This window comes from Trachurus japonicus, chromosome 11, assembly GCF_045865225.1.
Source record: "Trachurus japonicus isolate A0001 chromosome 11, Traja_1.0".
NCBI classification, from domain to species: domain Eukaryota; kingdom Metazoa; phylum Chordata; class Actinopteri; order Carangiformes; family Carangidae; genus Trachurus; species Trachurus japonicus.
In genome coordinates this window covers 16,876,381-17,101,652 of record NC_140917.1, presented here as the reverse complement: position 1 = coordinate 17,101,652, position 225,272 = coordinate 16,876,381, and the positions used below count along the sequence as shown (strand labels likewise).

Sequence of the window (225,272 nt, the reverse complement as noted above, 5' to 3'; positions counted from 1 at the left end):
ACTCTCGGTAGCCGTTGGAGGAGGCTCAGGTTGCGTCGCGCGCGGCTCGAAGGTGTGTGTTGGGTAGCAACAGTCAACTGTCAAACTGGTGGGTGACGACTGTCAACTGAACGTTCTAAACAGTTGCAACGGGAGAACCTTTGGCCTACAGATAAATAAATAAATAAATAAATAAATAAATAAATCCTTCTGCTCCATAATAAGGATGTTGTTGGGATGCAGGGCTCCAGACTTTTCTTTTTTCTTTTTTTTTCTAGGAGCACAGTGGCTCCCTAACTTAAACATTTAGGAGCCGGGCCGAAAATTTAGGGGCGCAAACCGTAAATTGACTTGCAAAGCAAATGTTCACTATATCTTTCTCATTATTCACCTTTTCATTCATGATCACACACATTGACAAAAAAAAAACACATTTAGGCTACTGGGTGCACATGTGCAATTAGATGAAAAATTTTGCCCGCATATAGGGACAGTCTGGAGCCCTGTAGCCTAGCTGAAACTAATTGATGAGCATCCTCTCTAATCAACCAGATCATTGACGTTAAATTATAGCTTTAGCCTATTTATGTGCGAGGCAGGTTGAAAAAAGAAAAGAAAAAAAAACCTTGTCAGTTTTCCATGTGAATATTGCAAAACGTTGTTTTTGCTGGCTGTACTCATCCCTTCTTTTCACAGTGGTCCTCCAGGGATCCGTCCCTACAATGCAATTCCATTGGAAGTGATGTCAGACAAATCATCTGTCCTTGTTCAGTGCAAGAACATTTTCCAAAGTTTGTCCAAACACAACATCTATCTAGCTATCTTTAGTCTTTTCACAGTAGAGACCAATGTTTTTGTTTTTGTTTTTTTGAGTGTGTGTGGGTGGGGTGGGGGTGGGGGGGGACTAGGCCATAGGTCAAAACAATATACAATCAACTCTTTAACCCCTGTTTTACAAATAAATGATTCATTCAATTGAAAAAGATCAATAGATTGATTAATAATTAATCAGCCGAGGAGTTAGTCACATCATTATTTAGGCTTTTATATGTTTGTTATAGAGTATTAATAATAATAAATATTGCAATAACAGCCTAATGCAATTTTTCTGCCTGAGTGTTACCTAATTCAGTTTGTTTGCTCTATCTATCTATCTATCTATCTATCTATCTATCTATCTATCTATCTATCTATCTATCTATCATATTCCTGTGTATTATCTGATATACTGCTGTTTAATTAGATTATATGTAATTGAATTCCTGCTAAATTCAAGCTAAACTTCCTTTGGTGGACAAGTGTCATCTGTCAGTCAGCTCTCATAACAACTGACAGAAAAGCTTCACAAAATAATCACTCAGGTCAGTCAAACAAGTGACTATTAAACACATGGTGGACAAATATAAAGTCTGTGATATAACAACACACACACACACAGCACCTGCTTCTGAATCATCGCTCATGATTAGGGAGATGAAATAAGGTGCACAGGATGAGGGTCGCAGGGTTAGGCTTTAATAATAGCTTCATGTATAGCCAGAGCTGGATCAGATTGGGCGTCAAAAAGGTCAACAAAAGACTGAGTTAAGAAACTGTCTTACCGAGAGCCTTAATGCAAAAAAAAGTGCTACTTCATGACTCTGTGCATTCCCATCAGTTTTATCACCACGGGCTGCTCAAAGGTGATTAGTTCATGTGATGAAAGTCAGTCATTCAGAAAACCACCAAGGAGAGCAGCGTAGTGAGAAGGGCACGTTGCCTCCACGACTTGTCGAGCACACTGCTGCGTCCTTTTGTGTGGCCTGTATCTTTAAAATGGTGAGGATGCTGGCGGAGAATATTAAAGGTCCTCATCAGCAGAGACGCAGGGGAAAGTTGAAGCTGCAGCCTTTGACTGTGATGCATATAATGTGTTTTATTAAAGCAGTCATTGAGAAGGGGAAAGGTCTCAGGCAAGCAGCGTGTCTCTCGAAAACAGTGAAGGAGGTAGAGCTGTTTTCCCCTTGTTTTATTTTTTTTGTTTTTTTCAGATGGTCTGCCTCTCTTGCTGCTCTGTCCTGACGGAGCGGTCCTGCGGGGGCTCTGATGTAGGTGGGAGGCTATTGTCAACACCGTCAAGGCTTTTGCGGCACACCGGGCAGGTGTCATGCTGTGATTGGAGAGGAAAATCCAGTCAGCAACATTAATTAATTCATTCATTCATTCATTCATTCACCTTTTATTTTAATTTACAGGGTAGCCTAGCAAAGGATACATTAAAAGTTCCCAGACACAAGAGTCAGGGAACACAAACACAATAAAATCTAAGAAAACTGCCAAGAAATGAAAGAACAATAAAACCCACAAAGCTTTAGGAATAAATAAATAAAAACTTCACACTTATTAAATAGGGGTGTGTAGCTAAAACATGAACATCTGGAAGTAAAGTGCAATAAAATGAAATATTTAAAATGCCCTGAGGTTAAAAATGAAAAAAGATTTAGAGTGTTTTGGAAGTTGTTCCATGCTGCAGGTGCTAAATACGATAAACTGGATTTCCAAGTTCACTAAAAAACAGTCGGCCATAACGGTTTGGTAAAACCCGGTTGAGCATTAGTCTAGCTTTAAGCAACAAAAAGGTTTCTGTGTTGTGTTGTTGACGCACTCCTCGAGTATGAATGTGAGACATACTGTTAAGACCTTGATGACAAATCCAGCAGACCTTCAACCCCCCCCCAACCAACCGACCACAGCCACCTCTCGTTCTTACCAGCTCCAGCCAAGGCACTATACAGTGACTGTGGAAGTAATGGAGGCAGGGTAGTTTCCTAACAGATTCCCCTAATGAATACTCCTCCCTGCAAACTGGACACTCCAGTCTGCTGTCTGAAAAATAAGAGAAACAGAAAGTAACATTCATTCATTACATTACAAATGTGCAAAGCAGGTACATAAGCCACTGGTGTGTCACACTTTTGAAATGTAGTTCTTCGGGATGTAAGTCGTTGGTGGTGACAGCAGTTTACAGATATCCGTTTTTAATGTTTATCTGATCCATCCTGTTTGCACTTTTGAGTTTGTTTGTTTGTTTTTCGATTGAGGCAGATGTCAATATCATGATGTAGGATGAAGTGTGAAATATAAATGCAGATCCAACTGTTCTTACTCTGAGTGCGTACGAATAAACTTTGTTTGTGAATTCTTTAAACCATGAGAGCTTTCTAAAAAATAAAAAATAAAAAAAGACTTGCAATGTATTACAGTAGATTCCTGCCAATACACAGTCCTAGCAGCTCTCTGTCATTTCCTATTGGCCCAGGCTAATGTGTGATTTAGCAGCAAGACATTAACCTTAGAGTGTATAAATGGTAAATTGTGCTTTTTCATGTCATTTTAGTGTATGAATAAAATGATTGGTGGACAGACTGTGAGTGGTAGCTTTATCTTTTAGCAGCTCTTTATTACAATCAAGAGCAACAACTTCATGAACTTTGTAAGCTGCTTCCAATTCAGACTGAATCCAGGCCAGAAAACATTTATCAATGACTAGAGTGTTCATGGGAATATGGCAGGAGGGAAGGAAGGATAAAAAAAGTTTGGAGGAAAGATGAAGAAAAGGAACGACAGTGAGGAAGAAAGATAAGAAAGGAAGAGGAATAAAAGGCCAAAAAGGAAACAAAGAAAGAAAGGAGGGAAGGAAAGTTGTTTGAATGAAAAGGGGGGTGAGAAGGAAAGCTAAGAGGGTAGAAAGACAGAAGCAGCAAATGAAAGGACAGGAGAAGAAATGATGAGGTAAAAGGGAAAGGAAAGATGAGGAAAGCATTGACAGGAGAGGGACAGGGAAGACACAGGAATGGAAAGAAGGGTAAAAAGGGGGAAGGGGCAAAATAAGGAGTGGTATAAGAGAAAGGGAAAAGGAAAGGAAAGAGGACAGTACACACACCTTGTGAATCAAAGTCAAAAGCCAGATTTATCAAACTCTTACAAGCTGCGTTTTACTGATGGTGTGAACAGTGAACCATGCTGGGATTCCCACCTGTCTGTTCCTGAGAGATACAAACTGTTGGCAGGGATGAGATCATATCCTTTTCTGCAGGTGGTGGACCTGAGCTCTCCAACTGTCCCAACAACTGGGTGAGTGGGTGAAGACATGAATAGTGTGGACATAGTGGAGAGAGAGAGAGCACAGACATGGACAGAGAAACAATAAACAAAAAAGTCTCATGGATAAAAGCATGAAAAATCTACAGTTTATAACTTATTGACACATAAGATTACATATTTCAAAGGGCTTTAGTAAAGAAAACGGTCGGTGGAATATGAGAAAATGGAAGAACAATACATCTTGGCTTAGCTATAATGTGACTACAGCTCCTACTGACCTCTGTGATAACAGCATCCAGACCTCCCTGACCCCACGCATAGTCTCCTGGGCTAGAGTACAACTGTAGCATACTGGATCTGAGGGAAAGGGAGAAAAAAAGAGAAGAGAGAGGCAGAGCAGTTGTTACAATAGGTTACATGAAAACAAAACTAAATGATGTGAATTAAGAGGTGTTTACAGTGCAGCTGGTGCAACACCAGGGTTTCCGCTGTTGGCAAACAGGCCGGCCAAGAACTGCTGCACGATCCTTGAAGGGGCAAAAACAGACAGCGGACACGTCTGCTTTAGTGTGCTTCCAAAACACATTCTTCATGGCTTCATGGTATAGTGAACACTTTCAACTCGTGCCTCGGCCTCATGTGTTTATTGATCTCTGGCGCACAGCAGATCACAGATGTTATGCAGCATGCATGTATGTATGTATGTATTAAGTGAAATTACAACTGCATAACCATATAATTACCAGACCTGGAATTACACAATTAAATTTACTTCCAGATAAAAAATGTAATCTTTGATGATCTTTCACACCCAACAACCCCTGAAAAGTCAGCTGAAGGCCCTGGCCACACACACACTACACTGTGATAATGGTAATAAGCTTTCTCCCATGTGTGACAGTGTAGAGTTACTTGCAAACTGCGAACAGCCATCACTTTAGCTGGAATCCATTTTTATAAGACAGGCATTTGTAATGTCATTTCATTTGTGAGTACTGGATAACATGCCACACCTGTCTTTATATGTTGCGTGCTGTCAAATAAAACCTCAATCAAGTTTGATCATGTGTGAAAGTACTTGGTTGCTTGATAATTTATGATCTGATGATGTGACATTCTCCGCTAACATCAGCTCTGAGGATCTGACGGACACTGGATCTCAAAACTACATCACTGCTCCTCAGTGTTTTAGCATCATTTTACAAACCCACCCAACCAGCTCCACACCCTTCGTGCTTATTCAAGTGCTTTGTTGCCCAGTAACAACAATAACAACAAACACTAGGCCTATATTAATATCATATTCCATACTTTAAACAACACCTGATTTGAATATGATCCATCACCACAGTTTAGAAGTAAATAATACATAGATAATCTGTAATTTAGGTGAAGAGAATTTAAGTTGCTCTTAACCATAAAGTTGTTACACCCTAAACGTCATGCCCTCTTCTGTTTTAGTTGCATATTTTTCCTAGGTAGTAAGATTTTTTATTGACATGCTGCATGCATTATATAACTACATTGTAATTTGAAGTCTGTAATCCCAAGCATCAATGTAATGTAATGCAATGATGTGTATAAATCATAAAACATAGTTTGAAAGTTGTAGAATTGTATAGGCCTAGGTTTTTAGGCACTATGAGAAATATAGCAAAATATTTTTTGTGCACAATGTAGCTGTTTATGTATGTAAACTGCAAGTTTGTCCTCTTTGTTAAACAAATAACGCTAAATATGTGAATGACTGATGTGGTAAACGTCTTTTTACATTCTCAGAGGTCAGCACACACTGGTCTGTGTTTCTGTGTTTCTGTGTTTCTGTGTACCGTGTCCACACACCCTTCCACAGCAGGCCGCTGCTCAGGTCTGGACGACGGCTCCTGCTCAGGCCGGGAGGAGGACTCTGGTTCTCTGGCCTCGGCAGCGACCGGTGACTCTGGAGGAGACTGGCTCTGACTCGTCGATATCTGCTCGCTGTCGTCCGACTGGGACTCTGAGGAGGGCGGATGCGACAGCAGAGCAGAGCGTTCCATAAACAGCAGCTGCCATAACTTGGAGAGAGAGCAGAGAGGCGACGTGTCAAACAAATCCTTAGAGAAAGAGGAGTGTTGTTATTAAAATGCCATTCGTGAGGACATACCTCTGGAAACAAAGAGTTTGAATCTTCACTCGATGCCGATGTGCTGCTCTGCAGGAGACTGGAGAGCAGAGCAAAAATCTGTTTTATATCAGCAGTGTAAAATGAAAAACACCACTTTCACTGGCCTGACACTGATATCTGTCAAATAAAAAGCTCGTATTTTCAAAATTCCAACTTCTCAGGCTTGTCTCATTGTGCTTTTTAATCCATGCTTTGAAACATCCGTGTAAACCACAGAGGTTTCTCACTCTATAAAAACAACAGACAATTTAAAGCTGTACCTGGAGTCTTCTGCCACCTCCTCTATGAAGCCAGAGTCACATCTGGGGCAGACGAAGTCCTTAAAGACAAATAAATATATATTTATATAGACTATATTGCCAAAAGTAGTCAAACTTCCCAAACTATGGCCATCAATCATCTGCTGTAACCACCTCTGAGACATTTGTCAAAACTTTGGCACCTAGCCATTGAGATCATTCAGCCACAGGAGTAGTGAATGAGTGAAAATACAGTAATGTGCAAAAAAAGGTTTCCAATCTGAATAAAACCAGTTAAATGACAGATAGTATATCAATTCTTTGAAGCGCTGTATTGATGGTACTGAAGTTACAGAAGTTTTGTGTTTCTCTATCTAATCCTTCAACCGACTGTGATTCCTCTGTTCATAAATAGAAATATTATTGAGGTGATGATGTAATAGGAGCACTGTTTACAAATTGAATTTCTTAAAACCTGTTGCCACTCCGACGGCCCGCCGGCGGGCCGTCGGGGGGGTTTTAATCAGGGAGGTGTCACAGAGGATGTCACCAGTCACTTGAAATAGTCATGCCACATATCGTTGGAAAGCTAAAACTCTTGTGATTAAAGATATGCCGACCATTCCTAAATATAATCATCACAGCAACACTCGAATCAGACTATAAACATGCTAACAAAGTTCGTAAAAAGCCGATATAACTCACGATTTGTGTCAGGGCAGGCTCAGGATCACAGGGTTTCCCCACAAACTTGGTGTCGTTACATTCAGAAAAGTCCAGTAAATCCAATCCAGTAAAGTATTTAGTCCAAAACACACGGTTGTACCGGTAGATAACCTCATCCCGCTGCTGCATCTTATGAAATTACGCATTGTATATCCAGTAAATCCGTTTATTTCTCCTCATAAGTCCGGCGTTTACATGAAAACAATGTTTATTTCACTTTACAAAATGGCGCTGCCCTCTGACCTTTCGAAATTTCAGCTCACTCGACCAATCACAAGCTCCCTCTCTCCGGCTGCCGCCTGCAATAGCGAATGAGTGGCTGTGTCTCATGAGGAACATCCCCTCCGACAGCGCTGAATGGCTTCAGCCAATAGAAACAGATCCCGATGACAACTGTAGCATTGAATAGCCAATGAAATTCCGAAAAAAACGATGTGCTGCATTCACGGTCCCTGGGAAAAGGCAGCACCGCCATTTTCATGCGTAACTTTGCAAAAGCTGCACTTTGGCGCATGTATTGTTTGTCAATGGCAACTTTAGGAAAACGCCTAGATATACACTTAGAAAAACATGTGTAAAATACTCATTTTTAGCAGGATTGTTATCAAATTTGAACTGGGGCCAGGTAAGGCTTCATGCTGTAGTCCCATTGTGTTTTCCAGCTAAAATTCTCAGCTACACTCATCTTCAGGCATCTGATTGCAACAAAAAAATTCAGGCGAGAATAAAAACATTCTAATTCAGTGTGCTCCCACTTAGATTACTCAATGATAGTAGCACTTATAGTGATTATTTCAGTTTGGGGAAAAACTTCAGAGTGATACCTTTCAAAAGAGACCAAGCCCATCCATATTCTCCAAACAGTTCAAGAACAGCATTCAATTTACTTTGGGTACGCCTTGGATAGGCGAATATTACAGAATTTATAGGAGTGACAAGGGGTTAATGTTTATCTGATTTTTCCTTTTGAGTATTTTACTAATAGGACAGATGTTTATTCCTTACTGTGGAGTAGGATGTTATAGGAACTGTTGACTCAAGGTGCATAAAAATAAACTGCATTTGTTTGTGCATTCTTCATACTATGTGACTTTGCCAAAATAGTATATATGCAAATTTGCAAACACAGTATATCTTTATGGCTTTAATTATGTACATTGTGAGAGGATTTACATTTATCATCTCATGTCTCATGTGCATGTATTTTATGTAAAATCTTCATCTTTCACTTAATTGTAGTTAAGTAATATCCACCACTGATCCCTGTCAGCTAAAGGAAATGCCAAACCAATTATAATACATCAATAAATAATGAAGACAAAAATATTGATCTCCACAAATATCTGCATGTGTGGTGCGCATTAATCCCATGTCTCTCTCTCTCTCTTTCTTACGTGTGTACTATGGTCGGTTATATCGCCGCAACATCCGTGCGTAATTGTGCGTAAAGTGCGCAACAAGAGCTCCCCCAGCTGAGGCTCCTAGTCCTGGTGAGCGCTCCCTACGTCTGCAGCTGCTGCACACGAACCTACAGCAAAATAAACATGAGCCGATCGGTTCCGCGCTGGAAACTGAGCTGTCTACGGAGACAAACACAGTCAGGGGGACCAAACAAATCGGGACTCCAGGCTACATGCAACTATTTGTGGCTCTGGGGCATGTGACGGCGTCTGGCGCTCTGTGTTGGGCGCTGCTGGTGCATGTGTTGACACCACCCAACCAGCCCCTCTCACGTCTCTCACACGCGGCTGACAGTAGACAACTGGACCCAGCCTCAGGGCCAGCAGTGGTGCTTCTAAATATGGCAACGTGAGTCGCCAGATTTCACTCCCCCCCTCTCTCTCTGTCTCTCTCTAATGGAAGATTTTGGTGAAGGTTTTCTGAGCGCACATTAAAAATATAACACCACCGGACTGCCACGCGTGTGCTTTAGCGGTCCATTGAAATACAATAATATGAATTGAAAAAAGTGGGTATTAAAATAAAATAAAATAGAAATCAATCTTTGCGTTTTTAAAAAGGAAAACTAATAATCGTAATCCCTCCCTCCCTCTCTCTCTCTCTCTCTCTCTTTCTCAATGGGCGCGTCCATGATTCCCAGGCCAGCACGTGTGCAATGAAAACAAACACTGTTATTAAAAAAAAAAAAAAAAAAAAGTGACTCACCGGGAGTTTAGGGTTTGTTTCACATTTACAGCAGTGACAGAAAAACCGGTGTTGTGGTTCCTCCGCAGCCTCCGCCATCTTCACGGTGCAGCGCAGCGCCTGACGTCGCAGTGGCAGCCCATGAACGTCTCACACGGTTCGTCCGGAGGATATGACAATGTCTAAGGAGCGTTCAGGTGCCGGCAGCAGACCGCACATTAAAATCACCAAAAAATAAAAAATAAAATAAAACAATGACTGAATAAAGTTTAAACGGCAACACTTTCAGACTAGTTCCGCCTTACACTATTTCATTTTAAATACATTTACATATTTAGTCGACTCATTTCTCCACGATCAGATTAGGCTACTTTCATCTGTCAGTGTTACAAGGATTTATAAAAGAAAAAATAAAATAAAAAAGAGCGAAGCATAAAAGGCAACAAGTTGTCAGCCTGACATCAGGGTGCAGTTACCTTGAAGGTTGTTGGGTGTCGCCAGAGAAGCCGAGTTAGTATAAATAGGCTATAAAAGGTTTAAGGATCCTCTACCTTCAAAAAAACCCCTTTGTTGAACCTGAAACCTGACCCAAGCTGTTTCTTAGCAACAGTAAACTCCAGTTAACAGCTGTATGTCACTTGATAACAGTCTAATCAAAGTGTGTACATGTGTAACTCCCTCCATAGCTAATGTGTTGAGTGACTTTCTTAAAAGTGAGAGGTCTGACCCAGTAAGAGCATAAATACACATAATAAATTCACCTCGACTCCTGACTTTGCAAACTGTTTCCATGACAACAAGGAGACTCCATCTGCTAGGGAAGATGGTGTGATGGGAGATGATAATTAGCGGACCTCCTGGTGTGGGTGTTGTTGTCTGCAGCATGAGTTTTTAGGAAAGATGGCAACAACAAGGCTTAATTTAATCTGAGATCATCAGAATTGAGTAAAACAAAGTTTAAAAAGAGGTAATTCAAGTTAAAAAAAAAAAAAACACAAGCAATGTTGCACCATTTCATATTAGCTAAACTCAGTCTAGTAAAGGAAAGTGTTACTATAAAAACTGAACTAAAGAGAAGTTAATCAATATGCATACGCGTGTCCCTATCAAAAATAAAGTTAAATAAATTAAATAAATAATTACATAAGTAATAAATTTAATTTAAACCAGGATTTAATCTGATTTTAAAGTTAACCTTTGTTGCAACCTTGGTGTTGATCAATAACAAGACGTCAATGACTGCGGCTGACTGTGTAAGCATGACAATTTATTATTTTCTTTCTTCTTCTTTTTTTTTTTAAACCAAGACAGTGATCTGTAATAATCATAGGAACCACAAGCAGCACCAACAGAACAGTGACAGGTATATTGTAATTAAAAACAACACATAAACTTTAGGTACTGTATGAAATGTTTTGGCAATATGATAAATAGGCATTCTCATTTGAAATAATAACAAAACAACTTGTTAGTTTATTAACACAAAAAGTAGCGGTGGCTAAAGTTGATCCGCTCAGTTATGGATCAAAAAGGTTAGAACGGCATCATTTCAGTGTTCAGCTCCAATTCTGTGATCATGGCTCCTCCTAAAAACAATGTACATCTGAGTCATTTAAAAACGGGAAATATCCAGCGTTTGTACTATTATCCCACTTGGCACACAGCTTTGTCTTCTCTTATAAAAAAAAACAAAAAAAAAACAACAACACACAACAACTTTTCCCTGCATTCAGCTGACACTAGGTAGGACTGCGGTAAAGTTTCATACAGCTGCAGCATCTTCTCAGTTCACATCTCATGCCACTTTTTCTGCGTCTTGAATCAACACTTTATGATACGTTTGATTCCTGGTTTGGCAATAAAGCTAACTTGTTCTGTACACATTTTTTGAAATTAGACGACCCCCACCTTTGTCTCATGCACGTGCCCTGGGGTTAATTATAAAGTACCCAGCCCCCACCCCCCAACCCCCAACCCCCCCATCATCAAACTCTAATCACCTGTGGGGAAATAAATACCAAATTCCTCCATCCTCCTCCTGCACTTTTTTTTACCCTCCTAGCCCCCTCTGGACCCTCTCTATCGAGGTTGGGTGAAGGCCCCCTGGGCGGCCCCCTGGGCGGCGTTGGCAGCGGCCTGGCGTACAGCCTGATTGGCCATGACTCCGGTGGCGAACTCGGCCTGGGCCTTTTGGAAGCTGGCGTCGGTCTGCCTGTACAGACTATGGACCTGGAGCAGAGGAAGAGCAGAGTACACGTTGACACCTGATATACTATGTGGCAATTCATCATCATCATCATCATATCGTGGTCATTGTGAGGGTGAAAATGATACGCACAACCTGATCTGGTGGCTATTCTTCGCCCTATTTGTTCACTGCTGCCCGCCTCATGGTAGGTGGTTAGGACGAGGCAGATGCGAGGTACGGAGCGGCTACAAATATTTCCTTTGACTTTTATGAGTAAATGGGACCATACTATGGCTGTGTATCGTCAGTGCATACATTGTAGGGCTATGTATGTAACAAGACCATATATTTTTGTTGGTAGCCCTTTAGTTTACAGGCTGTTAATTATGTGATAATGTCAAGAAATAGCCAAGAAATAACGGTCAATTTCATAGTAATGTCATGATTTTCATAAAGGCAAAAGATTATACATGCTTTTCATGTTTTGAATTTTTTTTTTCCACCAAGTCCTTGCAATTGATGATTATTTCTGGGCTATATTTATCAACGTTAATATGAAATCGATTGTTATTTCTAGATATTATGATGCAATTAATTGTTATTTCTTGGCAATTTCTTGACATTAACAAGTAATTAACGGGCCTGTAAATTAAAGGGTTACCAAACCTTTTTGTTTTGTGCGTTCTTTATGCCATGGGAGTTTTTCTAAACATAAACTTTTGGGAAAACAGAAATCACAATATATCACCTTGCTCAACTAATCTGGTTTCTCAGACTCAAGACTCAAAACCAGGATGCTGACGTGCATGCAAACACACGCAGAGACACAGTACAAGGCTCCGTCTTTGTCCCACTTACTTGAGTTTATGCTCCATGGGATTTCTGTTTTTTTTTTTATAAAAAGGTGCTACTCCGAACATCCTGTTAATTAGTCCGTGCAGGGATAGCATGACTGACACCTTGTCATGAAATTCAACCCTAATTTGAGTCACTACCTGTGAGTTTGCCCCTGCGTGTGAACAAATTTTAATATATTCACCTTCTTCAGCAAGACAACCCCCATGGCGGTTTGGGCGGTAAAGAGGATGGCATTTATCATCATGATGGCGCCGACGGGGACGCTCGTATTCAGAGCGCTCAGACTCACAATCCACCCACTGAGGGAAAGAATAAATAAACAGAAACAGGGAGAAGGACAGGAGGACAGCGAGAGGAGAGTCAATTAATATCCTGGATTTAGAAGACATTTTTACAAAACTTTACTTTTAGTTATGAATCCTACCTGAATCCCCAGCCAGGGATACCGATAGTCATGATGACGTAGACGATCACTTGGGCAAAAAACACAAAGAAGAAGACGAAGAAGTTGAAGGAGCTGTCACTCCTAGAGATGATAAGGAAAATATTATTAGGCAAATGCAAAAGCACAAGCATTGATCTATCTATCTATCTATCTATCTATCTATCTATCTATCTATAGTTCAATATTCTATTTTTCTTTATGATATACGTTGTGTGTATAATGTGTGTGTTATATCATAATATCTTTATCTTGTTTCCTACCAGCTACAAAAATACAAAAGGTCCAGACTCCAAATACAAAAACTCTAAACAGTAACAGGTGGTACACACCTGAAGGCTTTGTACACAGGTCGGTACCAACAGACGAAGGAGCAGGGGGTGAAGAGGAGCCCCCACAGGATGGCCAGGCCCAGGCCAATGCCACTTTTGGGGTCAACGAAGAACATGGCCATGGAGGAGACGAGGTTGAAGACCATCGTGCAAGTGGAGACTGGTGATTGATGAAGACGGATTAAAGAAGACACAGCGTAAAAAAGGCACAAAGGGAAGCGGTTAGGCAACAGTGCACAGCTTTAACACAGAGCCTTGGACTGGAACAACAAATCCAACCCCAACCCAACCCCCCCACCACTCGTAAGATGAAGATGGTCTGTCAGGATTTTGGCTGATGCAACATGACGTGATTTGTTACCACTTCTCTTTCCTCACTGCTCGGCGTAGTTCTGGCTCTTTCTTTGGTCGTTCTAACCATGAGACTCCAGGTGGTTTTTAGGACGTTCCCAAGGACCGCTATTGATAGCCCCAGCTAGCATGTGTACCCATGTTATTTATGTCAAAAAAAAAATCTTTAAATGGGACAGAGCCAACAATTTTCCCTGGTCCAGAGATGCTTCTACTGTATTTTCTCTTTCTGAGTTGGATTATATTTTTGGTAATACTTTGCAATGTACTGTAATGTAAATAAAGTTAAACAAAAGCTAGTTAATCTCTATGAGAAACAATGGAAGGAGGAGATCTGCAACAAACTTAAGCTTAGAAATGATCTTCAAAATAAAGAAGATTATTGTATAGAACCATATTTGATGAAACTTGGGGATTGGCTTTAGCAATTGAAGTAGGGAGGTATAAGGGTATACCAGAAGAGCTGCCTTTATGTGTTTTGTGTGACCTTAATACTGTTGAAGATGAATTACATTTTCTGTTTCAATGCCCTTTGTATGACGAACTGAGACAGTCCTTGTTTGAGAAAGCCCAGATGAAGAATTCAGATTTATTCTGGATGTCTGAGCATGATATGCTGTGTTGGTTTTTTAAGGAGGAGATTTCTGCCCTGGCTAGATTCATTGATAAAGCCTGGAATTTGACTTAACTTTAACTTTAACTTACTGTTTATTGTTCTGTATATCTTGAAAGCTTGTTTGTTTTTTTGTTTTGTTTTTTCTTCTAAGATGACAGGCTAGCCATTCTTGAATGTATGTATTTAAATGTTTAGTGTCTTTTAAGCACATGTGGGCTGGGCACAAAAAATGTGTATGACCTTCAAATAAAACAAATCAATCAGTCAATCAAAACATGTCTCTTGTTTTTGCTTTAATTTTGTTAAGAATCAATGTGGTATTCAGTTGAAAATGTAAAATGTGCAAAGAGAGTTTAATTTCTAGTGTTTTATATAGGCTGACTTTGCAGAAATGATTAGCAGAAACTATTTTGTTTCATGTTTCATGTTTCATGTTCCCCTCATTTAGTAGTAGTAGTAGATGGCTGATTCTTCTTTTCCTAGAGTCGCTGATTTCAGTTTGTTCCTGTCACAGTCCTCACTCTAACAGTTAAGTGTCAGAGTCTTTGTGCAAACACTCAGGGTCGTTCTCCAGACAGGAAAGTACACACATACACACATACACACATACACACACATACACACTCACACACACAGGCATGAGTCAGCTCTACATTCAGTTTCTCAACATATTCTTTCTGCTTTTGCTTCCACTGATGAATCACTGCAGAGAGAGACAATGTTGTTTCTCTCTAATCACATACACACATCATTTGTAGAATTACATAATGGTATGGTACTAAATGCTTTGCTGAGAATTTACACGATGGGTCCAGCAGAGTACGAATAACAGGAACTCACACATCCAGAAGTAGTACATGATGATGACGGTGCGCTGGAACTGCTGGCTGATCTCCACGTTGATGTCCTGGTAGAAGCAGGGGCCCACAGGGCAGAACGAGGGCAGCGGGGGCCAGTTGTTCTGACGGGCTGAGGAGGAGAGAAGACATCACAGGCCGTGATTACCTCAGCAAATAAGGATTCAATGAATAGTATTAATTATTAGGGAATCTTTTACTATCTCACAATTCGATTCGATTCTGATTTTTGGGGCTACGATTTGATTCAAAATCGATTTTCGATTCAAAACGATTTGATTCATAATGATTTCTGCTTCAGTTTATCTGTGTGCAAAGGAACATCATGATCTACTCCAGTCTGCTTTGCAAGACAGAATGACTAAAGTGTCTTTTTTCACATTTATTGAGTTTTAAACATTTATCCATGCTTAGATGGAATTGTTGAAACTGTTGAATAAAAGCAATATCACATCTTGTAACAAAATGAAAAGTGCCTCTTTATTAAATAATAGTGCAGTTAAACATGCAGCCTTTTAAATTCTAAGGAAATGGAGGCAGACAGCCAGCAGATTTGATTAATCTTTTTACTCTTTTAAAATCGATTTTGGGACATTTTATATCGATTCTGAATCGTATTAAATGAGAATTGCCATTCTTATGTGAATTGATTTTTTGGCACACCCCTATTAATTATAATGTTGTACAGAGATATGAGTGTTTATTAATGGATTTGTCACAAACTGAAACTCATCCTGCGGACGTTAAGTGGAGGCTGCTGTATAAACAGGTAATGAATGACAAACTATGGCTGTAAAAATAAAAGCTACGTCCTCATAGGGACGTTACAGTTGTTAAAAAATACTAATCATTAGTAACCACTTAAAAATCAACTATAATAATCATAATAGTGATTAAATCTTTCTATACATGTTTGTAATAGTGTTAATCTTGTGTCATTGCGACAACTTGACATCTATAGGTTTTAAAAATGATTTGCAATATGAATGTTTTCATATATGTTAGCTCTACAATCTGTGTATCACATATCAATCCTGATACAGCATCAAAAACAAGAGCTCCAATGCATGAATAGACTATACATTTTACAAAAAAAAAGGTTTCAGCTACAAATTCTACGCATTTCACCAGATTTCCCTTTTTGACAATATTTTTTAGTCTTTAACTCCCCATCCCTTCCCCGTCTTACAGGCTCCCGGTCCCAGGCTGTGTGACTCCAGCTCCCTCTCTCTCCTCTCCAGCTCCCGGGCTTTCTTCTCCAGCTCCTCCTGCTTCCTCAGGAGCTCGGCCGTGGTCGCATTCACTGCAGTCTGACACAGTAAAGACGCATGGGAAACGATGCATCAGCCATGTCACGTTTCAAAGAGATAGCTTTGCATTTTGTGTCATAAATAATGTAAAGGATTAAGGATGTAAAAGGCGGCCCTGTATCCGATGGGGGAAAGATTCCCAGAAGAGATGAAGGTCAAGTTTTCTCTATTACGTGAAGTTACAAGGGCTGGATGTAGGTAAAATGGTTAAGTGTAGCGTATGCTTACGTTACTCAGAGGTCCTCCCATATGAAGGACAAATAAATAAATAAAAGAATACATAAATACAACCAATCCTGCCTTGCACCACCTACATAACTTGCATACAGACACAGTAATACATACATCAAATCAGAAATGTAGATAAATTAAGGCAGAAATTAGGAACTAAATAAATAAATAATTTCCAACCACTTCTGCTTTAGACTCATGTTAGGAAAAGCCTAACACGTCCTAATTAGCATGCGGACACATAAATAAACACACAAATGCAGAAAGAAATAAAAACTGAATGGCATTTTTAATAAACTGAATTACTAAATTGAATTCATTTTGCATTTACTTAGGCATTTAATTATTTATATCTTTATGTGTGATGTGTTATTTATTTACTGTGTGTTTTTTATGTGATCATTTCTGAAGCCAAAGACAAATTTCCACACTGTGGACAATAAAGATTATTATTATTATTATATACTGTTATGTCAGTTTTTTTGTCCTTCGTAATACCCAAAGGTCTCCTGAAAAACGCTTTATTAACAGACTATTCACTGTCCTGCTGATGATCTGATGTATTTTGAGGATTCGGCTTCACACAGAGAAACTGAGTAGGTTGAGAAATCTCCAGTAAACTCCAAAGAAGCGCCTCCCATCATGACAGACTTTGTCACCAGTGCACATGACAGTAACAACAGGGTGTGTTTCCATCAGAGCCTGTGTGTGCAGTTTACCTTGGAGTTATAGGAGGAGCCATAGTTGCGAGGCTCGGTGGGTGTCGTCCTGCTGGGCGGGGTCTGCGCCGGCACAGGTGGAGCCGAGGGAGACGTGGCTTCATATGGTGGCGGAGGCTGGAGAATATTTTGTGAAGAAGAAAAAAAAGACAGATGTCAAAAATCCTTAAAGCCTCACGGGTCACAACCTGTAAACTAAAGCCAACCTTCATGTGATGTCAGGGAGGGAGGGGCTGGACACTGGATGAATATATTTTTATCTTTTTTAAATGTATTGATAATATGAGTAGGTAGGTAGGTAGGTAGGCCCAGAGCGACTGATATAACAATCGCTCTGGGTAGGCCTAAAAAAAACATTTATGAACAACAACAACCAACAGGAAGTACATGTAGAAGACCCAAGTGGTCTCCTAGCAACAGAACTCCAGTGACACAGCCCATAACTATGACCCAAGCTGTTCCCTAGCAACAAAAATTACTTGATTGTGGCCTACATCATGCAACTGAGCTGTGTGGTTTGTGATTAAAGTGATAACTATAAAAAAAACAAACTATATGATAACAATGATGAAAACCAAAAAATTGAAAGAGACACAAACGACACGCAGAAGCAGTCTGATGTCTGTGTGTGTGTCTTTGTCGTCACAATTTGTGTTTTTGATTACAAAGACACAGAATTACAACGAAGAAACACAAAACTATCACACTTTGTAATAACTTGTCATCATCATTATCACTTCATAGTTATTTTGCATCATTTCCTAGTTGCTAGTTGATTTTCCAGCAAAGAAAAATTGTTAGAAGCATCTTCAAACAGAGGTTTTGATCCGACCATGGACCCCTAGTACTACTGACAGCTCCATCTACATAATTAACTTAAAAACAACATAATCACATCACATGTTTTTCTTTATATGCATCCACATGTTTTTGTTTTTGTTTTATTTTTTTATAGCAGATAACAACCCTGTTGTCTGCAGCCAACTGTAGGAAGCAAAATGAAATAAGAAACATTAAACTAAAATGGCAATTAAATCTGATTATCTGGCTACAATTTGCATCCTTGTGTTTCCATATTGTCAGCTCAAATTACCCCACAGCAAACCTGGAGAATGGTAATCTAAACTGCAAGAAAGTATTTGAAAGATGCTTAGTTAGTTATTTTAAATGACCCCTCCCAAAGAGACCACTCCCAAAATGATCAGTTTCTCTGGTTTTACTATTTATAGGTAGGCCTATGTGTTTGAGTAAAATTAAATAAATTTTTTGTTTTTTGTTTTATTCTATCAACTACCGACAACATTTCTCCCAAAATTGAAATAAAAATATTGTCATTTAGAGCTTTTATTGGCTGAAAATGACTAAACTAGTCTAAATAACAAAAAATATCAAGTCTTTTCAGACCTTGAATAATAATAATAATGCAAAGAAAACATGTTCATATTTATTCCTAAACAACACAGCAAGAATATTTTAACTCAGGAAGAGTTTATAAATCAGTTTTTGTGGGATAATGTCAATGTTTAATCCCAGCAGTGTTTTTTATAATCTTCCTATAAAGTCAGATGTGGTTCAGGTGATGACCTAATCAGTGTCTCATTAAGCAGAATGAGTTGTGTTTGTGTTGGTATTTTAAACAGAAAAGAAAAGAACGACTGTCATACATGTAGAGATGCTTTTAAAGGGATAGTTCAACATTTTGGCAAATTGTTTTAGGAGTAGGTTCGTTACCTTTATTTGTCGGTGCAAGCTATTTTTAGAATGGTGGAGCAGAGCTGCGAGCTGCTCAGAGCTACGCTACGGAGGCTCATGGGATTTCTTGATTTCACTCATCAAACTCATCAAATACACAATCCAACAACTCCAAAACTCTCTGGTGGACAAGTTGTGACCTGCACATTCACCACGCTATGAGATAATAACAGAACGTTAGGAGACAGAGTTGTTTTAGAGGTAAATTCATGCAAAACCGCTGATGCGTGTTCCCGTCGGAGGCAGTTTTTCGGCAAGCAGCCTCTGCATTTGCCTCGAAAACAACTCTGTCTCGTAACGTTCTGTTATTATCTCATAGCGTGGTGAATGTGCAGGTCACAACTTGTCCACAAGAGCGTTTTGGAGTTGTTGGATTGTGTATTTGATGAGTTTGATGAGGGAAACCAAGAAATCCCATTAGCCTCCGTAGCGTAGCTCTGAGCAGCTCGTGGCTCTGCTCCGCCGTTCTAAAAATAGCTTGCACCGACAATTAAAGGTGTACAGAAATGGCCGTTTGTCCCGTTTGTCGCGCCGAGTTGTCACGAGCTGCAACACGAGTTTACCCGAGTAAGGAAAATGAATTTGATTGGTCGTTATCGAGCGGGCGGGATATTCAAAGTTTGGGGCGAGACCGAGCTCCGTGTGTGTGTGCGTGTCTCAGACGTTTGAATGACGGATTACGGATCCAATATCAGTGGCTAGTGAATCGTGTACAGGCTGACGTATAATCCGTGCGCCTGCATTATCCAATACGAAAAAAAAAACTACACTAAAATACACACTTTCATCACGGATTTACTCAAAAATAGAATTTTGCACAAAGTTTGGCCTACATCGTCTGATAGATGAGTTATTACACTAATTTTATGACCCAGAGTGGGCTCAAATTCAATTTTCTTTTCTGTACACCTTTAAAGGTAAGGAACCTACTGCTATGACTATAGGGATTATGGCAATGGGCCAATTTGCCAAAATGTTGAACTATCCCTTTAAGAAACATTTGTGAGAGTGGTCTCTTATTTTTTTTCCACAGCTGTATATATGTATAGGCTAGGTGAGAAATAGAAAATGCTCACTCCTGTTGTGTTATCAAATGGATTGTAAAGGTCCAGTGTGGCATATCCTGTGTTGCTGCTGTGTTGAGTCACTGCAGGGTCCTGTAGCACAACAACACAACAAAACAAAACAAAATCAGTTATTTCAGTCAGATAGGCAGTAGATTAACACTGACCTCCTGGAACATTAATCTTTATTTATTTATTTATTTATTTTTTGCTTATCACTAATGTGTCCATTATGGATAAGAGCTACAAGTGGGCAGAGATTAGTGAGGGGCAGACAGGCCCAGAAACAGCCACAACATGTCACATGAGCGGCAACACGCCTGTTATTACACAGCAGAGCAGCATCAGTCACTTTCATCCATCAAACACACACACCACGAGGCTAAATTTAGCTTTTATTTCATAACACCCACCTGGAACGGGTTCTGGTCATCCGCCGGCTCTGGGAAGCTCGTGTATTTAGACATGTTGTTGTTGTTGAGGATGGGTGGTCGTTTCTGAAACCACAGCTAATGCCCAGTAGCCACCACTTCCGGCTAGTTTTTTTTTTTTTTAGAGAAAGAGGAAACAAAACAGCAGCGGCAGCAGCTGTCTTCTCTCCGATACACGCTGTGTTTGCTGGTTTTCTTCAGACGAGCGGCTCGTTTCGGTTTTATTCACTGGAGCAGCTTCGTCTTCTCGCCCCTCCTCCGTCCGGTCACCATGTCTGAGAGAGAGACAACAGCTGGAACAGCAGCTGGAACAGCAGCAGTAACGTTGGCAGGTGAACACGACGTAACGTCACCGACAGGTCGACGGCTGCTCCGCGGCGGCCCTGCCTCTTCAGGCCCGACTCTCTGCCTCTGCCTTGCGGCTTTGTTGTGTCGCAGATTTAAACTGATTCCTAATTTTTTTTTCTCTCTCTAACGCAGAAAAACAACGGAGGCTCAGGAAGTAACCGCTCGCCGAGGTCATGTGACAGCTGCTGCGGCAGAGAAACACGTGGACCTCACGGGGGCGGGGCCACGCCCGGACCATTTTATTTCATTTTATTTCATTTTATTTCATTTTATTTTTTGTTTCAACATGTTTCTTTAAGGGAATTGATTACCATAGACTGTATAAAGCCTATAACACATTGAAATAGAATTAAAAACATTTTATTTTAATGAAATAAACCTGCAAATGCAAGTTTGTGGTAAAGCTTGTATTAATAATTCTGTAATATGGTGGCACATTAGAAAGTGATACTGTATTGCATTACTGTATCTAAATAAAATACTGCCTGATGTTGAAGTTTGTTCATTTTATCTTATTTTATTTTCCTTTTTTGTCATTATTATCTTTTAGAGGCCTATTAGAAAGCGGCACTGAGCAAGGTTAACATCATCATGGTTTTGCTGCAGGTTAAAGACAGCATCTCATTCTGGCTCTATGTTTATGTAACTGCTGTTCCCTGTGGAGTTTCAGCCCTCCAGTGATGCTATGTGGAGCTATTTTTCTAGAAATGAGTCCACCTTTTCCTGATCTAATGCAGGTGCCTGAGGAAGGATGCACATGCATGTGCACACTGGGTGACTGGGAAATGCTGCAAGGGCAGGAATGAAGACCACAAGCTAATGGGCAAACCATGTATATAAACAGCGCTGGATTTAAAATACCAGTAAGCTGTTTTTGACAGGACATATGCAGAGGATACAATTCAAATGTGTGCAAGAAGGATACAGGCTGTTTGTTTTGGTGAGCTACACTTAGGCCTAAATAAACACAACTCCTTTTGTACACAAGAGAACTCATTCAATTGTCATGTTGTGTTGTTTTAAATGAACTCTCTCCTTCTCCAGTAGATGTCACTCATGAGCCTTGGAAGAGCTGTTTTCCCACTTTTCTGCTACAGTAGATGCTATTTTCAGTACAGATGTGGGATAAACCACTGGCAACTGTAAAGGTGCATCAGTTTTTTTTTTAATGCAAAAGAAACATCTTTTTTTATTATTATAGGCCTACTTGTGTTTCATCACCTTTACTGAACCTTTGCTAAATTTGAGTAATTGGTTCATCAATCCTTTATCTACCAGTGTTAGGCCTATTACAGTAAATGTGAGTTTCTTATGGTTAATATCATGGCACAGTCACAGTCTCTTTGATCCTGCCATGGTTGCAGCACCAGACCACATTATAGGTTTTTCTTTGTAGGCCTACCTTAGCCCATAAACTGTATGGACATGCAGCAACAGGTTGACCTGCAGCAGGACGGATTACACCCTCAGCTTCACTAATTCATACTCATTTCATACGCCAATGCCCCTGTACAATCCAGTCTGTTCATTCTCTTCTCCAACAAGTCACATGGGGTCACATGGGTGAGGGCAGTCATATGATTTCATTATAAACACATAGGCTAAACTGTCTCACATGCACTTACAGTATACAGACCTGTATACATGCCGACCAGCCGCATAAATACCCAATTCGCTCTCTTAATCTAAAATGGCTCACTGGAAATGGCACAAAACTTTTCTTCAGTACAGAAACATGTGAGTGGGTACAAAATGTCATGACCCCTTTCTCTTTGTTGTCAGTTATGTTTTATTGCACAAAGACAAATCACAAGTGCTTGTTTTCATTAAATGATCTAAATACATATTCATACAAGAAACAAAAGAAATGACCATGGAATTTAAACATTGTCCAATGAACAAGTGAAAATATATTATATAACAGCACACAAATGATTAATCAATTTGTCAAAAAACTAATGTATGAAAAAGACAAAAGAGAGAAAAGATTGGTCTGAATCAAAAAATAGAAACTCAACTCAGATAGAGGCTTACCTTCATTTTTTTTTTCAGATTACATTTCTCAACCTTCTGCACAACCACACAATCACACACTGTAACTATTTGTTGCTATTTAACTGGCAAAATATGCGAGGTTATGACATGAAATTATCGTAGGTGGTCCCGGACCAAACTGGGATCAAAACAATCTAAACCTGTTGAACCTGTAAACTAGGATAATCAAATTGCCGGTTTGTAGTTGAATTAAAAAAACAAAGTTTATAAACCTGTAAAATAAATTTGCATGACAAATCGAAGTTTCCATTTCCACTGAAAATAGTTGGCAACACTATAAACTCAAATTCAAGCTCAAATCCCTTTTGATTTATACAAGAGACTTGGCAACGTTCCCGGGTTTGTTTGGAGACCGGCATGATGAAGAGGGTGAGATCTCAGTGAATCACTCTGATACAGCAGCCATGATGATGTTTCTTGACATCCATGTTTGAAGGAGAACTGGTGGATGAGTCAGCAATCGTTGGCCAATCCGAGACTTTGGCCTCGGGTATCAGCAACTGTATGGACCAGGATGCCCTGTCACTGTCTGTCTCCATGTGAACCTGTCACTTAAAAGGAAGAATCAGGTCACGTGACTGCTCTTTTATTAAATATCACTAAGGAGGTTCATGCCAGGGAGAAGGTTTGTAGATGGACCCAAGGCTGCAGACTCAGACTCTGGAGCAGGTATGGTGCTATTTATTGAATACAAAACTCTGGGCAGTAACATGAGAAGACAGAGCACACACTCTACTCAGAGGACAATGGAAAACACAGAGATTAAATAGCTACACAAGGAGAAACAAGGCACATGGTGGGGGAACCAACCCAGGTGAGACACAGGATGAGACCACAGGAAGACATGACACTGAACTTCAAAATAAAACAGGAAACAACTCGACTAGACAGAGGAGGACGTGGCAGTTCAGGGGGTTGACTATCACATCACTGTGTGCATCAGGTTTAGGATGCAGGATGAATAAACAAAGGCCTTAGAAAGTGAAAGAGGAAGACACACATGGGCTGCTGGTTACTGAAAGAACAAAGAGTGAAGATTGAATCCAACACATCAAAAAAAGTGTCTCATTAAAGGAAAAAAAGATGAAGTTGCAACATTTCTTTTTATAATGATGGAAAAGCAACATTAAAGGTGTTTAATGAGTGTCTGCATCATAAAAACACCCTTAAAGTAGGCTATGATTAAAAGATCAAGACAACCAGAGATTTAAAGCAGAGAAACCTGTGTTGAAAGAATCATAGCAGCCATTTTGACAGCCTCAATAGATCAAGTAATTACTGAAACCTTTTTTCTTTTATTTATTTTTTTAGTTGAACTACTGGGGCTGAGGTAGCACATATCACATAACCAGGCTTCGCTTATTGATTTGCCTTTATACTCTTCATCTAGGATCATCTGTGTTTGTCAGCCGACTCCTCCTGTGACTCATCATTTCCTCTGACGGTCCCGGTCACGGCTGGTCCAGATGGCCCCGGTTCAGGTGCTGGACTTAGGTGCCTTGCAGTCCTGAAACCGCAGGCATTCCTTAGCCAATCGAGCAATGCAAGTCTCCATGACATCACTGCCTGAGGAATGAACTGGCATAGAGAGTTGTGTTGGAAAGCGACCTGGGACTGGGTGGTTTAGCCTGCTGCTCCTCTGAGGGTAACAACTATTAGTCAAAGGGGTCATTGAGTCAGGATCAGGCGTCTTGTGTTTTCTACATGTGTGTGTGATGAAAGTTTTCTTATTGTGCAAATAGGGAGGAGCCATCCGTCCCCTCCAGAATGTAGTTAAAGAGTTGTGGTTTTGATGAGTGGTTACATAATAAATTGGGTTTCTACTGAGACCACTGAAAACATACTTGCCTGGGAGCCATAAAAGCTTGTTGATTTGATGGAAGTGAGGTTGTGTAAGCCGTGCATACTTGGTCACACATTAATCTTTTCGTTCTCGATGCAGACACAAACTTTTTGCAGATCTGTGGTGGAAAAGTGATTATATACTGTATATACCTTCAGTCAAATACCATGCTTAAGATTAATGCTGAGGTGCTTATACTTGATTTCCCTTTCAAACTTGTACCACCTTTTACTTCATTTATTTGACAGCAGTCATCCATGGATTAAGATTTTACTTTTTTTTTTTTTTTTAAATGGCCTGTGACCCTTCACTCCTGGTTTGGGGATAGCAGATGAACCCCCAAAGAGAAATTTCCTTCCTCTCTGAGCCCTTCTCAGATGGCCATGTATAACTGCAAAAGAGGTCCAATTATCCAACATTTCACAACATGTCTAAAATATCTTTGTCACTTTGTTTATTCAAAATTTTCTTGCCTCCTTTTTTGGTACATATTTCCACTACTGATTCATACACACACACACACACACACACACACACACACACACACACACACACACACACACACACACACACACACACACACACACACACACACACTTACTCTGTGAGGTTATTGAGAGGGTTCATACAGGAGGAGGCCCCAGCGGCTCATGCTGCTTGCTCAGCACTGTGTGTATAAACTGGGAAGCATTTTTCTGGGGCGCTTGTCTGCACCATGTTTGAAAACCTGGAAAAACCATCACTGCTTGTGAACCAACGCAGTGCTCTCCTCAGGAAGCGCCTTAAAGACCCCCACCCCTCCATTTTTCATTTTTCACAGCCAGGTGAGTCCTGTCTCAGTCTGAACTATATGGTTGAGGTTTTGTTGACTTTATTTTCTGTCACTTTTTGGCACATGTTGCTCTTTCTTCACGTCTCAGTTTGTATTTGCATGTTTTGTTTTGCATCCATTATGTTGAAAAGGGCATTTTGAGAAAGGACAGCTGGAGATCTGCTTGCACAGTGTAAGAGGAAGTCACTTAACACTTTGTGCAAACCCAGAAAAAAAGAAAAAAAGTGGGGGGATTTTTTATTGAGCTCATTCTGTAAGTAGGTACAGCTGGAAGAGGGAGAATAACAAGTAGAACCTTCTCCTGATGCTATGAAATCATTTTCTCATGGCTGCCCTCTCTCTTTCCCGCCCTCATTTTCCTTTCCACTCCCAGTTTCCCCTCCCCATCTTTGCCAAAATGTCTCTCAAAGCGGGGTTTGTAAAATATGAATTGTCTTCGGGGGTTTTTTAAACTAATTGAGTATATATTGTAGTGTGCAATGATGACAGAGAGCATACAGAGGACAAGGTAGGATTGCAAATGGAAAGATGGAGGAGGGAAAGGGTGCGGAATAATCAGCGTATTCAGGGGATGAATGACAGACAGCGATGTAAAGTGATCTGCGGATGGCTGACATGGGAATAGGAGGTGCAGGGAGGAGGCAGCATAAAGACGGAGTACTTGGAAAGGAATCATCAAACACAAATTCATATAAAACAGTTTATCGGCATCTTGAAAAAGGATTTAGACACTGCAATTTTTTTTTTAAAAAGAGGAATGTGTGACATTTCTATATGGTACATATAGAAGAAGAATTAGCTTTGGTGTTATAAAAGGTAATTGTACAAACATACATTCATACTACTGTATAAACTGAAGCTGTTCCAGCAAAAAATCTGACCAACATCTGACTGGCTGCAAGTAGGATGAAAAAGAAGAAAACTAGGCAAGTAAATGTAAACCATGCATGAGACACAAAACAGGAGTATTGTATGACAGTCTTGCAAAACACGTCCTCATTCCCTCTCATAAACTCTGGTGCACACAACATCGCCAGCGGTCATTGTCTGAAAGAAAAACAGCAACAACAGGACAGATTAAACTTTTGGTACCCTGTTGTAATGAGGCACCCTTTATAGCCTACTGGGTGTATGTTTTACGTTAATAAATGGTGTGTAACGATGAATAAATAATGCTTAATTAATCATTAAAATAAAATAAAAAATGATGGAGAATATTGTTTTGTTGAAAAATCCTCCCATTTGACACTTTTTTAAAATAGCTCCTAGACTCATGAGAAAGACCCTCCAATTTGTAAAAGCAATTGAATTGGGTTTTTTTTTTCTTTAACTTTATTTTTCCCACAAGGTGAGTTTTCTGGTGAACTACAGAGCAAAAGTGAAAAGAAGAATAAACACCAGCCAGATATTTCTACCCACACTAACTGCATTGTTCAAGTCAGAGCAATGTTGATGACTCCACCACTTCGGTTCAGACTGAAGTCTCAGAAACTGTTGAATGAACTGCCATGAACCTTTGTACAGATATTTATGGATCTCCAGGGACAATTTCAATTGGCTTTGATTCTTTTACTTTTTGTCCATTGTCATCATGTGGCTTTTAGCCAAATGTGATGATGCAAGATTCATGCAAATAGCTGCCCTATGGAAAAACTACCAATTAGTTTTACTTGGAGGTGTTCCTATACATTGTTCTTAGATACTTATGCCAAGTGTTGACTTTTTAGTATGAATTAAGTTTGCTATTTTTATGGTGTTACCACCAAGTTAGTTAACATGCTGATATTAGCATTTAGCATTTGATCATAGCACTGCTATGCTGGGTATGCCTTCACAGTGCTGCTAGCATGACTGTGGACTCTAAAGCTGCATCTGAACTCACTCACCACTCCCTACAGAGAGTTTGCCATAGCCTGCTGTGCAAATGTAGCATTGTTGTACATAATATATTGTAAACTCATAATATCCTACAATGCATCATGAATCGTGGCGTAGACATCTCAATAGTGATTTGGGACACAACTTTAGTCATGTTTTACGACCTATAAGTAAGTGTGGCAACTTTTAAACACTTGACCTGAGAATAGACAGTTATTATGTTTTAAAGTGTCTGCTGTAGCCTACACAAAAATTACCAGTATCAGTTCTCCGTCATTGGTCAGCTCTCGGGTCCACATCGTCTTGGGCCCATCGCCTTTCTGTAAAGTCTGTTCACAGCTGATCTTACTGTCTGTCTCCCACTTTGGAAAACTCTGCAGGGATTCAGAGAAGGAAGAATATTAATAATAAACATAACTTAAGTGATTTGGCCACTCAAGTTATTGCAAAGTAGGGGCCTCATCATATCTGAAGCTCAGTGTACCGAGAGCTGCACACCAGAACATTTTTATGGTTTGTCCTTCACCACTCACTCAACATGAAGGAATGAATAACAGATCCATGCACTATCACCAGGACCGACTCTGGAGTTGCACTGAAATCATTTCCATATGTTTCGTCCGTGGCTGGTTGTGCTGTCCTTGGCCAAATGCAGGAATGCATTCATTGACATTACACAAGAATGTTCATATGAGAAGTAGAAGGGGTTACGGACCGTGCAGGGACGTCCGTCCACTGTTGCCTCGTTGAAGGACTGACCCACGGTGAAGGAGACATGGGTGGTGCGGACGCTGGTGGACGTCTTGATTGACAGACTCTCTCCCTGCTGGGTGATTTCCACCGCTGGGCTGGAGGCGGCTGTCACTGCTATCTTCCTCAGAAACACATTCACACCTGACCGCACACACACACACACACACACACACACACACACACACACACACACACACACACAGACGAAATATTAAACTGGAAGCTGTGGTTAAAGTAACGCCTGGGTTGGTTGGCGGTGAGTGTAAAGTGTATACAGCTGTGAATAAAGACACATAGGAGTGGTTCTGTATTGGTAAAAAGAAAAGAAAAGAAAAGAAAATGTAATACATTATATGTCACATGTAATGGGAGATATTATTATCACACTCATCTACTGGATATATAAAGTTATAATTTTATAACATATATGTATGTATTCAAAGAAAAACTGTAGAGCCTACGCGTATAATTTATATTTGAAATGTTTTTAAACAACATTTAATCATGTGGGATGGTGGTGAGCTCTTTTGCCTTTCAGCAAAAAGGTTCTGGGTTCATTTTGTGGCATGTTCTCCCTGTGTCTACATAAACATTTATTACATAAAAGATATATGTTTATGTATAAGCAATGATCCTATATATATCACTAGGCCTATACACAATTGTTCCAATATCTACTAGGTTTAATATATCACTATTCTATATATGACAGTTTTTAATTTATATACCGTATGTACATATATTTCATACTGTATATGGAAATTCAATGTTACATTTGTGTTTGGGGAATCATTAACCTAACCATGTTATAAACTGTATAGGGTAATATGCACCACTCCGAAGTTGACCTTAGGTGGCTAATCTGTCAAAGTGAATTTTGATGTTATATGATCACTATATGTGGGAATGCAATACAAGCAGGGAATTTATTTCTTTGCTTGGCGTTCAATAAAATCGTGTCATCCGATATCTGAGAGTCACCAGCCACACATCAGCCTTTATAATGCAAGTCACAGCCAACTTCTTTCCTGCTTTTCCCAAAACCCATATTTACTTATAATGCGTCTCCTCAGTTTTGTTTTCCTGGACGAAAGCTGTGAATGCGACGCCTTTTTTTACGCAGCCTGCTGTGCTGCTGCATTACCATTCAATAATAATAAAACTTTTTTGACCACACAAAATAACAAACACAAGGACGGATTGTCATTTTGATTAACTTCTTGGTTTCCAGGCAGACTTTACGGTATGTCTCAGCAAATGGTTGCCAGTAATGTGGAGCATATGTGATTTGCTTAATCGTTTAATGTCACCTGGGATTGGCTCCAACCCCCCGTGACGCTCAAAGGATCAGCAGGATATCTAATGTACTGATGGATGGATGTCATGCAAAACCACTGCTATGGATTTCGAAGACAAATTCTTTGGTCCTTTAAAAGGCTTATTAGTGCGACCATTAAAGTCGTATTGCACAACGACAGATGAAACACATTCTCGACCATCTGAAGTGCAGAAACCAAAGACCACCAAAGATACAAAGCTTCAAGTCAGTGATTATCCACTCAGCGTGTTGTCAGCCAGAACTCTGATGAAGCAGGGTGCTTGTTTACCCTTTCATAGTTTGAGGGTTCATCTCTTCACAGCTGCAATAAAGATGTTTTGTTTGATGTTGTAACACAACAATAATGGGACAATAAAAAATTAATTTGTGATAAGTGGTTCCATAAACTTTAATTCTGTTTCTGCCTCATGTGGAAGTGAAAAGAAAGCAGTCCTTTCATTGGGATGATCAATGGTGACATACTGACATTTAAAAACAGCTATGCATGAAGCCTTCCCCTTATGGATAGAAGTGCAGATTTGGAGCATATTGCATTTCTTAATCATTGATTTGCATCTTCTTGTGGTTATATTTTTTGTTGCTTTGGTCACTGTGTGGCTCTGTGGTAGTTGTACTTAGTTAGTTGTCGTCTTGTATAGTCATTTGGCATCTATTTACTTGTTTTTTCATCTTTGTGAAAGTTTTGCATTTCTTCTTTTTTGTGTAGGCTATATATTTTATTGTGTGTGTGTGTGTGTGTGTGTGTGTGTGTGTGTGTGTGTGTACTGTTGTATCAACTTTGCATCTATTAGTGCTTGTGTCTGTCTTTTTTCCCTCTGTATTTGTTTGATTGACTTTCGAACAAGAAGTGCTAAGTAACTTCAAACACCCCCAACCCCTTGGGTGAGTGGCCCCATGCAAGACCCATGGGCCAACCTGGCACCGGAAGGCCTTTTCAACAGTTCAACATGGATTTGTGGAACAAGAGAAAGCACATACTGTATACTATATGTGAAGCAGAGAGGTGTAACCTGGCCTAATAGTCTCATTTGTGAAAAGTACAACTTATATCAACATCTACGTCCTGGATCAGAAGAGATGTGAGGTGATGTTTCATAAATGTAAAACAATTGCAAACTGCCCGGTTGCGGTGACCTCTTGGGTTTTAGTGATTATTTATGTGAGTTAGACTGCGGCTTCAGAGAGACCAGGACTATCTGACAAATCAGATTCAATTCAGACCATATTTGCTCATGCAGTGGTACTAGAGGCAACACACACACACACACACACACACACAGAGCGAGAAGAGAGAGAGAGACCCAGATTGGGTCAGGGAGGCCCAGGGCAGTGAAGGAAAGTCATTCTCAGAGCCGACTGGCTGTTGGGGCCCATGTCGAGGCTTAGTTCCGTTTACACTGGCTCTAATTACAACCGCATGAGGAGGACCCTGCTTCAGATGAGTCTAATCTAACATTCCTCCACAGGCTATTTGTCTTCGAATTTTTAATGGATGCCACTGGCTGGCCCTCGTCTGACCTCTCTCTCTCTCTCTCTCTCTCTCCTGTTCTCCCCAAAGAGGACTCAGACCTGGAACCTGTTCAGCCTCATGTACCTTAACAAGAAGACACATTCCCGGCCGGGGAGCATATGAGCAGGGCAGGAGGAGAAAAACCAATTTAACCACAGAGAGACACTTCGGTCTTCCAGCTGACCCCTATAAGCCAAGTGGATTTCCAGCTGATAATGCCACTGACAAAATGATTGACAGGTCTTTGTAAGGGAGATGCATCTCTTCCCTTCCTTTATCCTTTTTGCATTTTAACAATGGAACCAAATGGTTAATGATAAAGCAGATAAACAATATACAGCCTGACTCTTAACTTGCAAAGTTTGAGGTTTTTTTTCTTTTCATGCACTGAATGCCACCCTCTCCTCTCTTGTATTAGAGCACAAGAGCACTTTTCTTTCCTGTGATCCATCCATTGATGCGCAAAGGCTGCATTATAATTCCCCCCCTAATCCATAATAACTCACCCAGTGCTTTCAAAAGTTCCTCGAAATTTTCCGAAGATTTCATTTTCCATTTTCCTGAGAAATCTGTGACTTTCGTCTCCATTTCAACACAAGCAGCTGCAGAGATGATGTAGGCAGATAAGACGCCGGCTCTGACCGCAGACTCTCCGGTAGATGTCTGGTCTGTCCCTCTCTCTCGTTGCCCGGTTTGTAAAGCCGCCTCCTCTTGCCTGCATCTGCGCCTCCATTCATTGGCTCACAGCTCTCCTCGGATCTGAGGCCGATCCAGCCAATGCTGAGGCCGGTGGCAGGGAGGGACTTTCCCCCCGGACTCCTTCTCTGTACCCTCCACCTCTGTCAGCATGGTGAAAGATTTGGATACGAGCTGGAAAATGCACTTCCAGTAAGTCCTTTGATGTTGATGCGTATAGTAATAATAAAAGGTGTTAATTGTTTTATAAGCTGGTGCCATGTTAGCTCCAGTTATTTGACAAGAAGTCGAGAAAATAGCAAAGTGAGTAAATAAGTAATTAAGCAATTGGGGGGGGAAAAACAATCCAACTTGAAATCATGTGTCATGTTTTCTAAGATCTGGAATGTGAAATCAGATATCAGGGTTTGTTGTGTTGTGAGTGAAGGGGGGGGGGGGCTGGTAAAGCTGGTAATGAAAGGGCAGAAGATAAGACATCCAGCTGGAGGCATCGATCCAGGAAAGTGCCATCAGCATTTTCACTCCACAGCTCAAATCTATTTAGAGAGAGGGGGAATACAAAGCCAGTTTAATCATTAGAATCAAATAGCACAATAGACCAGGCCTATCACTTTCATTTAGCCAACACTGACTCATGTTGCCACCTCATTCTGTCTCTGTCCGGCTTGGACAGTGACAGGTTACATGTCATTACGGCTCCATGTGATGTTTGGAAACAAACACAGACACAAGATACTGTTTACCTTCTCAGTCAGGCTTTCTGAATCACTGTCCACTTTCCATCCATTCTGCACAGACGTATTCTGCTAAAGCTGTGAAATCCTTTGATTTTAGTATTCTTGAGTCATTTATGTTCAAGAAATTGTACAGAAGCATTAATCTAATACATTGTAGTGTCAATAATGAAATTAGAATAGGATTGTAATTGTTTTACATGAACAATGTGTAGCACTTTTTGAACTGTGTTATCAAACAGACTGACAGTTGCTTGTGTTTTTGCTTGTCTGTTTTTGTCTGTGTTATGATATGTACACGTAAGATAATCTATTTCTAGTTCCAAATTGAAATGAGTAAAGGGCAGAAAAAATAAGTTCTCCCTTCCATGATGTGTGAATTATACCGGTAATCTATCATTGTCAATAATGTATGAATTGAAAATGTCCATGTAGCCAGATGTAACAAATAAAAAAAAAAGAAATGCAACTATTTGAATTTAAATTTATCAGGGTTGATGGCATTGTTACGTAATGAAGTGACCAATACAAAACCCAGATTGGAAGCAACTGTGAAACAGTAGGGGGGTGGTGCAGTGGTTAAGGCGGCCGCCCCATGTAGAGGCTACAGTCCTCAACGCAGGCGTCCCCGGTTCGTGTCCCGCGTCGGGCAGACCTTTCCTGCCTGTCATTCCCCCTCTCTCTGCCTCCCCCTTTCCTGTCTATCTCACTGTGTGCTATCAAATAAAGGCAAAAACGCCAAAAAAATATACTTAAAAAAACCCCCCAAAAAACAGTAGGCCTTTTGGATGAAAGACAACAGAACAGAACAGCAGTAAAGAGTCAGATTTATCAAAGTTAGTGATGCAAAGAAATAAAGATATCAGCAGTGAAAGATGATCTTAAATCCTAATGGGAAGCACAATTACTAGATAGATAGATAGATAGATAGATAGATAGATAGATAGATAGATAGATAGATAGATAGATAGATAGATAGATAGATAGATAGATAGATAGATAGATAGATAGATAGATAGATAGATGGTCACAGAATGAGGTGAAAAAACCAAAACAACTTAGCTAGGCTGACAACAGTAGCCATGCTGCTGACATTACCACAAAGTTACCTTTCTAGAAAGCTTCTCATGGCAAGAGAGTGGCTAATTTAGTTTGCAATAAACACTCATCCCCAAATTATCATAAAAAAACAGACTTTATAGATATAACACAATAATGGACATTGGATAACATTGGATGAATTGGAAAAATGGTTCTTGTTCTTGTCAACAAAATGTTATTCTTGCTGAAACAGCGCCAGTAGCAGTTGCTATAGCAACAGAGTAACTTAAACTTTTGAAAAAAAATGGATTAATTACAGTGAATGAATGCATGTTTTTGCATTTTACCTCAAGTGTTGTCAGGGAGATGTATTCCATCATGGCACTCATGTGAAATAAAACCCCTCAATGCATATCTTTTTAAAAATGTTACAGTCTCTGTTTCTCACACTCTTTCACACAAATCCACTCACTGCCAAGAATATGTCACCAGGTCTGGATCAGAGAGGATGCCTCTGGAAACATGATGCACTGTATTCATCATGCATCCTGATGTTATCTGTGCAGGTTGTCTCAGCATTCCTCCCTATGGCACCGTGCAGATACAGCAGCTTACTGAGTTACAGCAACGTGGGAATTAGCCTTGTCTAGTTATTTCATGTTGAAAAAGGGACAAAATAAAAGCACTTTTGATTGCACATTAGACATTAGCCTTCCAGACCATGCCTTCACCGCTGGCTGACCTCGGCTGCAGCTCGGGGATGAGAGGAAGAAGAGGAGAATGGCCTCGATGAAAGGATAACACTGGACACCGCTGTCCCTGTTGCTATGGCAATGGATGGAGTTCCTCAAAATCCCCCTTACGCAGACTAATAAGCTAATAACGGCCGTTTTGGTTATCTGTGCTGAGAGAGAGAATTAGGTGTATGTTTACTTTGCTTTTCTTTTAATCATCCATTCGCCTTGGACTAAGCCTGGGCTTACCTGAAGAGACAGAAAGTGGGCCTAGTAAAATTTACCTGCAAAATATCTTTAAACAATGTATGAAGAAGATCGGGCAAGAGCAGCGTTTTCAGCACTTTTTTTTGTTTGTTTCAGTTGGTTAGTCCTTCATTTTAATTTGATTATCAGGGCATAAACACTTTAGAATAGATAAAAGATACTTTATTCATCCCACAGGGGGAGGCCAATCCAGCCAATGTTTAGGGCCACATGATCAGAAAGGTATACCAACCGGGGTTCGATTCAATTCATTTAACACATAAACATGTCTGTGTGTGTCTGTTCATTCATTTAATTTAATTTAATTTAACTGCACAACAAGTCATCAGAATTTGCTTTTGGCACAGCATGGTAGCACATAGTTCTGTGTTGGCACAAATCACCATCAAACACTACACATCAACAACATCAACATCAAACATTTTACATACAGACTATACATTTAACAAGACGGATGTTGATTCAGTTATAAGCAGTGTGTGTGTGTGTGATCATGGTGTTTGCGCTTTGAATGTTTTGGGGGCCACAAACAAAATCTTGTAGGGCCACCAAACTCCTAGTGCCAGCCCTGCTGATTATATAAACACTTGTTTTTTTAATGTTATTTTCTGTTTTCTATCCATCTAAATGGGTGTGAATCTCTCCTAAATGACAGGATAAGATTAATAGTAGGCTATTGTTTTTATTCCACAGCAGACCTTTAAATAGAGCTTGAAATGTAGGCTATTATGTTACAACAAAAGTATTTGAAAAAGTATTTCTAAATTGAAAGCCAACCACAACACTGGACCACTGTAACAGAGGAGTAAAGGTTGAGTGAGGCGTCACCTAGCGTTCATCTCATCATCTCAGCCGTGTGTCTTTTACCCGGAACCTTTGACGCTTCGGTGTTTCCACCCGGCCGCTGTTTCAAGCAGGACCGACCTCATCAAAATGTCGAGGCACCTTCGTTTCGTCGCTCGGACCGTGATGGTACCAAACGGCAACGTTGACGCCGCATATAAGACCTTAAACAGGTAAACAGGTTGCGTATTTAAGATCAGATATAAGGTTAAAAACGCGATGTTAGCCGCGGAATGACAAGATATTACGTGAGCTACCGACGTTCATCCTTCCGCTCAATGTCACCGAGCTGCGGCTGCGCTGTGGCGTCGCTGCTTAATGCACAGGATGGTTAGACGTGGATGTTTGGGTGTTTTTAGAGGTCGTTTGATTGACTATCTCTGAAGAGGCTGTTGGAGCTCTTTGTTAGTCTGTTTATTAGTCGTGCAGGCGCTGCCAACTCCGTCATTAGGCCAGATCCTTTTATAGACAGTCTATGGGCCAGATGCATAGACACAACATGTCATCTTATGCCACCAGATCTTCACACAGAAGCCTAAAACACAGTAATTTACATGAGACAAACTTCAACAGGGCTTGACATTAATTGTTATCAGCTAAACTAAATTCAAGATTCAAGATTACTTTGTCATTTCACAGTATATACCACACAGGTACAAAGTGGGACGAAATTTCATTTCGATTTATTCCATTCATGGTTTACATACTTCACTCGATTGCACATATTTACACGATGTACACATAATCACCATAAATGAAAAGGAGCAGGATGAAGAAAAACTCATAGCTACCTGCCCCTTTCTATAGTTATAGTAATTGCATTGTCTTAATATGAACACCAATATTATACACTATTTCAAAAAAATTAAAGATGATGAAACATACAATAATAACAAGAATAGAATTTAGTTGTCATTGGCTCCACATACACACACATAGGGGCCGGCTGCAGCGAGGAATAGCCTCTGCATATGGGGCGCCTGCTCTACCCATTGAGCTAAAAGACAAATAAGGATAGTTAAAATAAATGAATGGGATGACAACCTTGAAGTATTGGAAAATAACTGAATGCCAGTAGATTGATAGAACGCAGTATGGTAGTCGTGCACTGGGATAGAATAAATACAAAATAAACCTGTCTCCCATATCCAGGAAGTGGAGCTTTCAATAGCTGAGCTGCTTGTGTTGTCATGGTCTTTTTAACATGATCCAGCTGGGTACAAAAGGGGTTATTATGATTAAAATGTGTTGCATCTGAGCAGCTCGTAGCTCTGCTCCGCTGTTCTAAAAATAGCTTTTACAATTAAAGGCTATGAACCTACTCCTAAGACTATAGGGCCCAGGCAATGGGCCAATTTGCTAAAATGTTGAACTATCCCTTTAATGGAGACAGTGATGCTCCAAACTTGCCTTGTGTGTTGTCGTGTATTGTCACACTGTTCTATCTGTGTGTTTGGTATGTGCATTGTGTCCACTGTGTAGACTTAGAAAACAACAAAACCAGTTGTCTATTAACACCTGTAGTCTACTCCTAACCCTAAGGCGATCATTTGTTGGCAGCGTTTGCATGCGTTGTGATTACCACCACATAACACGGGTGTTTCACTACATCACTACCCACTGTTAAGTAGCTGACAGAGTTAACAAGATCTTTGCAAGTAATACAGAGCAGTCGCTGTCCCTGGCCATACTTTGGCCGCAGTGGAGTCAGTGCAAACTGTCGGCTGTGTTCCCACACCTGAGATGCAAAAAATTGGACAAGCAGCCATTCTGTGTGAAATGAAGATGGTTTAGCTTTTTGGATGTAATGGGCTCTGGCTGTGGAGTCACATGAGACCATTTCTGCTGGAGATGTTGATGTCAAAATTGGGCATCTTACCAGAGAAAGGGGAGATCGCTAGTGGATCTGCCAGGGACAGAATGTGTTGTTAAGAAAAGTTCTAAATATAACGATTTCCCTAAATAGATGCTCGATAAATGTGATCATCAGGGGTCTTCTAAAACATATTTTCAAGTATACATGAAGTTAAAGCAGAAGCATGTGATATATTTGTGTTAATATAAGTCTTAAATAGTTATATCTTCCGACAGCAATCACTTACATAGAGTGTTTGGTCTGAAACACGGGTCTGTCTGTCACTCTGCTCTGCTCTGAGCCGAGGAGAAAACATTTATCGTATCCTACAGTTTTTATCCAATGAGGAGAGAGAACGGCATGCAGGGCTGTGTGTGCAGCCAAGGGACGCCGTGAATGTGGCGACGTAGGGACGAGGACTGTTATGGTGCGTTCAAGGAAACTCGTATTTTTCCGACCGTGAAGTGGTACCAGTTCGATCTGGTACGAGTTCACCGGTCGGAAGTTACAAGTGGCCGTTATAGTGACTTTCACCGGTAAAACAGGTCGGAAAAACACGAGTGGGTTGCCTGGAACGCTACAAAGTCGTAAGTTGTGACTTGAAGCTGTAATACGATTTCAAAAGCCTGCCTGGAACGCAGCATTAGCGAAAACGACCGGACCACTTACTTCTGCTTTAAATGTTTGATAGAAACTTTGAAGTGTATTTGTCATGAAATACTGTATATGTATGTTGGCAGATTGTATTAAAATAGTTTGCCTTTCGGAAAGCTTTCTATGTAATTATTTATATCATTTAGGCATTCAATGGTTATTGTCGAATCTATAAATAAGGATATCTCAGATTTAAGTTTGAAAGAAACGCTCTGTTGAAGTCCCAGCTATTCACACATTCTCTCTCCATACCCCAGGGTCCTAAGTCAGGAGGGGATTGTTGACGCCGTGAAGCAAAAACGCTACTTCGAGAAGCCGTGCCGGGAGCGACAGCGGAAGAACTTTGAGAACTGCCGGCGGATCTACCACATGGAAATGGCCAGGAAAATCGCCTTCATCTCCAAGACGAGCAGAGACGATCCTTGGCTTGGCCGTTAGGAAAATGGGGAGTGCGATTAAAACAGGACGTTATGAATGGACTGGTTGACATGGAGCCAGCGAAGTGGAGGAAGTAAATGCTCTTAACACAATGACACTGTCACATCCGAATGAACGGCTGTCGTGATGTCACATTGTTTAACAGTAAAAAAGAAAGCCCATGTGTGAAAATGTGGACTCGTTCAACACTGAACCCTGTTTTTCCTTTTCATTCCCTCTTAAATACGACTGCAGTCCTTACATTAGAGAGAAAGACCATTGTACTTGTGTGCTTGGTTGTGATGCAGGTCAATAACAGTTTTGAATCTTCTCACACAGCCTTGCTGATGAAAAAGCTAATAAATATGACATTTTCCTACAATTTTATGTTCATGAAAAATTATTTACCTTAGTTATTTACCTTGTATTTAGCTGGTATATTCTGTAACGGGATGTTTGTAGGACACAGACATATGACCTCATTTGCTGGAGGAAATTCAAACAATACAGGAGCTGTTTTTTTGTGTGAATGGGGGTCTCTGCTCAGCAGCAGCTTGCTGTAGATTAATTCAAGGTCACTACTGCACAGTGTGGTGTTGATGTCCACTGATGTCTGCAAACTCCCTCGAGTGAGACACATCAGCCACGTACATCTGTCAGAACCAAGCTTTCACCGCATGGGTCCTTAATGTGTGCACTTTTCTCTCGCCTCCCTCTCACAGGAAACGTAAACATTTGTGCCAGGTTCACTTGTCTTCGAGGTTACCAGGTCATGTTGACGCCCGGTCCTGCAGCTGCAGCCGGTGGGTGGCTGCATAATGGAGGGAGATTACCTACATTTTACACTCGGAGACTGACTGCTGTTACCTTTTTTTTTTCTTTAAAAAAAAAAGAAAGGCCCATTTCATGTTCTCTTATTTCTGATGTCATGTTAGAGTTCTTGGTTTTATTGACTGGCAAACCTTTTTCCTCCTGTACAACATAAGGAAAACTGTTCACTGCTATGAGATAATAACAGAACGTTATGAGGCGGAGTTGTTGTCGAGGCAAATGCAGAGACTGCTTGCCAAAAAACTGCCTCCGACGGGAACACACATCAGCGGTTTTGCATGAATTTACCTTGAAAACAACTCTGTCTCGTAACGTTTCGTTATTATCTCATAGCGTGGTGAATGTGCAGGTCACAATTTGTCCATGAAGGCGTTTTGGAGTTGTTGGATTGTGTATTTGATGAGTTTGATGAGGGAAACCAAGAAATCCCATTAGCCTCCATAGTGTAGCTCTGAGCAGCTCTGCTCCGCCGTTCTAAAAACAGCTTGCACCGATAATTAAAGGTAACGAACCTACTCCTAAAACTATAGGGATTATGGCAATGGGCCAATTTGCCAAAATGTTGAACTATCCCTTTAACAGGGATGGTGATGTAATTTTTTTTTTTGTTAAATTTTTGATTTGAATGTAAGTGACAAGTTTCTGATAACTCAAGCACTCAGTTTCTTATGTTTAATCACATTTTTACAAAACAAGGCAGTTCATAAGGTTTTACAGGTTCACGCTAGTTCAGTTCAACAGGACATTACAAAGGTGGCCAGGTGTGTTGTGGTTGTGGTGTGAAGCAACAGAAGGGGAAAGGAAGAATAGTAATGTAGATATGTCAATATGGTTACAGTGTAAACTTGGAGTGCAAATACAATATATAATACTGTGAATAATGCATTGTCACTCTACTGTAACTAGTGAAAGGCACAGAGTACATACATATAGCACAACAGTATATGTATTATTTATTTTTATACCGTCGTAGCATATGTATAATAACAGCATAATAGACTTTTTTTATTATTATTACACTATTATAACAAGGCAATAACAATACAATTGTCTATATCACATATGTTGTGCAGTCACTGCTGGTCTGTGTCAACGTGACTGTGAAATGTGTTAATGTTTTTGTTGGCCTGCTCCCAATGTTCTCACCTGCACAGTGCCACCTGACAAATAACAACTGGAGAACATGGCATCAGTGCTTATGTATTAATTTATTTGGCCACCGCTTAGAAGCCTGATCACACCTGATGACAGCGACGCTTCATTCAGACTTTCAAACTTTCTGACCCCTCTCTTGCTTTCACTGACACTCCCTTTTAACTCTGTCAAACCTTCAAAACATGTCATTGTCATCCACTTTTGGCAGTAAGAGGCCCTTTCACCTGCTCAAGCAGTTATCTTATGCACCTGATGGTAACATCATCCCATTTTTGCATGTGACAAGTGATTCACTCTTACAGCATATAGCAATCTCATTATGTGACGGTGTAAGGTACGCATCCTAAGCTTTGTGTCTCTGGCTGTAATAGGCCTATGATGCCACATCTCATAAGCTTGTCCGTCTTATCTGCATTTATTCCAGCACGAGCAATAAAGTGTACAAAAGCAAACAGAATGTTCCTGGTACGCTGTGGTATAACTTTTTGGCATCAGCTAAATTAATGTAGTGTAAGTCTTAAATTTTTAACCTAGAAATTGTTACAGAAATGTTGTAACTTGCCATTTCACACATTTTACTACTTGGTTCTATAATTTGATTAATAGCAGAAATGGTGGTAAAATAGTATAATTTGTCTTAAATATGGACGATGTGTTAAATCTGGTTTCAAGATTACATCATTGTTTTATATTGTTTGTTTTAGGCCATATGATTTTTTTCTTTTTCTAAGTACCATACATTTTGGGGGACTTTTCGCCTTTACTGGATAGCACAGTCGAGAGAGAGACAGGAAATGGGGAGGGGAGAGGGGGAATCACATGCAGGAAAGGGCCGGTCGATGCGGGATTCGAGCCGGCGCCGACTGCAGTGAGGATTGTAGCCTCAAATACATGGTGACAATTATGGGGTGGCTGCTTTACCAGAGCGGCATGATTTTTTTTTTTTTTTTGAGCGTGTGTATCAAGTTGTTAACACACAGAAAACGAAGTCCTGTTCAACTTCAACCATTCTTCTTTAGTATAGTTTATTACGTCATTAATACATTTTTAGTTTTTCAAAAATGTTTTAAAAAGAGAGAGAAAGAAAGAAACACAAACATGCTGAGTTTCAAATAATACACATATGAAAATCAGTTTTCTTTTACTGATTATTAATGTTGACTGGTCTATCAACTTATCATTAAATAGTTGCCATGGGGGCTTTATGGTAGATTAAGACGTCCATAGAAGGAAATTGTACAAACGTGATGTTTTGGACTGTGTGGCAAACGTCGATGTTGCCTCGTGTTAACGTCTCTTGAATATTTTTGCTCATGATGATATGCGCAGACATCTGCCCTGCCTGCTCTTTCTAGGCGTGTCTTTTATAGGCAGAGGGGTCAGCACAGCACTAACGAGATCATAAGCAGAAACAAACCAACATAAAACCATCCTGAAAATGGTCTAAAACACAACTGCAGGCTGGATTATTATACTGCTTCATTGTGTCCCTATATGATTACGAACGGTTGTTGTCCGCCTGTGAAACCGGTTCTGATTTGCAAACCCAACACCCCCCCCCCTCACCCCCCCTCACTCCCCCCCTCCCCCTCTCAACACACCACACACACCAGGTGCCGCGTGCTGTTCCCCTTCCCCGGCCCAGCCACAACACCGACACGTGCTGCCGTTGAAAGTGCTGCGGGATCTACTCGCCGACCAGCCAACGGGCGCCGAGAACGCCGCCGATTGGTCAAGCCCCCGAGCCAATCAGGACGAAGCGAACCCGCCCTCAGCCAATCAGGATTCGGCGTGCCTGTTCAGCACGTGTAGCGACCGTTGCGCTCCGTGGGTACACTTTTTATTGCAGGTTGGAGATCTGACAAGTCGACGAAACACACACACAGAGACACAGACACACACACGGACACACGGGCAGCAGAGCTACGGACGGCAGCAGCAGCAGCAGCAGCAGCAGCAGTAGTAGGGAGGGACCGGGAACTGGATAACAAGAGCAGCCGCTGCGTGTTGTTTACGTATATCAGCCAACGGACAGAGTTGGCCGTTATCTTTTTTGTTGTTGTTGTTGTTGTTGAAGTTGTCTCTTCAACTTGTTCAAGAAGAAGCGTTGAGTGAGGTGCCTTTCTTTCTTTCTTTCTCAAGCGTTGCGTCCTTTTGTTTTGTCGTCTTTTTGTGAACCCGACTCCACTCCGGCTTTAAGGTAGGAAAGCTTCTCCTCTGATCCCTGATATATTTCTGTTTCTGCCATTCTTCATACTCAATTTCATCTCGTTCAACGTTAAGTTACGTATTATTATTATTATTAGCCTCTTATTCGACTTTAGCTAAATATATTTATAAACTGCGCTCACATGGCCCAACTGGTGTCTGTCTGTTGGCACACGCATGCACACGCACGCACACACACACACACACACACACACGATTTGTATAACCGTGTAGTGTGTGTGAGATAACATATCAACACCATTTGTTAGTTTGTCCTCCATATTGATTATCTTCCACTCCCCCAGACCAGTGGGGACATTATTGGCAGCTGTTTGGCAACAAGTACACTGACCATTTGTAGTGTGTGTGTGTGTGTGTGTGTGTGTGTGTGTGTGTGTGTGTGTGTGTGCGTGTGTGCGTGCGTGTGTGGGTGTGTTCTGGATTTTTTTTATAGCTCAATTTTGAGATTCTGATATAAATAAATAACTTAAGGCATGTATACACCCTTCACTGTGGAGCAACGTGTTGGTTTACGCATGCGTGTTACATAAGTATTGTTTCAGAATATTATTTTTGGAGTGATATTGCCAGTTCTGACCTTATCTTTTAAACATGTCTTACGTAATTAAAGTGCACAACTTTGTAATATACAAACACAATGTCTGTGCTTGTTTCATGAGCATTTTCTGACTGATATAATTATCTTCTAAATGTATCAGCAGTCATCCCCAAAAGCAGCAAAACTGAGATTTTTCATAATAACTATTATGATCTTTCATGCAGGCAATTATCACTTTTCACAGAATGTTTTATAAAGAAGTCACCTTAGAAATGTTGATATAAACGTTTTTGTTTTTCACAACTGGAAGGGTTGGACCTACTTGTCTGCACCTGTAAAGTTATTCCCCCTAATTGAAATTTTCCTGGGTGACCATTACTTGTTTGACATCAGAGACATCCTACCTATTAGATTTTGAATAATTCATAATATTCATGAAGCAGCTCTGTTCCAATCACCTAATTTTCTCTACTTTATCTTCCCGTCTCCACAGATGAATTCATTGGACAGCTCTTCCAAATGGCCATCTTATGACTCGCTACCATCCACCTCCAGCTTTGTCTTCAGTGAGAGTGACCAGACTGAGGATGAAGCAGACATCTTCTCAGAGGGCGAGGGGGACAGTGGAGGAAGAAAGTTCCTTTCAGCTGATGAAAGAATCGAATTTTCCCAGAATGACTGTGATTTCCCAGCTCACTCAGATCACCCACATTTGAGGTTAAAGAGTGACCAGACTGAACACTGCCCTAATGAAACGAAGCATCCTGACTCAGCCTCATCCCCTAGAGCTGCCACATTAGGCTCACCAGCGATGACACCAGGGGACCTGGCCTTCGCACACAAAGTAAGAACCCTTAAAGTGATACCTAGCTCCTTTGTCAGCCAAATAACAGATCAGTCATTATAGTAAAGCTTGTTTTCTCTTTTTTTTTCAAAGTGTACAGATTTAAACAGGTTTATCCGTCCTTTGCTTGAGCTTCTACATGGACTGAAGACGGGACGATTTGACAAAGGTATGTTGCAGAGCAGAATCAAACGCGAAATCTCTTTGAAATCTATTTTCATGCATCCAGCCCTAACGCCTACTTATCTATACTTTTGAATGGTTTAACAGGTTTAACTAGTTTCCAGCAGAGCGTGGCCATCGATCGATTGCAGAGGATTCTTGGGATTTTGCAGAAGCCTGAAATGGGGTAAGAAGAGCATGGCAAGAAGCAAACATGATATTATGACAGTAATGAAAATATAACCACTGTGTTGTTAATTGTCACTAAAGCTTGTTCCTTAACCCTTCTTCCAACAGTGAGAAATACCTCCGCAATCTGCTACAGATAGAGATGATGCTAAAAATGTGGTTCCCTCAGGTGGCATTTCGGCCCATAGAAACACCAACACAGACCATCACTCCCCAGCTACCACAACACTGGTGTCAAAACCAGCTCCACATGCCAGTTAAGGTGAGACTCATCCTGGTTGTTACCAATAGAGAGAGACCCTACAAGAAGTGTGTATTAATTAAATCATGGACCTCATGATCTAGAGATTTTAAAATAACAATCCTGAACCATATTTTCTATTAAAATGGTATTTTATTTTTTACAACCAATCACATGCATTTGAATTGTATCATGAGAAAGATAAAAAAAAAAAATTAGGAAGAACTGCATAAACCATATTTTTATACATACTCCTCAGGCTTACTGTTTCTTTGATAGATGTGTGTTTAAAGAAAGAAAACTAGTTTGTAACCTAAACGTTTCTCAAAGAGCACGGCTTGAATTTTGAGTATAGTCTTCTGGTAAGATCTTGTTTTGTTAAAGTTGTTTTACTTTGTCATTCCAGAAAAGAAAACTGAACTGGCAGAGTCCCAAACAAGCTGGCAAAGTACCAAACAGGCATAGGCACCATCCATTTGAAAAACACGAGGGCTGCCACGCTTCACTCGACAGCGTTTCCACATGTTTATCCGTTTCACCTAAAAAACGGAGGACACCAGAGGAGGAAACCGTTGAACCAGCTAGGTGCAGCTGTGAAGATGGATGTGAGTTTACAGACAGCACTAGCACTTTAAGCAGGCCGTCATATTTATGTAGCAAGAGACCAAATGAGAATGGGTGGGCTGAGATCTCCCCGCCCCTCTCCCCTTGTAGAAGCCCAGCTACACAAGACAGTTCAGTGTCCTCCAGCAACACCATTACTACAAATGACTCACCTTAGCTGGCCTTAGCTGACCTTGCTACCACATGGAGGTGCCACAGCATGCCAGCCAGAGTGAAGGCAGAGAGGGCAGACATGATTACATAAGCATAATGTTAGGTGCAGCCAGTCTGCGATGGCTGCACGCCACCTTAAACCAGAAGAGGAAGTGGAGAAATGCAGTCAGACTCTCTTATAGCCCTAACTATTCAGTGTGGTTTTTGATAACACCAGAGTTATTGCACTATATTACAAGGAATTACACATTGTTCATCTGTAAGAGTATGACTCTTGTCCTCGTGGACTTAAACTAACTTAAAAGATATTGGAAATACTTTTGAAGTGTAATGTGTTAAAGCAGCCTGTGCTTATTTGTTTGTACTTTCTTTTTTATATCGTTGAACACAGCTCTAACAGTAACAGGACAAGATATCACATCGCTGGTGAGATACAGCAACAGCAGACATCACTTTCAAAAAAGTGAGAAAATACAGAGGATCTTTGTCGGTGCAGTTCAAAACTGAAACAATGATTTCCTCAAATGTATTTACAAATCTGCTGGTTTCAGCTTCTTACAGATTTGTCCATATGGTTGTAAGCTGACTATTGACTTTACATGTTACAAGCACGTGTTACTGTTTTGTTACATTTTCATCGACCAAACAATGAAAAGATGAATGGAGAAGATAATTGGCAGCTTAATTTGTAGTGGAAATAATTGTTACTTGCAGCCCTAGAGCAGTTAGACAACAGCTGTAGTTCAATCATAAACACTGTAAATTAAAAGTGACATTTAACAACATTAAAATAGCTCTTGCCACCTGCTTCAATATAATGTATATTAAAGGCTTGTAGCTGCTGGCCTAATCTGCCAAACATAACCATTCTGCATTATCACCTTACGTCAGTCCCAACTTTATTTATATAGTTAACACACGCACACACCATTGTTTCTATTTAGATAAAGAATCTAAATCTAAATGTAGTTGCACTTGTGGTTAAAATGTGTGCTGCACAGAAAATACTACAGCCGGTGTTTATTGAGGAAATATGAGGAAGATGTTTGACTGGATGTCACTGTGTCAGTTGCTGCTTTAAGTAGCCTGCCAGTGAGTGAGTGTGTTTTGATTAGAAAGACTTGAAAATTTAGTATTTTTTGTACACATGTGAATTCTGAGTGACCTTTTTTTAAAAACATAGAAGCATAAAGAGACATAATATATTTGATCCTGTTTGAGTTTTAAGAATTGATGCAGCTGCACTTTGGATGACAATAAGGAAACTGCTGACCAAACAAACCAAAAGAGGTTATGTATTGGCAGACTTGTGTAGTCGTTCGTTGTGTGTTACACCTGAGATGAGTGCTTCACAGGTGCTTGAGTGAGAGAATTTGAGGAATATTTGTAATTTCTGAAGTAAATTTATTTTACTGTTCACACAAAATGTAAAGTGTCATCTGGGCAAAGAACAGCTTCTGTCATTTGGATTTGTATCACAAATCTCTACCACTCAAAGTGCTTTTGAGGAATAATATCTTTGCGATATCATAAACAAAACGCCATCCCTGAACACATCAGTTACGTTTGATGGCATGTGGGTATTGTTCCACCATATTATAAATCAGATATCATTCATGTTGAATGGCATTTCATCTCTGGTAGTTTGTCACCAGTCAGCCTTAAAGGTAATGATAAACATGCCTATAGTTTTCAGCAATCAATCAAGATAATGTATTATTATTTATCAATTGTAAAAAATAATAATCATCTCACCACTTATGTCATTGCAAACCAAATGTGCTGCTGTGTAAGTTAAGTGTCCCTCAGGCTTCAACATTAGTGCTTTTCATTGGCCTAGGATTAGGTCATTTAAAGTCAAGATTGTAAGCATGTGATAGAGAACAAAAGTATAGTGTAGTGATGTTTTGGCATATTAAATGACATTACGTAGCAACCTTTAGGGCAGGTTTTGCTGTGCTGGGTTGTACATCTGTGAAACATCATTTGTGAAATACAAGAACACTGAAAGTTGAGAAAAAAAATCTTATTCCTCAGTTATATGTCTTTAATGTTTTTTTGTTGTTGTTTTTTTTAGCATCCTTTGTTTTAGGCTATTTCTTTGTTTCTTATGATAAAATTGTCATTACTTCCGATTGATTGACAAATGCACATATTTTTATATAATAAATGAATGATGTTCATCAAAATACAGCATGTCTGTTGTTTCTCTTTCTCTTAAATAATTAGATTATTAATTCAAATAGATTCAAAGGTGTATACATTGCATCACCTAGAAATACAATTTTTAATGCATGATAAACCGTAAATGCTAGTTAAATCAGTCTCAATGATAGTATTTGTGAGTAAATTTATCTGCACTAAACATTTTGAAAAATATCAGACATAAAGAACTATTTGAGAGACAGGAGGAACAAGGAGTCCTTCAACAGATGGTCTGCCCCCCTGCTGAGCGTTCAACATCATGCAGTCAGCGTGGGATTACATGAAGAGACAGAAGACACTGACGAATGATCGTGTGTGGCAAAGCAAGTCCAAGAAGCTTTCAACAACACTCCTGGCACATAGTTTGAAAAACAAGTGTGTGGAAGTAGACACAAGATTTTTTTCCCCTCGTTTCCTGCAGCTTTGATGAATAAAAAGTATTAATCGCCTATTGCCGTCGCAGCAGTAGGTTCATTACCTTTGATTATCGGTGCATGCTCAGCGACACAATGGAGGTGAATGGTACAGGTCCCCTGTCCCTCATCAAATACACAATCCAACAACTCCAAAACACTCTGAAGTTGTGACCTGCACATTCACCACACTATGAAATAATGTAACATTACAAGACAGAGTTGTTTTTGAAGGGAAATGCATAGCCAGAAATTCATCCCAGACACGGCTGCTGGGCGTCATTTCAAGTAGTTCTGAGTATTTGCTTCATGTGTCGTAATGTTACATAATTATACATGATTATTTCATAGCGTGGCGAATGTGCAGGTCACAACTTCTCCACAAGAGCATTTTGGAGTTGTTGGATTGTGTATTTGATGAGGGGCAGGGGACCTGTACCGTTCACCAACATTGTGTTCGCTGAGCAGCTCACGTCTCTGCCCTGCGGATCTCAAAACAACATGCACCGATAATTAAAGGTGATGAACCTAACTGCCATGATTACAGGGATTATGACAAATAGGCGAATTTGCCAAAATGTTGAACTATCCCTTTAAGTTATTTTTGAAAGCATTTTCTTTAAAACTTTTTACACGTGACTGTGAAGACGCCAGCCTGCCTATATTATGAAACAGTTAGTCATACTGTATGTTCAGCGCCATCCAGCAGGTGGCGCTAGACGCGTGCGCCTCCAGGCCGCTCGGTGGCGCTATAACCACGTCGTGTTTGCGGAAGTGTCCTTCATCGCTCCGCCAGCGACCAGTAAACAGACCTCCAGGATGTCGTAAGCTAAGGCGCTAAGTTGCAGCTTCAAATACTAAACGATTTAAACTCCCCACGGTGATTAGAGAAGCTCGCCGCGGATACTTTATAGCGGCAAAACAGCAAGCTACACACGTAAAGCTTTGTAATAATTACAATGACAGCAGAGCGGCGGCTGGATGCGCTAACGTCGTAAGCTAACTGCTAGCACCGGCTAACGTCAGTTGGGTTTTGGAATGGTGGAGCGCAGCGCGAGCTCCTCCGGTCATGGCAGCGGGAGCGCGAGCCGCGTCAGGCGGGTCTCTGGAGTCCACTCTGGCCCGGAAGTTTCAAAGTCTCTCAAACACGATGGACTCGATCCAAGGACTGTCGACGTGGTGCATCGACAACAAGAAGTACCACAGTCTGATCGTGAGAGGCTGGATCAAGTGTTTGAGGAAATGTAAGTAGCTTTGCAGCTCGGTAACGTTACACACACACACACACACACACACACACACACACACACACACCGTTGTTGGTCCGGCTGGAGAGATGATGCCACCACGACCCAGGTCCCCGTGGGCTAACAGGATTAACTTTTTTTTTGTTTTCCAGGAGCACAGTGGCCCCTAATTTAAATTTTTAATTTTAGCAGCGCAAACAGAAAATTTAGGGACACAAATCGACTCGCAAAGCAAATATTCACCTTTCCTTTTCATTCATGATCCTCTCATACACCTTTACTTGGCCTGTCACCTGAAATAACAGATTACAGATTATTTGAGTTTGAAATTTACTGGCTGCACATGTGTAAGTAAATGAAAAATGTAAGTTACTCGCACTGTCTTAAATTTTAGGGGCAAAATGCCTCCATTTAGGGGCAGTCTGGAGCTATGTGTGCTAATTAAATATTTGCTGGTTTTGACTTTCTAACCCTCTGAAGTATCTCAGCCTGGATCAACCGGGGGATCGTGGTGTTTAAAACGTGCGCTCCTGCTGCTGAGTGTAGCCGGTTTGTGCTCTGCCGACAGGACTTTAAATGCGCTTTACTTCCCGCTTGATGAGATGGAAAATCTTACACTGCCTCGTGTGTTGACAGGACAAACGTAAGATATTTGTGTAAGTTTTTCCTGAATGGGGGCTTGTTTGTTTGTAATTTGTTGTTGTTGAAGATGTTGGTGGTGTTCAGAGCTCCATGACAACGCCAGGCACAGGCACAGGCACAGCTATAATATCCCATGTGTCAGCTGTCACTTGAGAGTTTAGGTTATTTATAAATTTGTCTGGGAATTTGCACCACTTCAGTACAATGTCATCTGAGTCCAGCGTAATTACATAATTTTGTGGCCTTGTTTTGTAGAAGAACCCCTCAGGACGTCATCTAATTCATCAGCTTCAATTTGTCTTGTTAGATGTGCTGCTACAAACTATAAATGCAGGAGTCTGCTGTGGCCACAAATTATTTTCTCTAGTAAAAGAACAAGTACAATTTTTATTGAAAAATCTAAAATGCAATTGCAGTATCTGCCAAAAATCACAACATGTATTTGCATATCATTCCTCAGCTCTAGTTTATATATTGTGCTCACATGGGTGTATTTTTCTTAATGAAAGCTGTCCCTCGTATCCATCAAAGCTGCTTTCCTCTGTGTGCGTTGTAAACTTGAATGGAGAAACAGATTACACCCCTAGTACAGCTTCTTCAGGTCATGGAGCTGCTCTGCAGTGAGGTAGATAAAGTATTACCGGTACACGATGTGGGTGTTATCAACACGTGGCTGCAAAGTTGAAAGTGTCGGCATGTTTTACTGGAACAGGCGTATAAGAGTGATTATTTATTGGACTTATTGAACACATTTGAATTATTTTCAGGATGTAAAGGAATTAGTTTATTATTATTATTATTATTATTATTATTATTATTATTATTATTATTATTATAGGTTTATGATAACACTTCAAATCCACTGTTTACATGGATTCATTAGGTTTAGAGAGTTGTATGAAAAGACAAATTTACTTAAATACTTTTCTGAACAGTCAGGAAATGCAACATATACGCTAAAGTGATATTACAGGCAAAATCCTGCTCCCAATGTTTCATAACAGATGATCAATATGCAGCTTATCCCAGCTTTGTACCTTGTATCCTATTAACATGAGCTGTCTCTGTTGAGCTGAGCAGTTGTCGTCGTAGCTCCTGCCTCTGTAGGTTTTGTCTAACATCGCCTGTGTTTTTTTTTCTTAGCAAAGACGAGGTGACCATCCCTAACACTAGTTGTAAAGTTTGCAACTTGTGTTGTTTAAATGCAGTTGAATCAAGTGTAAGAGTTGATAAACAGTGAGTGGTTGTGTTTCAGAGTGCTATATTGTCCTCTGAAACGCTGGTACTCAGAAATGTCCTATTGCATGAACCTTTGCAACAAGGTCTGACAATCTGTATGTTTTATGAGGCTTTTTTTTTTTTACCTATTTAAATGTCTTACAATCATAAATATTAATGATAAAAGACATATTTATTGGTTGTATCAAATGAATGGATCAGTGTGACCAACTGCAAAGAGCTGCATGGATTGTGCATTTATCCAAGGTGTATTAACACCTTGGATAATCTTTTGGGGATTTTTTATTTATTTTTTAATCCATATTTCTACAGTTAAGAATTTAAAAAGCAAGGGACAGGTTAATTGATATTGGACATAAAATGTAGTCTCATCCATGGAGTCAATGCAATATAACCACAAGAATGATTTGAAAGTGCTCAGTAACATTTTGGCGATGACCTTTAGCTGTAACAATTTTCTCTGCTGCTTTTTCCATTTAGATGGAAAGTAGAGATTAATAACCAGGGAGAAGACACGTTGTTGCATCCGTGATCTTTTTACGCCCTCATGCTGTCGACAGCCGTGCCCACTGACACGTTCTCCGGTTGTGCGTCTTCTCATCCGTCTGCCTCTCTGTCCCATTTCTGTGAACATGACTCCTCACAAATGCCTCAGAGAGGATTTACATAAATTTGACACAAACATTCAAGGTCATTAAGTTCTCACAATAGACATTTTTACACATAACTTGATAATGGTTGGCTCATTGTACTTAAAGACATGTAATGTTTGTTAGTTTTTTTAGTAATCCTAGTTGAGTATTGCAGGTTTCTTTGGATAAGTGAAGGTTTTAAATGGAAGTAAATTGTAGTTATGCTGTCCTGCATTACTCGTGTTTATTGTGGTTAACGCAGGAACATGTCTTTGGTATTGTAAATGAACTTTTTGTATTTTTATTGTGCTGTTGTTTTGATACTGTGAAGTCATCTCTGTGTTTTGGCTGGAGATAAGGTGGGAATATTTATCTTTGACTAGAAGCCAAGGTTAATGGACCTCAGCTTTGCTCTCACGCCTTGAAAGTGGAGGCGTTTATTGTGCATCTGAGCCGACCTCGGCTCACGAGTGTCTGTTCTCTCAGCTCGTGGTTTGTGTTTACAGTTGTGTTTAGTCAACCGTCTGCTCACATGCAGTTTCCATTGTTCTGCTGAGGAGAGGACAACGACAACTTGCTTTTTAATAACTGTTGAGGGAAAGCCTTTTGCAGTTTTATACAAATAAACCACATCATCATCAAACATTTAAAAAAAAGAAGATCAATTTTCTGGTTGTCAGATGTTGTTTGTGTTCTGTGTAACATGTATTTTTTCTGTCCAGCAAATCAGAGGAAACGTTGTTTGCTGTGATTTGACTTTGTGTTTGTGGACTCATTGGTTTCAGTTGTGTGATGTTTTACATAGTTTACATGCCAAACAATGTTTAGATTTTAAACAGTTTCATCAGTTTCCTGCTTATTTTCATAGTTGTTTTGCATTTGTATGGCCGGTTATTATTACACACTCAGCTGCTAATATTGTCAGAGAAGGAGGGCTTATTCTTTATTGAGATGATTGCATTAAGATGTGCTGCTTTTGTTGAATTAAAGAAAGGGTTTTGTGGGAAAAGGTGATGAATAATTGATTGATTTGGTTTCTGTTCCTGGTTCTGAGCGTTGAAATAATTCAAATGATCCTCAGCCTTGTGTGTGTGTGTGTGTGTGTGTGTGTGTGTGTGTGTGTGTGTGTGTGTGTGTGAGTGAGTTATGCAGGTTGTTTCACGCAAAGCTCTCTCAGGTACTAAAATGTAAAAGACTGTGATGATGTCCAGCCTCAGTTTGCATAGTTTGATATTGACTAAATATCGTACAGTTACGGTATTGATCCCTCTCTCTTCATGACTCTCTTTTGTATTTCTAATCAGAAGTGCCAAGCTTTAATAAAACAGATTGACTGAGTGATAATTAGTCACAATTTTAATAATTCATTAAGGACATGATAACACAAAACATTTAAACTTTTTAACATACAGTGTTATTTGTTTTTGTCTCTTGATATATTTTTTGGCTTTGGCTTCTGGTCAGACTCACTTGGGTGGACCTCAGCAGGTCCTATATTTATATTATATACTGTACTGTTCTTTATGTTATGTGTAAATTTATCTCTTAGTCATTTTAATACACAGTAGCCACAATTACAGGTTTACAGACAGCTAATCGATATGTGAATTTGTCACACGATGACGTGGTTTGAAATGGGAAGGAAGTTAACATGTTGTCTCGATGATTTGCGTCTCAGTCAGTCACTGTTTCATACTTGTTTCACTGTCTGATTTTCTTCACATCACTATTGATAGTAAAGAAATTGAAGTGGTAAATGAGTTTAAATATTTAGGTGTAAGTAACTCTAGATCCTCAACTTAAGTTTGAAGCACATATAAAGAAGCTGTCTAAAACTGTAAAAACTAGTCTGAACTGTTTCAGACTCATCAGGTCCTGTCTCTCTTTCAGGGCAGCTCATTTATACCTGCATGCTATGGTCCTTTCACATTTGTCCTACTGCATCACTGCCTGGGGCCAGGCCACTGACACAGCAACTAGACCTTTATTCTCACTCCACAAACAAGCTTCAACATTTTTAGATCAGAAGCCACAAAAGTGGCACCATTGTAAAATCATTGAGAAGTATAATTTGTCATCTTTTTCTAATTTTATAAAATTCTCTTTTTTGAAAGTTGTTTTTAAGTGTGTCAGTGGACTGGCCCCACAAGCGATGTCACAGATTTTTTGCTAAATCAGACAACTGTGGGACAACGACAAGGAGCATGAGCAAGCAAAACTGTAAAATTCGAAGATGCAGGACAACATTCGGTCAATCATCCCTTTCAGTGCTGGGTACACACCTATGGAGTTCTTTACCACCAGAAATCAAATCCCAAACAGAATTAAAGATGTTTAGTGCTAGAGCTAAACATTGGCTTAAGCAGCAGCAGAAATGTGAACATTAACTTCTCTCAAGTCACTGTCAATACAGCATTTTACTAATGTTTAATGTATTTAATCTGTGCAATTTCTTAATCAAAATTTTGTAGCTGTGTTTATTTATTCATGATATCTATTCACTGTATTATTCACTGTATTTGTATTATTGCACTTATTGTAACGGTATTCAGTATCTTTTATCCTTCTTTAGCCTGACCAGGGACAAAGACTGCAAATTAGCTGAAGCTAGACGTCTTGTATGCATCGCATTTTTCATTCTTTGTGGCAATGTTGTATGTATCGTCCCTGTTAAATAAACATTAAAATAAAAAATAAAATAAAATGATAACAGAGACAGAAAAATCTGCATGAAAACCAACTGGATGTAAAATGAAGATGTGTTAAAATACTGTGTGTGTGTGTGTGTGAGCACAGAGACTAGAGGAGAAACAAAAGAGTCACACAGGCAGACACGAGGCAGAATGCAAATAGCCCCAGTCCAGCCATTTACTATTAATCACGTCCTGTCTGCCCTCCCAGTCAAACTAACTCTACTGTCTCTCTGTCGTCCTACAGCTGATGCCCCTCACAGGCTCAACCTGTTGTACCTCGCCAACGATGTCATTCAGAACTGCAAAAGGAAAAACGCCATCGTCTATCGCACGGCGTTCGCAGAAGTGCTTCCTGAGGCCTTCGTGCTGGTCAGGTACGTGGTTTCTGGAGATGTGGTTTTATGTGTGTGTGCGTGTGTGTCTTGAGATTAATTTTATTAGTTGAAGAGGTAACATCTGTGTAGGTGCCCCCGATCGTCCTTTTCGTTCCTGTCGTCTCACTTCCTCCGTCCTTCAGAGAAACTCCTCACGCATTAATAAAACAAACGTCATTATACGGCAACATAAATCTCCTCGGCCTTCCCTCGTTCTTATTCCGTTATCCTCTCTCCCATTTCTCTAGCCATGAAGGTGAGGCCAAGGTGATTAAATCAGTGGAGAGGATACTGTCCATCTGGGAGGAGAGGAGTGTGTATTCAGGGACGCTCATCACTGAGCTGAGGAACAGCCTGGTCAAGGAGGAGTCCCCTCCCGAGACACCTGTGGAGCAAAAAAGTACGTTTGTTGAGTTACTGCCGCTCACTTTCTTTTGACATTATCTTTAACATTTCAAATTAACATCAACTGTGAAGTGTTTAGATTTAATTTTCAAACATACTACATTAGCAAACGTATCCACTTTGGTGTCATAAACTGCAATATGTTGATATTGTTGTACTGGGTTATTGTAGAGTTATTTATTTGTAACGTGTCTGACATCTTGTTTTGATTTTCTCCTTTTTGATATTTTGTTGGTTGATGTTTCTCTGATTTTTTTTTTTAATTCTTTAAAGCTCCGATTGAGTCTAAAGCAGAACTACAGTCCAAGATTGTTGCTGAGTTTGTGGTAAGTAGGAAATTAAAGTTTTTAGCTGATCTATTTTTTATTGTATAGACCAGGGGTGTCAAACTCATTTTAGTTCAGGGGCCACAAACAGCACAATTTGATCTCAAGTGGGCCGGACCAGTAAAATAATAGCATGATAGCCTATAAATAAAAAGAACTTTGAATTCTTTTTAAAACTTTTTTTAATACATTATTAATATGTTTACTGTTAATGAACTATCCTTTTACAAACATAAACAACCTGAAATTTCTTGATAAAAATATGTGCAATTTCAAATTTTCACACTTGACAAAATCATCCTGAGGGCCAGATTGGACCCTCTGCCTCGGCCGCATGTTTGACACCCCTGGTATAGATGAAGCTGTGTTTCTATTTGCAGTTGTCGTTTTCTTATCAACTTAAATATTACAGTGGTCTGATAATGTGAATGACTGCTCCATCTGCTTCAGCCCCAGGCGCTAATGGACCAACTGGCCAAGTACAAGAGATCTCTGGAGGAGGTGGACCTGAGAGAAAAACAGCTGGCAGCCATGAGGGTCGACATCTGCAGTACCGAAGCCCTCCGGAAACTTAAAGGTGCAAGTCTTAAGTTGTCTCGTCCTGCTTGTACGCTCCAACCTCCCGCAGTGCATTATCAGATGAGTCAGGATCAACAGTGACTTTGATTGTGTCTCTTTCTCTTTTGAACGTTCCCTAAAACTCAAACCTGCTTTAATCGGTTCCTACAGATAAGGCCGGAGGAAAGAAATTCTCCAGAGACTTTGAGGAAGGAAGTGCACAGCTGCAGGAGTTTGTCAAGTTTCTTGACAAACAAAGCAAAGTTGGACCTCCTCTCCTGGAGGTCCTCGGCAACGCGGACATCTTCTACGAGATGCAGTACAAGGAGGTCAAGATTGTCGCTAATGTAAGTAGTCAGACCCGTGCTTGATCCACATAGTTCATGAAGATGTGTTCATTAAAAATTAGGTTTGAATCTGGCGTGGTTATCGCTGAGAACCAATCATAAATCATCCACGTCATTTGTCTCATCCCGCACCCCACCAGTGGCAGCGCAACAAAACCTTTCTGCTCCCGCTGACAAGTGGTCCAAACAGCAAAATAAGCTGTTTTTAAACCAGGTTGTCTAATAGTTATGAAAGGTTATTTTCACTCAGACTTTTGTGGATGCTTAAAGGTCATGAGTGCGTCATGCCAAGGATGGGTTTGGAGAACTTTCATAGGAACATCCAAATACCTCCATACTGCTCGTCCGTACTGACCCAAGTTTCCTGAGGCCGCGACATGAAAATGGGAGCTTCAGGACACTTGGGTCGGTACAGACGAGCAGTATGGAGGTATTTGGATGTTTCATAGTGTGTGTTTTGGACGATTCAAAAGTGAACTCTATCCACCGCCATTATATGAAAATCCGTTGCCAGCCGGACCCCCCCTGGAACTCCAAAAGTGTTTTGATAACTCCGAAAGTTCTCCAAATGCTTCCTTGGCATGACGGCGATTAGAAAATTGGTGAATTATCGATTTTGGGTGAAGTATCCCTTTAACGAGACACTCTACTTTGATATAATATAAGCATTTTTACTGTTTAAAGCCATGTTTCCAGAGGCTTTAAAACTGAATCAGGGGTATTTGATCATTTAGGATGGATTTATTGTTAACTCGTGACTATCTCTCCCTCCAGGCCTACCAGACGTTCGCTAACCGAGTGTCCCACCTCAAGCGGAAGCTGGACAGCCTGAAGGCCACCTTACCAGACCTGGACGAGTCGCCGATCCCCTCGCCCTCCGCAGACGCACCGTCTCCAACAGGGTCCGAGTCCCCCTTCCACGGCCTGGAACTGGCCCACCCCGATCCAGATCTCGACGGCTCCGCTATGGACGACGAGGCGGAGCCGCCGGCCCCGAGCCCCCTGTCGTCGCCGGGAGGATCCCCCCGACCGACGCAGACTCTGGGGCAGAATGACAATCGTGAGGTGGAGGACATGGAGCTCTCTGAGGAGGAAATGGACAGTGGTGGGATTATAGGTGAGGAGTGGGCTGACGACCGCACAATGAGAGCTTTTTAACCACAATATTAAAAGATCTGAATTTGTGATTATTCCTCCTTGTTTCTGAGGCAAAGTTCTGTTGAAAATGTGTTTGAATACTGAAAAGGAGGAGCACTGACTCACTGACTCATGCAGGAAGTCACAAGAAACTCATGTCAGATGTTATTGGATGAGATCCAAGTAATTATTTCCAACCTGGATTCCAGGCATTTTTTTCTGGGTCACGCACCAACAAAATGGCATTAAGAGACATTTAACCAACAAGCAGCAACAGATGTGTCAATTTACAGTTTTGTGTCCAGTTTTTTGTTTTATTGACTTAAATGCTCATCAGTGTAAGATCATGTCAGTAGTTCTGCAGCGTTTTCTACTAGTTCAGCATCTCCTAACCTTGAAATCTTCACTTTAGTGAGTATGTTTACATGACAGTTGAAAAAAACAAAACAATTAATGCCTTAATCCGAGTATAACTGGACAAACTGAAGTGCATGTAAACGCATTAGTCCGACTAATACCGGAGTTCTCCAAATCCGACTAAGACACTCAGATAATGCAATTGGAAATCGATTTTCTTCTGCATGTATTCGCCTTAATTGGACTGAAACTGGACAATGCATGTGCAAATACTTCACAACAGTAAAAATGACACAAAGTGTAGCACAGAAAATTAAAGAAAAAAAGATTGAATGCATTTCAGTGCAACCAGTGAGAAGATGTGTTTTATGAATAAATAAATAAAAGAAAGGAAGCCGGTTATCAAGGTTATTTATTTCCATTTTTTAACTCGGTAACAGAAAAGTCAACAGGACAGAGGTCCGTATTACCCGTCCTATGTTGAGGAAGTGACACCGTCAGTTATTCGATTTTCCCTGTTGCATGTAAACTGGGACAAGGACAGAAGTCTGACAGGACGCTCAAATCGAGTTATGAGCACAGCTCGATTTAGCTGTGAGTGTCAAACATGAAGAGACAGACATTTTTTAACATGTTACATGAAGTATGAGGATGTTGTTTTGATGCCATGTAAAGCCCTTTGAGACAAACTGTTTGTAAAAATAAGCTGTACAAATAAAATTGCCTTTCCTTGCTTAAACTACACGTCCCATGATCCAGCCTCCAACCCTCACTGCCTTATTTCTCCTCTCAGTTGAAGAGCAGACCGAACGCCCTGCCCACACAGAGGCGTCCACTCCAGTCCCAGTAACCAAGGAGCCGTCGGCAGGCAGAGAGCAGCCCGTCCCGCAGGCCGCCCCCCCGGTAGACGCCCCTGCAGCAGTGGTGGAAAGTGTCGACATGAGTAAAATTGGCTCCATCCTCAGTAGTTTAAACTCGGTGATGAAGAACACAGGTGAGTGTCGGTGGACGATCTGACAGAATAAAAACTGTTGGACTGAATTACAGCATAATGAAACTGAATATGAAACTGTTTCTGTATACATTATCTCTACGATGTCCCCCTGATGTCATGATATCCCAGTCTTTTTTGGAAGAAAATACATTGTAAAAGTGTAATACAGAGTTTTATTTGCCATGTGCCAAATATGTGGAGGCAGTCCTGACATTTCTGCAACACTGTCTGAGTCTCAGCGTCCTCCTGATGCCACTGAGCAGTCGACGTGTCTGTGATGAGCCACAGTGGGGGTTACAGTACATCTGACAGGAGTGCTGCTCTGTCTCTGTCTTGCAGGACCTTTGGTGGAGAGTCCTCCTGCTGCCCCTGTGAGGACCACGCCTGCCGCCCCTGTGGCCTCTCAGGATGCCGGTTCACTGGTAAACCTGCTTTCCAAGGTGGATGTGAGTCCTGCAGATCTCCTCTCTGCTCTGTCCAAAGTGCAGGGCCAAGGCAGCCTCGAGGGTGAGAAGAAGTAGTACTCTGCTTAGTCCACAACCAAAATACAGCAGCATGCAAAAGTTTGGCCACCCGTGGTCAAAATTTCGGTTAATGTGAACAGTTAAGCAAGTGGAAGATTGAATGATCTCCAAAAGGCATACAGTTACAAATGACACATCATTTTTTTTCTTGTCATCTTTTACATTTCCAAAATGATAGAAAAGGAAGAGAGCCCGCAGCAAAGGTTTGGCCACCCTGCATAGTTAGTACCTAGTAGCACCTCCTTTGGAAACTATCACAGCGTTTAAATAGTAAATACACTGCCCATCCCAAAAAAAGTCACACACTCTAATATTTTGTTAGACCGCCTTTAGCTTTGATTACAGTACACATTTGCTGTGGCATCGTTTTAAAAGCTTCTGCAATGTCACAACATTTATTCCCATCCACAGTTGCATTAAAGGACAATTCCAGGCGAATTCAACTCTGGGGTGTATTTTCATATCATTTTAGGTCTAAAAGAATGAATCTGAAGATTTTCAGTTTAATCGCTCCTGTTTTGCGGTAGTTGCATCTGTCCCCGCGTCCCCACGGCAGCAATGAATGGGAGTGGATGTAAGTTCCGCTGTTTAGGCTGTTTCCAGCCCTCAAAGCCGCAATTTTTTTCCACAGACAGCGTCAGATGGCTACTCAAACATGCACCGAGAAGTTTATTTACTTCAAGCAAGCCGACATGTTTGTAAAACTAGATCTAATTCAAAGTCTCCCGGAGTCTCGCGCGAGACCCAGTTGCCGTGCGCGGTGTGTTCACATGCAGTGGGAAAAGCTCCCGTTTGTGTCATAAACACAGGAATATCAACTCTTTACTTGCTTCAAGTAAAAAAAACTTCTCGGCGCATGTTTGAGTAGCCATCTGACGCTGTCAGTGGAAAAAAATGTACACTTCAAGCAAGTAAAGAGTTGATATTCCTGTGTTTATGACACAAGCGGTAGCTCCGACTGTGCCTGAATGCACCAGCACTGCAACTTCGGGCTCGCGCGAGACTCCGGGAGACTTTGAATTAGATCTAGTTTTACAAACATGCCGGCTTGCTTGAAGTAAATAAACTTCTCGGTGCATGTTTGAGTCGCCATCTGACGCTGTCTGTGGAAAAAAATTGCGGCTTTGAGGGCTGGAAACAGCCTAAACAGCGGAACTTACATCCACTCCCATTCATTGCTGCCGTGGGGACGCGGGGACAGATGCAACTACCGCAAAACAGGAGCGATTAAACTGAAAATCTTCAGATTCATTCTTTTAGACCTAAAATGATATGAAAATACACCCCAGAGTTGAATTCGCCTGGAATTGTCCTTTAATTTTTCAAAGATTCTCAATGGGGTTAAGGTCTGGACTCTCTGGTCACATTGAACCACATTTCTTCCTTGAAGACGATGCTTCCCCACTGTCCTTTCAGTTTTTAATAATGCGTTGGACAGTTCTTAACCCAATTTTAGTAGTCTCAGAAATCTCCTTAGATGTTTTATTTGCTTGATTCATGCCAATACAGATTAACATCTCCACGACCACAGGATGCGTCTTGATGAGACTGCATCAGTCAGGGTTAAATAAGTTGTTGCCAGCTGAAACATAATAGTAATGTAGTAGTAATGTAGTAATTATCCAATGGGAAGCTCTTACCTATTAGCTTAGTTAAATCCAAGTGGTGACGGTGTATGGGCAGTGTATCTTGTCTGATACCTTGGTCGAAGTTATCTGAGAGCTCAAGTCTCCTGGGTTTCCCGTTCCTTTGCTGCTTTATTTCCCTTTTTCACTCTGAAATTGTAGAAGACAAAAGCAATATATACTGATATTGCTTAAAATATTGCAAAAGAGTGTTTCCTGTTAAACTTTATACCTTTTGGAGATCATTTCATCTTCCACTTGCTTAACTGTTCACGTTAACAGACATTTTGACCAGGGGTGCCCAACCCTTTGCATGCCACTGTAAGTGTTTATATATCTACTTCATATTGTATGTTAAAAGCAGCGTGCTGAAAATACATTTTGTTCTTCTCTCAGGCATCACCTCTATTCTGAGCAGCCCGGCTGCAAACGTCCCCTCAGCCTCCGCCAGCACGGGCAAGACCCCTCCCTCGTCCTCCTTCACGTCTGCATCAGCGGTGCCGTCTCAGAGCCCGTCTCGCTCCTCTGCTGCGCCTGTGCCTTCCTCACACCCCTCCTCTGTACGGCCGAGCGCAGACCCCCCCCAGGCCCCTCCCCCCCAGACGTCCAACCCGGCCTCCGCTCTGGTCCAGGCTCTGCACACGGACATGGACTTGACGACGGAGCCGGAGAAACCGCCGCCGCCGTCCTCCAACAGTTTGGAGTCTAAAATCCACAGCTTCCTGCAGGGGAACCCGGCGTTCAGCGCGTTCGACCTGGGCTTTAATTCAAACCCGGCGGGAGGGGACGCCGTCAGCCCGGTAACCGGCGCCGACAACCAGGACGGGACCCCGGTGCGGGACGAGGGCGGAGGCACGCCGACTCAAGACGAGATCATGGACGAGCCCGCGCCGTCCACGGTACAGTCGTCTGTCGGTCACACGGCTCCGACCGCGTACAAGAACAGCGCTCAGAACCAGAACCAGCAGCCGGCGCCGCCTCACCTGCGGCCGGGCGCGGCGCAGAACGGGCAGGTGTACCCGCCGCAGCCGAACCGCGCGCTTCCTGCTCCGGTCGGACATTACCAGCAGATGTCTGCGCAGACGGGAGGGCCGGCGCCCGGAGAGCGAGCCCCGGGCCGTGCCGCCGCCGGTGGCGCCGCACAGACACTCGAAGGCTTCCAGGGCGCGAAGGAGAGGGGAGGGGGCTGGTACGGCGGAGACACGTACCCGGACGGCGGCGCCCAGCAGCCCCGAGGCTACGGCGGAGAAAACGCCACATCAGGACTTTATCCGTACCAAACGGAGCAAACCCGGGAGCATCCGGACCAAACGTCCTCTGGTTTCTTCAGAAGCAGCAACCTCCCGCCTGTCCCGAAGTTACCTCCCCCTCCTCATCGTGGCCCCTTCGACCCTCCCCCCGCTGTGGCTGGCGGCGGCGGCGGCGGCGCGATGATTCCTCCGGATCATCATCAGCAGCAGATGAACCACGGGGCGGCGGCGGGGGAGGGGCCCGGCGGCGGCAGCGCCATCAGCGGGATGGTGGTGCACGACCATCAGCACAAATCCATGTTTCGTCCCGACGACCCCCCGCTGTACGAGCTGGACAGACCCCGCCTCCGGTTACACCCCCCCCACCACCCGGACGACCTGCGTTACCACGACGACCTCGACCGGTACCACCACGACGAGCTCCGGCGTCGTGACGGCCCTCTGTTTCAGGACGACGCCTACCGCCACCCGGATGACCCGTATTACCGGCCGGGCAGCCCGCCGCCGCCGCCGCCGCACCCGTACCTCAGACACCGCGGCCTCACTCCGCCGCTGTCGCCCTCCGAAGACCCCTACTACGCCCGCGACTACCAGCGCCACAGCCCCCCCCCTCCACACTACGCTCCACGACGACCGCTGCCGCCGCCGCCTCCTCATCCTGAGATGCGTCATCCTGGTCCACGACCTCCACATCATCCCATTCACCCGGCACGCCACCCGCCCCCCCGAGGACCGCCACACGCGCCCTTCGCTCCGTTCCAAGGCCCCAGTCCGAGGTTAAGAGGCAAACGCCCCGGGCCGAGAGGAGGGGGCAACCCCGGTCCCATGTTCCCCCCGAAAAGACCCTTCCCTCCGCCGCGGTTCTGACCGCAGACGCCACTCTTATGAAGCTCTTATGAAATAACCATAGACGTCATGATGGCGGCTGCAGCGGGGGGCACAGACTGTTCTGTAACTTTCAAGTCACTCAGTTTTGAGGGTCCACGAGCGGTCGCTGAAAATCTGAGAGGGCGGATCAACATGCACACTGGAGGGCGAGGTCATTCTGAAGAACAAAACGCAGCAACGGCGAGCGGCGAGAAGACTGAACGTATCTACGATTAAAGGTTGAGCAACAGAGACAACCAACAGCAGCGAGAAGGCGTGACAGGAAACGGCGGCGGCTCTGAGAGGCGCTGCTGCTGCTGCTGCTGCTGAGCCGAAGAGCGAAGAAAGAAGATGAAAGAAAATAAGAGGTGGATATATATAATTCACTTTTTGTGTTATAAACAAGCGTTGAATTAAAATATGTAATTTGAGCATCATCAGTTTTGATACAGTAGGTCAGAGTGCGTGCATGGTGTGAGCGTGTGCATGCGGTCAAGTGTAAGTCAACCAGTCACAGGGGCCGTTCCTCATTTTCTCCGCAGCAGAATCGGAGGATAGTTATTTTTGCTAAGACGACGAAGAAGAAAAGATTGTAGCTGGTGCGACGTCTCTGCTGTTATTTAGTTTTTCACTGAGCAGTTGTGACTGCTCCTCTTCCTCATCATCAGCAGTTTCCCAGTAGCCTTTTTTTGGGGGGGGGGGGGGCGTGGGGGGTTTAAACATCAATTTGAATTTCACTCTGATAAAAAACGTGCAGTGTATTGTATGGGGACAAACAGTGTACCCGTTTTTATATATAGGGGAGGAAGGGAGGGGAGGGGAGGGGGTAAATTCACATTGTTTCATCTCCGAATGTTATATCTGTGAAGCCATGCTTTCTCCACTAGTGCGTAAGATCCCCTCGGCGATAGTTTCACGTCTCGTTGAGTTCCTTGAAGGAGAGCGACACACCGGTCTGAGTCAGAGGAGGAAGGAGAAGTAGAGAGAGAAAGAGAGAGAGAGGTGTGTTATTTTTTTTCCACCCTCCCTCCAACACCGACGCTGAAGAAGTTCATTTTTGGAGGGGGATGAAGAGTCTCGTCTTCGGTTTCGTTTTACTTGTACTGACTAATAAAAATCTGAGTTTAAAAAAGTGTGTTGTTTTTTTTCTTCTTTCCCCTTGTTACAGCTCTGCCCTCGACTACCAGTCATCATGTGTGTGTATATATAATATATATAAAAAATTGGGTAGCTACTTGAAGGAAAAACTGATTCACAATTTTGAGAACATAAACTATCCTAACTCCACTACTCAACAGGAAAAAAAAAACTCATGTTAACTATGTGGTTCACTTCAGTGTATCAGACTCCACTCTATCAGTGGGAAAACTTAAACTTAAAAAGCTTCTGTTCTGGTTTCGAGGCCAATATGAAACCTGTTGTATTATACTAATAACAGACAGATAAAGTAAATTAGACTCCTCTGGCTTTGACCTTGAAGCTCAGCTCTGTTTAAAAACTTAAAACCCTGCGGATCGACTAGTGACACTGGTGTTGGGGAACAAAAAAAAAAAGTCCTCAGGTCGAAGGATGCAACCTCAGCGTGGATGTCCTTTCACTAAGCTGAGCTTTTATTTAACTTCCTATAGTTTAAATGTCTGAGTTTTAAAAAATGATCATTATTTGTAGCATAATTTATTTAAAGATTTTAAAATCAAATCATATAGAGTGGGGTTCAAAAGATCTAAGGTCTGTGATCTCAGACTTTTGGATCCCACTGTATTTTCCCTGTCCAGAAATGGATGCATCTCTTTTGCAGAAGCAATAACAAGTAACTAAATGGCACAAACTTTTTATTCAAATCAACTTTATTTATATGGCACTTTTCATACAATGTAACACAAAGTGCCTCACAGAGGATAAAAACCAATTTATTCAACTTATTACTATTTAATATTAAAGGCGTTTCCACTCTTTGAGTATAACATTACTTGAACCTCTGTGGTATAATGTGAGATGGTAATAGCAACCTATTTTAGGCCCAATATGAAACTGATACTTTGCTCTGACAAAAATAGTTTTGACCCTATTGAAATAGTGATTAAATGTTCCCCTGAAATGCAAATATTATCAATATCATCAATTTTAATTACGCTTAATTTGGTCTTCTTACACAAATATGCTAATGCTGTATAATGTGAAGTATTACAACCTCAGTGAACATCCAGATTTCCTCCCCAACCCTCCAACCCCACACTCCCCTGCTTGTCCATTAGAGGCTTCATTGTCTCCCCTGTTGGAGAGCAGCTGTTTGTCTCCCTCGGTGTGTTTTTTTTTCTTCCTGCTTCCTCCACAGAGGCAGTGAGGGCGAGAGGCTTTAAATTCAGAGGCCAGACTTGTCTCCACTCTGAGCTTCAACGTGTCAAAGCTGCAAAACAAAGTGCTGCTCAGTCAGATTTATGAGGCCATTACAAAGCAAGCAGTGAAGCTCCGACGTGATTCATTCATTTATTTTAAAATGTAGTTAATTAGACTTTCTGACTCTTTAGGTCCTTGGTTGATTAATATATATTTTTAGCAATACTCTAGTTGATATGTATTAAAACATATCTTTTCTGACCATCATATTAAAAAAAAAAAAAACTTATATTAAATTAAATTAAATTAATATTATACTGTGTAATTGAAGCTTACTTTTTTTTTTTTTTTTTTAACTGTAGGTTTCGTCTCGGGAAATAATCGATTTTTTTTTTTTTAAGTAGGCTACACGTTTCCTCCTCGTCGCGTTCATGCAACTGCAAATAATAATGACGTTACATGAAAAAATGAAAGTGAAGCTGAAAGTTTATTTCGCTTTTTTTTTTTTTTTTGGTTCGTTTTTCTTTTCCTTGATCCGACGTTTAATATATAAATAAATCAACAGGTGAAGCGGGCAGGTGATAATAAGACACAGTGAGGCAGCCGTCGCCAGATGTCAGCAGATCTTTCCAGAGGCAGTGACACTTTATCACACTGCTTTATTAAACGAGGCTATAGCAACAATAACAACAACAAATAGACACTATATTAGATTTATTTACCTCGCGATGTTCTCATATAGCTATATAGGCTATATTATTTTTATTTTTTTTATGTTAGACTTGATGTTCTTTAATGTTGCTCATGCATCTTCCACCTCTTGGATTTGAACCTATTTCCTGTTTGATCCCCTCCCTCCTGTTTCCATCCTCAGGGATCCAGAGCCACACTTTGATGTGCCTGATGTGATGGAAACCCGTCTCTCCCACATGTTAACTGATGGAGGTGATGGAGGAGAAGGAGGAGGAGGTGTGTGGTGGTGGGGGGTTGATGCTGCTGCTGCTGCTGCTGCATGGTGGCTCTCCTGTTTGAACCCTGCGCCGCCTCCAGTGATGGCTCTTCATGGTCTGACATGACTGCAGCTGAGTGAGCCACCGGTTTAATACATCAGACACTGTGGAAATCAAAACGAGCAGCCTGTCAGGCAGGGGGGGAGGTGAAATGCTAAAGTAGTGTTTTCTCCCTTTCTCTCTATCTCTCTATCTGTGTGTGTGTGTGTTTCAGAGAAGTCACAGGAGAACAGGAGGGGTGGACTGAGCCTCGTGTGAAGTAAGTACATCCAGGATTAAACCAACAATGTCACATGTGTAAAAATGCGTATTTGTGTGAAATAAAGTAGTTCATATCAAAGTAAATCCAGTTTGTGCTGCCTGTTTATTTACAGTGTCCTGTGGAAACTCATTCTCTTTCTTTTGCTATTTTGTCCCATGATCCATTGGGGCTCTGAAAAATCAAGGTAGTTTTTCTACAACCATTAAAGTCTCAGTTAAAATGTCAAAATGAGCCAGTTTGAAGATGCATGGGTTTCACTAAAGGATGAAGAGATGATCTTTGCTCCACTGCTTTTATTTAGCAGAGTTACTTGTTACTTTACCAAACAAGATCGTGCTTCACATTAAATTACCTTTTTAAAATGATGATTCATTTAACTAATAATAGTAACTCATCCCTCGCTCAAAGAAGAGATCTTCGAGTGCATTAAGATGTTCCTTCCTTTGAAGTGTTTTTCTAAAATTGAGTTTGATTTGTCACAATTCTACCGCAGCAAAGAGGCCTTGTACTTTCTCATGTCAAGAACCAGGTTGAAATACTTTTTTTTTTTTTTACTGCAGGAGCTTTTGTGAAAATAGGACTTTAAGGACCCATATAGACAGACATTATGTTATATATGGTGTGTAAACCTGTAGCTACTCCAAAACAAGAGACAGCTGCCAAACAGTAAAGAAAAATCATATTTTCTGGTTTTAATAATTGAAATGATCCATGCAGTCTAAAAGGGCACACAACTTTTTTTTTATTATTATTATTCTGCAGCCTGTTTTGTGAGTAAATTTAGCAGAAATTATAAAGTTATATCATCTATCTTCCATCACAGTTAAGATCACATCAATTATTAATTTATCTATCAATAATCTACAGATGCAGAGTCTATTGCAAAGTCACAGCAGCAACATAAAGACACCATCACTGTCATGTGCCATCATATGTGTTTGCAGCTCGTCACCAGATGTCGTTGTTGGTTACTCTCTTAAGTAAAATATATATATTTAATTAATGGAAAAAAAAAATCCATCCATTGTGAAAATGACACACATCACGTTTCCCAACGCGCAGCTACGTAGATGATCCGTTTCCACCTGATCGCAGCTCAGCCGCTGCCACGTCGCTGCATATGTGGCTGTGCAGGTTTAGACGGAGGCTGAAGGCGGAGAGGATTTAGTGACTGATGGCAGATGGCAGTCTTAACATGAAGAGACAAGCCGATGAGATATTCTGCTGCTGCTGCTGCTGCTGCTGTTGTTGGAAATAAAGGAATTAAAGCTGCAGGGAGATCTGTTCTCAGATCAGTGGCCAGAGGTTGTTTTTTGTTGTTTTTTTTCTCTCTGTGTTATAATGTCGCTCTCTGACACCGAGCAGCTCCACATCGTGACTCGTTTGAAGTGTGGCCGTGGTGCGCATGTCGGGTGTGTGCAGCCCGCTGTCATGTGGGCTCATTGTTTACATGCTGCCCAGATTTCACACAGGGTGTAACTGTGTATGCGTATGTATGTAGGCTATGTGTGTGTGTGCGTGTGTGTGTCCTATTATATATATATCCCTGCGTTCAAGAGGTAGCTACACTCGTGTAAATAATGTGTGTTTCCCGCTCGGAGAGGCCGTATCGCAGCTCTGTTAATGAGTCACGAGTGGAGCACAGAGCCATTTCAGGACCACGGCCAGAGCCACGGCGAGAACAAAAGGCGGATTTACAGCTCTGATGTCAGGGACCTGCTGCTTTTTATCGACCCCACAGAAAACGAAAAATATTATTAAACCCCCACCCCACGTCAGAGCAGCAGAGCACATCCTGACCTATCCTTTGAGTCTCAGGAGATATGCTCACCTAACATGCTTAACCTTTTAAATTATGATTCATTTTCCCTCTCATCCATGAAACCTGAACCTAGATCTACCAGTGCACTAATGAAAAACCTCAGTTTCTTTTAAGTATTTCCTAAAATTGAGTTTCATTTTTAGTAATGGTGGTACAGCAAAAGATACATTTTCTTTTTTTTTCAAGATTCAGGTTGAAATGCTTTTACTGCAGGGGCGTTTGTGAAAATAGGACTTTAACCCCATGAGCCAGAGGAACACTATTGATGCATCTTGTAAATTCAACTTACCCCATCAGATCTATCTACCATCCACTATTCACCGACATGTCCACCAGTTCTTTTTGCATGTGCTCACACAAGGATATCGACATCTCATCCTGCGTTTTTATTTTCTCAACGACTCAAGTAAAGACACAAAATAGCTTCATAAAGCTGGTGCATCTGCAAAACGAGAGATGAGAAAAATCATATACTTATTGGTAATTAAGAAACAACAATCCAGTCTAAATGTAACACTTGGATTACATTTTCATTGTTTATTTTTCTGGCTTGTTCTTCACAGGTAGTTGTCACAACATCTCAACTCTGCTGCAGGCGCCTAAAACGTTTTAAAACCTAGTTTTTTTTGTCAGTTTATCTACCACTGCCACCAACATCAAAACGTATTCTGTTCTCATTTGAGCCAAATGGGTTCAAACTTAATCATGTTTCAAATCCAATAGACCAGTCTGGATTTCATAATGTAATTTGATATTTGTAAAAATGTTTGTTATATGTAAAGCAACAAAACACATTTTTAAAAATATATAGGCATATGTATTTTTCATAGGCTAAAACAGCTAGCTATGCATAAGAGCCGAACAAAAGAAAACTATTATAGCTCATAGAAATAAGAATAATCGCTCATTCAGGAATATTTCGTCTTGGGGGGGGAAAAATGCATCAACATGAAACACGCACAGTGAAAAACCATTATTGTGTTTCATTTCACATTATAGCTTTTTTTATATTATTAATCCCCCCCCCCCCCCCCTCCTCTTTCTGCGGCTGTCACACTGTGGGTACTTTAGCGACGGTCCCTGGCGACAGACATCACGGCTCGTTCAGCCCAGGGGAGGGATGGAGCTGATGGACAGGGAGGGAGACACCGGCTTACGACGTCAAAGGAGTACAGACACACACACAGGAGGAGAGGGAGAGGGAGAGGACGAGCAACCAGACTGACTGACTATCTCTCTATCCCCCACGGTCACTGAAGGGAAGCCGAAATATCCACCTATCATCCAGTATCTCAGCCGAGCCAGGGAGAGATTTGTTTATTTTTTATTTATAGCACATTTATCTACAAAAAAAAACAACAACAAAAAAAACCAAGAGGAGCATCTGTCAGGGGGGAAAAAACAACAAGCTGATCTAGAAAAACACGCTCATGCCGAATAAAGGAGCGTCGCTGGATGTTACTTGTGTTGTTGTCGGGGGGGTGCAGGCCTAACTTGTTACAGGATTCACAGACGCTCGTGGAGACAAATGAACTGAATAATTGAGCTTTAATAACTAAATAACAGCGGGAGGAAGAAGAAGAGCAGGCAGCCTCTGATTCCGCCGATTCTTTGCCACGAGCAGCACCACAGGTAGGATTTATTTGGATTTATTTTTAACTCTTTGTTGGTTTGTGTTTTTTTGGAGGGGAGTAAACGTGTCAAATAATGATAATAAAAGGGGAAAAGAGAAAGAAAGACAGAAAAAAAAAATCCAGTGCTGGTCATTGTTGTTGTCACACACGTCTTGACAAAGAGCGCAGGTCTCCAGCTGTGTTGACAGACACACGGGCATGTTTCAGGCGGCCTGCCCCCCGAATCCACCGCGAGGAAACATTGTGTTTACTATCATTTACTATGATGTGACATTTTATTATTCTGTATTATCTTCATCTTACCAAACAGGATACAGCCTCTCTGTTGCTATGAATCATGAATATTAATTCCAAAAAGCCAGTAAGATGCAAGTTATGGCATTGTAATTCAACTATATGTGATTTATTTCTATTTATAGCCTACTAACATTTTATGCAAAAAAAAAAAAAGACAAAGTATTGCTTTCAAATGGGTTTAAGTTTGACAAAAAATATGTGTATTTGCGCTCAAACCCCTCTTGAAATAAGATTGCATCACTATTTCTACAGAGCATGTAGTTCTCTCATAGCTCTCAGTGTATCTGGGAGAGCTGTGTCAACACTGAGTTCACAGAGGAATTACATGACTTATAATGAGCATTTTCATCCACAAATACGTCGATTTAATGTTGTGTATAGTAGCAGTAGTAGTTGTATGTGTGTTTAACGTTTAACTGTGTATACTCCAGCGTGAATCTGTGTTAAATATACTCCTTAAATGAAGCACCACACAGGAGTAGGTCTGCCATATCTCCGAGGGTGTACAAACTATTATTTCAGCTTCCCCATTCCCACTGAATGCTCCCATCTGCACCTCCATCCCCGGCCTCCTGTTGGCACCTCCTGTGCAGTGTGAATTTAAGCCTGCAGGCTCCTGTCTGCTCCTCCTGACCGCCTCCACTCTGTGTATGTGTGTGTGTGTGTGTGTGTGTGTGTGTGTGTGTGTTATTATTCCATCCCCAGACTTTTCAATGAAGGAGCCTGACGCAATCAAGCTCTTCATCGGGCAGATACCCCGAAACCTGGAGGAGAAGGACCTGAAGCCCATCTTCGAGCAGTTCGGCAAGATCTATGAGTTGACGGTGATAAAGGACAAATACACAGGGATGCACAAAGGTGAGGACCGAGAAATATTTTACTACTGGTTTAATATTGATCATGTTATGGCAGGATGAGCAGTGAGAGGCAAAAGCCACATCACTGTAACAGCTGCTCCTCTGTGCCCCAGTTATGAGTGACTTCCTCATTAAGTATATGTGAGGTTATTGTCCCTGTGTAAGGATCCCTGTGAGGCACACTCACAAAAAAAAAAAAAAAAAAATTAAATGCAGTTGAGTTGGCGGAAAGTTTGTATCCTCACATCTCCAAATCTTTTAGTCATGGTTTCTGTTTTGGATTACACTGGAAAAAATAGCTTTGACTCATCTTTACAAAAAAAAGAAAGAAAAAAAAGAAGAAGTAATGACTCATGATACCAAATCTCATTAATCTCCATGAACAAGTGGGCAAACTATGTATTTTCTAAAGATATGGCCACACATAAAAGTGCAATCTAAGGCCTGCTCATTAGTAGCAGGTTGGATTTAGTATCCTATGGACAACAGGAAGAACTTGTGTTGTTCTTCCCTCAGCGCTTTGATTAATGACCAACACACTCTGAAACCTCAGACGGTCTATTAGATTAACTCTGGACTCACTGGCTGTATAACAACAGTGATAATGTGAAGACAGTAAAAAATATAAATAAATAAAAATCCTGAATGAAATGAAATGATATGTGAAATTCATGAGTGTGTAGCCCCAGTGCATGCTGGGAGGTTTCCCCTTGACACCTACCTCAATAGAAATTTAAACCCAGTTCATTTTAGATCGTCTTCACTCAAATCTTTCAGTAGTTATTCCTCATCGCCTCGTTTAAATGAGACATAACGCAAAAAATAATAATTGGAAAAAAACCAAACAAACATAATTGACTATTATTGCACTGTTATTGTTTTTACAGTGTAAAATGTTGCACAGCAAACTCCATCGAGCCAGTTATGGCTACCAAGAGAGGTAGTCAACCCCAGATCAATCATACGAAAAGTATTCTGTCAGTCACTAATTGATTTTGTATGGTAATATCAGTCAATCTGAATCTGCTGGTTGTCAGACGTCAGCGCTAGTGAACAGGTTTCTCATGTTTCTGAGGAGAAAAAAAAAGAAAGAAACACACAGTTAAAATCCTGTTAAAACCCTGTTTGACAGATGGACTGCAGTTGGTGAAGTGATCTGAGCTAAACAATGATCTTTACTGTCATTTCTAATGCAAATGTGAGTCCAGAAAACAAAGGCTTTTATAAAATCCTCATAAACCATCAGTCATTTGGGAGACGTATAGGGCCAGGTGGTATCAGTCCTTTAACACCTATAACACCTATTCTGCATATATTTACATATTCATGATTTGTGGGAGCCCTAAAGGTTAATGAAGGCCTTTCTCTATTATGTGGGACTGCATACATTTTGCTTGAACAGCGTGATATTAAATACTCATTCAGACTGCTTGTGTCTTGAATAGTCTCCAGGTATTGTGGTTTAATAATCCCATAGATCTAAATGTCAGTGTCCGTTGTGTTACATATATATATATATATATTTATTTATGTTTTGCCTCTTTTTATGCAGCTTTAAACATATGTTAATAATGATCATTTTAAACATGCGCTGACCCCAAAAAATTGCTGTGAGCACACATATCAAATGACTTGTTTATAACAAGGATAATGATGTTTCTGCCCCACAGGCCTGCAGGGCAAGCAGCCAGTTAAGATTAAGTTACAACAACATGGCTCTGCCAAGAATAACAATATATATAGCTTATGATTTTGACATTAAAAAGACACACACACACACACACACACACACACACACACATTTATAGTTTGCTGATCGTCTGCCATTTGTCTTCGTACCCAGGATGCGCCTTCCTGACATACTGTGCACGTGAGTCCGCCCTCAAAGCCCAGAATGCACTGCACGAGCAGAAGACACTACCAGGGGTGAGTGCGGCGCCGTCTTCTCGAATCCTAAAAACATCCCACATGTTTATAACAGGGGGAGGGGGAGGTAGGGAACGGGGGAGGGAGGGGGGTCAGAATAAGTGGCATGGCAGGCGATGTGAACCCACCACCACACAAGACACACGTGGACACACAGTGACACGGGAACGTTAACCGAGTTTGACGTGTCGGCCCGACTTCCCCCTTCAGCTGATATGCTCCAATAAAGGTCAAAGGCTGCACTCCCTCTTATGTTTCATATGTGATGCATCCAGACATATCCATCCAGTTAAGGCATGAGTCATCTTGCTACATGTCATGGGTCGGAGGAGACAGCTATGAGGCTCGCTGCTGGAGTGACTTTGCCACTTCTTATTCTCTCTGATGTTTCTCTTCCTTTCTGCGTCTCTCTCTCTCTCTCTCTCTCTCTCTCTCTCTCCCCCCCCTCCCCCTCCTCTCCTCTCTTTCCATCCATCTCTCCCTCTGAATTCTAATCAAAGTTAAACCTAGCTTTATTAGCATAGCCAGGCAGCAGGTGTGCTGCCAAATGACATTTCCAGAGCTAAATATGACATGACAGCCGCGTCTCTATAATAACCGACTATATGAGAGACAAGGCGACAAGGCAAGGAATTACTGAGACAGAGTGTGCTCCCAGACTCGCTACTGCTTCCTCTTTTACTAACAAGGCTTTAACCCTGTTTCCTTTTGGTTATTTTTGTTGAAATCTACATCATTCGCTTCTTTTCCCCCACCCCCCTCTCTCTCCTGAATGGCAGCTCATGGCCATAGCTCTTGAGAGGAGATTGAGGAAGCAGATTAAACAATACATAGCTGCAAATAACTGTTATTTACATTATTGATGGGCATGTCAATGTTTTTTTTTTTTTAATAATCAAGTAAATGGCTGACAAAACATGCCCCCGAGTTGTCAGATCCCAGGAGGATGTGGCTTTGTTTTTGTCCCAAAGCCCAAAAGATTTTTCATTTAACATCACTGAAAAAATAAGGCAATATTCACATTAAAAGCTGGATCCAATTATTATTTTTTTCTTGTTGCAATTTTAGCGCAATGAAGATTGGTCAATTACTCAGAAAGTATTTTAATGAAATTACAAAATATCCTCCTGTTCCCGCTTCTCAAATGTGAAGATTTGCCGCTTTTCTTTGTCTGACATGACAGGAAACTGAATGTTGGAAAAGCAAAAACAAGATGTGTGATGGACTCTCACGTCCAGCGTTTTTGGGGGGTTATTTTTCTCTACTTTTGGACATTTTATAGACGAAATAGAGAAAAATGATCATGAGAATCTGACACCCGCCTTCACATTTTCGAGGAAGCTTGAACCAGCAAATGTGGCTTGAAGACAAGCGGCTACCCAGAATTCACTGTGAGCAAACTCAGTGTTTACTATCATTTACAATGATGTGACATTTAACTTTTTTTTAATTATTGTTATCTTCATCTTACCAAAGAGGATACAGCTTCACTGTAGCTATGAACCATGAATATTAATTCCAAATGTGAAAACAAAGCCAGTAAGATGGAAGTGATGGCATTATAATTTGATTGTATGTAGTTTATTTCCATTTATACTAACATTTTATGCAAATAAACACAAAGTTGAGCCTTCAGATGGGCAACATTTTGGCAAAAAATATGTCTAACTGTTCTGAAACCCCTGTAAAATAAGATTACATCACCATTCCTGTAGGATATATAGTCCTCATAGCTCTCATGGTGCATCTGTGAGTTCAGTGAATGTCACTTACTGAGCAAATATTAACATTTGAAAAGCTGGATCCAATGACTTTTTGGCATTTTGCATAAAAAGATAAGAAAAAAAAAAAAAAAAGATTGCTCTATTAATCAGCAAGTATTTTACTATTGGTTTAATACTTAAAAGCAAAACACACAAAACATCCTCCTGTTTCTGCTCATCCAATGGGAGAATTTCCTGCTTTTCCTTGTCTGACATGACGGGAGGAAACGCAAAAGAAAAACAAAATGCGTGATGGACTCTCACCTTGAGCATTTTGGGTTATTTTTCACTGCTTTTCAACATTTTATTGATAAAATGATCATCAGAATCCGATACCTGAATGTTTTCTTGGTGGTCGAACGGTGCGTTTACTTGATTATTTAGATTCTCTGTCAGGCGTAGTGGGGCAGTGTGGCAGCGGCAGGCAGGGGGTTGCTGGGGACAGTTTGGAGGAGCAGGCTGTTATTAGGGTGGCAACAAAAGAAATCCTATTGTTAGCGTGACAGTAGCGTGACCTTTCTGACCTCACGTAGGGGATCAGCAGGGCCCAATGCCCCATGGCTAAAGCCCTCTTCCCCCTGTGCTTCCACCCCAGCGGCACTCACAACCTCTTACCTCTAAGCCGTGTGGAACAAGCTAAACCCTCCTGTGTTCGCTCAATCCTTCCCTGCCCTCCCCCTCACTCGCCAAGAGAGAAAAAAAAGAAAAGACGAAAACCATCTTATTAGCTCCGTACACGCCCACATGGACGAGAACTGCTTCCCACCCCTGCTACCAGCTGTGGTGTAATTGTCATCTAATTGCACCTGCACTGCCAAAGAATAATTAACTTTGGCATCTCATGGTCAGGGCGATACAAAAGAAATAACATGAAAGCAATTATAGGACTGAGAAGAGAGAGCTAAAATGAATGCACACCTGAATGTAGAGAAAGCTGAAGGATGTCATTAACACTTGGCGTAGGGTTTTTTTTTTTTTTTTGTAGTATTTTTTCTTCTCCGGGAAGTCTAAGAGTTGGACCTACTGCTTCTCCCTCCCATTGCTATTTCACAGATTTTTTTTTTCTTTTTTCTCGGCTCACAATGGAAAAGAAGACAGAAGGGAAAAAAGAAAGAGAAAGAAAGAAGTCAGGCAGGGGCGAACAGATGGTTGTATCTGAGTGGCACCTGGCCTTGTGTTTAATTTCAGGTGAGAGCGTCCGTCTCTAAGTGGGAGGGGGAGGAACGAGTGTCAAAAGCACATTCAGTCTGAAAGCGAGGAAGGAAAGTGAGAGAATGGTGGAGCTGGGAAAAGCAGGAACAGTAAAAAAAAACAGATCCATTCTGAGAGGAAGTGTAGAAATGGAGGTTGGGAAGATAAGAAAAGAAAAGAGCTGTACTCTCATTCTGTCCTGCTCGGACATCTCGTACTCTTGTCCCCTCTGTTCTTATCGCTATATCTCAGTTTGTCTGGCCCAGTCGGCTGTTGTGAGGCTCACAGAGACAATAACATCCAGTTATGTCACATTAAAAGACGACATTTTACTCAAATCTTTTAAATATCAGTTTGAAAGGGAAGAACGATTGAGTCATGTAGCCGTTTGCTGTTGGAGGCCGTTCAAGCTGAAACGATTTGACATTAAGAAAAATAAATCTGCAACTATTTTAATCATCCGTTAAGCATTCAAGTAAATGTTCAAGAGCAAATAGCAATGATTCACCGATTCTGCCTTTTTTTCTCCATGTGTTTTTTTGTTTGTTTTGTTTTTAGGCCTAAACTGAATATATTCAGGTTGTGGTCTGTGAGACAATTTAAGATGTCAGTCACCATAGGAGCTGGGCATTTGTAATTAGCTTGCCTTTTTTTTTTGTTCTTCCAAATTTTCCATTAGTTTAGAAACCAAACAAAAAAGTAATCAGTCCGTTAAAAGAGAAGGTTTGACACTTTTATAATTATACTTAATTGCTTTCTTGCTGAGAGTTAGATGAGAGGACTGATACCACTGCACGGCTGCGTTACGTAGCTTAGCATAAGAACTGTACATAGGTAGAAAACAGCTAATCTGGCTCAGTCTGCCCTTCAGCGCCTGTAAACCTCACTGATTAACATGTTATATCGTGTCTATTTATGAACCACACATGCAGTTTCTCCCTGTTTCCTATCAACTAAACTAACTAGCTGCCTCAGTTCAAATCTTCTCATCCACATTTCAGCAGTAAGTGCATTTCCCAAAATGTCAAACCTATGCTCTAATCAATGAGGACGAGAGCAGTTAGCTGCAGCCCTAAAGCTCACATCTGCTTCAGTAGAGAGATAATATATTGCTCCTCATCAACACTCACTTACTTGAATTAATATTTGCAACAACCGCCTCACCGTTTTTTAAAATGCAATAACTATTTAATAGTTCGACTGTGCCCAAGTGAGGAAGTAGCTGTGCATGTGTGTGTGTGTGTGTGTGTGTGTTTGGTGTGTATTTGCATGTGCAGCGGGGGAAGGGAGGGCAGGTGTTCACACTAACAGGGTTTAATGAAGGGTGTGTGCTTTTGTGTGTGCGCACGTGTGTGTGTGTGTGTGTGTATATGTGTGTATCTGTCTGTTTGCTTTTGTGCTTCCACGGAGAGCGCACATCAGAAGATATGGATGGATGAAAGTTCTTGGGGTTTATTATGAGCTCCTCTCAGGTTTTCTCCATTCACTATCTGCAGAGAGAGTGAAATCTGTGCTGCGAGGCCTTCTGTGTTTAAGCTGCCCATACGAGAGAGAAAGAGCCCCCTTTGAGTGGAACATCTGACTAAGCCTGACATTTACTCAGCCATAAGGACTCAGACGGAGCAGACAGAGGGGTTTTATCAATAGTCTGAAATAAATGCATATGCTAAATATAGCCCGGGCTTCTTACACAGGATATGAGATGGGAAGTAGTAGAGCCACAATGTTGTAATTTGTGCCCCTGAGTAAACGTTTTTTCTGCTTCACACATGGGCTGGAAGGTTTTTATAGACCTGTTAGCACTGAAGACTCATTCAGGCTTTGCATTGTTGTCTCTTTTTCTAGGAAGACACAGGTAGGAACTGATATTTAAAAGACAAAATGCACAAATTTGGTTCACGGGGGGCAATGTGCACACGTTATGTTGAGTATGTGACAATAAGCAGATAAAGCCGCGGCTCCATATGTGTAGCTTGTGTCTTCTGACGTCAGTTGAGTTGCAGGGGCGGCAACAATGACAACGACAACAACGAGGATGATGATGATAGCAATTAGCCTCAGAGCAAATGTGTGTACTGGATGACCATATCTGGCATCGATTCATTTACATGTGCATGCATATCAATGCGCTGTGGTCGACTGACAACACACACACACATGAAAAAAAAAGGGCCCGTCTGTGTGTGTGTGTGTGTGTGTGTGTGTACGTCACTGTAATGATGAATGCAGATTGGATTTACAGAGGTGGTAAATGGGTGTGAATTAGAGAGAAATTGGATAAATGAAGGAGGGGAGGGGACAATGGGTGAGCAAGGGAGGGAGGGAGGGAGGGAGGGAGGGTGGGGGGAGGGAAGAAGAAATGAATGAAAGTTTGACATAATGAACAGTGGGTGGCAGGGAGGGGGGGAGGAGGGGAGGTTAGGAGAGGAGAGGAGAGGAGGGGGGGGTTTGGTTGGAGGTGCATTGAGGCAGTGTGTTTATCAGCTTAAATACAGACATCTGTTACTGAGAAATAGTGTTTCGGGGGGTTGGGATGCATGTGTGTGTGTTTGTGTGTGTGTCTGTGCGTGAATGTGTTTGTGTGTGTGTGTGTGAGTGTGTGTGTGTGTGAGTGGAAAGGGGGCTGTTGTCACAAAACTCATTAGGCTCTTTGAACTCTGCTGCAGGACCGGACATAGCATGAACACACACAGTGGAGTTAAAGTGTGTAAACCATGCACAGATTAGAAGAAAAAAAAAGCATGCACACACAAACACACACACAAACACACACATACACACACATACACACACATACACACACATACACACACACAAATGTTCCCATGATTCAGTTCTTTTCCCCTCCTGCTCCACTGGGTCGAGTCAAACACTTGACATGAATATGTAACAGTCAGAAGAGACAAAACAATCGAGAGTCGACTCTGGTGTTGTTAGCGATGTTTCTCTGTGATGTGGAGTTTGAGGGTTTCTGCTGCTGGACGGAGAGATGAACGCTGTTGTAGGAGGAGGAGGAGGAGGAGGAGGAGGAGACGTCACTTTGACACTGAAGACTGGATCATTGATTAAATATTATTGAACTGTACAAGCGTTGTGCTGTCAGTCTCTTTGTGTTGCATTGATTTAGTGACTGACTGACTGGCCAGATTCAGGAGGTTGGTGGAGTTTCTCTGCCGCTTTGTGTGCTTTACCCACCCATGTGTGTATGTGTGTATGTGTGTGCGCATCTGTGTGTGCATCCACGTGTAGAAACATTAACAGACCGTATTTGTGCATCTCTGCTTTTTTTTTTTTTCAGTCCCTGCCTGTGATGCTTTGTTCCAACTCTTTGTGCGAGCTCACACTCATCTGCGTTTGTTAATCTCCCTTTTTTCTATCTTTTTTTTTTTTTTTTTTTTTTGGCTTGTGTATACCAATTTCCACCTGTGCTTCTTCTTCTTCGCCCCCCCACCCCCCAACCCGCCCCCCACCTTTAGGGTGAATTCACAAGTGTGTCCCATGCGTATAAGTGCATTTGCGACGACGAGGAGGAGGTGGATGGAGAAAGCGAGGGAGCAAAAATCATCAGAGACCCGAGAGGAACAGAGCAGGGGAGGAGGAGGAGGGGAGGGAGGAGGGGAGGAGGGGAGGGAGGGAGGGAGAGGCGGGAGGTGGCAGGTTGATTACGGTCGCAGGTCTCGTTGCCTGGAGACGGCGGGGACGAGGGATGCCAGGTTGCTTGGCGACCGGCGCAATGCAATGACCAGCGCTGTGTGATGGAGTGGAGGGGAGGCAAAGACGGCAAATTGTCTTTGTGCCCCCACCCAACTACACCAACCAACCACCACCAACCAACCAACCACCCCCACCCCCTCCACACCCACCACCACCACCACCACCTCCAACTCTGCCTCCCTGCTGTAAAACGCTGTTGAAAGAGCAGGAGAGATGGTCTGCGCTGATATATTTACCATTCAGAGCGGCTGCTTTTCAGAGCCAACGAGCAGAATGGATTGAAACTGGGAGTGAAAACAGGCGACAGAAATGTGTCACAGCCGCAGCAGCAGCAGCAGCAGCAGCAGCAGCAGCAGATCACTGTTATATAGACTTAACAACAGTGACTCTGTTGAGCGGAGAGTATATGGAGATTATCATCCGCTCTGCAGGTCATTACAGAAAGGTGGTGTTGGTGGCGGTGGGGGGGAAATATCATCATCAATATGCTTTACTCACTCTGACTGTAAACGATCCCCCATCTAAAACACATTCATGTTATTAGGCTAAGATGAAACAGGAGCAAGTGCCACTCCTCTCTCTATATATCTATATCTATATATACGTGGTCATTGACAGCATGGAGGGGGTCATGCATTATGGCGTAAGGGGTCGAGCTGTGATTTGATTGGATAATCTATGGATTTAATATCTCATAATCCTTTGCAAAATCCCCCCGCGGCATCACAGAGCGAAAAGATTAAGTATGTGTAGATGTGTGTGTTCACGTTGCTGTGACCGACAGGAGCAGACAGAGCGAGCGTGTGTGTGTGTGTGTGTATCTGTGGGAGTAATGTATGTGTGTTTAGTCTGACGTTGACTGTATATAATGATAATAATAATAATAATAATAATATCTGCTGTGTGTGTTTGGAGATGCAGCGCAGGGAAACGGAGACAGACAGACAAGAGAGACAGAGAGAGAGAAATCAAATAGCAAGAACACACAGTGGTGGAAAAAAAAAGGGGCTGTTGATCAGGCAGGTTTTGCCTGTTGTGTTGTCTGTGCACAGTATGGGACTGTTTTTGTAAACAAGCCTAAGAGAGAGAGAGAGAAAGAGAGAGAGAAAGGGAGGGAGGGGAGCAACAGGAGGAGGAGGGAGAGAGCAAATTACTGTAAAGTGTGTGTTAGTGGTTTCGGCTTAGAGGGAGATATTTTTCTCCCTGCTTCTGCATCTGCTCTCGAGGCAGCGCCAACATTCAACAGGCGCAAACACTCCCTCCATCGTCCTTTTTTTTTTTTTTTTGTCTTTCATTTTTCCTTCCTTCCTTCCTCCTCCTCCCTCACCCCATCTAATCCCTCTATCTCTCGACCTAGAAGCACCCTTTGTCCTCCTCATTTGTTTTTTTCACCCGTCGTCTCTCTTTCTTTCTTGCACGTCGCTCAGAGCAACCTTGTTTACCTGATGTAAGGGTGGGTGGAAGGGCGGTGGTGGGAGGGGGGAGGGGGTTCTCTCATCACTGGGGGTTGTCATGACGATGGCCATGCGAGCACGGTGTCTTCGTCAGAGCGGCGGGGCCGGTTGCCGTGCCGATCTGAAGTGGCACAGCCTTGATGCCTCCACTTCTCACTGTTTTCCCTCTTGTATATTCTAATTCCAATCTCCTGAGCCATCTGCCGCTCCGCTCCTTATCACCAGCGCCACGGCCGCCGCTGTTTGTCTTCCTGCTCTCAAATATGGGCCATGGGATTTTTTACAGGAGCCACTCAAAAAAAAAAAACATGTGGTCACTCTGACAGTCAGAGATGCCACACTTAAAAAGCAAAGCCACCGACTGCCACAAAAGGTCAGAGCTTCAGCTTCAGCTTTGAAGACATTTCACTGTGAATTATCTTTTATCTTTGCATCGGAAAAGTCACTGAACTAATCTGAGCCTGGTTCAGATTAGATCTGGATTTGAAGAATCTGTGTATTGTAGTCAGAGCAGCTACAGCATGAAGAGGGCACAGGGATTTTGTTCTCAGTAAAGAGGTTTTAGCGACTGAACATAACTCTTTTTTTTTTTACTGAGTATATGACCAGCTTCATGTGTGGAAAGCATGAAGTCATGTGCTCATATAAATCATGTATTTTCAAAAGGAAAGCGTCCATTGCCACATCTTATCCCCCTCCATAAAATATTTTACTGTATCTTTAGCCATCAGTTTTTTATTTTATCTTTCTTTTTTTTTCATTTAAAGCTGATTTATTTCCCTACGTTCAAATCCATGTTTCGCATTTTTATGGTTTATATAAAGTGGAATCTACCTTCAAATGAAGTGAATAAAAAGCTGAGAGTGTCATAATTTAACTAACTAAGAGGGAAAATGATCAAATAGTAACAACAGGCCTTAACATAAACAAAGATATTCAGTCTCTGACCATGTAGGATCCAAAATATATTAGATACATAGAGTGTAAATGAGAATAAAGTTACATATAGTGTCATATTTAAAACCTCTGAGAGCCGCAGAATAAATATAAACTGTTGCACAGTGGTCATAACTCTGTGGGCGTCCAAATGCAGAAAAACAGTGGACGAAAGACAGCGAATGGACACTTTTGTAATAACAAAAGTGACATTTTGTTGAGAGCTTTTTACACAAAGCATCATGGGAACATGAGCGGGCCTGGTCAGGTGTGTAGATGTTACCTTCACTTTGAGGACAAAACTTGAATTATAAATTAAACTGAAATTACTATTCACTGATTGCAGGAGCCAGACCTCCATTTGCTTGAGTGATTGGAAGATGGTTTTGAGACTTTGCCACTCCATCAACTCTATCATCCCATTAATTGGTGCAATCAATTGGGTGCTCTGGGTGAGGAGACGCAGGGGCCCCTCTCCCTCTGCAGCAGGTGTTGGTGCGGCGCTGGTTGGAGGCTGGTTGGTTGTTTGTGCATGCGGCCGCGTTGGCAGGAGCGCGACCGCGGGCGCCGATCAATAGTGTCTCCTGGTGACCGATCGCAGCAGATCAATCAGTGACACGGGATCAGTGACTGGCTGAAATGTCACCAGCTCCATAATTAAGACCTTCATTAAGCCACAGTTAACAGAGTGTCACTCTGTTTGGTCTCACTTCCACTCCTCACCTACGTCACCCTCTCCCTCCCCTCTACACACACACACACACACACACACATCCCCCATCTCCATCTTTTCCTCCATATGCTCCTTTCCTTCCTCTCAATCCCACCCTCCTCCCTTTTACCCCACTTCTTGTTCATTATTTTCTTTATTTCATTCACTGCCTCTTCCCACCGTCTTCCTGCTCCATACATTTGAAAGTGGAGGCACTGACGTGTGCACATTTTCATATAGAGCTTTTGTTAGGGACAATTGAGCGGCAGTAAAGAAAAAAAAAGGATTTCAGCAGCTTGTCTTTTGATGAATTATGAAAAGGTCGTTTAATCCTTCTCTGTGTCGTGTGTGCTGTACTTTTTCTTTGTGATTCTTTTATTCCTTATTTTTTTCCTCTCTCTCTCTATACCCTCCTCGTCTGTCTCTGCCTCTCTGTCAGGCTCAGAATCTCTCACTACTCTGATGCTGTGTGCTCCTGTAATCCAGATTAGCCGGCGAGTGTTCTTAATCTTATCACTTCCCCAATCCCGCGTGGGTGTGTGCTTTTCCTGGTTTGTGTGATAGGGGGGGGAGAAGGAACGATAGACGGCGGGATTAGAGCAGATTCTGAGAGAGACTCGGACAGAAGAGGAGGGGACAGAGACAGAGAGAGAGAGAGCGAGAAACTGAAACTGTACGACTGTGACTGTAATATCACACATATCAGTTTCATCTTCTGCTCTGGAGAAGAGTTGGCATCTCCCATACATGTGTCACTATCACATCAGTAACGGATGGGTTATATAAAGTCACATAAATGTCATTTACATCATTTACAGGACAGAGGTATAGTGGCCAGGTTTTGATTTAGTGTCTTTATCTTCCTGTCTCTTCCAGATGAACCGTCCAATCCAAGTGAAGCCGGCGGACAGCGAGAGCAGAGGGGGTAAGAGACACCTGTCCCCGCCCACCCAGACACACAACACCTGTTCAAACAGCAGCACCTTCACACTGTGCACCAGATCAATCAACAAGTGGAAAAAGATACGTTTCTGATACTGAACAATATGGATCATCTAAAAAAAGAAAAAACAAAGACTCAGGATAAAGACAGAGCCTGCTGCTGATTTAAAACGTTTTCAGACACAATAAACTGCAGCAGCAACAACAAGCAGGACTTAATCGTCCCTCCAGCAGATTATTGTTTTAACTAAACCACAATATTAGATTCAATTACCCGGTAAAATGGCTGTTTCGCTGCTGACAACCTGCACCTGTACGTCACACGCTGTGCACTCACCCCCCACTTCCCTGTCAGAGCTGCAGGCTGAAACTGTGCCTCAGTGAATAAAGCATCCTCACATCTAACCAATCAGCCGCCCCGGTCACCTCGAATCAGTTTCACCCACTTCTAAACATTTGCTCATTTACTAAAATCCACATGTATTGCACATTATTCATAAATATTTTGTTGTAGGGTGAAGCAACGTGGGTGAAACGGGCAACGATTTTCATTTTCATCAGTAAAGTGCGCTGTTGCTCTGACACCTGCGTAGAAACTCAGCTTTTCACAGCGTCCCTGATATCTCACAGATCCTCCTTTTTTTTTGACAGTGGGACATTTTGACATTTTGTCACAGTAGGAAAAACCTGAATGTGAATAATAAAATTAATGTCGGCTGAATTTCACCTCGTTGCTTCATTTTCATTTCTCCCTGTTATTGTGCGCGCGCCGGCTCGCTGTCACACTGTCGTGGCTTACTGGGACACTTGAATAGAAAGGAGCCATTGTTCATGTTACTAGAAACACCTGTGCTTTTCCCTGCTATGACAAGTCAAAATGTCTTCTGCGAAAAAAAAAAAAGGTCTGTCACATTCTCTAACTTCTTGCCGTTATAGTCCACGTTCATTTATTTTAGCCTGTTGTCAAAGACACGTCCTTGTTTACTGATGTTCCCCATTTTGCAAAGACATTAGTCCTCATCCATTTCAGTGAGTGAGCTTGTCGACATTGAGAATTTGCTTAATTTATTACAGTAGACATAACTGGAAGACTTATTTTTGTCCAAATGCGGCTGAAAGATGACACTACCCAGACTGATTACAGAAAAATGAGTGTGTTTGGTTTAAAAAAACGACTTGTTGGCTCTCAAATCGCAACTTATAATGCAAGAAATGACCAAAATCTACTCTCTCCTTCTGTCTTGACACATTTTTTGGAAACGTGACATGTGATCTGCACTCAAATCCACCACATTAACTCCCCACACAAGCAGCTCCCTCTAATCACACACCATACACAAACCTTGCGTAACATTTACACAAATCTGGCAAAACCATGACGGTAGAGACGCGTTTGTTCGCTGTGACTGATCGTTTATCTGAGATACAGGTGGATCTTCACGTTGTGTTTTCTATTTGTGGTTGCGTTGGAGAAGAGAACGTGCAGAAATGAAATGTAACACGTGTAAGCGATCGGTAGCTGAAACATGCAGGAGCGCTGGTCTGATCCCTCACAGACGGGGACAGACGGAGCAGCTTCTCTGACAACACACAGGGTGACAAACATTTGAGTCACTGCCAGATGCTGTTTGTTTGTTGTGACACTCGTGTTACTGCACTCTGGTGGCGTTTTGGAGTACGGCAGCCCGACATCCGCCCTGCTTTGTGCCTGCTTATCAACTGTTGTCTCTCTATTACCCATGCATGTACGGTGACATGGCACTTCTGCCCTAACCCCTCCCCTCCCCCCTTTTCCTCTCCTTGTTTCACCTTCTCTCCCTCTCTTTAATCTCACTCACATTATCCACACGTTGTCCTGTTTTCTCTCCTCCCGCCCCCCTCCCATCTTGGTGATCTCCTTCCCCTTAGAAGACAGGAAGCTGTTTGTGGGCATGCTGGGAAAACAGCAGACGGACGCCGACGTGAGAAAGATGTTCGAGCCGTTCGGCAGCATAGAGGAGTGCACGGTGCTCCGTGGACCTGATGGCACCAGCAAAGGTAACGTCATGGACACGTCATGGACACGTCATGGACACAAAAACAAAAAAACTACATCAACAGCATTTAATCTAAAGTGTTCTGCATGAAATTAACACATTTCACTGGATTAAAACCATTTAGTTCAACTAACTTCTCCCAAATAGGTCCAGTGTCTTCTGTGTCTCTGTTGTCATCACAGACTCACTGTTGTGATATGCAGATTTAAACATAGTAGATAGATACACTGTAGTATTACTCATTATGCAAATTCTGCTTTCAACCAACTGTCTTGCGCCCGTTTCTTGGAATAAAAACACCTGTTTTTGTAAAAAAAAAAAGAAAAAAGAAAAAAGAAACTAAAATAGACTCTGAATTATCTCTCTCATCATCTGGTTTGTTCCAAATCTTTGCCCACACGCACACTGAGATTGATGCAACATGGTGTCTTATTTAAATGACACAGGATGATTAGACTGACTCAGATCAATTACTTTAAAAAAAAAAGGAAAAACTGGACTCATATTTGTCCCGGTAATTAAAATGATCAATTTACCACCCCTGCACATCCCCCCCCCTAAAAAAAAACACATACTACTTATGTGTCCTTCAGCTTTTCAGACTGCTGCAGTCTGAGATGATCGCAGCTGGAGTCCAGATCTCCGCTGTAAAAATGTGACACTGACTTTGTATTTTCATCCATCCATGAGAATTAAAGCCCGCGGCGCGTTAACCGTCACGTGGATGTAAATTACCACTGTCACTAACAACAATGCTAATGATATTTGCCATGTAAATCAAAGTCCGGCAACAGTTCAAACACAGATGCTAGATTTTTCTGCGTTTGTTGCATGAGGCATGACTAATGGTGCAATAGGTTTTATGGGTCAGAGCTAATGATGCGTTTGGTGGTTTACGGGCTGTGATTGATGAAGCAATGAATGTTTTGTGGACCATGTTTAATGATGCCTCAGTAGCTGATGAAGCACTAGATGTAAGACAGCTCCTAATGTATTTTTAAAGGGAAGTAGTTTCTGTATACTGTGAGTGTGTGTGTGTGTGTGTGTGTGTGTGTGTATGAGGCCACATTTTAATGGTGTGTCATTTCATGTAGGGTGTGCATTTGTAAAGTTCCAAAGCAACGCAGAGGCCCAGGCCGCCATCAACGCTCTGCATGGGAGTCGTACTTTACCTGTGAGTCCCCCCCCTACACACACACACACACACACACACACACAAACACACACCGAGCTAGTTACACATACACTTGGTTACAAATGAACTCAAATAGACACACTCAGATGCTCCAAATCCAGTCATTTAGACACTCAACGTGGTGACTCAGCTAATAGTCACCACTTCTCATTCCTCTCCCCCTCCTCCACACACACATACACACTAACACACACACATTGCTTTTAGATTTTTGCATTATGGGCAGTTTCTTTTTTTTGTTTTGATGTTTTTGTCCAGCTTATTTCTCTTGATTTCGTCGCAGGCTGTGTAGCGGTGAAACTAAATGTTTTGAAGACTATATGATACTATACTATACTATACTATACTATTACACTATCATGATCAGCTTCGTAGGTTTAACCTTATGCTGAAAAGCCTCAGACAGAAAAGAGTGATGACTTTCCAACGTTACCTCCTCAGGGCGCCTCGTCCAGCCTGGTGGTGAAGTTCGCTGATTCGGAGAAGGAGCGAGGGCTCAGGCGGATGCAGCAGGTGGCCTCTCAGCTGGGCGTCATCAGTCCCATGACCCTGCACCTTGGGGCATACAACGCCTACACACAGGCGGTGAGGAGCACACAGACACATTTCTTTAGAAACACACTGTACCTTTCATCAAGACACACATAAGTGTCGCTGAGAGGTTCTTTTTATATGAATTAAATATGCATTTTAGTTTGTTTTTACTCTTAACTTAACAAGCATCAGGTCTTATTATGGTGTTTTCCTTATGTATAGATGTAAATGTATTGATGTGATGTGTGGATATAAAATCCATACTCAATGTTAATTTGTTCCATGTGATCTTTAATGTCACACTGGATGGTTTTAACTGTAAAAATTACAATTTACAATTTGCAGAATGAAGCCACATCACCGCTCTTGTCTTTGCTAATTGACCATTTAGTGCAAATGCTTTTAGATTTGGCTCATTAACTGTTGTTTAATTGTGATGCTAAAGGAGCCTGAGAACATTTTTAACTCTGCGATGGTCGTGTTTGTGAATGTGCTGCACGTCGTTCAAAACTTCAGCTAAAACATAAACATGACAGAGAGTACAGTTGCTGACTATAAAATAAAAAAAAAGCTTAAGTGCAGGGCCACTTTAAAATTACTCAACAGCAGAAATGTCATCAGTGATTTTTTTTTACCCTCACCGTTTAAAGCAGAGAGACGCTGCATGATCTGAAGACAGATCATTACCTTGATTTGGTCCTGATGACTGATTATAAATACTGTGAAGCATCTGCAGCACTTAGCAAAAACAGGGCAGGTCACAGAGGAGAGCAGGTCTGTGTTGTGCTGTGCTGCAGTGTGCAGACATAAGACCTTCAGATATATTGACTGATTGCGGTTCAGTTTGGAGCTGTCACAATAATATTAAACATGTTGGATTTTATTTGTATGATAATAATGATTATTATTATTATAAGGCACCTTATAATAAGAATAATAATTATTATAAGGTGCTTCACAAAAAGACAAAAACAAACAACATAATGTAAAATCAATAAAAGCAGTCAGTTTAATCTAAATTAAAAGTCAAATAAAAGGTTTTGTAAAAAAGAAAGTTTCAAGATGAGATTTAAAAGCAGTAACAGAATCAGCAGACCTGATTTCATCAGGTAAATTGTCCTAGAGTTTAGAAGCTCAGACTGCAAATACCCAATGACCCTCTGAAACTAAATGTGCACTGGGAACAAGCAGAGGACGACTGCCGACTGATCTCATCTTATGGCCTCGCTGATAAGATCTGAGATGTAGTTTGGGGCTCATTCGTGTGAGGCTTTAAAAGTTAATCATATATTTTTAAAATCAACATTAAAAGTGATAGGTAGCCAGTGGGGGAAGGCTAAAATCGAGGGTTAAATTATCTATTTGAGTTGGTTAGTAGTGAAAATTTGAGCTGTTTTTTTTGACTGAGGCACGAATCTCTAAACTCCACCTCCCCTGAACCCCTCCCTCTTTCTTCTCAATCACACCCTCCCTCTCTCTCTCTCTCTCTCCCTGTCCATCCTCCAGCTGATGCAGCAGCAGGCCCTGGTGGCGCAGTCGGCCTACCTCTCTCCTGTTGCCACGGTGGCGGCGGTTCAGATGCAGCAGCTCGCTGCCCTCAACCCCAGCAGCATCATTGCCACGCCGATCGCATCCATCACCCCCTCCTCAGGTAATGAGAGGCAGAGATGTCTGGCTCCGGCCGGCCTTGATTAGATTTCTGCCTGAAATATGAGGACAGATACACAAGGAGAGGTGGACCTAAGAGGACAAAATAACAAACATCTATTTTGTAGTTTTTTTCCCCTTTTTGAGACTCTTGTGACGGCAGCCATATTGGCTCTAACTTTTAAACTATAAAACAGGGATTATTAGAACTTTAATCAACGAATAAGCAAGTGGCTAAAGAAGAAACAGCAAATTGTTGGTATTTTAAGGGAATTAATGATGAAAATAACTGAGTAATATGTTTGTGTGCAGGTACCAGCACTCCACCCTCCATGGCAGCCACACCTGTTCCTGCTCTGCCTCCACCAATCACAGTGAACAGCTACGCCACTGTGCCAGCTCCACCCAACGGCCAGTCGGCAACCGAAGCCCTGTACACCAACGGGGTCCATGCCTATCAAGGTACAGCCGTCACATCCAATTACCTCTGTGTGTGTGTGTGTGTGTTCCTCCACAGGTTCACAGGCTGTGATGTGCAACAGCGAGGGTCTAATTAAGAGGAAATGAAATGAAACTAAAGCTCTAAATGTTATTTGGGGCGTGTTGATGTGCTCCGAATAGCATTCAAGGTTTTTTTTTGTGTGTGTGTGTGTGTGTGTGTTTGTGTGAATATACTGACAAGATGTTTACTGTGTCACAGCTCAGAGTCCTGTCCTGGACCCCCTACAGCAAGCTTATACAGGCATGCAGCACTACACAGGTGAGCGTCACAGTCTCCTTTAATTATAGAAATGCATGGCTGTAACACAAACAAATGATCTCACAGAATAAAATAAGACCACTGGACTTCAGATTGTTTTTAGTTTCTGTTTCTAGAAATAACTCTTAAATCTGTGCAGCCAGACGCAAAAACAGTTTTATGCAACACAGTGGAGCACAGCTGCATTACCTCTGTTCTGCCCAGTGCTGCATGTTTAAGTGGAAATCTACACCCAGGGTCAAAACATGCACATATATTACAAAATGTAAATAACCTGCAGCTCTACAGAATGAGTCACACGGTGAATGCAAAACATCCTCCCAGCTGTAGTGAATCTGTAGGTGGATGCAGCTCGTGTCAGATGTTGTTTTGAGTTTGCAGCGCTCCGCCTGCCTCACCTGCTGCTCTCTGCTCACCTGTTCCTGTTCCTCCTCCCCGGCAGCCACCTACCCCGCTGCCTACGGCCTGGTGGGACAGCCGTTCCCCCACCAGCCCACGCTGGTGGCTCAGCAGCCGCAGCAGCCGCAGCAGCTGCAACAGCGGGAAGGTAAACTCACTCACACACGTGTGGAAAAATAACCGTATCTCAGAGGCACGTTCCAGTGGTTTTTACACGATTTCAGTCCCTTTGCCGCAAATAACACCTGATCACTCTGTCAACAGAGCCGTGGTGTTTCACAAAGCTGATTGTACTTTTCTTTTCTGTTGCTTATCATGAACTTATGTTTGACATAAAAAAGGGAAAATATGAACACTTTCTTGAATGATATTTATCACAACAAAGATAAAGTCTCCATTAGTCAGAACCAGGAATTACATTACCTGTTCAGTTTATGTTGTTGACAATCTTAACAATTGTCTCATCTACATAATAATAGAAATGAAATAAAGATAAGAAATTACCACAGCCGCATTTATTCATCTTCTAATTGGTTAATTAGTCACTCTGTAACGTTAACCAATGAATCAAACTATGACAACATTTATTTAATTACATTACTGTCTGTCACTCTGACATTCTCATGATAAGCAATTATAATGAAATAGAAATTAAAAAAACAACAGTAATCAAACAAAACTCTGTGTACTGGACAAAGATTCAGCGGATTGGATTTGTTTGTCACGTCTCTATTTGGTAAACATGTATCAGGAGACAATTTAGCTCCAACTGCTGTTATGTCCCGACTCCTCAAGGAAAACAATTTATAGTGATAAAATGTTTTCTTCTTGTTGCTCACTGTAATGTTCTTCTTACCAACTCAACTTTACATTTTTTCAGAGTTTTTGCCTGATCTCCCAACCTGTCTTGTCTCGTCATGTCATTTCCACGTCCTTGTCTCTCTCTCTCTCTGTGTCTCTCTCCCGTCTGTCTTTGCGTACAGGTCCCGAGGGCTGTAACATTTTTATCTACCACCTGCCACAGGAGTTCACCGACTCTGAGATACTGCAGATGTTCCTGCCCTTCGGTAACGTCATCTCTGCCAAGGTGTTTGTTGACCGCGCCACCAACCAGAGCAAATGCTTCGGTGAGTCACGTGGTGGCGGTGAAGGTGGTTGTAATGTCTGTCATGGCTAATTGTCACCTTGACAGACTTTCTCCTTATGTGACAAAAGACGTGTTTTTCTCCGTACCTATAATTACGGCTTTCTCCTAAATGTGACGTTGCTGCTGTTGCTGCAGCAGCATGAAAATCTGTGCTTTACCTCTTTCGCTCCGTCTTTTGCGTCTCAGGTTTTGTGAGTTTCGACAACCCCTCCAGCGCCCAGACTGCCATCCAGGCCATGAACGGCTTCCAGATCGGCATGAAGAGACTGAAGGTGCAGCTGAAGAGGCCCAAGGACGCCAACAGGCCTTACTGAAGGAGGTGAGTGACTGTGTATTGATGGGGGAGGGCTTGATAGACAGCTGCAAATGTGTCTGGAAGTTAAAGAGACAGAGTGGATGTAATTGGGGGCTCAGCACTTAAATGGCTGTCTTTCATGAGGAGCTGAAGAAGTCAATAACCCTACAGTAGATTAACTTAACTTGAGGCGGCAGCGCTCTGAAAATACCATCAATTTGAATTTCAATACAAGGATGAGAAGATACCTGTGATGTTGCTCAGTGTGTGTAGGTGTCAGATTTACTGAGAAGTAGATTTTACTCGCTTCAAATGTTGTGTCTAACCAGTGTTCTGTCGCAGGGTTGAATGCCAACTACTGTTCGTCATTAATTTTTTGTTTTACTTTTCATTTATTGTTTTTGTGCTGTGCCATATGCCATTTTTCCTGAACAAAACATCACACCACTCTCAAGACTGTCCCGTCCATACATATATCGTGGAGACGTGCGTCGCTATGGCTACGGTTGCCTAGCAACCGCTAAAACCTCCCCCCTTCCTTCTCACTGCGTTGTAAGTTAATTGGCCTGTGTTGGTTGCTGTGGCGATATTGCCTGTGATGGTTGCCATTAGCAATTTATTTTTTTTATTTTGGGCCGTTGCCTTGATTCACCATGCTCAACTGCATGGCGGGTTACTGTGGCGACCATGAACTGTGTTTGGTGCGTTGTGAGTTTCCTCTTATTATTTTGTCCTGGTTTTTAATCCTTGCAAACACTGATCAATAACTGTCACTTTACCTCAGCATCTGTAAGTAATTGATTATCATGACATGCTGTTTTTCTTTTTTTTAAGTCCTCTAAAAGCTTCAATGCTCAGAACTAAATTAGCCTGCTGTCCATCAAATATGGATCTATTACAACTTTTTCCTTTTAGACTTTTTTGGTTTTGATTACTTTTTTTTTTTTTTAATTGTCTGTCATGATTATCATTCTTACATATTCCCTCTGTTTAGTTGGTTGGTGTGGTAGTTTTTCGGTGATGCGGGGTTTTTGTTTGGTTGTATCTCAAATCCAAGTGACTTTGTGCCTGAACTTTGTTTGGTTTTTTTGTGAGACTGAACACTGAACGTGCCCCTGTATATGGTCGACAAATTAGTGTTTGTGTGTGTGTGTGTGTGTGTGTGTGCGTGACTCTGTCTGTGTGCGAGTATGAGCCAAAAAAAACACGTGTTTACATTTGTATTTGTGTGAGTGTTTTGTAATTGAGTAGATGTGGGAGAAAAAAAGACATTTGCGAGTATGTGAACCTGTGTGTGTGTATGTGCGTCCTGTGTGTGTGTGTGTGTATGTGCGTCCTGTGTGTGTGTGTGTGTGTGTGTGTGTGTGTGTGTTGTACCAACTGAGACACTAACCGTACTCTAGAAGGTTTTGGGTAAAGCTGTTTGGTTCCTGTGACACGTGCTGCTGGCTGAGGAACTGCATTCCTCTGTAGGAATTCTGGAAAAGACAAAAAAACAAACATACAACACATAATAAGAAATATAATAATGATTTAACATACAGTATATACATTTGACAACCTGAAATGTTCAATAAGTATCAAAAACAACCAGAATGTTACTATGTGTCTTGCACAGGGGATCTGCAGGTCAATAACTTAACCAGAGAGTTTAAAAACAAAAAACAAAAAAACAACTAATGTCTTATACTGTAAAGTCAGATATTCAGTTTGAAAGAAATGAAGTTAATTAAACTCAGAAGTCACAGTTTTGGATAATTTTTAGTCTGAAAAGTAGGGTTAGGTTACATGACAAACAAGTCACTTATGTGATGCATTTCATTTCATTTCACCCCTTAACACACAGTTGATTATGTTTCTATCTTTAACACTGTTTGACAGCATCATGTATACTCTGTGTCTAGTCCTATCAACTCTTCATTAAAGCTAAATGTTGTTTGTATTGAATGAGATAATGAGATGTGTTTTTATGGACACAACCTTACACCAGCTATAGAAAAATATATATCCTAGAATCTAGGATCTAGATTATTAATGTATAGGTAATTTATTCAGACTTCTCTCAAATGAATCATGACATTTTTGACATCATTAGACATCTTGGTATCTGAAATGTATGTGAAGTAAAGTAGAGTTTATTTAAAAAATAAATAAAATGGGTTTGAACAGAGTTAGAGGGCAATGTCTGCTTGTTAAGGGTTTTTTATAAAGTCTGACAGATGATTTATTGCTTGTGATATACAGCTGATATTGAATATAGACAAACTGGCATTAAAAACACATGGCTAACAAGTTGTTTCTGGTACCTGCAGATGCCCTGTTTGCATCACAAATAAACAATTTAGTGGATGATTTGAATCTGAAATCCTTTCCTCATTGCCAAACTACAGACTGATTAATGTTATGGTATTACTACAACAAACAAAATGTTAATTAATTATCCAATCGGTTGCAGTGTGTCCCTCACCAGAATTCCTACTGTGCATGTTCTGAATTAATTTGCCTGCCAAAAGACATGACAAAGTATTTTCTAAGAACGTGCATACACTTTGCAGCAGTATGACTGTCACTATTTAAGTTGCATGGACACTAGTTGATTACTGAGACTCCCCCGGAGGTTATCAGTGCAAGCAGTGTGTATTGCAGACACCACTCCACTTCCAAAGTCTTAACTGTTGTGTGTTTTATTTCAGTGATGTGGTTTAAATATGTTTGTTCTCTCTCTCTCTCTTTCTTTCTCTCTTTCTCTCTCTCTGTCTCTCTTTCTCTTCTGTGCCTCCAGGAAAAACCTAAGAGTTCAATCAAGAAAACCACTTGGGACGACCCAGCCTTGTTTGGTTGTTTGACCAACCGTATAGCACAGGAGCAACACTTCACAAAAAGCAGTATCACGTGTATGCGCTTACAAAAAACCAACAGCAGCAGCAGCAGCGGCAGCAGCGGCAGCAGCAGTAATACTATCAGCAACAAACACATCTTCAGATTCAGCATCCGCAATATCAGAAGTGCTCCAGAGTTCCTACTGTATCATTCCACTGCTGGATTCATTTATATTATGTACATACTCTATTGTCGGCAACAAACAAATCTACATGTTAAGAAAAAGCATATCACTGATGTTATTCTACTGAACAGGGTTCTACTGTATAGTGTGATTTGTGGTCTATGGCGTTTAAGAGAAGGCCAGTCTACACAGTCAGAGGCAAAAGAAAATACTACTCTGTATGATTACCATTGGTAATATTGTTATGTAGAGTTAGTTTTATTATTTATACGTAAATTAAAAACATGGGTTAATTAAACTGGAAGAGAAATTAATTTCCTCTTACTGTACATACCTTGGTTCAAAAATGGACTTAAAAGGACTTAAAAAAAAAAAAAAAAAAACTTCACGAGTTGAGATTCTCTGCTGCCACTACTTTTCAAATTCAACAAAGCAGGAGGAAGGGCTTGGAATTTTTCTATCTTGATTTTTTACGTTTTAATTTATTTGGTAATCAAATTGCTGAGGGGGAAGATGTGAAAATTTCTTTTTTAATTTAAGAGGGGGAAAAAAAAGAGGATTCCTGCGGTCTACAAGACAATGAACACACTTATTATAGAGTTTTTAATTACATAAATGTACCTATGGAAGTTAAAAAAACAAAACAAACAAACAAAAAAACAAACATAATGTTTCTTTATTTATTCTCTACAATCGCTGTTTTAAAACATATGTCTTTAAAAGAAAAATAAAGTACAATTTAGAAAAAAAAAGTCCCTGCTTCATGTTATGTTATTTTTCTGTATAGCTCAGCCTAATTTCCCATGGTGATAAATCAAAATGCAAATCAGAAATTACATTTAATTTGTTTAAACAGGCAACAGATCGACAATGGTTGTCTTTTTCTAGAGTTTGGTTGTTTGATAGGGGAGTTTGCTGCTCTCTGTAGGCCTGAGGAGGAACTGAGGAAAGTGGAAAACATCTCAGTTTTAGTCCTGGTTGCATTTGAATCCTAAACGACCAAAAATGCACCGACAGGAAATGATGACGTGTTTTTGAAAAGAGTTACTGTACAAGTCTGTTCAGGAATGGCTGTTATAAATGGACATAATTGTGTAAAACTGTCAATAATCCCACTTCAGCAAGCTCCCACTGTGATTCAGCGATGACTCTGCCTGTGTTAATATACATCTTACATATGAAGACGATGGAAAAGGCTGAGGTGTGTAACCACAGCTGAGGTGTGCAGTGAATCTGTCTGTCACAGCATTTTGGGTTTGGTCTGATGAGTCCATACATGCCTTGACCCTCTTTGGCATGCCAGTGTGTATGAGAGGTGATTAATGCCAAGTAGGAAGAAGAGGAAAAGTTTCTAAGGACAACTGCCAATGTGGTCGCGTAAGGCTGAGGAAATCATATGATATGTCCATGTAAGACATTTAAGAGTAACACTTTTACTTTTGATTGATTTGAATATGACTACAGTACAAAGTCCAGGTGAGCAGCAAGAAGACAGGAAGCAGAGTGTCTGCACAACAATGGGAAATGGCATATGGTTAAGTGTAAAAAGAGGAACATCAAAATTAGGGAGCCCATGCATTGTATTGTATTGTTATCAAATGATATTGCATCATATTCATAAGAGCAGAAGCTATATTTGAACATACACCACAGGCCTCACTGGGTGAAAAGTATGTGCAGTGCAATGAACCTTGCACATAACTTTATGAAAGGTAGCCTAGAGCAACTTATTTTCTGACACTTGGAGCAGTATATTCTTCAAATTGTCCATTACAGATGAATTCACATGTATTTTGGGTGGGCAGCTTTTCAGAAAAGATTACAGCACACGCCTTGTGTCAAATAAAGGTCAACTCAAAAATAAACCTGTGGCAAACCCACGTAACCAAACATGCTAAGGTTAATTTGGCTGCAATGATTTTAAAGCAACACTAAGTACTTTTTCGACCTTAAAATAATGTTTTTAAATTCATTTAAGTGGTAGAAAAACGGTTAACAGGATGAACCTGTGAATATTCTCATTTGTCCAGGTCATAGTTATCTCAAAATTAGACTGGTCCAGTCTCAGCCTGGTCAGATGCGAACATGAACTGATGAAGCCTCTTGGATGAGAGGTGAAAATAACCAAGTCAAGTTGCGTTCGATTTAAATTTCCTTGAGTTAACAGGATGAATCGTGCCGCCGCTGCAGCCTAAATGGGGTTATGCCGGCTGTAACTGCACTATGTAACTTTCCTGTGCAGGTAGGAACACAGCGCCACTGTGGTCTGGTACACCGCAATTCTGCTAAGCTCCAGAGACTGAACTCAAGCTCGTTACCTGTACTGGAAACGGCAACGGCGCGGCAACGGTGCTGTTGCAAACAAAATGCCAGAGGTGGGTAGAGTAGCCAAACATTGTACTCAAGTAAGAGTATAGTTACTTTAGAATAATATTACTCAAGTAAAAGTAAAAAGTAGCCATTCAAATATTTACTTGAGTTAGAGTAGAAAGTACTTGGTGAAAAAGCTACTCAAGTACTGAGTAACTGCTGAGTAACCTCTGATTTGTTTGTTTAATGGTCAGTGCGTAAATGTAGGCCTAATCAAATACACAGAAATATAATAGCAATGAAAAAATTCAGATATTGCCAAAGAACATCATTTAACAACTAAGACAACTAGACACTAAGACTTTTTTTTTTTTTTTTTTTTTTTACAAAGTAACATAAATTAAGACAAATTCAGCCACAATAACTTACATAGGTCTATGAACTGTCTGAGACTAATGCCAGAACCAGGTATTTAAACCCAGAATGGTTGGTCCTATGATTGGTTTCTAGTGAAACCAAAGTCACATGACCACACCCCCGAAACTGGAGGGGTGGTCATGTGACTAGGAGTCACATGTCTCCAGGTGTAAACTTCATGGGGAGGAAGAAAAATAAGATGACCTGTATGACTGAGAACCTTCACCAAAGACGGTTTTATTCACGGACATTATCCACGACATACCAGGGCTGACGTCATCCTAATCATTTACTAGCCGCAGTTTCTCAAATTTGAGGCGGAGTGGCCGTCCTGTTTACCGCGGAGATTTTGTGTGCAGTCATGTGACTGCCTGGCTCTGTCTGATTGGTTACACGGAGGCAAATGTCGTGAGTGGCTACACCTGATTGGTGAAACGCAGTCATGTGACAGAGGCTCGGCAGTATCTCATTAAAACAAAACAATTTTCACATTAGATCTATAAGAAAAAGTAGCGAGTAGCGACCGGAATGTAGCTCAATGTAACGGAGTAAAAGTACCGCTTCTTCTGAAGAAATATACTCAAGTAAAAGTAACAAGTATGCTCCATTGAAACTACTCTTAGAAGTACAATTTATCCAAAAAGTTACTCAAGTAAATGTAACGGAGTAAATGTAGCGCGTTACTACCCACCTCTGCAAAATGCACATAGGCTACTGTGCTTCTCCGGGTAGCTACAGGTAGCAGACAGTTGCTCTTCTCAACCAGAGTACCAGTACCACGAATCCTACATAGTGGTGCTTGAATAAGCATCACAATTAATGCATTACACAATTTGGTCCCATATTCATCACCCAAATTCTTATCACTTTATGAAAGTGACAAATTATCTTTAGTAGAGATGAGTAGTCGTAGGCACATGGAGCACAAAGGATTCCAGTGACATCACCGGCCTTGTGAACGCCCTCACAAGAGGTTAAATACCTGGAGCTCCACACCAGATAGTTGGACCTGTCCCAGCCTGGTCAGATGCGTACATGAACTGATGAAGCCTCTTGGATGAGAGGTGAAACGTCTTCCTAGACAACCAAATCCAGTTGCTTTTGATTTAAATTTCTTTGGGGATAACGATGACCTGGACAGATGCGAATATTCACAGGCTTAGTAGAGATGAGCATAACTTGAACTTTTAAAAAAATGGATTCTCTGTGAAATTGTCAAGGATGCAATGTTGTGGCATTAATAATCTTAAAGCAGAAGTAAGTGATATATTTGTGTTAATATAAGTCTTAAATAGTTATATCTTCCGACAGCAATCACTTACATAGAGTGTTTGGTCTGAAACACGGGTCTGTCAGTCACTCTGCTCTGCTCTGAGCCGAGGAGAAAACATTTATCGTATCCTACAGTTTTTATCCAATGAGGAGAGAGAACGGCATGCAGGGCTGTGTGTGCAGCCAAGGGACGCCGTGAATGTGGCGACGTAGGGACGAGGACTGTTATGGTGCGTTCAAGGAAACTCGTATTTTTCCGACCGTGAAGTCATACCAGTTCGATCTGGTACGAGTTCACCGGTCGGAAGTTACGAGTGGCCGTTATAGTGACTTTCACCGGTAAAACAGGTCGGAAAAACACGAGTGGGTTGCCTGAAACGCTACAAAGTCGTAAGTTGTGACTTGAAGCTGTAATTTACGATTTCAAAAGCCTGCCTGGAACGCAGCATTAGCGAAAACGACCGGACCACTTACTTCTGCTTTAATGTAGTTTGTGACTGTTAAGGTGAAAAGCATCTATACATTTAATACCATGACAACGTTTAGCCTAGTTGTGGCATTGGCCAAGTAACTGGCACACACTAAAAAAAAGGTTTTAAAACATGAATGAAACGCTTTGGATGACTTGCAACTTTTTGCAAACATGCAATAAGGTTTTGATGTACCATGGAACTGTCTGCACTAAGGTTGTTTGGAAAAATGAACCACACAGATCGAGATAAAATGAAAGTAAAAAAAAAAAAAAAGTGCCTCCTCCTCCTCCTGTGTCAGCCGTCATCATGGCACTAACCACACCTCATACAGGTTGGAGGCTCACGTCACTTTAAATAGCCTGCTCCCGCCCCCAGCCCGGTCCTCTTTTAACATAGAACCATAATATGTAGCTTACTACATCCGACCGCTTGAGACACCCGGCTGGACGCCTTTACAAGCCGAGTCCCATTCAGACTTCAACTTTTATCAGAAGGAAAACTGATACAAAAACACTAACTTATCCCCCCTCCCCCTACCTCTTGTTTGTTGGGCCGGGTCTGAAATCAGAGGACGGGACTTCGAGGAGAAAGTACGACACAGTTGTTTTTTTTTCCTCTTCGTCTAACCCCCGAAGATGTGTCGAACCTGAGGTTTACAGAAAGAGAGAGGGAGAAAGGGAGAGAGGGAGAGAGTGGTGGGGGGAAACGGCGGATTGAAACTCCTCATCATTGAACGACCGACAACAACAAGTTGCTGTGTTTCGATGGAAACGACTAGTTGAACGTTGGAAGTTTCCTGGGGCTAGTACAGCGGGAAGAGAGGAAGAGGAGCCGTACAACAGCAGCAGCAGCAGCAGCAGCAGCAGCCATACATTTGAAGAGCACGTTACCTGCTTGCTGCACCACGCCGCGGTGAAGACGAGAGGTAAGCGGACTGACTGCACCGTTAGCTCCCGTTACTGCATTCCACTTGGCGTTCCACTTCGCGTTCCACTTCTGCGTTCCACTTCCACGACCGTTGGAAAGTTAACTTACGTACCGCCTCAAAACGTAGACCGCTCCTCGGGCACACACACCACACAGACACACACAGACACACACACACCTTTAGGCAGCTATTTTTAGACATAAAACGGGACAGTCATTCTACCCGGAGGATTTTATGTGAAGTTTTTTAACTTGAGGAGCCCGACCGACCAAACTTCGCCGACATGACGACACCACCCTAGCATCCGAAGCCTCTCTCTCTCGTGCTCGGCCGTTTGGAGCCGTTAAAGGGACTCGACACTTCAAAGTGAAGCTAGCTAACAGCACACACAGGCCTTTGCTTGTCCTGATGTCGGGGATGTTTGCTCGGTAAACTCCGCGATAAGAGAAGGTCGTGAAACCATTCAGGCCTGACCACTAATGCACTAAAGAAAGCACAGTAACACCACCTGGAGAAATACATACAAGTGAGTACCAAAAGATAAACGGGCCTATTTTCTTTCTTTTTTTAATGGTTTAATTTATGTATGCGTAAAAAAAAGTTTTCTAACGTAAGCTGGATATGTCGCCGCTAAAAGTTTTCCCCTGCTTTCTACTTTTTTCAAATGAGTGATTCGCACTGAAAAGTAAACGTGGCTCCCGAGTGATAGTCATTCAAGTTAGTTAGTTGTGTGGAAACTTATTCAAACTCCATCTCAGTGAGTCAGACGGTCTTGTTCCGCTATGTCCGGGAGACTCCCCGCTTGCGCCATGCACACGCGCCCAGCCACTCCCTGTGCACGGGTTTACGCAAACAGCGTAGACAGCAGTGACAGACACAAGCCATGTTTCCATCCAAAGTGATAAGAATTACTGAGAAATTAGCATTAAAAGAAATTCAAATCCTGTGTGTTTCCACTAACAGTACGTCCGTCACAACGCAACCTGTAGCCTACATGTGTCCGTGTGCGTGCGTGTGTGAGAGAGAGAGCCACCACCACAGACTTTATTAAAGGGATACGCCAACTTTTTTTTTCTTCATGTCTTGCTTCACTCCCGAGTCCATGACCAGCAGATAGACACTATCCTTTCGACTGTGCGTGCAGTAACAAGGGAGATACGGGCAGAGCTGGCGCACTGCTAATTAGCTTAGCTCAAACGCTGGAAGTGCATAGGTAGTGTTAGTCTGCCTCCTACCCAAGACAAAATCAGCAGTCAGAAGCTGATTTCATTTTAGCTCTAAACTCTGTAAATATATCACTTTGTCAACATTTCAAACATTTTTAGGTGAGAAAGTAGCGGTTTAGATCAGCAATGTGCCGTTAATTTGTCTAAATACCAGCTGTTTACAATTTTGTTCGGACGAATTCGGCACTACTCAAGCTAGCCATTGTGACCAACGCACTTCCGGTTACTTTCACAAAATAAAACACCCTTTGCCCTTTACATAGAGAAAACAATGGCGATGGAATTTGTGCTTTCACTTTGAAATAGGAAGCTAACCTACCCTCGATGTAGCTAGCTTGAACCAAAATAAACTGTCTTTGCTTGAACCCTCCGTTTTGATCGATCTCGTCCCATTACCAGCATTTGACCGCTCAAGATGCCATACTGGAGAGTTTTGTGAGCTCTGAGACGAAGATCGGCCCGCCCGTTTCCGTCTAGAGTTGCTGAAGAGTTTTTCTGATGACTTTAGGTGGAGGCAGGCTAACACTACCCATACACTTCCAGCGTTTGAGCTAAGCTAATTAGCGGTGCGCCAGCTCTGCCTGTATCTCCCTTGTTACTGCACGCACAGTCGAAAGGATGGTATCTATCTGCTTGTCATGGACTCTGGAGTTAGACAAGAAAGACATGAAGAAAAAAAAAATGTTGGCGTATCCCTTTTAATGGGAAGCGCTGGATGCGCTGGTTGATGAAGTTTTGTTTTTACTGAGGAGGAACTATGAAGAACTGTGCAGTGGAAAGGGAAAAAGAAAAAAAACATCATTATGAAGGTGTGGGGGCTTTTATTTTGCTGTGGTGGTGCGGAATGGAAACCCTGTTGTCTTGTGAGTGAACTGCAAACACGGGAGCAGTTGGGGTGTTGGGGTGAATGTCAACTTAATTCAAACATAACTGTTTCCATCTTTCCAAAAATTGCAAACTGTCATAGAAACAAAAGCAAAGAACAAAAATGCAATTTATATCCCAATAAAGTTTTCAACAAGCCTGCTCACTAAACATAAAAACAAACTCATTTTTCATTTTTTAAAATATTGAATATAGCTTAGCCTCATTTTAAAGCTGACGATGTGCCCAACAATAATCCGCGGTTCATTTTTATCCATGGCGACCAGATAATCCTACGTTTTGTCATCTGTCCCCTCCATGCTACTGCTAATTTCCGTCAGACTGAGCATCCTCTACGCATATGAAGGTTATCCTGTCAATCAAAATCACGAGGGTGACGTCCTTTTAATCAAATAGTAGAGTCCATAAGGTATCTTCTGATGTATAACAATCTCTGATTGGGCAACTTTTTCACCCCAAATAACCCCTGCACAACCTAATTTATTCAGTGTCAAGTTGAGTTGAGAAGCATTGAAGACAGACACGTACGCACACAGTGACACAGTCGATGCTGTATTTCTCTGCGACATTTGCTGTTTTTAGTGCATAGTCCCCGGTCGTTTTTATTTATTTTTCTTGCCATTTTTTCCACTACCATGGCGAAGAGGGTGTTTTTCAGCGATGGAGGTACTTCGGATGCTGAGGGAAAGTGAGGAGGAATTCGAGGACGACGACAGCTCTGATATTGACAGCGTGGACTCGGTCGAAGAAGACGCTTTTGAGCAAGGGGAAGATGTCTTGCTCGACCAAATGTAAGTAATTACCTATATTGAATTGTTAAGTGACCGATCATGCTATTTTTTTTGCTGATAGTAAAATAAATAACAAAAGGAGAACAGCACATGAGAAAGATCAAAATGAGCTAATGACAGCTTGGTCGCTAATGTGTAAAAATAAACGAAGGGATTTAGAAATAAAGGCCTCCCTCAAATAAAAGCCTGCTTCCAAGCCTACCGTAGCCTACGTCACACTGAGCTGTCAGATGCACCCACTATGTCAGATGCCAGGTTGCTGTATGGAGCCAGGCTGGCTGCATATCACATCAAAAATATTGTTGTATACAGATAGATACATGTGTGTGTGTGGTGTATATGTAATGAATTCATAATCATGACTAATCATAAAAAATGATTGTATTGTTCTTATTAGTAAAGCAGAATTGTGCTGCAAAATGGCAGGCCACTTGTGATAAGACATGTGTGAGAATGAATGAATTGTTTTTATTTATTTTATTTTAGTAGGCTATATGTAGCTAGATGGGTAGATGGATATATGTGTGTGTGTGTGTGTGTGGTATAGTGAATTCATAATCATGACTAATCACAAAATAATATTGCTTTTTCTTTTACTTTTTTTCAGTAATGAAGATGCCTCTCCTTCCTGTCCCTGTCCTGTTCCTGGACCCTCCACTGCCCTTATGCAGTCTCCAACCATCCCTCGTCCTCCACCTGCCACTCCTCCTCAGTCTCCCAGTCCTAACTCCCAGTCTTCCTCTCCGACTGTTGAGCGTCCTTGCAAGCGTGCAGCTACTGTGAGCACAACAAGAACGCCAACAAAAACGCCAAGAAGAACGCCAACAAAAACGCCCACAAGAACGCCCACAAGAACGCCAACAAAAACGCCCACAAGAACGCCCACAAGAACGCCAACAAGAACGCCCACAAGAACACCAAAAAGAACGCCAACAAAGAGGCCGGCTGTTGTCCCACAGCATCAGGATCAGAACCAGTGGCATGGCGTTGACAAAGAGGATGAGGTCCCTCATCAGTTCTCCTTCTGTCCACGGAGAACTCCTGGAGTGCAACTGGATCGTCAGAAGGACTACAGCCCTTCTGAACTTTTCATGCTGTTCTTCAGTGAAGATGTTGTTAAGGTTCTCTGCCAACATACAAACAAGAATGCAGAGCGCCGGCCCCTGACAGCACAGTGGAAGCCTGTGGACACCGAGGCCATTATGAAATACATGTCCATCGTTATATATCTTGGCCTGGTGAAGCCCTCTGCCATGAGAGACCTGTGGAGGAAGGATCGCCTGCACGGCCACCCCTTTCCCTCCAGTGTGATGGCAGGCTACAGGTTTGAGCTGATCGGGACATTCCTGCACATGAGTGACCCAGCAGCTGACCTTGTGAATGACCAGCTTAGAGGCCAGCCTGGTTATGACCCCCTGTGTCGCCTGAAGCCACTACAAGACCAGATCCTGATGGCGTGTAAGGCATATTACCATCCCTACCAGAACCTGGCCATTGATGAACGCATGGTAGCCTCAAAAGCTAGGCATGGCATGAAACAGTACATGAAGGACAAGCCGATAAAGTGGGGTTTCAAGCTGTTTGTACTGGCTGATGGCAAGACAGGCTACACATGCAACTTCAATGTGTACCAGGGGAAAGCACACACTCCTAGCGGAAATGGTCTGAGCTACGATGCTGTTGTAAACCTGCTCGACGTGCCCTTCCTCGGGACAGGCTACAACGTGTACGTGGATAACTTCTACACCAGCACAGCTCTTTTTCTCCATCTCCACCAGATCCGCTATGGGGCCTGTGGCACCATCAGGGAAAACAGGCTTGGTTTCCTAAATGCTCTCCCGAAGACAGCAGAACGAGGGGACATGAGGTGGCTCAGGGAGGGTCCTCTGCTGTATGTCAAATGGAAGGACACAAGGGATGTAACTGTGTGTTCTTCGCTTCATAAGGCCTATGGTGGGGACACGGTGCAGCGGCGGGTCAGGAACCATGATGGCAGCTGGACGAGGCGCACTGTACCTGTACCTGAGCCGGTGAGGGAGTACAACAAGTACATGGGGGGAGTGGACTTGTCTGATGCTCTCATCAAGTACTTCAGTGTGACCCAGAAGACGATGAGGTGGTACAAGAAGCTGTTTCTCCACTTTATCGACATCGCTGTGGTCAACAGCTTCATCCTTCACAAGGAGTTGGCTATGGAGAAGCAGAGGACTCCCCTGACCCAGAAGAGCTTCAGGGAGGCACTGTGTTTGGAGCTAGCTGACTGGGGGATGACCATTAAGAGTGAGGAGGTCAAAGCAGAGCCGGCTGACTTAAAGGGGATGACCATTAAGAGTGAGGAGGTCAAAGCAGAGTCACAGGAGGCAGCTGCTGAAGACAAGCTGAAGCTGAAGGGATGTCTTCCTGTAACTGTCACAGATGTGAATGCTTCAGACCCTCGCAACAAGGCCACCTCTGGGAGGCAGTACTGTGTGAACTGCAGTGCTCAAGGAAAGCGGAGCAAGACCATTTTTAAGTGTAGGTCTTGTGATGTGCCTCTCTGCATGATTGCAGATCGTCTCTGTTTCACAGAGTGGCATGACCGCAAGAGCAGTAAGACTAAGAAGGACTGAAATTTCAGCCAGGTGTCTGTCCTGACAGACAATTGAACTTGTAAATAGTTGTTTTTACCATGTTTTTTACCGTGTTTTTTCCTGTGTTTTTCAAAAGTTACCAGTTTCTCCAGCGTGTTCAAGTTTTTTCTAGTTCATGAGTCCAATTTTTCCAGTGCTCCTAGACCTGCTCTTCTCATGACACAGTTTGTCAGTCTTCTCCACTCACAGCCTACACCCACCTGGTCCCTCTGACCCCCCCACCCCCAGTGTCACCCAGTAAGCAAGGTCTCTACAAAAAGAGTGTTTTTACTGCCCCAGGTTTTAATGTAATAATGAAACTCAATAATAAAAGTCAATACATGAACTATTTCAAAGGTCTTTGATAATTTAAGCCATCACTGATGGTTGTGGGATGTTTACTTCTGGAGTTATAAAGCTTCAAAATAATGAATCCCGCTCTGTCCCGGTTGCTGCCGTAGTGTCCTTGGGCAAGACACCTTACCCGCCTTGCTCCTGATGGGTCGTGGTTCGCGCCTTGCATGGCAGCTTCCGCCATCAATGTGTGAATGTGTGTGAATGGGTGAATGTGATGTACTGTAAAGCGCTTTGGGTATCGTTCAGGTATAGTAAAGCGCTATATAAATACAAGACTATTACCATAACAATATAAAACAGGCGAAAATAGGTCAAATTCATGTTTGGATGGGTTTTGGACACCATATATCCATCAACCTAAATGAAAATTTCAAATGGTATTTTACTTATGTAATTGGTGTTCCTAAAGGCAATCATGTTTGTGATTAAAATCTGTTGGAAAAAAATTAAATCTCACTGAAATCTTGCAGGGTGCATTTTAGACAAATTGGGCCATTTTGGATAGGTTTGGCACACTGGAGATCGCCAGGGGACACAGTTTGGTAAAAACTCTATTGTGCCTCAGTAGTTTTACATATCAACCTAAAATTTGGTACACATGTGGACAGGGAGTGTGTGAACCATATATGTAAAATTCAAACTGTTTTATAACTAGGATTTTGAAATATCACCTTTTCACATAAAATTTCAAACTCTTTTTTTTTTTTCCAAAAGTATTTTCACTAGCCCTAATTTCTATGGAATGACTCAACTCAGTATTTTAAGTCAATAGATGAAAAGGGACAAATGTTTTCTTTAATTTAAGCCATCAACAATAGTTGTGGAATGATTATAGTTATAAAGCTGTAATTACAGTGATACAAAAACAGGCGAAGAAACTGCCTCTGCATGAAGGGGCTAAATGATGACTGCAACTCTGAAGCAGCTTCAAAACAGCCTGAGAAGCTTTGACTCTGTCTTACAGAGCTTTAGCTGTAAAAAGTATAGTATAGGAGTCATTCATTTGTGCCCTGTAGGCAAGTCAAATTAATGCTATTTACATAATTTAGCATTACAAACATTATCTCCAAGGATTTTTACAATCTGCATAGCGACAAAGGACAACCTCCACGCTCCAAGGCTTTTAAAAACACACACACAAAAGATCCCTGTAAATGGGTGTTTGACTGATTTTTTGTTTTTTTTCTTTTACAGTTGTAGAGTAGTAACTGCTAAGCCTGTGGAAACTAATGTCTGAAGTCCCCTGTGGCTTTGGAGACAGGTTTTTAAAGCCTGCAGGGTTATCATACCCTGAGGCGTTAGACCTTCATCTCTTATAAGTATCTCAGGGAGATTAACAACTTAACAAAAAAAAAACTCAACACCACAAAGATTGTGTTTGTTTACATTGCAGTGAGGCCTAACAACATGTTGAATACATTTCCTCCCTCAGGGAATATTTTGAAGCCTGCATTGTTTACTTGCTTGCAGGATTTGTCTCCATGCGTTGCCACCACTAGTGAGCACAGGAAGAGTTTATAACTGTCGGTGTGCTCATACAGTTGCACAAGAGCAACCAAAATGTTGGCCTTTGCTGGTGGTCAAAGACTACTCGTGGTATCTTTTGAGCCTTGGACTTAACAAGGAGGCAGTGGGCACTAAAGAAAGTTTCCTTTGAGTTTCATTACGGGACGTGTAGGAGTTTTGTTTTTAGTTTGACTCATTCTAGGCTACAGGTCATAGCAGACAGCCATGGGAGCGGTTGTTAGTGTCTTTCCAATACTTAATCATGCTGAGTTACCTGGAGTTGTGAATTAAAATGTGTTTGTTGTGATAATCGATGCCTGTTTTGTACCCTTGTGGCTGGTGCTGTATACCACACTGTCTGTATAAAATGTTTAAAAGGCTCTATAAATAAAGTTGGGCAAAAAAATTGTTTGTCCAAAAGAAATAAGAATAAAGTCACACCTGTTCCCAAACACTAAACCTTTGTTGCTAAAGCAGCAGATTGCGTCATGGCCGTACCGGGGGGAAAAAAACGGTGCTTGTATTAAAAATGTTTGAGCATTTACTGAGCGGTGAGTAATGAAGCTGGACTACATGATGTACTAGTAATGCCAGAGTAATACAACAAACCAATGAATACAGACAGCATCTTCGGTGATAAAAACACAGTGAACAGACGCCTGTTGTTTGGCTTGAATAGATTTTAGAGGGTGAATCGTTTTTTCTTTTATTCCACAATGTGTTTCATTTGAAACTGGAAAAAAAGACCAGAGCTGTGATGTATCCAGCACCAGTGTGCTTCTGGTCTCACGTGTTTGTTAGACTTTATACTGGATGATCTGTCAACATGGGTTGGCCAACAAAATAAGTTTATCTTTCGCAGTGGTTACCTGCCAAAACTGCTGGAACCAGATCCAACTATTTGATGTCCTGCAGTCAGTTACTGTCTGCTACAGAGAGGCTGGTGCAGCTGTCACCCTCCTGAAAGAACACACTGTGGTGTATATACTGTATTCAAGATACAAACATTTTAGCTTCTAATAATACCAGTTTGCTACCCGATGACATTTAGATAAAAAAATATATACCGGTACATACTGTATGTACTTTACTTTGCCATTTCAGAGACATGATTCACTCCTGCAAGCCTCTGCAGCCCTGAGGCTGGCTTCCAGTTAGTCAGTAAAACCTTCTGTGTGTTCATTCAAATCCCATAAGTCCACAGAGAGCTCGCTCTCTGTTTGAAGCATTTAAAAGAGTTAAAACATGACCTGCATTTGGTTTAAGCGCAATGGGTGAGAAACTAAGTAGATGTGTTAAATTTCAGAGACAGTTTTTTAATAGAGAGGTGAGGAGGAAGGCTCTTTGGAGTCTGCTCACTGATTAACTTTAACAGACAAGACAGTTGATGTTTCACAGCTGTTGTTTTAAGTTAAAGCAATTTATCTTTAAACAGCAAAGGCTACCCTGTTGTAAGTTTAAAAAAGAAAAAACACATTCTTGGGGTTAAAGTCCACACACACCATCCACGTTATAGGGTGTCAAGAAGTTGAGAAAGGGTAGATTGCCCTGCACAGCACAGATTAGATCCTCACATTGTCAGGAATTGAGTCCATGAAGAAAGGAAGGAGTTCACAGCACACAATGTGGTCACTTAAATACTGATTTATTATATTATTTAAAAGTTAAGCAACGCGTTTTGCCCAGTGGGCTTCATCAGGCTTAAGGATGGTGTCAAGAAGTGTTTGTGTTGCTCACACTTTGTCACAAAGCTTTGGCGGCAGATGCAAAGGTGCAGCAGTATATGATGATGATCAGACTCGAAATCTGCTGATGTGAAACTGCTGTACTGAAGTCCACAGGTGGTTAAGTCTCCACTGAGGAGCTGCCACTGATTACAGTAGCACTGGTGTCACCCCAGTTTGTTTTGGCTGTAGAGTATCTTTACATCTATGTCAGGGTGACTGTTTATGTTTTATAGGTTATAGTGGAAATGATTAACACTCGGTTAACACACAAGACAAGTAATCTTGCTCAAGAGGTTCTCGGCAGACGTGGTGTTTGTTGTGCAATATCCTTTGTGTGATTTAAACATACAGTTACAAATTAATGGGAAATGTATTAATGTAAAATGTGTCATCATAACAAGGCCATACTGGTTATACAAATACTTTTTCTGTAATCTTCTGACAATTCAACATAGGTCCTTTTTGTCAGATATCATATACATGGAGACGTCCAATGTGGCAGTTGCTGGAAATATGAGACTTTTTTTTCCTAAGTGTCAGTAAATGTGTCATCCAGCCGTAGACAGTTTGTTAATGTATTTTCAAGAACAGTAATTTATTGCCACACTTGAGCCCAGCTTAGTGCCCTGGGTGAATTCTTGTAGGTATTTTGAAGGCCGCTTTGTGCAACATAACGCAATCCTCCCTCCATCTGGAACAGGAAGTTGTCCAGATACGCTGCCTGTTGCCTGATGCTCGGGTGAGATTAATCACTGCCGATCAATACTCACTCCTCTCAGGCCGCTTTGTTTCCTCTCCTTCCTCTCAGGATATTGTCACGGCTGAGTGACTTTTCTATATTTATCTAATGGAAAATGAATGGAGATCACAGAGGAGACAAAACCATCTTTCTTTTTTAATACCTATCTTAATTTCCTTCCACAAGGTATAAAAAAAAAAGAAAAAGATGAAAATCATTTTCTCTCTCATTTTTAGGATGTTGTCTGGCCTGTATGAGACGATATGGGCGGACTGGATTTGGTTTCCTGAAGGCCACGGCTGGGCCGACCTGACAGATCACGATGATGTAGTCTTCCCTAAAACCAGAGACCTCTGGGTTACTGTCCCTGTCGCACTCTGCTTCCTGGTCATCAGACAAATATTTGAGAGGTGAGTCAGTCCGTCATTTGCCTGTTAATCTGCCTGTGTGTGTGTGTGTGTGCGTGTGTTTTGCATGCGTCTTTGTAACAAATGTGAAATGCACAAGAAGTGTTTTCTCATCCGGCGTGTTTTCCTCCTTCCAGGACAGTAGCTGTTCCTCTGGCCTCTCTGCTGGGAGTGAGTGACAAGCAGCGTGTTCGTGCTTCTCCAAATCCCGCCCTAGAAACCTATTTCTGCCGCACATCAAAGCATCCCACACAGGTACTCACAACCGGCATACCTTAGGAAACCGACGCTGCTTTCGTACTTACTGTGTGTCCTGATTATAGAGGTCAGAGATGTTGGTGTTTTATTTGTAAATGGACCAGAATGACAGCACAGTAGCAATATAACATGTCTACACAGCCAAGTAGTAGTAGTAGTAGTAGTAGTAGTAGTAGTAGTAGTAGTAGTAGTAGTAGTAGTTTATTTAGTCTATTCAACAGAACATGATACATACATACAATTTGGATTACTATGTCAAGTTGGGGCGAAAAAGCGTAGGCTGAAGCAGCAGCTTTTTTTGCCTACCCTATTTAAAATAAAGAAAGTTGTATAACAGAGCAAGATAACGAGATAACACAATTTAAACATTGATTTTTTTTCAAATAAACTGAGATGAATAAATACGATTATCTAAGCAAGAGTCTTAAAATTTGTCAAGTTTATATACTTTATATTATATATATATATATATATATATATATATATATATATATATATATATATATATATATATATATATATATATATATATATATATATATATATATATACCAAGTTTATTACACAGGTCAATACATTCATTACTCATTCTTAATCTTATCCTTGTGTATCGTTTTGACTTGTCATTATACATTAGTATCTTAAATTTTTACTAATACTCGGCTTACTTTATTGAAGTCTTTCATGACAAGCCAGCAAGAACCATTTTTATGTCTGCAAACATCAAAGACAGCACTGACTCTTCTCTCCTGCTTTTTGTTTTGCTAGAGCTCCATAGAGAGTCTAAGTAAACAGACGGGCTGCTCAGTGCGACAGGTCCAGAGGTGGTTCAGGCGGCGGAGAAACCAGGACCGGCCCAGCAAGCTGAAGAAGTTTCGGGAAGCAAGGTAGCTGAATGTCTTGAACAAACAATCAAACCGTTTACAGTGGTTTAAAGACCAGAACTGGAGTCTGTTCCAGAAAGCAGGTTTAACAAACTCTGGTCCTAACCCCAAACTCTTGAGTTGACTAATCCGGACTGAGATTTTGGTTCAAGAGTAGCTGATCTGAATCAGCTTTATGAATAATCAAGTGCTGGAGTAATACTACTAAAAAATGTTATGCTTCTGAGCTTGCACCTGTTCACCCGTCTCCCACTCCATTCTCACAAAAACAGTAGCTCAGGAGTATGACCATAATTTAATTGGTAATCCTGCTCACATGTGTTTATTCAGCTGTGACCTGATTGAGACAGATAAAATGTCCTGTTGGCAGCAGAAAATGAAATTACACTGATAAGAGAAAAGTTTATTTACAATCCTATGACATGACATGACATGACATGTAATAACCTTTAGTCCAGTCCACTGGTGGCTTGATCATTTTGATGATTTGACATTGAAAAAACATTTATGTTAAAACTGATTATACATCTCTAGACATCTATTTTACATTTAAAAAAATACTGCTCAACACCATAATTTGTCATACGTTTAAGAATGATATAAATTATACAACAGTGTGATCATGAAACAGTGTCACACTGTGATTCCTGCACTTAAGAACAATTAATGTTTCATAGCACGATAACTGACAGTTGATTTAATGTCACAGACACGGTGTAGATTTTATTCTGACCTAAGGATGAATCTAAGATGTATAATGTTTGAATGACACCGTCTCTGTCCTTAGACCGATTACACTAGTAAAGAGAGACCATGAAAAACTATAGAAATTGCACGCACATCCACAAAATCTAAAAACTGGGTGCCAGACAAAGAATCCATAAAATTGCACATCCAGTGTGCCGACTTTGTGTTTTGCCCACTAGTAAAGCGTCCCAATAAACGTCCAACTGGGATCTGTCTTCTTTCATCCTAAATGTCTACAAATGAATGCTCAATGCCATGAACAAGGAAATGAGTCTGTGTCAGATAGCTTATTCAGGGTTTGTTGAATAAAACCTGCAGGAGCGCTTTAGGGGAATTTGCCATAGTAACTAACTCTTGGGTAAAGACGTCTTTTTCGGCAGCAGGAAATTAAATCTGCTTTCTGGAATACACCCCAGATCTATTTGCCCTGCACACAAACATACCTGCTGTACTTCAGGTTATATTCTGTCCGATCCAGTAAATCTTTGGTGCTACAAGCTGCTCCATATCGTCCTATTGATTGAAATATTCTGACACACTGTGGTCCGCTAATGGAGTATTTCATCATCAGTGTTTTGGCGTTCGACCACAATGAACAAAATGGGAGGAAATATTTCTTAGAAACTGTTTGTGAGAGGGCACATGATGCGAAATGTAAAAACTAAAGTTACACGCCAGCCGTTTCCCATCATCGAGCTGAGGGAGTTTTGTGATTCAGGGTTTAAATTCCAGTGATAAGAATCATTAGTTAAGATAGGGAATTATTAAATGTCTTTGTCAGAAACCTTTAGACTCAGGTTGATGCTATAATGAATTGGTGCCATATTGTTGTTTTACCCGTTGGGACAGAATTATTTGTGCTGTGTGAAAGTATATTATGGGATGTCTGAGATTGCTGTGCATTCTTTTACAGTTGGAGATTTACCTTTTACCTTCTTGCTTTCTTTGCTGGCCTGGCAGCTCTTATTGATGTGAGTACTGTGCCAGCATCTGTGTATGTGTTAATTTTACAACATATAACCATGAAATCCATTTTTTTATCATTTATCATCACTAGACACATGTTTTATTTATTGCCTAGCCATATTATGAAATTGACTCCTTATTATTTTGTTTTTCTTCTGTGTCTTCATCAGCAAAATAGAATTAATCCATTTTTTTCCAGTAAATGCTTAATGAAAGTACAGAAATGGAGGAAATTGGATTTGAAGATTATAACCATAATGGACACAATGTTGGATGCCACGCACAATTATTGTCCTCGTGTGTTCTCGCTTGATGTTTGTACAGAGTGCTTGTGGTGTCTCGTTGGACACTTTATATTGAATCTCTCTCTCTCTCCCACCTCAGAAACCATGGTTCTATGATGTGAAGCAGATATGGGATGGCTTCCCGAAAATGGTACGCCAAGTGCTGCGACCTGAAATGTCTCTCCAGCCAGTCTCATATTTAAATATTTTAATTTTTGTGTCATTTTACACGTGCAGATCACAAAATGTGCAGAAATTGGCCTCTCTTCCCTTTTCATTTGTTTACCAAATGATTGAACTGACAAATGGACAACATGTTGGTCTAACAGATCTTTCTTTCTCCTCTCCCAGCCGCTGTTGCCTTCTCAATACTGGTACTACGTGATTGAACTGGGCTTCTATCTCTCACTGCTGTTCAGTGTAGCATCAGATATCAAACGTAAGGTAAGTGATCCGGCTGTGCTCCCGAAACTTCGTTACTTTTCTGTACCATGAAGCCTCTCAGCGACCTTCCATCAATAGCAATCACTCATTGAGTGCATAAAATAATGGGAATGATCTCTTGTGTCTTGAGGTTTGGATATTGATTTCTACATAACGATGTCCTGACTTTATGCTTTTGTATTGAGTGGAGTTGTCAGAATTCAGAATAACATTTAAGATAATGTCCATTTCTACTCACCCCGTGTCAATTTGGAAATGTCACAGTGAGTGAGCTTCTTCTGCCATTACTGTTTAACTAGAGCTCAATGAGAAACGGCACTGTGGATAGAGAGACAGAACATTTTTGCCCACAGGTCTAAACATTGTTGTAAAAGGTGGCAGACCTTCAAGACTGTCATCAAACTGCAAGGCCTCAGTCGGTCCCTGTGGTAATCTTTGAAACCAGAACAATAGATTTTGGGGCTTTCCCAGCGAGCGATCACATTGAAATTCAGCCTCTTGTTCAAGGATTTGTTTTGTAACGTTCGGTTAAGTTCCTTTTTTGCCTCTAGTCTGTGTATGGATTTAGTTTCTTTTTATAGCTGTATAATCATAGGCATTATTAGGCCTGGTCATCCGGGGCTTCAGTCCTGGATGTTTTCTGAACAGCCGCCCATCCCAAAATTATTTACGGTACTTCAAAATCGTCCCAAATCTATTCATTAGTCATCTCAGTCATGCATTAAATAACATAACACAGATTCATTTGGGTCCTCTTGTGTGTCAATGAGGAAGCACATCTACTTCACACCACACTGATTATTGTGAGAGACAGACAGAGGCATCTGGTGGTAGCTAACCGGCTAGGGCTATGGAGATGAAAACAAAAAGCATGGAAAGAGGCGGTGAGGCAGAAGTAAGGCTAAAGAAGGCAGAGGAGCAGTCACCTGTTGCTGTAACAGCAGCTGATGCATCAGGACGTCAGTGTCACGCCCAGTGGTGTTTGTTACAAAAACAACACGCCATTACCTGCTGTTATAGCTATGCAGTCGGTGTCATTTGAATTATTTAGAGGACAATACACATAAGTGGACCGGCCAAGGGTGTGTGTACGTGTATTCAAAGAATGCCGCAGCAATAGATAGATAGATATTTAAGAGGTTAAAATACCATTTTATAATCACTGTGTATTAACGAGTGGACACGAAACGGAAGCTATTAAAGCTGATGATTGATGATGTGGAGTTAAGAGAACAATAAAGAAATACTATACTGTGTAAAGAGAAACTGTGTAAACAAAATAAAAGGGAGGGGCGTCATATAGGGAGCAAGCGTTTCTCAGAAACTGTTTGTTTGTGAGAGGGCATATGCTGCGAAATGTAAAAACTATATACAGAGGCTATAGTCAGCCTCGGTTTGATTCCACCTGGTGGCCATTTGCTGCATGTCTTCCCCCTTCTCTCTGTCTCCTGTCTCTCCAACTGTCCTGTCCTTTAAAGTAATAAAAAGCCCCCCAAAATATAAAAAGGAAAACTATGTTAAATAGGTCAAATGTGGCAGATGAGGCAGTCAGTGGAAAATGCTGCGGGTTCGGTTATGGCAAGCTCAAGTTACTTGTCTTCTACCTTTGCTGCCCAGCTGCTGCGTGCATAGAGTTAATCATTTGTAAAAACCTGCATCAATCAGACGCACCCTGTCGATTAGTGACCAATTTTTACTGCTTGATCAGTTGGTGTACAAACACTTTTGGGTTTTCGTTTTACAACCCCTCTCTTTCTCTCTGTGTTTTGTTTTCCCTCTGCAGGATTTCAAAGAGCAGATCGTTCACCACGTAGCCACCATCCTCCTTATAAGTTTCTCCTGGCTGGTCAACTACATCCGGGCGGGGACTTTGATCATGTTGGTGCACGATGCCTCTGACTACCTAATGGAGGTATGACAACATGCTTACATGGCAGAAAATATATCATTTAAGAGATTAAGTTAATGGTTGATTAATTTACCCCCATAACCCACTGTTTGATAAGCTTCATGATAACAGTGTTCAGGTGATCAGGGCACAGTCCTCCCCATACAGCTGCTCACTGTCTGCCCTCTAGAGGGGAAGAAATGAAAATGTGACACTGATCCGTCTTTTTTGTTTTTTCCAGTCAGCAAAAATGTTCAACTATGCAGGTTGGAGGAAAACCTGCAACTTCATCTTCACTGTGTTTGCTGCCGTTTTCATCATCACCCGCCTTATCATCCTCCCCTTCTGGTAAACGTTGTTGTATCAGACTTACTGTTACTGTAATGACTCACTGTTTGGCAAAAGCATTGGAGAATTTGTTGCAATTATTAATATATTTCTGCCACGCTTTGCACATTTTTAATAAATGCAGAGTGGTCTGAGGTAGAAAAGTAGTCAGAAACAGATTTTTCATATAACCTTCAAAGATAAAATTTAATCAGCAAAGCAGGATTTTGCTACAGTATATGTATCTTTGTTACGATGAACAATGGCATGTAATTTTGAGTCACGCCCACACACCTCCTCATTGAATCAGATGTGTATTAATCCTCTACTGAAAACAGCCTATGAGACAGCCTTCAAAATTAAGAATGATACACACAATGTTGTGGGAGTGTTCAGACTATGATGACTATGGTTCCTTGTTGACCTCCTACTCAATAGCAGCTTGGGTACATGATGTTCAAAAGAGATCATTTCATTCATTAAAAAGACAACAATGCCATCTTACGTGGAAAGCAGACATGCTGTATCAGATCTACTGGTTCTCCATTTAATTATTTAACATCATCATGTCCTCTTGAATATAAAGCCATTTTCATACGTATTTTGCAAAAGAAATCATAAGTGTGCAACATTTCATTGGACACGCAACAACAGACACATTGTCTCGTCTCCTGGCTGCTCTCAATGGGCTTTTGAATGAGACTGACTGTAGGTGGCTCTGACTGGACTCTCTGTTCTCCCTTTGTCCAGGATCACACATACGACATACGTGTACCCCCTGACCCTCTACCCCCCCTTCCTCGGCTTCTACTTCTTCAACGGATTGATGTTCGTGCTGCAGATTCTGCACATCTTCTGGGCCGCGCTAATTTTGCGAATGGTCGTCAAATTCCTGCCAGGAAACGTATGAAGCAGCAACTTTCAGTCATTGATGTTTTTTTTTTTTTTATTCCCCCATCATGTGACACAATCACTTCCAAGCTAGCAGCTGTACAAAATGTTGTATCTTGTCTCACCTGACAGGAAATTGTCGAGGACGAGCGCAGTGATAAGGAGGAGACCGAGACAGAGGACGAAGACGAAGATCGAAAATCTAAAAATGGCCACGTGCAGAACGGCCACACCCCCCTCAACAACAACCACCACAGGAAGAGGCACTGATGGGACAGTGAGAGGCAGAGATGAGGCCGTGCGAAGAGTGACGACGGGCTCTCAACATGAGGCCCTCACATGAAAGCCAAAGAACGAGAGCGTGACATGTTGAAAGAGGCAGCAGGCAAAATACACACACATATACACACACAAACACACACCCCTGTTTAAAACCCCAGTAGTCCAATGAGGATAATTTCACCTCTCTGTGGAACACACTAAATTAAATTGAGAGGAAGACTGCACTAGAGAACCATGATGATCTGCTTAGCACCTAAGCAGTGGTGAGTGGTTTTCTCTGGACACACACCTCCTCCTCTTTTCCCTCCCCATCAGTCTATTTTGCTGTTTGCTGAGATTTTGTGCTGTTGACCAAGTTGCCATATCTGCCTGCTTGTAGCTTTATATTTTGTTACTGGAAGTCAGTGTTTTAAGAGACGCTGTGGTTAGGATGGGTATTCCCTTCCTGCACAGTCAGTTAACACTCTTCTAAGTATTACTGCCCTAAAACTTGACAGATTTATATTTTTTTGCTCTACATAACCACACTGAAGTCAGTGACATTATGAGGAGCACTAAGGTGAATGAGGTCATGTCTTTCTATGGACCATAATCAGATTAAAGTCAATTTACCGAAGTCCAGAGTGTCAGTTAACTCTGACTCTGAATCTGCCATTTTTTTTCACTTCAGTTGTTGACAACGGTTTTGAGTCAGTGTTGCTAAAATATATTTGTTGCAATGATGTTTAAGATTAAAATAATGGGTGATAAATAATGTATTTTAACAGTCTGAAACAGTGCGAGGAGATGCTACATCTGCCAGATGTGTTGAAATGTGCCTGAAGTTTGTCTTAAAAAGCTTTGCCTTATCGGAAGCCGAATGCACAGAGAAGATTTTAAAGGTTTGTTTATGTTTATGCTCGTTGTCTTTTAGTTGTTTGATTTTACTTTGCTTTGTGTTTTATTTGTTTTTGGTCCAGTCAACGGTTTAAAATTGGGAGCAAATTGTTTGAGGGTAACCCAAACTAATCAGTAACTGTTTATGAATTCTTTATGGGCTGGAACAGTCAATAGCATTTCCATTCAGTGTTGCTTTTCCCATCCATCCAAAGATGCACTTTATGGTTTGTTCTACAGATCAGCATTGACAAAATATCTCGTAAAAAAGCTTAGTTAAAGTGTTCAATTCAAATACAAACTTGACATTATTTTTATTTTAGAGAGATTTAGAGTATGATTTCAATTTTGTTTCATATTTGTTCTCATTATTATCCACCCAAGATCTTCCACAGTCTTTTGGTTCATTTTGTATTTAAAAAAAGAAAAAAGAAAAGGAGAAAAAAAAGCAGTTTAAAGAAATCTTGTGTAAAGAGGTAAAAATGAAACACCAAAGTATAGTTTACATTTTGTTCGACCATGTCATTTTCAAGTGCCTTCATCATTTCAAATGTCAATTGTAAAACATAATTTCTGTCCCTTGTTTGTCTTTATTTCTGTCATCTTTGTGCCCCAACACATTCAACACTCCATGCACTGTAAACGCTCTGGGCCTCCTAACTTTGCTGTACGCCTCGGCTCACGATGACGATGACCAATCACCTGCAGCGCCCTCTAAAGAGCTTTGCTTTGACAAAGTGTTTTTATTCTGCATTATGTGTTGCTGAGATGTAAAATCATAATAATGATGATGATGATGATGATAAAGATAACAGTGGATAACTATTGAAATGCTTTTCTGGTGCCTTTCATTTGCATCTCAAATTAATTAATTTTAGATACAAAGGTTTCAGACATTTAATAACCAAATCACGTTCAAAATGAAAGATGAAAATCAAACAAACTGCTGCCCAAGTGCAAAGAAGTGACAAAAAAAAACATCTAATAAAAGAGAAATGATAATGGCTTTTTAAGTTTTATGTATGTGAAATATGAGATACTACCCCAAAAACCCCTAACTAAATGCAACTAATAATTGGATTCATGCTTAACTGCTGCTACAGTAACAGCTGATTGTTTTGCTATTAACAAATAGTCCCCCCTATAAATTGCCAGAAAAGGTAAGGATTTGAACATACAGTGTTTTGTTTTATTTTTTGCTTTAAAAATCAATTTAATAATGGATTGATTATAATTGTTGGTTGTTTAAATGTTTTGTCTGCAAAATTTGTTAATACACAAATTGGTGAATATGTGACAGTAGCACAGTGATTTTAAACAAAACATAAGTCTAATTGCAATGTACATGTACAGCCCTGCTGACTTACTTCAGTAGTAATGTTTAAAGTTTGTCCTCAGCTATAAGAATATAATAAAAATCACTCACTGAAATACAATAAAACATTTAATTTTCATTAAAAAATCTGTTATTTGTAGCCTAAACGTCTGTGAGGAGTCTGAAGGCCAGTCATATTTGCGATTCTGGTACGTTTTCTCTGAAAATCCCTGTTTTTAGATGAAACTCTTATTCACAGGGTTTGATTCATCTATTACTTTGTGTAGTTTTGTGATTTGCTGAGAGAGAAGTGATAAAGCATTGATTCAGGATGAGCTGAGAAATGTGGGTTATTAGGTTGCTTCTTAATGTTGCTAACGTCATAAAAAACACTCGTCTTGGAGACGGTCTGCCGCTGTGTAAATGGAGCACATGTAGTCTGGCATGAGCGCCATCCATCAGTCCGCCGGTCCCATTGGCAGCGAGCAGACCCGGAGGCACCATGGAGCTATTACAATATCAGATGGCACAGTGTGTAGTGGTGACCCACTGAGCTCCACCTGGCTGGCACACTTTTTTGGGGGATGAGTTATGCTGCCAAAACAATCCTCAAGTGAGTTTTTTTCTAATTATCTTGGAAGTTTCAGGTGAGAATTAAAAACAAAAAAAAACTTGGTCTCTCTGCAACTTGGAAGTCTGACAATATAGATCATGCTGAGCGTCTTTTTTTTCATCCATCTGAATAAGAAACCACTTCCTCTTTCTTCCTTCTTCCTGTGCCACTCTCCCCTGCAGTATTTTGGCTGCAGCCTAAAAGGCCTCCTTGGCTAATTGCATATGGAGTGGGATCACTTTACCTCTGTGCCCTGCCCTTCCGCCTCCACACTGTTCTTGTCACTGGCAGCTTCACTGTAACAATCTCCATTTTAAAGCCGCATGGGTCAATTTCCACCCTGCTCTCGCATCTGGCTCTGCAATTTAATTGCTAATGCATCTCCTGTTTCTCCTACTCCAGTGTCTGGGCTTTCCTTTTCCACGCCCCCAATGCCCCCCACCAACCCCCACCAACCCCCTCCTCTTTAAATCTTTGCCTTTGCTTTCACATTACGTTTTCTCCTTCCTTCTCCCTGTTGCCTATTCAGCCTTGTGTAATGAATAAGCTCCTCGTCGCCTAAGGTGGCTGAGTTATGGTGGTGTGAAGTCTAATTGGTGACAGCGATGAAGGTCCTCATGACAGGAGAACAAAAGCTGTGGGGTGTTTGATTCACTTGTGAACTGTGTAGACTGTTATTCAATTCCTGCTTAAGTATTAATAAAGGCTTTACACGCCAGGGGGAGGTCGCAAGGTGCAAGTGTATGCAAGGGTATATGTGTGTGTGTATGTGTACAAGAGCTAATTTGTGGGCTGCTCATTTTTCCCATGATGATAATGACGAGAAGAGAACAGTAAAGACTTTGGTAACTGATGAGCGTCTTATGTAACCGGAGTAATAAGGAACCTCAGAGGGAAAGAAGACGGAGATACTATATTCAAAGTTTTGGACAGGCAGTGGAAACACTCATACACACTGGGGTACTCATAGATGAAGGATGCCTGGTGAGTTTTACATCTTATCTTTACAATGAATTGATTATAAATGACGAATTGAAGTTATTTATGTTAATAATCACTGTTGTTTTAATTTTATGAGCAAGAATGTATGTGGTTTAAGCTATACATTTTTTTTTCCTTTTGTTGTTTTTTCAATCTTAAACTAAATATTTTGGACTTTTCCACTGTTGGTTGTACAGAACAAGCTATTTGAAGACAGAATCTAGTCTTTCCAGGATATTGTGACGGTCATTTTTTGGTGTCTTTTGACGCCTCACAGGTCAAATGATGTGGAAATAAACTGATAAAAAAGAAACTGCTGCCCTTAAATTTCCAAGGGGCAATCTGAAATTTAGAATGTAATATATTTATATAACATCAGATATTTGTTGAAACTGCGTGGAATTCATATAATGAGACATTTCCATCGATGTACATACTGTATACCACTCACATCTGTTCACTGGATTTACTCAAATGCTGTACTAGGTTGTCTGGTATTTGTGCTTTACGTCTGCTTAGTGCTCTTTTGTACTTCAACTTACCACTTGTTCGTGACAGATATATCACAAATGCAGATTATAAATATAAACAAAATTGATTAATTAATGAAATTAGAAATACCTATGTATTGTTAAGCTCAAACCAGTGGTCCACATCCTTGAAAAAAAAGAAGCTGTGTCTGATTGGGGCCCTTTTGTCTACAGCAAAAATTATGCTGTAGACAAAAATGTATGTACATTTGAGGGCCAAAATTTAGTTTTTTTCTTCTTTTCTCTCATATTAATCATCTCATATCACATGACCCCCCTACACAGCCCTAGCATTTTTTGAGAAAATAATGCTTCCAAGACAATGCTTCGCAATGCAAAACTGCAAATGCAAAAGTGGTTTAACCTTCATCTTGTATGTTCTTTCTAATTTCTATTTCCAGCATGAAGTCATTATGTTGCTTCAAGAGCACACGTGCACACACCTGTACTGTCTCTGACCTGGTGGCTCTGAGCTAACAAAAGTAGTCATCAGCTGAGAGAAGGATCAGCAGTCGTCATCGCCCACATGGACCAAGCTTCTCAGTCTGTGGCACAGTTGGAGGTGGACGTGGACCTGGGATTTGCACTCTTCTTCCTCTTCCTCCTGTGCTTCTTCCTGCTGGTGACAGTGGTGCGGTGCGCCCAGACGGTGGTGGATCCCTATGGCTCCATCTCCACCTCCACTTACCAGGAGGAACAGATCACCTGAGAGGGATGACAATCAAAGACTTTACATGAGAATTAAGATTTGTTCCTAAAACTCTACTTGGTGCATATTGTTTTTCATTTATGCAGTTTTGAATGGATATTTTTTACTGCAGACAACAGAGCACTTTGGACCTAAAAGGAATCAGCATTAAACTCATTGTCACCAGTCACAAGACATAGCCTATTATATGATGTCACTGACTTGACATTGTAGTTTTCTTGGCCATTTTTTCCATGTTACTGCAACCTTGTATCTCATAGTAAAGGTTTATAATAAATTCAGTAGGCTGTAATGTAATGTAATGTACAAGCAAATATTTTTTTATTTTCAGCACTTTATATAGATATAATTTTAAGTTTAATAGAAAAGATGAAAATCATGTTGCACAACTAGCAAATTACATGACACTGTTGTTGTTTTATTAAATGAACTATTTGCGTGTGATGCAGCGTCTGAGTTTGTGGGACTTTTTCTTTTTTTTTTTTTAAATACCTGATGTAATGCAACCTCCCAACCATAGGTGGTGACGGTGAAGCGCCCATTCGTTGTGCGGCCATAAAACACGACGAAATGCAGAACACAACAATAACAGAACTCTAAAATGGAGGAAGCTGTTTATGATAATTTAGTCTGACACACGTTTTACTTTTTATCAGAGGACACCTACAGTGCAAGGCCGGTTGCCTAATATCTGACGAAAAATAGAGAATACGGTTAAAGTGCGCCGCTTTCTCAAGCTCCTGTACTCTCAGTGCTGGCGTGCTAATGCTAAGCTAAATTAGCTAATAGACTAACGTTACCACGCAGAAAAATATACATATACATGTGTCATTCTGGACACAACTACAGGTAAGCTGCAGCAGATGTTGACCAGCCAGATAACATTTAATGTTAAAGTTTTACCTTAACGTTACTAACGTAGAACTGTAACTACAATACTGTGATGTCCATTAGCATTATTGTGAGCAGGCTAAAAACGACAAACTGTAAAAACAAACGGAACATTGATGCCTAAGCTACTTATATACCCGCCTACCGTTTCTATAGCGACCGTTGCCTTAACGCTACTGTAACTTACAGCTAAACTACGGTGTCGTTGTTTACCTTTGTCGCTGCAGTTAAACAGTTAGCAGTTAAAAGAGCATCCTGGTGAGTTGTTAATGCTATAAAATTAAAATTGAAATAGTTTGACTCAACAAATAATTATTAAAGTCATTATACAGCCTTTAAGTCGCAAAAATCTCTGCTGTAGATTGTTGGTTGTTTGTGTGTTGGAAGTCACAATTTCACACAAACGTTTTCTCTGCAGAAAAGATGTCAGACTCCCTCTGCAAGTCTGTTCCCTCCCAGAACAAGATGCCCAGCCAAAGGACAAAGGAAAACGGACCAGAGTCTCCAACGTTAACAAAGAACGCGGTCGTGGTCTTGACCAGACTCCCTGAATATAAGATCAGTGCTCTCCGACCCCCGACCCCTCAGCAGTTCTACAGTGAAGATGAGTTGCTCAGCAGCTCGGACTCTGAGATGCAGTGGGAGCCTGATGCTGAGTCTAGTGAGTCGGATTATTCACCCTCAAACAAGAAACAGAAACCTGTCAAACCGAAAAGTGTCACACCTGCACCACCAACAAGCAGTAATGACAGCAAGAACAGTGGTAAGGCCACAAACACCATGACATGAACACCACCACCACCACCAGACACAGATACCAGTGGTAAAAAAAGAAAAAGAAATTACTTATAGTTGTTTTGTGTTTTTCCCACAGTGACAGAAGAAACCCCTGTTGTATCATCAGTAGCCTTTGCCAGTAATGCTCATGAAACCACAAAAATGCGTCCCAATTTACCAGAGAAGGAGGTAAAAGTGGACATGATGGTACTGGGCAGGAGGCGAGCTATGAGATGGCAACGAGGAAAAATAGTGGAGATAATTACAAAGGGTAAAAAAAAAAGTTTTTTAACAGGAAAACAACATGAATCTGTAAAAATCTAAATAACCTCATTTGTGCTATACAAGTATCGTGCTCAGTACATCCCAAACATGTTGCATAATAGCTTTTGTTGTTAACATTTGGTCAGTAACTTCATTATTCAGAAAGAGAATTTATTTTTCAATTTAGATAATTGATTGGCAATTGTCAGTTAACAAATGTGGGGAGCAGCTGCTTTTTCAAAATTTTAATATGAGAGGATCCTCAGGATCTGTGAAAATGCCATTTTTAACTCATTAACATTTAATAGACAACATTGAAATAGATCATTTTATCATCATTTTCTTTTGATCATGTTTTTCTTGTGGGATGTCAGATGCTACATGTTCCTGTTAGAGCAGTGAACTCTTTAGAGAGGACATTGACTGGCAATTTGTTCTTTGCAGAAGATGGACGAGTAAAGTACAAAGTTAGTTTTGAAGAAAAAGGCAAGAGCCTAGTTTCTGGACACCACATTGCCTTTGACACAACACCGAAGCTGGATGAGCTGTATGTTGGCGCTCGCGTGGCGGTCCAGAGTCAAGATAATAAGTCCCTGTTCGAGCCTGGTGTTTTGGCAGAGCTGCCTGCTAGGAAGAACCATTCAAGGTGTGAGGGCATTTATCTCTACAGATTTGATCCAGTGCTTTGTCAAAGTTTTAGTTGATATAAAACATATTTTATCTTTTCAGGTTCTTGGTTTTTTTAGATGATCACAGGCCACTCTATGTTGGTTTACCTCAACTTCACCTGGTGTGCAGACCATGTAAGTTTACTTTTCACACCTGAGGCCAAATATATAATTTATTTATTTATTGTTATTATTATTATTATTATTTGTTCAGGTTTGGTTGGTGTGATGCTGTTCAACTCTATAATAACATAAATGTTGTCTTAAAAAATTCAATAGAAAGTTTCAACAGCATCAACATTGATCAGTAGAACAACATAAATGTTCTGTGTGGCAGTTTTAAAGCTGTGAATTATCATAACCTCCATTACAGTAAATCACTATTTCACTCCAGCCCATTAAAATAAAGGTTTAAATTAAAGTCTGCATAAGGTAAACATGTTCATTCAAAGTAACTGGAGTGATAATGACGAGACTGACATGCTCTTTGTTTTTCAACAGTGGGGGATGTTTTAGAGGATATTCCAGAGAGCCCTCACAAGCATTTCATAAAGCGTTACCTGAATGACTGGCCGTACCCGCATCTGACCTATTACAGAGTTGGACAGATTTTAAACACAGAATTAGCCGGAGCCCAGCAGAAATGCGAGGTCCAGGTGGTGGACTGCAGCCTGATGGAAATCGTTTTTCAGGTCAGTGTTATTTAACACCACTGCTGTCCATGTGATGTTCTTCTCCTCTAGCTTTTTGTTTGATATATTTTGACATGATGTGGTGTTACTGTCACTCAGGAAAATCAACAAAAGGAGTGGATCTATCGAGGCTCCATGCGGTTGGAACACATGTCCAAATTTTTGGAAATGCAAGAGGCACAAGAGCAAAACGGTGACTCTACAAAGAAGCCCGAAGACAAAGATGAATTATAATGAAGAGTACTCATCTTTATCAGTGGATGTCGAGGTGATGGAGAACTTTTTAAAGAAGGTGCTACATGTGAGGCCACACAAAGAATTAGATAAAATTGTGCATTTTATCTGCTGGTCAATAAATTTCATTTCATTTTGATACAGTGTTCACTGAAGTCAATAGTCTTTTAATTGTTTTGTTATTATCACAATTTTCACAGCATTATCTACCTTGATTGCTTTATATCACACATACAGTACATCCAATTTTTGTTTATTTTCATTTTGTCGCCTGACTAAGCACATTGTTTATGCTGCCAATAAAAGTTTAATTTAAAAAAATTAACAAAAGAACATTGTTTCCACAGCCCATTTTTCAAAGATGTACAAAGAAAATCTTATTTCTCAACTTTTTTCAACTTTCTCTTTTTTTCTGCTGCTTGAGTACAGGCCTTTCACTCACAGGCTACATTGTCTTCCTTGGTAAATAAATTCATAGATATATACAATGTCTCTATTATAAAATTACATCCACTTATTTATTTATTATTAATAATAAACAGGCAAAATGCACATTTTACAAAACAGAAAATTCACTCCTTGAGAGTCAACATATATGTGTTTGTGCAAATATGAAAGCAATTCAAATACATTTCAAAGCTTTTAAGGCAACTCATTCTTGCATGGTCTTACATCATACCTAAATCTTGTACAAGATATTGTATACAGAATAGATATTGAGTCCTCTGTGTGGACACAGGGGGCAGGAGTGAGTTGGTCGCGCTGTGAGCCTGGAAGGCGTGAGCCGAGGAAGACGCCAAGTTTGCATCAGACTGAAGAAGCTCCTGCAGAAAGCAGAGGTAAGATTTGTTACTGGATATATTTGCTACACAGAATATCCAAACATTTTAACCAGAAGGAGAGTCATGGAGGAGAAATGACTAATTATTTTGTCAAATGCATCTCGGATAATATTCTTCTCCACTCCCGACGAAAAACCAGCTCAAAGTCGTTTTTTTCCTTCTTCACATCTGGGGCTAAACAGCTCCCAGGAAACGGGTGAACGGGTGAGGCTATAAACGGCCTGTGTCTGGTCATGTAGCGGGCTACTTCTCAAGATAAAGGAGCGAAACTTCAGTATGTGTTTGTGTGTTATGTGACTGAAGTTAGTTAGTTAGACATTCACCAGCTGAAGTGTCTAAGCTCAAACATTTTGAATATTGTTATTTTACATCACAGAACAGCAGAGATATTCTTCTTTCTTTCTTTGTTTTTCTAACTAAAATCAATCTTTCATGTCTCGTTTGCTGCAGGAGGTTTTACATGGTTCTTTTTACCTCAAAAATCAACTAACTAACTATGGAGGATGATCAGAAGAAGGCAACAAGAGATGAGCTCCAGCAGTGGATCAGAGAGAGGGTCATGAAGAAAGAGCTGGTCCCTTCAGGTGTGCTGGATAAATTACAGTCACTACTGGAAAGGAGGGAGAAACAGGTCGCCCTCCTCCTGAAGCTCTCCCAGTGAGTGTTGCATCTTATCTGTTTTTGTGCATTTGTCATTTCTGCCTATAGCCTATAATTTTGATCCGAGCGTGGTTACCCCACAAATACAACAAAACTTTTGGCCCAACACAGAAGGGCTAACTCCTCGGGTCCAGTTTCAGTTGTCTATTTCCACCTTAAGGAAAAGGCACACTTCTTTGAGGACAGCAATGTTCAGATTTTGGACAGGGAGGACAGATGGTTTGAAAGTGGAGGAAAAGAAGCCAGCTATGTAAAAGTGGAAAAGCCATCCCTTAACAGGGCAAGGCGTCTGCGAAACCACTCATCTCCCGTAAAACTGCCCCTTATCTTCCCAGGAGAGTAAATAACACATGACTCAGGGTCCCACATGACTTTAACGACTGTCGTTCTCTAGAGGCCTCAGATCTCTTGTTGTTACAATCAGATTTTACACATAGATAGGCAGACAGACAGACAGACAGACAGACAGACAGACAGACAGACAGACAGACAGACAGACAGACAGATAGATAGATAGATAAAGATGTGGGGGTCTGTACAGTCTCTGATGGGTTGGGGGAGTGAATTCCAGAGGGTGAGGGCGACAACAAAGAAGGCTCTGTCCCCCCAAGTTCGGTGCTTGGTCCGAGGGCGTAAGGCGAGGAGAGTTGCTTCTGAGGATCAGCAGCATGGAGGAGTGGTGTGGGGGATGGGATGGGTCCTCAGTGATAAGATGGCTTGTACTTCCTTCCTGTACTTTTGTGAACAGGACTCCCACAGAGGTTAAATTCCTGGGTCTAACTGTTTGTCAGATTTATGAGGATGCGTGGCAAACTGATGAAGCCCCTTGGATAAGAGCCGAAACGTCTTCCAGGACAAGGATGAAAATGTTATATTCAATCCATGTTAAAATGTCAACTGTTTACTTATGAAGGACTAGTTCCCAAGTGTTGATGTTCTTTTCTTGACTTAAAGCAGAAGTAAGTGATATATTTGTGTTAATATAAGTCTTAAATAGTTGTATCTTCCGACAGCAATCACTTACATAGAGTGTTTGGACCGAAACACGGGTCTCTCAGTCCCTCTGCTCTGCTCTGAGCCGAGGAGAAAACATTTATCGTATCCTACAGTTTTTATCCAATGAGGAGAGAGAACGACATGCAGGGCTGTGTGTGCAGCCAAGGGACGCCGTGAATGTGGCGACGTAGGGACGAGGACTGTTATGGTGCGTTCAAGGAAACTCGTAACTCGTGTTTTTCCGACCTGTGAAGTCGTAGGACCAGTTCGATCTGGTACGAGTTCACGGGTCGGAAGTTACGAGTGGCCGTTATAGTGACTTTCACAGGTAAAACATGTCGGAAAAACACGAGTGGGTTGCCTGGAACGCTACAAAGTCGTAAGTTGTGACTTGAAGCTGTAATTTACGGTTTCAAAAGCCTGCCTGGAACGCAGCATTAGCCAAAACGACCGGATCGCTTACTTCTGCTTTAAGTTGATAATGCTTTTGCTGTCTCTTGCAGGTCTGTGACAGCATGTGAGTCAGTTGTAGATAAACTATACTCGATGATAGGATGGGAGGATGATGATGTCAGGGGTGCTGGTAAGATGCATATCATTTATAAATATGCTTTTGGTATGTTTCTGCCCAGTGATAATTGCTCAGCCATTTTCAATGTGTGATTTTTCACCTTTGTAGATACCGGTACTACATCTCCATCCCCTTGTGGGTCCATTAACTCAGAGACTCAAGGCTGCCACTCTCAGGCTACGGTTGGTCCTACTTCTCACCTGTCACCAAAGCGGCCCGGCAGTCAGCATCTGAATAGAGACGATGGCAAAAACAGCTTGGCTCTAAGGCAACCAGTCCTGGTCTTGACCAGATTGTCGGTATCGGAGATCAGAGCTCTTCGTCGACCAAAATCGCCCAAGCACCGCAAAGAAAAGGAATTGTCATCGGTTTCAGATTCAGATGAACAGAGAAAATCAGAGGACAACTCGAGCAAACCTCCCGCAAATAAGAGGAGAAAAATGGATCAAACAAGTCACACAGAGCCCGAAGACCGGACAAATAACGATGCTGCAAGAGAAGTGGTGAACACAACAAGCAAACTACATGAACCCAGTGGTAATGTCCATAAACAACACACAACAACACACCATACAAAAACACAAATACCTTTTTCTCTATTCCTCATTGTTTTAGGCTCAAACTCGAGTAAATTAAAGTGTCGAATTAAAGATGGAATGAGGCAGTTTGCTGCTTCCTGTTTTGTGATCTAAATTATCTCATCTTATTGGACTTATCACAGTAACTGAATTACTTTATATTGTGACACCAAGGTTGAAGGTATTTTAGATATCGAAAGGGACAGGGAAAGTTCTAGATCAAGTTTTTTACTCAACATTTTTTTCTCTTTTTATGCTTGGTATCAGCTCCTTCTGACTCCACTAATGAAGACACCGAGGCCCCTCACAGCAAACCACAATGTGAGTTCAGTGTGAACAAGAGGGTTCTGGCCAAAAGGGGGAACATGAACTGGCAGCATGGGAAAATATCGCAAGTAATAACAAAGGGTAAGATTTTTTTTTTAAATCCATGCAGCAGTAGCACAATACATAAAACAATGCAAGACATTAATTTCCTGTTATTTGTCTGTTTCGGGGGAACTTGCACTGCAGTTTTCCCTCAACTCTGTCTGTGGAATCAACTAAAAATAGTTAATTAGATATGTTGGTAATGTTCAAGTAAATGTTGACTGTTGGAACAAAAATGGCACATTGGTACGGTGATCAGACTTGTTTTGCAAGATGAAAAGTCTTTTATTTTCTTTGCAGAAAATGGTCAGGTGAAATACAAGATTAACTTTGAAGACAAAGGGAAGAGACTTGTGTCTGCTCATCACATCGCCTTCGACCGCTCGTCAAAGGTGCAGCAACTGTCTGTCGGCGCCCGTGTGGTCGTCAAGACTCAAGAAGACCCGCCCCATTTCTGCCCTGGTGTCCTGGCAGAGCTAGCCCACAGGAGAAACAAAATGAGGTGTGTGTGTGTGTGTTTAACTCTTTTTCAGATGAGTCCTTTTTTCTCTATATCAATTCACTGTTTAATTTTTGCAATACCAAAGTTGATGAAAACTTCTTCTTTTTTTCCAGGTTCCTGGTCTTTTTTGATGATCACAATCCACTCTATGTCACCTTACCTGCAATTCACTTGGTGTGCAAACCACGTAAGTTTAGGTCTTTATCTGTGTTTGAGGATTTGTTTATTTGATTTCAGTGATGATCGTGAGGTATGTTTGGTAACTGTCTCAGCTGTTTTTGAAAATCTGGGTCTGGATGACAGAAGTCTTTTTTAGCTGACCTCAGGTATGATTCAGGTCAACTCCATGACTCCATGATAATATAAACATACAGGCACCTTTAAAAATGGCTCATCCATGTTGTATTATGAATAAGTTCATAATACAATAAGTTCATAATACATATCTCTCGCATACCGTATCTATTTTCTGTATGTCAAAATGTCTAACACAAATATTACAAACTTTAGGCCTACAGGTATGAACAATTAGCAAATAATGAGTAAAAATTGAAAACAAATGAAGAACAAAAATTCTTTTAAAGAATTTAAATTTAATTTTTTTATTTAATTTTAATTAAAAAAGTTATTTTCAGAATGTTATTCCACCTGTTGTCTGTCTTATTTGTCTGCTTTGAATACCTTTGGTTATTTTTGTAAGATTGGTGCCACTTTTTTCTGTGTCCGTAATGGAAAGATGACAATTCTTCTCTTAATAATGATAATGATACACTCTTATTTGTAAGCATTTGTACAGAATGCTCAAAGACATTGATACAAAATTATAAAATAACTCAAAGTCTAAATGAAATAAATGAAACCCTGAAACAGCATTAAAACAGTACTAGACACACATAATTAAACATTAAAAGCTGATTAAAAAATGGTGGGGTTTGAGCAGGGACCGTGGTCACCGTGCAGGTAGGGAGACGAGATTTACTTCAGATGAGCGTAGGACGCAGGAAGGGGTGTGGTGGTGGAGCAGGTCTGTGAGGTAGGAGGGGGCCTGGTTAAGTGCTTTGTGTGTGAGGAGGAGGATTTTGTAATGTACGGTATGTCTTGGTTTCTCCAACTAAGCCCTTGGTTGTTTTTCCAACAGGGAAAAAATAACCATCAACAGTCACCACACCAGTTTTGCACTTGTTGAATCACATTTGTCCAGACGGCTAAAATTTTTACTTTTTTACTTTCTTTCTCCTGTGACAGTGAAAAACCCCTTGGACGATATTGTAAACAGCACCCACAGGGAGTTTATGAAGGGGTATCTTGAACACTGGCCTTCTGCACCCCTGGCCCACTACAGCGAAGGACGAAAAATTTGTGCACAATTTAACGGAGACAAGCAAGAGTGTAAGGTGCTGGAGGTGGACAGCAGCTTGATAAAAGTTGTTTTTAAGGTCAGTACATTTTGACGCCTACCATAAACTGTTTAAAACAGGCTTTTTGATGTGTATTCATTCAGATTGCTTTACTTACAAAGTTGATATGTTGTCATGCGCAGGTAGATCAACATGAGGAGTGGATATACCGAGGTTCTCCACGCTTGGAGCATCTGAAGAATCTGTGGAAGAATTTGAATTCACAGTCGAAGGATTTGCAGAAGACTAAATGAACTTCAGACAATTGTAACTTTGGTTCCCATTCTGAAACCAAAAATGCCTTTTATTTTGATTTCATCCCATTGTCTATTACTGTGTCTTATGTCCTTCAAATGACCTCACATCCCCATTCGTGCAGGCTTGATTGGGATGATGGATGAGAATCGTATATGCTGCTGATGGCTCTCCCTGGCTGGAGTGGCTGAAGACTGTCAAATACTGAGATTATTTGTATGATTGTTTTTATAGAAATATTAATAAATGGTCCATTTGTTTACAAACATATTAGAACTTGTTGACTTACAAATGTGAAAAAGCATTAGCTGTTTTAGATGTGTGTAAAAATAAAAAGTACAAACTATGGAAGTCTATTTTCACCAAGACAGGAACATAAATATACCAGAAAAAAGTTAGACATAGGCCTAAATCAAGGTAGATTATGACATAATTTAAAAGTTTGACTGAGGTAAACATATTTCAAAATGTTAAGTTACCACATGATGGTCGTTTTACACAGTAGTTCTGAGTATTATTTTTTTGTAATCCTGTAAAAATTGTTCAATGAATAAAGATGTCAGTTATTTTCTTAAATGACTGAAAAAGGGATACTACTACTCAGAAACCTATTATATCATTTCACAAATTTTCAATACTTGATCTTGACTTGATCTTTTGTTTCTTATTGTCATATATTTTGATCGTTTATATCTTTATATCATTTCCCTATGATAATGTTTCCTGTATTATTATTATTATTATTATTCATATTTCTGATTGTTCATTTGTATGTTCCATTTCTCTTTTGTATGACATTACCTCATTGTTAACTAACTATGAGGTAGCTATAACTAACTAATAGGCATCTAATAAACCCCTTTGAGTTTTTGTCTCTTCCAGCAGATTGTTTCTTTTAAGTCTTTTATTTGTGTTCGGTTTTTTTGTTTTTATTAAATCTTTGTCTTTTGTGTGTGTTTTTTAATAATAAATAAGGTTATCTATCTATTGTTTCTTTGTTTTGTTTTTGTTAAATCTTTGCCTTTTGTGTGTGTTTTTTAATAATAAATAAAGTTATCTATCTATCTATCTATCTATCTATCTATCTATCTATCTATCTATCTATCTATCTATCTATCTATCTATCTAATATTATACTATATATAATAATTTTTTTATAATAAGTTAGTGAGCCAACTATAGTCAGTGAGTGCGTGGTGGTTGTTTGTGTACACCCCGGACTGAATTAGACCTGAGGCGCAGGGAGGCGTTAGCACCTCCAGTCTGAGCCAGAACCAGCTGCACGGAGCAGATCCGCCTGCTAGCGTTTAGCTCAACACAGCTCTGAACATCGGGCTAGCAAGAAGATAATAGATTAAAACTGGAACGCCACCACGGATTTCTTGTGGGACAAACGCACAGGCCTCGCTGCTAAAACGGTAATTCACACATATTTGCACAGTATACGCGTGTTTTAATGAGCCACGGACATTCCGACTAAATAGTTACGGCAGGGTTAAGTTAGCTCGCTGTTAGCTTAGCGTCAGTAGCCGTTTGGCTGGTGAACGTAGCTAAGATGGCGGTCAAATTATTTACATTAGCTAATGTGGCTAGAGGAGCATGCTAACTGCCAGTAGGTCGCTTCTTGGACAGTTAGTTAACTGGATCGAGTTGAAACATTATCTTTTATATCGTTGATATGTTGGTGTGTGAAGATTTGTCATGTTTAGTTATTGTACGTATGAATGTCCAAGTGTCTAGGGGAATCAACAATGTTGACGCCAGCTAGTGTTAACGTTACATCGTTCAGGGTATGAAAAAAACAACAACACACAGCGACGCTTGTGTAATTTGAATTTATGATGATTTGATTTCAGTATAGTTAGAAGAGTAACAGATATTGTCATTATGGTGCAATTACTCGTGAACACCAGTTATAGTTGTTTATTGTTTGCAGTTGTGTCGATGATCACCACTACATTTATTTACACCAGCCAGTGGTAACGTTAGTGGTGGTGTGGTGGGTCTAACTGGTTCAGTAGGATCATGCAACAGGATTATTAAACACTTGCACATTTGATCGTTGTCTTGTTACTTGACGTATCTGCAGGTACGCTTCAACAGTTGTCTGTTGAGCTGCAACTATTTTATTTTTTTTAATGCACAGATTTTAGAGATTGCGTGCTTCCTCTGTGTGCACGTCAAGTCGCTATGTGTGTTTTCTGTGGTTTGCTGTATTCAAATGTAGGTTAGGCCTCCAACATAACCACTCTTCTTACCAAAATGTGTGTTTGTTGTCTTCAGTCAAAACATAGAAATCTGATCGCAACAAATGGGACATTTAGATCTGACATTTATGTTTTCACATTAAAGTTGAATGTGTGGTGTTTTAAGGTACTAAAGTTTATTTGGGGCTGAATTTGTTCGTTACTCTCTTCCAAAACTGCCTCTCCTACTGCTCCCACAGCTCACTCAGAGTAGGCTATGGAAGCCACTGATGTGAATGTTTGGCACAAATAAAAATGTGAACATGAATAACAGTGAAATAAAATGCTTCCTTTACTTGACTGCAAGCATTTCCTTAACCTAAAACAGCATTTTAGTCATAGGCTTGACTTCATTGTTTTTCATCCCTGCACAATGCTTTGTATGACCCTCTAACTTTCCCCTAGATGCCTCACAATAGACGGTACTCGTCTTCGGACAGAGACAGTCGAAACAGCTACCAGGACCGCTACAGAGACAGAGACAGGGACCGAGACAGAGACAGGGACAGGGGGCGAAGACACCGACACAGAAGATCGCCTAGTTTCTCCTCCAGCAGTGACAGAGACAGAAGGGCACGGGGACACAGACAGGAAGGAGGAAGTTTTGCACGTTCGAGGAGGTATGTCTGCATGTATGTATGGTGAGCTTTTTTTTTTTAGATTTTAGATTTTAGTTGGTTGCCAGTCTGTTGGTTTTAAATATGTGCCTGTCCTGTGTTTCAGTCGTAGTTATGACAATCGCTCGACGGAGCACCGACCCTTTGACAGAAGATACTGCGAGCGAGACCGGGACAGAGAAAGGGAGCCACATGGAGCAGCTGAAAGTTACTACCCACGCGACTTCTCCCCGAATATGTACGACTACCGACGTGGCCGCGAGAGGGAACGCGAACGAGACGAATCGTATAGACGGAAAGGCAGCAGGCGTAAGCACAAACGAAGGCGGCGTAGAACCAGGTCCTATAGCCCATCCTCCTCGGTGAGTACAGCCAGACCTGAGATTGTGTCTTAACTCTCCTCATCCTCTCTCTTTCCACCTCTCTGTCTCTTTCGCTCAGCTCTTTCTGTCTGTCTTTCCCTAACCATTTCTTCTTCGCAGCCCCTGGAATTGGTAAGTAGTACAATCTTTATGATTTGTTTTTGTTCTGTCAGAGGGATTTCATTTTATTCATTTATTTTTTAAGTGGATTTTGCTTAAATTGGCATTTCTTTTTGGCAGAGCATTTTCATTTTTACGCAAACACTTTTTCATTAGTTTATTTAGGTCAGGCACCAATTCTCTCTGCTCTTCAGATATACACCTTAACTGTAGTTACATGTAACTGCACTACTGCATCTGTGGCTCTACCACTTGTAAATATGTCTTTAGAAGTCGTCAGCTGTGTGGCCACTTGTGAATTTTAGTGCAGGTAGGCGAAAAAAAAAAAAAAGTGAAAATGTTCTACCAAACATAATTTTGAATTCAGTTTTAAATTGAATTTAGATTTTTGTTAGCATTCAGATTCATAGATTTATTAAGATGCAGTTTTTGTGTGGGCCATACTGGGCTACACCGGAGAACAAGTAGTTTAAATTTAACTGAGCAAGGGGTGAGTTAGTATAAATGTTGGGTTATATTGATATGTCTCCTGCTTGATTACATATGGTCCTCTCGTTTTTTTTCCATCTTGTTTAATCTGACAAGACAGTCTGAAATTTTTTTAATTAGTTATTTTACTGTCTTAACTGGTTTTTTGCGTTGATGAATGGATTTGCCAGTTGCTTCCTTGTTTGTAAGCAGCTGTGGTTTAAAGGTAGAGGGGGGAGGAGCAGAGGACAACATGTGATCTTTGACTTGTTCCCTTGCACTATATCCCTATCGTTATATATTTCCTTCACGTGGTGTCATGCGTGAATCGCCCCATGACCACCAAACCCACCTACTACAACCACAACTACATCAACTACCAACCAACACCACCCTCCTCTTCCCTCCTCGTCTGCCTGCCTGTGCCGCCTGACGCCGTGGCTGCGGCCGCCCCCTGAAAACCCCCCCTGTCCCCTTTGGTCGTGTCGTGACCTGCTGGCTGATGGCGCTTTGGGTGTGAAAACAGCGGAGCGACAGCCGGACGCGGGCACTGAGTGTGAGGGACGACGAGGAAGGGCACCTGATCTGTCGGAGTGGGGACGTCCTGCAAGAGAGATGTACTCACTGCCACTACTCTATCGTAACCCTTCTCCATATGAGTATTAAAGCATAGAGCATTTACATGACATGGGAGTGCCTGATGATGATGATGATGCCTTGCTAGAATGCTCTTCGCTCTAGCTGAAATAGCAGGGTGGATTGCAAGAATGTTGAAGAATTTAGGAGGGATTTTAGATACTTTCTCCTTTTTTTTGTTCTAGGATTTTAAGCTGTGGAGCATTTTCTATGTTTCACAGGCTACTTGACTTTCCTAAACGTAGAAGCCCATTTGCAGCTGTTTGTCTCTGTTGTGTTTTAGATTAAAACTCCAGTTACAGTTCCAGCTGTAACTTCAGCTAGCCAATTTTCCACTGTAAGGGTTTCAGGGATTTTGTTTATCTTTTTTTTTTTTTCTTTTTTAGGAGACATCTAACATGCACATCACCAATTTAGCCTTTGTTATAGTACAACCCAACCACCGCACATATAGACAGTATTATCGTACTAACACCTTTGTTATTTCCAGCGTCATGCATTGTTTAGTCGAAATACTAATTATTTTTTCCAGTTTTCTCACACACACACGCACACTGTGTCCTTTTGGTCAAAGACAGCCACATCTTGAAAGCATGTGCCCTCATTTTCGATGGCTGCAAATTGGTCATCAAAGGAAGGGAGTGCTTTATATTTGCCCCCTTAACATAGAGCAATGCATCTGGTTATCATAGTTAACCTCAAAGTGTTTGGAGCCTGCCAGATTGACTAGGCAGCCCTTTGAAAAGGGGACGGGCGCTAGCATGGATACGCCTGTCTACACTTTTGCATTATGTATTTCTGCAGAAGTCCACGTGTCTAACGCTCCTGTTATTTCTTTCCCTGCTCCCCCTTTCTCTTCCTTTTCTTTCTGTGTTGTGTTGCAGATGAGATTGTCAGCACTTTGGGAGAAGGCACCTTTGGGAGGGTGATGCAGTGCATCGACCATCGCAGGTGGGTGTATTCATTAAAACCAAAAAACAGCAGTAGCTGTTGGGAGTCACATTTACTTTAATTTGCACTATTTCTCTGGAAACTTGTTAATTAGAGATTTTTCTGGCAAGAGATAAAACACAACTGTATTTTGTCTGAAATCAAACAAATCTTGTCACTGTGGTACCTTTTCTGCAAACAGCATCTCCTTGAAGTGACATTTACACGTGTAACTTTTGTGTTTACAGGGGAGGAGCCCATGTTGCCTTGAAAATAATCAAAAACGTGGAAAAGTACAAGGAAGCAGCTCGTCTGGAGATCAATGTACTAGAGAAGATCAATGAGAAGGATCCTGATAACAAATTGTGAGTTTTGACTAATTTTTGTGGCACTACAATTAAACATAACTGAAAAATTGTGAAAAAAAACCATAAATGAAATTAATTTAGCTTCAGTTTTCAGATTTTCTCATGTCTATAGGTCAATAAAAGCCTCATCTTTTCCTGGGGACTTATCAAGAAATATTTTGCATCTCTTAGCTGCTTTTGGCATTAACAATGTATTACATGACCACTCCTGACAAACCTCTCGTATCCTGTTTACCTTGCAGCCTGTGTGTCCAGATGTACGACTGGTTCGACTACCACGGTCACATGTGCATCTCCTTTGAGCTCCTCGCCCTGAGCACCTTCGACTTCTTAAAGGAAAACAACTATCTTCCCTACTCAATCGGTCAGGTCCGACACATGGCCTACCAAATCTGTCTCGCTGTGAAATGTAAGACTTTTTTTATGTCCTCTTTTTGACTTGAATACACAAGAAACAAGCAGGGAAATTGAGAATATGTTTAATCTGACAAATAGAAATACCAATGTAATTTTAGGTGGTTCAAATAAGTGGCATAACGTGCTCAGTGAACTTGAATTTCGATGTTCCTGTAATGAAGCTTTTGGAGTTGTCTGCCCCTAAAATAAGGAACACACCCTCAGTCATTGACGTCGTTTCACCAGTTTGAAAAAAATGTTGTTTGTGGTAGACAGTCTGTAACCACACGAGGGCATTATTGCTCCAAAGTAGACTGAGCATTAACTTCATAAGCATCCTAGGGAGAAATTATCCTGCTCATCTTTTTTGTACAGTTTACTGTTTGAAAAATCATTATCAATAGATTCTGTTGTTTGCAATTTACCAAATCTTGTTCTTATGGCTGCATTTATTGGAATATTCACAAAAAAAACAGTATTTCCTTTTTTTAAAATGTATTACTGCATATTGTAGTCATGTTTTTTTTATTTCTATTTTTATTTTATATTTATTTTGAACATGTAAAACAAAATAAGGCACAATTTCAGTTTGTTCCTTTATATGTAAATAACTTAAACAAGTTGAAGTACCAAAAACACAAAAGCATAATCATACATGTTCGAAAAGGAGTGAGAAGAAGCTGTTATTGAATCCTACCCCTTTTCCACAAATCATAAATAGATCAATTACTTGTCCTACTTCATTAAGTGCCCTCCTTTCCATGTTTTATGCAATGTCAAATGTTTTTTTCTCCCCAGTTCTTCATGACAATAAACTGACGCACACGGACCTAAAGCCTGAAAACATCCTGTTTGTGAACTCAGACTTCACGATGTCCTACAATGTAGAGAAGGTAAGACACTGCTACAAGAACAAAGTTTGCATAAAACTTTGGAGAAAAGTCAGTTTAAGCTAAGTAGCTAAACACTTATGTTCTCTGTTTGCAGAAACGAGAAGAGCGGACGGTTAAGAGCACGGCCGTCCGTGTAGTTGACTTCGGCAGCGCCACTTTTGACCACGAGCACCACAGCACCATTGTGTCCACACGGCATTACCGTGCCCCAGAGGTCATACTAGGTGAGAATGGCTTTAACTATTAGATGATTATTGTATGATTCTTTCCACGAATCACATGTCCAACCAAAACTAGGACTAATCACTCACATTTTTCTTTGTACTTAACATTTATTAATTTGTTCTTTTTGTCCTTTAGAGCTAGGCTGGAGCCATCCCTGTGATGTGTGGAGCATTGGCTGTATCCTGTTTGAGTACTACCTCGGCTTCACCTTGTTTCAGGTACAGCACCGCCCCAATGGGTGCAACCAGTACCATGGCATCACTCAGTGTTTAAGATGAGGGGAATATTAGTTTAACTGGTCAGATAATCTGACCCTGTATTAATCAAACTTCTTTTCTTTTTATTATGATTTTCCATGGTTCACATGTTCATTCACATAACAATTCACCTTTCTCATCCATTCATCTGTAAATTACAACTGAATCACAAAGCAATATATCTGCGATTCCATAAATAATACAGATATGAATGATTGGTCCTCCCTCAACAATATGAAAGATGAAATTTATAAAATACACAATTAAGAACCACACTCCCTAGAACAGGAATCATAGGATGCTTTATAGTCATGGACCAAACATTGCAACAAGTGTGCTTGACCAAATACTGATGTGCGGAAAACATATTACAGTATGAGTAGCAGCACTTAATGAATCCAATCTTGTAGGAAACTTGGGTAATTTCTTTTAAAATATTTTCCTCTTTGGGGTGCGTACAGGCTACAGTCCTTGCTGCGGCCAGCCCCAGTTTGAATCCCACTTCCGGTGGCCCTTTGCTGCATGTCATTCACCCACTTTCTGCCCTCAACTATTGTGTCAATTAAAGGCAAAAAGCCCCAAAAATATACTTTAAAAAACACTTTTCCTCTTTGCCGTTGAGTCCTGCTCATCTATTTCAAAACTTGTTTCAGACTCACGACAACAGGGAGCATTTGGCCATGATGGAGAGAATCCTGGGGCCGGTGCCCTCTAGGATGATTCGCAAGACGAGGTGAGAGAGAAGCACTAATATTATAAACCTTTTCATAATGGAAGTAAACATGTACACAACTGAATGGCGCTCATGCTGTATGACGTCTGTACCCTCTCAGGAAGCAGAAGTATTTCTATCGCGGCCGTCTGGACTGGGACGAGAGCTCTTCAGCGGGGAAATACGTCAGAGAAAACTGCAAACCCCTGCGAGTAAGTGGAGTGGATGTGAAGTGGAAAAGGAATAAATACGATAATTAGCGGCGCTGAAGTGACAACAGCGCATTGTACGGAGAGAACAGAAGTGTCTTTGTTTTGTGCTCTCAGCAGTCACTCAATATCCCGCTCTTATCTCTTTTGTGATGTTCTTTTTCGTTTTCATTTCTGTCCTTCCATCAGCGGTATTTGTTGTCGGAGGCGGAGGAGCACCACCAGTTGTTTGACCTCATCGAGGGCATGTTGGAGTATGAACCCTCTAAGAGGCTGGTGCTGGCCGACTCCCTCAAACACCCTTTCTTCGAGAACAGCGGCAGCGGCGAGGCGGCGGGCAGTAAGAGCTGGGAGGGCAACAGAGACATCAGCCGGTGACCCATCAGCCTCCAAAGACTGAATGACAGTGGAGATCATGTCTTTTATATGTGGAACAGGTGAACTGTTGAACGAGTCGGTGGGGGAGGGCTTCAGATGTTTTCTGTCGTTTGTCATTAAAGCATGGACACTTCTCTCCTCGCTCCTCCATCCCGTCCCTATGATGTCCACCTCTGCAGCCAACAGGAGGCATGTCCCTTTCGCCGCAGAGAGACCAAAATAATCCACAGAAAGGCTGAAAAAGAGTCGAAATGAATCTTTGGTGGTGGTCACAGTCTCAGCAGAGGACAAAAAAATCTGAACCGGATGATTGTTTGTACCCAAAGTAGCCCTCTATGCAGCTCCTGTCTTCCTTTAGACTTCTGAACCACCTTCGTCCCCTCCCTCCCTCCTTCCCTCCGTCCGTCCCGTCTAATTACTTCATCAGCATGTAAAAGAACTATTTCACCTCCAAGGAAACCTTAAGCACTACTACAATCGGTCATGAAACTCGGTTTTGGAGAAGGAATGTCTTCTGATTCTGAAGTGTAAGGACAGGGTAACAAAGGAGATGGAGCTGTACGAGCAGTGTCAGTCCTCACCCACAATACTAAACATACAAACCAGATGTTCTGTTACGCTAACATCAGAAAGGTCAAGCTGAACATCACATTTCCTTGGAAATTGCAAGTTTCTCCAGCAGAGGCAAGTGTCTCAAGTTTTTTTTGTTTACGGTTTTGTTAGGTGAGCACTTGCATTGCGTATAATTTTTCATGTTTCTGTTTTTTTTTTATATATATATATATATATTATAAAATGATTATCCCCTTTATGGAGACTCTTGCCCTCAATCTGCGGTCATTAGGCCTGTTGTTATTATTCGCCGATGAGATGATAATGGTGATGGACACTCCTCACACAGGCCTCAGTAGCCTGTCTTATTGATAGATATATCTGTTTGTTATGTTATGCAATGCTTTCTGAGTGTGAGGGAATGTGTGTGTGTGCGTGCGTGCGTGTGTGTGTGTGTGTGTGTGTGTAGAGGTGTGGATGGAGTGGGTGACACATCCATGTTAATGTTTTGCTCAGAGATTTATTAGTAGTTCAGCATTAGTCATGGGAATATCTCACGTACACAAAAAAAACAAAACAAACTGCCTTTTTCCATGTGTGACATGGTCAGACCTGACGTCTCTCCATAAGAGGTTAAGCACACAAGCTCCTGGCGGGAGCCAACGAGCCACACACAACTCCTGTTGACGTATTTATTTTTGAGTTCCTATAGGTCATAGTCCCCACCCTCCACCTCACCTGTAAATGACTTTTTTTGTATGAAATTAAAGCGTATAAAACTGTATATATGTATGATTGTGTAGAATTAAAGTAAAGTCCTCCAAGCCAGAGACTTAAGGTGCTCTCAGTGTCAGTTTGGGCCTCTGGTTGCTAAAAGGAGGGCGCTCTGTCTTTAAATACCAACCGCTGTGTCCGAGTCCATCTCTTACCTCACTGACTAAAGCCACTGCTGGACGATGTGCAGGAAGATCAAAGTGGGGCTCAAAACAGAGTGTGGACAAGAGGTAAAACTGGCATCTAAATGTTTCCTGTTTAAATGGTGCTATGTTTTATACAAATGGAGCATTTATGTGTATAAAAGCTCTAAAACATGAGTTTGAAATTAGCTTTAAAAGTTTACATTTTTCATTATAGTTCTTCAGTAACTTGATGTTTATTTTGTCAAGTTTAATTGCAGGATTTACCCCTCATACCTTCAAGCCAAGCCTGCAAGAGGCCCAAACAATCTTACAGACATCAGTTTTTAATGCACAGCTTACAGGGATTGTAGAGCTCATGTTCCCGAAATAAAATCACTCTTGACCTCAGGTAAGTGCTCTTGGCAGTCCCATCTACTGATCTCCAGTACGCCTCCTATTGTCGCTCCATATCTTGATGGTTTGGTTGATATTTGTTTCAAAACTGCTAAATCTGTCCCGTGTCCTCCTTCCAGACCCTTCACTCAGCTGTTGCTCCGTCACACAGGAAGAGAGGAAGACGTGATGTGGTGCGACAGGTGTTTCAGTGTTTTCCACACACACAAGCCTCCCCGTCTGTCGGTAACGTGTTAGTCTACTTTTGCTTCATTAACCCCACTCTCTGTTTACGCTCTTTTTTTACCCCTTCACTTATGAACTGCACATAGATGAACTGCTTTTTGAACACACCATGGCTTTTGGTCAGTGAAGTAGAAATTAAAGAGGAACTTTGCAGGATTTTTAGCTTAAAGGGTTAGTTCAACATTTTGGCAAGTTGGCCTTTGCCATAATCCCTATAGTCTTAGTAGGTTCGTTACCTTTAATTGTCGGTGCAAGCTATTTTTAGAACGGCGCCGCGCAGCTGAGCCGAGAGCTGCTCAGAGTTACGCTACAGAGGCTAATGGGATTTCTTGGTTTCCCTCATCAAACTCATCCAATACACAATCCAACAACTCCAAAACGCTCTGGTGGACAAGTTGTGACCTGCACATTCACCACGCTATGAGATAATAACAGAACGTTACGAGACAGAGTTGTTTTCGAGGCAAATGCAGAGACTGCTTGCTGAAAAACTGCCCCCGACGGGAACGCGCACCAGCAGTTTTGCATGAATTTACCTCGAAAACAACTCGACAACAATAAAAACGTTCCCTTATTATCTCATAGTGTGGTGAATGTGCAGGTCACAACTTGTCCACGTGAGAGTTTTGGAGTTATTGGATTGTGTATTTGATGAGTTTGATGAGGGAAACCAAGAAATCCCATTAGCCTCCGTAGCGTAGCTCTGAGCAGCTCGCCGTTCTAAAAAAAGCTTGCACCGACAATTAAGGGTAATGAACCTACTCCTAAAACTATAGGGATTATGGCAATGGGCCAATTTGCCAAAATGTTGAACTATCCCTTTAACTATGCTACATTTTTATTGTACCTCAATTTAACATCTTTGGAGTAATTGTGATGGTTTAATAAATGACATGTAACTTGTTACGAGGCAGAATGGAGGCTCTCTACCACGGATATTTAGTAATATGACGGCACTGCTGTAAGTAGAGTTGGTGGTTGTGATATAAGCAGTATGAGGCATCAAAGCCTAGTTATTGGATGACTGCAAATGATTTCTTTCTCTTTAGACCTGGATTCAGATTAGTACGTCACTAAGTGAACTGAAGGGTGAATGAAATGAGTCATTCAGCTTTGTGACTCAGGTGCTTCATGTTCCCAGTCAATGAAGCTGCGTTCAAGTCATGGGGGGAGGAAGGGAAGAGGAAATCCTCTGCGTCATGAAAGCTGTCCACGCTGTCCCATCTGTCTGCCCTCCTCTTAACCGTTATCACCAAATTAACTTTTCAGCTGTTACTCGAACTCTTAATTATACAACTGCTCCCTACTGAAATTGAGAATCCCACTTGTGAATTTACCACAATTTACCCATTTTATGTCCAACTCCCCCGCCCCCGCCCCCGCCGTAAACACATCGACCTGACATGAGCTATTTCAGTGGTCAAGTGTAAACAAGCAGGTGTTTTCCTCAGCATGTGTTTTGGGAGTTGTGCTGTTGTTAATGAGATAATCGATTCTTGCGTCTTCCACTAATCCTGTTTGTGGAGCTGGGAGGTCATCAGTTAAATCCCCATAAGAGCAGACAGTAGCAGAGCAGAGCAGAGCAGAGCAGAGGAGTGCACACACTGAAGGACTGGATGTAATGCTGTGAATGAGTTTGACTCTTTACAACTCTGACAAATGAGACCAGCAGCTCATCACAGGAGCGACCTGTGAGGTGAGTCCTTTTTGTTTCTTTTACACATGCACAGTATATTGTGTTCATTTGCGCTTCAACTGTGAGCATTTTAAATGTAAGAAACAGCTGCTGAGTTGACTTATGATACCTTAACTGTAGATCGAAGTGGATCAGGTGTTTTTCTTTGCTTTGTATGTTAAAATGCAAATAAAAGCAGCTGATTTCATTCATGGTTGGCATAACGGATCTTTGTGTTTGCAGATAAAAGCCTCCCTCTTGGTGTAAATTGGAGAAGAGCAACAACACTGACACTTGTCAGATAAAGCGCAGACAAACATCCAACGCAAGACAAATGGATTCCTTCATGTCTCTGGGTGCTCCCCTGAAGCAGTTCACCAGCTGCATGTCGGGTAAAAGCGCCTCCACCAACAAAAGAGCAGCCAACAGGAGCCAGTCCGTCCGCAGGAGCAGCTTCACCCGCAGGAAGAGCGTCAGCAGGAGGAGAAGCCTTCCCTGCAACACCCAGAAAGTCCCCGACTCCTGGCTCAGAGTGTACCAGGCCGAGCTGCAGAAAGAAAGGTACGGCAGCTCAGTCAATCTATTTCAAATCATATACAGTATTTACTCATTCATCATATGATTTTCTGTAAAACCTGTCTAAGCCTATTGGGGTGATCTTTTTTTGCTCATTTAGGGATTAGCAGTGTTCAGTTACTGTCTTGTTGCTCAATTTAGAAACTTTAGACCTTTGGCCAGACAGACTAGGCTTAATTAGGATAAGGCTGTTCCTCACATGAACAAGCTGTTCGCACATGTGCCATGCGTCTGATGTTGATCTGTGATCTTTGCCAACAGGAAACGACAACAAGCCACACTCGCCAAGAAGAACGCCGAGAGGTCGGTGAAGACAACTCACTTCAGGAAACACCACTGCCTCCAGCGGGTAGGGGAACAGTAAATTAGACTAAAGATTTTGATTTAAAAACTTTTTTTTTTTTTACTCAGTGGTAGCTAGATTTAACATTTGTCACCTATTCTTTCACCTGCAGCAGAAAACACCGGCCAGAAAACCGGCCACAGCAAAGGACGAGTCGTTCTTCGGAGCCTTTCAGGGCCTCAGTCTGGACGGGCTGATGGGCGGCTCTAACGGATCTCCTGCCGTCAGTGCTTCTGCTGCAGGTGGAGGCGATCCCTGCAAAGTCATGTGAGAGCCGATATGCCGATATTTAAAGACAATCACGCCGATGAAATGACCCTTGCACTCAAGAGACTTGCGAGAAAAAGGGCTCATGGAACAAAGGTGATTTGAGTTGAAAGTGAAAACACAGTTTTGCAGCTACGGGGACAGGTAAACTTGTTTAGATCAACCTTTGTTGTCCTGAGAAGTTGTTTTGTTATAGAAAACACAATAGCACTTCTTGACCCACCACTTCTTGATTATTTGACGTTTTCCAGATTGTGTTGTGTATGAAACTTTTTATTTGTGTCTTTTCTTATTAAACATTACATTATAAACCTATTTGTTGGACTTGTTACTTGAATCATCTGATGTTTACACCCAAGCTTGTTTCACTTTGTGGAATCAAATCCAAAGCAGAAACTAAGCAGGTAAAAGATTTTTATTCAGCTTTCCCAAAACAACAAACAGGAGATCATGTGCAGCAAACACCAATCTGGGGTGTTCGACGTTGTATTGACAGTATTTCACTTTAGATTTAAAACATGCAGAACTAAGCAGGTTCCCAGACACTACGTTCAAAATTGGTGTTGTCAACTCAAAACGTGCTGATGTGCTAATGTAGCTGATGCAGGAATATTGTCCTGTTCTGCTTTGATAACATATTTTTAAAGTACTGTGTGTCAATCTGCTTTGTTATCGTATTGGTTTGTAAAGCGATCTGTAATAACCAGATCATCAGAAACAGTTGTACCAAGTCACATAACAGTCACTTTAACTCGGGCTTTACCTTTCATTTGACATTTCAGGCTCAGCTTTGTAGACCACAGTAAGGTAGGCTTGTGAACACCAAGCTTTATTTAGTTTTTAAAAAATAAACAAAAAGCAAAAAAATAAGGACAAACAACATCAACTCGTCGGTCACAGAAATGGAAGATGCATTATTTCTCTTTCTTACATGAGGCAGGTACGATCCCAGGGTCCAAATCACAAATATGTACATTAGAAAACCAAGTACAAAACTATGAGTAAGTTGTTGTACAAGTATCCTGGTGACGGCTACACAGCTAACTGCAGACGACGAGGTGAGGATACACAGAACGGAGGGGTTTTATGACAGTGGGGTTTTAATCTAGTGAAGTCCAATTGTTTTTTTTACAGCATCATTCCCTCTGTTCCATCTTAACTTTCGGGGGCTTGAGGAAGGACCTGTTCTTTTTCTCCTTGGTTTTGCCTTTGGCCTGGAAGGTCCTCCAGCTGTCCACACGGCCATCTCTTGTTTCCTGAAAAGACGTGTTACCAAAAAAGGATGGTAAATCAAGACCTTTGTGGTTTGATTTCTAAATAAGTGGTCAGGAAGTCAAGCTACACACCTCGAAGTTTTTCTGCCATTCTCTGTCTCGCTTTGCCTTCTCTGCTTGCTCTATTTCTTCCTCTCTCGCCCTTTTCCTGTACAAGTAGAAAAACAGAATTAGAGATCCATCACATTCTCAATGAATGTATGTTGTTTACTTTTGATATCAAAACACAAGATAACATTTTGATTGGATGTCAGTATCAACATTTCACATTATTGGCTTGGGTGCCGTAGAAATTCAAATGAATGACATGAGAGGATAGTTGTTTTGTAATTATTATAGGACAAAATGAGGTTGTACATACATATGCTGTGTGTCGTTTACCTTTCGTGCATGTCTTTCGCTTCCCTTTCCTTCCTCTTGATTTCAAGCTCTGCAAAAAGCTTCATAGTCTGTTTGTACACCGCTTGCTTGAACTGAAAGAGGACAGGAAGTTGCATTTTATTGAACCAATATACAGTATGTAATTATGTATTAGTCATGAATATCTTTGTCGTGAACAGTTGAAGCAGCTAAGTTATTGGAAATTATATGAAAAGTTTTCTAAAAAAAGAAAGAAAAGGAGCCAGAGAACACTAGACATTTGAAATAAAATGTTATCAAAAAAAGTGCTGTTTTTGAAAGAAGAAAAAAATGCATTGGATCCATAATTTCAATTTAATGTTTTCACAGCTATATCTCATGGTAACAACAATTAGTTGTGGCATGACAATGATATTTTCATTTTGAAATAGGTCAGTTTAATTGCACCTTGAATTAAATCTTACCATTTCAGGATCATCCTCCTCCACGTCGATCATTTTCCCTTCTTTCTTCAGCTGTTTCCTTTTCTCCTTTACCTGTTGAAAGTACAGCAGCAGAAAAAAAGAAAGAAAGAAATGCCACCAAATAAGAGAGGTGAGTAACATGGCGGCTCAGTGTCTGGCATGAAGAGTAAGGGAGTTATGTTGCACACTCACCATATGCTCAATATATTCCTTTCCTGCATGAATCACATCTAAGGCTCTCTTCTTCTGTTCAGGGTCCAGTAGGAGTTTGTATGCCTTGTCCACAGCTGAAACAAAATGAGATATTCAGGTGAGTAGAAGCAGGATGTAACTCTTTCAGTCTTCAAGTTAATCAGCGGATGTAAGGAATTTACCTTCAAAGGCTTTCTGTGCTCTGTCTGGATCATCCTGATTTTTGTCTGGATGGACCAAAATGGATAACTGGACAGTCAAGAGACCAGAGATTAGGAATTAAGAAACAACAAACCCCATCAGAGCACTGTTAATTCAATCACAGACAGGAACGCTGAAAAGTTGTTGTTCTTTTCACTTACTGCCCGAAATCTTTTCTTTAGTTCATCATCTGTTGCCTCTGGGTCAATTTGCAGCACCTGAAAAATCATATTGACATTTTAGTTACAGTTCTGCAGTTTGAACTAAATACACACCTTAACTAACTTGTCAGTAAAAGATGAGATGTCATGAATAAACACTTTGTATTATCATCTGTTGGTCGCTCTCTGTTACTGGCATTTGTCTGTATAGATTAGTGTTTAACAGTTTTGCCCATTATTACTAATCCTATCTCACACAACTGTTAATAAATTCAGTACTATGTCAAAGTTTCAGGCATTTTAGATATTGAGGTTTTCATGTTTCCATGAGGGGGGTGTGGGATTGGTCCCAAACTCATTGTGCAGCATGAAAGATGGCCCTAACACAATCAATACTACCCTAAACGTGTATTTAGTAGTACTGGTATTACAAAGCCCCTAAATGCCTAGGTTTTGGTTCACAACACTTTGAAGTCACTTGCTTTGCCGTCAGTGCCTAAAGATTTTGGACAGTGCTGTGACATTAAGAATGAAACTACCTAATCTGTATGCTTACCTCAAATGGATTGAGATTAAAGTAGGATGCGCCAGGTCTGAGCAGTCTGTCTATCTGCTGCTTGGAGGTCAACACGGAGTCTCTCTTCTCAATCTGCTTCACCTGCAAGACAACAAAACAAAACCACCATGAGGATAATCACAATACGAGCTAATATTTCAACATGAGACGTCTTCTATCAATGAATGAATAACGGTCAACATACAGGCATGATGTGATGATGAAATACAAAGTTAGCTCTGCGTATTCTCTGGCTAGGTTTGACCTCATTTGCTTGACAGATAAGTATTTAATATGATATGACTGGTCAGAGCGGACACTGCACTGCAGCTGGTAGAGCTGCTTCTTAAAGGAGACCAACACAGCACGTGTAATCACCAGAATTAACGTTTAACAAGCGGTGGTTTGGGTTAAGGGACTCTGTAAAAGTGAAACTAAACACATAGCAGATCTTCGGCAGCGCCCTGCTAAACGTTAGAAAAGACGAAGCTGCTCAGTGGTCGTTAGCATCTTAACGTTAGCTAACTTAGATGTTCGTGTCTGCCAGGCCTCGTAGGCGGTGAACACGAACCCGGCCGAGTATCAGACTTTAGTCGGTGTACGGAGAGAGACCGACACTTTCGAAACGCACTCTTTCACATCAGCTTTATCCTACCTCCGTGTAAAAGTTTTGAAATAATTCATCCGACACAGGCTGCGAAGACTCTCCTCCGGCGGCCGCCATCTTCCTCCTGGTTTACATGTGACGTACTAACGTCACGTGATCGCGCATTCCCACAAGTCTTACGCAAAATTAATTTTTAGATTTTATGAGTAGGCTATGTGGTCGTACCGTGGTCCATATATTTAAAAAGATAAATACAATAATCACCTAATAAAATATTGTAAATGAAAAACTTTTTTATTTTATTTAAGTAATGTAGTGTAGCTAAATTATGTAACTGAATTAGATCGCATAAAGCCGATACAACACAATTTGCAATTTATACGCACTGAAATTACGGTTTATTTATAGAGGATATACTTTTAATTAATTTAAAGTATATACTTTTTTCTAATAAAAACAGCGCATGCCATTTTATTTTGAAATGATAAGAAGTCAAGAATGATCTTTACGCTTCAACACGTCTTGTTCGTCTATTTAACACGGTTACATTGCTACGAACAGCTTTCAGTAAAACCGATGTCAGTTTTTCAAAGGAAACGTTTTTCTTTTTCTTTTTAGGAGACACTGCGACGTGTTCACGTGCTGTTGTTTCATGCCTCACGTTTTACGTTTTTAGACCACACAGAGGGAACAAAACCATAACCACAACAACCCTGTGGTGCCTAACGACATCTTGCTTTATGTGACTGGTTTCCGAGACGCTTACAACTTAATGCGAGTCCTCTGAAGCGCCGAAGCACATACTGTATGAGGTCAAACCTTAACCAGCGGTTTAAATCTTGTTCCTCCAACCAGCGGCAAGGCAAAGTTTACACCCCCACCCACACCCCCTGATTTCTTTTAACCATTTGTGTTGAATTGCACAATGACAAAAGCCATTTATCATTTAGGCCACTGAGCTTCAAAAATAATGCATAATACACAACATGAGCACCATGAGTAAAGATTGTGCTCTGGTGCTCAGTTGCTGTGGATGAAATATAACTTAATACGCACACACAAACACATGTATTTACTTGGGGAAATAAAATGTATTGAATGATCAAGAGAAACAAAGGATTTCTCTTTACAGTAGTAATTCTTTCAGCTGGATGAGTCTGCTCGACTGGGCTCTGGAACAGGATGTCCATCAGCTGTATCCTCCTACGCTTCTGCAGCAAGTGAAAAAACATTTCATATTAGAAGACAACTTGCACTTCCAGTCTAATATACTGCATAGTCACTGTGGTAGATGCACAGTTTGTTGATTGAATAAAAATAGTGTTGAATTTACAGTTTTGAAAACCAAGAGGTTGATTCGGCCGATAGGATTACTACAAGCCACAGTGCTCCCTGATAACCGGAGTAGCTGCACTAGTCCACAGTTATTTCTCACCTCTGCCGCCTGCTGAGCTGAAGCCAGCTCATGTTCGTGTGGGTGCTGCACCTCAAGTGTCAGTAGACGACTCTGAGGAACGTGCATCCCTGTGGTGGGTCTTGCTTGCGCCTTATAGAGAATAATGCCCGGACTCTGAGGTAAAAAAAAAAAAAAAAAGGCCACATGGACAAGAACATGTTAATGTAAATATCAGCATGTTCTCTTAAACCCACTGTAAATTGTATACAACATGATGCATTATATCTACAACAACCTAAAATAACGTAAAGGCAAAGTTTTCTGACTTGATGTTCGGAGAAATTCTGAAAAACAAACTTACAGAACTTACTTTGGGAGGTCATAAAGAGACAACTAGGACATCAAACATTATGTTTGAAAATATGACAAAACTCAAAAACAGAAACATGTGGAGACTGTCTGAGCATTAGTTCAGATAATGAACAATCTTACCAATCAGTCCCTTCCATTTGTGTGAACTCATTCACATGGATGGGGGCAGCTCCTTTACTGCCTGGTGACAAGAGGCAACATATAAAGACACAGTTCTGATATGAGAAGACACTCCAGCATTTGATGGCACTTCAATGCAAACCAAAACGTGTGTGTGTGTCAAATGATACAATTAGCTACTGTGGTCCCTACATCCCAGTCTTACCTGTGCAATATAAATAATGTGGCCCTCCTACTGCCATCTTGTGGTGTTAAAGGATAAAGACATCACGTCTGAGACATCCATTGTTCCAAAATCAGCCAATTTAACCAATATTTACCTCAATATTCTCACTGCAACCTACATACATTTTATAAACAGCTCATCTTATTAATATCTACACATTAATTAACACCGTTACATCTTTGAAAATGGCCAATAAATACATCATCGAATATGGGAACAAAGGAGCAGTGCTGGTGTTGAATTGCTACCTCTAGCGGCTTAGGAAAGGAAATGTCCACACCCCTCCCTCCTCCATTCACAGAATGTGTGTGCAGACAGCTGAGGTGATTTTGGTGCAGTAAGCCAAGACGGGCAACAGGTGCTTGCAGGGTTTTGAGGTTTATAGCGCTTACCAAATCCTTGTCTGTCTGCCCTCTGGCTGATAAATCCAGTCTAAAGCAGCAGCCATTAGGCTCTTAAAACTGTGAGCAACTTTTCATTTGGCCTAAAAGAGGAAAATATACACTATGTAAGGGAAATGTACGCTCATGACGCATGATTATTTAACCCCCCATAACATGCTGGTAATGCAATTAATTTTAATATTTTCAATGATTCTTCAGTCAACTTTAGTGACTTGTATTTTTAAATTCCTGAAAAAATTGTCATTTCTGAATTTAAAAAAAAAAGGGGAAAAAAAGAAGCTTGATTCGTAGCAAAGTAAATTAGTGAGGAAACAATAAAAAGAGCAAAGTATAATTATGGCTAGTGTTTCTCCAGTGATTACAATAAGCTACAGGAGAGGAGACAGTACTCTGTGCAAGGCTAGCTCACCCTTGAGTACCGTTCAGGTGAGTTCCTCATTCTACTGGTGCCGCTCTCAATGCTGCTCCACCTAGGCAGGTTGGAATAAGAGGACAGACACATGAAACAAAATACAATGATACCATGGTACCAAAAGGCAGATGCTAAAAAAAAAAAAAACACTTTTCTATGGCAAACTGATTCTGACAGGTGACTTTCTATGGCACAAAAGTACATTTTAAAAGAATTTTAACCCTTTGGATGGTCAGATCCTTGGTGTCTTCAAAAGGAGAGAAAAAGATGAGATGATGGTGCTGATTTTGGAAATTAAAAAACAAATGAATTGGAGACAACTCAGCATACAGGTACAAATCCATTCAAATGCATTGGGCTGAACTGTTGTTAGGGCATCGGGGCCATGCCAGTGCAAGTAACGTCTCGCCAATGTCCAAAATTGTTCCAATTTTTCAGACTCATGAGAACACGTGTACACAGTCTATGCTTCAGTAGATGTCAAACTTAACACTGTTAAAAATAAAGAAATTAATACTGGGGTTAGAGGTGCAAAGCACAGTTAATGTACACAAGTAAAACATTTAGCATGTTCATTTCTATGACAATACTACCTTACCCAAATAAACTTGCACAATTGATAATTAAATTTTCTCACATTTCTATATTTCTGCAAAGGAAATTAATTTTCTTGACCACATCACATTTAAACTGTTTCTCTGGCTCTCATTGGACATGCACGGTAGACATAAAAAGTAAAAAGGATAAAAGAGCTGTCTGACATTAATAATTTAGTATAATGAGATAGATAGATTACCTATGTTAATTACTGTACGTTTTCCTTATCTTTCTGAATGGCAACTTTTAGTGAAGGTTTACTGAAGCATGCACTGTTTACCTGTGCACATTGTCTGAAAGAAAGGCACAATCTTGGGCATTGGCAAGCAGTCACATTTACTGTTTGGTCCGTGAATAGTTGTTGGCATTGCTGAAATAGTCACTGTATAAATTCAGAGTGCAGGAAATGACTATAGTCTAATGGAACATGCACTGAAAAGTAAAGGGTTAAAATCCTGTTTAATCATTGTATCCTCCAAACACCTTTCAAGTTCTCTTGTCCCATTGTCTGATTGCACAATTTCAGCCTTTTGTGATTATCCTTTGAGGCAAAAAGAAATTTGACTTGGAAAAGAAGATCTTCATCCAAATGTGAGAATTGAGGTCAAAATCAAATCAAATACTGAATGACAACACTGAATTTGAGTATCTGACAATTGACTGATGCTCAGCTGAGTTTTATTGAAACGGAACAAACGTAAAAGTTATAAATACAAAGAACATCAGAGAACAAACTGCTATGGCTCTTAAGGTAAGCCAAACCAAATTCTATTGGGCAAGTTCAAAGAAAACATAGGAAGTTATGGTATCAGTTTAAAAAAAACACAATTTATCTACCTCTAGAAATGCTAGGCATACACTTTGAACATTACAAAACTTTGATTTTCTTTCTTCCTGTGGATTCTTTTCTCCACCATTGCAAAAAATGAAGTTTGAAGCTCTAACCATATGCATTTATTTACAAGCAAGTCCCTATGCAACTATGAGAAACCACAAATAAAGGGAGTACAAGAACGAGAGGGGAGGAAAGGGGCATGGACAAAAACTTCCTGCAAGGCAATATCATTATTTAATGTCCTCTCAGACTTTTGAGAATGAATGTCCACTTTTTTGTAAATGTTCATTGTTGGCTTTAAAAGGATCAGGAACAAAAAGTAACAGTAAAAGTGGTTTGTGTGTGTTTTTCTTTTCTTTTTTTTTTGTTGTTAAAGACACATGTCCCAATGTAACCGTAGGAGTAAGAAATGATTCACCACAACGGTTACGTTCATTTCTTCAGCCAAAAGGTTTGCCAGCCAATCATCTCGAGCCAATTCTGGGGGCTGTCCATTTTTTTTTCTCTGAGATATATATACAGACTTTTTTTTCATGAGGGATGAAGGATAAAAAGTCAATCAAAAATTGTGGCCAATCTCCTGTTATTTTTTTTTTCTTTTTATCATTTTGCTCTTTTTTTGTTGTCACTTTGCCAAATACCTTTTGGTGCATCTACTTCCACTGCTGCCCATAAGAATCCTGTGAAAACTCCATGGTGTCATTACTGTAACCATAGTTACCGGAATAGTCGGCCCCTTGCTGCAGGGGCTGCTGGGCGATGGGCTGGGACCCCCAGTTCTGCTGGTTGTTGGTTTGGCGGCGCTTGGAGTCAGGCTGGTTAAACACGTCTGCCTTCCTCTTTCCGCCGACATTGCCCCCGCGATTGCCCCGGGCCCCGCGAGGACCGCGCCCCCTCTGCGGCTGGAAAGGGGCTCCCCGCCCTCCTCGGCCGCCCCTCGGACCACCGAGGGGTGGGCCTCTTTGGGCGTAGCCGCCGCGCCCTCGTGCCGGCGGCGCTCCGCGGGCCCTAGGCGGAGGAGGCCCCCCCCTACTGGGACGGGTGCCGCGGCCCCTCATGCTGTACACGTCTTCATAGCCGTAGTAAGGGTCTTCGTACCCACCACGGTAGTCATGATAGTCGTAGCCATAGTAGTCATCATAGTAGTCTTCATATCCATAGTAATCTGGCGGGTAGGCATAGCCCCCTCGGCCACCACGGCCCCTACCACGGCCTGGGGGGGGCATACGTGGTGGTGGGTAGTAGTAGTAGTCGTCATACCTGCAGAGGGGGAGGACAGGGTTAAACGATTCCCGTTTTAAGAACGAGACGGGCAGCTGACCAGTCATGTGCCTCCGTCGGTGACTCACCCTGCATTCCTGGTGGTCTGACGAGCTGCTTGGCGCTCTTTTCTCTTCTTGTCTGGGGGCTTTGCCAGGACTATCTCAATTTCCTCTCCCCCTAGCTCCTTCCCATTCATCTCATCCATGGCCTTAACAAAACAAAATAGTCCATTGCACTGATACACGTAAACACCAAACAGACAAATATTTTGTCCAAATCGTAACAGAAACCCACCTTAACAGCAGCATCTCGCTCTTCAAAATGGACAAAAGCATAGTCTTTTAGTTTCTTTACTCGCTCCAGCTTTCCAAACTGAGAGAAGGTCTTTTCAAGAAGCTCCTCGGTCACAGCTGTGGCCAGCTTCCTGACGAACAGCACTTTCACCTACACAGAAAAAAGACAGGATTACAATATTGTGTGTGTGGTTGTGGTGTTCTCATGTGCAAAAGACTCGGAACCAAGATATTCTTTGCTTTTATTGTTGTTTTGACACCAGTTCAGCCTCTTTGCCAGGTTTCCCTCGCAAAAAAGATTCAATCTCAAGGGACAACCTGGTAAAATAAAGGTTAAATAAATAAAATAAATAATTCTAACCTTCGCCATGACCTCAGGGTCTGGTTCAGCGACAGGGTCAGCCCACTCCACGGTGACTGGGTTCCCCCAGACCTTCACTTTCCCGCTCATCAAGCGGCGGCGAGCTTGTGCTGCAGACTTGTGATCCTCGTACTCGAGGAAACAGAAGCCACGGTTCTTTTTCTTGTCATCTGGCTGGTGGTACAATATCACCTCTTGCAGACCCTCTGTAAGATAAAACAATAAGATCGAATCCCATGCAAAAGCAAAAGGCCAGTTTTCATGCAAATGATGCTTCATGGTTGGGCCTTTATTTTAATACTTTTATAACACAAGTCCACCTGTGCATTTGAAACTGACCTGTAACTTTTCCAAAGTCTTCCAATATACTTTCCCTTGTCTTGTTCTTTGGAATTGATCCAACAAACAGGCGATTGTTTGCAACAGATATACACACTCCCAAATACTTGCCAGGGCGAATTTCATGGTTATCGCACTGAAAATAAAATGGAGAGGTCAACAACTGTGTGAAACACAATGTCTATAAATAACACAGAATTAAGCAATTTTACAAAATAATGAGCAATCCTCTCAAATTTTCCACAGTTAAATTTTTCCAATAACCTTCCCCACCACTTACAAGCTTCACAGCCTTCTGTGCATCGTCCTTATTGCAGTATGTGATGAAGGCATAGCCTCTGTTCTGACCAGATAGAGGGTCCATCATTAACCTGAGGTCCCAGATCGGACCAGCAGACTCAAAGAGTGGCACCAGCTCATCTTCATACAAATCTCGGGGGATTTTTCCAACAAACACCTGATGAAGAGAGGAAAATCAGAAAGACAAATGTTTGAATATATATAGCACTATTTACAGACTGATATTTAGGATTCTTTACCAAATTTGATGTACACAGTGATAGACAGGTTCCAGCATCAACCTATTTATCTGTTGTTTTATCTACCTCAGTTCCAATCCCTGGTTGTGTTCCTTTGAATACATCCTCAGGAGGGGGGCCTCCATATTTCCTCTGCCCTGTTGTCACATCCAGGGTGTATCCTGTCCGCTCCAACAAAGCCTGGAAAGCACAAAAAAAACAACACATTAACTAACCTCCATGGCTGCAGAGACCTGTTCGTATGACATTTCCTCTAATCTTCTTTATAACAAAGTTCAGCGACATGACTTTGTTTACCTTTATTTTCGCCTCATCCGGTCCCTTGGTGGACTCTTGTACTTTACTTCCTTGTTTTTCTCTCTGTCTGTAGGTCTTCATGACTCCACAAAGGAAAGCACTTTTATTCTACATCAAAAAAACAAAAACAAATAATGAATGTGACCTGCAGCAATGTGCATCAACATAAGCTCCACAAATGAGGATGTAACCTGTTACCTGTACATGGGACAGATCACTCTCTCTGAACTGCTGCAGCACAGTGAGTGCTCCTTCCTCATTGAACTCCCTAAGTGCATCAATCGCCCTTTCATCCAGGTCAACGTACGCCACCAGGCCTGAAGTTTACAAGGTATGGTCACACAAAGCCTCAGCTAACACTATTCAGTTTTTTGCTGCTGGAGTCAGAGCTCCGGTCACCCACCTGTCTGGAAGATGTTGTCTAGACTCTCAGCCACTTTCTGGGGCAGCCCCGCATCAAGAAGTGTCTGGTAGTTCTCTGTGTGCGGTGTTGTCACATCCATGGGCTCTTCTTCCTCCTTTGCCGGGGCAGAACTACCGTTCACCTCAGCGGCAGCCATTCTCCTGAAATAAATATACAGCAGTCAAGTCAAAAACAAGTCACTCAGCAGTTCATTTTATTATAAGTAATAAATTTATTATTATAAATTATTGTTTTTATAGTAAATCATCATAAACCAGTTGATGACTGAACTAAATCAGAGGTCTTCAACAGGGGGTCCGCAGAGGTACTGCAGGGAGGTCATGAAATTTTTGGTTGATTATACAATTTTGTATATTTTTTTGTTTAGCTTAAAATAAAAACGTAAATTTGAATAACTTGTATGCATGATGATCATGCAACTGACAGACATTGTTGATATAACAAGGTATGTTTATAAATGGCAGTGGCATGGCGACCCTACTCACTGTACCTTTAAAATAAAAACATGAATATATGAACCTGTGTATTTTTTGAATAGCTTAGTATTAAATCCAGGGTATACTACGCCCAGAATAATATAAAACATATTTAAATAAATATTTAAAGTAGGGGGTTCCTGTTTGGGGGTCCTTGGTCTGAAAAACGTTTAAGACCCCTGAACTAAATTGTTTCTATGGGTTGGATACTACTCTGATGTAACTGTAACCTGCCTGAGTAGTTGATGCTCTATTTAACTGGAAAACCATTACTGGTATTGTAAACAACAACCACCACCACAACAATAATAATAATAATAATAATAATAATAATAATAATAATAATAATAATAATAATAGCAGGATATTCTGAAGATCACAACACACGGTATATTAGAGTATAAAAGCTGCTTGGTAACTGAAGCTCAGGTGAAAAACATTCAGGTATTGAACGGTAACACAACCCGGTCACTTGAAGAGAAACCACAGACAGAGGCACCGTGTCCCGCCCCCTTCACATGCAGCCTGCTAGCCGCCGAGGAGGATACGTTTCATTTTTACATTTACATGCACAAGGCGTCTCGGGGCAAATATCCGCTCTCAGTTAGATGCATTTTTCCAATTTTTGGGCCGAAACTATCTCCCAAAATAGCTCCTGTAGTTGAGCTCGGAGAAAACGGTTAGCTTGCTGATAGGCTAACGAGCTTATATATACGAAGGCCTCACCATGCAGAGAGACACCTTTCAACAAATCAAACACATACGCTCCGTACGAGCCGCAAACCGATAGTTAGCGTAACTTACCAGTCTAATTCGGGGAACTAACTGAGGGGTGTGTTAAAATGTGAAACGATTAACTTGTCGGACGTACAAAAATGTCTAATATGAAGAATACGTTTCAGTCTATCCCACAAGACAGATTTCCAGACAGCTACGGTCTCGTCGTCGGCTCGCCCGAACAACGCCACCGCTCGGCAAACATCGCGAGATTTGGACGAAAAAACGCGCAATAAGGCGGGTACGTTTGTTTTCAAACACCGGGGCAAGCGTGCTCGTCTAGGGAACAACAAATACTTACGAAAAGCGTCCAGATACGCCCTCAATTTACTCAAAGCATATATATATGTTTAATTTCACACCAAATAAAGCTAGAGGAGACGGTTAATTCCCAGCTTTCCGGCTTCGCTGTTCAATGTGAGCCGGTCGCCGGCTGTCAGCGGGCGGCGCGGTGACTCAAAACAAGCGCTTCACCACCAACCGTCCAACCGTGGAGGTTGAACCTTGACTGGCACGACTTCAGCCCAATGAGACCCACCTTTTCTGCACACACTACACACAGGATCAGCCCAATCTTCCTCACAACCAGAGCTATTAAAAACACAATTAAAGATTGACTTTTACTTTTCTTTTTTTGAGAGAGAAATCAAGATAGATTAAATATAATAATAATTAAATCACACATGTTGAAAAGCTTTCATGGAATGTGGAAAAATTAAGCACTTTATTGTTTTCTTTAGTATTCATGCTGTCAGCCTTAAATCTGATACAGGACCTGCCTTGGCCAGCAGTAAATCAATCAATATCTGATAAGCATTGACTTGGCAATAATATGGATGGACTCAAAGGAGGAGGGGGAGTAGTAGTAATGATATGTTTTTCCCCCACTTCAGTCATCGTGTTTAAGCTTTCTGATTTTGCCCTTGTGGCGGTCAATCTCCCTCTGTAAGCGCTCAATCTCCTTCTTGTGGTGCTCGATCTCCTCTGCGTGGTGCTTCCTCAGCGCCTCCATCTGCTCCTTTTCCTTTTGCCTGCACGTGAGCACAAAATGTGGAGGAGAGAAAAACCGTGTTAAACCTTTTATGTGACCAAAGCAGTTATTATTCATCAAGACACAAGGAGCCTTAGACAGGATGACGTGCAGCTTCTCACCTGAAGTACCGCTCCTCCTCTGCTACTTGTTTCTTTCCAAATGCACCTCCTGCCTCCCTCACAGAGCCTCCTCCACCACCGCCTTTGCCCGCTCCCTTGCCCAACTCACCAAGCTGGAACAACCAGAGGAAATACATTATATTGCATTTGATGTACACATTCAGAAACAACCTATCCCAATAAAGTGAAAAGGACCATTTACCATTGTGCAAGTTCTTATCAACAATAAAATAAAATACAGATCTTATTTTTTAAGTCTCAATTTGTAAACAGAGGATAAAACTCAACATTGCACCTGCCTTTACCTGCAGTTTGCACATAGTCTCCCTTGTTATTGGCTCAGCTTATATGACTGAATACATTATATTGTTCCTAGCTGCTCAGACTGACAAGTGAACAACTGTTGACTGATTGATGTGGAAAAACTATTATGCAATCCTGCAACGACCTCTCCCTTAAGACAAACCTATATAGGTGCTACTGAACATGTTATATAACGTTATATCTAAATATTCACTAATCACTACACAGTCTTCAGGGGGTAAAAAGAAAAAAAGTACATTTATGTCATTATCTGCGTCATTGGATAACAGCAGGAGGGCACGTCTCAATTCATATAGCAGCTGTTTGACTACTGCAGCGTATTTAACATTACAATAAAGACATAGCTATACATTTTCACAGCAGCCTTTAGATAGATGCGTTTTTATTCAACAGCTTTTTATCAATGGGTCCAAACATTGACTGTCTTGTCTGGAGCTAGCTGTAGCTTCTCCTGGCCTAGTCTCTGGTCTTCGCCCCGATAACAAGTATCAAGCTGCTGTTTTCTTTTTTTTAGCCAGCTAATGCTGCTAACATCCAAAACGTCTTGTGTCACCACTTCACCACCGTTTTACCTGATCAGATGCCAGTCTGATCTGAGAGGCGACGCAGCTCCGCAGGTTTGGTCTCAGCAGAAACCTCGACATTGCTCAGATACTGAAGAGCTATAAAACAATACAGCACAGGACAAGATAGGACAGGACAAACTTAAGTTTGGCTTCACTGGTCTCTCAGCTCTAAAGTCGAAATGCGGAAATTTAAACGTCTGACATGGGCGTGGAGAAAAAAAAAAAAAAAAACACCTCAAGTCTGTGGTGAGGCTTGTTTACTGCCACCGCGCGGTGAGGGGGCGAAACTGCAGCTTTCCTACTTCACTGCCCCGCAACACAACCCCTGTCTTCAGTTCAGACACATTAAACCAGCACTAAGTAACTTTTCAACCTTCATAAAATATTTTCATAACTTTTGTGATGATACATCGACTTACAACAAGTTGAATGACACCTCTGTCGTGGTCTGAGGGGGTCTGTATCTCTTTCTCTGGCACTAAGGAGCTTTGAGGAGCATGGTAGGAACCCGGCTCTCACTTTACTTTCACTTTTACTTTTACGAGTCACAACAAGGAGGGAACAGGCAAAACAGCACTTTAGCAATGGATTATGCTTGTGTTTTCACTTTGAAATGATCCACTGGAAACAGAAACTTAGTTTTGATGTCTTCTGTTAATTTTAATGCAGGATATTTACAGGGCTTCATGCTAGTGTTCATGGGAAATTGAGTCTTCCTTCAGGCAAAACACTACCGCTTTGGTCCACAGGCACCGCCAAACTCAATCAAAACTGAAAGTTCTTTAGTACTGCTTTAAAAGAATAAAGTGATGCAAACTTTTATTTACAACAAGAAACAGTTTAAAATTAAATTCAAAGAACATTATTTGGACAATTAAAACAAAAAGCAGGCAGAGCAGGAAGCTTAAAATACAGAACAAAAAGCATAAATATTATAATTAATAAATACATTATGGTTGAGAGGAGATATCTGTCAGTCAAATGGAGAGGGGTGAGGGATGTGTTTGTGTGTGTTGAGTTCATGTGTTAGGAGTTGAGGAGGTTGACAGCCCTGGGAACACTATGCCCCCCTCCTATGAGTCTTGCAAATGGGGCAGCGGAGCCGGCGTCCAGGTGGGAGCCATTCAAATGCTGGGTGGAGAACATCACATGTTGTAGGTTTTTGTTCCTATTCTCTACATGATTTTGATTATCCAATTGCATGTGTTATTGGGATTGTTGAATTTTAATATGCATAAAAATATAGCTAATTTTGATAACCTCAGCCTCAGAACAGTCAAAGCTCTGTGGACCCCCCTGAGATCTCTGACCACAGGTTGGGAACCAATGCTGTTTGTATGTCGCACTACAGCTTAAGAAAACACATGCAAAGACACAAACACGCTACAAATAATAATAAAAAAAACTAAAAGGCTAAGCTAGCAGTGCAATAACATTTGAATCATGTGATAGCCCTATTGACGTCATGTTATAATTAACTGAACAAACTCACCTAACAAGTGGCCATCTCCAGAATTTCAATGTTTAGTTGTTAGGGTACTGTTTATTTTGTATTTATTTGGTTTAATATTAATTCTTTTTCCTCTTCTTTGTGAGTATTTGTTGTAGAAGGGTGTAAACCAATTATATTAGCCCGTCAACTAAAATAATGATCAAAGCATGACTCAATTTTTATGTAACAGTTCATTAAACTTTTCCTGTTGCTGCTAATTGTTATCAAATATGACCTCTGTTTGATGATGTGAAGACAATTAGTGCATTTGTTGTATGTTTTATATTCTCAATTACCAAGCTGAAAGCAAACTTGCATTCAGTGTACCCACTATAAAGCTATAGGTGCCTAACTGTTTGGGTATGGACATTCTTTCATTCATCCTCTCTTTTCACCAGTGGTTTTTCTGCATGTCTAAAATTACTGGGGGACTTGAACCCTGCAAGAAATTCCCCAAAGGTCTCAGATTATGTGGAGCATCATGCAAACACAGGAAAGACGTGCAAACTCCATGATCCTTTCACAGATTTGTAAACCCATTTTATGCAATGAATAGGGTTACTCAGGATTTGCAGGATTACAAAAACAGATATCGTCATTTTATCCATTGTTTCCTACGGGGCTGTCAAATAAATGTAATGCTCCTACTGTCCACAGACCCTGTGCCAATCTGACATCAATGTGTTATGGACCTATTACCCAAAAGGATGAGACCTGGTGCTCACCTCTCAAGTGCTGGATGAGACACATTCAGCTGCACAAAGGGAAGCTTTGCACAGTAAAGAGAGACGGTGGGTGTTTAGAACAGATGAGTCATAATAGAGTCCCACTGATGAAGAGCCCTCCCTGCCAGACAATGCTCATCCCTTCACAGTGTTGTATGAGCTCACCATCCCTGACATTCCTCTTTTCATCCAGCAGAGTTGATGGTCAATGAGTGAGTGTAGGTGTGGTGTCGCTGCCATGACGGCGCTACATCCTGTCAGGCTGTTTAGACTCGGCATTGACCATGATGAGCTGGAAGTTCCCATTGAAAAGAGAAAGCATGCAGACTTGTAATTCATTGTATTCTGTACCTTGGTCTGCAAAATATGAAGAAAGGAAGGGGCAATACAGAGAATGCAAAGACGTATTCAACATTGAGAGCCTTTGTGGTTGTGCAACAGGTTTGGAAGTGGAACAGGGTCAATGCAATGAGAAAACACTGTCGCAGTTTGTCTCTAAAGGACAAAGCGGGTTGTTTACTTTTCAAGAACACTTAGATATACATGTTTTTGATGATACTTTATACTCTCTCTGAGCACTTTATTAAGGAACACCACACTAACAGTTTTAGGCATCCTCTTTCTTTGCTGTTAATACACAGTGACAGGGTGCATTATCTTGATGGAAGTAGCCATTAGAGAATGGTAAATTGTGGTCATAAAGGGATTCACAAGGTCAGCAACAATGCTCAGACAGACGGTTGCATTCAAACCACAATTGATTGTTATTAAGTGGCCCAAAGTGTTGCCAAGAAAATATTCCCCACACAATTACACTTCCACCAACCTGGAGAGTTGACAACTTGGATGCATGGACTTGTGCTGTTGACATCAAACTCAGACCCATACCATCTGCTCGCCTCAGCAGATATATCTAGATTTGGACCCTTCAATATTTTTCCAGACTTGAACTGCCCCAGATTTCTGTTCTTGGCTGACAGGAGTGGAACCCGAGCTGTTCCTAATAAAACGCTCAGCAAGTGTACTTTTCCACATCACTGAGAGGAAACTGTCCAAGAGGCAGTAGCCCTCTTGGAACAAATGGTGGCAGTGTGGTCTCATCCAGATGGAGAGCATCTGCTATGTGTTGCAATGAATATGGAACGAGAATATGCTACCATTCATATAAGACCCTGGCAAAACAATTCCTTCGTTCCATGTAATGGACGACAGCAAGTGCAGCTCTCACTTCATTTTAAATGGGGATGGAAATTGTGTTTCATATAGAACAATGAATATTGCAGTGCAGTAATCATTACTGAACACACGCTTCTGTTATTCACCAAGGTAGCTGAATCTGCTGCTTTTGTCACACACCTACGACGGATTTAAGAAGTAATGTCTTAAATATTTCAGGAAAGTTATTGTTTAGGAGTCATGAGTATATCCATAGATACTGTAGATAGAGTCACACTGTATAGCTATAACTTGCATGTGAATGTCTGTCATGTAAAATGACCAGAGCAGATGCAAAAACAAAAAATCCTGGCTGATTCAAACCGGAAGTCTATTTACTTCTAAATATTTGCAGGAAATATCAGCTACTGCACTGAGCCAGACGAAACTTCAAAGGCTGTTTTTGTGCGTGTGTGTGTCTGTGCACATTGGTACATGGTGTTTATTTATCATTTTTTTCTCCAATGCTCATGCACGGACTTCCGGTGCACTGGATAGAGAGCAGCCAGTTACCTGAATCCTTTCAGAGCTGCTCACCTCGCCGGCTCAAGTGTTGCCATAGGAAATAGTATCCTGGCAACAGCACTAACCTGAGCAAAGACAAAGTAAGGTCATGCAGACAACAGCGTTCCTGTATGAACGATCAGTTTTTCATAACCTCTGCTTGCAAGGGCGTTCATTACAATGTTTTGTGACGATGTCCCTTTAGCATTTTTTGCAATATTACTCCCTCTGACATTTAAGGTGAACTCGCATTACATTTGCATGGTTCTGTTTAACAGCCTTTTTTTTTTATGCAGTCCTTTCTAAATCCACCATTGGATGTCATGCATAATGATCTGCCTCCTTCTACAAGTGCACTATCAATAATTGCATGAAATAGTGCTGGAATCTGAAATTCATGCATGCCTCTGGGGAAAACGCATGTTGATATACCCCTGGGGATGTAATTGAACCTTTTGCTCAGGATTTCAACAAACATTTTCAAGGTAATAGCATTGTTGGCACGGAGTCACTTTGCTACAAGCTACTAAAAAAGACATGCATTTCTGTCCTAGAAACCTACCCTGTGGAGCACATTCATGAAACATGCATTGAATGGAAATTCAATCGCGTTAGAATTGTAATGCAGCAAATGATATGCTATACAATATTTTGGGCATATAAACCCTCATTTGTTCCCTTTATGTGCATTCAGCTTGTATTATTCTCAGTGCCTGCTGGTGCTGAAACTCCTTGTTACTAATAGTCCTCATGAGCTGCCTGGATGTTGCCACTGTTGCCATGGTGACCATCAGGATTGATAAAGGGGTTCAGATTCATTGTGTTCAGTACATGCGAGGTCTCTCGGACAAGGAACAGTGGTAGACATTATTCACGGGGCAGCTCGGAAACAATTAAAAGGGGGAATTGACTCATTTAGCAAACTGTTGACAATGTGAAAAACAACCAGTAAGTTCTCTCAAAGCAAACTGACATTGGTTATTATATTGCGTTCTCACAGTGCTGCTACAATTTTCACAAAAAGCTATAGAAAGAATAAAGGTCTTACGCTGTTACACTGACGTTCAACGGCTGTGCAGAATCACAGCAAACATCTCTGTTAGGTCTCCGCACTTTGACACACGGAGTCATGTACAAACTCGAACGGCTTTCCTCCAAGTGGTTACTGAGATATATCAGTATGACCCTAACCCTGCAAAAGTCTTTTTATCTTCTTTACAGCTGCATAAAGGACATGGGTATGCAGCATGTGAGTGTGTGTCATTACCTGTATGTGCATGATGAAACCTGAGGGGTGCATCAGTGTTTTGTTTTTTATACTGGTATAAATGTATTTTTTCTAAATATGAGCAGCTGACACCGTCTTTTTTTGTAAGTATTTGCAGATCATGGCATGAATGAAATATAAATTATAAGTGGCCACAGTGATATAACATACTACAGTTTGAAGTCAGATACTACAGAATTGGCACCAACGTCATCGCTCTGAATTTTTCATGAACAGACTGTGCAGACATCGCACAGATGACTTTTGGTGTAAAAATAAATAAGCAGATATCAGTATGGACCAAATTGGCGAACTGACAGACTAACATTGCCATCTCTGCTGTGATGCAGCTAAAATCATATATTTTCTCCAAAATTCATTGTCCATTTTTCATTTCCAACTTCTTTCAGCCCCCAGCTGCTTATGCCGCCTTTTCATTGACTCACTTGTTTCTGACCATGGAGCCTTTTTTTTGCAGATTCCAACTGATTTTTATTGCACAAAACATCCTATTCACTTCAACATTAAAAGCCCTATGGATTCCATCAGTATACCAAAGCTGGTCATTAGCCTCTCACAGTCCAGTCGACCCCTGGGGTGAGCACACAGTCTGAAAGTAAGACAAGTGGTAATAACCTCCATGAAACCACTCTCAAGAGACTGCTGGCATTTGGCTATGACGCACAAACGCAGCTGTAATCCACCAAATCTGCGTTTTATCATTCAGAGGTAAAAGAGCCACATGGGGGGTGGGGGTGGGGGGTGGAAGGGGGCGTTTTTCCATGTGAGAACGATCTTTTGTCAACTCAAATGAGGAGGGAGAGTGCTATAGAAAAAGATGTGTGTCTGTGAAAGAGAGGGACTCTTATAGTGTATGGATAGATGTGCAGCCCTTATATCATATAATATTAACGTCTACTCCCTCCTGGTTGCTGCTCCCTATGTTGATTCACTGAGACTGCGGACTGCTTGAAATATGTGTTGAGATTCAAAAGTAATTCTGCTGTTGGATGCAGACAAGACATTGGTTTAAGAGTCTGAGAGTCTTGCTTTTGGATTTGTCTCGCTCTGGAGGACAAGAGTGTCATCTGAGCTGAGGGACATGCGGCACTGTAAACCCCCAATCCATCTGTGACACAAAAAAGTCTACACAATAGTTAAAGAAAGGCTGAATAATAACAAAAACTTTGTATTCGCTTGACACAAATACTGGTCTCTTGAGCCTGACATATATTGTTTTATGTTATCAGGAATGTTTGATTCTTGAGGTAATTGCAGACATAATAGCCTAATTAGTGCTGGGCTAATTAACAGCCCATACACAAGTGTTTAGCCCATATTTCTTCAGCTGAATTAAGTAAAGGATGGTTGTATAAATATGCACTCAATGTTTTTAACCATATCTCTTGGCCCGACTCCGTTCAGACCAATACTGCAGATGTACTGTACCTGCTGATGTGTTGAAATCAACCATTGTAAACCTATGAAATAAATCTGCATTAATAAATCAAGTTTGTGCATGAGGGGAAAAAGAGAGTGCATGTAATTTAAAACTGAGGATGAATGATGATACCACTGATGAGGCTACACAAAAACACAGCTTTTTTGAACACGTTTGCACAATTACAAAGCAGGAAAATGTGTAAACTCCCACTAAGTAAGGCAAGTTACAATTGCAAGTTTTAATCTGTGTTCACGCATTTATTTAACTGGACAGTGACAGTCCAGTCACAAAGAAGTGTCCATAGGGATATTTTGCTTGCAGGTGAAAACAACTTCAACCGTTTCTGGTTGAGGTATCAGCTTACTCATTTGCTGCTTACTGTAATGTAAGTGTAAAATTGTAACATTTAATACTTTTATATGGAATTTAGATTTTTGTAGAAAATGGTTGGATCACATCCCAAATTCTTATGAATGATTTAAGAAAAGATTTAATTGCTTTTCCTACAACCATTATCTGTAAGACATTAAGACAATTCAGTGTTTCTGCTGCCTCACACTTAATAATAATATTTTAATGCACTGCAGACAATCATTAGGAGGCAGCTGTAGAGAGAAATTACATCTATTTGTCTTTCTTACACTTCACTTTGGGAGTTGGAGGACCATCTTCTCTTTACCCATCTTGGGGATTAGGATCTGTTTCTATAGCGACAGCCTTCAATTAAGAGATGGCCAGGACCTTGCTGTTATTGCCAGCAAGGTGTTAATTGATACTCGATTTCATGTTGGGAGGCATGGAGGGGGGTTGAGATGAGTGTGTGTATGTGTGAGTGTGTGTTGGAGATTGGATTAGGCTAGGAGGGGGAGTCATTGACAGCCTCAGGATGTTATTAGCACTGGAACTGTGTTTCTCTCTCTCTCTCTCTCTCTCTCTCTCTCTCACACACACACACACACACACACACACACACTGGATCTGCATATACTAATTATTGTAATTTTGATTGGATTGATTTGTTTAGAGCTGATGAGGAGTAAGAGGCTGTATCCGTAGCGTTGTCAGTGATCTGCAATAGTCTTGGTTTTCTTTACAGCTGCATTAAGTACACAGGTCTGCAGGATGTGAGTGTGTGTCATTGCCTGTAGTTGTGTATCATGATGAAACCTGAGGGGTGCATCAGAGTTTGTTTTTTTATGTATTTGTTTCTAAATATGAGCTGTCACTGTCCTTTTTTTGTAACTACCTGCATCATGGCATGAAAGAGATACAAATAATAAGTGGCCTCAGACAGTGATACATATACTACAGTTTGGAATTAGATTTCAGACACTACAAAATTGGCACTAACGTCATCGCTCTGAATTTTCATGAACAGACTGTGCAGACATTGCACGGACGACTTTTGGTGTAAAAATAAATTAGCACGAAGCAAAAAAAAAAAAGAAGATGTTTCCGAGCACCACCAGGAAAATGGTGCAGATCACGTCATGTGGTAATAAACATGATATGCTGTGAACGGTGGCACCTACAGCTTGGGAATCAGCCTGCTCCCCAGCTGACCCTCACAGAATGAGCAGAGCTCAACAAATGGATGGTGTAAATCTGCGATTGCTTTTGCCTGGCAGCAGAATTACAGCACACTGCTTCAATTAAAAACACAGAACAGAAAACTGATTATGGAGAGGAGAGAAAGCGGACGAATACTGCAGACGAAGTAGGCAAAAACTAAATTTAAACGGTCGAGAACATTTCCTATTTTTAAAGAGGTCAGTCATATTCTGGCCCCTGTCAAATGTGTTTGTTTTCTCATTACTCAACTTCACAGATCTCTTTTTCTTTGTAATGATTCCGCCTCTTTGCAAAGCGTGAAAATAGAACAGAGGAGAATTGCTTTTTTATCATCTTAAGAGATTGGTTGTTGTTTTTTTCTTCGTACCTGCAAATCATGTCTATATTTAGAGTGGCGTGTTTGCCAGAGGCTTTAATGTGGCAGGAGTTCAAAATCCATTTCCTCCTGTTCTGTCTCACTTTCTCTCTCTCATATTGTTGTTGTGTCTCACTTTTGAACTTTCTGTTCTGTTCTGGCGTTTAGATGTTGCTGTCAGACAACACGCCAATTTGACTCAGCAGGAGTTGTTGTTTGTTCACTTGTTCTGAATCTGATTATTGAAAAAGAACATGAGATTAAAATATGTATTTCATCATTACAATGTGCTAAAAACTGAACACTGCATACGTCATGTAATATAGATGTGTTTTTATTAGAAATAAGTCACATTCATTTTGTGCTGTGAAAACTGCACATTTACAGAAGGTAAAACAGAACATAAAAAACTAAGTAGTGACAAGAGGATACAAATGGGATTTTTCAATACAAGTAACTCGAGGTATGAGTCGGGCAGGACAGAGGAATTCAAAGGGACGGGGGAATTGGCTGGTATTACATACTGTTGAGTTACTGACAAGGTTATCAAAAACACACAGTTACAGAAGACATGAGGTTCTATTACCCATCGCTGTACAGCGGAGAGTAATAACAAATATCCTGAAGCACAGTTTGGAGATATTCATAGGCTATCATTCATTCTATATAATGTTTGCCGTATAGAATTACAAGTATCTACCTGTCACAGCTCCAAATATGGAGTCTTGTGCTAACAAATCTCTAGCGAATAAATTCCTTGAATTACTAATACAATATTCTCATAAAGCATCTATATGCTCTGTAAATATGAGGAAGGTGGTATAAAAGGTTTTTTTCTAAACATTGGTAAGAAAAATCTGCCTAAATTCTAGTATCAGTCTTGCTTGAGCATCAAGCACCCATCATATTGCACTATTTCACACTGATGGCTGAAAACACAAATGTGTTGAAGTCTCGAGGACCCGACGCTGCACTGGAAGTCACATCAGCGCCAGGAGCCTCTGCTCTGTCCAAGAGTCCTGCAAGGCTGAGAAACAAAAGGGCGATGATGAAAGGTCTCGCTGACCCCTTGAATCCATATACGCGACATGGAAGAGCCTGCATCTTGTGCCAGCTGAGAGTCGGAGTCGGGCGGGAGGGACGAGGTACAATGACCCCTCCCCTCCCTTAACATTTCCACCCAGCGCTCCCCAGAGTGCACTGCTCTTCCTGTGTGAGAGTCTGTGTTCATCCTGGTGCTGGTGTTTTGGTATCGAAGCAGAATACTGGAAAAAACCAGGACGCGTTGCACAACAACTAATCGCCACCTCCATCACCACTCAGTATGTTTGTCCCAATGCAGTTCATATGGGCTCAGAACATGTTACAGATGCACTGGATCTTTTTTTTTCTTCTAGCCTAATGTTTTATGTCTCAGTAAAAAAACAAAAACAATAAAACTTGTGCCTGACAGTCATGAGGGGAATTAAAAAAAAGTAAACATAGGCTATAAACTCAATAATGACAATAATAATCATAATAATAATCATAATACTGACAAGTATCATCAGAATAATAATAACCATGGTGGTAAACAGCAGTGAAAAGCACTATTAGCATGATTAAGCCTGTTCTCCAGTAGGAGTAGGAGTTATTTTCTCAGTACAGAGTCTCATATTCAGTTCTGTTGAAGCAGTTCCAGGTATGAAGCAGAACAAATAAACACACAAACCTCAACTAAAGTAAAAAGAACACGGCACCAAACCAAAAAATGTGTGCGCCCATCTAGCAAAGTGCAGAGTGTTGGACTCCAAACATGAGACTGGTCCCTTTATGCTCTCGTGCCTTGTCCTATTCTGGAAGGTAACTTGGCCGGTAGAGAACCGGCCAAGAGTTCCGGTTGTTCCTCCCGAGAAGCAGGGAGGACGCACACCGTTTTTAGTATTATTAAATTTTTCTCCAAAGTCGAGTTGAAGGAAAAAAGAAGCACAGACATGTCGACCACATCTTCTGGACCCAGGCCGAAGGGGGGGGGGGGGTTTGGTAAACTCCCGGGGGGTGAAGCACTAATGGAACCACAGCCAGTCCTGGTCCATGGAAACCACTGATCGCTCCACTAACCCTGCCTTTACCCTTCGGAGCACTCTGCCTTAGAGAGATGCCTTAAGTCCACACAGAGAAGCTACATTAAACATCCCATCAACACCACCTCCACTCTTCCATCCCCTCCTTCTCCCTCCCCTCATTCCTGCTCTGGCTGAGGGTTTGAAGACATAGATTCTGGGACCTACTTTCTCACTCCCTCCCTTTCTTGGTTTTCTCTACTCTATCCATTTAAGGATCTCTTTCTCAAACCAAAGAGGTAACCGAGGTGAAATCAGGTGGCTTCGCTAGCCCCCCTCCTCCTCCTCAGACCTCCGTCTGCAGGTCAATGATGTCCTGCCCCACAAGAGGGATGGTGGTGCTGGTTTTCTCCCAATCCACAGAGTGCAGCTCCAGAGGCGAGGCGGCTAGGGGCTCCAGGTCTTTGCGTACCCATGCAGGGGGGGACTGCGGTATTCCCCGGACTCCTTCCCATGGCCTCTCCATTGGAGCCTGTTGTTTGTCCTGTTGAAGCACAAAAGAGGAGCCACGTGAGCGCTTGGTGTCACTCATTAAGCCCTGAGCAATTCCTGATTTAATCAAAAATGAAATGGACCTCATTACATCGAAATGTGATTTTCTAATAATGAAAGTCATATTGTCATTCAGGGGGGAAATTATTCCTCCTGGAGGCAAGTGTAATATGATCTGATGGTGTGTCTCATCTATAGGCAGTAAATTTGTGTGAGGTTGTATATAAACACTCACGCTGTGGTTCGTTTTGTCACTTCCTCCTGAGGACACACTCCATCTCACAGACTGTAAGAAGGAAGGAGGGAAGGAAGAAAATACATCCTTATTCAAATGACCTCAAGGTAACGACAACCATAGTTCAATACACATATCACTGGTTGTTTTAGAGGGTCATATTTTTTTTAGCAGTAGAATTGCCTCTGTTTTCTTTTTCATTTTTTAAGATGTATCCTTTTTTTTTTTTTTTTTTTTTTTAGCTTTTTCTGGAAATAAATGTTCCGTGGAAATGGAGGATGAACTTATTATCATGATGTGTTACCTTGCTGTCAGAGGCAGGAGACTCTCTGTCTTTCTCAGCGTGATGCATCTTCCTGTTCAGGTCCTGGAACATGTTCTGGTGGCGTTTCTTTGTGTGCATAATTTTCTACAGAAAGCAAAGAAAAAAAACGATTTACTCCCAAAAATTATGGAAAATGATCAACCATTTATATTTATCAAATGTTATTTATAATATCTAGACTAGAAAGGATCCAAACAATATTTACCTCGAAGTCCAACTCGGCATAACGGGATTTCTGTCTCTGCAAAAAAGACGAATACATTTGGTTTAGTTTGAGATCAATATTGGTAATATCACATAAGAATTCTTTCAGCAAATGTTGTGCAAGAAGTGGTGCTTATCCATCTTTCTTACCTCCAAGGAGCTCATGGACAGGGTGGAGATGGTCTCGCTCTTGGACATCATGGAGTTCATAGACTCGAAGGTGTTCTCCAGGCTGCTGTGGGTGATGTGAGACTCGCTGGACATGTTGTGGATGTTCTGGATGGGCGAGTCTCTCTCCGAGTACGACACGCTGACCTGGTCGGGAGGGATGGACTTCATCCCGAAGGCGGCCTGAGGCTCGGCGAAGGGCCCACCGAGGTGCATGAGTCTGGCCTGAGGGAGCTGCTCCACGCTGATGTTGTATTTGGTGGGGTCGTCTTTAGGCTTGGACCTCAGGGTGGAGGTGGTGTTGGGCATGAGGACGTAGCCGCTGCCGTCGGAGAGGCTGCCCTCGGCCTGAGCCCGGGCGAGATCGGCATCCAGCTGCTTGAAGAGTTCCCCCTCGCAGACGTACACGGGTTTCCCGCAGGATGGGTCGACTCCTCCCGCCAGCCGGCTCTTCTCCCTCTTCAGGGTGAGGGTGTGGCTGGAGTACTCGGGAACGGCCTGCATGTGGCTCTTGCTGGGGTTGGATGGCAGGGTGTGGAAGTTGGAGCCCATGGGAAGAGGCAGCTGAGGAGGGGGCATCTTCTCTTCAGAGGAGCTCTTCATTCCTTGGAGGAAAGACGGTAAGAGAGTTTAAAAAAATGATCAAGAACCATGCCACGTCTAAAATATTGGTTCAATAAACACACTCTCCCTTTATGCATGATCAGATGTTTTAAGTGCAAGGCTCACAGAAATTTAAAATGCAAATGGAAAAATGGTTAAGGGCAAGAAAAAGCTGATTTAAAAAGGGGCTTACCTTGTCTGCTCTGGTCTCCGTCCTTTTCGTTATCAGACTGCTGATAAAAGAATAAAAGATGTTCTATCAGTGCTTAATGTATGCACATATCAATTTAGGGGTAAAATGCAAGAGGCACTCAAGACATTAAAAAGGCAATAAGCCAAGAAATTTACCGTATGCTGGGTGTGGCCATTGTGAAGGGAACTGCCAGAGTCTCCATTCCCATCGTCCTTGCGGTCAACTACTCTGCACTTTACAGCTTCCTGAACCTAATTGAAGCAGGTGGAGAAAGAAAGTTCAAAACATCTCTCATGTACCCTCATAAAGACAACCAACTAAAGAAACAACTTTCCTTTTTGCTTTAATTGCCATTACTTTATCTTGTCTAACTGTTTTTTTCTTACCTCTCTACGCAGGATGCAGTGTACCATGACGATGATGAAACCCTCCAGAGAGTCGAACACGGCAAAGAGGATCTGGAAGAGCGCGGAGCGGCGGTCGGTAATGGCCAGGACGGCAGACATCCAGGTGAGGGCCAACAGAGGCAAAACCACACAGGAGCTCCACAGTGAGGCCCTGCAGGGTGAGACACAAACCACGGGTTAGACATTCATACAGGCTCTGTTCCCTCCTCTTGTTTGATTGCGAGCCTTGATATCAAAGCACATCATCAATACACCTGTAATGGGACTGATTGGAGTGATAAGCGCAATATTCTGGTGTTCAGAGGCGATCGATGAGACCTACCCAGCTCTCTCCTTCAGCTTCACGTCGGTGATGCCGTCCTTGGACACCAGCTTGTTGAAGACCAGAATACCAATGACCATATTCACCTGTTTGGAGGAAGAAGAAAAAAAAACAAAAACACGGATTAGACAATGCAATAATGGGTAATGCATTTAAAAAACAATGTATTGTGACGGACCAGGGAGTCAAAGTCAAAATACTCACCAAAACAACAGCTGCAGCAGGGCCAACAAAGGAGTAGAGGAGTCCGCCCTCAAGAGACAGCCAGCAGCTACAAAAACAAAGGACGGAGAATATTAATGCTTGAGCTATGGGAGGAGGAAAGTGGTGAAGGAGCAGAAGCAGCAGGCTGAGACTCACTAGTTGACGGTGCCGTATCCCTTAGCCTTTGTGAATCCCACTGACACAGCCACCACCAGTGCAGGAAGGCCTGTAAGATAGAAAATGCAAAAAAAAAAAGGAAGGCGTAAGATTTAGAATAAAGAAATAAGAAAAAAGAAGAAGAAGAGAAGGACAGAAAAAAAACGAGCAAAGAGGAAAAACCTAAAGGCAGCAGCTCTTACCCCAACCCAAGCACAAGAAGCGCTTGCGGATGATGCGGTTGCGCAGACGACCAGTGACAGCCATGTAGGACTGCCAAGCTTCTGTCAGCACCCAGCAGAAAGAGGAGAGGAAAAAGAAGTGCAGGAAAGCGGCTACGAGAGTGCACACCACCTGTGGGAGAGCGACCAGGAGGGAGAGATAAGGAAGAGAGGAAAGATGAGAAATCTGTGTCAGTCCCCCAAAGCGGTGAGGTTTTAAAAGCAAGAGGTTAGGAGGATCGGATAGAGGAGCGCCTTACCTTGTTGCGAGCCTGAGTTTGTCCGACGAGAATGAGAGCATTGGAGCAGATAATGGAGAGGCAGAAGTTGATGAGGATCACGGAGCGCTCGGAGCGGATGTACCTGGAGTTTTGGAAAAGGGGGGAAACAATGAGAGTGAGTTGAGGGGATGAGGAGCGGTAGAGCAGCACACATCGTATGTAGTCTGAGGCCCGACACGGCCAGAGTTCTGCTCGTAGAAGGTTAGGGTTACTTACTTCCACACGGAGACATAGATGATGATGAGGAGCAGCAGGGTGAGAGAGGAGACCCCACAGCCAACGATGAGAGTCACGGACGGGAGCAGTGCCTTGTCCATCATCTACAGAGAGGAGACAAGAGCCAACATGCCTCTTTAGAGCTGATTACGAACACTCACGCATATTCATGCAGAGAGGGGGAAACCAGCACTGAGATCCACACACACACACACAGACACACACACTAGTGGAGCCTCTGGGTTGCGCGCTATCTGGAATAGCAGACAGCTCCCCGTAGGCAAACAGTTGAATGGCACAATCAGGCCACGGTTGAGGCAAGGTGACCCCAAGGTGAACGTGTCAGAAAGATGGAGCGGCGAACTAAAACAAACGGTCAGGGTCACTGCGTTTCTCCATTGAGCTTTGGAGTCAGCAAATGAGGCGCGGAGGATGCTGCACATATATCTCCATCCACTAAGCACGGAGGACGGAGAGGGGGTTATTGAAGTCCCAGGGGCAGTTAAGAGGGGGTTGGTGTATTCAGTCATTAGTCCGAGCTGATACAACAACCTTCTCCTCATTGACAGACATCCTGAGCTCATCTTTTTTTTTTCCCACCACCATTGACACTGCGTGTTGTGCCAGCCGGCGGCTCCTTGCTCATCCCTGCAGGAGTGAACAGGTGGACCATTATCACCTGTGCATTAATCTGCCGCCACCTGCCCCTTCTGATCTCTGACAGCAGCTTAGCGCCTGCCACTGCCAGCGGCGGCGACCGTCCCGTGTTTCAAACGGCCCTGGCACCGAACCTCTGGTGGAGGGAACAGAGACGGGATTGTTCTTTTTTTTTTTTGCTCCGTCGTCTTCCCTGCTGCTCGCTGACAGGTCACTGCTGCACACACAAATCTTGGCTCTTTGAGATGTCGCTGCATGAATTACACACCTACAACTCCCCCCTCCTCGCAGCTGATTGTGCGGCTCTACTGCGTTGATAATCTTTTGTCTCGCACCTACTGTAGTGTCTTTAATAAGGTCTCGAGTTTAATCTAACACCCCTGATGAAGGTGTCAACGCCGCAGAGTGTGTGAGGTGGATTACAGTTGTTTGGGCTATGGATGATGAAGTCCTCATTGGCAAATGGTGTGATTATATTTTTTGATAATGAGTCCGGAGGGGGAAATAGGTGAGAGAGAGAGAGAACGCGCTGAAATATAATAAATCTGCAGGTATCAAATTAGCACAGATAGAGGGGAAAGACATAGACACCGCTTTGGCCTTCGTTTGATTTATGACGGCCATAAATTCTTATATAGCAAGCGTATGTGAAGCATGGCTTCTAATACTTCTGCCACTGTTGATAGCGTCTCCGAATTTAAATGGAACAATGCTGAGCCTTGAAGGATCGTTCCTCTCCATCCTCTTCGACGCACGTATGCCCCACATAGACTCCACTGATATCACAGCACAGCTGGTGAAGGCCGGCCGATGGCAGCCAAAGACTAATTTAGTGTGGCAAATTTGTTTCAAAATCTAGCCAACTACATCAGAAGCGCCCCGAAACAGATGGCAGATAGAGTGGTGAGCTGTCTTTTTGTTTCGGCCTTTAACATATCTAGGGGAAGGGGATTAAAAAAAAAAATTATATATATATATATATATAAATATACAGAGCGGGTGATACAGTGTGTTCTGTTCCCTCTCTTCCCAGTTTCTCTATCTGGGTTGACGCTTGCACCATGGGTCTCTGAGTGAAATCCAGACAGCCAGTTTGACCTAAATATGAGGCATGTCTTCTGTCTGTCCTTGACTAAATCACGTGTGCTAATTTGGAGCAAATCTGAAGCGACTAAAGGGGAAGAGACCCTTCACTATTCATATTCTTCTTTAATGGCTGCCTACCCAGTGGTCAAGGGCATGTGTGGTAATAACGATGTGGGCTGCTCCCCCTGGGCCGCCCGTCATGTTTCAGACACACATGATGCTACAGGAGCCTTGAACTCGGACCATGCTGAATGAAAGCTAACACACTGCGGTATCTGGCTGGCTTGCCCCCCCCCACCCCCCCACATCTCCCTTCCCTCTGCATCTCGCTGCTTGCTGGTGTTCCTTGTATGGCTCGCAGGAAGATGTTATTGAAAATGTCCACAGCTCACATCAAAGGATGGATGGAGAGGCGGGAGGAGGGAGGAGGAGGGAGAGGAGAGGGGTGGGGGTGGGGGGGCTTCAATGCATGACCAGACGTCTGTCTCTCATTGGTCCACCCTCTCTGGCATTTTCAGACTCTAGCTGCTGTGGCCGAAGAGGAAGGAGGAGGAGGAGGACGAGGAAAAGGAGGAGGAAGAAAAGGAGGAGGAGGAAGGGGGGGCGGGGGGGGGCAGTGGATGTAATCGAGAATTCAGAGATATTGGCAGACGGGATGATTGGCGCAGCTGCCTTTTTTTAGAGAGGAGGTATGTGCAGCCTATAACAAATATGGGCGGCGCTGTTCAGACTGGCAACGGCAAGACAAATCAAATCTAGGATGTAAACAACAGGTTGGAGAGAGAGAGAGAGAGAGACAGAGAGACAGAGAGAGAGAGAGAGAGAGAGAGAGAGAGAAGAAAAGTGGAGGACGGGGCTGAATCGGTGTAGCAGCAGAAAAACACTGCAGTCCAAATTCCTAATCTGTTTTGCCTGCACAATAAACAAAAAAGGGAGGGGATTAACTTAATGTGCATTGGAACTATATGTTTCCCCCAGATGATAAACATCTGTTGATTGTGTGTGTGTGTGTGTGTGTGTGTGTGTGTGTGTGTGTGCAGCTGCAGTCAGATGGACAATTTCCTCTGTCCTAGGGGGTTGTTTGGAGAGGAGAGGAGAGGAGAGGGAGGGAGGGAGGTGGGATCTTGGTGCATGTGTGTGTGTGTTTCCTTCAGCATCTCAGTTAGGGCTATCAGAAATCACACAGGGCGAGTTTGCCTGCAGAAGCCGTTACCAAGGCAACTGGAGAGCGAGCAGCCTTAGAGGCAACACAGTCTACAGGGGAATTTTTTTTTTTTTTTTTTTTACACATTGTCTTTTGCGCATGAAATACAACAATGCGTAATGTCAGATTTCGGTAAGCGAAAGCATCCGGTGCGCGCCAGACCCCCAGACCCCCCCTCAACACTGCACTAACTCTGTATACTTATGATAAACATGCACGAATTCAGAAAAAGAAAAAAAAAATCCTGCATAATCGGAGATGAAAAGGCTACACGATGATCAGGAAAAGTGATTGATAAGTAAAAATCAATGTTTCTTCATCGTCGTGCACGCGCCTGCAAACCTGCTCCTCACTGCTGCAATACAGGCTTAATTTGTATTTTTCTCAATTATGCAGCTGATTGCAAGCAAATGAGCATCAAATTGACGCACTCGTGCACAAACCGACGTGCAGCAATGCAATGCAATAATGCACATCTGAATGATTTCACTTTTAAACGCTAAATGCATATCAACACGTTGCTCGGTTATTTCCACTCAGTGATTTTAATAATCATAAGGAGAAAAAAAACAAAACAGGTAGGCTGCATAATTCTCCGATCAGCGGCACCTGCACGGAGACAAAGAGGCTCCGGCAGCAGCAGCCACAGAAAAAAACAACAAGTAGGCTGCTAATACGTTTTCCACTGCACCGCATTCACACACACACAGACAGACATTACATTACAGCAAATATTTTCAAGATGTGGTCGCTAAAAACATACAAGACAAGCTCGGATCTGAGAAGAGACGGTGGAGACTTACCGAGTCGAAGTTGATGCGCGCTAAAATGGCGAAGGTGGAGGGGCTGTCACACACGCATTTGGTTCTGAATGAATGAACGGCGACCGATCTGCAGCTCCGAGCAGACCAAGACCCGAGCAGAGAGGAACTGCACAGGGAAGGAGAGAGAAAAAAAAGCAACGACGGGTTAGGAGAGGAGAGATCTGACTAATCTCTCATGTGAATGTCACACAATAGATCCCCCCCCCCCTTGATTGAAAACATCCCTGCTTATGATAATCATATCTCATTAGAATTTTAAATATCCCCAATTAATAGTTTTCACATTTTATAATATAACATTTAAACCCTGATATATTAGTTCTGTGATCAATAGATAGTAATTTAAAGAACATTAGTTGATGAGTTGCATCTCTTTGATGATTGCACGTGATTAAAAGCCATCTGTGCAAAGATGATTGGCCTTCATACATCTCATTATTAACATTATCTGTATCATTACTTGTTATGGTTGGTTAGTAGACAGTAGACACACAAGATTGGTGGCAACACTTGGCCAGTGCACTGAGACAAAGGACAGTGTGTTCCCTCTCCTCAAGGATGTGAGAACCACCTGGATTATGATTAGATTTGTGTGCATGTGTGTGTGTGCATCAAATGAGTGCATTTATTTGCTTAATATATGTGCAGTATTTGTTCCTCTTGCTAAGTGCTAAGTCTGAGCACACACACAAAGCAATTAATTACACTGCAAACAGAGAGTGAAATCAATAACGAGTGCTTCTTTCATAATGAGAGCCATCTTTCAAACAACGAGTCCAGATCAACTTCTACGAATCACTGGACCTGCAGCGTTGCATCGTTTCAGATCTTGTTCTGAGGCTCAAGCAGAACAAATCAAGATCATGCCTTGTGTGTGTGTGAGCAGCACAGGCAGCAGATGCCAGAGAGCACAGAGGAGGTTAAGGCAACGAGCAGCACCTCCAAGCTCCGACTGGCTGGTGGTGGGCACAAAGGGGGGGCATCGTAGCCAAGGGGTAAAAAGCCGCCTGCTACAGAGGGAGCATCCAAGTAGGCTTGGCTGCACAGTTTAATGCGCACAGCGTGCAGGTTGTCACATCATGCAGATGGGTTAAATGTTGTGTGGCGACGTCGTGTGATGCAGCGTGTTTCTTCCCCTCTTGTTCTATCTGTGTCCTTCTGCTTCAAGCTGAATGGCAGGGGGAGATAATCGACTACTTCCTGTGATCAGGATGCTCGTCTCAGACATATGCAGCTCTGAAAAACAAGCATTGACCCCAAACTCTGCCCTCAGCCCGAGCTTCCTCCTCTGCCATTTCCACTGCTTCTATCCTGCCATTAATCACATCCGCTGTCAAAAATGAATCTAATTTGACCAGAGGCACATTGCCCTCCCTCCGAAAGTATATGAGTTAATTACATTTTCTCCTTCGATTCATTTTTGCTTTTGCTTATGCTTCAACTCTGGTTGTTAAGGCTTGTGTGTGTCCGTATGTGTGTGTGTGTGTGTCTGGGTGTAGGTGCGTTTTCATCCTCTACAAGTGTACAAATCTATCTAAATGCAAATGGTGCACCTGTGTATTCTTCAGGAGGGCAGAGTGTGGCCTGGGGCTGATTGATCCAGGCCAGGCCACCAGGAGCTGCTTTCATAAGTCATTCAAATGCACGTAAGCGTCTTTAAAAACTCCCAAGCGCCATAGAGCCATTAGCTGTGGCAGGGACGTACGAACATGAGGGGACGAGAGGGAGGGGAGGGAGAGCTGTCATTGTCTTTAGATTGAAACTCTGTGCTGTGACCTATAGGGATGAAGTGTTTGTGTCTTTTCCTCTCTCCTGGATGTCCTATAAGCAACGCAGGGGGTCATTAGATCGCAGTGAAGTGTCACTCAGCTACAATCAGTAGCGCTGTCAATTCCTAAAGTCTGCGTGTCATTCGGTTAAGTATGTCAGACAGTTGAGTGAAGCCTGCCTGCCTCTGGCCCCGGGAGAGACGGGCCAACATGTTGTGGCATCGCTCTGTCCCCCTTGTCACAAATGACTAAGAAATGAGGCTGAGCTGAGTGTCGGACAAACCCAGGACTGGAAAAGAGATGTAGAGCAAGCGCACATCTTACAGAACTAAAAAAAAACTAAGTGTAGTCAACACTTACGTTTCACTCTCGTCCCATGAGAGGCACGTCTCGTCCATGGTGCCCTGCAAAGGAGAAAGAGAGGCAGATGGAGAAGTCAGTGTGAGGAATCTCTGTAGAAAAAAAAAGTAAAAACGTGTAGGTTGGGGACACTGTACTACGGAACGAAACGTGTGAGATGCAACAGCTTGCTGCCGGCCACCTGCCCACATTTCTCAGCCGCCCTCCCACGTAATAGATGCACTAAACTAAAAACAGCTTCTCGTCAGCTTGCGACGACTTATTTACTGCGCGTGATCTCTCATTATCGTCATCGTTATCATCATCATCATCATCATCACTAACTGACCGTTTGGTTACTCTGTTAATCTTTGCCAGGTTTTCGACCGACAACAAGTATGTGGGAAAGTCACGGTGGCACTGCAAATGTCAACAAAATGTCAGGCTCTGTGCACTGCGGTGGGCAAACACCCAGAGGTGTGGTGGTGGTGGTGGTGGGGGGGGGTGATATATTTCTTCCCATAAGGCTCCATTAAACTGAGTAATCATTAGGGACTTACATTGTGGAGGTGGGGGAACTCGATCTCGATGGGGGATGGCAGGAGAGACGTGGTGGGGTTGACGATCACCGACACCACCTTGGAGTTGAGCAGGGTGTTGTTACTGAGGAGGAAGAGGAAATGAGAGCGTCAACAGCAGAATAAACATGGTCAAGGTGATGTTGGCTCCCTCTAAGGCCTCGTGCTGAGAGACGAGACGGTGTGTATGTATGTAGGAGGGATGAGTTTTTCAGCAAGGACTGCCATCTTGTGACTGCAAAATGTATTTCATGGGAGGCCGGGTTCATACGCACAAAAGCAGAGAAAATTGATATTACCTCTGGAAGGACAGAACGGAGGCGAGGTTTCTGTAGAGGACGATTCCAGTCACAAAGGCTTCGTTGCCATCTGTGAAGAGAAAAATGCCTCTTAGACTCAAATTCATAAGACTGAATACAGGTTGATCTACTGATAATAAAAAAAAGAGCACATTTACATTTAATTTGCTCTTACCAGACTGTTTGATGGACAGAGCATCACGTGAAACTGAGATCTTCTCCTCGGAGGTCCTGACCCAGTCCAACATGCCCCTCCAGCCCTTCAGAGGGAAGGTGAAGTTGGAGTTTGTAGTTGCCGGGCGCTTGTGGATGCTCAGCACTAAAGGAGGGTCAGAGATTGAGAGAGACATGTTTAGTCGGTGAACAGCACTTTAAGAGGTCATCTACTTCTACACAAGTGTCAAAACGCTGCCAAGGACACTTTTGATTCATGCGTCATGTGTGTCCAACTAGAGTAGTCATCATCCACTGACTCCAGCCCGAATGTCACCTTCACTGAGCCAAAACAGACCCAGTGTGAAATGTACAGTTACTCTTTGACAGATTGATAAGTTTGTGTTGTGTGTTCTGAGAAATATGCTCATGATTGGATGCACAAGAACTCGGGAGCGATACGGTATAGCCGATGGGCTCGACACACTGTCAGCGTTGAGTGATAACTGATGCTTTCTGCTAGCCGCTTGCATGGAGTCATGGATTCAGAGGCCAGATTGAGATTGATGCACTCTCTTGGCTGCAAGAAAGGACAAATCATCCCGACTGGACGCGGGCAGAGAGCAGCTGGAAGAGGAAATGATGAAGGCTCACCGAAATTCTCGGTGACTTCATAAATGTCCTGGAAGCCGCTCATCTGGGTGCCCATCATGTTCACAAAGTCCTCGACCAGCCGGAAGAACTCCTTAATGCTCACACCCATCTAGAAACAACACAAGCAAGGAGACATTTAGAAAGAGGGAAAGTATGGAGGATGCACATTCATTTAGTTTCTTTATTTGCAACTAACCAGTGGGTTTCACTGTGCACGTTTTATTGCCTGCATGTCCATATCTAGATTTCCTATTCTCGTGTCAGTCCAGTTTGTGCTTATTATTGCAGAGCTCTGAGTATTGGCGTGGAGAAGAAAAAAAAAATCTCTTGCTGCTATGCAACCTCAGAACTTCCTTAAGGCCATAAATGGGCAGACTGTTGATTCATACTCAGGTTTTTTTGTCCTCTCCCACTCGCTCAGAGGAAGGGAGGGCTGCCTGACTTGCGTGTCTCTGACGCAGAACTGCAGTGATGTGGGCGCAAGGTGTGTGTGTGTGCGCGTGAGTTTCTATGCGATGTGCTGTCTGCGTTCCCCTTACAACTGCCATCAGTATGTAAGATGGCATGTTGAGGCTCACAGATTGCAAAGTGGGCGTAAGTGACTCTCCTTGACTCAGCCTCTCTCTTCACCTTTTGAGCGTCCGCACCTCCCTCCCCGGCCGCCGCGGCCTCGCTATTTCAATATCCCGTTTCCAATTTGTGCACAAACATGTGATTGCGCTCCGCAGTGGAAGCCTTTTGTTTGTCAATTTTTCTCAGGGAAAGTCTGATGAGTAGGAGCTGTTTCATCACTCACTTCAGCAGGAACAGGGAGAGAGTGCCATGAAAGTGGGGTGCAATTTATCAACAGGTGGTCAAACAAGACAAAGTCCTGAAATAATAACTTTGGAATTAATTTGAAAGAAAACTAAGTAGTGATAGATGATGAATCAGCCCCTAGGCTTTTCATATAATACTTATAATTGTGTAGTCCGGGGGTCCATTTAGTGTTTGACGTCATATCATTATTGTATTCAAATCCAGTGCTTGGGCGGGTAAAAAGTGTTAATCAAGAGCACTGATACTCTACACCCACTCCTCATTTTCATACCTTTCACACCTACATCTCATAGCCTACATGCCCCAAAAACTCTCTCCCCACATTTGTCCCACTCACACACTCATACTCACCACAAGAACATTAACATGACAGACTTATTCTCTCCCCCCATCTCACACAAACACCCTCTTATCACGTACCAGCTGTGCCTCCTCCCATTTGTCACGATGTTCCTCCTTCAGCAAGTTGCTGATGGTCTGGACGTAGTTCTGCAGATCATTAAATGGAAGCAGAGGTGTTAAGAAGATACCAAATCCATCTTAATTAGAAGTTATTTTTGACCAGACGGGCACGAGAAAGGCTGATATTATTTTTAAATATGTAGCACATTTCAAGATCTCGTCTTACCGCCACATCGGCGTTGCTCAGTTTCTCCCTGGTTCCCTTGTACAGTTCAGTGGTGTTCTTCAGGATCTCCATGATGGCCATGAGGTCGCCGCTGTACTTGGCCCCTTCATCAGAGGAAAACCTCAGGCGTGAAATCACCTCGGCGACCCCGTCAACGCTCTGCCCGGTCTGCGCTTTGGAGATGTGTTCCCTGGACTGCAGAGCGCAGAGTCGAGAAGTTATAATCTGACTCTCCGACATGCTGGTTTTGACTACACCACTGTGAAATTAGGAGTCATTTTCAGCATCTTACCAGTTTCTGGATGTTGTCATAGCTCTCAGAGACGCACTTGATGTGAGTTGGATTCTCCCAGGAGGCGAGACCTACAGCGTCCAGGGTGCACCGGCGCAGAATCAGACCTGTTCGTGACAAGAGGGATACTTGGAGTTGGCATGACATGCATAATAAAGCACAAAGATAAATTAAACATATCCAAGTGGAGCACATCACTATCTTCACTACCAACTGTACCTGAGGCATCAGAGGGGCAAGCAATGGCAGCCATGTCTCCAGCGGGGGTTTTCTTCCACACAATATCTCCAGTGTTCTGCTCAGGGCAGATCTCATGGGGCTCTGAAAGGTTACAGGAAGAATGCATGATGTGATGATGACTAATCTATTTGCTAATTGGACTGTAAGTACAGGACAGAGAGGCTATCCACAATCATTATCCATTGACTCACTAACCAGGGCATCTCTTCTCATTGCAACGCCTCTGCTCTCCCTTGTCACCGGGGCAAGGTTCTCCACCGAAGAAAGGTCCCTCACACACTCTCTGCCTCTGCTGATTGCCTCCTCCGCAAGTCTTGCTGCAGCTGCCCCATGAGGTCCATGCGTGCCAGCGTCCATCAACTAAAAAGACACAATTTTACACCATGATTTCTGGCCGATTGATATGTCATTTATGTTTTAATTAATTGGATCTGAGTGTTTTGTGAATCTGCAAATACAGCTTCTTATTTATTTGTAGTCTTTACCGGGGCATTCTTTCAGGAAGCAGTTGGCCGACTCTTTCCAGCTGCCGTGGCACTCGGAGCCGCCGTAGGAGGGCCCGTTGCACTCGCGTGTCCTCTGCCTGGTGCCGTTGGAGCAGGAAGATGAGCACTCACTCCAGGCAGACCATTCGTTCCAGTTTCCATCCACTAGAGGGAAGCAGAGGAGCGTGCAGGCAGGACATTAGTTACAGCCGGGCACAAGGACGAGACAGACCCCTCAGGCCACAGGCATCACGGCACACTCACTCACTGATGCTATTAACATTTCACATGACCTACTTTAGCTGAGTTGAAGTGAAAAAGAAAGTTGGAGAATGAGTGTATGTGCCTCTCAACCTCCCTGCATCCACTGAACTTAAAAACTAAAACCAAGCTCATCTCATTATGGACATTAGATTTGGTAGAGGAGCAGCTTTGAGAGATTAAACACTTTTGAAATAGAAAAAAAAAAAATCTAATCACAATTCCTATTAAATATTGCCTTCTAAAATAGATCAAAAAAAGTGCAGTCTTAAAAACTTAGATTGGTCAAAAAATAAAATTTCCATCCCGCTTAATAGACCATTAAAGCATGGCTTAATTCCCTAAGCCTTTCACTATCAAATGAAATATGTAATCATCTCAATAATGACTTTGCCTAACAGCCCATCCTGTTTGTCAGACACTGGCAGTAATTGCTGTGGTGCCTAGAGCCATCTGCTGCTGTTAACATGCAACTGCAACAAAGGACTCACTTTTTTAAACCCACAGCACCTGTGTGATTAATGATAAGCTGGTAAGAAAAAGTTGGAGCTGTGACTCCAAACTGCATTAAATCCTGTCAGCACAAGAGTAGGTGGTTAAATAGGAAGGAACAAAAGCTCCTGATACACTGAGTGACCATGAGCACAGTGTGAGTCACTGACAGTTATCATAAAGCTACTGACTAATACCCGCAGAGGCTTTTATTGTGTGGATGCGTCAGATGCCAACCTGCCACTGCAGTTGCTGTTTATCACAGTGCAGATGCCGATAAGGGGTCTAATTAGCTCTTACATGAATCAGTTAACTGAAGGATCAAATATCACAGCCGGAGTCAGTTGTCATGGATTTTTAAGTGTGGTAGCAGATGATTAGAGTGATTCATAAAAGAAACAACTGTTATAATCTTTTCCTTTCCTTTTATATCGTACATTCCAGCTATGAAAATAAAAGTGAGCTGACTCACCGGGGCAGACGGCGATGTTGCAGTACTTTGTCTGTTTCTCGGGGCCCTCGCAAGGCTGTCCTCCGTTCTGAGGGGGCTTGCATGTGCGGGTGCGCTCGCGGAATCCACGGCCACATGTGGATGAGCACAAGCTCCAGGGGGTCCACTCTTCCCAAGTACCGTCCACTATTAATACAGAAACAGATAAAGTTTGAGGAAGGAGGTTGTATTTGTTTTTTTTTTCTCTCAAAAAGGTGCAACAGGTATTGTGACTCCATTTGAGGTTTCATAGGCTGTGGTGCTGCAGAGATGTTTTGTAAAGGCTCCACTAGGGGGAGCAGTCCTCCACACAATCCCAGTAAGAGCAAAACTATTAGGGAACATTACTCAATACTGAATTGCAGCCTCTTTTCCCCACAATCAAAATCTCAGAGTGTGAAAGCTCAAAATGCCTCTCTTCCCCCCTCTTGTCTGCTTTTCTGCATCTACTCCTCTTTGACTGATTCTGCACAAATGGAGACTGTTTAGAGATAATGGCCTTTTACATCTATTGTGCACTTCAACAAGGGGCCAAGTGCGGTGCTAGGAAGGAGCCACTCACCGGGGCAGACCATTGTGTTGTTGCAGGGTCGGTTCTCGCGCAGGGATCCGGTGCAGGTGGTGCAGACACGGGTGCGGCCCTGAGACCCCTCCCCGCAGGTGACTGAGCATGAACTCCAGGAGGACCACTCATCGGCCTTGGCATCTACAGTGGAGGAAGCATGAATTTTAGATGATCCAACTCAATTATTGATTCCTAACTACTCCATAGTCTATAGTGTATATAAAGTGTCAATTCCTGTCTCACCTGTCTGTGTTGCAACAACTCCACGGTTGGACTCATCAGTGTTGTCCTTCTTCATACCAATGATTGCACGCAGGCCCTGGCTCCTGTTGCGTTCCTTACCTGAGAGGATTTTTAAAATTGCATGATTATTGCATTGCATCCGAGCCACCTGCAGCCACTTGCTTCCCCCCCTCTCCTGATGAATGCCTTAAAAAATGACAGGGAGGCTTACCAATGCAAGGCTGGGGGTTGCAGGCCCGTCCTTCCTCAACTGTTCCCTCGCACACTGTGTCCTCGGGCTGGCAAGCTCGGCTGCGCACCTGGACTCCGCCACCACATTCCTGGCTGCATACGGACCAGCGGCCCCAAGTAGCCCAGCCCTCTGCAAAAAGGACGACAGGAGAAACAATGGTATTGAGCACAGGTGGAAACTAGCAGAGAATTAAATTATGGTAATCTTGTTAAAAAATTAGGGTTGTTGTGTAAAAACTTTTTTCATGTGCAAGAACTGTGCAGAGGTGGTGAGTCAATCAAATGCTTGCTTTGTAAAAACTTCCTATGTAAGAGCAGGAAGTGAGTGAGTAATATTTGTTTTATGTGTGGAGAATGAGCAAGGACGCTTCTTTGTGAGCAGAGCCGAGCGCTCGCTCCGATAGATGTTTCATTTGAAATGGTGATTGTTCGCTTTTAACCACCCTCACCGTGTGAACCGACGGTGGATGAGGCAGGCTGACAGACAGACAGGCGGGTTGCTATGACGACCAGAAGTGCACTTCGATTTCCGCCGCTAGCTGACTGTGAGGTCTTTGTGCTCCTCTCTCTAACCCCCCCCCCCCCGCCCAGCCCAGCCCAGCCCAGCACAACACACAAACATGCCCTCTATCTCCCTCCCTGAAACCACAACTCTCTGCCAAGCGTTGAAACCCCAACATGCCCACCTCACCTCAGGCAAAATGGACAGAGCTGAGTGATATGTGCAGCTCGGGGGGTTCTGCCACTTAATGTGCACCGGTCGAATCTCTAACACCTTTGATTTACTTCTCATTACTCTGTGGTGGCAAGGTGCACATCCTCCTGCTCCTGCTCCACAGGCGGGGATCATTACCCTCAGCAGCTCTTAAGACACAAACACTGTGTAACAGCAGGGCTGGACACGGCCTGCAGAGCTGTGGGACCTTGGAGAACATGACCCCCCGCCCCCCCAACTTAATAAACAGTCTAACAAGGCAGGTAGGCCACCAACAAACATGTGGGAACACGTTGCTTTTGTTTACTTCTTCTGAGGTGAGGTGTTTGGATGAACTTCTAGGATCTTTTTTGTTTTTATGTCAGATTTTGAGTTTACTCTGGAGGAGAGTGAGGCGAGAAAAAAAACAGAAAACAAATGCATTAGAAACTTACTGATGATCTCAGCGTCGCGTCCGTTGTCTCTGGGGACGGGAAGGCATTTCTCAACGTAGACACCGCCTCTGTAGCAGCTTCCTGGTTTCCTCTTGGGGGCCTCCCAGCACTGGCAGGGGGTGTTCATGATGCCACAGGGGTAATCATGGGTGCTGCTGGACAGGCACTTCTCCAACCACTGGCACAGCATCTGGCAGGCGGGCATGCTCGGGTTCCTCTTCCCCACGACCAGAAACTCGGCCTTGAACTCGCTGACACCCTCGGCATTGGCCATCTCCAGCTCGTTCCTCGGCGCCACCTTGCGGATCTGCAGGAACTGCTTGCTCGACTCCAGGTAGGTGACGGTGGTCGAAGCGTCGCACAGCCGGACCACCTCGTCGAAGCTCTCCATGCCCAGGTAGGTGCGGGAGGTCTCGATGAAGGAGTCGAACTGGAAGGTCCTGATCTGGCGGGGCACGCAGGAGTCGGTGGGCTTGGTGATTTTCATGTAGACGTTGTAGCGGCGAGGGTCGGGGTTCTGCAGGGTCCAGGAGCACGGCGAGGAGGGCAGCGTGGTCGTAGAGGAGAACACGCCGAAGAAGCGACTCTGTTCCAGGGTGGCGCAGGTGGCGGAGGCCGGGCCGGAGGGAGTGCAGGAGGTCAAACCGAAGAAGAGCAGGACGAGGGCCACACAGGGGCCGGTAAGAGCTGACCACGCCATTGGGTCGGCTTAGATGGACGATGTTGGTGTTGTAGATTCTTCGATCGCTGGTTTCACCAGGTTGTTTTTTCTTTGATTTCTTGTTGCAAGTTACTGCACTTGCTTCAGATCTTCTGACTTATCTTCACAACCCCTCTGCAGAATTGTAGGTTTCAGCACTACAGACAATCTGTCATGTGTCTATCAATGAGGGAGCTGCAGAGAAACAGGGGATGAAAAAGAGCAAAAAAAAAAAAATCTGTCAGTTTGTTCCAACATTTAAATGATTACAAAAAAAAACACATCATATATCAGTATGCAGGAAAAGAGCGGTCTCCAAATGAGAGGCTTTTTTTCCTAGAATATTCATGAAATGCATTTTAATTAAAGACACTGTTGTACTGATATTTGTGCATCAGGGATTTGCCTGTGATCACTATCACAGTGCTGCAGGGCAGATTCAGTGATCTAAAATGCCCAGTTCTTTGGGACATAATTGCTCTAGTACTGCAATTACAGTCCTTCACAGCAGGCTGGTATCTCCAAGCCCTTGCTCTTTCCTCCCACACACTGAACTGAACTGCGAATCGTGTGCGTCAGTCTGACGTCCATAGAAGCATTGCCATGGGCAACCACAGACGCTTATTAGTTCCGTTATTTCTACAATGCACTCCTCCTGTTGAGTGGTAAACAAGAGAAATGGTTGGGTGTGAGTCCGTGGCAAAGTGTGATTACGTACACTGCTGCGGCATCTCAAACACTGCATTACATACCAGAGCATACATGTCAGTCATGCTCCTAGGAGTGACAGAGGAGAGTCAGCCTTGCATATTAACGCAAATGCACGCATGTTTAATAAAGATGCATGCAGATTTGAAACTTGAAATCATTAAAACACAGATCATGAATGTGTCTCCTGCAGAGAGGTTACATGCATTTAAATGAAGCTTTCACAATATTCTTAAATTTGTCTTTAATTAATCTTTTTCTTTGCAACTCATTTTGCAAACAAGCTTTCTGCAGACTGCACGCTGACCTGTGCCACTGACTGACCATGCACCTGCTTGGGCGAAACAGCACAGGGTCAATATCAGGGTCTCTGTGGTCGACTGGACTTGCAAAAATGACAGGGGATGCTCCTTGGAGCTCAGACGAGAGGAGGAAATACTGTTGCTGAGCAACATCTTTTATAGAAATTCAGGGCTATTCTTCAGCCCTCGCAGGCTTTTCTACTTCTTCTTCCTTTTGTCACTTATTACTGTCAGTAGTGCAGACCAAGGACATCATCCTGTGAAACTACGACACATAAGACATCATCAGAAACTGGATAAAGTCTGCAAGAAGGAAACTTAAGGTGATGTTTCAGATTTGTCAGTAAAAAACCTGTATTTTCCGTATGTGACCGAGGGGTTAATCCTATAAGATGGGGCAGTGCAGCGACACAGCGGCACAATTGATGCCTAAGCCGCTACTCACTTAGAGAAGCACCTGCACTTTTCAGAGGCAGAGAACTCATAATTACGTTCCTCACATCTCTTTCACATCGCTCTCCCTCCCTCTCCTCTCCTCTCCTCTCTCTCCTCTCTGTGAGCAACACACAGCAAAGACCTCTGCTTTGTGTGGGTGGGTGCCTCTCTCCCGCCTCCCAACAACCGGAAGCTCCATGAATGGGCATCTGATGAGGCACACAGTGAAAAGAAAGCGGTCCAGCTGTCGTAGGAAAACTCAGGAGTCTGTGTTGCTCTTTTTTTTCCCCACCTCGCCCTCTTTTTCTTTTTCTCTTTTTTTTGTCCCCCCCTCACCAACCCTTCTGTCCCTTCTCCTGTTTTTTTGTAAATTTGCTGTCGTCAACAACTATATCTGCAAAACGGAGCAGGCTGTTTGTTGTTATGGCGACGGGGTTTATTTTTTGCAGATCAGTGTGAAAAACAGCGAGGAACTGCAAAAAATTATCATCAGCCACATCATGCTCTGTTTATGCCAGCATGCACAGTTTTGTAGTAGGCTGTGTCATTACGCAGATAGAAAACCAAGAGAAGCTGTACTGCAACATGAAGCAACAAGACATGTGCAGACAGTTGATGAGATGTGACAGCTGCCCTGAGGTTTAAGTCATTTGTACCACAACACTGCAGAGCTGTGAAAAAGCTGGTGATGCACCTGCAAGTCTTATCATTTCCAGCCAGACTGACAAGACAAATTTCACCCATAACTGAATGATACATTTTCTTTTACCTTGTGTATGTGTGACTGCAATAGATAGAGAAAACCAGACAGGCAATCACAATTTCCCTGACCTGATTCTTTTCTTTGCAACTTGCTCTCTTCTGAGGCAAACTTGAGAAAAGCCAATTCTACCAGCCATTACAAGTCACTCTCCATCCGCAAATTGCTCGCGCCTTTATTTTCCACCCCTGTGCAGGTGGCGAGCACTTGCACACGTGTGCAAGAAACTGGACCGCTTTCGGTAGCTTTTGTTCCTTGTGACAGCAAACACAGCAAAAGTAAACAAGTGGCCCCGCAGATTGCTGACATGATCTCCTCGGCGTCCAGGGACCAAGTTCTTTCAGACTCTGTGTGTTTGTTCAGATTCAAGTGGGTTTAATTACAATCCTGCAGACGGGCAACGCTGTTAACATGCCAGGCATTGAAATGAACTGATCTGAACTAAATCTGTGATGTGAAGGAGTCCTTTTCTTTGAGAACAATTACACAAGCAGAGCAAATAAAATCCAGGCTGTCTGTTTTGCAAGTAGATTAAAGCAGACTGTCATTCCTAACTGAGGTTTAAGAGATTACTGCAAAACACTTAGTGAATTTGCATTGTGCTACTTTACTGTAACAGCTTCCACGGCCACACCTTAACCTATCTGCAATCTGAACCATATGAGCACATAAAAAACTTCCAGTAAGTTCTACTGAGCAACCTGTTACTGGAGACCCAGCTGCTGCTGCTGCTGCTGCTGCTGCTGCTGATGATAGTCCCCATCCTCTCATCAGCACCACTACAGTAACTTATTACAAGCAGCAAGTTCAAATAAAACAAACATCTATCAGAGGAATAGACATTAGAAATGATAGGAAACATGAGACAAGAACAAAAGCAGAGAACAGTTCAACAGATGAAACTTCACTGAGAAACAGTTTAAACAGACAAAGTCAGAAGCTGCATCGAAACACTCACACACATCACTCCATCCTCACTCTGGATGCTCCGTCCATCAATCAACACATGGCTCCACACAAACAGAAACCAAACAGCACGGTGCTATCTCTTTCCCTCTGCTCACCTGGAAGTGCGTCTTCTCGGGAGTCTTGTCAGTCAGTGGCTCTCTGTCCTCTCGCCCAGGTGTCTGGATCGCCGGGCTCGGGGCAGCAGCTGCTGAGTTGATCTCAAAAACTCTTGACTCGACTCGGGAAGTCTTCAGATCTGCGCTCTGGCCGAAACTTTCGCAGTTATGTGTAAAGAACCGCTGAAAGGATGCGCCAGGTCCAAGCAGGACCCCGGGGGGTCGATCCCAAGTTCCAGTGCAGTCCACTCTCACAAGCAAAGAAAAATTTAAGTGACTCTAACCAAACTCCAAAGAGTTTACTACCAACTTATTTAGATGCTATGTCCAGAGAAAACTGGGGAATAGCGGAGTGACGAATTCGTTGAGTGTCGGAGCTCCAGCAGACAGTCCGCAGAACCAAACGCTGTGGTCTCGCTTGTCTTTTCTTTCTAAGCTCCAGGAAAAATGTTGGTACTTCTACTCCCGGCTTCGGAGTCTTCTTGCTTGTGGTCTTTGCACTGCAAGTGGATCCAGTCTGAGTGTAGCTTGTGGCCTGCTCGCGGTGGTATATATCCAACCCCGCCCCCCCTCCTCTCCTGCCTCAAGTTGGGAGTCAGTGCGTGGATGAAGTGAATGAGACAGCACCAAGACGGGAGGGAGGAGGGAGGAGGAGCGTGTGCGGGGGAAGAGACGCGTGTATGTGTGTGTAAAGAGAGCGCGCGCGCTGCAGAGTGCGCGTGGAAGTGTGAGAGGGACTGTGTCAGCATGCGCGCACGGAGGATGGAGAGAGGGAGGGAGCTGGAGCCTGGAGAGAAAGGGAGGGATCTGTGCAGAGAGACGGAGACAAACGATTAGGAACAAGCGAACTACGCAGATATGAGCGCAGAGCCAAAGGTACCGGAAAGAGGATCAACGGAATCGATGAGCATGAATGAAAAGTGAAGGGACGAGTTGTCTCCAGCGGCAAAACACCACAGCCTGTGATCCAGTAGATCCATGACGGCGTGGTGATATAGGATGATACTCATCATGATATGCCATTATAATAAGGCTATTATTATTATTATTATTATTATTATTATTATTATTATTATTAACAACCCTATTATAATAATTATTAACTCATTTGTTATTATATATATATGAACAATAGTAGTAGTTTTGTGCGCGAAAGGCAGCGTTTCATTAGAGGGATTCAGACTCATTCACTGTGGGGGCATGAAGAAGCCGTTTATTATTACTATCATTATTGACATTAGAGTTAATTAAAAGGTGATCAAAGTAATTGAATGGTCATATGAGGTGATTTGTCCACTCAGCTGTGCAGAGAGCGCGGGATAATGCGCGCGCTGCTGTCTGTTCCGGCTGCTGTCACAACTGTGACTGCGCCACAACCACCAATTAAAAGTAGAGAGAGGTGAGGCGCAGACGGGAGGGGAGGAAACACACCGGTGCGCGCTCACCCCCACCTCCCCTCCAAAAAAAATACACATACACACTCACACTCACACTCACAAACACACACATGCACACAGGAATAGGTGCGACTCTCTCTCCCTCCCTCCCTCTGCCTCTGCATCTGCCTCCCTCACAGAGTCTCTCTCCGGGGATGTGGGTGGATCTGGGTAGTTCTCGAAAGTGTGAAAGGGATAACCTAAGCGTAGGTGTCTGCCTGCTGGTGTGAGGTTGGCTCGGTTTCTCTTCCAGACAAGCTAGGCTACATGAGAGAGAGAGAGGGAGGGAGAGGAAGAGGGAGGGGAAAAAATGAATAGATATATAAAAGTATAACCAAACAACGTGAGGCAGGAAAGTGTAAAACAGAGAAGCTGGTTATGAGTGATGATCAGTTACTGTCCCTCCTCTGTGTCACACGGGGCCTGGTGGGTGTGAGGAGTCATGCTGTGCTGTGTTGTGGTAGCATGTGCAATTTTAGACCGGAGGGGGTGTTACTGAACACTTTTTAGACAATAGTAATCTCCTCGGCCCATTAATGAGTTTGTATATTTATAGGAATGTGTTAAGCAGATGGGGGGGCCTGTTATCACTCAGGCTGACTTGACCTGGTGTAACTCAGAGGTCGAGGTGACCCGCACCTGCTCGCTCACTGAAACTTCTCTATTTTCAGCACACGCCCTTCAGTGTGAACACAACATACAATTTCAGGTTGTTATTACAGAACAACACAAACCCAGCAACACACTGTGTAACTATCCTACACACTGTGTCTAATATTAAAGAAATAGACCAATATTCTGGGGAGGAAAACGGTTTATAAAAGTCCTGTCACGTGTGAAAGAAAGTGATAAAATGTGAAACTGTGTCTTAGTTTGACATGGTTATGTTTTCCTCTGAGGAATCTAAATAATTAAATCAACTCTAATCATATCAGGTTCTTTGAGTTTATGGTGTTTTGAAAAAAACACTTTTTTAAAATAGAAAATGAACAAAAAGGACATTAGGAGTTATGTTTATTCAGAGTTTTAAAAATCAGATCACTACTGTCCCCTCATTGCCTCCTTCCCTTCTCATATCCCCTCGGTGAGATACACTTCATCACATCCTGACCAGTTATGAAAGCAGCCCCAGCAAAATTGTATTTCTTGTTTGGATTCCTTGAAACAGAAACCCTCCTCCTCCTCCTCCTTGGAACAGACAGAGCCTGTATTAATATTACTTCACATGCGTTTGCACTCTCAAGAGTAAAATGTGTCACTTAAAATCAAACTTCCTGTGCATCACCGAAATTCCTGCCACACAGAGTGACGCGATCCCACACATGTCTGCTCTTTGATTAGAGCCACTAAAAACCCATTATCACACATTGAGATGCTTATTACATAAGAAAATCAGTTAAAGACACAGTCGTTACAATTATTACAACCCTCCACAGTTCATCCTAACCTTGTTATGAATCCACTTTTACTTGATATTAGTCATAAATGTAGACATTTCACTTCAATGTAGACATTTAGTTTAGTGATTCAGTAGTCGCTGTGCCGATTACAGTAGCAAAACTCAGCATTTCTCATTTACTCCAACACAGAATATAATATGCAACTGAATCAACTCCTTAAAACTTAATGGTTCTTATCTGAGGTTAAAAAATGTTTTTTTTATGATGTAGATGAAATTAACTAGCTGGCACCCAAGAGTGATAATCTTGTTTTACAGTTTATTCCCCATCCCTTCCGCTGTCTGGGCAGAGAGCTCCTCAGCTGATGGACCAAATTTATGTCCAACTGTGTAATCAAATGAGCTATCAGGCGCCCAGCTTGTGAGAGGCAGAGGGACCAAAAAAATGTCCCCATCCTCCATGTTGCATGTGTATTGTGGACAGCAGGCACAGGGGACCAGGGGGGAACATAATGAGTTGTGATAAGGATGAGCTGATGTTAATCAGAACAAACTAGACCAACAGTGGTGGCCAGTCTGGTGGAAAGTCCTCAGACTGTCTGGGGAATCTCTTTGTTTACTATCAATTGTGAAACTGCCCTTAAGCAAGTTTATTTAACCTCCAGTTAGTGATGCAGAGCCGTTCAGCGGCCAGAGCTACGACTGCACGTAGTGAATGTGGGAGTAATTAACACACATACACCGTGACGCTATTAAACAATGATCTAATTCTAAATAACTACCGAACAAGTTGTTGCACCTGCTCGTTTGACCTTTAAATGGCTCCGGGGTTGCTGAGAGCTCATCTGAGAGCGAGGTGTGGGCCGCTGCAGGTACAGTTATATAAACAAATGCCCATATAAGTGAAGGTGAGAGAGAAAAAAGAAAGTTTTTAGGAAACACCGCTCTACTTCTATACCTATTGCCTCCACGCTCTCGCCCACAGAGCCAGGACAGCCCTCACACTTACTACACAGGTATTACTGTGGAGGCAGGATGAAGCACTCAGAGATACAGATAATGCCGCCGGTGCCACGTTCAAACACAGGTAAATCCCTGCAAAGCTGAATCACAGGATGCAATTTTCTCACTAACGTGGGGGACCATTTTGTGGATTGTTTGATTTTTTAGTGGTAAAACTACCTGCAGGTTACATTTATGGCTGTATATTATTTTTCTGTCATTTCAGATTTCTCATAATTGGTTCTTTCATATGACCAGGCCCTGCTTTATCAAGTTGGAGCTAAATTTCTCATGCTGCATTCACAGGTTGTGTGTACCTTGTTATGAGCTCATCTGGCCCCTGGGTGGTGCTGTTTTCAGACACTCTCAGCCTTCACAGTGATGAGGCTGCAGCAGGTTGTGCCTGGGAACAGGGTTTATTGATTTAAGAGCAAATTAAACAATAATAAATACAGAAATAAACAGGCAAATAATTAACAATGAATTAGCTTGTGCAGCTGCCGATTCCAGCACATGCAGCCTAAACAGATTATGGAAGTAAAAGAAATGGAAGAGAATTACTCAGATGTGCTGATTCACCTTCACGTGCAGGTTGAAAAATGGTTGCTGCTTGCATATTTTGTGCGGTGAGCAGCTAAATGACTGACTTTAGGGGTGAAAAGCGTTGCACGGTCTGATGGCTGCACGTGTTTAAGAGCACTTGAATCTGTCCCTGTCGAATTTTGGCTGAGATACAAAAAAAGGCTTGAAGAGGGTGAAACCTTATTATTGATTCCTCGTGTGATGCAACTGATGTTCAGGCAAAAGTGTGTACCTACTCAACGTCTTTGCTCACACACACACACACACACACACTCGCTCATCATTTGTTGTCTAATTGGCACAGTCGAACACGAACATCCAGTGCATCCTACAGCTGTGCCACTGCGTTAACCTGTACAATAAGAAGACTGTTGAAATCTAGTTTAATGAGCCGCTGCTCAAATTATTATTTCATGATGCACACCTGCTACAGCTTTAACACAGTCCACAAAAGAGATACAGATCTTTTATCATGGCTTCACTGCAGATTGCATCCGTTGCAACATGTTTGTAGTTTACATTGTTACTGCAGTGAGATGCTAAATAGCTGATTTTTGTGTGAAAAGTGTGGCACAGTCTGTCTGCACGTGTTGGAGAGCACTTGAAACTGTCCCTGCTGCTTATGTCTAAAGAGCAGAAGTAGGGCAGACACAGTGGAGGGGGAAAAAAAGGGGGCCAGGTCTGTGCTTGTCCAAAACTAATAAATATATACTGTGACCTGTGTCTGCAAAATGACTACTATCAAACGAGGGACTTTGTTAAAGAGGTCTCGGTCAGACCTGTTGGTGGGTCAGTGTAGATGACCTGCAGCGGCCCATAATTTCTTCAGTGCATCTGAGTCACCTGGCAAAGGCGGAGAATCACTGGCACATTCAACACTACAAGTCTGAGTAGTTACAATAAAAAAAAGGGATAATGATGAGGCTTTTACTGTTAGATATGACAATAATAGACCGGTGTCCTGAAGGTTTTACAGACTACTTAATGACCACTTGCCTGACAATTTCAAACCATAGTTAATCTGTGCCCTGATTATCCCCTTCAAGAAAAATACATCTATTGTCGCCTCGTCCAAGTGGCAAACACCAGCTTCATTTTTAGACCCTCATCACTTCGTGTACCTGAAGTTTGTGGACTAACAAGGTTTCTGTCTTTTAATTTCTGTTTCGTGTGCTCGGTGTGTGGTTCAACGTGAATGTGCTTGGCCGAGATATCATAGCAACCATTTAAAATAGAGCGTGAAACAAAAGACGAAAACAGAACCAACGGTGGGCGTTTTGGAGGCGTGAACGATGCTGTACTCCTCCAAACCGCTTAGCTTGGCATGAATTTAAACTACTGTCAAATGATCCTTCATGATAATATGGAGGAGGCCCGGTTATGAAAACTACATGTGAAATCACGGACACAGCTGTAAATGCTGATTCATTTCACATACAGTAATGGATTTGAAGTCCTTTTGGATGCTGTTCAACCACAGTCACCCTACTTCACGTGTTGCACAAGCCACAGTAATAGCCTCATGGGTATTGTTGAGAGTACAGGCCGCCCTGCCTCTTCACTCCAAGATAAGAGTCTTCCTCAAAGCAAAGGAGAGAGCACACTTGTGAGGAAAGGTCACCTACGTAATTGTATCATACAGTATAATCTATATGTACAAATACATGACAGGGACTGTACACAATAAAATGAACAAGGTTAAGATTTTTTTTTTTACATGGGAACATACTTCAGGTGAGGAAAAGGAGATCTCCTAATAGCTGAAGCTAAGAGAGAGAAAGAAAAGAATATCTTCAAAAGTCTCTCCAAATTACATTTTGACACCTTCCCCCTCTTATCTCAGTGAAGCCAGTCACAGTCTTTGTGTGTTTTCCTTTTCATTTCTTGCCTGTCTGTCTGTGAGCTCCCCTCTCTCTCCTTCATCCCTCGTGTAGCCTACTGATTGACAAGAAGGTAGAGCCGCCACTGACATTCAGTTTCAAGATGAATCTCATGTGTCAGGCCAGTCTTCAAGCTGCACACGGCTCTCTCCAGAAAAAAAAAACACACACTTCACTCTCCCCGTCAAACAAGCAGAGGTCTTTAAAGTGACTGAAGCTTGTCACTTGTCAGGTTAGTACAACTCGCTGCTGCACTCACATGTCATCATAACACAGCTTTTCGGCCTGTTGATACTTTATAGAGACAGTAGGTGGATTGCAGAAAGCCAACTCAATGACTGAGCATTACTATCCACACAATAAATGGCAGCATAATTCAATCAAGAAACACTAACAATCATGTTTTCACAACACTGAAACTTTGTATCTTAGTTTTTTGAGTTTTGGATGAAATAAATGAGGTACAATAGGCCTAATTCACGTTTGCATAGTTTCCTAACAAATAAAAGCAGCTGCTAATATTGTTAAACTCCATATTATGATGAAACATCCAGTGATGGTGACACATTTTGAAGTGAGAGATAAATGTTCAGTCTTTGTGGCACAACAAAGCAGCTACTTTTCATGATTTTCCACTTAACGCTACAGAGGAAGGTTAAGGTTTGTTTGTTGTTAAGGTTTGTCCCCCATGTTAACAAAATGCTGCGAGTGTGTTGCCAAAAAAACGTGTAACATTTTCCAATTAAGTGACATAACTTGCTGTAATTTAGTGTGTAAACATAATTTCCAGGGGTCCAGGGATTGACATGAGTGAGGTGCTGTGACTGAAGCATTAAAAGCATTGCAAAATCCAATCCAGCATTCAGATCCAGCAGTGCAGACACTGATAAGGGGTCTCACTCTGACAATTGATGTCTTGCAGGGCTCATCAGCTGGTGCAAACTCTGGCTTTTGTCTCCATTTCCCATTTATCGCTGCGTTTACTGAACATCCTGGGTGTCTGAAGCTATACGATTGCATTGGGGATCAATATGGACACAGGGATGAAAAAGCCTGAATGCTGCCATTCGACTGGAGGTAAATTGATTTCTTTCTAATGCAACATCCAGCAGGCCTGACCTGAACCCCTTGACTTCTCCCTGAAGAGCAGGAATGACATAATCTATCCTGTGCTGTGAGCAAGTTGAAGTGACAGGTCAAGTCCAGTTCATGCCAGAAACAAAACAAAAACCACAAAGTCCACAGAGTGACAGGGCATGGTGTTCAGGCAAATGTTTCTTACTGGTTTGTGTTTGTGTTGGATCATACCAGGAAAATGAGTGTTTTGCCAAGAACACAAAGACGTTTTAATCCAGCGGAGGCTTCCCTGCTGTTCATCACTCTCAAGAACAACAACAACAACAACATCAAGCTGACAGCATGCACCAAACTCCTCTTACTCATCGTCATGTCTGTGACATGGACAGGATTCATTAGGAATCAATCGGGCAGGTGGTGTGAATTTAATAAACAGCAGCGAGCGAGAGATGTAGGCATGCAGCAGAGTGAGTCACAGGAGTTTTTCTCCACTCAAGTGCCAGAGGAAGGCTTCTCCCCAACAGGTTCCTGGAGAAGAACCTGATATGGCTGCAGGAAAGACATACATGGAGTTACCTGCGGATGAGTAGTGCATGTGGTTGGTAAATCCCAAACAACCGGGGCGAGCATGAGAAATGTGTGCACAGCTAAGCCGGGCTGGCCTTGATGTGACTCATATTTTGTTTGGTTTTTTGAAATGGGTTACGTAAGGTTTTTTGGGGGGAACCACAGAGACACTGACACAATCATTTTAATTTCAGCTCCAACAGGGGTGAGAATAATTCATACATTTTAAATTCCAGAAACACACAGGAAACAGGACAGAGCCAACAAGAAATGGAAAACATGAGGTAATTTAAGACTGCAGCAAGAAAGCGGTTAGCTTAGTGGTTATTAAAAATGACTTTTCCTTGCCTCTTGTTTTCCCCCCCTGTATAGTTATTGATTTGTGAAGTGTTGGTGGAAAGATATTCTTACCATTCAAACTTCTTTCTTTTGTGTTTTCATTCTTTTAGGCCAAGTAGCAGCAGCTAGCTTATGTGAGAGTACTCAACTTCTCATTTCACTTTCCACCAGAAAGTAAACAGCTGTGCTTTTCCCAAAACACTGAACTTTCACTTTAAAGATCCTTGAAGCATAAAAATAAAGCATGACAGAAAAAGTCTGATCATTGATGCTGCAGTTTTCCTTACAGGAGGCAGCCTATATTGGTACACGAGAGCATTGCAAAGTTATTCCTTGAGATTTATGTTTTGAAATTTTGAGGAAAGTAAAAATATAGGAAGATTGGCATCGCTAAAAATAACATAGACAGATATAAACGCGTGGTATGAATGTCATTAGCGAGTTTTTCCCACACAGCTTCACCTTTCTTTCATCTAAGACTAAAATTGGCGCTCAGTGCTTTGGTGCTTGGCTGCCATCCCTGAAGACAGACTGCAAGAAGAAGAAGAAGATGCTTTCGTCAAAGTAAGAGTGTAAGGTTTATATCAAAATGAACATGACTGGAGCTATAAAGAGATGATAAATGTTGAATCAAACTTTTTCTTCCATGTTTAATTGAAATCTTTGTGAGAAAAGCCCTGCCATGGACAAATATCCCAGTTTGTTAACAGTGTAAATCCTGTCTTCTGGCAGACAAAGCAGAGAGATGGACTGTTCTGGCTCAAAGGGGATTATGTTCATTGTCTCCAAACGAGAGGTCTACAAAGTTAAATTATGTGGCTCCAGGCTGCACAAAATGATTAGTGGCAATTTTCTATTATGTGCAATGTTTATGACTATTCAATTATTACCTTCAGGTGATGATATACTGTACAGTATTTAGGCTAATCTTCAATCCGCAAGATCTTCATTAACCTTGCTAGCCATGCTGCTAGCGTGGACCCAGCAATGGAAACATTGGTTAGTTTAACCCTTCACTTATGTGAATTATCTCAACAACATTTGGATGGATTACCACACAGCCATGATTACCAGAAAATTAATTTTAAAGCAGCAGTGTGACATTTTGCTAAGTCACTTCCTCACTGAGAATTAGATGAGACGATTGATGCTTTGTCATGTTTGAATGGCTAAATACTGCCTGGCTAGTTTCTCTTACAGTATTACTGGAAGAAGAAGGAAGGAAGGAAGGAAGGAGGAAATATCTGTTTCTGTCCTCATATTAATTGTGCCAGGCAAGCAGGAAGTAGCCTACTCAGGAAGTTACTCCATCAGAGTTTAAAAAAAAAAAAAAAAAAAACCTCTGGTAAAACTGATGAATATTAGCATATTCAAATGATAACTTGCAATAGTATGCTAATTTTTGCACAGAGACTACAGTTGAACCCAAGTGCTGTGAATGACAACAATATGATTTGATTTGAAGTAGCCTACATCTTGTCCCACTATTGGAAACAATCTAAGGACAAATCTTCCTCCTAGAAGTTTGTCAGTGTGCAGAGCATTGCATTGTTACAGGAATGCATGCATGGCTAAACTTTTTGTATCAGCGCATTTGCATATCAAGCTTTGGATTCAGGTAAAGGTGCTCTTGAATGCACAGACTCAGTATTGTCTTGATTTCCAAGAAGCTATTGCATCTGAATGCATTCTGCAAAAGTGGGCAGCTGTTCTTTGTTTTAAGACTGTTGGTAGAACAATGCAGGGATCTGAAGAGGGTGAACTGGTTTATAGCACAGTGCACAGTTATGTTATGCATCGTCGTTGCTGAAGTGCTGCGTTCTTGTTATTTCCTCAGTGGAAATGTGCGGATGTCATAATGTGAGCACCATTACTTGGTCTGCAGGTTATAGATCTACCCAGTTTTTGCAGTGCTTTTATGTCTTTGTTCTCTTGCTGTCTCACTCTGTTTCTGTTTCTCCCTCTCTCTCTGTCTTGCACACATGTAAGACTGGGGAGTGTGGGAGTCTGAGGGATGACTCATCTGTTGCACACCTCATCGTTGCCTGACCATATTTGGGCTGCCCGGAAATTCTTTCTTTTTTTTTTCCCTCTGTGCTTGTGCTGTGGAGAGAAGCAGACGCTGCAGCGACAACTCTTTTCTCTGTGCTATTTTTCAGACCAAGGACCTCTAACACTGAGGTGTCTTCATCATCATAGGGACAAATATTAAGCCAGTTTTACAATAGTACCTCAGGGTTTTCATTATTCAGAGAAAATGTTCAGATTTCTCTGAACAATGACTCAAGCATGGGCATATGCATATTCTCAAGCACTGGGTTTCTCTCTCTGACACACACACAGATAAAGGCAGTGTGAGGCTGCAACGAAATCAGCGCACATTTACTCCGTGCATGTGCTCTCTCTGTATCTGTCTCTCACATGAATGCACACACCCACAATATGGAAATTAATAGCATATCAGTATCACTCTATTCATTAGGCAGATAAGCCAGACAATAGACAAGTTGTCTGTCTTGTTAATGGTCCCTTGTGTTTGATGGATCAGTTTAAAATCTACCAACCTGTTACTTATGAGAGCCCTGTTGCAGAAGTTATTCATGGAGGTCATGTTACAAAGAAATATGACACAGCACAAATCTCTTGCACTGTATATTGGTGTTTCCTGTGCCCGCTGTGGGGGGGTAATGTGTCAGAGTAATGCTTTGATCAGATGCTTTCCATCTGTACTGTGTCTCTGCAGGTTTGCCCTGCTTCCTTCCTGCAGGTCATCAGCTCCTCGTGCTTTCAAAAAGGTGTAACATCCAACCCCCTGGAGACAAGCTGCCGTTGTGACACACAGCCCCCTGTGGAACAACCAGCAGCAGCTCCTGACTGTGGCAGATACACTGCTGGGCACTGAAACCTCAATAGGAAGAAAAATGTTGAAAGCATCTGATGAAATGACTCTGGCATTTTCGTGTAATTAATAATCTTGCATGATCATTGCCCAGTCAGAAGCCCACAGATGTTTGGAGATGTATGGTGGTTATAGTGTCTGCTAATAAAAACAGATGATGCTAAATTATTTCACCTGTGCAGTCTCCACATTTTATCTCTTTAGGTTCACCCCAGGTGTTCCACTTTCATTGCCTCAGTCTGAAGATGTGCTTGGGGTGGGGGTGTGGGGGGTTGAAATCAAAACTGTAAATTGCCCATAATGTGCTTGCCTATTTGTGTTTGCGTGTCAGAGCATATTGAAGCAGGCTCCATCCTCCCAGTCACCCTGTACCGGAACAAGCAGGAGTGGGAAAATGAATAAATAAATCTCAGAGTGAGCAAGAGAGAGAGAGAGAGAGAGAGAGAGAGAGAGAGAGAGAGAGAGAGAGAGACCTCTCCTATATACTTCCATTTCATCTTCCCTTTCAATTATTTTGGGCTGGATTCCAGGAGAGGGATTAAGGCTGGTTTTAGAATAAAGTGTTCTTTGCAACCAGATTGACTCAAGGAGGCTTTCTCAGGCAGGGTTTCAGGAAGTCCAACTTGCAGCCTCATCTTTAATTAACTGAAATGATTTCCTGAGCAGAAATCACAGTTTCTCCAGGAGTAATTAGTATAAATGAATTATCTCCGAGGTGGCAGACTAATGCAATCTGTCAATTAAGTCACGTGGATTGTCGGTACAGACTGAGGAGAATGAGCAAAGACGTGCTGATTCAGAGAAACAGCACACTTGAGTTGTGTTGCTGAGATAATCGACGTACAGTAGCATTGTTCTTACTTAGAGGTTTGAGACATGTTTTCAACAGTGTTGAATTAATACATGCTCTCCTTTTAGCTCCAGTTTGGTCTCTACCAACCTCTGAAGAAAATATCTGGTTCTTTAGCTGCTAAATGCTTCAGTGCATTCACCAAGCTAGCTGTGCCTGTGATGTGGTGCTGAGCAGCTGGCATGCATAGGGTTTATATGAGCTTTTTTTGTTAAAAGCAGCTGCTTGCTGACAATACAAAGAGAGTAAAGTGGCCACAGACCACCACACAAGCAAAACAATCACCTGAAAGACACATGGACACTGGGTCAACTTGTACAAGCTCTTCAATGACCTGTTTTCTGAGTTCTTTGCTCAAAACCTCAGGTCCTCTGTCGTTTTCAACTCCAGTGGTTAAAGTAAAAGGTGAAAAGCTTTCACACGTCGAGTGGGAGTGAGTTGTGTTCAAGGAGTTCTGTGATAGTAAACTGTGTGACAACCTCAGGGTGTTGCAGCAAATGTTTGTAAAGCTGTGTGAAGTACTACAGTGCGTCCCACAGTGCCAGTAGCCTACTGTATATGGAGCCCCACTCTGTCACCTCTAACCTGCTCCAGACTCACTCACACAGTTTCTCCGCCGCCAGAACCGCAACGATATAGCAATAGAACAAAACTAATTTGGGAATACGGATTATTGTGCAAAAAGCTAGGTGTGTTAAACCATTATCTTGTAAACTGTTATCGGTTAATGTTTACATGAGCAATTAAAGCAGAAGTAAGCGATCCAGTCATTTTGGCCAACTTCCTGTCAGCGGATGGAGTTAGCAGTCCCCGCCTTCGTCCCTACGTCACCACATTCACGCGCATCCATTGGCTGCACACACAGAGAGGACCGCCCCTTTATGCCGTTCTCTCTCCTCATTGGATAAAGGTTGCAGGATACAAGGAAAGTTTTCACCTTGGCTTACAGCGAAGCAGAGTGACTGACAGACCCGTGTTTCAGACCAAACACTCTACATAAGTGATTGCTGTCGGAAGCTATTATTTAAGACTTATATTAACGCAAACATTCCACTTCCTTCTGCTTTAAATAATCGGAAAACTCCAGTTATCTGATCATAATCGTTTTTTTAATGTGCATAAACACACTCATTGTTAGATACTTAACACTTTTACTGAAGTGTTAACATATTCACAAAGTTGTAAACTTGCTCAATTTCCCTCTTTGGGATGATATATCACGTTTAGTCATCTGATCATTTTGCGTCTGTGTGGTTAAAAACATCATTTCCTTGGCAGTGTCAGTGACTGAACCCACTCACACATACTGGTGTGGAGTGGGTGAAGAGGATGAAAAAACTGTCTAAGCCAAACTGTTTATTTAGAAAGATGCTCCCATTGGTCTTCTCTCATTCCCTCTTCACTACTTTGCTTCTTTGTCAGTCACTTCCGCTGCTCCACTGGGTTTACTGTCATCGTGACTACCCTGTTAGTTTGATGTCACATTTACCAACAAGCTCTTTCACATACTGTAACTTTATTCATTTAGACAAAAGGAAAACTTGAGTGTTAACTTTAATCTTCTATACATATATATACCTTCGAAGCAGAGTTAACACAACAGTGCATATGGCAGTATATAAGAACACCTGTAAGTTCTTTATACTGTAAATCCTGCAAAATTACATATTGTATGCAATAAAGATAGTGTTCAAACTTTTTCATATGTATATAGTTTTTGTTTTTGCTTTTACCATTTACACTTTATTGTACAAGGTCGAGGCTTATGAGTAAGATGCTACAGAAACGTCAGGCACATTTATTTTTTTTTAGGTATACTATTTGGGCTTTTTGCTTTTAATTGATAGCGCAGTGAAGAGAGACAGGAAATGGGGAGGCAGAGAGAGAGGGGGAATGACACGCAGCATAGGGTCACCAAAGTCGGGATTCGATACAGGACCAGCTACAGCGGGAACTATAGCGTCTGTACATAGGGCGCCTGCTCTACCAACTGAGATAAACAACGTCCCACATCAGGCACATTTGACTTGTTTACTTCTAAATGGCTGAACCAAGGTCAGTTTAGTCACAATGAACTCGACTCGCCTGGAGTCAACAGCTCTCCATAATGTTCTGCCGTCATTTACACTGGCTATTTTCAGATGCAAAAACAAACATTATTCCTGATGGCACAAAGCGGCGGCGATTCAATCACTCTGTATACTTACTCCTCAAAGGTTTTTCCTTGAAACATGTTTTTACCGATTAACATGTTTGAGTTTGCCGAAAGGACGCAAAAACAACAACAACAAAAAAAACAAAACAGCCAGGACATCAACACAGTATTTGTGATGTGTGAAACACAGGAAAACAAACACCGGGGCAGGGGGGCGAGGGCGGGCTAGGGCGGGCTGGGCTGCTGGAAGCAAAAGTAATGAGGCAAGTTGTCTCTAATACACCAGTGTGCAATGAATATCAAAATGCTGTAAGACAGCGAATAAAGCCAAATGTAATACAGGACTCAAGCCTCTGTCAAACATCTGTCTTTGTCTGTGTGTTGCCTGTGAAGAATGGGGAATGATTTCCTTGCAGTGTGGCACTTGAGCAGAATTACACACTTCAAGAGAGAAAACAACACAATCATCCAGTTCTTCGTCTCTCTGTCAATACTCGTCGGCACAGACAATTCGTATTTCTGCAGCAAAATAAAACACATTCACAGTCACAGTTCCTTTGCAAATCACAGTGCCCCCAGTCCTCTATTGAAATGTGGCCTTTATATAATAATATGATTATACATACTGTATATATAAATTACAAAATTGCATTAGACTAATTCTATGCTAATTACTATTCAGCTTTTCATCACTTGTCAGGTTCATGTCAGGGTTCGTTAAGACACGGTGTGAATGTGATGTAGTTACAGCATGATTTCAGATTTTGAGAAGAAATCGAGGCAAAAGCAGGAATAGACCGTTTCTAACAGCAGACCAGCTTGCCTCAGGACATGAATGATTGCTGTTTTTGGCCCACGTATGACTGTACAGAAACATCAGCTAATGAATGAATTAAAAACTTGGATGGATTAACCTGTTTTGAGGCTCTGGGGCAGAAATTGGCAACTGAGCCTCCACCTGTTGCTCTCTGTGCAGTGGGTCCCAGTGACGTCCAGTGAAACCACCAACCTGCTGATGCGCCAGAATAACAATTTATGTTAGTTTGTGGTGATTTGATTAGACATGATTTTATTAAGAAAATGAAAACATCCTCTGACAAGACAAAATGGGTAATGATGCAGAACCTCCCATAGCTGATGTTGTGTTTCATTGATGTGGCAAATCTGCATAAACGTGGCCCCTGGGTTGCTGCCCACCTCGCCTGGTTGTTAATATGTCCTTGTCGAAACCAAAGCCAAAGGGGAAAATCTTCATACAGTGCAGTTTATTATGATTATCAAATCTTACTCCAATAGTTTTAACGATTTTCATTTCCACTATTTTCAAGTGACCAAGACAGCTCTGGGTAAAAACATAAGCTACTCAACAGAATAGCAATAGCCAGATTATATAAACCACTGCTTGGAGGTGAAACAGAAAATCTTCACACAAAATGTTTGTCATAATCCATGAAGTTTGTATTAAAAATGTTAATATCATTTAAATTGATACAATTAGAATGAAACAAAGCCCACAATAAGCACAAATGCTTTTGAGCTGACATAATGGTAAACATATCTTTCACTATTTTCTGCTGTTTGATATTCTGTGCTTGTGCTGCAAGAGGAGGATTCAGCCGACACTTCTGATAACCATGCTAATTAGAAGAGGAAGTGAAGCCTCACATGCAGTGTAAACTAAGTTGTACATATGTTTTACTTGTCTTCACATAACACCTGTGATAGTGTCATTATTTGTGCTAATAGACTCTCTCCCTCTCTGTCACACTGCAGTTTGCTCAGTGATCTGAAAAACAGAAATTCTTGCATAATTTAAAGCAAAAAGTAGAACAGTTCGACAGTGGATCTGATCTTTGGGAACCCAAAGTTCAGCTTTTAATTCTCTATTCTTTTGATTGGTTGAATAATCATTCAATTATTACAATAATTCCATTATTATTCAACTTTTACACAATCTCTTTTGCAACATAGGGAAACAAAACAAGTTCTTGGAGATAAAAAAAAGTTTCTATTTAAAACAAAGACAAGTAACTGTCTGAATACAAGTTTTGAACATCTGAGTCCATTAGTGAGTAAGTTGGTATTAATTTAATACTAAGGTCATCTCTGAGGCCGGAGATGGTGGTTAACTAAAAGTCACACTATTTAAAGGCATCTCTAATATTTTGTCCACCCACATTCACGTCTAGAGAGGAACAAAGTGGAAGAAAACCCTTTCATATAAAGCCTGTGAGTGCACTTCCTCCCTGATTCATTCAGTCGCTCCCTTGCGCACACACGCACGCAGAAAGTGGGAATCGCTTTGACCATTAAACCCTGCTGATTGAGGTAGAAGCAGTAAGTGCTACGACAGCACCTTTAAATGAGGCCAGGTGGGATTTTACTTCAACAGCCAGATGCACCTCACCGTGAATGTCCAAATTAAACAGGACCACTGGCTCTCAGAGATGTGCGTTGGTGACTTCATCACATCCCGTCTAAGGCCGATTTCTTTGCCTGTAATTGACAGACGGGAGACAAGTGCTCTTCTTGGGAACTAATGTCAGCATTAGTGTAGTTACATACAGTATCAAGGCATTTTTCAACACTAGAGGTTCTGAATCATATTCCTGTGTCTTACCACTACTGTGGCGAGGGTCCTTCATTGAGCAAAGTGTCTCCACCATTAAAATGAACATGAATTAAGTTTATACATTAATTTAAAATCAACACATTGGGGAAAATATTGTACTTCAAATACCATTGTTGCAGTTTGAGGGGAGACCTGTGTTACCAGTTCACAGTATAAGGCTGTTTTCCTATGTACTATGTAAAACTCTTGAGGTCACTGTGTGGCCCTTCATTCATATGAAATGTACAGAATACACTCGTCTTGCCCTACTACAGTGATGTTGCTAAGTACGACCTGCATCCCTGATGCATTAAAATCTTAAAGGACGCAGGAAACTCACTATCCATGCATATGTGTGGAAACAGCCTAGAAGTTAATGAACGAGAACAACAGTTCTCCTGTTGAACTACTTGAAGGATAAAAGTAACGACTACAGTACTTTCTGTTTGTGTGAAGCCACATTTACCATTTTAACTCTAAGTTCTTTCTTCATGTTTCTGCCTGAGAAGTTGTTGAAGCACAGTGGAGCTCAAATACAAGAACTGCCACTGAAACAAAGAAAATCAAAAACCCCAGTATGTCCTTTACAAATTTCCCTTACTCCATATGGAAACATATACAGGCAATAAAGACACACGTTGTGAAGACAGAAACGTTAAAAATTAGTTAATGAGTTCAGATTGTGTTAATTTTCACAATCTGAACATCTGAGATAAGCATCAAGAGTTCATACGTCCTAAAATGTATATGCAGATCAGTAAATGGGGGTGAGTTGTACAATTTCGGTCACTTCAACTTGCGTTATTTTATGGATCATTAGATATGGATTTTATACTTTGTAACATCACATACGTTGAAGTGAATCTTTTTCAATGAGCGTTCGAAGGAAGAGTGGATGTGGGAGAGCAAACATTTCATCACAGGAGTTTTTTCCCTCACAGCTCAAAGTATGAATGGGTTGTTCCTTCTGTTTTTGGCTCAATTACTCCAGTGTTTCCAATCAGTGGTGGCTGCTGTCTGCTCCCCGCAGGGACAAGGAAAAATTACTCACCACTCACTCAGGGGGTAGAGTATTTTTCGACTATTTTTGTGGCTCGTGTGATTACTTCAGATGTCCCTTCTCAGCACATAATACTGCACATTATAGACATATAAATACAAATGAGCACTGCTTTCATAAGATTTTGATTTAAGGTGGTTGCTCTGTAGACGACTGGACACACACACACACACACACACACACACACACACACACACACACACACACACACACACACACACACACCAGCACAAACACATAAATCCAGGAGAGATCTGAAAGTCAACCAACACATCCAACTGAAGGCGAAACACAAACAAATCTAGAGAGGCAAATCTTGAGGGAGGCAGCTCATCCCAGACAGACGGCTTTGCATTTGTCTTTACACCTACATTTATGGAGGAGGGTGCGTGTTTGCAAGGCCAGACAGTGTGTTGACCTTAGCACAGCGCACTTCTGCTCAGTCCCTTGGCGCCGGATAACGGAGCAATTAACCAAAAAACAGAGCAGATCTTCTACAAATAAAATGTGGGTAATGGGTATATATCCAGTATATATCCCTCACATAAACATCCATGTATGTCAAGCAGATTCACATGCAGTGATTTAACAATACCACTTTGTAAAGAGGCCTCATTTACAAAGGCTTTTTTAAAATTAATCTATTTTTTATTTAGATGAGCAGTGTGTTTACTTCATTAACCAAAAAAGTTTTGTTACCAGATTTTGCAGAGTAACTCTATGCAAATCTACTGTAGGTTACTAATAACTGTTTTTTTATTTTTATTTATTTATTTATTTATTTTTACAATACTCTTTAAAATATTCAGTTGTAAATGGTAAAAAGTTCACGAAAAAATAGCTTTAAAACTGATCTTCGCTAGTTTCAAAATGTTTCCAGATGTGTGATTTCATATGCGAAATCACATCCTACTGCTGGATTTTGTGGCAATTTTTTGCAACAAACACTCTTAACTTTTCTTTAAAAAAAGTTATTTATTTAAATTAGTAGATTTATTTTAACCAAGCAACTTAAGTCCATTTGTTTCAGAGGCGCTGGATTCGTCTTCCCCTCTCTGATGTAACTCTTTTGCATCATTGTCCCACCTGTTTCATCGTCTTTGCTGTTGTTTTTGTTTGTGCAGTATGCAAATGGAATATCCTTCTATCACTGCCCGAAATAACCACATGCCCATGCTGGGAGGTGTTGTTCAGACAGCCTGTGACGAAGATGTCTGCCCCACGAGCTGTGTGTGGTGATGAAACACCACAGTGGGGAGTTAATGATGATTTCGTTTACACCTCTTCCCACACAGCTCAGGGCTCAGGCCTGACTGTCGCTGTCCACCCCAGCCAGAATACCACTTGTGTGACACATCGCACGGCACCATCACTCCGCGCACGTGGTAAGTGACTGATAACTCGGATAAATGCCCAGAATAAAGCCGGTGACGGGTGGCAGGTCCCCGGCTCAAGGTAGAAGACTCCAACTTGAGTCTTCCTCCTTGCAGAAACTGGCATGAGGGTTGAATCATCAGTGGGTTTGACACACAATGGCAGGGCCTCCCACCCACACAATCACTGTGAGTGGCTCACCCACTGTGGACCTGAGTAGACAATACGTCACAGGGAGCCACCTACTGTATCTCAAATGGGTTACAGTGAGGTTGGGGGTTTATCCATTCAACTCCCACTGTTTGGGCCCATTGGGCATCAGAAGGATGTAGAACTTTCACACACTGTGAATCCCATAAAGATATATCCCAGTTAAAAGTTTGAATACACCTTCTCATTCAATGGTTTTTCTTTATTTTTTTATTACTTTCTACATTGTAGATTCATACTGAAGACATTAAAACTATGGAGGAACACATATGAAATTATGGAGCAAACAAAAAAGTGCTGAACAAAGCAGAATATGTTTTATATTTTATATCTTTCAAAGTAGCACATTCTTGACATTCTGTCACCAGCTTCATGAGGTCGTCACCTGGAGTCTTGAAAGACCCCCTCCCATGAAAATCGTGTTTTTCGTGCTTTTCACATGTTCCTGTGGCATTTTTCTCGTGTTAGAGGACATATCAGCAGAAAAGGAAGTGCAAAATTGCATTTCTGAGTTTTTCTGCCTTCAAATTGCTGTGAACCAATGTCAGACGCAAACTGGTCGTTTCAGGGAGACTGGGGTTGACGCATCACAACCCCAGGGGAGGGCACTAGTGCTACATGCTCCCGCCCAGCTCTGCATCTAGCTCACCTGGTAGAGCAGCTTGCACCGTGAGCAAGGACTATATTCCAGTCTGGGATCGAATCCCAGTGTGCAGTTTTACGCTAAACGCACTGAATCGGTAATTGTACAATATCCAGCTGTCAGCGAGGGGGTGGCTGGGCGGGGCAGCGCAGTCTCCGCCCACCCTCCAGAGGTGCATTGCTAATGAGCTGCTGGTTTTAAAATAACCAAAAGGGGGGACTTGAAGGAGTTCCCAGAGGTGCTGAGCACTTGTTGGCTGTTTTGCCTTTACTCTGTGGTCCATCTTGTCCCAAACCATTTAATTCGGTTTAGGTCAGGTGACAGATGACACTTTTGTGTTAATTACATAATTCCATTCGTGCTCCTTCATAATTTTGATGTCTTAAGTCTGAATCTAATGTAGAAAGTAGTAAAAATAAAGAAAAACCATTGGATGAGAAGGCGTGTCCAAACTTCTGACTGTGAGTGTAAGTACTTTCATATCAGTTTTCAGGTTTTATGCCAAGCTAACTGCTTGTAGCTTTTTATTAAATATACTGGTATGAGAGTCTTCACATCTAACTCTTGACAAGAGCAAGTATGGAAAACATAGCCAGTCATATCATGTTTCAATTAGTTTGCCAGGGCTTGACAATAATAAATAATCCTCTTCTTCACATTCAGGTGGGAAACCCTCCCTCTGCTCCGGGAATTTAGACCTTGTTTGGTCTTTGTTTGTACCCACCTGCACACCCACACCTGTTCACGCCTCCGTACCGACATTCGTATCCACACGATTCACCTACACCCACTTATGCAACCAACCAGCCACACACTGAGCACAGAGTAAACTCAAACAAGCACTGCGGCGGAGATCTAAAGGCCATCGCTGGAGAGACTTAGTTTTGATTCGGTTGTTTTTACTGGGAGAAGAACCAGTTGGACTCAGCTTAGCAACATAATCTGTTTAATCCTTTCGGCTTCTTCCACAGCTGGCTGCCCTTATTTGCTCTGTGTCTCTGTCTCCTTCGTCTTGCTTTGTCTCTGTTTCCTCTGTGTCTCACTCACAATCCCTCTCTCTCCAAAATGACAATTCAAGTGTATATGGAAATTGATTTCTCCAACTGCTCTGTTAAGCAAGAGGCAATCACATTCGCTGGGGTCGGAGATAGGTGGATGGATTCAAAAGAAATACTGAGAAGCTGTAGAAGTGATAAATGTGGGTTCGATTGATGCATGTCTGATTAAAACTGAGCCTCTTTTTCTCAGAATTTTCACCGGAACAAAGTAATTGTTGCTCCAAATAACCTCTAGGATCAATAATTACTATTATTTTCCGGGCAGATAACATGTATAAATCAGCGGATTTAGGACTTTGCGAGGGCGACTGCCTCAGATTACCTGTAATGACTTAGCTTTTGTGTATCTGAATTACAGGTCGTGGTGCTGATATCAAAACCTGTAATGACTTGAAGGCCTGGGCACCCACTCTGTCCCGGACTCGTGACTTCTGTCTCTTTGTGAAGCCCATGCTCCTTTTGTAATGGACTTGTTATTTCTGAATGGGAATCACGATCCACTTTTCCATGGGAAGTTAGTGTTTGACAATGGTCTTGAATGACCGGGTGCCAGTCGCAGTTTTTTTTCTTCTTTTTTCTTCCTCTTCCTCTTCAGGACTCACCCACTGGTTTTAGTCTTTCACTGGGAAGTTGTTGCACCAGTCACCTTCACTCTGGGAGTTGCGTGACCTATCAGTAACAGGACTCCAGACTGCCCCTACAAGGGGATATTTTGCTCCTAAAATTTAAGACAGTGCAAGTAATTTTTTTATCTACTTGCACAGTATCCAACCAGCAAATTTGTGTTGCGGATCATGAATGAAAAGGAAATGTAAATATTTAAATATTTCAATTTACAGTGAGTGCCCCTAAATTTTCTGTTTGCACCCCTAAAATTTTAAGTTAGGGGCCACTGCGCTCCTCGTAAAAAAAAAAAAAGAAGGTAGCGTTAGGGTTAGTCCTGAGTAATAATATACTCTCTGCATTGATTTTACCAGCTGTCCTTCCTTATAAAGCACCAAATAATTCAGTGTGCAAATGGCGACAGCACAGCCTTACACCACTGCTGCTGTTGTGTTTTTCCATATTTGCCATCAATGCGCCACCAAACCAACTGCGAAGACTTAATGTATGACGTACAACAGTGTAATTGTGCCATGATGCGATCTGTCCGATTGATGGGGAAAAAAAGTCCCACTAACAGGAGCTAATCAGGGAGCCAAATGCAGCAGTGGCAAACATGATAATGTGCCATTGATGCCTGAGTCATTCACATCTGCTGCCACCTTGACTCACCCTCAGCGCTTCACATCGGTTTCTGATTTGAAGATAAAACCTGTCATCTTGCCATCATTCATGCACAGAATGAACTCTACGTGACCCAAGGAACAAACTTCATCAACTGAGAAATAAAATTCGAACTCAGTTGTACGACTTTACGTCCTCCACTTTTTTTATGGACAGCTTTCATTCAACTCTAAATTACTTTTTTAAAATGTGTGGCTCAGCCATCTTAACACTCAATAAGATTTGCTTTTAGTTCATTGTTCTGCTTTTGACTGACAGAAAACCTCAAACTCCTCATTAAAGCTTGAGACTGACATTATTTCATCATTGTGCTGTTTTATTATTTTACTAAAAATAGAGACCAAACCAACAATGAATTCATCCTCCACAAATTATTATACGCAGCAAAAGACGTGAAATCCATTGTCAGCCAAATCATATAGAAATATATATTTAATTCAGTGATATACTCTCTATTTGTCCTCCCAAATAATAATGGACGTGGCCAATGTTATATTAGTTTGTGCTTTTTTCATGTGCTTGTAATCACTGGATGTTGGTGATAATAAAAGACAATATAATAGTAGATAATACAATTAACATATTATCATATCAATCATAAATAAATAATTAAGTCTCCCTTTTGGAGCCTTCCTTCAGTCGTGAATTTCTGTGCTCAGTGCATTAATGTACAGTTTGACAGTTAGCCTACTTTCCCATCTGCTATAGTCCAACCCTAGTAAACCACAGACTGTGGCATTATGGGAACATGATGCATCCCTCCTTTAATGAGTGTTGGTAGTTCAGTTTCATGTGTGTTGTCCACATTCATCTGCTGTTACATCTGTGACTGGAAAATGTCGCCCTGATGGATCTGGGAGTGTAAAATGCAGCATGTCTGACCTGAGGATGAACAAGGAAGGTGTGAAGGTTTCTGAAGTTGTCACAGACTTGGTCTTGGTTTATTTTCTACCATTATTTCTTAAAGTTCAGCTTTTTCCTTTCAACCAGTAGCTGGAATGTTTACACATTTTTCTGATGATTTCTTTGTGTCATTATCTGTCACAAATGAACTGCCATAGTAAATGATTTTTGTCATGTCTGTCACAAATGAACTGCCATAGTAAATGATTTTTGTCATGTTAAACAAAAACATGACAAAATGACGCAGAACAGCCTCTGATTGACGTCAATCAAAGACGTCAACCTTAGAATAACACTTGTTCACTTTTTCCAAAACATTTTCTCTGAGATTTGAGGGCTTTTCCCTTGACCTTTTCAAGATTTCTCCATCATCAACTGAAATGTTTAATTTTCCTGTATCAAGCTGTGAGCAAGTCCTCAATTTTCTTAGTACATTACAACACTCAAAATTAAAGTTTTTTTGTTTTTTTTTAGAAATGCAAAATGACTTAATTTGGTCACTTTTCAATTTATATTCTATATACAGTTATCATATTATTACTACATATCATACACATGCACATACCAGCTTTTCATTTCCTCTTTATCTTGGTTTTTTCATCATATGCCAAGTGTAAAAACTGCAAATAAGAGAAACACTCATAAAGGTAAATCAAAAACATATAAAGTGCTATACTAATGACACCAGACAAAAAGATTTTTTAAAATATTCTAAAAAAGGGGACACGTTTGTGCTTTGGTGAATCACAGCCATTGTGATAGAAACAGCCATGTGCATCACTCATGTTCCCCTCATGACAAATCTGCGGTAGGTCATCAGATCATTTACATAACAAACCCCGACTTGTTTTCTCTTCAAACTTCAGGTTGCGGGCGCTGGTGATTTATCTGATACTCACACTTAAAAATAGTAACTTAGGAATCCCTCCCCACACACAGACACATGGGAGTCATTCTTTTTTCAGAAAGCAGAATGTGTGTAGGAGACTCTCTACCATACAAAGAGATATCCGGCTCATGAAAAAGAAAAAAATCTTTTAAATTCCAGGGTGATCTGTCTTTTCTTTTTTTTTTTCTCTCACTCTCTCACCCTCCTCCATTCATACATTTATCATGAGGTGTCTTTGGGTTTTGCCATGTGATTCGTCATAGATGTGTGTTACCTAAATCTGTGCTTGTGTGTGGGTTTCCTTCATGTGATACCCGCAGTGTGAGGGCAGGCAGCAGGCAAAGACTTCACTGGGTTGAAACAAGCGGTAGGCGGAGGAGAGGTTGAAAGAGGGCAGGTGACGTGGTCAGCTGGAACACACTGGGAGCTCAGGAAGTGCAACCTATTCTGCATGCACCAAAAATGGAATATCACAATAAAATGCCTGTGAGCTTTCGATTGGAGAATACATCTATGTTTTTTTTTTTTTTTTAACATTATACATCAATATTTCATATCACTAGGGTGCATTATGAAGGTGAGGGGGACAAAAAAACAAAACTGGAAGAGGGTTATTTAGTTACTATCATGCTGAAGGCCACACAGAAGTACAGCGACTAAACGCTGAGTGTAAAAATCAGTGCGGAGGAGCAGAAGTAACGTGGAGCACCTCTTGAAAAACAGGGAAAGTGAGTCCACGAAGCTGTGGGAGGAGAAGATGACCCTCAGCAGCTTGTCGTGGAATCTCCTGATGATGTCATCTTACGTAGTGACATCACAGTGAATCCCCGCAGCAACTGGAACGTTACACATGGCAACGGAGACGGAGCTTCCTGGTGATGACTCATCCATCATAACCTCCTCCCACTTATCCTCTGATATCTGCGATCAATTATCTATATGTGGAACATATAGGCTACATCTTCAAATGCACTGACATATGTAGTAGTTAATCGTTGTATCTCCATGGCAACTTTACAGTACAAGTTCTCTGCACGGCTATAACGTTAAGGAACTGGCAAGTCTACAGCATGGATTAATAATTGCTTTTCGGTGGTGGCAGCTTGTGGTGAGCAAGAGCCAGAAGAGAGAAGAAAAGTAGCCTTCACTACGCATATTAATCAGAGGGGAATGTGGCTTTCCTTTAAAAATACTCAAAAAGCACTCAGACCTTGCTGTGTGACAAAAAGAGTTTGATTTAAAAAGGTGATGTTTGCTTCTGGAAAGAGACCATGCTTAGTGGCTTTTTCACATACTGTAGCCTACTCTTTTAAAACATTTATCCACCTGGAAAATGTATCCAAAGACTAATTTATCCTAATTTGAACTCAACAACAGCTTGTTGTGTGGCAACAGCATTGAGCCACCATAACACATGTTTTCTTCATCTTCAGCGATGATCATATTCAAATACAGTGTTTAAATTTGGAATTGACGTAACATTAGGTACGGGGTCTAGAAAATGAAACATTAATCAAAGTTCTTTGACCGTAGGTTTTCCATTCACAAAACTGGTTAGATGCATTGGTTAACACAAAGGATTGAGCAACTGGGAACTTGAGACTCTTGAGATCTCATCTGTTGAGCGAAAAATGATTCACTGGCCCTTTTATAAACCTCTTCCTCGGCAACATGATAATGCCATTGGGGTAAGTCCATTAAAAATAACTGTTGGGATGTTATTCATAATCCAGTTGCTAAGCCAACCGGGACAAAAATAATGTAAAAATAAAACTTGATGACGAGGTGAATCAGCGGGAGAGCTTCCTGGAACAGCAAAGTTAACTTCAGAAAAATACGACGGGTCAGTATGCTTCTTATTAAACGGTTTGAGCGGGTTTAGGTAAACATGGTGGCCGCTGCGTTCGGTCAAAATAACACTCAACTTCTCAGGCAGTCTGCTTCCACTGTCAGTCAAATCAAACAGGATGATGACATGTTGAGTCTAAACTACACTGACAGAGCACTGGTGGTGAAAATAGCAAGAGTAAAATCATCTGTCCAGACAGGAAATTCACTGTGTCTACACTGATTGGAGAAGACAGGAAGTGATGCAGCCTCTTTGATTTACAGCGTATGCTTTGACAAAACACGATGATGCAACGGTGGATGCTCAGATTATACCTACTGTATGTTTGTGAATAACACCAATACATACTGAGCATCAACTGTCATGTTATATATAAACTTTATCAGGTTGATAATTTCCACTGTGTCTGTTCTAAGACTCTGTAGTGGCAAAGTGTAATAAAACTTTTCACTGGTGCAGATTAAAACACTTTATAATTCAAAATAGCTACGTCAGCACTATCTCTCTCTCTCTGGCTCTCTATGTGATGCTGACAGCTGGTGTACTGTGTGTTTATAAGAGTGAACCAGAGCTGGGTGTTAGAAAACCAAAACAAAAGGCTGAAAGATGCTAGCAGGGAACTGCATTAGGGATTGATTATCCTCAATTGATCCGTCACAGGAAGTGTTTCTGGCTTCAGGAAGTTAGTTATGTAATTCAGTGTTAATTTCAAATAACAGTGTTGGTGTACATCCTTATGTCAGTTTAACTTGACATAACATTTTTCACAGTGGATCAAGTGTATCTTGTTTTGTGCAGCAGTGGTTAAAGGGCCAGTTCACCTGAATGTTCCTGTTTACATCTTGTGCCTTCTGCTTTCAACTGTATCTTTGCTAGAGATGTGACAAAGCTGTTGCTGTATAGACCTCAGAGCTACAAAGTAAAAATTGATCCACCACTGCTGTGTGCTGATCGCAGTTACCTTGAAACCTCAGCAAATGCAACCATAGCACATTTGTAAAAAAAAAAAAAAAAAGTCTTTGAAAGTTGACTCCATCTCACAAACGACTTAAAATGTATGCATTTACACCCTGACACAACAGTGTGGTGTCTGGTTTACCGATAGAGTGAGGAGAGATGAATGTGCTGCAAAAGCAGAGGCAAAGTGAGAAGGTCTTTAATGAGAACACCAGGCACAGAGACAGGCCTGGCCTTTGCCAGGTCATTAGCTGTTGCAGTGTTTACAGCATAAATTGCCTGTCTCGGTGTGAGAGGTTGAAGACAAGTGTTTGGTATCACAGTCTGGTTTTCAGCATTTCTGATCTTCTCGCACCAGGCGTCTTGCTGACACCTACGTCCTGACAGGCACAAAGTCAACATCTTCAGCTCCTCAACCCCGCCTCCATGGCCTTTTAGCACACTTATGCAATGCCCCCAAATGTCAGAAGATTTTTCCTCTCAGTTAAATGTTAATGCATGTTATGCAAAATGAGGGCAACAGAGGAAATTTAGCATTGCACAGGCACATGATAAGCCCAGGCCAGCAAATGTGGTATCGGTCAACAGATGGATTTGAATACAGAACCCCACAAATTCATGGTTAGATTATTGAGACTGATTATAAGTGACCTAGCGCTGAGATTCAGGGCTCAGAGACGGAGGAGAAAAAAGACATGTTGTATCATCCGACTGCATAACTCACTTCCTGTTCTTTCCAGCCATGACAATCCTCTTAAGCACATAATAACTGCAATAAAATATCCTTGGAAAATGATTCAGATCTTTTTTTAATTTAAAAGGAAATGACTTTGGTTCACGGAAACAGAATTTAAAAGTTCACCCTGGGACTTGAGTTGAACCTAAAATGGGAAATGTACTGTGATGCGATAGGGCAGGATATCTTACCGTGAGGTTGGCGGTGTTAGGGTGGAGTGGATGGGCGTGCTGGGAAAGAGGTCTAGAGTTGATACCACAAATCTAAAACACGTACAAGTCCTACATTCAGAATCCTACTTAAGCAAAAGTACAGAAGTATTAGCAGTTGAACATATAAGAACTTGATCCAGAGAAATAATGAGACGGATAAGAACATGAGATTGTTAATACTCATGAATCAGTGAGAGACATAAGAACGTGAACTAATCTCTAATCTTAGTTTTTTTTGTGAAATATAAATATGCTAATGTCCTTGGGGCTCAGGCTGCTGTGTAAATTTAAAGGGATACTTCACCCAAAATCGATAATTCATGCCAAGGAAGGGTTTGGAGAACTTTGGAGTCATCAAAGCGCTTGTGGAGTTCCAGGGGGGGTCCGGCTGGCAACGGATTTTCATATAATGGCGGCAGATAGAGTTCATTTTTGAGCCGTCCAAAACACACACGGTGAAACATCCAAATACCTCCATACTGCTTGTCCGTAGTGACCCAACTTTCCTGAAGCTGTGACATGAAAAAGTTGTTGATGAAAAAATAATTTGATCTCTGTTTTTAGCCTTGTTGTAGTAGTAGCTCCCTTTTTTCCAAACAACCTTTTCATGTTGCGGCTTCAGGACACTTGGGCCAGTACGGACGAGCAGTATGGAGGTATTTGGATGTTTCACCGTGTGTGTTTTGGATGATTCAAAAGTGAAATTGGTAAAAAAAAAAAATAGGCCTATATATATATGGAAAGTAAAGTACCTTAAAAAAAAGTGTTTAACTCATTGAGTGCCAGCCCTTTTATAAAATGGTCAGTGCCATGTGCCAGCGTTTTGGGGCATTTTGAGTAATATTTTAAGACCCAGAGAATAGCTCAAAGGAAAGAGGAGACTCTATTTACCTAGGGAAAAAACCATTTGTTTGTAACTTGTTCCATTCTTGATTTATCTTAAGTCAAATAGAGCCTGGTTGCACCAAAAATACCACTTTTTTTCTAGAAAGCTGAGAAAAATGCATTTTTGCGAAAGAGAGTCTCTCAAGAAAAACAGTGATTTATCCGTTTTAATTTTGGCTTCAAAAACATGTAAGACATCTGAAAATTTCATTTCACATGTTTTTTCATTGACCCCCCCCCCAAAAAAAAAACCCAAAACAAAACAAAAAACAACAACAACAACAAAAAAAACAACAACAACTAAAATACAACAAGTACCAGCAGTTGCTGCCCCCGCCCCCTTCACCCTCTCCTCCCCCTCCCCTCTCTCTCCTATTTCTCCTCCTGCTGGGAGGGAGACGTCGTGGCGTCTTCAGCCTCTCTGCTGGACGCGGCCTCACCGCGCTGGTCTCTCGGTTCATCGTCACGTCGGTTTCAGACAGCAACTGGTGAAACTGACTCCGCGATCCGCTTCGGCGTTTTGGTGCTGATCATCTAGATGAGTTTACCTTTCCTGCCTCCTCTGATCACTTCATGCTGGAGCTATGCTAATAGCATCCGTGGCTAAGCTTTCCTCCAGCTCCACGTTACACTTGTTCCAGGCTCTGCCCGTCGTTTTTCTCTAGAAATAGAAAGTTTTTCCAACTTTTCCATCTTATTCGTTCTACAGATCCCAGAAGCCCCAAAATTACTCACAGTGTGCGCGAGAGCGTCCCCATTTACCAGCCGCAGAAAAGTGCATTTGACGTCTATGGACGTCAAATGCACTCAAGCGTTGGATTTTGATTGACATCCATAGACGTCAATGGCACTCAATGAGTTAAGTACAGTACTTCAGGAAATGTGCTCAATATATTGTTATGTATCACTTAGTGCATGATGGCATCTTTTTAAGTGCATCACTTTATTTGTCTGACTCTGCAATAACAGACGTGCAAATGGGAACAATAAAGTGCATCGTTTGTGAATACCAGAGGTAGCAGAGTTTAGAGTAATGAATGACTCACGTGTTTTTCATAATCAGGAATGACTAAATCAAAACTACCAGATAATTATTTAATTAGTTAGCCTTGTTTTGCCAAACAGACTGCAGCAGTAGGAGGAGGTAAACGTAATGTACGCCGTTATCAGCAGCCTCAACGTCCATGGCAACAACTGACTGGGGCTGTCGGCGTTTTCAAATGTTCTTCCCTCCATGAGAACATAGGCAGCTACTTTTTTCTTTCCGGGGATCACCTGTGGAGGTGCAGAGCTCATCAGATGGCGATATGAGCTGTGTGGCTGAGTGGAGAACAGGAAATCCCTTTGTCACCATGGCAACGCCAGGCACCTGCGTCGGAATGGCGTCAATCAAGTCCCCAGACCTCACAGCAATAACTTTTCTTTTTTTTCACCCTGTAAATCATGTGAAAGCTTGCCCTTCACCTTGAGTCATGTTGTGAACTTAGTGGCAGCAACAGGAAACGACAAGGTCGGAGCCATTGATGTTCTGATTGGACCATTGATCGCCGGTCATGGAATGACTGCGGCCTGGCATCTTTCCAGGCCATAGATGCTATCCTGATCAATAACAGATAACTGCGTTTTATTTCTAGAGTTGTCTGGTCTAGTCTCACATATTGCTACTCTATTAAAGGGATAGTTCAAAGTTTTGCCAAATTTGACCTTTGCCATAATCCCAATAGTCATAGCAGTAGGTTCATTACCTTTAATTGTCGGTGCATGTTGTTTTGAGATCAGCGGGGCAGAGACGTGAGCTGCTCAACAAACACAATGGAAGTGAACAGTACATTGTCTCTTGTCCCTTGTCCTTTAAAACTCATCAAATATACAATCCAACAACTCCAAAACGCTCTCAGTTGTGACCTGCATATTCACCACGCTCATGTATAATTATGTAACATTATGACACACAAAGGAAATACTCGGAACTACTTGCGCTTTTGAAATCACTCCGCCCAGCAGCCGTTTTCTGTAATCTAGTTCTGGCTATGCATTTCCCTCGAAAACAACTCTGTCTTGTGATCTTACATTATTATTTCATAGCGTGGTGAATGTGCAGGTCACAACTTCTCCATAAGAGCGTTTTGGAGTCATTGTTGAACTATCCCTTTAAATGTATTCCTGACTGACCTGCATGTCACAAAATAGGTAGAAGAAGCTGAAGTGACATTTATTGAGGACATTTCCATCCTAAGGTCTCCCTCATCATCTCTCAATCCTGCTTTTCCAACACGTGCTTACTTCATGGACAGTACTGTACTTGTTAACAAGATGCAGTATGTCGGTCTTTCATCAAACAAACTCTCTCCTCCGTCCTTCGCTGATGTCAACACCACAGGCCCTGGGTATATTTAAATGTGTAATCAGAGACTGTTTGCTCTCCAATGAGAGCTGTGGTCTCCGACAATGGAGCCTGTAGGGCGTCTGTAGGTTGACAAGAGTCTCTTTGATAGCTTTGGTTCAGTCACCCACGCCCTTGAGTTGGTCCCTCATAATTAAACTCACCGATGGCACAATGAGACGTCAACTCTTATCCTCTTTGTACTTTGAAGTTCATGCTAACACCAACAAAATGTACACAATGTCAGTTTTTGTGTAGACCAAGTGTGACATGTTCCTAATGTTTTACCAACACAAACATGGAGGAGTTAAAAAAGGTCTTACTGACCTTTGATCATCGAATGTCAGGAAGACTTTGACACAGCTCCACTGGTTGACTGATAGATCTTGTTTTTGAGTCTTGTACCACATCCTTCAAACATCCGTTTATTGAATAGAGTTTGGTAAACATGTACCCAAAGAACATTCACAAAAAGATGGGCTGTCACCACAGTAATCCTCCTTTGAGAAATGCTTATTGGACCTTTGAATGTCACGCAAGACTCAGTTCCAACGAAATGTCAAGGGGTTGGCACGAGTCTCTCACAGTAACATCTGGACACTCCCACGAGACCTTCACACCTCGGCCTGGTGACTAGAGCATTGCTCAGTGTACTCACCCTTCACACTGACTTGCAGAACCAACACCTTTCCCACCCTCAGACTAACACTTTCAACTCACAGCTCAGGTCCCCCCTCGTTCTGAAACTGGGGCTGGCTGTAAATATGATCTCCCAGTTTGTTAACTGTCGCCATCGCTTCATTTCTACACCTCGTATCTGACTCACTCGACCTCTGCATTTCAT

General features: G+C 41.8%; 17 protein-coding genes and 1 long non-coding RNA gene across 37 annotated transcripts; 10 read left to right on the top strand and 8 right to left on the bottom strand.

Annotated features, from left to right (window-relative positions):
- Positions 1-1,982: 1,982 nt before the first annotated feature.
- On the bottom strand, positions 1,983-9,451 carry rnf115b (ring finger protein 115b). Of its 2 annotated transcripts, XM_085791344.1 has the most exons (9): positions 9,358-9,451; positions 6,487-6,545; positions 6,206-6,263; positions 5,905-6,116; positions 4,521-4,589; positions 4,341-4,419; positions 3,995-4,088; positions 2,729-2,844; positions 1,983-2,128 (listed from the first exon to the last, which is right to left on the bottom strand). In XM_085791344.1, exons 1-9 carry the CDS (start codon positions 9,433-9,435, stop codon positions 2,006-2,008), a joined length of 888 nt encoding a protein of 295 aa, XP_085647470.1. In that variant the 5' UTR covers positions 9,436-9,451; the 3' UTR covers positions 1,983-2,005. The 2 variants fall into 2 exon arrangements, with proteins under 2 accessions (XP_085647470.1, XP_085647471.1); XM_085791345.1 differs by lacking the exon at positions 4,521-4,589.
- A 1,131-nt stretch (positions 9,452-10,582) lies between these two features.
- scamp3 (secretory carrier membrane protein 3) lies at positions 10,583-21,012 on the bottom strand. The gene is made up of 9 exons (XM_085791343.1): positions 20,470-21,012; positions 20,069-20,149; positions 17,241-17,357; positions 16,170-16,290; positions 14,964-15,092; positions 13,157-13,316; positions 12,807-12,908; positions 12,564-12,681; positions 10,583-11,565 (listed from the first exon to the last, which is right to left on the bottom strand). The coding sequence occupies exons 1-9, from the start codon at positions 20,521-20,523 to the stop codon at positions 11,416-11,418; spliced, it is 1,032 nt and encodes a 343-aa protein (XP_085647469.1). The 5' UTR covers positions 20,524-21,012; the 3' UTR covers positions 10,583-11,415.
- A 5,242-nt stretch (positions 21,013-26,254) lies between these two features.
- On the bottom strand, positions 26,255-31,772 carry crabp2b (cellular retinoic acid binding protein 2, b). The gene is made up of 4 exons (XM_085791341.1): positions 31,552-31,772; positions 28,159-28,337; positions 27,701-27,817; positions 26,255-26,612 (listed from the first exon to the last, which is right to left on the bottom strand). Exons 1-4 carry the CDS (start codon positions 31,631-31,633, stop codon positions 26,562-26,564), a joined length of 429 nt encoding a protein of 142 aa, XP_085647467.1. The 5' UTR covers positions 31,634-31,772; the 3' UTR covers positions 26,255-26,561.
- A 3,600-nt stretch (positions 31,773-35,372) lies between these two features.
- On the top strand, positions 35,373-38,500 carry mrps21 (mitochondrial ribosomal protein S21). Its single transcript, XM_085791340.1, has 2 exons — positions 35,373-35,533; positions 38,127-38,500. Exons 1-2 carry the CDS (start codon positions 35,451-35,453, stop codon positions 38,305-38,307), a joined length of 264 nt encoding a protein of 87 aa, XP_085647466.1. The 5' UTR covers positions 35,373-35,450; the 3' UTR covers positions 38,308-38,500.
- A 3,662-nt stretch (positions 38,501-42,162) lies between these two features.
- Positions 42,163-47,254, top strand: ciarta (circadian associated repressor of transcription a). 2 transcript variants are annotated; one of them, XM_085791339.1, is made up of 7 exons: positions 42,163-42,472; positions 43,533-43,883; positions 43,977-44,052; positions 44,154-44,232; positions 44,343-44,496; positions 44,882-45,080; positions 45,644-47,254. In XM_085791339.1, exons 2-7 carry the CDS (start codon positions 43,533-43,535, stop codon positions 45,757-45,759), a joined length of 975 nt encoding a protein of 324 aa, XP_085647465.1. In that variant the 5' UTR covers positions 42,163-42,472; the 3' UTR covers positions 45,760-47,254. The 2 variants fall into 2 exon arrangements, with proteins under 2 accessions (XP_085647465.1, XP_085647464.1); XM_085791338.1 differs by having other exon boundaries at positions 44,882-47,254.
- Positions 47,255-48,646: 1,392 nt separating this feature from the next.
- On the top strand, positions 48,647-66,409 carry rprd2a (regulation of nuclear pre-mRNA domain containing 2a). 2 transcript variants are annotated; one of them, XR_015037092.1, is made up of 11 exons: positions 48,647-49,114; positions 54,568-54,697; positions 54,946-55,097; positions 55,376-55,428; positions 55,879-56,005; positions 56,158-56,333; positions 57,108-57,450; positions 58,621-58,821; positions 59,161-59,328; positions 61,367-63,455; positions 66,299-66,409. XR_015037092.1 is itself a non-coding variant. In XM_085791333.1 (10 exons), exons 1-10 carry the CDS (start codon positions 48,940-48,942, stop codon positions 63,085-63,087), a joined length of 3,246 nt encoding a protein of 1,081 aa, XP_085647459.1. In that variant the 5' UTR covers positions 48,647-48,939; the 3' UTR covers positions 63,088-64,226. The 2 variants fall into 2 exon arrangements, 1 of the variants encoding a protein (XP_085647459.1); XM_085791333.1 differs by lacking the exon at positions 66,299-66,409 and having other exon boundaries at positions 61,367-64,226.
- On the bottom strand, positions 65,006-100,102 carry LOC146978569 (uncharacterized). 3 transcript variants are annotated; one of them, XR_015037099.1, is made up of 8 exons: positions 99,971-100,102; positions 93,351-93,435; positions 91,821-92,034; positions 90,533-90,647; positions 89,702-89,810; positions 89,255-89,412; positions 87,609-87,747; positions 65,006-65,494 (listed from the first exon to the last, which is right to left on the bottom strand). It is a non-coding gene; the product is annotated as an uncharacterized LOC146978569 (long non-coding RNA). The 3 variants fall into 3 exon arrangements; XR_015037098.1 differs by lacking the exon at positions 65,006-65,494 and adding an exon at positions 66,181-66,538; XR_015037097.1 differs by lacking the exon at positions 65,006-65,494 and adding an exon at positions 71,513-72,376.
- On the top strand, positions 69,609-95,625 carry celf3a (cugbp, Elav-like family member 3a). Of its 6 annotated transcripts, none has more exons than XR_015037096.1 (15): positions 69,609-70,150; positions 71,155-71,307; positions 73,150-73,232; positions 83,879-83,927; positions 85,856-85,981; positions 87,075-87,154; positions 87,617-87,760; positions 89,216-89,360; positions 89,669-89,818; positions 90,057-90,116; positions 90,559-90,663; positions 91,499-91,642; positions 91,849-91,981; positions 92,413-92,509; positions 94,740-95,625. XR_015037096.1 is itself a non-coding variant. In XM_085791336.1 (14 exons), exons 2-13 carry the CDS (start codon positions 71,163-71,165, stop codon positions 91,974-91,976), a joined length of 1,359 nt encoding a protein of 452 aa, XP_085647462.1. In that variant the 5' UTR covers positions 69,609-70,150; positions 71,155-71,162; the 3' UTR covers positions 91,977-91,981; positions 94,740-95,625. The 6 variants fall into 6 exon arrangements, 3 of the variants coding, with proteins under 3 accessions (XP_085647462.1, XP_085647460.1, XP_085647461.1); XR_015037094.1 differs by having other exon boundaries at positions 85,853-85,981; XR_015037093.1 differs by having other exon boundaries at positions 85,853-85,981; positions 91,849-92,509.
- cers2a (ceramide synthase 2a) lies at positions 99,822-119,280 on the top strand. The gene is made up of 11 exons (XM_085791337.1): positions 99,822-100,358; positions 110,438-110,611; positions 110,746-110,863; positions 111,635-111,753; positions 113,411-113,468; positions 113,848-113,898; positions 114,099-114,191; positions 115,975-116,103; positions 116,321-116,427; positions 117,157-117,310; positions 117,430-119,280. Exons 2-11 carry the CDS (start codon positions 110,439-110,441, stop codon positions 117,565-117,567), a joined length of 1,140 nt encoding a protein of 379 aa, XP_085647463.1. The 5' UTR covers positions 99,822-100,358; position 110,438; the 3' UTR covers positions 117,568-119,280.
- A 2,376-nt stretch (positions 119,281-121,656) lies between these two features.
- On the top strand, positions 121,657-123,028 carry LOC146978567 (cortexin domain-containing 1 protein). Its single transcript, XM_085791332.1, has one exon. The coding sequence runs from the start codon at positions 122,421-122,423 to the stop codon at positions 122,601-122,603; it is 183 nt and encodes a 60-aa protein (XP_085647458.1). The 5' UTR covers positions 121,657-122,420; the 3' UTR covers positions 122,604-123,028.
- A 142-nt stretch (positions 123,029-123,170) lies between these two features.
- On the top strand, positions 123,171-126,277 carry setdb1a (SET domain bifurcated histone lysine methyltransferase 1a). The gene is made up of 7 exons (XM_085791331.1): positions 123,171-123,452; positions 123,913-124,257; positions 124,369-124,542; positions 124,980-125,181; positions 125,265-125,338; positions 125,705-125,895; positions 125,995-126,277. The coding sequence occupies exons 2-7, from the start codon at positions 123,918-123,920 to the stop codon at positions 126,127-126,129; spliced, it is 1,116 nt and encodes a 371-aa protein (XP_085647457.1). The 5' UTR covers positions 123,171-123,452; positions 123,913-123,917; the 3' UTR covers positions 126,130-126,277.
- Positions 126,278-126,936: 659 nt separating this feature from the next.
- LOC146978565 (uncharacterized) lies at positions 126,937-133,204 on the top strand. Of its 2 annotated transcripts, none has more exons than XM_085790381.1 (9): positions 126,937-126,968; positions 127,422-127,628; positions 129,131-129,210; positions 129,307-129,735; positions 130,044-130,184; positions 130,446-130,647; positions 130,761-130,834; positions 131,893-132,083; positions 132,188-133,204. In XM_085790381.1, the coding sequence occupies exons 2-9, from the start codon at positions 127,468-127,470 to the stop codon at positions 132,296-132,298; spliced, it is 1,389 nt and encodes a 462-aa protein (XP_085646507.1). In that variant the 5' UTR covers positions 126,937-126,968; positions 127,422-127,467; the 3' UTR covers positions 132,299-133,204. The 2 variants fall into 2 exon arrangements, with proteins under 2 accessions (XP_085646507.1, XP_085646508.1); XM_085790382.1 differs by lacking the exon at positions 126,937-126,968 and adding an exon at positions 127,057-127,116.
- A 418-nt stretch (positions 133,205-133,622) lies between these two features.
- Positions 133,623-142,571, top strand: clk2a (CDC-like kinase 2a). Of its 2 annotated transcripts, none has more exons than XM_085791327.1 (13): positions 133,623-133,717; positions 134,951-135,165; positions 135,269-135,524; positions 136,639-136,729; positions 137,633-137,699; positions 137,927-138,043; positions 138,289-138,455; positions 139,241-139,335; positions 139,430-139,559; positions 139,696-139,778; positions 140,471-140,550; positions 140,651-140,741; positions 140,928-142,571. In XM_085791327.1, exons 2-13 carry the CDS (start codon positions 134,951-134,953, stop codon positions 141,114-141,116), a joined length of 1,581 nt encoding a protein of 526 aa, XP_085647453.1. In that variant the 5' UTR covers positions 133,623-133,717; the 3' UTR covers positions 141,117-142,571. The 2 variants fall into 2 exon arrangements, with proteins under 2 accessions (XP_085647453.1, XP_085647451.1); XM_085791325.1 differs by having other exon boundaries at positions 134,951-135,177.
- Positions 142,572-144,149: 1,578 nt separating this feature from the next.
- Positions 144,150-146,375, top strand: LOC146978563 (uncharacterized). The gene is made up of 4 exons (XM_085791330.1): positions 144,150-144,902; positions 145,125-145,442; positions 145,719-145,806; positions 145,913-146,375. The coding sequence occupies exons 2-4, from the start codon at positions 145,216-145,218 to the stop codon at positions 146,069-146,071; spliced, it is 474 nt and encodes a 157-aa protein (XP_085647456.1). The 5' UTR covers positions 144,150-144,902; positions 145,125-145,215; the 3' UTR covers positions 146,072-146,375.
- A 500-nt stretch (positions 146,376-146,875) lies between these two features.
- On the bottom strand, positions 146,876-150,027 carry dnajc8 (DnaJ (Hsp40) homolog, subfamily C, member 8). 2 transcript variants are annotated; one of them, XM_085791328.1, is made up of 9 exons: positions 149,931-150,027; positions 149,276-149,377; positions 148,720-148,776; positions 148,540-148,606; positions 148,358-148,452; positions 148,166-148,237; positions 147,723-147,814; positions 147,414-147,489; positions 146,876-147,323 (listed from the first exon to the last, which is right to left on the bottom strand). In XM_085791328.1, the coding sequence occupies exons 1-9, from the start codon at positions 149,997-149,999 to the stop codon at positions 147,204-147,206; spliced, it is 750 nt and encodes a 249-aa protein (XP_085647454.1). In that variant the 5' UTR covers positions 150,000-150,027; the 3' UTR covers positions 146,876-147,203. The 2 variants fall into 2 exon arrangements, with proteins under 2 accessions (XP_085647454.1, XP_085647455.1); XM_085791329.1 differs by lacking the exon at positions 147,414-147,489.
- A 934-nt stretch (positions 150,028-150,961) lies between these two features.
- LOC146978561 (heterogeneous nuclear ribonucleoprotein R) lies at positions 150,962-159,199 on the bottom strand. 5 transcript variants are annotated; one of them, XR_015037091.1, is made up of 16 exons: positions 159,041-159,199; positions 157,740-157,900; positions 157,535-157,653; positions 157,337-157,444; positions 157,106-157,219; positions 156,781-156,957; positions 156,501-156,636; positions 156,162-156,367; positions 155,802-155,951; positions 155,594-155,715; positions 154,966-155,504; positions 152,810-152,870; positions 151,976-152,012; positions 151,771-151,831; positions 151,318-151,452; positions 150,962-151,093 (listed from the first exon to the last, which is right to left on the bottom strand). XR_015037091.1 is itself a non-coding variant. In XM_085791323.1 (12 exons), exons 2-12 carry the CDS (start codon positions 157,894-157,896, stop codon positions 152,836-152,838), a joined length of 1,863 nt encoding a protein of 620 aa, XP_085647449.1. In that variant the 5' UTR covers positions 157,897-157,900; positions 159,041-159,199; the 3' UTR covers positions 152,573-152,835. The 5 variants fall into 5 exon arrangements, 3 of the variants coding, with proteins under 3 accessions (XP_085647449.1, XP_085647447.1, XP_085647448.1); XR_015037090.1 differs by lacking the exon at positions 151,976-152,012; XM_085791323.1 differs by lacking the exons at positions 150,962-151,093; positions 151,318-151,452; positions 151,771-151,831; positions 151,976-152,012 and having other exon boundaries at positions 152,573-152,870.
- Positions 159,200-159,722: 523 nt separating this feature from the next.
- atp5if1a (ATP synthase inhibitory factor subunit 1a) lies at positions 159,723-161,272 on the bottom strand. Its single transcript, XM_085791324.1, has 3 exons — positions 161,062-161,272; positions 160,166-160,278; positions 159,723-160,044 (listed from the first exon to the last, which is right to left on the bottom strand). Exons 1-3 carry the CDS (start codon positions 161,131-161,133, stop codon positions 159,903-159,905), a joined length of 327 nt encoding a protein of 108 aa, XP_085647450.1. The 5' UTR covers positions 161,134-161,272; the 3' UTR covers positions 159,723-159,902.
- An 8,670-nt stretch (positions 161,273-169,942) lies between these two features.
- LOC146978559 (adhesion G protein-coupled receptor B1-like) lies at positions 169,943-193,710 on the bottom strand. Of its 3 annotated transcripts, none has more exons than XM_085791318.1 (32): positions 193,186-193,710; positions 189,217-190,111; positions 188,048-188,197; positions 187,837-187,935; positions 187,591-187,734; positions 187,011-187,175; positions 185,786-185,950; positions 185,496-185,660; positions 185,280-185,381; positions 185,061-185,167; positions 184,769-184,963; positions 184,561-184,629; positions 183,322-183,430; positions 182,690-182,833; positions 182,515-182,584; positions 182,198-182,300; positions 181,659-181,702; positions 179,509-179,635; positions 175,759-175,862; positions 175,522-175,624; positions 175,244-175,394; positions 175,041-175,110; positions 174,885-174,951; positions 174,681-174,766; positions 174,338-174,509; positions 174,107-174,202; positions 173,952-173,991; positions 173,138-173,760; positions 172,989-173,024; positions 172,763-172,867; positions 172,459-172,509; positions 169,943-172,215 (listed from the first exon to the last, which is right to left on the bottom strand). In XM_085791318.1, exons 2-32 carry the CDS (start codon positions 189,914-189,916, stop codon positions 172,018-172,020), a joined length of 4,560 nt encoding a protein of 1,519 aa, XP_085647444.1. In that variant the 5' UTR covers positions 189,917-190,111; positions 193,186-193,710; the 3' UTR covers positions 169,943-172,017. The 3 variants fall into 3 exon arrangements, with proteins under 3 accessions (XP_085647444.1, XP_085647445.1, XP_085647446.1); XM_085791319.1 differs by having other exon boundaries at positions 173,952-173,988; XM_085791320.1 differs by lacking the exon at positions 172,459-172,509.
- Between the last annotated feature and the right edge of the window lie 31,562 nt (positions 193,711-225,272).

Coding starts and splice junctions, on each gene's coding strand:
- LOC146978561 (XM_085791321.1), bottom strand. CDS start 157,896: ATGGCTGCCGCTGAGGTGAACGGTAGTTCTGCCCCGGCAAAGGAGGAA. Junction 156,637..156,780: donor CACAGAAGGCTGTGAAGCTT/GTAAGTGGTGGG, acceptor TTTTATTTTCAG/TGCGATAACCATGAAATTCG. Junction 155,716..155,801: donor AGCGAGATGCTGCTGTTAAG/GTGGGTTTCTGT, acceptor TGTTTTGTTAAG/GCCATGGATGAGATGAATGG.
- LOC146978567 (XM_085791332.1), top strand. CDS start 122,421: ATGGACCAAGCTTCTCAGTCTGTGGCACAGTTGGAGGTGGACGTGGAC.
- clk2a (XM_085791325.1), top strand. CDS start 134,951: ATGCCTCACAATAGACGGTACTCGTCTTCGGACAGAGACAGTCGAAAC. Junction 136,730..137,632: donor GGACGTCCTGCAAGAGAGAT/GTACTCACTGCC, acceptor GTTGTGTTGCAG/ATGAGATTGTCAGCACTTTG. Junction 140,742..140,927: donor AAAACTGCAAACCCCTGCGA/GTAAGTGGAGTG, acceptor TCCTTCCATCAG/CGGTATTTGTTGTCGGAGGC.
- ciarta (XM_085791338.1), top strand. CDS start 43,533: ATGAATTCATTGGACAGCTCTTCCAAATGGCCATCTTATGACTCGCTA. Junction 44,053..44,153: donor GACGGGACGATTTGACAAAG/GTATGTTGCAGA, acceptor ATGGTTTAACAG/GTTTAACTAGTTTCCAGCAG. Junction 44,233..44,342: donor TTGCAGAAGCCTGAAATGGG/GTAAGAAGAGCA, acceptor TTCTTCCAACAG/TGAGAAATACCTCCGCAATC.
- celf3a (XM_085791334.1), top strand. CDS start 71,163: ATGAAGGAGCCTGACGCAATCAAGCTCTTCATCGGGCAGATACCCCGA. Junction 71,308..73,149: donor ATACACAGGGATGCACAAAG/GTGAGGACCGAG, acceptor CTTCGTACCCAG/GATGCGCCTTCCTGACATAC. Junction 73,233..83,878: donor AGCAGAAGACACTACCAGGG/GTGAGTGCGGCG, acceptor TGTCTCTTCCAG/ATGAACCGTCCAATCCAAGT.
- LOC146978563 (XM_085791330.1), top strand. CDS start 145,216: ATGGATTCCTTCATGTCTCTGGGTGCTCCCCTGAAGCAGTTCACCAGC. Junction 145,443..145,718: donor GCCGAGCTGCAGAAAGAAAG/GTACGGCAGCTC, acceptor CTTTGCCAACAG/GAAACGACAACAAGCCACAC. Junction 145,807..145,912: donor AACACCACTGCCTCCAGCGG/GTAGGGGAACAG, acceptor TTTCACCTGCAG/CAGAAAACACCGGCCAGAAA.
- cers2a (XM_085791337.1), top strand. CDS start 110,439: ATGTTGTCTGGCCTGTATGAGACGATATGGGCGGACTGGATTTGGTTT. Junction 110,864..111,634: donor CATCAAAGCATCCCACACAG/GTACTCACAACC, acceptor TTGTTTTGCTAG/AGCTCCATAGAGAGTCTAAG. Junction 114,192..115,974: donor CATCAGATATCAAACGTAAG/GTAAGTGATCCG, acceptor TTCCCTCTGCAG/GATTTCAAAGAGCAGATCGT.
- mrps21 (XM_085791340.1), top strand. CDS start 35,451: ATGTCGAGGCACCTTCGTTTCGTCGCTCGGACCGTGATGGTACCAAAC. Junction 35,534..38,126: donor GCATATAAGACCTTAAACAG/GTAAACAGGTTG, acceptor TCCATACCCCAG/GGTCCTAAGTCAGGAGGGGA.
- setdb1a (XM_085791331.1), top strand. CDS start 123,918: ATGTCAGACTCCCTCTGCAAGTCTGTTCCCTCCCAGAACAAGATGCCC. Junction 124,543..124,979: donor AGTGGAGATAATTACAAAGG/GTAAAAAAAAAA, acceptor TGTTCTTTGCAG/AAGATGGACGAGTAAAGTAC. Junction 125,896..125,994: donor TGATGGAAATCGTTTTTCAG/GTCAGTGTTATT, acceptor ACTGTCACTCAG/GAAAATCAACAAAAGGAGTG.
- LOC146978565 (XM_085790381.1), top strand. CDS start 127,468: ATGGAGGATGATCAGAAGAAGGCAACAAGAGATGAGCTCCAGCAGTGG. Junction 127,629..129,130: donor CTCCTCCTGAAGCTCTCCCA/GTGAGTGTTGCA, acceptor TGTCTCTTGCAG/GTCTGTGACAGCATGTGAGT. Junction 129,736..130,043: donor CAAACTACATGAACCCAGTG/GTAATGTCCATA, acceptor GCTTGGTATCAG/CTCCTTCTGACTCCACTAAT.
- atp5if1a (XM_085791324.1), bottom strand. CDS start 161,133: ATGTCGAGGTTTCTGCTGAGACCAAACCTGCGGAGCTGCGTCGCCTCT. Junction 160,279..161,061: donor TCAGACTGGCATCTGATCAG/GTAAAACGGTGG, acceptor TGGTTGTTCCAG/CTTGGTGAGTTGGGCAAGGG. Junction 160,045..160,165: donor GAGGAGGAGCGGTACTTCAG/GTGAGAAGCTGC, acceptor GCTCACGTGCAG/GCAAAAGGAAAAGGAGCAGA.
- LOC146978559 (XM_085791318.1), bottom strand. CDS start 189,916: ATGGCGTGGTCAGCTCTTACCGGCCCCTGTGTGGCCCTCGTCCTGCTC. Junction 175,111..175,243: donor CTTCTTGTGCTTGGGTTGGG/GTAAGAGCTGCT, acceptor TCTATCTTACAG/GCCTTCCTGCACTGGTGGTG. Junction 172,510..172,762: donor CTCCTGCCTCTGACAGCAAG/GTAACACATCAT, acceptor TCCTTCTTACAG/TCTGTGAGATGGAGTGTGTC.
- dnajc8 (XM_085791328.1), bottom strand. CDS start 149,999: ATGGCGGCCGCCGGAGGAGAGTCTTCGCAGCCTGTGTCGGATGAATTA. Junction 148,777..149,275: donor TTAATCTCAATCCATTTGAG/GTAAGCATACAG, acceptor ATGATTTTTCAG/GTGCTGCAAATTGACCCAGA. Junction 148,607..148,719: donor TAAAGAAAAGATTTCGGGCA/GTAAGTGAAAAG, acceptor TTGACTGTCCAG/TTATCCATTTTGGTCCATCC.
- scamp3 (XM_085791343.1), bottom strand. CDS start 20,523: ATGTCTAAATACACGAGCTTCCCAGAGCCGGCGGATGACCAGAACCCG. Junction 12,909..13,156: donor CCTGTGTACAAAGCCTTCAG/GTGTGTACCACC, acceptor TATCATCTCTAG/GAGTGACAGCTCCTTCAACT. Junction 11,566..12,563: donor GGGTTGTCTTGCTGAAGAAG/GTGAATATATTA, acceptor CCTCTGCTCCAG/GTCCATAGTCTGTACAGGCA.
- crabp2b (XM_085791341.1), bottom strand. CDS start 31,633: ATGGAGACGAAAGTCACAGATTTCTCAGGAAAATGGAAAATGAAATCT. Junction 28,338..31,551: donor GGAACTTTTGAAAGCACTGG/GTGAGTTATTAT, acceptor GTGTGCGGTCAG/GTGTGAATGTGTTTCTGAGG. Junction 27,818..28,158: donor TGGACGGACGTCCCTGCACG/GTCCGTAACCCC, acceptor GAATCCCTGCAG/AGTTTTCCAAAGTGGGAGAC.
- rprd2a (XM_085791333.1), top strand. CDS start 48,940: ATGGCAGCGGGAGCGCGAGCCGCGTCAGGCGGGTCTCTGGAGTCCACT. Junction 49,115..54,567: donor GATCAAGTGTTTGAGGAAAT/GTAAGTAGCTTT, acceptor GTCGTCCTACAG/CTGATGCCCCTCACAGGCTC. Junction 55,429..55,878: donor AGATTGTTGCTGAGTTTGTG/GTAAGTAGGAAA, acceptor CATCTGCTTCAG/CCCCAGGCGCTAATGGACCA.
- rnf115b (XM_085791344.1), bottom strand. CDS start 9,435: ATGGCGGAGGCTGCGGAGGAACCACAACACCGGTTTTTCTGTCACTGC. Junction 6,264..6,486: donor GAGGTGGCAGAAGACTCCAG/GTACAGCTTTAA, acceptor TCTGCTCTCCAG/TCTCCTGCAGAGCAGCACAT. Junction 2,129..2,728: donor TAGTGCCTTGGCTGGAGCTG/GTAAGAACGAGA, acceptor CTCCAATCACAG/CATGACACCTGCCCGGTGTG.